We start from the raw sequence: 288358 nt of genomic DNA on the forward strand, positions 1-288358 counted from the left end.
GTGTCACTTCTGCCTCATGCTCCTGCTGTGTCCTTGCACCTTTTTCAGGTCATTGCCCTGCCCGAAAGGTGACCCCTGTGGCCTTCCTCTGGCCAGGCTATTTAGTGGTTGTCTTTAGTGCTCTGAGGTTTCCGCATCCTATTCCAGGACAGAGCAAAGACTCTTCCACCACTTGCTGGTTGATCTTGGGTGTTGTTCTGTGTAGGAGCTCCTCATCTCCTGCCCTCTGTGCTCCTGGCTGGGATGCAGGAGAAGGCAGGTGTCCTGGGCCATGTAGGAGCTCTCAAGGTGGGGATGCTGGGATGAGAGATCCTTTTTGTCACACCACCACTGGGAACATGGTCTACATCCCAGTTATGGGAGTGGGGAATAAAGGAGCTGTGTTGCTGCAACCAGAGGGCAGATGTCCAGGCCAAGTTAAAATATCAGTGTTCAGGATGGAGGGATTTAAGCAATGTGTAGTTCTGGTCACTCTTTAAAGGCTGATTTCTCAAGGTTTTAGCCTACAGACTCAATTTGAGCCATATTTAAGGCTTTATTAGCTGAACCACCATGGTCTGTGTAAAATGGAGGCCAGGTTGTAGCCCCCCCTTCAGTGTCCATGGACAGTCTGGGTGCCAAGGGAGAGTTCCTTCAGCCTCCTGAGTGTGCACAGTTCAGAAACTTCCTGGCAGAGAACAATTGGTTCTCAGGGCTGGAGTAGGGTGAGAGCCCTGAGCAGGCCCTGCCCCGTGCAGGGTCATGGAAAGGTATGTCAGGTGTGGTGTGAGAGATCATTATCCATGGCAGGGGACCAGTCATGCAAGCCAGAACAACTCTTATTGACATTTTTGGGGAAGTTCAGTGGAGCTGAACACCAATATTCCCATAACTGCTGAAGCATTGCTGCCCCCTCACTCTCCTCACTGCCTTTATTTGCATTTTTCTCCTAATGCTGCTCCTCACTCTGGGAGAAATACGAAGACACAACCACCTCCCAGAAAAATGCCTGCTCAGCAGGAGTTGCCCCGGCTTCTCACTATCTGATTCAAAGGATGGCTTTCCCCAGGAAGTGTGCTCTGCTCTTCAGCTTTTAAAAGGCAGTTTAACAGGCCTAAACCATTCCAAAATGTGCTGCTCATCCTGGCTGACGTTTTAACTTGAGATGGCAAATCCCAGTTCTTGGCATTATTTGAAATTCCCAGTAATGTGGGTTTCTGGCTCAAAATCAGATATTTTTTGGTTTTTTGAGGGATTGAGGAAGAATAACAAATGTGTGCATCCCTGTACATGTGTCAGCGTCCTACATCTGTGTCCATGTATCCCTGTCCTCTGTGCCAGCCCTCTGGCATCTTGGGCTGCTTTTTCCAGGGGCTGGAAGCTGGAGCATCCCATTGGAAGTATTCCCGCAGCCGAGCTGCTTTCCCTGCGGACAGCCTGTTAGACATCCGCCCCTTTTTCCGTTTTTATCTTTTTTTTTCCTCCCGTTTTCCAATTCCCCCGCTGCTTCCCGCAGCCGTCCATAGGTGGGGCTGTGCTGCCACCTGGCGTCATTATCCCGCAAGCCGGGAAAGAAGCATCTTGCTTCTCGGGAAAAATCTTTTTCTGCTGCCCCTTGGGGCCTAAAAAAAACCCCAAATCAACAAAGAAGGGAAGCACAGCGACATTTTTGCCATCTCCCGTAGAGCTGGAGCTGCTCCCTGGGAAGGGGTTTTTTTGGATGTCGTGGCTATGAATATGCTGAGCTTTGGGATTGAAGGCTGGGGAAAGAGGAGAGTAATGTTTATTTTTCCTTAGGAGAATGGGAAATTGCTCTTTTGCAGGGAATGTCCCTTGCAAATACTAATTGCAGGCTTGAAGGGTGCCACCACTGCCCAAGTGGAAGTTGGGGCTCAGTCACTCTGCCTGCAGCTCTGGGTGGATCCTGCCCCAGCCCTGCCCTGGCTGTCCTTCCCAGTGCCTTTGGATTTGTGAGGAGCTAGAGAGCACTGAGTGCAGTCTGTGCCTGAATACAAGGGGGTGATTGAGGGATTGGGAGAGGCTCCCATTGGTGCCCCCAGCACAAAGGCAGGATTCAAGTGGAGCAGCCCCATCCCGGGATGAAATTGCAGCCCCTGCTCTGTGCCGAGGATGGGCCTTGTTTCCCTAATCTGCTGCTGCTCCACAACTTTAAATCTGAGGGAAAGAAAATCTGGATGTAAGTGCAGCTGTGAAAGGAGTCAGTGATGGCAGGGAAATGTGAGATAGAATTATAGCCAGAATGGGCAGGCAGGGATTTATTTTGGATGTGGAAATAACATCCATGCATGCACACATAACCCCAAGGCAGCAGTTTGTCTCATCTCAGCCTTGACAAACAAGGGTGACCTTAAGCAGGGATAATTTTAAGGTCTGCCAGGTCATGTCTTACCCCTTCATTCTGCTGCATCCTCTCTCTCAAAGATGAATTCGAGAATTGGAAATGTTTTTAAACCCCTGTTTTTTTAACTGAGGGATTTCTCACCTTCCTGGGTGGGAAATTAGCACATTTTCTCCACACATTTTACCTTTCAAGAATCACATAGATTGTATGGGGCAAATTGCATTATTATTTACTAAGTACAGAAGAATAGTTGCTAGTTTAAGATTTCAGAATATTCCTTTCCTCAGTGCATCCCTAACTCAGGGAAGGTGGGAATGAGTCACAGAGTGGAAGCCAGCAGATATCACCAATAATGTTGTTCCTGATGAATTAACACCCTGACCTCCTCAAGGCGACTTTGGAGGTTGTTCAGGCCATCCTTGGCATTGTTTAATGGCTTTGCTCTGACATCCATCTTCAACCCAAATGGATTCTGCAAAGGCTTAAAAAAGAAATTAAAAAGTAAGTTAGTGCTTGAAAGGTTGAAAAGGAATTCTGCTTGGCTTGACCTTGCTGGTCATGGGAATGATTCTCCTGAGATTTCAGATGCATTTCAATCCACAAATCAGGGCAAAGACACTCCAGGTTTTATAACTTGAGCACCTCAGGTCTTTCTTCATCAGCAGAGGTGAATCAGCCCCTCAGAGAAGTGAAGGAGCTGAATTCCAACTTCTGTTTCCACGTAAGCTTTGTACAATTCATGGTGCCATATCAGCGCAGTACAAGGTGGGATGATTCCTGTGATTCCCCCCAGGGCCCATTTACTCTGGATTCTGTTTGCAAATACATGGTTTTGTTCCAGCAATGCTTTTTGCTTCAAGCTTCCTTAATACAGTGGGATATTTACCTGTGTTTACCTGTGCTATTTGACTGGTTAAAAAAAAATAAAAATATTTGTGTGATATATATAGATATATATATATATGTATATGAAAAATTATAGCAAAGGAGATGAAAACATACCCTGGGGATAGCCTGAAGCTCCAGGGGCTGGCTTGCTCTCACAGCAGCATTCAGCTTGTTAGAAAAACTGCCCTGCAAAGGCAGGAGCTGCAAAGCTGCAGGTCTGTGGTGGCATCTGGGAGAGGAGAGAAACACAGGGGAGCAGATTCTCCTTCTGCAGCTGCTTCCAGTGGAGATATTCCCCACATCCTCACCCTTCTGAAGTGAATCCCAAATGTTTTGGATGCAGGTATTCTGTGTGCATATTAAAGCACTGTTAGAGGATGTTGGTTACCTGCAGTGACGGGGGGGGAGGGGTGTTAGAGCTTTCAATAATTTCTGCATTGTCTGTTGATGTTTTAATAGGCTCCAGGCTGGAAGTGTAATCCATAAAACTGTGTGTCAGGTGGTTGATGAATATAAATTGCTGAGCACCCTAGGCCTGTGAGGCTGGAGGATGCACAAGGGAGACGGGGCTGTCTTCTGTGTCGGGGAGCTGGAGTGTGAAATTCAGCATGCGGCTTTGCAGCCTTGTCATTCCGTGTTTCCTGGAGTTCCACTGCTGCAGACACGGCCAGTTTATGGAGATGCACAAAGAGGTAAGAAATCCTCTGTGGCACAGAAAAAATCTTGGACAAGTTACAGGGTGGAGGTTAAAGAATGCAGGGGCTGGTGTGGCTGGAGAAAAGCCTTGGAGAAATCCGGGTATTAGCCAAGCGGCACAGGGAATGGTGCCACTTCTTCATCTTCAGGAGAGATAAATACATGAAATACCCTGCTCCAAGTGTTTTGGTCTGTAGGCTGGAGGAGAGATAGTACAACACCCAAAGTTTTAAGGGAAGGGAGGCTAGGACAGCCCAGATGGAATGGTGCTGGATAGGGCTGAAGGACGTGCTTCTGACAAGCTGGATTTGCCTTGCCTGTGTAGGGAAATGTGACCTTCACAGATTTTGAACTTGGGTTCAGTATTAGCTGTAGATCAGAGTAAATGAGGTACAATAAACAGCAATGCAGAGGGACTGTGCTGGCCATTGCTCTGGGCTGGGGGAAAAAAGCATTTCTTAGCCTGCTTGACTGAAATCCGGGTGTCTTAAATCATTTTACCAGCCAGAAGCTTGGGGAGGAACAATTTGTCAGAATTCCTGATTATAGCAAAGAAGCAGAATGGACTGTGCTCCTCAATTACAGCAGTCATTCCAATTGCTCTTCCTCCCACACAAGGTGTACCAGGAAGGGCAGTTACACATAAATAAATAAATAAATCCAAACATAGATCTTGTGCTGCTCCAGGAAGGGGAGCCTGGGGGTGTTGGTGGCTGAAGGAACTGGGGAGTTTGGCTGTGGGAGATGGTTTTGGTCACGTCCCCATTTATGAAATGTTCTGCTACATGCTGGAGCCAGAGCAGATGGATTGTAGGAACAAGGTCCATTTGCTCAGGATGGATGGCACTCTGGAAAGGAAAACACCGACAGGGATTTTTCTCTGCCACAGGTGCTGCCTTGTAGACAGCACCCAATGAATGAGGCGGGAGCTCTGAGCTGGAGCGCTTTGGCAGCTCTCCCAAGATGACCAGAATTTCAGATATTGCAGCTATTTTCCTGCTGCTTTAGCACATTCCACAGCCACTCCATGGGCTCATGGGGGGGCTCTGGTGACCTCACAGTCTGTTTAGGGCAAGGTACTTGATGGTTTTGGGGAGGATGGGTGAAAACATCAGAAGGTGTATGTCTTGGTGGGGAATACTTACATGGCTGAACTCATTTGCAGTTCTTCCTGGAAGAGAGTCTAAAGCTTTTTATTTAAGTAAAATCCTAAAATCCTGGTATAGTCTGGTTTAGAAGGGGTTTTAAAGCTCATCTTGTTCCAGCCCCTGCCACGGTCAGGGACACCTTCCACTAGGTTGCTCCAAGCCTCATCCAGCCTGCCCTTGAAGCCCATGGCAGTGGTCACTGCTGGGATTGTTATTGTGGAGTAGCTCTTGGACAGTCAGGGTTGACACCTGGAGAGTGCCCTCAGTCAGTGCTTTTATTTGCAGAGAAATTAAGTGGCCAGAACGCAAAGTCAAAGCTTGTGTACAAAGGAGGACAAACGTGCCCTGTGCACTGACCCACAGCTCATTCCCCAGCCTGCCACCACCCTCTGCAGTGGCACCGCATCCCTCCTGCTCCCCGGATCGCTGCCTGCACCACAGAGACACCTCTGATGGGGATAATCCAGCGGCGTGCAAGAGCTGGGGATTTGCTGTCAGGCAAGAGGAGGGCGGGGCAGGTGCCGGCTGGTGGGAGCTGCGCTTTCCGTCTGATTCCCGTTCCCCGGGGGCAGCTGACAGCGACAGCAGTGACAGGAAGATGACAAAGATGACAGTCTGCCTTATTGCCAGGGGCTCAGCGTGCCTGGAAACGCGAATTGCAGAGAGAGCCAGCTGCGGGATGCTTCCCACTGCTCTCCCTTCGGAGCCTGCTTGCTTGTCAGGGGGGCAGTGAAACCCTGGCAGAGCATCCCTCTGGAATAAACAGGATGGGAGTGGGACTGCCCTGATGGCAAACATCAGTGCCCGTGGTGAAAGCCTGCTGGATGCTTCCAGCAGTGCCCAGGGTGGCTTAGGGAACACTCACAGGGCTGCATATCCTGGGGTGAAGCCGTGGTGTTGGCTTAGGGTAAACAGAAATCCCTCTGCTTCCCAGGGTGTTATCCTGGTTAATCAGGGCCCTTCCATCTGAACTTAGCAAGGGTATTCTCCATCAGATCACTGTCTGAATTCTGGATGTCTTTATTGGAGCTGCCAGAACAAGACAGACAGTTCTGAGTTAGGCTTTTCCCTCCTCCCCTGTCTGAGGACGCTGGGAGCAGTGGTGAACCTGTGAATTGGGGGTTCTCAGCTTATGGGACTGGGCCTGACCAGCCCCAGGGATGAGACCCAGGGCAAAAAACGGGAAGCAGCTCCCTCTGTTATTCCCTCTGTGCCCCATCCCTGGAAATGTCCAAGGCCAAGTTGAATGGAGCTTGGAGAAATATGGGATAGTGGAAGGTGTCCCTGCCCATGGCAGGGGCTTGAAACTGGATGGTCTTGAAGGTCCCTTGCAACACAAACCATGCTGGGATTCCCTCTCTCAAGAGATTGTCTTTTTAAGAGTGGCTGCAGAAATGAGGGTAAGTAATTACTTTGTCCTAATGGATAGCCAAATCACCATCTCTAAGAATAAATATTTACAGAAACGAATAGCAATTAGAAATAATTCCAAAACACAGAGTAATTGCAAAGCAAAATTTATAAATATTTTTGAAATTAATTGCTGTGGCTTCCCAGTAGAGCAGATGGAATAGATTCTGTTAAAATGATCCTTCATTGCTCTCTAAATATGTTAATAACTTAGTCAAATCTAGGGATAATGAGGGCTTAACATAAGTTACTGTTTTTCCCCTTTTGCTGTGTGCCCTGAAGATTAAACCAGAATCAATCTTTCATTTGAATTCAATCCCAAGGAAGTGTCCTACTGAGTGTGCTGAGGGCTGTGCTACAGAAAATGTGCCTGACACCACACATTTTGACCAAATTGTTGAACTTTGGTGGAAAGGATAAGTAACCTTGTTGGTGCATTGTCTGAAGCAGCTGAATTACAAATCCCGTGGATTGATGCAGTATTTGGATTCTCTCTGTGAGGTTCCATGAATGTGTTTTGTCCATCTTTGGAGCCAGAGCCAGGAAGGAGCCACGGGAACTGAGGTGGTGGCCAGGACCCTCCTGGGTGTCTGCAAAGCCCTCGCTGTTAGTAGACAATGGACCTGCTTAAGGAAACCAAATCCCTTATCACTGAGTCATTCTGGGGAATTAGGGATTGGGATCCTTTCACCAATTTGTTTTGTTCTTCTGTGGAGAAGGCTTTGCTGTGCCCTGCCTCATTTCCCTCATTTTAGAAAAGCTGTGTCCCTCCCTGGATTTGTATTCCCATGGTCCTGTGTGTGTGTCTCCTGTAGAGCAGAACTCCCTTCCTGTGTCTTCTGGAGCTAATGGGATTGGAATCACCTCTGTGCTCAGGACTGAGAGCAGCTCTTGGTCTCCTCGGGGACTCTCCCGCTTTGTTCCAGCTCATCCCACCCTCGGGATGAGGCTCAGCCTTGGTAAGGCCACCGGTGTTTGTGTCCCTGCAGGGATTGTCTCCCTCAGAGTGAGGGAGCAGAGCAGGTTAAATCTGCCAGCCCTTGACTCTAAGACTTCAATTAACAGAGGGGTTCAAACAAGGAGTATTCCTCATGCACTTAGACCTGCATTCCATAGGGGGGAAAAAAATGATAGGATTTTTTGCACGCTGTCTTTACTTTGTGAGTGAAGGGTTCCTGTTCATCTCCCTCGCTTGCTATTTATTTCCACATCCTCCTGGAGGTGCTGTTCTATCTGTAAAGGGCGAAAAAAAAATATTCAGCATGTTTCAAATAACCTCCATCAAATTAGAAGCTGAGTGGGAAGCGTTCCCACAAATGTCCCTTGGAATTCATAAAAGGCCGGACATTAAAAGTGATGGAATTATTTAAGGTTTTATTTTCTCTGGCTGGAACAACAGGAGATAAATCAGGGGAACGATGCGATGTCTTCGAGTGTCTGCATCCAAAGCTCTGGCAATTCTGTGAGCATCTGTGGAGCAGAGCCTGTCTCCATTTCCCTGTCATTCCCATGCAGATTGCTCTCCCGGGGTGCTGGGAGTGGACAGGCTGATGTGTGCCAGGTAAACATTTACAGAACAAAGTGTTACAGTGCCCACAATGATTCCAAAATTGGCCCTGCTGCCAATTGCTGTGAATGGGAATGATCTGCAGCCTGAGGGGATCGCTTGGGATATGGCAGAGCCATGGGACAGTGTTAGGGAAGCCTGGTGTGCCTGGCCCTGCAGAAGGGAAAGGAAGCCAAGTCAGAGATCCAGTCCCATCCTGAGCTGTTTCATTGCTCCCTATCAGGTTGGGGAGGCTCTGGCACAGGGTGCCTGGAGAAGCTGGGGTTGCCCCTGGATCCCTGGAAGTGCCCCAGGCTGGACAGGGCTTGGAACTGCCTGCAGTAGTGGGTGGTGTCCAGCGTCTCCAGAGGCTGTGGGGAGCAGGGGACCTCCCAGGGCCTGCTCAGCAGGAGCCAGGGTAGCTGGGTTTATTCAGGGAACACTTTATCCATCTCTCACAATACTGGCACATCCAGCAGCTGTCCTGCAGGGATGGGAGGCTCTTCGATGTTGCCTTGGAATGGTGGTGTTCAGCTGCTCTCTGTCCTGGGCACCTTTGCAGCTCCTCAGGAGTTCAGCTTTTTGGAGCAGTCCCTGGTTTGCTGGGGAATAGTTCAGTTCTGTTTGGACCTTTGTAACTTCCCCAGAGCTCCAGTGTTCTGTGGAATGTCAGCAGCATTTCCCTGCTGCTGAATCTGTTAATGGATAAAAAAGCACCTTTGGAAAAGGTGAATGTGGGTTGTGAAACCCCCAAAATGAGGAGACTCGCTGGGAAATTCAGGGAGCTATTTTTCAGGGGTGGTTTATGAGGTGGCAGGATGCAGAGGAACCCATCCCACCCCACCCTGCTCTCCCAGGCTCTGGCAAAGGCAGATGGGGTTTGGATGGGGGTGGAGAACAGGAGCCCTGGATCCTGCTGCTCCAGCTGTAAATCTCCTGCTTGTCTCAATCCCATTGCTCCTGTAATTCTCAGGCACAGCTGAGCTGCCAGCACTTGGCTTCCCTCTGTAAGGAGGCTGAAATGGGGTTTATTGGCTCCTTTCTGAGGGTGAAGGGTCTTGGATGATGCTAAAAATCCAGGTTGTGACACCCTCCTCACAGGAGGAGGCCAGATAGTGCAGTTGTTCATTGCAGAGATCCATAAAGGAGGGGATATAATAACAAATTAGAAATCTTAATTGTGTTTTTCAGAAAAATCATCTTTGTTTTCCAGAAGAACTCCTGCTTCAGGTAGGCATTAAACCATCCACTGTGGCTGCAGTGGGGGACCTGGCTCTGCCTAGCACCTCCTGTTTGCTCCCTGGCCAGGCAGGAATTAGCACTGGGAATTGAGAGGGATGAGAGACAAATGGCCTGACTGCAGAGGGAAGGGAGGAGAAAGAACAGAAGGAGTTCTTTGCTCAGCACCGCTGCGTTGATCACTTATTAAATTACATCCATTGTGTGATCTGAAAGAGCTCCTCCTTTTATCTCGACAGCCATCAGGATGGAAACAATAATAAAACTCTGCTGACAGCTGCCACAAAGGTGGCTTTGTCTTCAGAGCCTCTCTTCAATTTCTGCTGGATCAGAGAGCAAACAAAACCCGAGGAAGTTCTGGCTGGGCCGGTGCAGGGAGAGGAGGAGTGTGGTAAATGCTGAGTTTGGTTCTGGCTAGCTGCTGGAGGACCAGAAGGGAGATGGAACAGCAGGCTCTGGGTCTGCTCAGCCTGCAGGAGCCGAGGCAGGCGGGCTCGGAGGCTCGGTGTGTTCCAGCAGTGCTGCTCCAGGCTCCTGGGATGGAGGAGGGCTCGGGCAAACCTCTCCCCAGGGAGAGAGGAGCGATCCCAGCACCGCCCCAGCTCACTCCAGCACCAGTGTCCCAAGGCTCTGCAGGGTGCCCAGGAAAAATGCAGTTTTGTGGATATTTGTGGGCGTGAACAGGCTTGCAGGGGGCTCTGTGGGGGCCCTGTGTTCCTCACACTGAGCAAGTGCCCGTCACTGCCTGTCAGGAGGTGAGGAAAGGGAGTGCAACGAGGGTCACCAGGTCTGACACCAGCTCTGCAAACCCTCCCTGTGCCTGTGCAGCCTCACTGGGTGGTTTATCACAGTTCCTGACTCCGTACAAGACGTTTTCTAATGAGATTAGCAGGTGGCCCTACAAGAGCAAAGCCTCCTACCCAGCACCACGTAATTAATCCATAAAAAATAAAGGCAGGTTCTCTCCTTGGCAGCTTATAAGTATTCCAGGCATTGCAGTGTCATGGGCTTTATGACAGCTTTGAGCTTAAGGAATTAAAAAAAAAATAAAAAACCTAAATTCAGTAATTTAATTCTAATTAATTCATTATCCCAGAATCTTCTTTGGATTGCAGCTCATAGCCACAATATTTCTCTGAATTTCTTCCAGATTTTTTTCCCCCCAAGCTTTGCTTCTTTATTTGTGAGCAGGTAAGGAGTGCATAGATACATTTGTGGTCCTCAGGTTGTATGTTAATATTCTTTAACCATCCTAAAGTTCACCAATTTCATGCTGTATTATCCCAGAGCAGCCTCTTGTTAAGCAAGTTTCAGGATTTTATGGCTTTCCTGCTCATGGTATTTTTTTTAAGAGGCATTAAAAAGTTTTTTTTCTGTTCTCTAGCACTGCCCTGGAGAACTGACATTCCCACCAGGAGCAATCTTTCAGCAGGAAACATTTGGGCACATCTTTTGTGCCCCTCAGGTTAGTTGTGCTGAGTGCATCCACAGGGCTCCAGAGCAGGAACAGATTGTTTCAGGTAATGTCAGGTTGGGCCTGGCTGCCAAAATCTCTGTGAGCAGCCTTTCAGTCATTCCTGTGGGGTTTGTTCCCAGGGGTGGCACCTCTGGCTGCCTGCTGGTGGCTTTTTGGGCAGGGTGGCAGGAGGTTTCCGAGGCTGAGGGAGCTGGAAGTCGATGAACAGGCACAATTCCCACCAGGAGAAGGCACAGAGTCTGCTCCTGTTAAGATTTGAGGGCATAAAGTGCCCATGGCAGCCCTGCCCTGCTGCCCTGGAGCATTAAATTATTTTGGGAGTGTAGAAATGCTTCTCCCAGGAACTCTCTGAGAGTCCCCTGGGTGCTTTTAGCTGTCTCCTCTCACAGGTCAGCAGGGGGAAAGCTGGAGGATGGCAGCACCAGAGAGCTTTATAGTCCTGGGAATGCTGCCCAGGAAGCCAATTCCCTAGGCTGGGATGGGGATGTTTGTCTGCACCAGGGCTGGGCAGTGGCAAAGTGTCTTTTCAGGGGCGCGGGGTGGGTTTGTTTTCTCGTTTTGGGGTCTTTTATGCATTTATAGGTTGTGGGGAATGGTGTGTGTGTGAGTCAGGAGGGAAATGGTGCAGCTCTGCCCAGCCTGGAGCTGCTGCCTGATCAGTGAGCCAGGTGGCACTGTGGGGCTGCTCACCCGGGCTGCCCGGTGCTGCACGGGGCTCCTCAGCTCTGCTTCCCTGCCTTGCTTGCTGCTGCCTCTCATCTCTCGTGAGATGGAGTTCAAACGCTCCGTTCATTAAGGAAAAAAAAGAAGGAAGTGCATTCGAACCTGAATAAATTCAGTTATGGGAGAAGACACAGCTCCTTGCTACTGAGAGTATTTAAGCTCTGCAAGGTGGGAGGCAAGAGTGGTGGCCCTTGTGCATCTGCCTTCCTGGAGAGCTGAACTGGCTTTGCCAGGAGAGGAGCCCAGGAGAGGGGAGTGGAGGAAAAGTCCTCGTTTGAGAACATTTTTGCCCTCTATTTTCCTAACAGTCATGGGTACATTGCTGCTGGTTTCTCTTGTCTGCAGCCAGCTCAGAGGAGGGAGGGCAGTTTTAAATACCTGGGTTCAGGCATGGTCCCTCCTTTGCCCACATCCACGTGTCCAGGCAGCCTCGGAGTCACCTCCACGTTTATTTTAGCGGGGATGCAGTGGGAGAGGGGCTTCCTCTCCAGTGCTGGGGGATTGTCAGACTGGGTTGTCACCCTGTGTTCATCATACACTGATGAGCCCCTCACTGATCAGCCACGTGCCTCTGCAGTCCTGTCACTGCTCCTGTGTGGGGAGAGGAGATTTTCCACAGCAGGAGACAGACGATTCCTCACGCTCCAAACAAAGCCTGCCAGAAAAAAAAAGTGTTTGATACTCAGGCAGTTAAAACGAGCCATAGTATTTATTCCCAGAGCTCTGTCTGCCCTAAACATCAGATCTATGTGAGTATCAAAGGGGCTTCCAACCAAAGCACCGTGGCTCTGACAGCAATAAAAGACAGGCACCCATGGATAACTCTTCCCAATGGTTTTACTGCCAGGTAATCAATATATCACAACAGACAAGTTGCCTTTTATTTGCTGTTTATGCACCACCCAGGACCCTTGGATGTGGTGTTGACGCCACCACAGGGGTGCAGGAGCTGGGGGATCGATAGCAAACACTTCTTCAGGTGTATTGATTACCCAGAAAGGGATGAGGATAAATTTTTGTGTGTTCCCACTCTGTCTCTGAGCCTGTTAAAAAGAAAGAAATGGCCTGGTTTGCTTCTCTATTTCTCTCTTCTGAGAAGCTGAAAAAACCCCAAAACAACATGGCAAGAGCTTGGGGATGATGGGTCTTCTTTTATTTTTTTAGACAGTGGGGAAATCTAATCTATTTCTTTTTTGACCTTTTGTCCTCTTTTTCCATCTTGGGAGCAGAGAAAACAAGGATGACAGCTTAAAGGGAAAGAATGCCAAAACAGGGAAAAAACCCCAACCCTGGAAAGACAACAACTGACATCCTCCTATTAATCTAATGAGAATTTGGTTTAGTATTGAATTACTGAGAAAAGGAATCTGATTACTTTTCATTGGTATGGGAAGTGGGAGCTGTGTTCCAAGGGATGGATTTGACCTTACTCCTGCAAGCACTTGAGACTTTGCCTTGGCACAACTTTTCCCACTCCCAGTTCCAGGTGTGCTCAGCATATTCTGGAATTAGAAGAGTTCCTTCTGGGCAGGAAGGGCACCCCTCAAGGACACTCATCTGTGTTTATCTCCTGAGCTCCTGCAGAAGCTGGAATTGTCTCCATCAGCAGCAGGCACCTCTCGTGATCTGGGGAAGCTCCCTGAGAAGAGAAGGATGTGAGTGAAACAAGTGGAATACTCCAGCTTGATACCTGGAGTTCAATGTAGTTATTGTAGCCAGTCTGGGGAGGTGTGGGGCTGGAAATGATAACTGCCTGGGAGAAGTTAGTGAGCTCCAGGGCATCATCCCCTGGGAAGGGCAGATCCCTGAGCTGCAGCCAGCCACACCAAGCACTGCAGGGTGATGTAAGATCATCCCATCCCCCCTCCTCCAAACCCACCAATACTAACCGAACAAACACTGGAGCTCAGACACAAAATACACCTGCTAGTTCAGGAGTTCATTTCTGCCTTAAATTCTCTGTTCTCCAGGCATTCCCTGGAATCACCTTTGCACAGGGCAAATTCCCCTCTGGTAGCTGATACTGGTAGCTTGGAAGATTATTATTATTATTAAGATAGAACTAGGGAAAAAAGATCTCAAAATAATGTCATCATCAGTGCTGCCAGGGTTTTGTTTTTTTTTTTGCTGTTGTTTTGCTGGGGGTTTTTGAGGAACAGCCTTTTGCTGAAATGTTGTTTTAAGGATTTCTTTTTCTTATTTTCTTTTTTCCAAGTGATTTGTGAACATCTCTGTCACCCTTTCATCCCTTCTGAAAAGGCTTTGTTTCTGTGGAGAGGCTGCAGCATGTCAGAATAGAGTGCAAATATCCACTTCAAGGCTCTAACAAGTTCTGTGCCACTAAGAGCCTTTGATTCCTGCATTTAATTATGTCACATTGGATTAGAATAATCCTATTCCTCCTTGTTTCTCCAACTCAGTTTTCCATACTTATCTAGCACTTAATTAAAAGTGCCTCCTGCCCTGCTGGGCTGGCAGGGAAATGAAGGCTGACACCCGGGGGAACTCTGCACTGGAGGGATCTTATTTTTAACCTGCCACACTCTGCACCTATAGACATATATTTATCCCACTTCTCAGTCTCCCCTTGCCTAAAGAAATACTCATTTCAAGCCCAGGAAAAAGGAAAGGTTACTTTGTGAATTCGCTGTTAAACATTTGCAAGATATTCAGAGGTGTGAGGAAAGGAGAAGTTGAATGCCGTGCTAATTTCTAGCTAAATTTGGCTAAACCTTAGCTAATTTCTTGGCAGAGCTTTCCCCACCTCCCCTTTTGCTTTTAATAGCAGTGTTTGGACTTGACAGTCTTAAAGGTCTCTTCCAACCTTCAGGATTCTCTGATTCCATGATTTTATGGTAGCAATGAATTTGGGATTTTTACCCACTGACAGGAAATGCTGGCAAGAGACAAATAAAGTAAAGGTGCTGTTGGCACTATATATGCCGTTATTAAATTTTGAGTTGGCAGCTGCTTTGAGGCACAATCCCTGATTTTGAGGTCTGTGTTATTCATCTCTAATTTTTCTTTCAGCTCCAACAGTTGAGAAAATTTGTTGGATTTTTCTGAGCACCTGCTCTGATTTCCAGCCCTAATGGCCTTATTTCAGCTCTGCTCTGTGCAGCTCCACTCAGCAGAGCAGCTTTTCCTGCGGGGTCTATGACTCAGGACCCTGGAGTCATCCTGGCTTCTTGGGATCAGCCAAAGGATTTTAGGGCATTATGCTTCTTATTCCTGAAGCGGCGATTTGGGGTTTTTGAGATTAACGCGGCTTTTCCCTTTGATCCCTGTTTGCTCCTTCAATCCCTGTTTTCTCCTTCCTGTGGTGCTGCAAGAGCACATCTGGCCATGAGCCTCCTCTGCCCTGGCTGTACCTGTAGCCATGGGGCTCAGTTTTGCAGAGGCTCCTCCCAGGTTTTCCAGAGGCTCCTCCTGAGCGTTCCCAGCCCGGTCGTGGCGCTAGCTGTCACCTCTGCTCCGGCGGATAAGCAAAGTGTTTAAACTCTGTCACCATAACAGGATTATGCTTTTAAGCCCTCCATGATTCTGGTTCCAGAGCAGCATTTTGAGATCGGGTTTGGATTCCCACGGCTTTTGATTATTTTGGGAAGCTGGGGAGCGAGGCTGCGATTCGCCGCGCTAATTGTGGTGAGGCACACGCGGCACAGGCCCCGCGCCCGGAAGGGGGGAGCTTTGGCTTTCCCATGGAGTCTGCAGCCAAAAAAAACCCCTCTGTGAGCTGTCAGGTGGGTCAGCACCTCCAGGGTCATCACTGTCCCTGGGTGATGCTGTGGTGCTCCCACAGCGCTGGGAATTCCTGGTTAAGACATGCCGGGCAGGTTTTGCTTCAGCAGCTGGCTTGTGTCTGAAAGCACCTCCAGCACTCCTCCAACACTTTGTACCACCAAGTATTTAAACCTGGTAATTGCTCCTGTGCTCCATGCCCTGCAGAAGCCCCTCTTGAGGCAGGATGTCCAATCCCTGTGCCACTGAATTCCCTTGGATGAGGATTCACTCTTTGCACCGCTGCCAATTTTCTCCTACTCTCGCTTGCTAAAATAATACATCGCAGGCACCTCTTAAATTAGACACAAGCTTAACCCTGTGACAGAGTTCATGAAACCTGTGTGCTCTGAGGAGTGACTGGAATGTGCTTCTTAATTTGGGAAACACCTCAGGTGTCAGGTCAGGCAGCTGGATTCTGCATGGCAATTCATAGGATCATGGATGGGTTTGGTTTGGAAGGGACCCCACCGAGCATCTCGTGGGCTTGGTTTTCCTGAGGTGGTTTGCTAGGAACCCCGACTTTCTTTTCCACAGATCCACACTAAAACCTTCAGCTGTCTCCAAAGAAGTGCTTTCTCCTTCAGGGATGTGTTACTCATTTCCTGTTCCCTGCTTTCAATGATTTCTCCTTGGCTTTACAGTCTCCTCTCCATACACACATCTCTGAGTGCAGCCAACTGTATCTCCAAGCTTTCCCCTCAGGTTCCAGGAGACACTTCCCTGCAGTGCCCAGCCCCTGCTTTATGGGAAAGCCCTCTGTAATCCCAGCACAAGGAGCTGCAGAGTTTTCCTCTGCCCCTTTATTACACAGGAGGGTGGGTGTTTGCCCCACAATTCAGCTCTTCCATTGGAAAAACACCAAAGCTGCAAAGGAATAAATTATTGAGGCCATTAATCAACAGGTGGCAAATGGAAAAGGCTGCCAAAGTGAAAGGGAATTATCTGTGGGCAAAACAGAGTCATTTAAAATGGGCACTAAGCTCTGTAATTGAAGGTGCAAAACTTAACACTGGAAGGAACCCAGAAAATGGATGTACTTATGGTTGGGCACTTATGAAGGTAGCTTTATTGCACATTACCAAATTTTATAATGTCTTCATTGTGTCCCTGTTAAGTGTCCAGAATTAATAATCTTTAATGTGTAAAATAAAAGTATGTTTAATGTGCCAGTATTAAATAGGTCCGTGGCCAAGTCAAGTCTGTGAGGGATATTTCTCCTTTAGCACTCAGTATTTTGTCAGAGAATGTTTTATGAAAAAAATCCCACACTGAGTAGGCTGCTGGTAAGTGCTTCCCTTCCCTTCCCTCAGAGCTCAATTCCCCAGGGTGCTCTTTGTCAAGGGGGGCAAAAAAGAGTTTCTCATTTCCAAAGGACCGTGGATGGAAGCAGCCTGGACAGGTCCCTGTGCAGGTGTGTCAGCACCTGCCTGTGGAGGGAAGGGTGAGGAATTGCCCAGCCTGTGCTTTCCCAACAATTTCTGGGAGCTGGAGCTGTCAGACTGTCAGAGCTGTAAAAGCACTGAAGTCTTTGTGTAAATTTTCTAAACGCAGCTGAGCTTTCCAAGAGGACTCTCAGTTCTCTTCCCTAGGGATTTCCCTATAAACAGGGATCCTCATTTACAGTATTTTCCTGATTCCTGCCTCTGTTCTAGGCCCACTCACGGGCTCACCCTGAACGTTCCCCTTGTTCCCTGGTTCGTGCTTGGCTTTGTTCTGTGAGCATGCCAAGCCCTAAGAAAAAGCACTTGGGGTTTAGGAAAATATGGAGCTATTTTGGAAAAAAGGATCTGCAGCACTACAGGAGTGGTGATTTAGGATCCACACTAAAACCTTCAGCTGCCGAGCAGGCTCCTGTGGCAATTAAAATCCTCTGTTCTGCAGATGTTTTGCACACCAGAGCCAAAACACTGTCACAGGATGTCACCAATATAAAACATGTCTGTCAGAATTCTATGTCTTGGCTTGTCCCACGTGGGAGGGGGGAAAAAATGGCTTGTCATGAGCTGGGCCTTAGAAAGGATGTGACAACGTGGTCTGTGTTAAAGCCCTGACACGACACCTTCCCACAGCAATCCAGGCAAGCCTCCAACTGCTTCTTATTCTGCCACTTTTCTAAGGAGGGAAATAAAAGAGGCTTCCTGGCTGTGCGTCTGACCTTTGGAGAAATGAGTTTTAGTGTTGTGCTGAGGTGCTTGTCCCTTCTGATTGTCCTGGCTGCTTTGGATTGCCTCCCTGTTCCTTCCTAAGCTTTCATCCCCAGGTATGGGATCGTATCTTTTAAGAAGATTGAAGGGAATTAAGTCCCCAGGCTCAACTCTCCTTTTCCAAGCAGCTGACAAATTGTAGTGTGTTCTGTGTGGCAGTTACTGGAAATAGCTGAAGTCTGCAGAGGGTGAGCCAGGATCCATAAAAATGTTCTTCCTACTTAGGATGACAATTTAGAATTTAGCTGCAGCTCCCAGCCTAATGATGGCAGATTTACACGCAGTGCCATCCAGCTCTGCTGTGCTTTACAACCAGGGAGCTTCCCTGCATTGGAAAAGAGGGAAAACTCTGGCAATGATGCAGGAAAACCACAGCAGAGAGATCCTCAGCACTCTCCTAGAGCACATTGTCTTAATTAACTGGGGTAACCTAAAAGTAATTGAAGCTTGTATGGTCTAGGAAATGGAAGGTGATGCTTCCCTGGGAGATCTGCAGTTTTCCTCTCTGGAAGCAGGGAGCAGAAGGTAGCCAAGGAAGAAATTCAGCTGGGACTGAAATTTGCAGGTGCATGAATAGAGGCTGATGATGAGAAGTAGCCCTGAGGAGTGCAGGGTGAGTAGGAAAGCACAAAGGGGCTCAGGCTACAGTGCTTCCTTGTAGCAAGGCAGAAACCTCAAAATCTGAGACACAAAACTTTCCCCTAAGATAAAAAGGTACCCAAAAGCTGATTGTGTGCCTTTTTTTTTTGTTTCTATATAGATCAGATTGCTTATGAAATTTTAAACTCTTCACGTTGTAGAACAATTTCTCTTTGCTTACTTGGTGTGATTACACCAAGCTCTGCAGGAAGATGTGCTGCAGCTACAAAGCTACAATGTCTTTAAATAACATTTTCTGTCGGTGGGTTTATTCTCTCCTTCACCAGAATATTTAATTGTCACCGATGCTGATGGGAATTGTGTGCCTTTGGAGGGCGTGCAGATTTAATGTGGAGATGATTCCCCAGCCAAGGCAAACATAGGAAAACACACACACACAAAGTTAAAGAAAAACTGTAAATAAATATCTGCCTCAGAGCCAGCTCTGAAAAAACTCATCTCCTCCAACATCCAGCTGTTCCTTGTAGCTCAGCTCCTCCTCTGAAGGGAAGTTAAATTACCAGCAGGGGATGTGTGTTACAGATAAGTTCTGCAAGGCGGCAGAACGTCCACCAGACTCTGAGAAGTGGCAAGTACAAAGTCAATTGAATGGCATGAAATTATCTCCCAAATTATGAACCACACTTTTCAGCCCCCACAGCATTTTATGGAATTGCAACTCAGACTGAGAAATCCCACTCCACCCATTGCTGACCTTCTCCTGGCTGAAAATAACCTCTGAGAAAACCCCAGGATGACTCCCACTGGCAGCCCATAAACCCCCCTGACCTTCTGTCATGGAGACAGATTTGTGTATTAGTGTGTCACATTCCCATTCCCAAAGAAATAGGAGCACTATAAAACTGGCCCAGATCTGGTTGAAGGGAGTTGCAGCAGGACAAACAGCTTTGCAAACCCAAAGTGGCAGATCTGGGTTCACTGAGATGTTTTAAATGTTTTCCTCTCCACCCAGCAGCTGCAGCTGACTGAAATGCAAATATCAATCTGCTTTCCTGGGAAGTCTTTAATTCCTCATGAGCGGAAATAGGAGTTTAAATTATATGCAGGATTCATTTCTGCAGTTCTATAAATCAGTTGCTGACTGGGACTTGACAAAGAGCTCCTCTCCTCTCCTCTCCTCTCCTCTCCTCTCCTCATCCTCTCCTCTCCTCTCCTCTCCTCTCCTCTCCTCTCCTCTCCTCTCCTCTCCTCTCCTCTCCTCTCCTCTCCTCTCCTCTCCTCTCCTCTCCTCTCCTCTCCTCTCCTCTCCCACTGCACTCAGGAAAAGCTCTTTACACAAACAGATCACCTCACAAGTTAGTTCAGGTTTCCAGGTTCCAGGAGGGAATAGTCTGAGTCATGAATTTTCTGGGGGTAGTAAACTTTTGGAAGAGTTCTGCTGTTGTTTTATTAAGTAAGATTGAGGCAGGGAGCTTGCCTGGGCCAGGAAAGCCTGATGGAAAGCCAGCTGATTTTTAGGACCTACAAGTATAGGGGCCCACAAGTTTGGGGTTTTTGGTTTTTTGTTTTTTTTAACAGACTTAGACTCCTAAAATACTTTGAAAATTTAGCCACCTCTGAAAATTTGTCTACAAGCACCAGGCAGACCTGGAAAAACAAAGACAAAACTTGTGGTGAGATATCTGTAATGTCATTTCTACTTGGCTCAGTGGTAGAAGCTCTCGGGAGGTGGAATTTGCTATTCTGGAAGGTTTGTAGAAAGAATCCTCGACTCTGATATGATTTAACCTCATTCTGACACAGTTCAGTAAAACAAATGAATATTTTATAATAAAAAATAGAAGTATTACGAGATTTTAGGGAGGGGAAAAAAGCTGTCTCATACTTCTGAGTGCACAGTTTGAGGAATTTGCAACAGCTCGAACCAGGGCCTTTTAAGAGTCCTCAAACAGAGCAGAAGGAAATTATTTTTAATTAGGGCAAGAGCTTGTTTGGGGCTGCATGTCCCTCTCCTGTGGGGTGCAGGGAGGCCAGGCTTTGGGAGGGCAGGCCCAGAAATGGGTGTAACAAAGACTGAAGGGTCAGACATGCCTGCATCCACATGCCCTGCTGGGAGGAGGAGGAGGTCAGTGGCCAGGAAATCCCACATTTTTGGGGCCACTGTGCTGAGGGTGGGTGGAAGCCTCAGGGAGATGCTGAGGCAGGAGGGGCTGGGAGGGTGCACTGTTTGAAATACATGGCACAGGCTGTGGAATAGCAGATTCTGGCTCAGGAAATGGGAAGGAGGGTTTAAGGGAAGAAGCAGAGCTCTCTCTGTAATACACCATCAGAAGTGTTTATTCTGTGGCAGTGAGAAGAACCCATAGTCAGCTGTGTGCACATCAATTATTTGAAACAATTCCAGCAAGTACAGTCCTTGACATCCCTCACCATCCCTACCCCCCAAAAGAAAAAATACTTTGAGTGATCAAAAGTTATTTTAATTCCTTCTGCTTCAACACCAAGTATTTGTTCAACTGGATTTGCTGTCGTCACGTAGGAGGGGAAAGAAAAATTTAAAAAAAAAGAGCTTGGGCAAGACAGTGAAGTTTTTCCTCAGCTCTATCAACAGGATGTCCTTTGTTCTGAAATACTACAGAAATCATAGTAAGTCTTAGAAAAGTTATCCAGTCTCTGGAGGGCTGAACACTTCAGAATCTGTGTCGCTTGCAAATCCTTATTTCTTTTTGGCAGCTTTTCTAGGTAGGAGAGCGATGGAGGAATCAAGTCCGTGGGCAGGTCCACACCTTTGCAGTCACACTAAAAGGATGAACTGGAAGCACAAAAAGAGAAATAAAGACAGTGTAAGAAATGTTGTCTGACAGGGAAATTCCTGTCCCATGAACATGGAGTTATGTAAAAGAAACCCCAAACTAAGCCTTATTTCAGTACAATAAAATCAGCCATGTGGTCACTGCTGATTTATGTCCCTGTGCTGTACCTGTTTGACACAGATGTCACACACTCACATTCCAGTTAGAACCACCAATTTTAAGCCTGTTATGGACAGAATTCATTACTGAAGGGAGCTGAATGAGTGGTGGATGGCTCCCTTTTGGGTGGCCCAGCAGAGGGGAAATGAGCACCCCACACCCCGATCGTTCAGGGGATGAAAGATCCCCCATTTCCCTGCCTCAAAGTGGGGAGGGGGGAAGGAAGAGGAGCAAACACTCAGCTCCTGATTCTGTATTCAGGGCACATCCCCACTGCCTTATTATCACATCAGAGAGCCGGGACCCATCAGCACTTTCATTACACAACCTCTTCCTCCCCCAAGAGTTTCTAATTCCGCCATTTTAATTTGTTTGGGGGACTCTCGGCCGCCTGCTCCCCTGTCAGAGGGGAAATTTGCTTTATTAGACAACATCTCAGAGCACTTAATCCTGCAACTTTATTTTAGACCTTGAGAGGTCAATGCATAATTTAGAGGGGTTTGGATTCTGTTCTGATTGCTTCTCGCTCAAAGACAACCTCAGTGATCCGAGCTCAGCTTTCCAAGGGCCAAAGCTCTGCTTTCGTCACAAGCTCTGCTGCCACGGGCCCTGGCTCCCATGCCCGGCCCATGGGGTCACATCCTGGCACCCTCATTGCCAGGGGAATGGGAGCAAACTGCAGCCAGCCCCCCTGCAGCAGTGTGTGAAACTCTGCCTGCATTCCAGCCTGCAGCACGGGAATCCTGGGGCTTGCAGACAGAAAGAAGGACCAGCACGGCCTTTCCCAGCCACAGACCTCTTGCCATCAGTAATTGTTTCATTTTTGCTGCCTTTGCTTTGCAGGTCTAAGAATCCCAACAATGATGTGGTCAGTGACAAAAAAAGAAATAAAAAAGCAAAGGAAATAATTTCTAGGCAGTTCACAAAGGCTCCTCTGTCACACGGTGGTGCAGAGGAATTCTGTGCTGGTGGGTCCTGTTGCAGGTAGAGGGAGTGAAACCTGGAAATAATGTTATTTCATCTCTGTGACACATAAACAAGTCAATTCAAATGTCAGTTCTCAATGGAACACGAGATCTCTTGGAAATGTGAAGCCCATTCAAACCTAAAAAATAACAGTGAGGTATAAAAATATCCAGTAGATTTTCAGGACATGGTCACATTAAAGAGCTGAGAGTTGAGAGACAGACTCTTTCTAAACAAAAAGCTAAGAACAAGAAATCATTTTCTGGATTCTCTAGTGTTTGCCTCATTTCCTTGAAAAGCTCCTGAAACCAGTGTCATGTTTATTCAGCTTTTAATCAAGAGTGAGGCAGTCCTCTTTTAATTAAAGCTGAGCCAATTTTAATGCATTTTAACAGCTATAATTCTATAAAATGCTCCATTTAGAGACTCTTCTCTGCCCAAGCCTTACTTATCCAAAGCTCTCATTACTGCAGTCATCTGTGGTGTTGCCAGTGCTCTAAGACAAGGGAGGGTGAGTTTCTATGTTACATACAAATATATCTGTTCACCACTTCCCAATCTGAGCAATGACCTCCACCCAGGACAGGTAGGGAGTTTCTGCCCTGCCTTGCTGGCCTTGCCCCCACAGCTCTGAGAACCAAGCACAGTTCATGTTGTATTTTTGGTAAACCACGCTGGGCTCAGAAAGCAGATATTTACAGCTAAGTGTGTGTCTGATCTAAAGATACACAAGGCAGATATTCAGGAATGAAGATATGTACGTCATACATGTATATGTGATGTACAAGGGCTGTGTTTGTCCTTTCAACTCCATAAAAGTCTGCAGGAAGAGTTTGTGCTCCAGCAGGCTGTTTCGTGTCCAGAGCATTGAAAAAGGTAATTTAAGTTATTTGTCTGCACCAGCTTGCAGACTGAGGCCCTAAATGACCCACCCAGTGTCTGAGGGTTCAGAGCCACAGCGCTGCTGTGCAGACAGGAGCCGAGCTGACAGTATCGGGCTACCAGCGGTGCGCCGCTGCTCGGCCTGCTGGGAATGTGAAAGGGTTTGCAAACAAAAGCGGGAAAAGCCCAGCGCGGGACCAACCTCCCAGTCCAGCGAGAGACGTTCCCATCCTTTGCCCGTGTCCTGACAGACTGCAGTTTGTCCACGCGGTGTCCGTCCGTCCCACACAGCGTTCCCGGTGCCTCCTGGAGAAGGGAGGAGCGAGGCTCCGCGCGGCCCCGGCCCGGGTGCGGGAGGTGCCGCTGGCGCCGTGCGCTCTCCCGGCAGCCGGCAGAAGGGCTCGGTGCCGCTCCGCCGGCAGCGCGGGCATTCCAACACTTGTCGGGCTTGGGTTTGGGGCTTTTTATTTGTTCTCCTGTGGTTTGTCTGGTTTCGCTGGGAAGAGCGGGGTCCGTGAGGTCCTGTCCTGACGATGCCGAGTGAGCCGGAGGAGCGGGCGGGTCTGAGCGGGCAGGGATGCGCCTGGCCGGGTGCCCCCGGTGCTACCTGACCTTCTGCAGCTCCTGCCGCAGCCAGGAGGGCAGGGGCTGGCCCAGCCTGTGCAGCAGCTTGGACAGCTCCACGTTGTGCTCTCGGTAGTAGCTCGACAAAAACGCTCGGGACTGAGAGGGGGGAGAAACAAACCAAGGTCAGGTTAAAGGAAACCCACCCCGCAGGCAAATGGGTTCTGATCCCACCGAGGGCTCCCCCAGGGGGAACTCAATGCTCTCTCGTTCAAAGCTCGAGTTTCTGATTCCTGAAAACATCAACCCAGTGAAAATGCAAGAGAAAATAACCAGTGTGTTTATTTAAGGTCAGTATTCAAACTGCTCCCATAAATTTCTGAAAAGCCCTTACCTCTTGGTCCATTGGTGGGTATTTCCGACCTTTGCTTTTCCCCAGGCACTTTGTTTTTCCTCCTTCCAATAACTGGCACCAGAAACCTTTCTGAGGGTCAAACCTGTGGAGGATCACATTTCTTAAAAGATCTTGCTACAGAAACATCTCCTGGCTACTGAGACACCAGTGTTAGCCCACAGCTAGTGCTGCACACTTCTCTCTAGATGACCGGAATTTTGAGGACAGAGGGGGCAACCTGTGTAAACTCTGGGGATTCATTTTTTCCCACAAATGTGCCTTGGAAATGCCTAAAGGCAGGAAGTTTTCCCCACTGTGCTCTACCTGCACTGGGTAATTTTTGTTGTCCTTGTCCAGCACACAGGGTGATGTGCAGCTCTCCTGATGGGTGCTGCACATCCTGATGATTTCACCTGCCTGGAGAAGAAGCTGGCTGCTCCCTATCACTGTATCTAAATACCATTTTCCTTCCTAGGATGGCATTGTAGCATAAGCACTGTCTTAGCAGCCTTATCTGAACCAGGCCATTTGATTGTGGTGTCTGAAACAGAGCAGAGATAGAGGGGGTTTGGGTGAGGGCTTGGACACTCGCTGAGGAACGAGCGGCACGTGGCGCTGAGTTTGGAATTTACTGCTCTGGGACTGGCAGCAGCCATAAAGCATCCAAACACTGCACATCCCTGCTGCTCAGCAGATGTTTGAGAGGGATGAAGGATAATTGGCCGGAACACAGAGTTAATTAGTTACACACCACCTTTCTGCCCCTGCTCTGTCCCTGTGACATGGAGGCGCCTGCAATTTGCTGCTGGGCAGAAGTGAGTGAATTTCAGGAGAAGGGTGAACCTTCTCCATGGGTTTTTTCTTGCCCAGCCTATTAACGCAGCCTGACCTTTGTTTCCTAAATTGTCTCTGTAGCTCTATCAATTAAAAACAAATAAATCATTGATTAAATGGTATATTGATGATAGATTCATTTCTGCTTTGGCCTTTCCCATCTGCTCCTTGCAAGGTGGAGTGCTTTAGCTGCCTTGCATTAATTTCCCAAGAGGAGCAGCAACATCGTGTGCTGGGTAAAAGGGAAACTGCAACACTATGCCCCAAACAATCTTTCTGCCTCAGAAGGAGCTCATTGAACATTATGAAAAGGATGTGCAAATTTGGGAAGGGGACAAGAGGGTGAGACAGTTCGGGCTGAATTCAACCCTCTGTGTTCAGAAATCACAGAACTCTCAGGGCTTCTGTAAATGTAATTGGGCACAGTGGAGGTATTTATTTAAAAATAGTGATAGCCCTGAAGCTAAAGCTACAGGGGAGCATTTTAGAGCTGTCAGCAGAAATCCTCGGAGGCCTGGTTATCTTCCCTTCCCTGCAGAGGAAGCCTGGGGGAGAGGCAGGGTTTTGGGAAGGCAGTACCTGATGCCAGAGGCAGGGAATGCCTGTGAGGGCAGAGCCAAGCAATGCCTCCATGAGGATCTTCCTCTCACTCTCTGACAGAATGTAGCAGCCTCCAAGGGAGAACATTTTCCTAAGCACACTCCTCTCATCTTGTGTTTTCCTCCAGCCCTGCCTCAGTGTCCCCTCTGCTCCCCGCCCATGGCTCCCTTCTGTCTGGGTTGGTTTCACCCTCCTGCAAGATTTTCTCACAATTACTCAGGGTGATGGACTTGTTGCTCAGTGCTGCTCACAGGACTGGCTCCTTAGGCTGTTTCCTGTCACCTTTAAGAATGTGTGCTGTGCAGTTGTTAGGCAGTAATGACTGGGAACAATCCTGTGCAATCTTTCCCCCTTTGACAAGCCCTGCCAGAAAGCAGCTACACACGTTAATGCATTTTCCCCTTCCATCCCAAATCCGTGCAGAAGTGAGGGCTTCCACTGCACATTTGCATTCCTGATGCCTCTAAACAGGGAGTGCATAATTTTACGGATCTGTTTACAATCCATTTTTCCTGTCCTAACCAGTATGAGAGGCCAAATTTCTTCCTGCTGTGCAACTCCACTGACTTTAATTTAGTTCCAGCAAGGAAGATGTATGTCTGTGGGTGTGGATTTTAAAAACCCAGCAGAAGGCACTGCAGATGTGCAGTTGTGAGTTGTTCAAGCATCAATAGCTCAGCTCTGTGATCAGACTCCTCCTCCCCTCCACCCTCTTTGGAAACCAGTGACTTAAAAAATTGCATTCTGAAATCCAAAATTCTTCCTCTAGAAAAAGGTTTTGGCAGAGTGACTTCCTTAAGCACTGAAGTCTTACTTTGAACCTATGATATAAATAAACTGAACCCTGCCAGGGGAGGAAACATTAAATGGGAATTGCAAGCAGAGAGGAGCAGCTGCAAAGTCTGTGGTTGTGTTTCCCTCAGGACCAGCCTGCAGGGAAGGTGAAGCAGAGGCTTTGCTGTTTCCCACTCCATGTGCTGGCTCAGGGGCTTGGAAAAGCAGTGCCAGGCTTCCCAGGGCACAGATATCCCAGGGCTGGGGCTGTGAGGGGATGGTGCTCCTCACACAGGGAGGCTCAGGGCAAAAGCTTCTTACAGTTTTCTGCTGGACTACGAGGGGAGAGAGGAATTCAGCCCACTCCCACCCCTGCAGGAGTCTCAGCTGTGTGTGGAAATCCAGACAGGAAAATGGGATTAGGGAAGGAGTGCTTCTCACCCAGCCTCTGCCATCAGGCTCCTTTGGAATGGTAAATCCAAACTTTCCCCACCTGACACTCCAGGATTCAGCTCCTGGAGACTGATGGAAGAGAAGCCCAAGCTTCTCAAAGTTACTGTTATCCTGATGTGTTGTCTCCTTCTAATTAATAATGCAGGGATCCTGGTGGGAGGGATGTGCTCTGGGACCCCACAGGGCAGGTAAGGAAAGGAATACACTCACGTTAGGGCTTCAGAGTAATTGTAGTGAGGAGAGACTCCCAGAAACTTCTGCACTTCATCCATCACAGTAGCAGGGTCACTTCTCAGCTGCTGTCCATCAATTATGAGCAACTGCAGGGGTAAATATGGCACTGATTTGGAAACAGGACTAAGGGTTACCAAAAAATGGCATTATTTCACTTCTGTGACAACCTGGATTTAAATTAGCTTTAAATGACTGTCGTGGGGTGACAGCCTTTATCCCAATATCGTGTGTTGTGTCTGGCCTTTCTTCCCCCCGCCCCCCCCCGGCCGTCTTGCCGCGGCGGGGCGGGGAGGGGGGGGTGAGGGTGACCGGGCACCTGGGCTTTTGCTTTTGGCTGGCTGGCTGCTGCTGCTTAGCTTGCTGGCTGCTGTTGCTTTTGCTTGCTGCTGCTGCTTAGCTTGGCTGGCTTGCTTTCTTTTGCGCTCTTCTTTTTTTTTTCCTTTCCCTCTTTCTTACCCTCCCCTGAAGATACCGTACCGGCTCCGGACCTGACCTGGGACGTCCAGGATCCCCCGGAGTCTGCGAGAAGAAGATCAGCACCCTCCACAACACTGCCTGGTTTCTTTTTCTTTTCTTGTGTTGGGGAGTGTTCCTTTGTTACTTGTTATTAAATAGGTTTTATTTTCCACTTTGCTCCTCCGAGGAATTCCTTCCCGAACCCGGTATTGGGGGAGGGGTGGTTGGAGGTTTGTTTTAGGGGACTCCCTTTCGGAGATTTCCCCTAATTTGTCCTAAACCAGGACAGTTAACTTCTTGGTGCGTTGGCCGGGAAACGGAGGCCAAAGACAGTGGAAAAAAAACCTATAACAATAATATTTTTGGTACTGGTTGTTTCGTGGGCATATTGGTAATTCATAATGTCATTAGGGGTGAAAGCCTGCCAGTATTTCTGGTCCCTAGGGGTGTTTGAAGTTTTATTACCTTTGTGGTCCCTAGGGTTATTTCCTTACCCAAAAATAGCTCTGGTGTTATCCCTAATAAGTTATTTTTGTAGGCGGGGGGCATTAACCAGAATAGTCATTGGGCTGGCCTTATGTGTGATGATTTGTTGGGGGTTTAAAATGCTGGACTTTGTTTCAGGAATGTATAAATTGTTGACCTGGCTGAGTACTCAGTTTGTTTGGGGAGAAGAAGAAGAAGGGGCTTTTCAGCTTTCGTCTTCCTTCTTCTCCCCCGAATTGCTGACATCTCTATTAGAAAATATTGAATTTCCCCTGAGTTTAAAAGAAACCATCTTTCTGGCATTTAATTTACTAAGCCTTTTCTATACTGTCTGGAGTGTATATAAAATGAAAGCTGAGATTTCTAGAGGGGTTAGAGAGACTCCTGATTCGGGAGTAAAACAAAGCAGGAAAAATTTTGACTGGAGTGGGAAATGGGAGGATATGGGCCAGGCTTTAAAGGAATTTTCTGATCCTAAAGATTGAGACTTCCCATCTGATCAAATTCAGAACCCAGTCGAGGTGGCAAAGTATTTGAGGGAGAAGTGCCATGGTAATACTAAGGAGGAAAGGATCACTGCAGTGAGCTGGGCCTTGGCGTTTGTTTACCGTACTCTGTTAGATACTGTGGAGCAGCAGATAGCAGAAAGGGAACAGGGAGATAAGTTGGTTACTATCCCAGTGACCCAGGCTGCAGCTAACATCCCAGGCTCCAGGCTAGCAGCTGAATCAGACAATAGGCCTCAACCCATGGCTGTTGCAGCCAATACAAGAGGTGGGAAGTGTAAAAGCAAGACCAATCGAAAGGTGGAGGATGATGATGATGATGCCGGAGAAGGACCCTCACCAAAATCAGAGGCCACATCAAGGGGCACAGATTCTGGAGCCAATACTGACTCCTTTTCTCTGAAGGACCTCAGAGGCTTAAGAAAGGATTACAGACGACAACCTGACGAATCTATAATTAGTTGGTTAGTCTGCCTTTGGGATGCTGCAGGGGAGGTTACGATGTTGGATGGTACTGAAGCGAGGCATTTGGGATCCCTGTCACATGATCCTGTCATCGATCAAGGTGTGATGAGCAGGGCTAGCCCTCACAGCCTCTGGGAACGGGTCCTGGATAGTGTAGCACAAAGATACTTATGTGCAGATGATCTCTATATACAGCAGACACGTTGGAAGACCATAGAACAGGGAATCCAACACCTGAGAGAGATGGTGGTGGCAGAGCTCATTTTCTCAGATGATATAACAACTAGGGATCCGGACCTGGTACCATGCACACCTGTAATGTGGAGGAAACTTGTGCGACTTGGGCCACCTGAATATGCTTCTGCCCTAGCAATAATGAAGCGGGATGATACATATGAGACTGTGCTCGATATGTCAAAGAAGCTTCGAGCGTATGCAGATTCTGTGCACGGCCCAACTCATGCCAGAATTGCAGCAGTGGAAACCCGACTGCAGAAACTAGAGGACAAAATAGAGGAGAATCATAAGAAACTCCGGGAAGAGATTAAGGAGGACCTTATTCAAATCTCGGCTGTACAAATTAGAAGCCCTGGTATCCAACGTTGGCGCTCCTTTGATGGGCAGAGAAGGTACACCCCACGGGCTGAGTTATGGGCCTTTCTGCGTGAGTCTGGAAAAGACATGAGGAGATGGGACAGAAAACCCACCGCTGCTTTGGCACAACGGGTGCGTGATTTGAAGGAAAGAGGAAGTATCAGCAAAAAGAGAGCAGCTCCGAGATGTTAAGTATGATGATGATGATGACATGTCCGATCCCCTTGAAGGAACTTCTAAGGCACATGCCCAAGGAAAGAAGGACAATCTGGCTTAGAGGGGCCCTGCCTCTAGCCAGGAAGAGGCACGGGAAAATCGGGTCTTTTGGAAGGTGTGGATCAGATGGCCTGGCACATCAGAGCCACAAGATTATGAAGCGTTGGTTGACACTGGATCACAGTGTACCTTGATGCCATCGGAACACGTGGGGACAGAACCTGTTTCCATTGCTGGAGTGACGGGGGGATCACAACAGTTGACTTTGTTAGAAGCTGAGGTGAGCTTGACTGGGAAGGAGTGGCAGGAACATCCGATTGTGACTGGTCCAGAGGCTCCGTGCATTTTGGGCATAGACTTCCTCCGGAATGGCTATTACAAAGATCCTAAGGGATTCAGGTGGGCTTTTGGAATAGCTGCAGTGGAGATGGAGGGTATTAAACAATTGAATACCTTGTCTGGACTATCAGAGAACCCATCTGCCGTAGGACTCTTGAAGGTAGAGGAGCAACGAGTGCCAATTGCCACCTCAATAGTGCACCGCAGGCAGTACCGGATGAATCGAGATGCCGTGATTCCCATCCACAAAATGATCCGAGAGCTGGAGAGCCAAGGGGTGGTCAGTAAAACCCACTCACCCTTTAACAGCCCTATCTGGCCTGTGCGAAAATCTGACTGAGAATAGAGATTGACTGTGGACTATCGTGCCTTGAATGAAGCGACTCCGCCACTGAGTGCGGCTGTACTGGACATACTGGAACTGCAGTACGAGCTGGAGTCCAAGGCAGCAAAGTGGTACGCGACCATCGATATTGCTAACGCATTTTTCTCCATTCCTCTGGCAGCAGAATGCAGGCCTCAGTTTGCTTTTACATGGAGGGGAGTGCAGTACACCTGGAACCGATTGCCCCAGGGGTAGAAACACAGTCCTACCATCTGTCATGGACTGATCCAGGCTGCACTAGAAGAGGGTGAGGCTCCAGAACATTTACAATATATTGATGATATCATTGTTTGGGGGAACACAGCAATAGAAGTGTTCAAGAAAGGAGAGAAGATCATTCACATTCTCCTGAAAGCCGGATTTGCCATTAAGAAGAGCAAAGTCAAGGGACCTGCCCGAGAAATCCAGTTCTTGGGGGTGAAGTGGCAAGACGGACGGCGTCAGATTCCTACGGATGTTATTAACAAAATCACTGCTATGTCCCCACCAACTGATAAGAAGGAAACGCAAGCTTTCTTAGGCGCTATAGGTTTCTGGAGGATGCACATCCCTGAGTATAGTCGGATTGTGAGACCCCTTTATCTGGTTACCCGCAAGAAGAACGACTTCCATTGGGGCCCTGAGCAGCAGCAAGCTTTCGTCCAGATCAAGCAGGAGATCGCTCATGCTATAGCCCTTGGCCCAGTCAGGACGGGACCAGATGTGAAGAACGTACTCTACTCTGCAGCCGGGAGCCATGGCCTGTCCTGGAGCCTTTGGCAAAAGCTGCCTGGCGAGACCCGAGGCCGACCATTGAGATTTTAGAGTCGGAGCTACAGGGGTTCTGAAGATAACTATACTCCAACAGAAAAAAAAATCTTAGCTGCCTATGAAAGAGTCCAAGCCGCTTCAGAAGTAGTTAGTACAGAGGCACAACTCCTTCTGGCACCACGACTACCGGTGCTGAGATAGATGTTCAGAAGAAAGGTTCCCTCTACCCACCATGCCACCAATGCTACTTAGAGTAAGTGGATTGCCCTCATTACGCAGCGCGCTCAAATTAAGAAGTTAAATCGCCCTGAGATCCTAGAAATAATTACAAATTGGCCCGAAGGTGAAAGCTTTAGTGTCGCAGATGAAGAGCAAGAGCCAGTGACTCGGGTTGAGGAAGCCCCGCCATACAATCAGTTGCCAGCAGAAGAAACACGTTACGCTCTATTCACCGATAGTTCTTGTCGCGTCATAAAGATGAAACGGAAGTAGAAGGCAGCTGTATGGAGTCCCACTCGACGGGCCGCAGAGGCTACTGAAGGAGAGGGTGAATCTAGTCAATTCGCCGAAATCAAAGCTATTCAACTGGCCCTAGGTATTGCAGAGAGAGAGAGGTGGCCAAGGCTCTATTTGTATACCGATTCTTGGATGGTAGCCAACGCTCTATGGGGATGGCTGAAGAGATGGAATGAGGCGAACTGGCAGCGCCGAGGAAAACCAATTTGGGCTGCGGAAGAGTGGAAAGATATCGCTACTCGGTTTAGAGAAGTTACCTGTGAAGGTTCGCCATGTAGACGCCCATGTCCCCAGAAGTAGGGCTAATGAAGAGCAGCAAAACAACCAGCAAGTACATCAGGCTGCAAAGATAGGGGAGTTGAAGATAGACCTCGACTGGGAGCATAAGGGAGAGTTATTCTTAGCACGATGGGCCCATGATGCCTTAGGTCACCAGGGTAGAGATGCCACCTATAAGTGGGCACGAGACCGAGGGGTGGATCTAACCATGGACAGTATCTCTCAGGTTATTCGTGACTGTGAGACGTGCGCTGCCATGAAGCAGGCCAAGCGGGTGAAGCCCCTCTGGTATGGGGGGCGGTGGTCTAAGTACAAGTACGGGGAGGCCTGGCAGATTGATTACATCACACTGCCTCAAACCCGCCAAGGCAAGCGCTATGTACTAACCATGGTAGAAGCCACCACGGGATGGTTGGAAACCTACCCTGTGTCTCATGCTACAGCCCGTAACACTATCTTGGGCCTTGAAAAGCAGGTCCTTTGGAGGCACGGTACTCCCGAGAGAATTGAGTCGGATAATGGAACTCATTTTAAAAACAATCTTATTAATACTTGGGCTAGGGAACATGGCATCGAGTGGGTGTACCATATCCCCTATCATGCACCAGCTGCAGGGAAAGTGGAAAGATACAATGGATTGGTAAAAAACCACCTTAAAAGCATTGGGTGAGGGGTCTTTAAAAAACTGGGAGCAGCATTTGGCAAAGGCTACCTGGCTAGTTAACACTCGAGGTTCCACCAACCGAGCGGGTCCTGCTCAGTCTGAGCTCCTTAATATAGTAGATGGAGATAAAGCCCCAGTGGCCCATGTCAGAGGTTTGTTGGGAAAGACAGTATGGATCAACCCTGCCTCGAGTACAGACAAACCCATCCGTGGGATTGTCTTTGCTCAAGGACCAGGTTATACATGGTGGATAATGCAGAAAGATGGAACAACACGGTGTGTACCTCAGGGAGACCTGATTGTAGGATGAGACTCGTATATGAATGTCATTGTTTGTTGAATGTGAGACAGAAGGAAACTGTAAGTGTCAAAGGTGTGAGCAAGTAAGATGAGAGGAATGCGTAAGTGTTAAAGGTGTGAGTAAGTGAAATGAAAGTTTTTATTGTATGTTCACGATATGGGATAAGGGGTGGAGTGTCGTGGGGTGACAGCCTTTATCCCAATATCGTGTGTTGTGTCTGGCCTTTCTTCCCCCCGCCCCTGGCCGTCTTGCCGCGGCGGGGCGGGGAGGGGGGGGAGGTGAGGGTGACCGGGCACCTGGGCTTTTGCTTTTGGGCTGGCTGCTGCTGCTGCTTAGCTTGCTGGCTGCTTTTGCTTTTGCTTGCTGCTGCTGCTTAGCTTGGCTTGCTTGCTTTCTTTTGCGCTCTTCCTTTTTTTTTTTTTTTTTTCCTTTCCCTCTTTCTTACCCTCCCCTGAAGATACCGTACCGGCTCCGGACCTGACCTGGGACGTCCAGGACCCCCCGGAGTCTGCGAGAAGAAGATCAGCACCCTCCACAACACTGCCTGGTTTCTTTTTCTTTTCTTGTGTTGGGGAGTGTTCCTTTGTTACTTGTTATTAAATAGGTTTTATTTTCCACTTTGCTCCTCCGAGGAATTCCTTCCCGAACCCGGTATTGGGGGAGGGGTGGTTGGAGGTTTGTTTTAGGGGACTCCCTTTCGGAGATTTCCCCTAATTTGTCCTAAACCAGGACAATGACTTTGTGCAGTGCTAAAAGCATTCATGTGGATGAACTCCTGTTCAGGTTTGCTTTTTACTTTATTGAGCTGGATTCACATAGGTGGGCACCTTGTAACTCTGTGTGTGCACCTTGTTCCAATGCAGGAGGTAAACCTCCCAAGCAAACCTGACAATTGTGAGAAAAGAGATAAGGAAAGGGTGTTAAATATTGTTGTGGTTTGTGATGTGTCTGTGGGACATCTTGAGGAGAGAAGGAGCAGCTCCAGGTGAGGGCAGAGGAGGAGCCCAGGGAACAGGGCATGGGATGCTCAGCACTCTCTGCATGTGCTCAGTTTGCCAGGACATCCCCCTCTCCTTTGGAGGAATTAGTTGGGATGAGGTGGGCAAGGAGGAGACGTGGCCTGTTTGCTCCCAGGGCAATGCTGCCCTTGCTGCCAGCTCAGCAGCTCTGGGCAGGACTCCCTCCCCATTTATGAAAGAGTAGAAAGGCCAGAGACGAAAAAAGGAAGTAAATGACTGAGATTTTCTCCCTTCTCCTGGAAATGGGATTGACCTGCTTCTCCTCTCTGTAGTACAGCTGAGGCTGGGTAAAAAGGAAAATGAGGATTGCAAGAAGGCAGAGCTTCTCATTCTTTTTGTTGTTTGTTTGGGTTTCTTTTCCCCAGGTCCCTGACAAAGTAGGCAATATGCTCAGCTCTGCCTCCTTTCAGCACATTCTGTCCCAGCCAGAGCAGTCTCTGGGGAGCCTTGCTCATGGCAGAGCCTTGTACAGCTTTGTCTGACAGGAGGTGCAGACATGAACTGCCATGTCACCATGTCCTTGGATAAAGAGTGCCCATGCATGTGCTTGGCAGCACTAATATGTTTGCTTTGGGTTATTTTATTATTGTTACTTCAACCATGGAAATATTCTTCAGATCTATGCATTTAGGTGAATTTTTCACGGCAAAGGAAATAAAAGACAATTCAACAAAATATCTGAAGGAAGAGGGGGCAAAAGAAGGAATCTGTGCTCCAGCCCTGAGAAAGGCCAATTCCATCTGAGGATCAAAGACATGAGAAGATTTCTATGAGAGGGACCAAGTGGGGAGCAGGATGAAATTTCTATTTCGAAAAAGCCCTGGCATTTTCTAAACGAATTTGCCAGCCCTTCCCACAGGATCTGGCGCTGCAGCTGCAGCTTTCCCGGGGCACAGGAGCCTCGGAACCGCTTTGGGCCGTGCCGAGGCTGGCTGAGCTGGGCGGGCCCAGCCCGGCCCTTACCTGGGAGGGCGGGAAGTGCGAGAGCCACCTGTGGATGTGCAGCGCGTACCAGCCGGGGGTCAGGCAGCGCCGCTGCAGCGCCCGCAGCTCCGGCGGCGCCCAGGGCCCGCCCGTGATCACCTGGTAAAAGTCGAACCTCAGGGCAGCGGGGTCCTCGTGGGAGCGCTGGTGCTGCGGGAGATAGGGAAATACGTGCCACGGGCATGCTGGAGACGAAGCCTGAAATCTTCAAAATCTCAAAAATCACTGTTTCGCTGCTTTGCCTCGGCAGCTGGAAAGGTGCCAATGAGATATTACCTGGTGCAAACTGCAGCCCCTGGCCGTGCTTTGTTCCTTGCAGAACTTGCTGGCAGGATCAGCAATGGTGTATTTCATGCTGTCCCAGCCTTATTAATCTGAGTATTTTAACACTGCATTTAGTGTTTCCTTCATGTGTTTGCCTACGTCATTTTTCACATGCATGCTTATACATTTCCTTAAAAATAGAATTTTTAATAGTGCAGATTTTATTATGGAAGAGTGTGGGCTCAGTAAAAGGCAAGGAAGAGCATCCTGGAGTTTTCTGGGGAAAACAACAGGCTTGCTTTTATTTCCAAGGAGAGAAAAAAGCCAGTGTCTCCAGTCACAGCTCTTTTTACCTCCTTGGAAACTTCAGGAGACACTGGTTCTATCTGAGCACCGCTGCACACTGCCGAGCTTACATGCTGGGGGAAGGGAAGCGGGGCCCTCAGCATCAAGAGCTCTGATTCCCTGGCTGGGCTCCTCTTCCCTGTGCATCTCCCTGGGCATGGAGCACTGCTCTCCCTCTCTGCCCTGTCAGCTGTAATTGAGATTAAACTGTTTGCTTCCAGCTGGTGGCAGCTCTGTGCTGGGAACTTTCATCATTCCTGACACCGGTGTCGCAGGTGCCAGCTGCAAAAGCTGGCATCCAGCACCCTCCTGCTCCCACGGGGTGCCAAGGCTGTGCCATAAGTCCCATCACTTGCTCAAGGACACAGATTCCCACTGATGCCACCCATCATCCCCTGCCAGCGGCTCAGAATTCCCTACCTGGTACCAGGAGTAGGCGCGGTCGGACGGGTCGATGAGGATGGTGATGATCTTGGCCTTGGGGATGAGGGAAGCAGCTCTCTTGGGAGCTTCCTCAGAATGGAAATAGTTGGCACTTTTCTCAAAGAGGAGGTCAGTGGTGGTGTTGGAAGGAGTGGGGAAGAATTCCATGTACCTTGTAAGGGAAGAGACTTGTCAGGATTAGCAGCAGCACAACAGGGTCATGGCCCCGTGCTTCCCATTTCATAGTGGGTGAGAAGGTGAATTTTCAGACATAATTCTCAAGAAGGAAAATTGAATTTTTCAGCTCAGCCCAGACTGGAGTAATGGGAATGCATCTTGGCTCTTAGGTGGTGCTGGTAATTGCTAAAGCCCTCATGAAGTCTGGTAATTAGGTTTTTCCTGTGATGGATGGGATTTTTGCTAATAACTTCAGTGTCAAAGGGATATCTTTCACCAGTTTGGAGTGAGTTCAGTTTTAGCTGCAGAAAAAAATGGGAAAAGCTTCAAAATGTCAACATTTAATGTCAACATTTAAATGTCAAACTGTTTAATTTTAACATTGTTGAAGTACTTCATTTTGGAACTGACATAACTTTGCTTTTGGACGCTTTCAGAATGCAAGATTTGAATTTTGGCTTTGAATGGTCTTTTCCATTTAAAATTGATTGGATGGATCCTCGTGAAGAGATAAATGGAACCTCACTTCATGAAAAGCCACTTTGGAAGGAACAGAGTGTAAGTCAGTGCAGCTACAGCTATGACAAGACAGAGATGTTATTCAGCATGAAGACAGAACTCTCATGACAGATCTGCCTCTTGCATTCATTTGTGTGAAAACTCAGAAAATTCTTTCTGTAATGTCTAAACAAAATTAGGGGCTTGATTAAATGCCCCATCATTACCAATTAGATTCTCTTTCCATCTGATAATTCCCTGCATAACGAATTCATCCAGTAATTAAGGCCATGTCACACCCGCTCCCGGAATTGTTCCACCGTGATTTTCCATGTATTAGGAATGAACATCTCGTTTTTGTGACTCTTCTTACCAGTCAATTCCCTTGTGGTAGTTGTTGCCATTGAAGAATTGAACTTCCTCAAAAGTTTTTGGGCTGGGGAGATTGCTGATAATGGAAGGATGCATCAGAAGAAATAAATAAAGGGCTGTCGTTCCTATGACAACAAAAACAGATGCCATTAGGAAATATTAAAAAATAAAAAAAACACCTTTGACTTTGTAGAAACTTTTTTAAAGCTCTCCTTGTGCTCCTTACCTGTTTTCTGGGGTCCGATCACCAGGAATTTGGGCAGGTGGTCGCAAGTTTTGTCTCTGGACCAAATATCCCTGTGTCGCCTATCGTCACACGGGTTCTGAAGGACAAAAGGTGGTGGTGGCCATCACACTGGGGCACCTGGAACCTCTGCAGGGCCTCAGTGCTCTGCACCACTGCCAGAGCCCTGCACTGAGCTGCAACATCCCACAGTGGGTGTACAACGGCTTTGGATGACTGAGGACAAGGGTCAGTCATCAGCAGAAAAGAAGAAGGGAAAAAAAAATTTTTTTGGAACATTGATTTAATCACATTTCCATCTGAGGTTCAGATGGAAGCCTCTGGATGGCTTTGAGGCATTACTTTTTGAGCTGTCAGAATGGTTTTGGATGCATGGGGCTTAATGCCAATTTTAATTTACGTGAGAATGCAAAAGGGAAGGACAAAAGAGAAATGTGGGATATTATTCATCTCCTTATCTTTCTCCTACCTATGAATGCAAAATAAAGACCTGTGAACAAAAGGCCCTGCAGAAGAGGTTGGGACTGGGCTGCTCTTCAAAGCAGTTATCATACAGACGCTGCTTTTGCAGAGGTAACAGAGGATACACTTTGCTGGTGAATAAAATTAACAAAATGTGACAGAGAAAATCATCAGCTGAACGGAATTGCTGCAGCCCAGTGGAGATATTATGGATTTATACTTCCTTTATAGCTAGGCCAAAAATAATAGGGGAAATTTTCTGCACCTTTTTGCCAGTGTAAGCCCTAAAAAGCTGCACATGTTTCCTTGGTGCCCCCCTGTATTTAAGCCTGTGTAACCACAAGCTCAGTGTGGCTCATGGTATTCCAGGTAGGAGAAGAGGCAGGTTCAGGTAACCATTAAATGACAGCATTGAACTCACATTCCCATACTCGAAAAAGGCTTTTTAGAGGAAAAGATGCTCGTTCCAATGAGGGGATTGCAGCTGGAGGAGGAAGAGGAGGTGACTTTACCTGCCAGAGGGGGTCAGTCTGCTCGGGGAAGAGCTGGAAGTACTTCTGGGCCAGCTGCACGGGGGGCAGCGTCTGCAGCCTCAGGTTTGTGGAGCTCCTGACAAAGCTGGCAAGGTTGGCAAAGGTGTAGAGGCCCAGGCGGTCGTTGCCGTAGTTGGACAGGTGGGTCATGAAAATGCTGATCTGGGGGAAGAGAAGCCTTTCAGACATGGCACACCAAAAATCCAATTTGCTGTTCCCCCCCAGTGCTGACTGGTGTGTCTAGAATAGCATGGCTGTAAGTAAGGGAATAAATTCTGTCACAGAAACACTCTCAGGCTCTGTGAAGGATGGTATCTCAGCTAAGTATCTCTGTCTTTATTTTCTCCTCATTGCTGATATGACTTCTTTTTATCAGCCTTTACATGACCACTGCCTTGTAGATCTCATGATTTATTTCAGAGGGATAAAGAGAGTTTATAAGAACAATGTGACAAATGTATTTCCCAGCATTTTCTTTCCATGTGGTGATTAAACTCAGTTTTGTGGCTGTTTTGCCTATAGATTGTCATTATTTATTTTTATGAAGATGTCACCAAACTGAATGTTGTCACTTGGCTGTTTTAGTCAGTGCAGGGGCCTGAACTGGGGTGGACAGACAGTGGAATTGGATTACAGCTGCAGGCAGATTTGGGGGATTGAAGCACCCTCATTCTGAGGAAACTAGCTATCAACAGTGGGGACACCTGGTTCCCCAGTAAGGGGTTTGCTTTGCAGAGGGATAATTGTGTCCAGGTGAGACTTGACTGGGATGATTAGGAAAGGGAGGAGTTTAAAAAGTCATGTGCAAGAGAGGAGGGCTGAGGTTGTCGGTGAGTGTCTGTTCCTTCCTCCTCTGGGTTCTGCTTCAGGAGTCATGTTCAGGTTGGTGCATTTTGAGTTTTTTTAATTCAAAATGAAATGAGCTGATGTCCTGGAGGGCTGCTGGGTGTGGTTTGAGTAATGCCTTGCACAGCCCAGGCCTGGGGGAGAGTGTTTATGCAGCATTCCTTTGGAGGCTGGGCTCTGGGTCAGATATGCTGGAGATGGGCTCTGAAATACCTCTGTGTGTGTCTCAGGAAGGTTTTTAGCAGTGATCCACCCGCAGAGAAAGCTTTCCTTTCTGCAGGTTCCTGCCCTGCTGTCCCAGGCTTGTCCCTAGCACATCAGGGGATGAGAGGCCACTAGCTTCCCACTCTCACCCTCTTGCTGTGCCAAGGTGGTGCTTCTTTAACCACCAGCCCCCAGTGCCTGGAAATGTGTCCATTAGTTTGGTAAATTATTAACAAGGAGCTTTTAGTGCTCCTGCAAGGGGGAGACAGATGGAGCTTAGGAGAAAGTATCCCTCATGGCCCTTCTGCAGCTGGATTGCATTCTGCACACTTTATGCCACAAAAGGTAATTTATTCTTCCCTTTTATTCTGCTCTGGGCCCGGCCTAAGCAGAGCTTGGAAGCTGTACAAGTTGTTTTTTTCTGTGGATTGATTTGGTGGATTCCAGTGCCTGTGTGTTTTATGACCCCAAGTAGTTGACATAAACAGAGTGAATCTTAAAATTACCCTGAACTTAGTGCATGCTCTAAGTGCTACCCCAGACCCATAAGGAAGGTAATAAATCATCCTCTCCTCACAAAATAAACCTCAGCCAACACAAACAGATCCTTGCTAGTTCAGCTCCTGTAAATGTGAAAAGTTCTTCCTGCAAACTGCTTTGAAGTGCTGAAAAGGAAAACACTTGTAGGAAATGTTGCTGGAGAATATCACCTTGCTTCTGGAGCATTTGTTTGATGAGTGCTAAAGGGTCTGCCAATGGCTTTTAAAGTTATTGCACCAAATGAAGTATGCAAGTAAATCTGTGAGCTCTTTGTGCTTTGTGTACACTTGAAAATAAATGAGATTGTTTTTAATGTTAAAATGTAGGAGATGAGTATTAGCTTATTCTAGGAGTTTAATTATGCTGCAAACCAATTTAAAATATCCAGTTAATCACTCTTCATGGAGTCGAAAGATCTTGATGTCTCTTTTGACTTCTTTTGCTCCAGTGGTGTTTTTGGAAGTGAAAAAAACCCAGATATGATTTATTATTCATGGACTAAAATGGGATTTAATTCTTTGCCATCTACCTCCAAATCACTGGGGATGAAAGGTGATGGGTTTTAACAGTTCATGTTTAGAGCATGGATGATTGCTTGCAAACTAATGGCAGGACCCTCACACCATTTCACTGTGTGGTTTTTGTCTCTAGGGCTATTTCACAGCACTTAGATCTAGAATTCGGATACACACTGCTTTCTCTTTGTGGAATAGTGTTTTCTCTATGTGGAATGTTGTTTTCTCTATATGGAATGTTTGTATATGCAGGCTTGTGTTCTAGAAAATGAAACCTAGAGTAGTTAGCAGAGAGAAACAAAGGGCTTTTTTAAAAAAATGTAATATAAACCAGTGCCTTCAAACTGTGTTCTGTACTCAGAGTTTGTGTGCTTGCTCTGGATGCACAGCCCTATTAATTTAGAATAAAGAGCTTTTTTCCTTTGTAGCTGCCAACCTTAGCACGGCTTTAGCACAAAGCACTTGGTTTTGGCCAAAGATTAGCCACCTGCCTCTGGAGGGCACAGCTGGAGTGCAACACAATCTCAAGGATGGCAATCCTGTGCTGGGAATAAAAGATTGGCTGGTTCCTTTCTGTTGGGATCTGAAACTCCCCCTTATCTATTGACCAAGCACTTCCAATGAAAAAATCCATTAGCAAACTTAAGTATAAATGTGTTCCACCTCATCCTCTCAGCCATTCCACAATTAAATAGGATCAATGGTCCCCTTTAGGTCCTTTCCTCCTGCTGCTTGGCCCATTGCTGGAAAGCCCAGGAGGCAGAGTTGGGTGTCATGTGGGAATTCTGCTGCTCTGAGAGGAAATGGATGTTTACTGTCTTTAGCAGCTTTTTAAAATCAGGTTTGCCAGAAGGGAGGAATTAATGCGGTGCAGCTCGGCCTCGTGCCGGGCAATCCGTGGTGTTCTTGCAGGGATGTGGATGTGCATTTCCCGTGGAAGTGCATGCACTGCTCGGCTCCTCTCCCAGCCAAATGCATTCTGCTAATCCATCGCGCTCCAAGTGCCGAGGCCAGGAAGGGGATCGGGGGGCAGCCCCTTTGGGTTTCTGCCTGTGGCAGTGAGATGGCAGGGCTGAGGAGCACAGAGCTGCCAGGTTTCCTGTGCTCATCCCTGGTGGCACAGCCTCTCTGACTCTGTGGCAGCTCATCCTTGCCCCAGCCTGGAGCCTCCTGCTCTGGATTACCTCGTCCCTCCAGAGGCAGAGCCCCGCTCTGGATAATGAATCCCCTCACGCAGCTGCTTGTGCGGCTGGGGGGAAGCTGGGAGGGAGATTTTTGTGTTGACAAAGCACTAATTTTAATAATGACAAATGGCTTCTCTAGAATTCAGCACTATTCATATTCATGACCCTTCTGCTGCTGAAGCAAAATCATTTATATGCCTGAAAATCGTGCTTTTTTTCTTTTTTTTACTTTTGCTCTCTTTCCACTCTGCACATCTGTTTATACTTTAATGCTCTTGACAGGATAATTGAATATTTTCCAAATATAATATCTCTAAAGAAAGCAACAAAGTCAGTGTTTGGACAGAAACATTTTTGTCTTTGATTGAAGGGGAAACAAAACCACTGAATGGCATTTATTTCCTGTGCCCATATTCATTACTCTTTCTGCTCTCCACCTCGAGTGCTCCCAGGATGGGAGTGGAAGCTGCTGTCCAGCAGTGGTGGGAATGGCTTTGGGACAGCTGTACAAATGTTGCAGAGGCTCTATACTGTTTTAAAATTCCCTACTGGAAGAGCAAAATTGGTTCTCATTTACCCAGGAACGTTTTCTGCTTTTCCGTTGTTTAGTTGGCAGGATTAAATGAATTCCTCAGTATTGACAAAACAATCTTGTGCCTTGTTCCTTTCCTTCTGAGAATACAGTTGCTAGGTTTGATATTTTATTTATTTTTTCTGTTATCTCTCCAAGTTTTGCTTCTAAAGTAAAGGCTAAATCACATGAGCACATTCCAACCCAGCCACTGCTCCCCAGGTCATACATGTTTGTGACACCACGAGGTGCAGGGGGGTCCCAGATGAAGAAAACTGCTTGGGAGGTTCTAATCTATTAGTTATGGATGTTAGTTAATTTTTTTTTTTTTCAGAGCCTGCAAGTAGAAAAAAAATGAGGATTTTAAGGTTTTTTTTTTTCCTCTCAGCACACGCATTAAGAGGCTGTGAAAAAAATAACTGGTGCTTCTGATGAATTTGTGCAATTGGTGTGTGGCTGTGTGAGGGTGGAAGATCTGAATGGAAGTTTTATGGCTGTTCATTTGTCACACTTGTGTAAGTGATCAGCAGCACAGCTAATTGTGGCCAAAGCTGCTGCCACTCACATCTGTGGGCCCCAGGAAGCTTTTGCAGAAGTCTACAGCAATTCAATTCTCTTGTTATTTCCCATTTCTACTGAAATTCATGACACAGGAATTTGTTTTCTTGCCATCTGTGTTTTCTCTCTGAAAAGACTTCCTTAGACTATAAACTCTCTCTTAAAAAAAGAATTAAATCTACTCAGTTCAGACTTAACAACAAACCCAAGTTCAAATTAAGGAAATGAAGCAGATTGCAGGGGTTTTGGGTACTGTTGGTTTAGGTCAAGCTGAACATGAGGTAGAGCTGTGGAGGACAAGGGACATGCAGGCAAAAAGAAGCCCAGATGATGAGTTTGGATAAGTGCTCATAAATGACAGTTTCTCTGCCATTTCGGCTTAGAGATGTGGTAAATCAAGGTCTGCTTCTGACTGGGCTTGGAATGATGGGATGAATCATGTCTTTTATCCCTGACCTGTGTCTGTAATCTCCAGGTGGAGGAAGGAAACATTCCCTGGCATTCCCTATGGAAATGACTGCCCAGGACCCTGCACAGCACACCAAGTTACAGAACAAGTCTAAATCATTCTGTTTATTCTGAGCATTCCTATGAACACCAAGAAAGAGTTTTCACCAGGATATTTTCTTTTGAACTGCAAAGAAATGCCTGGCAAGTTGCTATAGGCTGGAGATGGAGGAAATTTATCATTTGGTTTTAAAACAGTTCTCCTGTCATGTTGCTATCTTAGCAGTTTTCTGACTGCTCTGGGTTATAGAGTGTTCATAAATGATGATTAATTAATCCAGTTTGGTGGCCTACTCTGAGCAAACAAACCTCAGAGTTAATTTAATTCTCTACTCTTGGTTTCAGAGGAAAAAAAATAGGCAGCATTTTCAGTTCACTAGAGGATATAATATTCTCAAATCAGCCACTTTCCAATTAATTTGAATGGCGAACACAGCGAGGAAGTTTAGTTCTTGGCCATTTACTTCTATTAAGGATTCATTTTCAATAATCAGGGAGTTCTGAGTCAGCTGGTTTTCACCTGGAAGGCTGGCTCCTGACACTTGAATAAATTATTGCATGGTGTGTGCATGAAGGTATCAGATTCTTTCCCTATTTCCCCAGTACCCCCTTTGCTGACATGCAGTCGTTTACTGCTCTTTCTGCCATCACCCAACTTGCTGGGAAGGAATTCTGGTGAAATATCAAAATGTGTGGAGTGGAGCAGCAGCTTTCATAAAGCAGGAAAATGTCATGAAAGAAGGAAAGGAGATGTGCTATCCTTGAAATGTTTTCCTGAGGCTCTGGGTTTCAAGCTAATTAGTTTCTAAATGTGCTGCTGAAGGCTTGAGTTTCCATGGGATAACATTTCCCTGTAGTAGCTCTGTGCAGCCATGTGGGATGAGGGAGAAAAATAATGATTTACCAAGGGGGGAAAAATATTCAGGAACATGAGGAAGGTCAGAGTTGATTTGTTTGTTTATGACCTTTAGGATAAATTCTGATATAACTTGTTAACAAAACTCCCTTTTAATTTGGTGGAATGAACCTTTCCCTCTTGTCAGGTTGGAGAGGGACACGTGTGTCCCTGTGGGATGCACCCTGGTAACTGCAGCTCCACAATTATTGACATTTTTTTATTGGGAGGTTGTCTGCCTGCTTTTTTCTGTCCCCAAAATGTGCTGAGATGCTCAGCTCACAGGGCCCTCAGCAGAACTGCACTGTGAATTACTTTTGGGTTGCAGCACATTTCCTACAATGCCCAAGGTTATTTTTTATTCTTTCTATAACTATGCTCAGAGAAACAAAGCAAATAAAAAGAAAAACATTACCAGCACTCAAGATGTTCCATAATAACATTCCCGAATCTCTTGTGGAAGGTATAAATTAACCCCTCTCTGCATTTGCTTTTAATATGCCAAAGCAATAACGTGTGATTCTCTGTCTCTGTGATGAGAGAGAGCAGGGAACAAGAAGAAAATCTTGCAAGTGTGGCACATGCGAGATGTGGAGAATGCAGATCTAACAGGCTAGGAATGAGCAAGAGCCCTTTAGTCACGGGAAGAGTTTAAAAATGGAAATGCCTTTAAGTGGCCCTCAGAATTAAAAGCGTCCCATGCCACTTGCCAGGGAGTTGGAATAATAATGTACATTATTATGGGCTGCCTGTAGCTTCTGCTGAGGGGAGTTCAAAGTTACCTTTCAATCACAGGTCTGATTTTGCTCTCGACAACCAAATTCCTGTGAAGAAAAGCTAATCTTCCTGAAATTCATCTGCCACGTTTCACCTCTGCTTAAAGCTTCTTAGGGGTGTTTGATTGAAGTGGGAAGAGAAGCCTGAAGAAGTGTTTAACTTCTCCTTTTTTCTGCTGCTCCTCCATTTTTAACCTGATCTGTCAGTTGCAGATACACGATACTTTGGTGGCTTTGTGGGCCAAATGCTGTGCAGGGTATGCCTGACTCCAGATCCTATGTGGTGAGGCAGGTGTAAACCTGCAGTAGGGAGGGTTATATATATATAACAACAGGGAGAAAAATGACTTGTGCCCATTTTTATGGTGGAGCTATGGAAAGGAGTCAGTGGGAGATGGAGTAAAAACACCCTGTGAGAGAAAGGGGAAGAGTCAGCCCAGGTGAATTCCTGTGGAACAGGGAGGGAAAGGAGGAGTAGGAAGGGTGCTGCAGGAAAGGGGTGCCAGGATTCTGGGTTATTCAAAAGCTTTTAAAGTGAATAGGTTATGGGAAAACGTGCATCACATTGGCAAATAAACCCAATTCACTGACTGCTCAGCCAGGCCAGTGGGTGATGCTGCTTCTCCTCAAAGCCCCATACACTCATTTTTGCTGTAGTGTGCAATTGAGGTGCCTTTTGTGCTGTCACTTGCTGGCTTAATAAAAAGCTCTCTGGTTTAAAGAGGTGGTTTTTTTAGGATAAATGACTCTCTCGCTGTTGTTTGTAGAGGCAATAATATTTAGGGCTGTATTTATTAGCTTATCTTGGCTGTTAAATGTTTATGGCTGTTGTTTATGGCCTGTGGAGCAGGGGAGGAAAGGAAAGGAGCCATCAAACAGATAGTGGGAGACCTTGTGAATGCTCAAGAGGTGATAAATAGAACAGTTTGTAAAAGCATTAAACATGTCAGGCTCTTCCCGGGAGACTGAATGAAGGGCAGTGGTCAGAGAGCCCACTCGGTTTTGAGCCTGACATTTGGATGTGCAAAATCTCCCTGAAAACTTCAACTCCAATGGAGTTCTCCAACTTGGCCTATGGGAAACCTGCATTTTTTTTTTTGTGCTGCTGAAAGCATTTCAGTTTTGGGGACTTTGTTACAAGTGTGTTGCCTTTAATTCTGAATTTTCCTGGGTTACATTTGGAAGCAGAGAGGGATTTGCTTTGTTCATCCCATTTGCTCTTTCCACCTCCTGCTCCGTGTTTGGTCATGATAGCAGATGATGGGAGCCTGGGAAAACAGTGCAGCTTCCACACCAAATTCCCTTTCCAGAAAAAAAATAACCAGGCACCCTAAAGGAGGTTGGTTTTACTGCTGGTTACCTTGAGTATCTCTGTGGAGTGAGGCAAAACCCAAAGTGCCTGGGGAGTTGATGGGAAGAGGTTTAAAAGGAAACCAATGTGGCAGAGTACTGGTGAAATAAACAATGAGGGAGGGAGATTTTAAGAACATATTCTGTGACAAGTTATTCTAAAGCACAATTAAGCTAAGCAAATAATGAGAGGTAGAATTTTAAAAAGGCTGGAAATAACTGAAATGTTGAACTCCTTTGAAATGCCATAAGTTTTTTTTTCATCTTCTATAACCCAATGAAGCAAATGTTTAAAAGATATCTCAAAGCACTGCAAGAAATTGTAAAGAATTGAGAAGGTTTAGGAGGAGAAAAAAATGACATGATGCTCTTCAACATGGTTTTAAACAGAAAATAAATTTTTATGAGTTTCAGGCTGACTTTGCCTCTCCTGCTGGAGCTGTAAAATGCTGCACACCTGCAGAAAGCCTAAATATTTTTTCACAATGCTGATCAGAACCAGAGAATTTTCTAACATATAAACATAGCTGGGTAGCGCTACATTCCTATTAAGGACTTGGTGATTTTCTTGTCTGATGCTCTTTGGTTTTGCACTCCTGTCTTTGAAGATGCATCATGAGCAGCAATGTACTTTTTTGAGTATGAATGTGTTTTCTTGGTTTAAGATCTAACTATAGTTAATTGAGATACTTATTCTGTCACAAGAATCATAGTGTTGGGACAAGTTTCATTTGGCTATCAAAATTAGGTTGGGCACAAAACCAGTTCTGTAAAGCTTTTTTACATTTTGGTTGGTTGTCATTTTAGATGTCATTTTTTCCTCTTCCCTTCTTTCTAGTGAGTGTGGTGGTTTTGCTGCTCTCTTTTCACTGCTGCTGTGCAAGTGCTGATGCTGCAGCTTTTGGAAGGTCTGTCCTAATTAAGATTTAGTGACTAACTGGGTTTTGATGTTTGTCAAACTACATAGTAAATAACATCAAAGATGATTATAACAACACTGATTGAACATCCAGCTTTGGTCTGGCAAGGGAGATAAGAAATTTTAAACTGAAATTTTTCTTACTTGTATCAAATAGTAAAGCTAAAGTCCAGGAAGATAATATTTCATTTTCTGCCCCCAACTGTATTTGTACTTCTTATTTGCTTATACATCTGAAGCTCTCTGTTATTGCTCTTAGCCTCCAAATGAAGGAACCCTTCAGAGGGGATCTGGATTGATACCTTTGAAAGAGTTTAGCTATTTGGGTTTATTTCAAGCCCAGGCTGTTTGCTGAGCCTTCCCCAGTAACTTGAATGAGTTTTGCTTTGAAGTGTTTATGCAATGAGTAAGTACCCCAAACTGCAGACTTGAGCAGCCTGCTGCCTTAGCTGGATTCTGGAAAGGTCTGCCTGGGATTCTTGTAACCCTCATTAAAACTCCAAGGAAGTTGGTTTGATTTCTGTCTGTCTTGGTGGAATTTATCCCTCCTCTGCCTACTACTAAATCATCTCTGCCAGACATGACTCATCTTTAGGATTCATAAATTAGCAAGTGAAAATATCTCTCTGAGCCACAGAGTATTCAGTAGAAGCCATTTTAAAAAAATTCCATCAGAAGATCCCCTTGACAATCTCTCTGCAAACTTTATTCCAATGCAGTGTCCCTTGGGCACTTTCTAATTTAACCATCAGTGTGATATTGCTTCATGGAAGCACAAACATTTTTGGTATTTGAGCTTAATAGGTATTTGTAATACATTTGCTGAAATTGCTAACCACGACCTGAGGAAGGGACAGAGTTTCTATAAACCTCTTGAAAAGCTGTTTAATCAAAAGTTGATCATTGCAGTTTTTTCTAATATCACCACCAATATCTAGGGCACTCTCAAGTTATTGGGACACAGATTGGCTGAGGGATTTGGGCTGTTCTAAGCATTGCTTGTGGGGTTAGGAGCTCTCTGCTGCACTGCCCAAATCTGAGGAAATCCTCAGATAAGTGAGAAATGCCCAGGTATTCATCCAAGTATGAGAAAGCTCAGTGTGAATTCCAAGCTACACTTGAGAAAAGCCAGCCTGAGAAAACTGCAGGTAGTGGGGAGACAGGACAAAGAAGAGGGATCTGTTTTATTCTCAAGTGAGGGGATATGGGTATGGCATAGAAAAATTCCTGATAGAAATGTTCCATTTCTTTAGGACCCCTGAATCCGACTCAGACACCATCTTACTTACCCAGGCCAATGTTCACTGACCAGCATCTAACTGTAGAGCACCAAAAATCTATATTTAGGTGTCTAAATAAAAGTGGCCTGGATTTGAGAGCTCCCCCTGAAGCTGCTTTAGCCCTGCAGAGGAGTCAATGAGTACTGGAGTTTAAATTCACTGCAAATGAGGCCACCTGGCAAGACAAGGGACATTCATCTTGTGCCTGGTGCAGCTTGTTTGGGTGCAATGGGAAGGAGGGAGGACAATGTCAAGAAAAAATAATCAATATATGGGGGGATTGGCTCTTTCCCTTGCTCCTTGCACCTCTAGGTTCCTGTCTTATATGGTACCAGGCAGTTCTTTAGCAGCTCAAAACCTGTTTTTAGGAGCTGGTGAGGGAGGAATGAAATCAGGTCTGAGCCCTGGGGTTTCCACTGAGCTGTATGAGGAGTGCCTGAGGAGCCAAGCTCATGGGGAAAATAGAAAAAAAGATGAATGAGATCAGTTTTTTCTACCCTCACAGGTTTGTTTCATCTTCAGACATGTCTCAGGGGGACCTGGCTTCAGGCTGGGAAACAATAGGGAGCTGGAATTAATGCATTTCCCAGGAAATTGTTGCAGGTACAGTTGTAGCTGGAAATTGGCAGAAGACATCTTTCTCCTTTCTTCTTAAAGTGTTTGTTACCTCTGAGCAAGTGGTCCTGGGTTTGATTTCCCAACTTGATCTCCTTCCCTTCCTCCCTCCCTCCTCCTTGATAGCCAGCACATCCAAAAAAAGAAAGAAGGTACCTACGGGGTTCAGGAGAATGGTGAGGAACAGTTCCCCTCCTCGGATACTTTTGTCCAGCTCCTGAGGACCACCAGGATATTCCTTGTAAAAAATAGTGTGAGTGAAAAGGCCACAGGTCTGTCGAGGGAGCACCTGGGAACAGAGGAACAGCAGCTTACACAGGTATTGCAGTGCCATGATCAACCTGGGGAAGGACTTTGGTTTCCCTTAATTCAATTCAATATTTTATATTTTTTTATTCATTTAAAACAACAACCAAAACCTGCATTTGTAGAGTATTTGGGTACATGTGTAAAAACACTGCTGATTTTGAGTCTGTTCCAGCAGTAATTGGCTCTGCAGGAATTTGATTTTGAGACACTCCCTCTGCCTCGTTTGCCTTGTTTAGGGGATCACAATTTGCACTTGGTATGCACAGGCAATATTCAGAGCAGATTTGGGACTTGAAACCATCCCTTGGAATATTTGTCAGTTCACTTTAGCACACCCGGCCTAGAGGTCTGCAGTTGCCTGGTAGGACAAGCCAAAGGGCTTGCTAAGTTCTCCTGTCCTTTGCACTTTTAAGTGCTTCTGTCCCCCCAGGGTGAGGGGTGTAGGAGTGAGGCCAGGGTACCAGTCCTGCCTCTAGGAATTTCAGGAGCAGAGCTGAAACTTCAGCCTTGCAGAAGTGCTGGAGGAGATTACTTACGCCTGTTCACCTTCCCAGGTGCTGGATTTTTAATCCTTTCATGCATAAAGATGAAGCAGAGCTGGGAACAGAGGTCTTAGGCAGTTTAATGATTTCCCAGAGTGCTGCCACGACTTGCTTGGCAGTCGATGGGCCACGAGCACATGTAATTTCTGAGGAATACTTCTGCAGTTGCCTGAGTCTGTGTGACTTTTGTCCCCCTCTTTTAAACTGCCTAACAAATGCACTCTTTGGGCATCCTGACAGCTGCTGGGTCCCAGGGAATTTTAAGGATGCAGGCAAGCGTGAGGCCTCCAGGTCAAGCAGCCCCCTCTGGAGTCCCTGCAGTAGTATTGCTATGAACATGGAAATGCAGTGTACCATGATGCCATTGTGGATGAAGCCCCGTCTGTACCGTGCAGGCTTCAGGTGCGGGTACTCCTCTGTGCTGGTCACACGGATGTGCCACACCTTCTTCCAGGCCTCGTAGAGCTGCACGTGCACCGGGTACACCCCCGAGTGGTGCGGAGCCACCGCGTAGCCCATGCCCGTGGGAATGCCGTGCTCCTGCAAGGTAGGGCACCGCAGGGAGGGACAAGTTAGGGACACACGGAAAACCCCAAACCCCCATGTCATTATTCAAAGCTTTATTCCTGCCCACTGTGGCACTGGAGAAACTGCTGTCCCTAGACTGCCTTGTACCTACTGTAGCACGAGCTGGAGGGAACTGGAGTTCCAGCTGGGTGACTGCAGTGAGGAGTAATCCTCCTGGATTATGTTCCATTGCTGTTGCATGCAATGGATTTGCCTCTTGTTCTGTGACATATTGCACATATTTTAATGAGCATCCTACCTGTCTGGTTCATCTAGTGAACCAATGCTGCTTATTTAGTAAGCTAGTAAACAGATGGAAAAAAATGTTGCAGTGACATACGTGGGGTTGTGTTTCCTAGTTCTGGCACAGGGGAAAGATTCCTTCCTAGTTTAAGAAATAAATATTCTGCCTATCTTCTGAACCACATTTTTTTCCATGGTATTAGGATATAGCAAAAAATAGGTAGGACTACTTTTATATTTTATCAATATTTATATTTAGCTCCATTTCTATATGGGAATATGTGCATGTTCATCATATAATCTATAGGTTATCTTGCAGATTTCCAAAGACACAAATTCAGCTTGCTCCCAGTACTACCAGACACGTCAGCTCTTTTCTACTCCTTTAAAACTGATCTGCAGAGGGAAATGGCTAAAATATGAAATGATGATTTCATGGGGTTTTTTTGTCCTTCCTTTTGCCCACATTATCCATTGATTAATTCCAGGAACAGCAGGTTCTGCTGGGCATCCTCAAGTACTTTACAAAGAAAGGGTTTTGATTCATTGGCAAAAATTAGGTTAAATCTGTAGGGAACACTCATTCCTACATCACATAATGCAGCCACTTTAAGTTATCCACTCCTGATAGTCAAGACCTCTGGTTACAGACTGCGCCTGTAAAAGAGAAACCCAAACTCTCTGTTTTGTAATTTACTGAGAATAAAATGTAATTTCAGTTTATTAATGCTGTTACCTACTTGAGAGCCATGAGTCAGTTTAAGGGTGGAATGAGGGATAGCTCTTTAATGACAGAGGGTAAATCACCCTGTTCTCTATTTTTTTTTTTTTTTTGGTTGCCATGGACAAAGTAAAAAGCTGTATTAAAAGATTTCTTTGAATTTGGCCTTTTATTGCCATGCCTGAGAGGTCTGTGATGCTCAGACTGTCAAACTGTTAACCTAAATATCCTGTCTCAGCTTTTATGTACAAACCTTCACCAAAAGTGGGGTAGGGAGTACAGAGAAACAAAGATTTCAGGCAGATGTGTCCTGGGGCTGACAATGAACCCTGCTCTGGATGACTTATCCCAAAGTAGGGATCTGGATGAATTTGTGTAAGATCCTGTTTATCTCCTGATGGTTTGATGCTGGAATTTCCATAGCAACAGAATGCTGAAATGGTGATCTGCCATTCACAAATAAAATCAGGCAGTTTTTCAGGAGTTCTCAACATAAAACTCAAGTAAGCCTCTGAATAAAACCTGCTCACTACATAGCTCATCACAGAAATACCTCAGATACCCAGATAGCCAATATGGAGGTAAGAAGAAACAACCATCAAATAATTCTGTTTTCTTTGGGCAGTTCTATTTGCAGTTTACCAGGAAAGATTAAATACTGTGTGTCCCCTTTTAGTGGTTTTTCTGTTGCACTTTTCTTCTTTTCCTCTCATTTTGTTATTAAACTTACTTTGGAAGTGAAAACTCATGTGTTAAAGGAGGAGTGTACTGGTGTGTCAAGATATAAGGGATACCTGTACTGAGCATTTTTCTTGTGTATTCTAAGGAGCAATTTCCGGATTTTTACATTGAAAATGTACACTGGGTTTTTTAATTTCAAAATTTGTGCTTGTTGGTTTAGTTTGGAATGTAGGTATGATTTGCTACTGTCGGAGAAAACAAGAATGCAAACTTTTAATTTAATAAATTTTTTGTCTACTGTACATCTTTGCACACAGTCAGTCAAGGTGCAAGTGTGAAGGCTTTTATTAGGTGAAAAAGCTAAATACAACCTCAGCTAAGTTTGCCCAACCTTTTGGCATTGTCTGCTAGCAGGTGATGCAGCAAATGAGTGTTTCAGAAGAAAATAAGGTGAGGCAGAATAAGTCTCATCCTGCTGCACAGGATGATGTTATCCTATATTCACAGCCCATTTTGAGAGGCAGTGGGCAGCTCTCCTTCCCCACATAAAGTACAGATATTAATAATGGGACAAATGAGGCTCTTTTCATCACATGTAGGTGCTTTGCCTTGGCTGTGTGGTCACTGGGCCCTCCCATTGTTGGGATTTAATTGGTGTATTAAAAGCTCCTGCTGTACTTGTGGTTTGAGCAGCTCAAGAGGTGCAGGCAGAGGAAGTGCTAATGTGCATCTGCAGTTGGTTGTGAGCAGGAGGTGGGAGCCAAGGAGTGCTGCTAGACAGGTTCTCAATTGATTTGTTTGGTTCTACATCTTTGTTTCTTCTTCCTGTCAGCTCACAGCTACCTCGTACAGCCAGTGACAGTTTCTGCCCTGTCTCTGCTGTGCTTTGGGCTTTGTACTCACAAATGAGCACAGAAGATAATCACTGAGCAAACAGTGATTATTTATTATTATTATTATTTATTCAGGATGGAATAAAGAGCTACAGGCTTTGGATTAGATACCTTCTACTTGTTTTTGTCAGATAAGGATGTACAAAGGGAGAGGAGGAATATCTTGTAATTGTTGGCAGGGAAAACTTGGTTTGCTTTATTTTTGGAATATATGCTATCAGACTTGCCCTTGAGCAATTTTTTGCCTCTCTGTGTATCCATTGCATGGCCTATAAACAAAGAGAATAATACTTGAGGAATTATCAGTTTGTAAAATGTAATCTGTGATTTTGTTCATTAGTGTTTTTAAAGGATTTTGGGACCCTCTGACAGAGAAAAAAACCCAAGCCACAAAACATGATCAACTCAAACCCAACTGATCATCCAAATAATTCTAATTTTCCACTTCCTTAGGCAGGCCCTAGAAAGCACCATCCATATTTCCTAAAAGAGGATGACATTGGGATGGCAAAGCTTTGGGTAGCCTGTGACTTGGGCACAGTTAAAATCTCTGTCTCTTGTTCCTCTGAGGCTGAGGATCTTGTGTTTGATGAGAGATTTGGCAGAGAGGACTTTGGGAATGGGGCTATGGATGTACAGCTGTGGGCCCATCACTCAGGTATATGGATAAGGATTTTGCCAGGCAAAACTTCCCCTGCTGCCTGCCAGATCCAGAGCAATGGGACAATGACATCTATTGCAGGATGTGAGGAAGTTTTCTTCTCTCACCATGTAGGTAGTGGAAAGGATAAATATCTGAGGGATGCATGGAACAATTTGGAGGGCTCTGGGTGAAGGCAGTCTCCTGGTTCCCAAGCAATGGACGTGGAAGGGAATCCTTGAAGGCAGATGCACAGAGGTGTCCATATCTGCACTGAGATTAAGGCAATTAGATACCTAATTAGCAATTAGTTCTGTGTGCACAGGGTTGTTTAGGTGCCTGATTTCTATCTGTGTGCTGTGACAGAGCTGTTTCAGGCAGGCTGCAATTGTAAGCTCCCATTTTACAGAGCCTTTTTAGGAGGAGTGGATAAAGCCATGTGAAACAGAGCCAAGGCTTTTATCTACCAGCCAGAGGAGACAAAAGGTCTTAATAAACAGAACTTTTGGGTGTTATTTGGCATCTTCAGCAACCTTGAGTATTGTTCTTGGATATAATGGTGTGTTCTCCCTTGCTGAAAACCCTGTTACCTCCTTAGCCATGTTTAAAAAAAGTGAACAAAGAAATAGCACATTAGGTGAGGAATTAATGTGATCACACTTCCAAATAATTACTGCAGCTTTTCTTCCAGAAGCTGACACAAAGTGTCACTTGTATGTGCAGCCAAAACTGGAGGTGGGGAGATATGGCCAGTAAATGAGAAATGCAGGAGAAAATGGCACCAGCATCAAGCTGTGTTCTCCTGAGTATAACATTAAATAAAAATAGTGGACAACAAACCAAACACGTGTAACATCAGGCAAATGTTCCATGTATTGTTCTAGATGTCTAATTTAAATTTGGATCCTCCTTGTGACATCAAAGAATAATGGGAAGAGGTTTGCTTTAACCTGGAGGGCTTAGGGTAGTGCAGCTGCAGAACAGGGAGCTTGTTTCTCAAAGAAGACACAATGCTGAGGATGAGACAGCCAGGGAGGAATGAAACCACTCTGAAGTCATGGCTGGGACCTCTCTGATAGCTATCAGGGAGGCTGTCATAGAGGGAAGATGAATTTCTCCCACGAGAGAGAATTTCAGAGGAAGCCTTTTGAAAAGAAATGTTCTCATAAGTAAATGGTACAGCTCATATAGATTCAAGGTCAAGGGGTTGATACAACCCCTGTTGAAATGTTAGCAGGAAATAAAAGTGTAATAACAGCAGCTTTTCACTGACATCAGCTTCTTATTTATAGGTACCCTAAGGAATCTCTACCCTTCAGGACACAGGCTTTATCTTTCTGGAGTGGAAGTTACAAACAGATTCCATTACCAGCCCTGTTTTCAGGCCATGCTATAGATTTTACTCCCAAAGGTGGCTTGACCTGGGTGACTCTATGCTTCCTGAAAATACTAGGAGAATTTCCCCAGAGGTTTAAAGATGAAGGGGCTGTGTATTTTTGAGATATGGATTGTTTAAAAAATTACTCTTGCATTTAAAGTCTCAGCTCTGTTTGGGTCTCTGGGCCAGGCTGCACAAAAGGCATGAACAGGCTGTGCCAGGAATGAGGCTGACAGGGAAGCAGAAGAGTAGAAAGGAAAAGAAGCCCTCCTGCCAAGCAGGAGATGGGAAGGGGGGAAGTCTGGCATTACAAGTAAACAGTTAAGCCATTTTTAATTAATTTTCTTTAAAGGTTGGTAGGAAAACATTTCCATAAACAAGGGAATAACTTGCTCCCAACTGCTTGTTCAGGCATTTGCCTCTGCCTTTTTCCTGATGTGCCTTGGCTCATGTGAGGGATGGGAGGAAGGGGCTTGGCCTTTTAGAGCTGGGAAGGGCTGGGGAATTGCTGTTCCCAAAGCAGCTGAGAAAGGCCTGCTGTGTCCCTCAGCTGTGAGCAGCTCTGGTTGCTTGGCATTTCTGTGCCTGGCCAAGGACCACGCAGTGTCTTTCCAAAGCCAGCATTATGGATTTCAGGTTCTCTTTGTGCACTAAGCCAGCAGAATTATCCTGAAAAGGCTGTAAATAGTACAAGTACTATGAGGTCTGGGCAAGTGGGAGGGTGGCTCATGGAAGTTCAGAGCACAAATGAGGAAAAGGGGAGCACAATTATCTGTCAATATTAGCAAAAGGTTAGCTATACAAAGAGCATTTTTCAAGCAGGTCATTAAAAAAGGCCCAGTGAAACCCAGCAGCTTCACTTGTTGGCTCTGTCAGCATCAAGATTTCTCCCAAACCACACACCAGGTTCAGGGTTTACTGCAGCTTCCTCTGTGCCTTACTGAGGATGTTTGCAGCAGAGTTACCAAGCTGATAACCTGTGTACAAACTGCTGCCTAAAGCTTAGAGGGCCAGCTGCTGTTTGCTGTGTGTTCACTGATTCTGATCCCCATGGTCCTGCCAGGATACTCAGGGCAGGGCTGCTCCCTCTGCAGAGAGCCTGTGTCAATGGGAAAGGTTAAGACAAAATTCAGTTTGAGTCACAAACAGGATAGGTTTGGGATGAGTTTCTAGCCTCACTGCCTCTGTTTGCATGCCTGAGGAAATGTCCAGGTATTGGACAGACAAGCATGAAACCAGTGGGGAAGGCATGGCCACAGTAGTGAAGGCATCCCAGGAAATCTCTTGGGAACCCTTACCATTGCAAACTCTTTGTTGAGGATCATCTGCTCCACCAGTGAGGACTCGTTGTGGAAGAGGTGTGGCTGCATGTGACTCCACATGTGGGGAAACCACCAGAACTCATCCACAGATCTCAGCAGCAGGTCATCGCCCTCATCCTCCTCCTCAGTCCCTGCAGAGGCAAGGAAGGGACAAAAATGTTACTAAAAAGCAAAAAAGGCCCATAATTGCTTTTTAAACACAGAAGAGTCTGCTGAAAACCCTGGTGTCCTTGGCTTGTCTCACTGTGGTACTGTTATGTGTATAAACTATGGGAATATTAAATATAAAGAGTAGGACTTATTTTTTTTTAACGTATATGATCTGAAAAACCACCCCCTCCCCAAGTTTTCTCTATTTGCTTTATTTTAATGCCACACTATCTTTTCATCCCCATAACCCAGCAGCTTGGATTTAACATGACAAAACAGTGTCAGGAATGTTAATGCTGTTTTCCTGGTCTTTTGAAAGCTGGACAAATGATGATGTTTGGGATTAAAGAAAAGGTACAGTTATTTTCAATTTTGTCCTGATAATAATGTCACTGTTAAACACAAAATACTCTCCATAAAGGCAACATATGGATAAAAATAAAATCTTATCAATGCTTTCCCTCTTTTTTCCTTTTAACTACCACTTTATTAGCCTTGGTTAATTGAAATCTGATAATTTCTGGTAAAATGTGGAACAAGTTTTACAATACAGTTAGGTGGAAAGCATGAAGCTGTAATGGCAAAAGGCTTCCAAATATTTCTTAGGGTTTAGTATTCAGTTTTGGCCAGATTTAATCTTGAAGGAAACCCAATAAAAACCTCCTGTCTTAGTGAAGGGTATCTTCTTCAGGCAGAAGTGAGGATATGTGGCTGTAACAAAGAAAACCTTCCATTTGAGAGAGGACACAGTGCTGCTCCCACCATCTGCAGACACACCTGCCCTGCTTTTCCAGCCTGGGAAGGCACAGTGACATTCCAATAGCTTCACCTTCAAACTACCCAATAATCTGTGTTTTTAGCACATTTCCTTGGTGTTCTTTGCCATTTGAATGCTTTTATTTTGCTTCAGTCTAAGAAATAATTCCCAAATCAGTCTCCTGATGCACACAGAAATCCTGTCTTCTTACAGGCCCTTTAATGTTTTGCAAAACTCAGTGGAAGCAAATGCTCCATGGATGTCACAGTTTACTTGGCAGGAACATCCAGAGAAGCCTGTTCAGTGCCTGCACTTCAGCTCTTGGCTTTTATTTTCCATTTCTGCAATGGTTTTTGAAGAATGCCACTACACAAGGAGAGCAGTACTTTGAAACTTTGTCCCAGAGTCACTGAATCCCTTTGCTCCCCTCTTTGCAGCACTCTGCAAGTTCTAAGGAAGGTGTTCCTGCTGATGGGAGTGCTGCTGGAAAAAGAAAACAACCTTGTTTACTGGAGAATTACATACTGAAAAGGAAAGTCTGGTGTCTGCTCCCTCTGTGCCCTGCATTTTCGGGGTGACTGCTGGCTGGCTTTGGGCTATGTGCTTCATTTGCAGTCACTCAGGAATGGGCAAGGGAACAAACTTAACCCAGGCTTTCCAACTGGGACAGAGCAGGGAGAAAATGGAGTTTGTGAGACAGCTGAGGATCTCTTTGATAATCCCAAGTTAAGGATGGAGAGGAAACAAATGGGTATTTGAAATACATAAAGAACTAGAATCAGAAATGGTAGATTTAGGTCAAAGTATAATTTAGTACCTTATTAACTTCTGAAGTAGATTGTGGTTCTTGAAATAAATCCTACTTTTGCCTATTAATTTATTAGTAAATTAAGATATACACCTAATAAAACCTTGTGCTTTTTTTACTATAACAAAAACCAAACAAGATGAAGCATAAAGCTTTCCATGTTAAAGAATAACCCCATCCTGTAATGCCAGAGGTGAGGCAGAAAGGTTGGAAGTTTAACCTTAGGTAGTGGCATTGCTTATGAGGTTAAATTTTCTTGCAAACCTTAGAAAAGAATGTTGTTTCCTTTTATGAATTCTTAGGTAGTGTTATTTCCAAAGAAATGTCATGCCAAGTTTGAATGGAGCATTTGTGGGTGCTTATATTGTTTAAATATTTCTGCCCAACACCTTATACTGAGTGCTGGAAGCTAAACAAGGGGTCTTGAGGTTTTAATTTCTTGTGCAATCAACATCTTTTCTGCAACTGTCTTCATTTAAATGGGAAATCTGCAAAATGCGTAAAACTATGAACAGAGTGAAGGTGTGTCTGCTTTGAGTGCACTGCACACAGGTCATAATTCAAAGTTTGTTTGTGCATAGTATTGAGCCCTGTGTTTTAAAATTTTAACTGTAATGATGTGGTTGGAAGCTGCTACCAGTAATCTTGTACATCTACAATGCAAATCCTGAGAATGGGTTAATTTCAACTGCTGCAGCACGGACAAGTGGGAAGTGTTTGTTAAAGCAGCAGAACTAACAGGGTCTGCTCATTCTCTCTGTTAATGTTGTTAATGCAGTGCAGAGTTTACCAGTTAACTTTTACCATAGGAAAATATGTAACAGTAGACTCTGCTAACACATCCCCACACTCATTTCCCTCCTGTAGTTTTAAAATGATCCAAGTTTTGAAAGGAGAACTCAATGCCACCCTAAGGAAGTTGAGTACTTGCTAGTAAAAGCCTCTGTGGGTCAGCAAGCTGTGTGTACAGTAATTAAAGAACATCTCTCCAGGCTTTATTTATAATGAGGCAATAAAGAGCATATTGCATGGAGAATATGCTGCAAGCTTTCCAGGAAGCTGAGATGAGAAAGGGCCATCCCCACCCTGTAAATGAAGTGCTCTGTTAAAAGCAGAGCTGCATCCAGGCCTTTTCATGGAGCCAGGGACATGTATCAGCTTGGGAAGTACTTCTGGGCTATTGTGGGGAGCCTTGAGAGCCTGAGGAGCATGGGCATGCACACATATCCTCCCTCCCCTTTTCTCTCTCTACAGCAGTAGCAGCTCTGAAATTGGTCAGCATTGTATCAGAAAACCTGTGACAACATGGGGGCTGTTGGGATGAAGGAAAGAAGGAAAAGGCAGGTCAGGGAGAGTGGTGTTTTCACAAAGGCTGCATCTTCTCTACCAGCCCCTGCCCACTATCATATTAACATATGATTAGTAATACCATCTCTTCCTCCATCTGCTCCCCTCCAGGGATCACCCTTCTCCACAATGGACATGAGTTTTTGATACCAGCTGTGCTCTGGAGATGACCAGAGCCCAGCAGCTTCCTGCTTCAGGGCAGCTCAGAGCCTCAGGCTGCTGATGTTTGTTTTGCTGCCTTGCAGGTGTGCCTGGCTCATCCCCAGCAGGAGCTGCTCAGGCAGGTGAGTGTGAAGTGCTGTGTGTGTGTAGTTCTGGCTCCAGATCTGCTCTCTGACCACGGGTCTGCCACTGCCTTGTTATATGACTGCAGACAAGGAATTCCATCTCTGCCTGCCTCTCATTTTTCCCAGCCTGTGTCTTTGGTCCAGGAGGTTTGCTGGGCAGCAGTGGCTCAGCATGAAGTGCTTGCATAAGTGGAGAACAGCCTGGACTTAGTGACAGTGATACAAAAACTTGGTTTTGCCTTCTCTCTAATCACCCAGCTGCCTCACAGTCTAGGAAAGCAGGGACTGCCTCATTCTTAGGTTTTAAACTCACCCTCCCATCCTCTTGCTGCTTTCTCCCAAGCTCCAGAAAACTTTCCCTGGCACCACTCAGTGAGTGTGGCTGGATGGGCTGACAGCTGAGGATTTTGGAGCTGGTCTCCAGAGTGGGAAGGGTTATGGGATTTGGGAAGAAGGACAGGAGGTTCTCCCTTGCAGGGAGTCTCTTCTTGCCTCAGCAGCTCTAAGGAGCAGCACAGCTCAGTGCAGCCAAGAGGGAAGCCAGAGTGGAGGTGCAGCAAAGGGGAAGACAAAAGAGGAGGAAAAGCAATAACATTTTTAAAAAGGGGGCATTGTGCTGTGAAGAAATGGAGCAAAAAGGAGAAAGGAGTCACAAGGATGAGGAGGTGTGGAAGTGCCTCATCTTCAACAGAAGCACAAGTTTCAATACAAATTTCTTTTCATCATGTTTTCCTTTATTATCCCTCCTGATTTGCAGATTACTGAGACAGATTTCCTTCACGGGCATAACAAAATCTGGTGCATCCCATTGAAACACTTCTGGCTCCTCAGAGGTACTGAGACATGATTTTCCCAATCTTTTATATTTCATCATACCTGTCACACCTGAAAAACCTTCCTCTGTCTCCTGAGGAATTAGAGAGATCTCTGCAACCACTTTGCCTCCTTTATAACACTAAGATTTACCACCACACATCTTTCAGGAAAACACCAAGGGCGTCCTTGTGTACCTGAGCAGCTCATCCATAGTGTGTCTTTACCCTCTGGACACTGAAATAGTGGAACATGTATTTCCCAGTGAGTCACTGATTATTTAGAAAGGGAATGTTTAAAGCTAGATTTAAAATTCTGACACCTTTTTAACTGCACGAAGTTCCTTCTTACCTGTGTGGTAAAATTTTCCTGAAAATCCAAGGTTGAAGGTAAAATTTGCAACCTGAGTGCGCAGTAAATTTTGAGTCTCTAGTAAAGCCTGAAATAAATAAGAAATTAACATGGATTTAGAAAAGTTAATATTATTTTGGGCTGACCTCTTTTTATAGGACTACTACAGAGAGCTTGATTTGTTCCATGAGAGTTTGATGGCCTAGAAAACGTCATGGGAGTGCCTGAGTGTCCAAGGAGGTGATGGTTCTGTGGCTTGGCCCAGGATATTATCCACTGGGGCAGTGATCCATGGCAGGACCCAAATCCAGCCACTCAGAGGCAGCAATATACTGAGTCACCCGTGCTCTGGGTTATTAGTGAAGCTTGAGAAAATGTGCTTAAACCCCAAAATAAAATTAGGAATACTGCTCATCACCTAGGCATGAAGGTGTTGGGATTTACTTACCTGCAGGACCATTTTGGGCTGTGTCTAAATAACAAATTCAGGCTTAAGTGTGAATGAGCAAAGCTGCAGGTTTGACCTGTGGTAGAAGCTGTGTCCGTGTCATAAATGCATTTTTAATTTAATTAGTGTTTATTTTTATTCTCTCCTCCAAGCTAAGATAAGCCCACTGGAAATGAAACTGAAGGAAAGGGTGCTGCTTGTAGAAGAAATAAATAGGTAGTCTTGGCCATTTGTCCAGGTTTTGTTCTGGACATAATTCCAGCTACTAGGGCAAGAGAGAAGTGGTAAAGCCTGTGTGAGCTTCACTTGATATTTACTGCTGGTTGTTAGTTCTGCACTGCTCCTGGAGCTGGTCCTTGTGCACAGATCTGCTTTGGATCCACAGCCCCTGGAATTTGGGGGTGCTGCATGTGAGATGGGGAGTGCATTTCTCTCCCTATTGGCCTTGCCAATGCTGAATAGGTTATAAATTCCGTTTTCATCAGTTTTCTGTGCCTCCATTATGTGGCCCTTGAGAACTTTTCCTATTATCTATTAATAACACTTCTATTGATTGGACCTTCATGTTCTTGCAGAGTTCAAAGATAAAATGATTGCAGTGGTTTACACACCCTCCCCCAGCCCAGCTAATGTCCCTCATTTGAAAAAATTACAACCTGTATGGTCATAATTGCACTTAGATTTGCAGGAAAATAGGGTTTTTTGGTCTAATTTAAGCAAGGAGCAGCACCTCTGCTTGGGACCGGAAACCAAAAGTATCTCCAGTGCAGGATAAACCATGGAAGCAGGGTTTAAGCAGCTGAGGTGTGTGAGTGTAATACAAGACCCTTCCAGGCAGGGTGCATCTGCCTTGTTTTTTTAAAAATAGAAACATACTTAGGGTGGCAAGGAAGATGTAAAATTGAGATAGTGTTTATCAGCTGCAACAGTCACCAAGCAAATTCCTCTCCTTGCTAAAGGAAATAAAGCAATTTTATGACAGTAAATCTTGTGCTTTAGCATTAAATATTAAGGTAGTTGTATGGTTTCCAGCCTATCTTGCCAGACATTTAGCAAGTTGATTATTTCAATCCTGTGACAATTTCACATGTGGGACTATATTTACATAATATATAACAAGTAAATGTTCACTAAAATGTAAAACCTCGGAGATGAACACCACTGTTAGCTAAGACATTGAGGAAAATCCCCAGCTGGTAAAAACTGCCACCAAATTGACACCATTAAAGTCAGAAGCATAGAATCACAGTCGTTATATTTTAGAAGATAATTTTCCAAGCTATCTAGAGCATTTTAGATATGTTGAGAAAGACTGATGGGCTGAGCAAAATCAATTTAATTTTCCTTTGAGGGAAGAACATCTTGAGAAATTATCATCACTTAACGTGCAGTAGGAGAAGGGGCATGGAACAAACATCATTTCATCACCTGGGCTCCTCTCCTGCTCCCCTCACATCTCAGCAAGATGACAGAGCTGCAGGATAGGCAGAGCCTTCCAGCCCAGCCAGGCTCATTAAAAACACAGAGCGAGGATTAAGATGTAAATCCTGGGACCTGCAGTGTGTCAAGCATTTTCCTCTGTCTAAAGGGCAAATCTGTCACTCAAACTGGCTTTGGCTTGCTCCTAAAGGCTTTTTTCTTGCCATTTCAATTTCCATACATGCATATTAATTTATCTAATATGCAGCTCAATTTTGTTGTCGTGACCTCCCCTCTTTTCAATGCTAAGAAGATATTGTCAGCTAAGACAGTCCAAACTTATTTTGTCACTGCTTGTCTGCTTGGAGGAAGGGCGCTCATGTCTTTCCCACCCTTAATACGGAACAACTTTTTAGGTGATTAGAGTCTGCCTTCCCTATCTTTAATGAAAAAGTCAGAGGCACCCAGGGCCAGAAACCTTCCTGGGATTTGCACAGGCTCCATGGGAGGCAGAAGGTATTTATTTGATTTGATTCTGAATTCTCTGCAGGGCTATTGGATTTTAACAGCTGGAAAGCTGATCCCTTCCCAAGGCCAGGTGCCACACAGCTATTCCCACTCTGCCTGCTGTCCCTGGGGGCGCAGTGATCTCCATCCCACCCCTGTCCCCACTGCATGCCTGTGGAAGCACAACCAGCCCACAGGTGGATATTTTTGGACAGCTGAATAGATCATGCTCACTAATTATCACTTTGCAAGGAAAGAGCCATGGAGCACACTGTGCAGGGACAAACAGGCAGCTTTCTGTGCCTGACTAAGCAAAGACAGGGGGGTTTTTAGGTAATCTAAGTTGTTCTTTCAAATCCAAGCCCTTAATTGCCTGGAATCTCTCAAAACTCATGGATTTAACTTTGTTAATTGATTCTTTGCTTTGTCAGTGAAGCTTCTCTCTGACACAAGATACAGTTTCTTCGTTATATTGCATTCAGTAGCTTTTTACATTAATCCATATAATTACCTTTTGTAGATTTGAAGTTGCTGTGTCTTTATTCTTCATAATTGGTGTATCTATTCGGAAGAAGTTGATATTTTCCTGCTGTGTCCTTGTTAATTATAACTCTATCCCTCATTTACATAATAAACTTTTTGGGGCGATTTCTGCAGAAACATTTCATGCCTAATAAGAAGCAATTTGCTTTCCTTCATTAAGTACATTAAAACTTCATGCCCCAGACATCATTGACTGTAAACATTTGATTCTGCTCAAATTTAATGCACCAAGGCATTTTGCTCTGCCGTATTAGGTTTATTTATGTGCTATGTTCTGGATTGTTAGCTGCTAATGAGACTTTGGCTCTTATTGCTCTAAGGCCTGAACAGTAACCTAATTTTAATGAGTTCATTATTTGCTGCCTTCTGAGTGGCAGACAACAAATTTTCCTTTTAATTAAAGGTCAAAACACCTCTGGCTGAGGGAAGTGTAGAGGTTATCAAATGCTAAGAGAAGGCAAATGAATGACTTTGCCTGATTTGGATGCCAAGCATGGGCTGTCCAGGCTGAGGTAGAAGGTGCCTCTCTGGGGAGCAAAACTTCAAATCTAAGTTAAGTGCTAACAATGCTAAAATGCATACTGGAGTTCCGAAGACATTGTTAAGGCAAAACAGAACCTGAAAACCAGCCAAAGTAATTCAAGAGGCTTTCCTCCCCACCCAAAGGTCTGTGTGGATCAATAGAGCTGCTCAAGCATGAGCCCTTCCTTGCATGGGCAGTGGTGTTTGGGGTGAGGAGGGCAGATGCCACGTGGACTGAGCCAACACAATGGAATGTCATCTTTTTATTGGGGAAACTGAGGCAAATCTTGGGGCTCCATACTGGGGCTGTTTGTAGGGAGACAGATGTACATGCAGCTGTGGGCTGGTGTGTGTGCAAGTGCACAGACAGGGACTGGTGATCCTTGAAACTTCAGTCAAACCAAAACAGGATTCATTATGGGAATTGGTGCACAGATCCTTGTCCTGTTTCTAGTCTTCTATTAGCCAGGATTGTTTGATGTGCCTTTCATTCTGTTCCCATAGCAGGTAACAGCATTAGAGACAAGGACTCTTGGGAAAGAAAGGATCAGTGTCTGTGAGATCAGCTGGTGAGAACTTAGTCTAGTTTTGGAGGAAAAATCCTAAAAGTCTCTGAGATGTAGACATTGTTTAGCTTGACAACTGCAGCTGTCAGAATGTCTTTATGACACCTCTAAACATTATTTCTACAAAGCAGAACCAAACTCCTGACACTCAGAGGTGTCTCAGGGACATTGCCAGAAAATGAGAGCATCAGGAAAAGCACAGGAGGGACGCAGGATTTTCAGGACTGAACATTTCCCCAGTGTGGAGCAGGCAGCCTGGCCTTTCAGTAGGGCTCCTGCTCAGTGCCCTTCCAGAGGCAATGCTGTGAATGTGAATTTTGGGAAGCAGCAAAACCTCCAGATCTTGGAGGTCCATGGCAGGATGTGTCTGGTTGTGGTGCTCTGGGGCATTCCACGAGGGAAAGCTGCCCAAGGAAGCTCTAGCCCAGTTTACTGCAGAGCCTGCTGGTGAGAATGGTCAGTGGGTAGGGCAGGGGAGAAAGTTCTTCACTCAGTCTGGAAGGGGATCTAGGCAAGGAGGAGAAGTTGGATATCTCTGCTTTGCAGTGTATCTATAATTTGCTGTCATCCTGAGTTATTTGACTTGCACAGACTGGTTTGAGGAAGTGCTTCTGGCACGGGAGGATGTGCCAGTGCCTGGCTTCCCAGGGGAGCCTGGCCAAGGTTACACTGTCCCAACACCTTCTGGGGGATGTGACTGAGAATCTTGTCAAGAATGGGCTCACTTGCCATTACTCAAAGTCATTACTCATTTGGGAGCAGATCCTAGTGCTGGATAGTGATTGCACTGCTGCAGGTTTCTGCTCTTTGGTGTGTGTGTATAAAATATGGATATGCTCACTCTATACACAATACTTTTTATTTATCTATACTGTGGACAGAAAATATGTGCCAATATATAACTTGAACATTTCCCTCTGCTTTGAGCTGGTGCTTAGATTAGATAACCTCCAGAAATTCCTTCCAACCAAAATTGTTTTTCACTTCCAGACAGTTTTCTCAGGCTTCTCTGGCACGTACTTGTTATTAATACCAAGAAGTCTTGTAATGCATTTATTCATTTTTCTCCCTAACATCTGTCCTTAATGCTTGTGCAGCTACATAGCCCTGAGGTTCATTCCCAAGCTGTTCTGTGCAGCAGTTTGCTGGTGGTCTGTGGAAAGTTGGAGGGCTACAAAGTAACAGTTTTTACTCTAAATTTCCAGCTGAATTTTTTTGGAAGGAAAAAAGAAGCAGCAAAGACTACTTTCAGCTATGTTTCTCTGTGCTGCAAGCAGCTGCTATCAGGGTGTGATTTTTTGATTGCCTCTTCCTGTTCTTGCTCCCTCCCTGAAATCTATGCTAGGATAAAAAAAATCTGACTAAGCCCGCTGTGGTCTTGGCAATTTTCAAAGCTGGTGGAATTGGAATTGATAGGAATACCACAAAGCAGTTAAAATCATAGTAATGACTGTAAGGAAGGGGTGAAATAACTAGCCACTGCTATTTTCTGACAGGGAAGCTGTCAGTAAAAAAGTGATGTCTAGCCTGACATTACTGATGGGGTCACTGTAAGACTGGGATTTTAAGTTCCTTATTTTCAGCTTTCAGATTGGAGCATAAATTTCTGTCATAAGGGGGACAATCAACTCAGCTATATCTGCACTTGTTAAATCTCAACTTGGTGAGGAGTTTGTAAGCCTAGGGAAGCTGAGTTGATGATTTCTGTGTGGTGAGGATTTTAGCCCACTTCCCATGCTTGCAGCAGATAATACCAGAGTGTAGGAATTAGAAAGAATCCACATTATTGACTTTGTGGCTAGAGTTTGAGAGCAGTTTAGGGGTTGCTGTTAGTAAAATCTTTAATGGGATTTTGAAATCACTTGCCCTATACCCTATGCCAAACCTGATTGGAACAGCAGGGCCTGGATAAGAGGGAAACTGCCAAACCTCACAGAGCTGGAGGCACTTCTCACCCAGTCCTTGCTGCAAATGGTGCCACTCCCAGTGCTGGCTGCAGAGCACTGGGCACAGCCAGGGCTTTGGCCCTGACTTCTCCAGGGCTGGGACTGCATTTCCTTGTGCTTTTATTTCTGTGAAGCAGCCTGCTAATTCATAGTGCCATATAAATAATTAACAGGGAGCTCTCAGCTGGGGCTGAACACAGCCAGCTCTGGCTGCAGATCTATTTTTTATTGTAGAGCTATTACTTGAGCCTGTTCAGCATTTCCCTGGAGTTGGCTGCCTTTGTGTGAGGTCTGACAGGATAGGTGGGTTTCTTTGAAGCAAGAAAAAAGTGATGATTTGCTTGTGTAGTATGTTTATTGGAAACTGAAAAAAAAAAGTTTATTTCTTAAATGGAATACCCAGTTTATCAGTTCTATTTCTGCTGCTGTGTTGTAACTCTGCCCTGAAGTCAGAAAACTGTCAGGAGCCTACCTGCATTTAATTTGACCCAGAGGAGTGCATCTGTCCCAGTAGAGATTGAGCCAGTTCCAGCTGAAGGAGATGAATGGGGGGATACTGCAGCAAATTTACTACTCACTCATGACTAAGTGGTGAATAACATCCCTGAGAACTCAGGAGGTGGCTCTTGATTTAGTATTAGAAGGGAGATGATGCCGAGTGTGACACAGCCCTGCAGTGAGAGCACCTTGACCAACTGCACAAGTGTGGGTGCAGAGATACATAAAAATATCCATGGCAATCATCCGGTCTCTCTTCTTGGAAAAAGCAATTCCTGGCCTTGTTAGAGCATCTAGCAGGAAAAAGCTCAAATGAAGAACAAGGGCAAAGAGTATGAATGGCAAATAGGGAGCATGAATAAGAAGCAGGGTTTATTTTAACAGGGGCCCCACAGAGGAGTTGAGTCAATTGCTCCCATTCTGGGGAGGATCAAAGGCATTAGTCCTGGCTGGGAGCATGCACAGGAGCTGCTGCTGGAGCTGCAGGAGCAGGGAGTGGCTGCAGTGGCTCCCTGCCAGCAGTGATTGCTGTTCTGTGTCAGCCCTACCCGCAGAGAAGATTTACAGCCTGCTTGGGAGAGCGCTGAGGGTCTCCAGTATCAATCACTGCTGATGCTGAAGGATTTTCTAGGAGTGCTAACCAAATGTGCTGACAAGTCCTGGGAGGGGAAAAGCCAGCCTGTGCCCAAGCTGAGAGCAGGTGGCAATCCCCTGGGCTGTGGGGAGCCTGCTGGCACAAGCCCAGGGCTGAGCAGGATCCCTCCCTGCAGGTCCCTGCAGCAGGGACAGGAGCTGGTGGCACTTGAAGCAGTGCAGCGAAGGGGCTTAGAGATTATTTCTTATCGGTTCTGACTTTTCAGAAGCTTAAGCATTTCCAGCAAAAGAAATCTCTTGAAGAAGGGCTCTTCAGGCAGGGGAATCAGGGGAAGGCAATCTGCCACTGGGAGATCAAGGATTATTGGTCCAGTTTTTGAAATAAAGTGATCAGGAATGCTTGTTTTAATTTCAGTGGCTCTGCTCCCTGTAGCTGCAGTTCAGCCTGGCCAGTGTAACAGCCCCATGAAACCAAGAAGAGATGCTCTGTTTCCCCATATCCAATCTGCACAAGGCAGGTGGGGGGTTTCTCTCTCTAATTCCACTGTAGAGCTCCCAAGAAAGAGGCCCAAAAGGCAGGGACAGAGCCCTCATGTCAACTCTGATCAATCACAAAATTAATCCCTAAAATAGAAATTGAATGGCAAAACCCTCTCAGGCTTTACAGGGACAGCATCAAGGTCTAAAGCAGAATATTAATAAAAAAATGCATGTTGAGCCTTAGTGGTCTTGTGGCAGGAAACTGTGCTGGTGTCAGCCACTGTGCTGCATGTCACCCACATAAAACCCAGACTGGTCATTAGTTAGCTCAGGTCATGTTTAGGCCATGCCCCCCCAAAAAAGGATCAAAGTCTCTCTCTTTGGCACAATACAAATATAGGGTAAAAGAAAAGTAACAGCAACAACTGCATTTTGATTGAGTTGTATATTCTTTTTCTTGTTTTGGTGTTTCAGACTTGTTTTCTTAAGGAAAAAAAGAATTACAAATAAACTCTACACTCTGTTACAGGTGGGTACTCAGTTGCTATAAATTATTTAAAGGCTAGACTAATGGAGACTACCTTATTTATCTTCTTTAATTTATGGACTTGGACCAACTAAGATTTAATCAGAGTGGTTTTCTGTTCCTTCACTGCCCTTGGAAATCATTCACTTGGCTAACTTGTCACAAAAATAAAATTTCCTTCAAGTTCTCATCATGTACATTTATCTCAAAATTCTGAGCACCTGCCAGCAATGTCAAATCCCTGCTTTAAATTTACTGCTCAAAAACTACCTGCTGTATACACTTTGTGGTGGGGAATTAAGGGTTTTTTTTCAGCTCACATTTAATCATAGAGCAGAGATTGGAGCAGATGATACATCCTGAACTGAGGTGTGTCCTTCAGGGCTCAGGATGGGCGTGTTGGCGCAAGGATGGATCTGTCTTGTGGCTTTAAGAGAGTGCCTCCCTGTGTTTGGGGCTTTTCCCTATGTGAGTCTGCCCATTGCCCACCCTCTCCATCAAAATCAGAAACCAGGGAAGTCTGGATAACTGGTTGCCTTGGTTATTGTGAAACTTTCACTTTGTAGAATCTCGATGAGTAAGGGTGTGCTTTAAAAACCACTAGGATTAAGTATTGCTTTTTAATATTTTTGAGATGTTTGATACTTGTCTGGCAGAGCTTAACTTCTCTGACCTTCCTTCCTTCTTTGTGATGCTGCCTCCCATTATCCAGGGAGCTGGCTTCAGTGTTTTGATAACTAGAATTGGATGTTTCTGTGGAATGAAAAGGGAATTTCAAGGCAAATGTTCTTGCTTTACACTGCATCTCTTTCACCAGAGATCAGAGAGCTTCTGCCACCCCCTGCTCCTTCAGGTTCAGAGCAGAGGGAGCTAAAGCCTTTATTGTCCTCCAGGACAGGTTTAAAATCCCTCCATCCTAGAAAATCCTCCTGCTTACCACTGCTTTATTATCCTTCCCAGCATGAAGACAGCATAGTGAGCTGTCCAGAGGAGGAGGCTGGAAGATCCAAAGTTAAATGGCAATGCCCATCTTACATTTCTACTCAGTTCTCTTGAACAGAAACATGAAAGGCCAGTATGTTGTCCAACAAAATCAATCCAGACCACCAACTGAGGCTGGCACATTTGAAATTAACAATTTCAGAAGTTTCAGTAGGCTACTTCTTCCTAAAACTAGGTGATTTCAGGTAAAATTGAGAACAAATCTCTTTAACAGTCAAAGGAAATGTTTCAGGTTCAAAAGTATCACCACACCTTTCCCATCATTGAGAAAATTACACTCAGAGCAAAACTGAAGTACTGCTGTTCCTCAGATCACTCTGGAATACAGCCTGGCAAAAAAAACCTCAAACCCTTGAGAAATTCAAGCGGTCCAGTGTCATTGTGGAAAAGTGATGAAATCTTTCAGTCCTTGCAGTAACTTCCTAGGAAGGGAACTTGTGCTAACAGGAAGCCCTTCTGCATGGCTTTTGCAGCCTAGCCTGGTGTAAGTGCCCACAGCAAGCCAGCTGCTCCCAAGCTCCCTGGGCATACACTAGAGGAGCAGTATGTCTCCCAAGAGTAATAACAGCTGATGGCAATAATAATACAGTGAAAAATCAGGGTTTGCCACCCTTTCCCAAGTCTCCTAACAGTTGAAACTCGTGGCTTTTCTGTGTTCTCCTGAGCACACTGGTTGGGAACGCTTGTGGTGATAGGTCTCCAGCCCTTGGGAACAGGGAGGAGAGCTGATCTCACCAGCCCATGGAATACTTGCATAGCATTATCTTAAAAACAAAAGCAGCACAGAAAAGTTGTGGGGAAGGTTTGGTTTTTGCTTGGAACAGATTGCTATTTCAGAGCCATTCATATGCATTTTGGTGGCAGCCAGAAAGTGGCATTACTGAGGCAGTTAACTTTTAAATCTATTTGCTTTTGATCTTAATCATTAAAGGCAGCACTTTTCCCTCTAAATATTCCCATTGAAGACTGTAGCTACTTGCAGTGTAAAGTATGAATTCATGTAACACAGGATCATTAAACTGGGAAAAATATGTTCAGCAAACTATCAAGCTTTTAATTATAGTTGTTACACTAAATTTCCATTCATTTTTGAAGCGAGAGATTCTATTACTCTCACAGCTGAAGGGTAATGCCATAATTTTGTGTTATATGGGAATACCTGTTTAGAAATCACAAATACTGAATTGCTGTGACAGGCTTTGCTTGGGTAATGCTCTGCTAGCCCAACAGGACTCTTTGGCAAGGTGTACATCCAGATCCTGGAAATCATTTGCAGCTGTAAGATGAGAAAGAGCTGAAAGCTGGGTGCTCTTTTTCCATTGTGGAAAACCTTCCTTACATTTCAAGCTCTCCTTTGAGCTGGGCATTCCCCCTTGTTTGCCCCCTCTCTGCTCTGCTGGGGTTCAGCACACCCCATGTCCTAGGTCACCAGTGAAAGGAATAATCCAGAATATTTCTGTAGCTGGAATGTCAGCTGGCTTTGAGCAGTTGAAGAGCAGAAGGGTGGTTTTAAGCATCCTACAGCTGGGTCTTTCCAGGCACAGGCTTCCTGCCCAAAATTCACTCTGGCCTTTAACACTCACCTTGCAATATTTACAGCAGGGATGAGTGGGTTTTGTTTCCTGATGATGTACTGGCAGCATGTGCCCAGTTACAGCAGAAATAAGAGGGAAAGCATATGGGAAACTGTATTCCCTTTGCTAATATCAAACACAAAGGAATTACACTTTATAATACCACAGGCATGTTTGTTTATGATGCACATAAATCCTGGGATTTATGTTACTAGGAAGAGACATGCAGAGTTTTTTTATTAAAGAATTCCCATTCTGCAGCTGAACCTATTTTTTAAAATGTAATGTATTATTGCTGTTATAATTGTTATTATTGTTACTATTAACTATGCAGAGCATAGCCTCAGCAGTTCACACTTGTCCCTGGAACCTCCTAAATTAATAAGATTGTAGAGTATTTAATCTCTATTAATTATAGATTCATACAGATTAATGCTTATGTATGCATGTATATTCAATTAATTCCCAAACATTTGTGCTAATTTGTTGAAAAACCTACAGTAAATATTATTACCAAGGAGTTAAATGGCAATGTCTTGCGGCCCTCAGGGATTAAATATTACTGGAAATTCCACAAAGCACTTTGATCCTCATCCCCTGAGCCTGGCTCCCTTGTCCTGCTCTTCACCAGGCTGCTTTTCCCCAGGTCCAACCTGCTGCCCTCTAAAAACAATTGGGTCTCTGGCAAGAAAAGCACTTGTGCTATCAAGAATCACTGACAGCTTAAAGAGCCAATATTTCATGAGGTTTGGGCCAGGCAGGCAAATACAGTTTACTGTCAAAAATGTGAATTCCATCATTTTTTATACCATTTTTACTTGAAAGGCTGATGTTTTGGGGTGAAAAACACACGGGTTCTGAAGCCCATGGTTTTAATTGAGTCTGATTCAATCCCAGCAGTTCAAGTGGAATATTGGGACAATTTTTATGAATTGCCTCAGAGTTGGTATTTTAGATTTAATATGTAATGTAAAAGCTACATTAATAATTCTGTCTTTTAAGTAAAATGAAGAGGCAGCCAAACCCTGAAATATCAATTTCCTGGGAAATTCTTGTATAAAAGGAGTGTCTCAGCAAAGTGTAAATTACTTGCATTTTGTAATTTCTGGAAGATCAACAATTCCAAAGCTACTTTTAATTATGATCTTTGGAATTTATTTTTTTTAATACTCTATAAACTGCCCCCTTTTCCTTTAGTCTGCCAGAGCAGATGAGCTGGCAGAACACAATTTTGTTTGAGTCATATTCCAGTGAAACATTCTGCCTTTCATAAATCAACGTTTTGCCACAGAAAGCTGCTTTACTGGAGCAATCCAGGTTGATCAAGTAACAGGAATATAAACTTCATTTTCCTCTGCCATGTCACTTTGCCATTTTGGAAGGATTTTCCACCCATTTTTAAGTATAAGGGTAAATGGCTAAACAAGTAGGATGGAAGGAAAATTCAAATCCTAACCTCTCACTCTTTGGATTTTTCCATACCTTGGTCAGAAAATATTGGGAGGGTGGTATAAGTTTTAATAGATTGAGTTTGTTTTTTTTTTTTTTTAAACTAAATACTACAATTCCAATTAAATTATGACATCAATTAAACAATTTAACTCTGAGGTAGGGGATTTATCCTTTTCCAGTCAGAAGTGTTAAAAATAGCAGGGATGTGATGTGCCAGAGGAGCTGAGTGTGTCCCACACCACGGATCCCCCTCATATTCAGGTGTTGTCTGCACAAAAAATGGGAGCAGCAGATTAAGAGTGCTGGTAATTAGCAGAAAGAACAGAAACACACAAAGAGTAAGGCTTACAAATATTTAGAGAAATTTTCATGGTTTGGTAAAGGGCATTTTAAATTTGTGCTTCTGAAGGGGAAAAAATACTTGATCCATGGCTTTATTTCCTAAGGAAGGCCATGAAGTGTTTTAACTAATACACTGGTTTGCAGGAAATTCTTATTAGCTTTTCCTTTAATTTTCTGGTAAATATTGAAAATTAAATTCTTACTGAAATTAAATAAAAATGGTTTTGTTTTCTCCATGACATTTCTGGAGATAAATTCTTAACTAACTTAATATCTTAAGATATTATCTATAAAATGGGTGTGACTATTTAAGTTATAAGTTACCATATTTAACATTAGAAATTTTGTTGACACAAAATGACAAAGTTAAATTACTAAGTTGTCTTATATTAGAATTTCCCATGAGGTGAAAAACTCAGTAATACTTCGTTGGGTTTTTTCTGCCTGGATGGAAAGACAGATGGAGTGTGGAACACTGGAAGTAAAAGCAGTAACTGAAGGGATCTTTGGCCATATTCATGGAAAAGACCAAGACCATAAGATGGGATTTCTGTGAGGATATGTGTATAAAGCTATAGGGGTGGATGGATATGTCTAAGGATTTGAAGCCAGGCATAGTCAAATATCTGGTTTTACACTTCATTGTGACCCAGAGGTTGACAGAAAATGCCTGGTTAATTATTGCTAAACAAGTCAAGTCTCAAATTTCTCCTTTTCTCTGGGAGAGGTTCTCAGTTCCTCAGCTGTTTGTCCATCCCTCCCTGCACCCACCCTTTTCCTGGGCACTGCCACTTGCACATCATTTGACTAATGCCAAGAGTGCTAAATTGAGCTTTTGCTCTAAGTGTTCCTCCTGCTCCCATTTGGATGACAAAGGCTTATTTAAAGTCACTTAAGTAACGCTGCTCCTGAAGGAGCTGCATTATGGATGGGCTCCTGCTAATGTGTTTATTGCTGCTTCAAGTGCTTTTAAGGCAATAATTATGACTGCTCTTGCAGTCTGCACTGCCTGGCCCTTCTACAAGGCCATTCCATCATTGCAGAGTGTTGTTTTCTGTGCAGGAAACAACTGCTAGGGCTCCTTTTTAACTAATAAGTGTTGTTTTAAAGCTCAGGTTAATGTAGGTCTCTTGAGGGGTTGATATTAAGCGGATGTGGTTTTCAGCTCCTATGGATTCCCTAAGTGAGGCTAAATTGAATGGAGTACCACGTGTATCCTGGAAATATATTCCATTTTGATATAACCTATGGCTTCAGAATTATTTTGGAGAAAGGATTCAAGAAATAAGTACAAATCCAGGAAATCAGAGCAAGTATAGAAGAGGAATGTGCCACAAGTCAGCTTGGCACAGGATGTGAGCACCAGAAATCTGAATTTGCCCTGGAAAACCTGCCATTTCTATATTATAAAGTGTATTGTGACATTTTTTAAAACGTCAAATTTTAAAATGGTTTTCAAAATGAAGTTCTCTTGAGTTCTTATAGCCAGGATGAAGGATGATTTCTCTCGCTATTTTTAGTAATTAATTTGTTGTTTTGTGGAATGTTAGACTGTTTTCCTTGGGGAAAAAAACTCAAACATCTGAGATGAATTCTGTGATTAACAGAGATTATTCTGAGATTAATTGCTTCTACAAACAACACCAAATTGAACCCTACAGACCAAAAACCAGTGTGCTCCCTGGGACAGAAGAATACCAAGTGAGTTTTCCAACATTGAGAAAAATCTTGCTGGGGACATAATTGTACAATAAATTCAAGAGGTAGAATATTTGAGCCACCAGGATCTGTTTTTTGGCAAGACTCTAAAACACTGTGAAGACCACCTAATTTAGAGTGGGAAGCTGTCAGATGAGAGAACCCCAATCTATTAGAATTCAGGGGGGTCCTTGGACAGACAGTCAATCCATCAAGCTGCCAAGGAGAAGAACACAGGTTCTGCTGGTGGCAAGGGAATTGTGGTTTTTAACTACACTGCTACTGAAGTTCTGAATGAAAGAACAGGCCCTGTTGAAACAAAAGAAATATGAAACATTGTGTCTGATGTGTCTTGACAAGGCACTTGAGCAGTATTCAACACTCAAATTATTACAGAAAGAATTGGCTGATTCAAGAGACCTGAACAAGGAAAATATTGAATTAACTGTCATCTGTGATGAAGCAGAATGGAGCAGGCACTCCCATTTTAAAAAAATATTATTAAAGTTTTCATGGAATGCCTCTCAGCTGCTTTTAGAATTAATTTTTAAGGACTTTAAGACTGTGCAAAAGTGGGAGCTGCAGAACTCCACTTCATTGTGTTCTTCACTGTCACTCTCAAGTGCTTCAGAAGGTGACAGAAGTGCCACACAGCCTCAGTGACTAATGCTTGGCTCTGCTCTGGGTTCCTGTGCCCAGCTCCTCCCTGGGCTGGCCATGGTTACTTTACTGGAAGGGGCTTACTATTATTGAAAGGGTGTAAGGGTGACTTTTATCTCAGGACTGACCTTTCTGCCATGCCTGGTGATGTGGCCCAGACATTTCCAGTAGTTCCACCTGAAAGCAGCTGTCCTTGCACAAAAATCAGGGATAATCTTATGCTGGAGAGATGGAGTTGTTGAGCTCAGCTCCCTGCTGTGCCAGTACTTTTAAATTTGGAATTGCCAGGAAAGATGCAACTTCAACATGAATTTTGTCTTGAAAACACTAAAATGAGCCAGAAATCACAGGCTTTAAGTGTTCCAGGCATTTTAATGATGGTGAAGGTCAAAGACAAAGTGCAGACTGTGGCAGTGGGGGTGTCAGAGACAAACTGTTATTTCCACTGAAGGAAGTGGACTGGAGCTCAGAGGAGGAGGCAGCAGGAGAAGGCAGACAGGCTGCAGGGAGAAGGGAGGCCTGCAGTCAGCACTAACACAAAGGACATTGCCAGGCATGGCTCCATCATTTTACTGCAGCTCAGAAAGTCCCAGGATCCTCCCATCCCTATAGTGACAGAGGGGTTACAGAAAGGGGAAATGGAGCTTTTAGAGAAGGGGACTCTGGGATATGGTGCTGCTGGGACAGGCAATTTCTCCTTGATTATCTCATCAGCTCCAGCTGGGAGAGTGGGAGAAGAGAGGGGAGCAGGTGGTTCCTGACTCCACCCAGAAGGAGGTGTGTTGTGGTCTAAATCCTAGAGCTGAGAGGGAGGTAGAAAGGGAAAGGCCAAAGCTTTTTGCTTCATTTGGAGTGCTTTTTTATCAGTAAATGCCTTAGCTTGCACTGTGCTCTTGCAGGGCCTTTGAGTTAACAATAAGAGGTGTATTTGTGAAAGGTGCTGGAAAAGCCCTGGTGGCTGCCTGGAGCTCTTCCTGGGTGAGTAAATATTGTACTGGCTCATACTATGGCAACAGAAAAAATAGCAATACTTCAGCAAGTTCTTACTCCTCGTTTGGGTAATGCAACCCTCTTTGTGCTCAGTTAAAGGCAAACTTTAAAGGTGAAAGCTTTGTCTTTTTTCTGTGTGGCTCTCCCACAGAAAGCATAAAAAGACGTTTCCAGGGTTTTTTTTTGCCAAATCACTGATGCCAGTGATACTGGACTCGTGTGGCTGGGAACCAGTATCATTTACAAGAACACAAATTCACAGTTTCTGCAAACTAACTGGAGAATTCTTTTGCCTTTGAAAATCAAGCACTGAGATAATATATTGGCAGCAAGAAAGGGAGAAATTAATTTGCAGAGGCTCACTAGGCTCAAGATAGAATTCCACAAAGCTGGGAAAAACAGCTTTCTGTGCCTGTGCTGAGTTCCTGTTAATTACTTAGCCAGACATGACCTTGCACAACTTCTTCAACACCAGGGACTAGGAGATCTTCTGTGGTAAAGAGAGCCCATAATAACCCTGTTCTCTAATCTCTGTTTCTGTAGCTGATGCCACCCTTTATAAAAGTGTGTGTGTGTGTGTGTGTAAATATCTCCCTGAGGCACCTAATTGAGAAATGTCTTTGTGAGGGAATTTGGGTTGCAGGAAGTAATTACACAGGCACAGGTCGACTTCTTTGATTACTGTTACGTGCCAATATTGTTATCAGGAGACTGGCTGGGTATGAAAGCATTCCTGAGGGATTTGGGTGGGCATGGCACCTTTAGAGAGCCAGCAGAGGGTCCCTAAATCTCTGCTCTCTGTGAGCAGCCACAGCCCCTCCTCCCATAGGCAGGGCAAGGCTTTGCCATCACTGAAATATCAGCCTCCTAAGTAGTTATTTTTGCCTCTCAAGCAAAGCTGCTGTGCAGTACAAGGTGAAGGCAGGTCTGCTGGTTCTTAATTGCCTCCTTCCCCAGTGACTTGGGAGATTGTTCTCTAACTGGCTGTAATTACCCTTTTCTGTAAACTAACCAAAGTGCACTCTGCTTTCAGTGTTAGGCTCATTAACAGGATTCTGTTCTGTGGGTTAATGTATGCTGGGAATGCCCAGTGTGTAGGAACAGACTGATTGGTGTAGCAAGTGTTTCTGAGATGGCCTGAGGAACAAATCTCTGCCAGGTTTCAAATGAAATCCATAATGCTGAGGACAGAGTATCTCTGGGTGCCCAAGTTACAGGGTGGATTTATGTGTGAAACATTCACCTAAAAAGGGGAGATAAACTTTTTATTGTCCCCAAAAGAGAGCTTGAGGGGAAGGTTGCTTCTGAGCCCGTGCTTGCAGAAGATTTCTCCCTGTGATTAGTGTTTGTGGTGTGATTGCTTGTGTGAGGTGAGGAGGGGATTTATCCTGTGAGTGGCACTTCTGGTGTTTTTGTGAGGAAAGTGGGCTGGTAATTTGGCACTGGAGGAATGTGGGAAAAATGAAATCTTCCCTTTGTACCCTGACTCAAACATAATGAATGAAAGAAGGCTCACCATGCATTGCTTTAGAAAAAAAAAATAATAAAAAGGTCTGAATCCCAGCAGATGTTTTTCCTTGTTATTGTCTAGAGATTCAGCAGTGTGGACTGGTTGGTTTTCAGATGGATCTAGACAAGCAGCACATAAATATAATTCTGAGTGCTTTTAACAGCATCCAGCTCTTTCTGCAGGCCCTGGATGTGGAGTTCTCTGCTGTGTCTCCTATAATGAGCACGGAAGCGTGGCTGCTGTGCCAAGCACAGCTAGCAAGGTTTGCCTGGCAGTGTTGTTGATTGCTGGATAGTAATGGGGGTGACTTGGGTTTTTTCCTGCATAATGAGGTGATTCCAGTGAGGGCTCAGCTCTGAATCTCCAAGTGTCCCTGTGTGGACACTGCTCTGCTGGCAGTGGGGACTCTTTAAATGCTGTGGAACAGTAACAGGCTTCCCTAGTGCAGCAAACCATGTCAGAAAGACACTCTCAAAAAGGTGCAGGCAGGAAGCTATTGCTGAAAAACTTGTTTCACAAGTGCTTTTGGGGAGAATTTTCCCTTGTGTATGAGCCCTTGCTCAGAGCATCTCCCCATGTATTTCCAGAGAGAGAGCACTTGATTGCTGGGCTTGTGTGCAGTGCTCAGATCTCAAAGGCACCAGGCACTCCAAGTGCTTGGTGCTCAGAATCAGCCCTGATGAGCATTCATACACCTGGCCTGGCTAATGGAATTACCCCAAGTGTTCTGATGTGCAAAATTGTTTCAATTGTAGGTAAGACTACTGCTGTTGCTGGGGATTTGGATACCCAGTGGTCTGGAGAGGAGGCAGATGAATATAGAAATTGTAGAACTGGAAATAAGGGTTTAGAAATTAAATAGAAGTCTGCTTTTAAAAACAAAAGGCTTGCTTATTGTTCCTGAAAGCATTGGGTATTTACAGGAAAAACCCTCCAGAATAAAGGCTGGAGAATGTGATATTGCATGCTTAGGGATTCAATTAATCTCTGACTATGATTCCCACATGTGGAAAATGACGAGAAATAACTGTCATGCTGTTGAGCTCTGTCTATTCTTTCCAAGTTGCACACATCTTTGAGAATTACTCTGAACAAATTTAATGGTGTCCCTAGATACAACAAATCAGGAAAATAAGTGTAGATGAGCCCCCAGTGAGTAGTCTGTGGGCCTTTCACTCTGTCAGATGATTATGTCACTTGCTCAAGTGCATGCTGTGCTTCCACCCTGTAACTGCTAACTTTAAATGCTTACCTGCTAGTCTGGTAATGAAAATTATCCTGCTAACTCTTACAAGTCATGCTGGGGCTGTGACTTCTTCAGGTTCTTTTTTTTCTTTTGCTCTTTTTGGTTTTTTTGAAATTCAGTGATGGTGAGGTTTAAAAAGGCAACCGTCTTGTACTGTTCTGGCTACTTGACAGCAATAGTGAGAGAAATAATACGGAACAGGCCTCTAGAAGATACTATATATGTGCAACACACATGTGTATGCTCCTACATATACACATCCATAAGTGCATCTATGTATGTGGGAAAAATGGCTTTTAATCTTAGGTTGTGGTTTATGTATCTGCTGGCTGCACCTGTGCACTTCCAGCCCTTACCAGGAAAGAGAGCTGCTCAGCTTTTTCAAGCTTTGTCTGCTTTTAAACACCCATTAGCACACACACAGGTCTGGGATGGTATCCCCCAGTTCTTGCCTTACCTTCACATCGTGGACGTTCATCCTCGTCCCCTCCTTCCCCACGAAGATGTCGTCGATGTCCACCAGAATGTACCTCTCCAAGGAGAGCGTCAGCTTCTTTCCTGACAGGAAGGAGAGGGCATCGATGAAGATGAGCTTGTGGAGCCAGAAGGTCAGGTTGTTCCCAAAGAGGACTCTCTGGATGCCATCGTGCAGGCCCAGGTCCTGGATGACGGTTGCATAGAGAGCAGCACGGGGCAGCGTGGTGGGGGTGGGCCTGGCGGGCTGCAGCTCGCCCAGCAGCACGGGCTGGTAGGTGGAGTGGTTGAACTGGAACACGGTCCAGTCCTGGCCGGGCAGGGGGCCCTGCTCCACCCTGGGCGCTTTGGTGATGCGCAGCAGGGGCGAGCGAGGGTTCACCACGCAGTCTCGGAGGGCCACGTTGTTGTACAGCTGCAGGGGCAGCCCTTTCAGTCTGCTGCTCGGGGAGCTGTTCTCGTTGGCTTTATGAAAACCAATTATGCTAACACTGTATTCCACACAGTATTTTTCCAGAAGCTCTCTATTCCACGAGTCCATGGACACGTACTTTAAAATATTCTCGTATATAACGATGGTGTACTTCCCTCTCCCGTTGTCTGTGAGAGGGGGAATGTCCCCCTTGGCTGGTGCAATGACCATGTGGTACTGAAACTTGCTGGACTCGAGGATGGCTATGATGTCTTGCCCTAGCTGGGAGTACTGGCTTTCCACAAACAGGAGCACAGTGGGATCAGTCCTAGAGGGATCAATTGGCTTAGGTGTTCGCAGCTCCGCGGACCTGTAGGGCAGAAGTTTGAGGTCCTCGCACTCTGCTTGCCCAGTGGTTTCCACGAGGGCCATTTCCTGCTTGTAGCCAGTGTAGAGGAAATAGGCAGAGATGACAATGCTTGCCAAGCAGAAGGTGGCCAGGAGAATGACCAGAGTTCGGAAGCTTCTGCGGAGCTTCCCGATGAGATTCATCTTTGGCAGGGCTTCCAGCTCCTGCTGGACTTAGCACTCTTCCAGGTGCTCCTCCTAATGTGCCATGGGAATGAGGAGTTGCAGAGGTTCCCCTTCCAAGGTGTTCATGTGACCATTGCAGTGCATTTATGAGGTGTTTGGGGAGGCTGTAAGGCTCTCGGAGCGGGAAGTCAAAGGATCCGGAAAGACAAATTGGAAGAGGTTTTCTCAGAATGCAGCAGCTGCCAATAATCAATGAAGAGGACTCTTAACATTATCTGCAACAAGAAGTAAAAGAGGAGTAAGTAAAACAAAATCCATAAAGCAATTAAAACCACACATTAATAAGGCTGGTGATTGATACTGGTAATGTGAGTCAAGAGGGAAGTTTCGGAGTAGTTCAAGGAGCACTCAGTGTCACTTGCTTTCTTGGTGCATTAAGATAAGCTGCATTAAACAGCTCCCCCGTGTTCTTAGGATACAGAAATTAACTCTGAAGAAAGTTTGTTGAGAATGTACATCTCCTCATCTACTTTTCTTATCTAAAATGCATTATTGCTATTGCAGATGGGAACAATAGAAGATTTTAGGGGCAAAATTTGGACAAAGTGAATCTTTGATAAATCTGGGACCATGTTCTACCTCAACTTCAAATTACATAAGGGATACATTCTGTGTTGGGTTGGAAAACTAATGTGACCAAAGTGAAAGACACGACAGGAGTTTGAGGAGAGATTTGTAGGGCTTTCTCCCCAGTTTCCATTCTGCATTGGAACAATCAGAGTTCATGGTCTGGTTTAGGAACTATAAAGATTCTGTGGGGATTTTCCAAGTGAATGAGCTGGCTGCTGCAACTGCAGGGTGCAGCTGTGCTTGGCTCTGCCTTCATCAGGGATCAATGGGAGGTGCTGGGTAGAAGGAGAAGTACCTCAAGGAAGCTGTTTTAGTGCTAGGTGGGCAAGTAGCTGGTGTGTGTGCTGGTCCATGACACCGCTGGCTGAAGCCCTCGGCCTCTGATCTGCCCCTGTATGGATGAAGTATGAGGTGCTTAAACCTCATTGCTCTGAAGCCCTTGTGCAATTCCTGGCAGTTCTGCCTCAGTTCACGACAAATTGCCATTGATAACAGTAAACCCCATGATTCAGAGACAGTCAAAGCTAACTAAGTAAATAGCCTGTGCTGCTCTATGGATTTAAGCAGGAATTAACATCTTTGTGAATTATTGATATTGTTTGTCTATTGGAACAATGTGAGACAGTAAACAACGAATGATTTTGGAACTGCAGGGAAGAGATGCTTTTTCCAGGCAGATCCTTCCCAGCTGACGTGTCCTCTTCCATTAACTCAGATTACACTTTTGACTTGGGTTCTGAAAACCATTCATCTTAAGGTTTGCGCCCAAAAGTGGAAAATGCTTGTAAGAAGTATTTAGAAATTTAGAAAAGTATTAGAAGTATTTAGAAATTTAGTATTTAGTTTTCTGACACCATTTGTGACTCTGGCAGGTTCAAGCTCTTATCTGATTTACCTTCCTCAGCTGGAAGCTTGGAAGGAGATATTGATACCCTTGGATTGTGGGCTGTTCCAGCAGTGAGTCTGTGTCACACAACTGGCCAAGAGGTGAGTGAGGTAGGGCCAGAAATAGGAAACCTCATCTGCATTTACTCATTTCTTATGTGTGAGAGAACAAATGTAAGAGAAATCACAGCTACCACTAGGAAATTGAAGTCATCCTGATAATCTTAAGAGTATTTGCTCTGCTTTGGTGCTTCCCTTGTTCTACAATTGTCTGCTTGCTGGGATTTCACTTCTTATTAAACCTCCAATTAAGATTCCTTCAAAAGATAACGCTGGATCGACTGAAGCATCCTCTGCAAGACGGTGTTGGAGTTTGGGTGACATTGAGGACTCACTCAGGGGTTTATCAGATCAGGACTCCTGCTCTCAGCGGGAGGGGCAGCCTCCAGGGCTGGGTCATGTGTCCCCCTCCCCCAAAAGAGCTGACTGCAAAAGGCCTGCTCGGTCAGCACGAGAGAGGCAGGTAACTGGGAAAGAATCGTGAACTCCCCCTCCCCGGGCTGTGCATCCTCGGCCTGCTTTGGGCACTAGAGGGCAATCGCTTCTTGCTTTTGCGAGGCAGCGCCGGCTCTCCCCTCGCTCCCCAGCGCCCGGCCCTGCCTGCGGCCACGCTCCAGCCAGAAGGCTTCGGAAATCCCCAGGGCACTTAAAACACCTTAATTAAGACTTCGATGTTTAAAATTAAATAAAAGCCAGGAGTTCAGCTCGAGGAAATGTGCCTCTGGATCACGCTGGATGCTTTGCAAATGTTTCAGCCTCCACCTGTGGCACAAGGGAATAGCTTGTGAGAAGACCTGAAATGGCACAGTTTTCCCTCACTGTTTGGCCCTGCTGGATCTCCTGGGTACTGGTATTGCAAGCTGTCAAAACAATAAACTTCACGAATATTATAGCTTGTGTTAGTAAAACAGGAGAAGCCTCTGACTTGATACTAGTCAAAACAAAACTATGGTCTTCATCCCTAGCTAGCTCCTCCCTATAACACTGGTAAAATCTCATTGAGATAAAATACTCATAATCAGATTTCCTGTTAGCTACTATTTGTGGTATGTAGACGTTGTAATTAAGTGTGAGTATTCCCACTTATTGAGATGTATAATTACAGAAAATTGATAAAGAATTTAAACCTGCATAAGAAAACCTGGCATTGGAGCAGACCATTTTTAGTCTGCCCATTGTTTTCCAGCTGCTTTGTTGAACTGATTATACTGTTCAGTTAAAAAAAGGAATGGTGTGAAGTAATTAAAGGTTATGAAAATAAATCAGCTAAATTAGCCATTAGTGGAACTTTCTCCAAGGCATAATTGGAAGTTAAGTGCCATTTGTGCCTCTGGAACTCTCCTCCTTAAAGTTCAACAGCTTTACATTCACTCCAGAATTCAACTATCTTCCAAGAGTTCCTGTGCTGGATGAATTTGAACAGCATGAAAATAGGCCATATTTCATAATTCCTGTTACTTATGGAGTTTCATTTTGGTAGCTGGTATTTGAGGTCCTGTGGTCACTGAGCATTCACTGACTCTTCAGGGAGGTAAAGCCCAAAGCTGGGCACATTTGGTCGATGAATCAAGGGTGGTGCACTCGTGCAGCATTGGTCATTCAGTAGATCTTGTCCATTCAGCTGATTTCCTCCATGTGGGGCCTTTGCCCTGCTAGAGCAGAACGCTGCAGTATGACTCTGTTGTGATGTCAGACACATCTGCAGGGACTCTAATTTTTCTTTAATTCAGGCAGCTGAAGAAAAATGGAGGTTTAAAAATTGCTGCCTCCTTTCTAAATAACACTTCCTGCTTGCCCGCAGAAACGCGTTTGATGGATGACTAAAGCGAGCTGATTGTGAAGATGATTGATTGGGAGATTAGGACTTGACTATTTAAAACCGATGGCACGACAGGCAAGAGAAGCAGCCCCCTGTTAATGCCATGTGTTAGCTGTGCAGCAGGAATTAAGGCTGACTCCTCGTGGGCCAGCTCCCACGGGCACAGCTTCCCCCAGGGCTCGGTGCCTGAGCCAGCACACTTGCTGTGTGGGCTGGGGGAGCTCCTCTTACCTCTGATCATGGGTAGAGAGGATCTATGAGCTCCTTGAGCTTGTGGGAGGTAGAAATACTGATATGAAGCCATCAGCTGTGCTGGCTCACCCTGAGGATGGAGCTAATGGACTTTTCATTTGCAGCGGGTTCAGAGCGTGTCAGTGCTGGCAGTGCCCAGCAGAGCAGCAGGACCCTGGTTGTTCCACAGCACTGTGGCCATTCCCAATCTCCTCTCTGCACCACAGTGCACTGCTGGGAGCAATTCACCTGGAGGCAGGCCAGAGCTTTCCCTTCCTTATTCTGCCATAAATCAGAAGTCAGAATGTCTTTATTGTCTATATATAAAACTTCCCTTTAGGCTAAAAACCTAATGTAAAGCCTTTCCTTTTTCTTTTCTTTCTAAGCTTGTATGACTCCTGTCATTTACTACCAGCCCAATGAATTATGACAGCTGTCTTGCTGCTCCTTGCATGGGACTCCTCATTCATTACAGAAACAAGCAGCCTGATTTGAGTGATAAATGACTCCTGGTGACCATTTGCAAAAATTCAGGGTTTCTGTTCACTGCAGAAGGAGAAAAAGAGCATTTTTCTTTTCTTTCTTTCAGAAAAGTTTCCAGGAATTTTGGCTGAGCTCACAAAACTTACATCCTCTTTGAAAGTTTTTTTTTTTTTTCAAACTTAACCAAGCTGCAACACGTTTTGTGTTTGTAAATGTGGCTTTGCTGGAGAGGGGTGTTGGTACTAGCTTCTCATAGCTCATCCCAAGGTGTTAGAAAACTCTTTTTACCTAGGAGAAGGCCAACTTTTCAGCTGATAAGGGCTCTTGCAGACCTTCTGAGTTGTATTTTATCATTTCTGAATGGAGAGGCTGCCCAGTACTTTCACCTCTTTTGTTTCTTTTCAATGCCTAATCATGGGTAAGTTAAACCCCCAATTTTTCGGTGTTTTCAGCCATTTGATAAGGTCGATATTGCACATGTAATCTTGTGTGATTTCAGAAAGCTAAATGATGCCAGAGGGTGAAGTCAATAATCAATGAATATAAAGCAAAGAGTTTGAAATACTTCAACTTGTGCACTTGATGAAAGCTGGTATGATTTTTAGCGTGAAACAATACTTGGAAGGGAGCTGTTTGACCCTTCTTCTATTTCTCTTTGGCTTTAAACTTTTTCAGATGATTTCAGAAGGTGGTGAAAAGGCTCCCTGGTGGAGAAGTGGTTGGAGGGTGGTTTGCAGATGAGTTTTGCCTGTAGGTGTCTTCTCACATGCGTGCACACCTGTGCACATGCACATCCCTTGGTTCCCCAGCCCAAATGTGACAGTTCATGTGGCTTAGCTCCTCGCAGAAATGTGTTTTAAGGCTCAGCCAGACCACCCTGGTGGTGAGTGTTGCCTGATGTTCAGCCTCACCGCTTCCTTCTTCTGACCCATTAACTTGCAGCAGTCCCACGGTCATTAGGACCACCCAGAAAGCCCATAAATATCCCATCTGGGATGTTTCAGTGAGGCTTCCTTCAAATGGCACCGTTTGTGGGTCTCTAATGCGTTGGTGTTTCTGAACATAACAAGTAGTTGCAATATTTCCTCAGGAATTTCTGGCTTGTGCTTTCTCTGGAGTGTCAGCAGTGGAAGCTCCCAAAAATAGGTAATTAAGGTATAGTCTGAGGAGAGCCATGCATGAAGAGAGAACCTATAGATGTGTTTTCTGGTTTTTGACGGAGTGACTCTAGTGATCATCACGATAGATGAGTGTTAGTGACCACGCTCTCCAGATGTTGTGTGGTGGCGCCAAAATTATCACAATACACATGATATTTTGATGTCACAGGCAAAACATCTTAACTCTGATGCCAGACTTAATATAATTTAATGATTATTTTAAATGCACCTTCTCAATGCAGTTTCTAATAAATGTGTCCCTCTTGCTTGAGTGATGTTATCAAGATCTGCTGCTTCTCACCAGTAACTCACCAAAAAATTCAAAAAGCTAAACAGCACTAAAGGGTGCAAGCCTGACTTTCCCAAGGTCACTCAGACATCCCGTGGCTGAGCTGGAAACAACAGCCTCTTGCATAATGCCCTTCAGCAGCTGTTTCTTGATGTGTGTAGGACAGCAAAAGGCTGAGAAGGTGGTGTTGAGAGATGATCTGAAGGGCAGCAGCTTCCTGCCAAAGTCACAATGACAGAACCAAAACGCCTGGGCAGGGAGTTGGGGCTGCAGTCACAGATGTGTGTGCCCTGCAGGACTGGGTCCTTGCTTTGATTTCCTGGTGGGATTACTGGAGAGGGCAGGTGGAATCACCATGCTGTCAGTGCCCCAGCCCAGGGGAATGGAGGTGAGTAAAAGCAGGCTTTGCACGGTGCTCTGAGGCAGCCCACAAAACATTCCCCTGACCTGATGCAGCAAATCTCCTGCTCTGGCTTGGTTAATGGCTCTTCATCACTTTTCAATTCATAGTTTAATGCTCCAATGGAAGCCAATTTGAACTCATTTAACTCTTCAAATAAAACTTTTGTGAGATGCTGTATCAGATGTTTTATTACAGTCCATCTATTCTGGTACTGTTTTCCCCTTTCCTAAGGCTGTCAATTAGCTATCCACTTCCAACAGAATGATCTGTGCTGTGAACTCAGCTGAGACACAACATTTGTGCAGTAGAATGGCTGCCTAACTAGGACTCCTAAAAGTCAATCAATGCAGTAGCCAAACTCTGTATATGTTGCTTGATGGGGTAGACAAGCTAAGCCACTAAAAAAAATTGCTAAACCCCTTTATTATAGTTCTATTAGCAACCCAAGTAACTGCAGATTTTCTGCATCAATTTTGAAAATTTACCAAGGATTACAGGTTTGTGGGTGATTACTAAAACTGTACTTTTTGAAGATTTCTTTCACAAAAAAAAGAGATATATTCTCAGGCTCTGGAACAGCCTGTTAGAAGCTATTTGGTCTTTATGCTTTTTTTTTTTTTTTTTGGTAGTTAATTGTTTCCCACACTTTCTGTTGTCCTATTGCTTTTCTGGGAGCTGAAAATGTTTGCCACCATGTGAGATAATTAAAATGTGTCCACTCTTATACCAATGCCAATATATTTCATTGAATAACATGTTTTGTGGTGTCTGTATCCTGTCACAGGGACTATTTGTGAGCAAGTCAGATGTGGTCACATCTGTGCTAGGAATTAAAAGGAGGCCACTAACTTATTTCAGAGGGACTACTGCTGTCACATAGTAGTGATCTATTGCTACTGCAGAGGAAGTCTATTTAAACCCAGATAACAAAGACTTTGTACTTAAATCTTTCATACAGCACGTTTGCCACATGAAATTTAAACAGGGCTTTATTCTGAGTTTGCTCAAGCCCGGTTCCAGCCAGTCAGACACAGTTTTCAAGCTCTGTGTACATTGATCCTCATTATAACAGCTTCCCTTTATTTATTCTTTGAGTAATTTCTGCTGGAGTCCCCTATCCCTACCTTTGTCCTCACTGGCTGAAGGGTTTGGTTATTGTTGAGAGGATTTGGTAGAAAAAGAGGGAGAAGACACAGAGTTTGGTCCCACCAATCTCTGATCAGAACAGATGTGAGTGCTGCAGCATCATCCAAGCCACCAGTCCTGGTGACAACCTGGCAGGGCTTGGTAAGTAGTGGCTTCAAAGCAAAATGAAGCAAGGAGAGTAAATTAAGCCAGGGTGACCTTCCACGTGTGCCTCCTTTTTGTGTGTGTGTGCGCTTCTTGGACTTCCAAACAGCTTCTAAAGGGGAAAATTCAGTCTCTTCCACCTTGCTCATAAACACTTGCATTTAGCACTGCCTTTTGTTGCATGGCAGTTGGGGAGAAGCAAGCTAAGTTTATAATATCTCTCCTTTCTCTTCCTAGGCTTAGTTCTAGACTAGGTTCTAGGCAGTCCCCCAAGAAAATTTGGAGTCTTAGTATCAGTTTTTTACAGGCAAGAGGAGCTTTTTGTGGGGACCACTTAGGGCTGCACACATGATTGCTGTCAGTAAACCTAATCTAGACAGAGAAATGTGCTCATGTAACAAAACTACTACAATATCCAGGAGACTTTCCCTTTAATGTGCTTAAGTGTTGGATACAAGACAGAGGAAGTTTTATGCAAGATGATTAACACAAATGGAAATTCTTACCTTGAAATGACTGGAAGGGTATTGTTTGCCTAACAAGAGGAAAAATGCTTTATGGTTAAAAGATAAGGCAGGGAGTAGAACCTTTGATTTCTGTCGCTGCCACTACCATGCTTTGCCCTCTGGAGGCCAATGATTTTTTTCAGTATTTCATTTTCCCTGTCTTTGTTGAGAGAATACTAGTCTTTTCTACCTTTACATGGGCATTAGCTGTAAAATGCTCTAGGATTATTTATGTTTGGTTCAGATGTGGATAGCAGGGATATTGCAAAGTGTGCTTTTGGGAAAGCCAGTGCAAAATTCATACTTTCATGTGCAGGCAAATGTGTTTGCTGTGCTTGCTTCCTATTTCTTCTTTTTGTTGTACGCTGGTTAAATTCCTTTGTGTTTATTCCTGCCACTGCTTTATGGGGTTTCTCTGAGAGGAGCCACTTTGTCAGCCAAATGAAAGATTTCTGTAGAGATTTCTGGTGTGTCATCTGTGACCTACAGATACTGTTTTGCTCTTGGTTCAAAATGCAAACAAATGTTTCCTTTTGAAAGATCTATTTTTTGTTTTGGCTAGATAAAGTTCAATTTGGAAATGCCACCAGTAGAATAAGGGTCCTGCTTGGGAATTCAAGGGATTTTTTTGTTGAGTCACGCTCAGCTCAGAGACTAGAACTAGAACTAATACCATTAAAGCTCTGTGATGGAATAGAGAGGCTTTGATTAACCTCTTGCTTTCGTGAAAAATCTCTGTTTATTGAACTACTGAGGCATGAACTGACTGTTGAAGGGGCAGAGTGTGGAATAAAAAAAAAAATCCAAATGGTTGTCAGTCTTTCTGAACGTACTGCCCCTGAATCAGGCTGGAATTGCCTTTACGTTCCTGTCCTCTCCTGGGGGCTGAGTGCATAACTCCACTTGGTTTTCAATAGCCATCTCCAGGGTGTATTGTGGACAAGGAAATCCAGCCTGACTTTCTGGGTTATGGAAGGGGCTGACAAAAAAATATGTTTCATCATTTGACACAATATCTTGTAATCCATAAAGCTCAGTTTAAGGTAACATATACATAGAGACTTTATTTTCTGCCAGAACACAAATATTTTTTTCCATGGGGGACCAAGCCTTTTGGGAGGTCCTTCAGTTAAAAATCTGAGTGTGCAGAATGATTGCCTGTGGTTGGTGCAGGCACATGGAGTTTGCACCAAGGCTGATGGGGAGCTAGTCTGATGGGAGCCTGTCAGGTGTTTGGTGGCATGCATGGCTCACTCTGCTGGCTGTGTACACATTGGATATCACAGAATTCTCTTTGTCTTTAACTGTGTTTTTTGAGGTACAAATAATGGTACCATGCCCTTCTGCAGCTGATTAATTCATCAGGATGCTGATGCACAGTTCCACTCCAAGCAGCAGGACTCTAAGGGGGTAGAGTAGGGGAGCCATTTAAAATTGCACCCCAAATATGGTCTATAGAGTAGTAATGAATAAAAATGTCCTATAGTTATACGAGCTCTTTAGGAGGGTAGAGTGCAAGTAGTCTGGCAAAATATCAAGGCAGAGGGCCCTGCTTTTTTTGGCTTAAACTAAAGAACCCTGAGAGGCTCTGAGGGCTTTAAAATCAAATGTGATCAATAAGTCTAATTTCTGTACCTTACCCAGAAGCCTAGAAGAGTGCACTTTCCTCTCATTTCCAAACATTTGTCTGTGAATCACTGACCACCTGCCCTCCCTTCTGGTGCTTTAAGGGGTGATCTATACCCCAGTGAGAGAGATTAAATTCAACAATACCCTGAGGGTCTGGAACTTGAGCTCTGGCCTCCTCCTTGCACAATATGGTCCCATGGAAAAGGACAAGATGTTGGCTGAAACAGCCCCTGGAAATAGAGCACAGAGGAGGTGGGTGCATATTTCATGACAGACTGCTTTAACTTTCCAAACAGCCGCCTCTTTTACAGCCAGCAGCTACTATTAATTATTTAGCAGAACACTTATTTATACACTAAAAGCTAAATGCAATCCTTTCAGTGGAGCCTGGCAGAGTGTGGCCTGGAATAAGTAGCTGTGGATAGTCCTTCAGGACGGGAGGTTTTGTGCAGAGCTCTGCTCAGGGGAGAGCCTGTCCACATGATTCTCTCTGCTGTTTGTGCCTGGTACTGATCTTTACATGTGGGAAATGAAACCCCAGCCATTAGTAAGAGTCTGTAGCTGTGGGGCATCAGCCTGATCTCCCTTGGCCAGGTCTAGTAAGGAGAGTCCTTATGCCACCAGCATCCAGGGAGGAAGAGGGAATCCCTTCCTTTGTGCTTCCTTCCTCATGAAGGAACCCCACCCTGCCCTGGCTTCTCCTTCTGTGTTTGCTCTGGCTCTGTAAAATCCATCCTTGTAGCAGAGGAGGGAGGATGAATTTGCTCCCTTTGCCTCCACCTGGGGAGAGCAGCAGTGACCCCTTCTATAGCCAGAGGGAAGGGAATAGGTTTTAATATTTCTCTGTTCCTTTCAGAATTGAGTTCAAATGGCCATCCATGATTTCTGGTGCCAATGTGTTTTCCTCATCAAACACTGACATGCTTTCTACCCTGGTGTGCTGTTGCCATGTAATTCTTGTGGCATTGCTGTTTGGGTAAAATATTATTATTTTTCTATAGCAACTGTTAGTTTCAGTAGGAATTCCAATTCCATTGTATTTATTAGAGACAGTAGTTGTAATAAATGTTTGGGATTGACATGCATGGTTTTCATTTTCTTCCAGCACCTGATGCTTTTAATAGCTCAATTTTTCTAATTTGAATGTTGACATAGATGGAGAATTGATTCTGGGTTTCTATCTAGCACTCTTCTGGATGGTTTACCTTGGTGGGGGGCATTGCTTTAACATCTCAATAGGAGAGAGAGACTTGTTGCTGTGAGCTGTGCTTTCTTCTCAACATGGGAGACAGGACTCTTTGGCATTCCCCCTGATTTCCAGCAGAGACCCTCCTTCTCCCTGAGAGTCCAGCCCTTCCACCTGCTCTAGTGGTCCTCAAGTGCATCTCAGGCCTGAGAACAAGGGATCTGATGAACTGCCACCTTATACTGTGCTCCTTTACACGTGCAAACAGTTTCAACCCAGGCTCCCCTCTGCTTGGAAAGAGGGGAGAGCCCTTGGCTCACCCAAGCTCAATGCTCTGTTCCTGACTCCCCAGGCTGGGCCAAGTGCAGCTTTCTGCACAATTCCAAGGTAACCTTTCCTTCAGCCATCCAGGCCCCAGCTTGCAGTGCCTTGCTGCTCTTAGTCCAGAGGTTGCTTTGTTCAGATAACCCAGTTGTGCAGGTATGGAAAGCAGTTTCTTGGATGCACTGATGGAGCTGCAGAAAGAGGGTTGGGATTGGATACTCTTTAAGGTCCCTCCCAACCCAAACCATTCTTATATTCTGGGATTATAGAAGCTTTGTGAGGCAAGCACTTGATGGAAGCAAACAGCAGAGTATTCATGCAGCTGAAGCTCAGCCAGCCCTATGGTCAAGGAGGCAATCAAAGCAAAATTGTTTGTGGACAAATCAGAATGATTTGGAACAGAAATGATACTTTTTTTTTTGGTAGAATTTCATTATATGGCTTTCTTTACTGCTTGTAGAGAAATGATGAATCTTTTTCTGGGGACATAGAGTTAAATGCAATTTTTTGTTTATCTAACTGAAAACTCATAGTCAGAACTAATAGGAACTCATCAGCATTTTCTGTGCTCAGTATTGCCATGGTTTGGAATATATAGCCACATTTTCCTTAAAGTATCTGATTATACTGCTGGGATAATTCCTGTACTGCAACTTTAAAAAAAACTTCTTTACTATTAGCATTATTTTTATCCTGCTCATAGTGAGTATGGCAGTTGAACTCTAGAGCAGCTCATGATTCCTGCACAGTGCCAAGTCTGATCATCACCATTACAGGGAGTGATACAGCAGATATCACAGCCTCTGAACACCCATCAAGTTTTAATAGGACTTCCAGAACTTGATACTGTGAGTTAACAGGCTGTTCAGGCTGAAAAGGATTTGTATGTGTGCAAGTGGTCAGTCACTGAAGCATCCTGCTCTCTGCTGAAATGCAACCCTTTGAATTTGATTTACTCTGATAAAAGGCAAGTTAGAGGAGCATTTCCCCAGCCTTGCAGAAGAGAGTGGTGTCAACAAGACATTAAGATATTCTGCTTTTAATTCTGAGGCTTTCAGACATTAGGCATCTATTATGAATCCAAAAAAGGGCCATGTTCTGGGGGAATGGCTCAAAACCTGACAGTCATAAACTTGTGCACAGAGCAATGGCATGAGGAACATCTAACCCAACTGAGCAGATATTAGAGGGTCTGATTGATAAGATGGAGGAGAGAACTCAAAGCCAAGATTTTCCTTAGTTAAATGGACTTGGCAGTTCACAGCCAACCCCAGCCCCTCCTTTAGAGCAGCAAGTCCAAAAGCAAGGCAGGCAGTGCAGCTTTACAGAGGGGAAAAGGTGCATGGCAAGAGTGCACAGACAGGATGGGGGAAGCCAGGGAGCACCTGGAAATGTTGCCAGCTATTGAAACTTTTTGAATAAGGAGATCCTGCTGTCCTTCCACAGGCTGAACATTTATGGCAGGAGGCTCATGATTCAAGCTACTGAAGAAATGGGGTGAAAATGAGTTACTTCTCTTTTTATCTTGTTCTCTGAGAGCACTCAAAGCTAGGAGAGGTGGAGTAACCTGCTACAGGGGGTAGACCAGATTCTGCAACATTGATTGACACTGATGGAAGGAGGGAGGCTGCAAGCAATGTGAATGAGAGCTGCAGGAGTTAATGAAAAATGACCTGGTAAATTCCCTGGGGAAAAGAGAGCTTCCCGAGTGTGGGGTTTTTTGGTATGTGTGGTTAGGACAGTGCAGTGCTTGTGGGAAGAGACTTGTTCACCTCTGAGCGTTTTCCTGTGAGTGTTCATTCCCAGCAGCAGTGACTTGGAGCCCCTGTGCCAGCTGTGGGATAAAACCCCTGGGCTGCTGATGGACTGGCTCTGGAGCATCTGAAGAGCCCACACTGATTTCTTCAGTTTAGCTCTTACTACCTCTAACAATCCTTGCTTCCACTCTATAAATGATCATGCTGTTTAAAAAAAAATGTTTCTGACCGATGTAGTTTGCTATCAAACTGCTGGAAGAGAGCAGAACTGTAGGTTTTGGCTTCCTCACAGTACAATTACTCTTACTTTGGTGCATATTTAATGTATCTCCATGGAAAGCTTCTACCAGGTCGTTTTAGTGCAGTAGTTCTACTGAACTTTACTGGATGGTAGCAAATAAAGGCAAAGGATGTGGAGAAGTCTAAAGAGGCAACTGTATCCCCTTTTCCCCCTCACCTAACTTCCCATGCTCTCCCTTCTGTGGTCTTTCACACATGTAGGCAGGCAGCTGATTCCCTCAGAAACAACATCCCTTGGCATCAGGGGCACTTGCATTGCAAAGACTATCTCAAACTTCCTAATAATCCTTGGAATGCCAGGCTCCAGGCAGCTTTTGGAAGCACTTAGTGTGCATAGGTTCCAGGCAGATCATTGGACACACTCTGGGTATTTGTACCTGCTTTGAGTGTAGGCACTGTCAGTGTGCTTGTATGAATGTATGCCCAGAAGCAGAGGCTGAGAAGCTGAGCAGCTTACCTAGAGAAGAATTTCTCTTCCTGGTGTGCAGCATAGAGACACCTGCTATTCAAAGCTCTTCACGGGGCTCCAGGTGAACCAGGCAGAGTTCTCAGTTGCCAGCAGCTGTCAGTGGCATCCCAGGAAGGCTCCTCTTGCTCCGGCCCGTCACTGAACTCCACCGGCACAATCACATCTCATTTGTACCCAGCCTGTCCTTTCAGAGCGAGCAGACAACTGGAACGATCCAAACCTCTACTCAGCACAGCGTTCCAAACGCAGCTTCCTTCTTGGGCACGGGGATTATGCCAGGGAGCCGCCAGGCTCCGGCAGAAAGGCTGCGAGAACTCTGGAATCAGCCCAGGAGCCGCTGCTCGCGGTCCTGCCGCCGGCGCCGCGCTCCCGAGTGCCGGAGTCAGCCTCCGGCTCCCGCGGATCTCCGGGAGCAGCGAGGCGGCTTCGCAGGGCTGTGATTGGCAGCAGCGGCCGATTCCTGCCGCTACTCAACCCGCAGACTTGCAAGGACTCGGAGCTGCTCTGATGTCATTCCGGCCGAGGGGGGGATGCTTGGCGAGGACGCCGCGGCGGAGGCTGGTTCGGAGATGAGCTGCGTTCCTCTCCCGCCGCCCTGATCGATTCCGTGCTCCGCGAGGATTTGCATAATCTGTCATCGTGCGGCTGGACCACCTCCCCTCCTGCCCGCCCAAAATGCGGGAGGGAAGTGCCTCTTCCAGCTCCCGGTTTTACACCTGGAGCCTGCAGCGGAAAGCCTTGGAGAAAGGAGAAGTTGGCAGGATCATTTTTCTGACAGGAGGATGCTTGTGCCCCCAGTGCCCCCCATCACTTCTCACTGTCTCCAGGTGCTAAAAAGAGAGGCTGAACAAAATCCCAGCACTGGATGGTTTTTGGGTCCTACTCTTGTTAGGTCACTGATAAGATCACCTGGTACAATAAAAGGTGGGTTTTAGTGCACGACCAAAATCAAGGAGGAGTCACCCAGCAAATATTCCCTGGCACCAGCAAATATTCAGTGCTCAGAGGTGAAAAGTATTTTCTTGCTGTATGTGATCACAAGTTCCACCTATTTGTTGCATAATTTCTTATTAAAATCCTTCATTTCATCCAGCTGGAGACGAAACCGACCTCCACAGCCAGGGAACATGATTGCTACGTGACTTCAAATTATATTACAGAGGCAAAACTAAATACTTTCTATATTAAAAGAATTAGATTTCATTCCAATCTAATTTTCAATTTTTGCCAGCTTGACATCTTTCACTCTAAAACTGTTCTTGGTACAATACACCTTGGAATTGAAATTCAGCCAATTCGGTGCAGCAAATGTGAGGAGAAAATAGTTCTGTTCAAGGAGACTGGAACAGACCCGTTCTGAGATGATGAATGACGCTGTAAACTCAGATTTGAATCATAGGAGGGTCAGCTCAACCTTTTGTGTTTCCAAAGCAGCGTGAATAAATGGTGTTCCATGCAGTTCAGCCTTTACATCCTTCAGCTGGGACCTTCTACATGAAGAACTGTTTGCTCTCTTTGAATATCCCAGTTTCAGAGATGGTAGAGATTCCAAACTGGGGACTAATTGATTCCTTCTAGCTAAATTAGAAACTGAGGGAAAATTAAGATTCAAACCACTGAGTAATTTCCTGCAATTCCTAATTACAAAGCACTTGCTGAGAGATCATTTAAATATGCCTTGCACCTATGGCCCGGCTCTGGATTTGGGATTTGTTTTCCAAAGACTGTTGGGAATGCTGGGCTTGGGGATCCCACTGCAGCTGGGTGGTGAGCAGGTGCCTCCTTGCATCTTGTGTGAGCATCAGACCTTCAGTCAGGCTGCAAAGTAAAACAGCCAAACTGGGTTACAGTCTCTTCCCAACACAAGGAAATCTTCTGGCGCAGTTTGTCCAAAAACTGCCGGAGCTTCCATTGCTTATCTGATGGTGAGAAAAGAAAACGTCCAGTTGTTTGTTGCTGTTGGTATGGCTGTCCCTGGCTCCTGGCTGCACTTGGAGCACTGCAGAGGTGCCTGTGAGCAGGAGGGTTTGGCTGAGGGACAGCTGTGCTGCTCCAGATGTGGCGGGAGCTGCGCTCTGCCCCTTGGAAACCACCTCCGCAGATGTTCCTGGGTGGGCCAGCAGCCAAGTGGTTGCACAAACTGTTGAGAGTGTTTTAATTCAGATGCTCAAGTCACTCTTTGAACTGAAATCCTTGGCTTAAGCCCTGCTGTGCTGGGTGAATTCAACATGAAGGAGCAGGGCTGTGGATTCACAGGGCTGCCTCTGGAGCTGTTTGCTCTGCTGGTGATTGATTTTAAGTGCAGGATCAGGAGAATGACTGTGCCAGGGTCTGCCCTCATGAGAAACATGTGGGAATCTGTTGGCAGAATTGCTCCAACTCTGTGTAGCAGAAAGAGCACACCAACCCTTGGGAGACAAGAGTACAGTTTGAATTTTCACTTCCCTCTCCTTTTGGTAGTAGAGAGAATTGAACTCTTCCAGCTCGGTCACAAATGCACTCGAGGTACCTACAATGTCCTTGTGATCGTGACATAATTCTCAAGCTCTGCTTGAGGGGAAAATAGACAAGAAAGAAAACAGGACAGCAAGAAACAGAAATTAAGTGTGGATGGAGAGGAACAAGAAAATAAGAGAAAGCCTAGTAATAAAATACTCTGTTAATGAGGCAGCACACTTATGCTGAGAGCCTTGCCCCAGGATATAAGTTTTTCTGGCTCTTAACCTGCAGCACAGATTTTGCATTGGGTGGTGTACATTATTCTGTAGCTGTTAATCCTCATGTGGTTTATTTCCTCCCTGTACAGGCAGGCAATCACAACAGCTTATTCTACTTACTTTGGTAGTACAAAACCTAGAGATTCAACTTACCATTACTTGGCCCAAAACTTTGTGGAAAACATGACTTTCTGGTTCTGAACTGTGGGTTTGACAGTGGTTGGGTTTTTTGGATTTTGGTGAGGTTGCTTTAGGTGGGTGGTTGTTGTTGTGCTTTGTTGGTCGGGTGAAAGTGAGTGTTGCTGTGTTCTGTCCAAATCTTGCAGCTTACACACCTATCACTGCAATGTCTGTACACATTTTAAAGTATTCATCTTCACACCTGCAGTTCTGTGGTTGGAAACATAGAATTCTAGAACCATTTAGGTTGGACCTTTAAGGTTATGGAGTCCAACTATTAACCCAGCACTGCCAAGCCTACCACTAAATGATGTTCCAAAATATGCTGCAGAGCAAGCACATCCTCTCAGAAGTCAGTGTGTAAACACATGGTATCTCCCTGGTTCACTCTTCCATACTGTCTGAAAACTGTCACAGGAATGTCTGGATCAGTGTTCTGTTGCTCCTATGTTGAGTTTCTGTGGTCTGGCTGCTCCCAGTCTCCCCACCTGTCATGCCCTGAGGACACTGGAATAGGCACTCCCTACTTCTCTCAAAATCCCCCTCACAGCACCATGGCCACACTTCAAAGCTGCCTGCAGTACACAGAACCTTTTCTTTCAGCTCAAGACATGTCTATGGTTTTTACTGCAAGAAAGATAGCTTTTGACCCTGAAGTTCATAATAAGTTTAAGAGAACAAAAAAATAACTCTTCCGGGCAAAACCAGCTTTTTCTGGAGCTGTGGAGATTCCTTCTGAACCTGCCTCTAATTAAACAGCAGTGTGTCTTGTTAAACACACAGAGCAGTTCCTCAGATGGGTAAATTGTCAAAACCTCCCTTGATTTCAGAGGAACTATGACAACTTATAGGAGTTTTAGATTAGTCTTAGTTCTCCAGTTTGAGATATGCAGAACTTAACATCAGAAGTGCATACTGGAATGTGGTTTGGATTTCTTTGAGTATTCTTATATTTCATTAAGAAAAGTCACTGGAATGTGGTTTGGGTTTCTTTGAGTATTCATATATTTCATTAAGAAAAGTCTATTTTGTTGTCTTGATGTCTCAGTAAACTGCTAGGGCTTTTCATCTGAGTATTTTGGCTCTGGCTCAAAATGTGTTAGAGTTTTTACAGAATCAGAAATGTAGGGATGAAATATGGATACACTTGGAGCTGAGTTTTATGCATTAGAACTCAGTTAAGGCATTCATGTCTTCTACTGGCAGTGCCTGCCTTGTCCTGGGCTGTTCTTGTTTCCCAGATGTCAGGGGAGAACATGCTGCTGGTGGTGCACTTAAGCATGAAGTGCTGATTTGCAGCAACATCAACAGCAAAAATGCTGCTCAGTCCTCAAGTAAAATTAAAGAATGAAAAAATAGCTGGATTCCCTGACTGCTGACTTTCTCCAGCTACACAATCTATTTTCCAGCTTCTATTATCCCCTCTTTGTGTCTGGACACACTTGTACAGATGATAAAGGCAAATCAGTGCATCCCAGTTCTGTAATGACCTTTATCTTATGCTTTTATTCCTCTTGATATCCTAGTGTGGCTTTGTTCCTGTATGGCTTTGGATGTATTAGAGTGTGCTGATAGAAACTGATGTGGAAATATCTGTTAAACCAACACACGTTCATTTACATCTAGCATTAGAGCTGCTCCACATATCTCTAATTACATTACTGGTTTATGTCTTAGGTGCTTACTCAGCTATGAAAATATAAACTGCAGTGTTTTAAGTACTCTTATTGAGATACCATCAAAGCAAAAATTGGGTTTTTGCTTAATCCACAGCCTGATCTTTGTCACCATTTCGCATGTGATGCTGAGCCAAGGGCTCCTGATGTGTGAGAGAGATGGATGTCTGTGTGTGTCCATGGAGCCTTCTGGGCTCTGCCCCACAATTTCCTGACAGAATCCTTCCCAGGTTCTGCTTTGGCCTGAAGCAGCTGACAGCTCCTGGGAAGTAAAGGGGCAGGACTGGAGCTTGGAAAGAGAAGAGCTTTTTCCCAGGCCACACTTCAGTGTAGCAGGAGAGACTAAAGCAGTGAGCAGGTTTAAGCTCTGCTCAGCCCCCTTGGGTTTCTTGTTTGTCCCTATAGCATGTGACACTGTCTAAGAGCAGTGTCCCCTTCATGCTATTTCCATGATGACTCTTCTTGTGACCTCCCTGCTGGTAAGCAAGTCAGTCTAGTTTTGTAAAGTCTTGCCAAAACAAGACTAAAAGCAGGTGCAGGTCCCATTCACCTGACTGCCTCACCCAGAAAAGCTGGCTGCTGCCCCCCTGCATTGCAAATTGTCACAAAACCAAATCTAGGAGTACCCCCATGTCCCCTTCCTGTGAAAGCTCAGGGAATCATTTGCTGGGTGACTCAAAAAGGTTTTCCTTCACCAGAGACCACCACAGGATTTCTCTGGTCCCCAGTGCTGCAGACAGAAGTGGGGTCACCCCATTGTGCATCTGCTCCCAGCCTCAGCTCAGCCTGGTCAGGGGCTGGTGTGGGTGGTGGTACATTTTGTTCAGCTCTGCTCACAGCACCTACAAGGGGCTCCTTACAGGGCTGGGCAGGGCTCGGCTGTTCCCTGCAGGAACTTCAGCAGAGCCATTCCAGCTCCTGCTCATCTCCAGCCAAGCCAGCACCAGAATGCTGACTGATGGTCTCCATGGGTTGGGACAATTATCTCTGTGTGACACCAGCATTCTGCTGCCATGTCTGAGCTGTAGCAGGGCTGCTAGGGAGGGCAGGGGAAAGGGGGCTGCTGACAGAGAGCAATGCAGGCCAGCTGCTGGCAAAGCAATCATCATAAAGAGTACATCCTTAAAATGAAGTGATGGCTTACAAATCTCAAACCCAAGCATTTCTTCTTTGATTATTAAAAACAAAGGGGCTTGAACTCTCAATGTGATGTATTAAGTGATTACTTTTTAAAAGAAATTTTGAGTTAGTCAAACAAGGATGATTCATAAAGTACCTTAATTAGACCAGAGCTCCAGTGGGAGTCCCCTTTAACTTGTCTACAGAGACTCTTTTAGTACTCTAATCCACCTCTGAATTAAAGGTGAAACCTGGAATGGTAGTTTCAAAGGAGGAACTACAAAGAACATTTATCTTTCTGTTTTTGCTCGTCTGTCCTTGCCATCTAGATATCAAGCTTCCATTGCATTCTAAGGATGACTTTTTTCTAGGTTAGCTCGCACAAGCAGAGCTTTTTATATCCCATAATTTAAAACTTTAAAAACCCTCAAAGTGAAAAATCCGTTACTGACACACTCCCAAACTGGTATTCTAGAATTGCTGTAATAAATGATCCTGTTGCGCAGGGTTTTGTTTCACCTCCTAGCAATTTTTAATTTTTTAGGTCATCCTATTATAATTTGTTTTCTGCTTTATCTGGTGCTATAGGACAAGGCCTTGTGCTCATGCTCCAGTTGGGTGGGAAATCCTGAAACAGGAAATGGAAGTGTGCCCTAAGGTCTCTTTTTACATTGATGTGACTAGGCTGTGCTTCAAAATAAAATTTTAAAAACCCACACAGACCTGGGTTCAGCAAAAGGGAGGCTAAAGACTTGAAAATGCTCTAGTCTGACAAGGGAAATCAAGATCATGATGTTATATTTTCTTTGAACTGGCCTTCTCTAGAGATGTGAAATCTTTCTGCAACATCTGCTAGAACAGAGTTAATAAGCTAAAGAAATGCTTTTAATGTCTAACTGCTATTGATTCCCTTTGCTGGAGGTAGGAATTGCTTACAGACTTACAGCACTGATGCTAAAATATCAGGATGGTGGCAGAAGAAATGGTTGGGTTTTTCATTTGAATATGCAATACAGTTCAGTGTGAACAAGGCTCAGTGATGATTGCTCTCCAGCCATCTTTTGACTGAGGTTTCTTTTTACAATATATTTTTCTCATGGAAAGAAAACAAAGGTGACTTAATTAAAATAAGCAAAGAAAAACATGGATGAAATAATCCAGAGAGCCCTCCAAGTGAACAAGAACTCGATACTTAACCATTGTACTACTTTATCCTGCTCATTCCTGCTTTACTCGTGGCACTAAAGTTCAGCAGGTTACATTTGAAAATATCTGTAATGTATTCTGGAGTTGTATCTTGACTCTCTGAAGACTTTGGTGCACTTTAGAAATAATATTCCACATGTTGTTTGTCTATTCATAGCAGTGATGAGGCTACTGCCTTATGTGCACTTGGGTTTAAGTTTTGTTTATTTGTTGTTTTTAAGCATGACAGAAATGCTGACACACTTGGAGCAAAGCTTTTGTGAACTGAAATTATCACATAAAAGCTAAATACCAGTAATGGAGATATCTGTTACAATTTGAAGGGTAGGCTTGAAAGAAATAAATTACGTGATGAGAGGATAGTAGGTTGATTTCTCCTGGTGGCATAAGGCTTTTATGTTCAAGAGAACTGTTTTAGGAAAGTAGATGCTATGCTAAAAAAACGAATAGGACCAGAGAGCAGCAGCGTGCTGTTTCTGTTGTAAATCTGTTACACCATGGGCTCCCATAGAGGGCAATGTTGTATCACAGACGGTTTTAAGCCGTGTATTGGGGTCTGCCAATTCATCTGTGCTGATGTACCTTAAGGAAAATTGCTGTTACAGTAAATTTGATGGTGCATTTCCCTTCAGCCAGGCTGTGACTAACACACACAATAGTGCACGCCAAACCACGTAACAGAGCCTCGTTAGACGTGAAAGAAATTAGTTTTGTAGATTACCTATTGTAGGTTGTAGGGGGAAAAGTCCCATTTTAGCTTACAGTGTTGTGTTCAGGAACCAGGTCACAGCAAGTGTGAGCCCTCTTTTAATACAGGGGCTTGGGCAAACCCGCCAGAAAAAGGACTCAGGTTTGTGGTGTCTGTCCTGGACACAGGGTTTGTAGAGATGTGTCTGGGGTACATGAAATCCTCTGCATTTCTGATTGTATCCTGTGTTTCTTTCCTGTGGTACACATGGGCACAGTTATAGTTATGCTTTCCTTTTTTGCTTTTCTGGTTTTATTGTGCTGTCAGCACAAGGCTCTGACTTCCATCTGTCTCAGCCCCCCTGGGTAGTTGGAACACTGAAAGATCCATGCCCCTTTAAAAAAGTTCATATCCTAAATTTCTCTCCTACATCTATTTACTGCCTGAAATCTCTCCTATGTTATCCTGCCTAGGCTGTGGAAGTACAGAGATGGTTAAATTATTTTTATTACATCTCTATTCCAGCAGTGACACTAAGGACAAGCCCCACTGTAGATGTTGTACTCAGCCCTGGAGCTCAGTCAGGGAGATTGAAATCCGTGGCACTCCTTGTTTCACTGCCTGTTTCCCAACAGAAGTGATCCAGGGAACCTCACAGCAGCTTCCTGTTGCTGGCATCTTGGATTTCTTCACAGAATAGGAAAGAAAAGTAACCAACAGGAACAGAAACCAGAGATACAAAAAGGAGTAGAAAAAACCCCAAACTTTTGTCCAGGATGTGGATATGGGCTATCAAATAGTTGGGTGTATGAGTGAGTTTGTGTTTTTTGTTTTTTTTAATCTGAATTCAGTTTTCCATCCAGGTTTTTTACCTGAAGCCAGGTCCCCTCCTGGGAGTCCAGATGCATCCCTAGGGGCTCTCCTGTTGCCGATGTGGTAGTCTGTGCTGGCAGCCAGGTCCTCCTCCTCTCTGGAGCCATATGTCTCATTTTCTGCTCTCTGCTACTTCAGGAATCTGGAGAGAGTGGGAAAGAGCAGCTTGTGGCTGGCTGTACTAGCCAGGGTCCCAAAATAGTAGATGCAATGAAAGAGAAGAATCAGAGGAAACTCACAGTTAATGTAGGGGTCTATGCTCTGTAAATGACCATTTCCAGCTCTTAGCTAGTGTGATATTTGGCTGAGTGGGTTTCTCTGCGCTTCTGTGGAGTTTACATCTCATTAATTCGCACATTCAGGGGTTATTTAAAAGGGAGTTAATGACACCTCATGGCATTTGTATCCATCAATCTGTATGATCCTGATTGAACATGGAGCACACAGTGAAGTATTTCTCCACAACAATTTCTTGGATTTCAATATTTGTATGTTCTCAACAGACATATAGTTTAACACTGGTTAAAAAATTAAACATTTCCTGCTTCTGTAAACACAGCAGAGAAAAGAAATATGTCCCATCACACCCCTGTATTGGTGAATACAAGAATACATACATTAAACCCAAAAGAACAGTGAAAAAGGAGGTCTGATAAATTTATTAAATTTATTTGAGGCTTTCTAGAATGACATGAACACTTGACATTTTTAATAACACATTTTTCAATAATCAATAACTATCCAACACAGCTGTTCTTTGTATTGCTTTTGTTATTTTGCTGCTAGTAAGTCATTGGCAATGACATTCCAATGCAGAATGTTTATGGAAAATGAAGATGAGTCAGCAGCATATATTGAAAGCTGATGTCAGTCATAAATAGGAGTACTGATTATGGCAGTGGATCTGTCTCCCATCAAACAGCAATGAGGTGTGGAGTAAGGACATGAGTATGTTCTCCAGAGCTCTGCTCTGCATAACTACATAAACTCGGGGGTTTGGATAATCCCCCTGTAACCTGGATGTAAGAATTTTAGGTTCTTTGTAAAGCTCTGTAATTTGAGAGGCTTTGCATGTGTTGGTGAGAAGAATTATAACACCACTTTTAGAACTATTGAAATGCTGCCAACAGAATTATTGTTGGAAGAGGAAAACAGTGTTTGGGTTAGAAGTGGAAAACTGCATAGCAAAGTGCATCCTAGAAGTTTAGTCATGCAAAAGATTGACTGGAGTTACAAGTTTTAAGGATTTATGTCTAAGTGGTAGCAGCTTGCTGCTTCTCAGTGGTGTGGTTCTCTTGAAGAACTTCTCACTTTGACTTTTTGTGGAAAACTGGGTACAGACCAAGCAGGAGAGGAAGTGCATATTTGCATGCAGGGTGTAAGAGTAGAGAATTATTTTCATTGTGCACAAGCCTGGAGGTGGAAGCTCATTTGAGGGAACTCCAGAAGCTCTCCAACCTGCCTCGTGGCCCTGCCACAAGAAAGCCACGAGTCCTGAGCTCTGCCGGCTGTGAGTGTGTGAGCAGCCAGGGCCCTGAGCACCCCCGGCCCCAGCGCGGGGGAATGCCGGGGGCGAGGGCAGCGAGCGGCGGCTCTGCAGCCTCGCTCACACAGCGCCGGGACTGGCAGCCCTCCCTCCCTCCAGGGCACCCACAGGCAGAGCCACCGTGTGAGCAGCCAGCTCTGCTCAGCCATCTCCTGCCCTGCCACCCGACCCTTGCCTTTCCCAGGCACCGCAGTAGGACTGACAGGGATCCAGGTGCCCTGGACACGTCTTTGCCGCCTCTGGCATTGCCACGTTAACGGGGATCACATCCAGCTGCACAATCTGCAGTGGTGTGTTTGGAACCAGTTTTGGCTGTTAGAGGTTTAGAGTCTTCCAGTGTGTGTCTGTGGGGCTGACTGCTCAGGAGGGAGAACACAGGAAAACGCACTGACCAAAGATCCCCTGTCATCAACTGCAGTGTGGGGATAGGGAGGTTCCAGAGGGGTAGAAATAATTTCATTCCAAGATAAATCCAGGCTGGAGGGTGTGCCTGGTGTGAGATACCTCCCGTGGGATCTTCTGTGTCCACTACAGTTAATACATCAGCAGGAAAAATCACCCTCATTAAAAAAATAATGGAGAAGGCAAAAGGCTTCAAGCCTAACAAAGATGCAAAATTGGAGTTTACAAGTGTTCACTGATTATTATCCACTGCTTTTCTGGCTGTGTGCCTGCACGGGCATGCAGATGTTACCAGCTGGAGATGCTCTTTAAATCAGCATTTCACATCCACTTCTCCAGGCACCAAGATATTTTCAAACAAAGATGCAAATCCAAGACCAGTCACAGTTTTAAACTCTATTCAGGTGAACAGGAAAAGTCACCAAGTTGCCAAAACTCTGAACTCTTGGTCCCTCATCTGTTCTGACACAGCTCACATTATTGTGCAGACAGGGCACATGTATAGCCTCAAAACTGATTTTGGATTTTTAAAATCACAGTGGTGAATGTTTGGGTTTATTTGGTTTTCCTGAGTCAGCAGGAAAAAGTAGGTTTATTCTTGTGCCCACTCTGGGAACCAATTCTGCTTCATGCAAAAAACCACCCTTTTTCTGTTTCAAGGAAATGCTAATTTAATTTAAAAACTAAATTAGTTCCTCACCATGCACAATTCAGTTTTCTGTTTGTCCATGACCAAGGAATATTCACATAAAACAGGTTCATTTAATTGTACTTCAGTAATGCCATGCAGCTTTCTGTACTGATAGAATGAAGCAAAGTCAGCTGAAATAGACACAGGTGTTTCAAAGCCAGCAAGAAGATATGAATATGAAAGCTCTGCTTATTAGAAAGCTAAAAGCTCATTTTCTCAGTGTTTAAACTCACTTTGTGGTGGTTGCTATGCTACCATCTCTGCACCTACTTTATGGAGCTTTGAACTATAGCAAAAGAAGTCTTTGAAATGACAGACCTGAACTAAACTGAAATCCAACCTGAGACCATCCAGAGAAGTTTTTATAGTGGATAAAACTTTATATTTAGCAATACTTAAATTGATTACTCTGAGGATGTAGTTAACCTTTTCTTCCAAACCTACTGAACTTATTTTGTTTTTCCAATACTTTTTGGTAAATTTTATCTGTTACTAAGCTTATACTACCAGCATTAACACTGTTTGTTTCAGGATATGTGTAAGTTGCCGCTACTGATAACAGCACTTGCTGTTATACTCTTTTAAGTCCATGGAAATGGGTTAAACTCTGAGTAAGAAATATATTTCCGTAATGGGAAAAAGTAGCCTGCATTCAGATGATCCATCAGAAGACTGCTAGGCAGGCATTCTGGTGTTCAGGAGGCAGAAAGGTAATGCCAGGTAAAGGGTCTGAAGATACTCAAAAGCTGTAACAAGCAGATTGGTGAGAGAAGAAACATGGCAAAGAGAGTTTCCCCTTTGGAAAACCAGGAAATGCAGTCAGCTGTGAGTGTAAAATGTTGTGGTAGATTTCTTTCAAGATCACATCTGCAGCAGCCCTTTTAAGGAAAACACAGGTACCATGACACCAGGAGGAAGGAGGGCCACGAGTGGATGATGAATTCCACCTAAGGGAAGTGATGGTGGATAACTTGGGTGCTGCAGCTGGAGGAGACCTAGAGGGATAGGGGATGAAGCTCCTGCTGGGCACTGGCAGGTCTCTGCTCCTGGTCCAGCCAGTAGGGAAGAATGGCATGGCTAAACCTCAGGTGCTAATGCAGGCAAGCAAGGAGAGCCTCTTGTTTAAGGCTTGGGCAGCTAAATGCAGAAAACATGAGGCATCATTCTGCAGGGCCTAATGGCAAAAAGATGGATGGGATCCCCTCATGTGACTTATTTCACCCCCAGAGTGATTGTTTCTGTGAAGTGGCAATAGATGAAATTGCATACCAAGAGATCCATCTGACTGCTCTGAAAGCACCTTAGGAGAGCCATTCCTGGAGGAGGAATATCAGTCATGCAGCAAATCCCTGCTCTCTTTGTTTCTGCCTTGGCACACCTGTGTGTGTACACACATGGTGGCACTGGGGATTGATAATTCCTCTTCGTGGCTCTTAAAGGCTCCCACGTGGTTCCTCAGCTTGGCTGTTTGTCACATGGCTGTCACTTCTGTGCCTCCATACTGGAGCAGAGAGGGAGGGATGTGCTTGTCTATAAATACCTTCACTGTAATGACTCTAAAGATGCTAAGGAATTATTGGGTATTTAAAAGATGTAATGGAGGGAAACCAGAACAAAGAAAGTTGTTTTTATGCTTTAGGAGAAAAAGGCCTTCTTGAGGGAATGTCAGCCTGACAATAACCTAGGTAGAGAAAGTTCACTGTGACTGTGGAGGTGAGGATGTGAGTAGTTGATAAGGTACAGGAGAAAATAGAGAGGTATAGAAAAGTAAATAGTAAATAGGAAGTAGTTTGTTGTAGTAAATAGCTTGTAGAAAATGTTAATGCACTGATGAGCAGCTGGAGGGGAGAGCCTGGCATTCCTTCCCCATCCCTGGGCTGTTTAGGATTCTGCTCCAGTGACAGCAGCAGCTGTTCATGGCCAGGGGAAGGGAGGCACACCAAGATGATCTAGGAGGCCCCTCTCAGCTTTAACATCCCCAGGATTCATTTGGCTCCCTCTTGGCACCGGAGTGAACTCACCCTACTCTGATTTATATATCCAAAGTTTTTATTTTAATACCCTTGTATGGAGGGGAAAAATATTACAACCTGACAAAAACCTGAAAAAGTTAGTTGCCATGGGAAGAAGTGCATTTCTGCTGTTGTCGCCAGGGATTGCTCATTTTCTGCCCACTGGCCACAAGTGCATTAAAGGCTCAGGAATGGTAACACCAGTAATAAATAATTATTCTAAGCTGCCCTGTGTGCTGTGCAGAGACTTTCAGCCATCATAAAGATTCCTTTCTGTACTGTCAGATTTCTGTACTGTGGAATTACAAGGATTTATTTTACTGAAAGGAAAAAGCTGTCTGCTGATAAGATCACATATCAAAAATATGCAAAAAGGTTCCCTTTACATTGGCTAAGGCAGGGACTGCATTCTTTTATAGCATCCTAATTTGGAGACCCAAAAAGTGTAGTGCTAATATTGAGTGTCTCAGCAGTGTTGTCTCTCTGTTCAACCACACAGCACCCACATCTCATTCTTCCATTCAGAAAGTACAAGGAGAAGGGGGTGGTTGTCCTGTAGAAGCAGAGTGCAATCTCAGTGAGACTGGTGTGCAATCCTGGCTACTTGCTCCTCTCTGGAACATCAGGAAAGAATAAAACTTAGCCTCTTTTCTTGCTGATGTGCACAGAGAGCCCAATGCAGCAGAGAAGGTGGTGGAGAGCATGTGGTGCATCCCTCTGCCTTTTCTTGAGCAGCTGGAAGTACCTGTTCTCACTCAGACTTCAGCAGTATAAATGGAGTGGGCAATTTCCTTGCTCTCCTCTTTTTAAGATTGCCATATCTGGGAAAAGCTGAGCTTTGGTCACCAGGGGAGGCATCTCATCAGGGGTTCTAAGTGGTCACAGCTTTGTTGAGGACACTTCATGAATAGGAAGGGAATGCTCTGAGGATTATGATCTCCCCTGCTTTCCTGGCCTTCCCCCAGGATGGTAAACAGCAATTATTTGTCCAGGGCAGAGAGATTCATCCAAGATGCTCAGTTTCCACCAACTGCAAGGCAGCAGGTGGGGATAAATTTTTCTGTTTATTTCTTGATTTCGGTCTTTATTTTTCCCAGGAGAACTTTGTTTTGTGCTTTGATTTCCTCAGAGATACACAACATTTTGGGAGCTTTATCTGTACAAAACAGATGGGAGTTTATTCCACTTTGCAACTTCAACGTGCTTCTCTTCCCTTTTAGAACTCAGCCAAGAAAGCACCCAATACAGAGTTGGCAAGGTCCTTAGCTCTTCATCCATCCCTCTCGAGTTTTTAAACTCTCTGCTGTTGAGTTACTTTATTACATGTTCCTTTCAAGTCTGTGCAGGCTGCTCAGACTTCTTCCCAAGCATTCTATAGAAAAGCACAGGCAAATACACTCAGTCTTAATTTCTTGTGTCACTGACTAAATATTCTTATTTGGGACTATTTTTTAATTTTTGGCTTTTCCCCTGCTTTTGACCCCAGGTTTTAGGGCTGCTGCATTTCAGGTGACCTGACTGCTTTCTAAACTCCCAGTCCCCATCTTTCAACCTCCTCCTCCTCTTCCAAAGCCCTTAGTATTGATGGATTCAGGCAGGTGATCCCATGACAACTGAACATAATTTACCCTTAGGTTTCTCTGCAAACAAGACCCCTGTTTGATTGGTGCTCTTGATGAAAGCACCTTCCTGCCTAGAGCCATGCACAGGTAATTAATTAGCAGCAGTCTGCTGCCAGGGAGGGATGCTGCTGTGCTGTGCTGAGAAGGTCACTCACAAGCAAGCTCCTCCCATGTCAGTCCTGTTCCTCTCAGCTGATGTTTAAGATTGGAGAAATTTAAGAGCTAGCAGGAGAAATAGTGGAACAATTGAACACCAATGAGAGATGAATAAGGCAGAGGCCAGGTCTGCATTGCAAGAGGAGAAGCAGAGGTACTGTCAGCCTTTGCAGTGAGATACACATTCAAAGGCATGGCAGGATCAGTGAATTGCTTTTGTAATCTATTTCTTTTACAGGATTTGAAAAGTCTCATTTTCCGAATTAGCAAAGTTTCCAGTGGAGTCATTTCACTGCTTTTCCTAGGAATTTGGTTCTGAGACGATCAGCTTTTCTCTCCCTATTAGCCATGGCTAGGTACTTGAGCAGAGCAGTGAACACAGAATCTCTGACAAACAGCCACGAGCAGAGTCAGCTGCATTGTACTCGGTGCTGCCACACTCCATTAAGTGGCAGCTGCCACTTCCAGGCCCAGGGGAGAACAGAGCTCAGGACTGCCACACTCCCTCTGCAGAGGCATATGTGACTGCATGGGCAGCAGACTTCCCTCTTGGGAATGCCATCGTGCCCAAGAGCCCACTGAGCCTCTGGTGGCTGTGTGAGGGATAGGGCTGAGCTCAGACAGGGACTGTATTCAAGCTTTGCAGCTACTTCCTCCCTTAATTCTGGGATTTACTGTCCAAAACCAAAGAGAGATGGGAACAGAGGTAGAGTGGGAATAACCAGCATTGTTTTCCCAGCTTTCCCAGAAAGGGGGGGCAGCCTGGGCACACCCCGTGGCTCCCCTCTCTGCAGGGGACTGAGTGCTGCTGAGTCCCCGCTGACAGGCTGCTCTGGCCAGGACTGGCAGAGCTGGCTCAGATGCCAGCACACGAGGAGCTGAAAGCAGCCCACTCCCTCAGACTGCGTGCAGGGCAGGAATCTTGCCAGGATGGCCACAGCCACAGGCGAGGGAGTTGAAGGGAGCAGATATGACAGCTCATACGTACTGTTCCTTAGCTGTAGTCACTCTAAGTAGGTGTAAATTGCTACATTTTAAGAACAACTTTCTTGTTTTCACTGACATGCCAGTGAAGTTCTGGCAGTTTTCTTAAGCATGATAATTTTGTATAGAAGACAAAAAGGGCCTTCAAGGGAGCATGTAAATCAAATGCAGCCTGTTTTAAAAATCCAGCTGGCCTTTATCACTCTTGTTCTTCTGTGCCACAGGGTGTGTCTTGAGAGCAATGGCCAAATTAACTGAGCTGCATCCTAGTAAAGGTAACCAGTGCCTGATCTAATCCATCCCAGACATTGTCAAGACCCTTCATTTTATACCAAGTTTCTCTAGCCCAGCATCTTGCTTGCAAGTTCGAGTTCAGATCTGAAATGAGCTGATGCTTCTTTCAAGATTTTTCTTCTGCTCCCTCCTCAAAGCCCTTGCCAGCCTGCCTTCAGCAGTAACACGTATGACAGGGGTTTGATTTTTTTATTCTTAGGCCCTACTTCACTTATTCCACATTGCATGAAAGAATCCCAGGCCAGGCCCAGAGAGTCAGGAAAATCCTTCTCAATCTCTGGGTTTTGTTCCCATTTTTCTTTGTAATATCTTTCAGTCAATTAGAACAAACTTGTCAAATGAAGTAAAAATCTTGTCTTCATTATAATGACCTCAGCAAGGAGCAGCAAACAAAGAAGGAAAAATCTCCAGCACTGTGGGAGCATCCTGCAGCACCTGTAGTCTACCCTTTGATGAACACAGAGAGAATGTGAGGTGCTAATGATACATTGGACACAGAAAACAGGTGCCAGCAGGGGATTTTTTTACCTGTGTTATTCCCACAGAGCTTTTGAAAATAATTATGCCTTTTTATACTATTTCAATAGCTCCTCACGCCTACTGTATTACAATTGCACAATTCCAACTATGAAATCACTAATTAAAATGTATTCACAGCAAGGTTATTTATTGAAGTGAAATAGTTGGGGTGAACACAGAGCACTCTTGAGACTAAATTAGCCTTTCGCCTATCAATAAAACACAATGAAGAGAAAGGGGGGAAAAAAGAAAATAAAAATAAGGGATCTCTATTCCAAATACTTCTGCTTTACTTGCCTGCTTGAAGAGTGACAGGTGAGAGAAGTGTGGTTGATTGCCATCCAGCAAAATTATTTTATGATATTTCTGGTAGCTAACAGGAGTCCTGTCTGTACTGGAAATCTCAAAATGGAGGAAAGGTAGATGGAAAAATGGTGGAAACAGTGTTGGAAAGCTGTTAAGAAGAGAAGCTGCTGCTGTCCCAGCCATGAGACAGAGCAGCTTCCAGTGGCAAAGGACAGATCAGTTGGTGCCTTCCCTGTCTGAGCAAAAGGTGCTCACAAGTGGCAAACAGAGTTAGGGGAAAGTGCAGGGAGTGCACTGCAGGGGAGATGAGTCTGTCCTTGGAGCTGTGGGAGGGGATTTCCTGTGCCAGCCCTGGTGCATGTGACCCTTGGACTTGGATTACAGAAACCTGTCATGAAAATTGATGGAGAGAGCTTTTGTCTCTCATCCTCCATCACCAAAGTCTTTTGTGTTTCAACTGTATTAGTTCATTTGTGGGACTATGAGCATTAGTCAAACCAGAGCCTTTAAAGCAACAATTGCAGAACAGTTACAGCAATTAAACTTGGAATTGTGAATGCAAGCACCATGGCTCTGATTTTCTAAGGACTTGCATACAATCAAGAGGCAACCTATATTGAGAGCACCAAATGTTCCATCAAAATGTTCCTCATGTCAAATGTTGGTTGCTCGTGAATAAAGAAGCCAAGAAATTAAAAGTTTTATCCAACAAATAAGACAGAATATTAAATATCTAACTTTAAAGCAGCCTGGAAATACTAGAGATGCTGTGTTTTCTCAGTGTGTGATTTAGCACAGCTTACAGATGGAGTAAATCAGGGCTTGGTTTTTAGCTGGTTTCTGTGTTCTACAGGCTCTCCAAAGCCAGGCTTGGTATACAACAGGGAAAAAATCCTTGTAAAGATTAGAAAAGCTTTGTTTCTGCCATTCACCATGACAAACCTGATGTTTTAAGACAGGTGTGGTTTTGGCTCCTCAACTTGGAGCACTTTCCAAGTAGCAGGTTTTCAAGAAATGAACACTCAGCACTTGGGAAAGGCTTCCCCAGCATCAATACCTGTGGGACTCAAAGCCATCCCTTGCTGCAGGCAGTGTCAGTTCCTGTAAAATGAGCTAGAACGTGTCAAAGCAGTGGGGAAATGCTGAGTGTCAGTAAGGAGAGCTGTGCTTTCATTGGCAGGTCTCTCTCCTTTGGCTTGGCATTCCTTAGGAAGCTTGTTCTGGGGTCAGTTAGCTGCAGCAGGAGGCAGTAAGGTCTGTTGCTTTGCTCAGCCTGTAGGTGTCCTTGCCCTAAAGGCAATTTATTCATCCATTTTTTCCCAGAGAAACTGGGACTACAGTAAAACTCCTCTGGTGTAGGAGGAGCTCCAGCTTTAATTCCAGCTGAGGATGCAGCTTCAACTCAGCCAATGCTGTTATTTTGGATGAACCAGTATTTTAAACAGCTTGAGGCACAGAGAGCTAGGTGGGAGGGGTGCCTGGCAGTTCACAGCTCCAGCAATTAGGAAAATGCTAATCCAAACCTTCAGTGTTTTCTTGGACACATTTTAAAACCTGTTACAGCATCCTGTTCTGCTCATGTGTTTTCTGGTGGCAGTGCCTCTCATAATTAGTCTCTTCTGAATAAGTCCCTAAAAGTGCATAAAAATTACCTTGGTCATATTCATAATCTGTTATAGGTAATGCACTCACTTTTAACCTTCCATTTCATCTTGTTCTAGCTAATAAATTTTTGATGGGCACTGTGAAATTGTTGTGGAGACTACAAAGGCATTTCAGGTAACAATGATGTTTTTTAAGTGCCCCTTACTGACTCTGGTGAGCAAGAACAAGGAGTCACTCTTTGTACACTGCATATTATCCTTTGCTTGTAGGTGTTTTGCCAGGCTCTCATAACAAAATGCCACCTCCCACCTCCAAATCTCATGTGAAACAAAAACTGAGATGAAATCCCTTGGATTAAGCAGGTGGCTAAATTCAGCACATCACTCTTTTGGACAGGCTTGTTCAGAAAAGAGTTGAAATGAAATAGGATCAAATGGGGCTGTGCTTTCTTCCCACCACTTTTTTCTATTTTCATTACCCTAATGCTGATAACCAGGTGATCCAGCAGTCTCATCCCATGGTAGCAATCGACATCCTTGAATACAAATACCTGTGTGCATGAACAGAACTTCAGAGCAAGTGTTCAAAGATAATTGAAAGACTACTTGTCATCAGAATTTCTGAGCAGTAGCTGTGTTGTTTACAATGATTTAGATGTTTTGGTTACCTGCAGTAATTTTTTTTACACCAGAAATTTTGGTCCTTGACTTGAACAAAAGGAAAATTGTAGTCAGTGTCCCACATCTGTTCAGGCAATTGTGCTTCTGCCCAGCCACAGGGTGCTGTTATCAAGCATCACCTGAAATGGCAGCTGAAAAGCTGCTCCTGGAGAATTTGTATCCACACTTAGGGCTGCACACATCCATTTAGCAGCTAAATGGGCATTTCCATGGATGCTTTAATACCCTATTATTCTACAAAACCAGATACCACAGCACTTTTATGAGGGAAGCTCGGAGTGACTCCTTAATTATTTTGCTAGATGCTTACATAAAGTCCTGTAAACTTCAAGAAATATATATAATATTCAATCATGTGGCAGTAATCCTGGTGTTCCGCTGACAGAAAAGGCTATTGGTATCCATCTGGGAATGTAATTTTCAGCTTATTTACTAGCACAGAGCAAACTCTCTTCTTTTCTCTCCTTCTCATTTTCTCTCTCCTGTCTTTGTTTCTTCTTTATGGGTATTAATTTGCTCTTTGGTGCTTGAACCCTTTTTCTGTGTCCACCCTTTTACTGCTCTTGCTTTGAATATGTTCTTAATTAGCATTCTTAAATGTGCATTTATGGGTATGCCATGGTAGGTGGGGAGGACTGAGGGAAAAACAGCACTGAAAGGGCATGGTTCTTTTCAAAGAAAAGAAAAAGTGAAACTTCAAATCTTCTCACTTTCCATTAGGTTTTACCATTGATTCTGCATTAGCTCACTCACAGTGCTCCTGAGTGTAAAGTTGAATTATGTTGTCCATTATAAGTAGGGAGCTTTAGACCCCAGTTCAGCAAAACAAGGCCACTTAAATGTTTACTGCTAAGCCTGTGCTAAATTTTGCATTCAGCTAGGATTTTAATAGGCTTACAGAATTTCCACCTTCATTTCCAGCCTGTCATGGCTTTCCCTGGCCTGAATCAAAGAGTGTCTTGTCTTAGAAAAAACTGGAAGGAATCAGCAAACAGAACTGTATGCAGCAATATTTCCCTTTTGGAGCTGGATGTGGAGTCTGTAGATAATTGTGGTTAGCAGCTGTGGCTGGATCAGAGGAGTGAGAACTTGGTTCCAGTAGAAGGGTAAATGGCAGCTGCAGTGAGCTAGAACAGAAGCAGTAACAGCCTCTTGTGAGCTGCAAAGAGCAGACCCCAGATGGCTGTAGGGGCTGTGTGATACACATTTGCTCCCTAAAGCCCACACAGCAGGGTCTGAACATAACTGGGCACCTGCAGGAAAAGAAGAAATCTGATCCTGCAGTGTTCTTTAAAAAAGGACACAAAGACAAAACAAGAACCATGGCTGAAATCTGGAGCTCACAAAACTCAAATGCAAATACACTTTTAAGACTTCCAAGTTATATATACACATCTATATATGTATGTATTTAATTTTCTCCCTTGGAGAACGCTGAAGTATCTGCCTCACTGGTTCATGTCTCTGATTGATTGTTTTTGTCAAGGGGCACTTGACTGAAGCCGTTGATCTCAGTGCCAACAAACATGTTCTGCAGGGGTTAATGCAATTTTGTATGAAGGCTCCTGTGCTTGTAGATCCATAAATAAGGCTGTACTCCAAAGGAAGGCACAGAGCATTTCTCAGTGATGAGATGAGGTTGTTTCAGTAGAATCTGGGACTGTTTGCCAGAAGAAAGTGCCCTGCCCATATGAAAATGCCCCTTGAAATACGAGCTGTGATGTTTGTGTTCTAGTTGTAATAATGGAAGATGAGAAAAATTCAACCTGTGAGACCTTCTGAGTAAAATTAGTAACAAGAATCACTCTGAAGCGTGTGAATAACTTTGAGAGAAAAAAAAAAAAGCATTTCTGTGGGTACTGAGTTCAATCTCACCTAGAAGCTCATAAACCCAGTGTGTTTTGCCCTACAATAAATAAGGCTGTGAGGCAGAGCAGAGGCTGCATGGACATCAGGGAATTGAGTCCTCAGCTGAAATTGTTGTCCTAAGCTTTCCAGTCAATACAATAGGAAAATCCCAGGAAACCCTGCTGAAATTCACATATCCATTTCTAAATTTCACAGGACATGGAAAAGAGTGCAAAGGGCTTAGTGGCAATGCCACTAAGGCATTCTGAACTTGTAAAATAAGGGAAAAGAAATGCAGGTTAAAGGAATACCAAAAAAGCACAGCATGTACCAAATTCTGATTTGGGTTATGGGAATTTGCTCTGACACTACAAAAAAGCAGAAAGATGGAAGAAAAAGTGTCTGTGGTTTACTGGCTGTCCTGCCTAAATATAAACTTCAGATAATTTTTAATTTGATATTTGGAATAGAAATATTCTGAGCATTTCGCAAAGTAAACCCTACAGGAATCCAGGTGGTAGCTGGATTTCAATATGGATGTGATGAAAGATTGATAAATTTAGATGTCCAGAGTAGGCTGGAATGTGATGTCTCCTAGACAGAAACATATTTAATGTGGGTGTTGACAGAAACACTAATACAATTGATGCTGCTAACTTACCTTCCAGCAAAAGCAGGAAAACCACAAGAAACAAGCCTGCTGCTTTGACTCAGTTGAAGGAAAGAATCTTATTATTACCAGATACTAAGGCTAAGAGGAAAAAATAACAGATGTGTCTTATTTTATTTGTCTGGGCCTAAAGCTCTTATTTAAATAGTATAACCTTCCACACAGGATGCCTGAAAAATAATTTCTTGGTTACTTAGTCTCTGAGTGTAGACACCCTCTTGTCCAGCTGCAAGTGTTGAGTTCCATTCACTTTAGAATCCCAGATGAGCCTTGGCTTAAAAATCATTAACAAGACTTAATAACAGAGTTAGGCTGAGCTGAAAGTATTGTCATCTACCACTTTTCAACAGTTAGTGTAGAGCAAGCTCTCAGCTGACAGGTTCCACAGTTTAGAGATCTGCAGTGTTTAAGGTTATTGGCACTGCCAGAAGGAAGTCTCTGACTGCCCAATATGGACTATTAACTGAAAACCTTGGTCCTTTGAAATCTGGAACTTTGTAGAGCAGCACTGTCTTTGTTCATTAGGAGACAGGGCAATACAGTGAAATTCTCCTGTGATTTTCTTTTCAGTCAAAGAAACGATTCACAGCCACCAAAATTAGATTGGTGTCTGGACACCAAAAGCTGAATGCAGCCAGGAGTGAGAAATAAGAAATCAAATCCTATAGTTCATGGATTCTTTGTGAGAGCAAATTTAAAGACAAAAGAGCACAAAGGAAGATCTATTGCAAACCTGTGGACTTGAACTTCTCAGAAGGATTTAGAGCTCATCTTTCCAGTCATGTACATACTGACAGTGCTGTGTGGATGTAATGGAAGGTAGATCTGATTTCAGGTGACAAAAATTGCAGTGTTTAGAAAAGGTCAGATATTCTTTTCTCCTCCCTCATAATCTTCTTGTTCAGCTCTTGACCAGGAAAACAAAACACATCTTGTTGCAAACACCCAAATGCTTGTAAGGTCTGAGGAGGACTAAAACAATTCCACCTCCCCTGAAATCTTTAACTCATTATGAACAGAATGCATCAGCTTTTAAGGAAGTCTTATCTTTCCTAACATTTTAAGGGCACATTCAAGGTTTAACTGCAGGAATAATGAAAACAGAGAAATTAAGAGTGTGGGCTTACCTTGCATTAGGCACTGCCTGTGTGAGAGTTCTTGCTCAGGGGTAAATATGAGGTTGTACAGATCATTTTGGAGAACTTTATTGCCTGTGAGATTAAAATTCTTGTATGAAAGCAAAATCATAAAATATTTATAAATCTTCTGTTAAAAGCATAGCTTAAACCAACATATTTCCAAAAGCTGTAATTACTTAATAATGAGAATTCATGAGAAAAAGGCCAAGGAATAGTTTCTGTTTACCCATGTAATCCCTTGGGAAGGTCACAGAGTCACAGAATGGTTTGGGTTGGAAGGGACCATTAAAGAGCACCTGGAGCAGCTCCCTGCACTGAGCAGGAACACCTGCAGCCAAAGAAGGGTGCTCAGAACTCTGCCCAGCCTGGAATGTTTCCAGGGTGGGACATGTGCCACCTGCCAGGCAGCCTCTCAGGTGGGCAGGGCAAGGGAAGAGCACCACATCAATTTGCTTTAACAGGCCCTGGGTCCTAAACTGACCTAAACACAATTTGTAGCTCTTTTATTGGGAACTTGTGCCTGAGCTTTGGCTGACCTATGGCTCATTTACACAATCCTATTGGGATTGTTGATTTTCTGCAGACATTTCTTTTCAGGGATCCCTCACGTGTCCTTTATGTCCCTAAATGATTACCTGTGAGAAGTGTATGGACATGGGACAAGTTGGAACAAAGCACAATATTTGTGTCTTTGCAAAGTAGGGGGGTTCTTTGCTGGATCAGTCTGTGAAATCATGCAGTGCTCAAAATAAACTCTGCCTACAGCATTAAATAGAATTGTTATGTGGCTGACATAATATCCTAATCAACATCTTATTTTGGGTTTATAGAGGTGTTGTTATAAACAGGTAGCTTTAACCTTCATTGATTTCAAGGACTCTGTCATTATCCATTTTCCAGGGTGAGGTCTCTAATTACTGAGCATTGTGGTGCTTAATTTCATGTGATAGGCCTGAAACTCACGGATAAATGGTCTCGCATCATTCTGAGGGCAAAATGCTTTCTAGAGAAAACACATTTGAAAGGAATATCTACAGGTAATACCTAAAAACACATAGTAAACTCTCATTTAAGCAAGGTTTGCCTACAATTAGGCCACCTAGCAGTTTCTTTCGACTTTTCTGGCACTGTGCTAATACAGCTGCACCAAAGGAGGTGATTTTTTTCACCTTTTCAGCCAAACCTCTGAACACAAAGCACACTGCACTAACGGGAGTTCATGATTCATAGAGGAGTTTTCTTTGTGCCCTTGGCTCTTTGCTTTGAAGAAAGCACGTGGGCTGTAATTTCAAAATGCCATTTTTCTCTGTAAGAGCACTGCAACTGCTAATGAGAGCTTCTCACCTGGTCACAGAATGAATACTTGGGGTTTTGCAACTTACTTTTTTTTTTTTTTTTCTTTTTTTTTTTTTTTTTTTTTTTTTTTGCAATATTTTGCTATGGTCTCCTAAGTGTACAAGTGAAGTGGCTTTCCCACTCTGGAAAGATTAGGCAGGGGCAGACATCCCTACCTACAACTGGGCTTTCAGTGGGGAGATGGGCAGGAAATAACCCTTCATCTTAGTGAAAACACATGCAAACTCTTTTTTTTTTCATCTGCAGTGCCACAGTGTAACAGGGGCAAAGGGGAAAAGCAGCACGTAAGAAAATATCTAAGAGTTTTGACCTATGAATTGTGCACTCAGTTGTGCATGAAGTTAACATAAAAATCTTACAGGAAAATGCTCTGACAGTGAATCAGGCTGAAAAATCTCCTTGCCTAGGAGAAATATCTTCTTAAATGGACTGGTTCTGGAAGTCAGGCTTTGTCTATGTATTCATCTGATATCTTTATTAATTCCATCTTTATGAAGATGGTTTCATAGTATATTGCAGTGTAATTGGGCAGGTTTCTTAGAACTAGTGGAAATCCAACCTCTTGTGTCACGTATAAAAGGATCTCTGATTCTAGAAACAGCAGTTTAGTGTTTGGGAACTCCTGGAAAACATAGCAACAATTTACCTGCTGATAAAAAATGTATGAGCTGGAAAAAGTCCATAGGTGTGACAGGTACAGATATCACTGAACTGTCTAGATGAATCAAACCCACTTTGAAGTCCTTTAGTAAGGACAATAATGCAGCCTTTCTGACAAGAAAAATCCTTTGATACCAGTGTTTTTTATCCTTTCCCTGTTGTTCTTGCATCATAGAGAGAACAGAAACTATTCTTAGATGCCACAAAGAGTTGTGGTTCTGTTCTTTCCCAGCTATCAACTGTTTCCTGGATTTTTAATTTTTTTTTGCTTCTATTAATGGCATAGGGCACAGATTTTATGATCAAGATCAGATGTTTTGTTTCAGAGAGAGAGAGAGAAGAGGGCTGTTATTTCCTGACAGCTAGCAGAGTTACTGCTCTAGCTTGAGGGGCTCAAAAAGAGATTGATTCCTCTGTGAGTGTCCCATGGCATTCCAGGCATCTGTCCAGGGTCCTGCCATTCCTTACAGAGAAAAGCCTACTGTATAACTGCAAATGTTGGGTCCTAAAAGCTCAAAAATAACTTGTCTAGCAAATGACATAATGCTGAGTGTGCTGATAACAGTGCCTCACTGGTGTCTGACCTGTGCCCACATAGAGCAGGAATGCTGGCAGTGCATCTGTGGGGGAGTTGTTCCTTCAGGCAGCTGCCATGTGCCTCTGCAGAGGTGCAGCTGATGTTGCAGAAATGCAGAGCCCTCACAGCAGCAGCCACGGGCAGGGCCCTTTCCCCCATCAGTATGGGAGAGAGGGGAGGGCTGTGCATCAGCAGAACCTGGAGCATGACTGGGGTTTGCTGTGAATCATTCATCTCAGCAGAGAATCTCAGACAGGGCCTAGGCTGCAGCATGCCTGGTGTTTGGGGGGCAGCCCTGGCATCAGCACTCAGAGCCTGTGCGGGCTGGCTCGGGTTTCCCACAGGCAAGGAGACAGCCAAGCTGTGCCTGGGCTGTGTCCCACGGCCATGGGAGCAGCAGCCAAGTGCTGCCTTTGGCTGCTGCAGGAGGAGCTCAGCACAGCCAGCACTGAGAGAAGCCCCTGAAATCAGGCTGGCCATGCACACTCACTGGGGGCTCTCAGAGCTATGGCAGATGGTGAGCTCAGCTGTGTTGGAGCTCCTCCTCAGGAAAGTGCCTCCTTCCCTTGGCTGAGCCTGGAGGTCACCTCCAGAGGGCTGAGGCGGCTTCACCCTGCTCTTGGCAAAGCACATCTGCCACAGGGAGAGGACATGTCAGAAAACTCTCCTCTGCCACTCATCTCTTTGCAGCATCTCAGTAACTAAATCACTCAGAGAAAATGTTCAATTCTTTTCATCTACTGCTTTAGGATTTTAAAACTTTCCTTGTTCCCCACACTCTAAGCACAGGGGGCTAGGGTCAGTGTGGGAAAAATGACCCAACACCCTGCCCCAGGTAGTTTTACTTCAAAATGATGATGCAAATAACTGGGACAGAGGGACTCCATGGGCAATGTAGTGTTTAGTGGTTCTGGCAGAATTATTGATGGACTGCAGAGCAGTTGGGTGAGAGCTCTTTTCATGGACTCTGTGTTGTAATAAGGAGCCATAGATTCAGCAGTACATCCATCCCTTTAAATTAGAAGATGCATTACTTCTGAAAATGTGTTAATTTGCTTACATACCTACAGCTAGCAAGTTCTGGCTCTGCATTTCAAGTCTGAAGTGATTCTTGCCTATGACATTTTTAAGATACACATTTCAGCATGCATAGGACAGCTGTTACAGACCTGGGGGATGTTTGAGAGGAGAGGCAGTAACTAATAATGTATTGCTGGCAAACACTTGGCCTCCTAATACTATTTGTTCCATGCTGGCATTCCAGCCATGCCTTTGATTTCCCATTTTGATTAAAACGAGGTGGGTGTTTAGCTACAAACAGGCACGGTGCTAATGCTCAGCACTGTTTATGAAAACATGCATATGCATTCCATTCCTGTAAGGTGCCAGCCAGAGAGTGATCAGAGCCTCAATCCAGTGAACTGTGGGCTCTGATTGTGATTAGTGGCACTTACACACTGAGGCAGAGACATTTCTTATTATGTGAGCTACATTTCAACTCCATTTGGCATAAAGGTAAAATCATTTTTCTGTGCATAAAAACTGTAAATCAGATAAGAATTGATTGTATTTGTTGGTTTAATGAAGTAAGATAGTGGATTTCTGACTAATGCATTGCAAAGTATTTATACAATAGAGTTCTGCCATCATAAATCACTTTGTGGCGAATGCAACAATTTGTTATTGGAGGTCACCAGAGTTAGCAGCAAAATCAATTCAAATCAAATCACAGAGCTGCTGTATACATCAGGAGGCTGCAAAGGAATTAATACACTTATGTGTTTGCTCACTGGGCACACTTAAATTAAACATTAGCAGTGTGCATTAGGATGAAGATGTCTTGCGTTACAGCCAGGTCATGTGCTCTTGTGCCAGGCAGTCCAGGTACCTGCTCCATGGAGACTGGAGGAGCCGACATTCAGAAAATCAGTCCACATCCCTTTGGCCAGAGAACACATGGATGGTATTTGTCCGCTGTGCAGACCAGGAGCTGGTTTTGGAAATGTGAGGAATTGCTCTTACAGTTAAATTCCTTCTTTGAGCAAGAAAAGTTCAGCCCTGAGCTTTTCAGCATTTTTTCAGGTTGTCTAATTAATAACCACAGAGCAAAATTGCTGCAGTGGGTGTTGTCAAAGCCATTTCTGCTTCCTCTACAGCTCAGGTTCAGAGTCTGCTATCTCATAATTCTGGTTAATGAGCAAATTCTGAAATACAAGGATATTTTCCCTCTTTAGTGGAACCAAAATCTGGCACAAGGAAAAGTTGCACGGAGGCGTAGAATGATTGCTCCTAAACTTCCTTTCCTCAGTAAAAACAGGATCAGTTCTCTGAAACTGAAAAGTCAAATGTAGTTGGGAGGCAAACCCTAAAAAAGCCTGTTTCTCCTGAGATCCTGTTTTCCATTTGGGAAAAATAAAGGGACATTTAGTCCTCTGCCCATCCATGAACAAGGATCATCAGGTGTGTTCAGCACAGACTTGCACCTTGGTGTGCTGGTGCTGCTGAAGGGGAGTCAGTGGCTCGCAGTACCTGTGTTACCAGCCCTTAATTGCTAGTTCATGCACCAGCAGTGCTGCAGACCTTCTGAACCACAGCCCTGCCTGGATGGAAGGTCTCTGAGCAGGGATTGTTCTGGAGTGCCCTGCTCCAAGGAGAAGCTGTAAACTCAGTGACAGGAGTAATTATAATGTCAAACAGATCAACACTAAGTCAGTTCCTGGCCAGGCAACTACAGGATGTATTTAACGAGCCAGTGATCTAAATTTAAAAGCAAAAACTCCAGTCACAGGGACTAAATGTAAGTCTTTTCCTGGGTGCTGCAATTACATAAATATAATTAAAGAATGGAATAGTTATTAGGGGAATTAAATAAGGCAGGAGCTCAGTCCACTTTTTTCTTTCTCTTGCCAGTTAGGCTTCAAGTCCTGCACGAGGGACATTGGGAACCAAATCTGCTGTTTATTTACACCTGTGCAGCTCCATTTGGCCTTAAGCCTGAAATGCCACGAGCAGAACAGAACCCCTTTCCCCTGAGCTCTAGCCCCTTGAACACAGTAACAGAGTACAAGGGGAAGAAGCTGCACAAAATTGGATGAAGAAAGCCTTAAACCAGTTCCTGAGACCCATGGACTTGCATGAATTAAACAAAATCACTTTGGGGTGTGCTAGATCCTTCCTTGCACTCCACATCACAAGGGATACTTGCTGCCATCCACTCATTCCATACCAAGCTGAGTCAGAGTGGATCAGGCTAATCTAAAGATTCCCATATTTCTGGTAGGTACCTGGTAAAAATGTAAATGAACTGTTCATTTCAGAAGTTAAACTTGATTATACCATTATATAGTGTGAATTATAAATGCATATACTTTATATACTTCTAAATATAGGCATTGAGTACAGAGCTATATATTATAAATTATACAGAGGCACACAAATAATGTTTCAACACTAATGGGTGATGAGGGAAACAAACCCACATGTAACAACTACAATGGGTGAACCTTTTCCTCCAATTACTGTTAACCCCTAAACTCCCGCTTTTCTTGTGAATTTGGATTGCTCTAAAGGCTGGGAGAAAGCTGTGCTTAGAAACAAGCTGTTAGAAATTGTTTAACCCAGGGACAAGGCAGAGAGGCCATCTGGGAGCTGACTGATGGAGTGTTTCCTTGCACGTCTCAACAGCCAGGGCAGGGCAGGCTGAAGTCTGACTGTGGTACCTCGTACAACAAAAAGCTGAATATTACTGCTGCAATTAACCTGACCTGTGTGAAACATTCATGACCTGCAGCCTCCTGTATGGCGTTTTGTTGGAAAAGTTGTGCCTGATGTCTTCTGCTGTAACACATGAAGCTCTGTGTGACAGAACTGGGTTCTGCAGAGTGGGTAGGCAGTGTTTCCTGTGCTGAATTTACCCCTGACAGAGAGGGTAGTCAGACTCAGCCAATATAACTCCTCATATGATGCATTATTCACAGTAATGGATTTATTCTTAATCCCATCAGCTTTATCGCCAAAGAAATGGGATGGGCCTTTTGAGGGAAGCTAATCTTCAAGATGTTCACAAAAACTGTGCTGGTAATTGCCATGAAAAGCATTGATGGAAGGTTTGGTCAAGCCTTCTTTCAAAACTGGGCCTAATTTTTCTAATCTTCACATAACACGTTTCTCTCAGGTTTATTTTGGCCTACATAATCCTCTTTAGTTTTTCCACCGCTGATTTCCAAGATGGAAGTTTTGGAAACTGGTAATCATTTTGCTCTTCTCCAATGTTTTGTACTCTGTATTTCACAAAGTGCTGGAAAATACAGAGTACAAACTGTACCAGGTTCAGCACTGGTGCACAAACACTTCTACATTCCCCAGACTTCCTCTGCTAAAGCTATGCGCTCTTTTACTGCATGGAGACTTGTTGGATTTTTGAGTGGGTTATCAATTCTTTTGCAATCAGCTGCCCCTTACCAGACTTTCATTAGAGATTGCTCACACTTCCAGGTTTTATAGGTGAGGTACTGAGATTCAGATTGCTGTTATTACGAATTACCACATGGTTTAACAGTCTAGGAAATAGGATTTTAAATCTAGCTGGGATTTAATGAAACAGCTTGCTGATATTTCCTGCGATCTAAAATCAGGATCTCAAAGACCCAGTGGCAGCCTGCCCACCAAACCCGCTAAGTCCCAGGGACAGCACTCTTGGAAAACAACCTGAACCAGCAGCTCCTCACCAGGTACGGCCTGCGCAGTTCGGCCATAGCCGACAGCAGGGGCTCAGTGATGCGCTCCCTCACCTCCATCTCGGGTCACCGCTGCTACCTCTGGTCTTTAATCGCTCTCCTTTGCTCAGCTCCTGTCACCGATCCACCTGCTTGTGCCCCTGAGGGGAGCGGAGCCTGCCCGATCCGCCCGCTTGTGCCCTGAGGGGAGCGGAGCCTGCCCGATCCGCCCGCTTGTGCCCCTCAGGGGAGCGGAGCCCGCCCGATCCGCCAGCTTGTGCCCCTGAGGGGAGCGGAGCCTGCCCGATCCGCCAGCTTGTGCCCCTGAGGGGAGCGGAGCCTGCCCGATCCGCCCGCTTGTGCCCCTCAGGGGAGCGGAGCCTGCCCGATCCGCCCGCTTGTGCCCCTCAGGGGAGCGGAGCCGGGCCCGCGAGGCCGGGGGCGGCTGAGGGGGAGCCCCCGGCGCGCGACGCCTGAGGGCGGGAATTGGCGGCTCGCGCGCGCGGGCCCGTGAGGGAAGGGAAAGGGAGGCTCGCGCGCGAGGGCGCCTGAGGGCCGGGGCGGGGGGCGAGCGGGAGGAGCCGTGTAAATTCGAATTATTTACTCTTAAGAGCCTCCGAGGTAAGAGATGGGCTCGGGGCAAGCAAGTATTAAACTGACCCGATGAGCTTCGCTAGGTCTTGGCCACCTTTGGCCTTGCGGTCGGGCGGCGTGAGGGACGCAGAGGGCGGGGCGAGGTGCGAAGGCGGCGGGACCGGGCGCTGAGGTAAGCACCATCGAGGGACGGAGCTCTCCGGACTGGGAACGGAAGCTTATCAGAGGAGAGACAAGGATGGATGGGACATTTTTGCAGTACTGAAGGTAGGTGTGTTTGATTTAGCCTGGTGGGCGAGTTCTGTCGCTGTTGAGGGAAGGAGGTTGCTGTGCGGAGGCCATGCGGGCTCGGTGCTGAGGGCTCAGGAGCCTCTCTGGTGGGCTCGGGTGGGCACAGCCTGGTGGTACCGTAGGGCAGGGGCCCTCAGGGCTGCCAGGGTGGTGGGCAGGACCTCAGGGCCTCTTGGGGCTCTCTGGGCTGATGTGGTTTCTGTCCCCTTCCCTGGGGGCTAAAGTGAGTTTTTTTTGGCACGGTACTGGAATTTTTGTTCCCTCTTTCTCCCTTTAAAACGTCTTAACAGCAGAATAGCTATGTCAGAAATGGGGCTATCAATGTATGAGATGTAAAATATAATGAGGACGCCCTTAATTCACATGTTTGAACAGCCTGGTTGGTTCTCCTTCCACTTCCCCGTTAACACAGGCACTGGTGTGTCTTCAGCCATGGGGCAGCCTGACATCTCATATACCAAAATATCTGTGCTCCCTGAAGTATATGTGCTATGTGTCACTGTATGTGTTAAAAATAGTTGATAACAGCGACAAAAACCATTATTTTGGTCTTGATTTATTTGAAGTTGGCACTACTATGTAAATTCTGTTGTGTATGTCCAAGATTGGCATCTTCAGCTTCAGTGCTGAATTGCTTGGGCTGCTGTGAAGGCAGGAGATGAAATGCCTTCGAGTGCCCACCAGGTGTTTCAGGTGAATCTAAGAGAAAAGCAGGCCCGAGTGTTCACTCAGACTGCCCTTCCAGCTGTAGGGGCACAGGGCTAATTAGGAATTCCTTTTTCCTGGCTTCATTGTTACCATTGTCTTGGTTCTTATCTGGTAAACCTGCGCAGTTGTATTGACATCTTTTCTTAGAGAGCCTTTTGTTCCTAAAGTAAAAACTAAAATGTTCTTGAGAGAGGCTTACTATGTAAAATAAATAATGACATTTTAGTTGTATTGCTTTTGAGATCTTACCACTCTTTGGGGTAATTCTGAAGCAGCTTTAGGTTGTTACTTTTCCAGCTGACTTCAATGTTACTCTGTATAAAATCCATGCTCGGTTTTTCAGCAGGAACTTACGGCATTGCATGTATCTTAACTGAGTTACATTTTTGCCTAATCCTTACTCTAAGGTACAGACCTATCTCTAACGGAAGCAAATACTTAGAAGTTCTTTGGGAGGCTCTGTATCTTTTGTAAACTGGCAAACGCCTGCTTAGAAATACCTTATAGTGTTAACTCAAGCAGAAGGGATAAGGATTAGGTCCCATGCTGTAACTACAACAAATGAGGAGGAAAGGAAATGAAAGGTGTAAGCATAGACAAAGCTTTGGTGTTGGTAGCGGGAAGACACAGTGTTGTCTGTGATGGCTGTGAAACTGTTTCTGTCTGAAACAAGTTGTTAATACAGTATTTCAAGTGCAGGGTAACTGCAGGGGGCTGAGTCACTGCAGTGTGTAAGGGGGGGGGGGAAGGAATGAATGCAGAAATTTACTGCAGGCTTTGAAAGCCTTTAAAGAGTTTTGTACAAGAAATTCTCTTTTATGCCAGCCAGCCTCTGTGTTAGGGCCTTGAAACATCTGGGCCCTGGGTGTTGTGACACCATTTCACATCCCATAAAGGCTTGTTACTGGCTTTGTAAATGCGTGTTGGGGACTTCTCAAGCCAGACTTGTAAACCAGTTCAGAAGATGTTGGGGAGGAGCCTTTAAGGGTTTGGCAGCTTGGGCTCACAGCCTCCCAAATCTGAGGGTCCCTGTGAAAGCAGCCTGGCTTCCCCGTGGTCAGATCGGGTTACAAACCCCCCTGTGTGCTGAGTCTCAGATCTGTGCACAGCAGGACAAGGCCTCGGGTGTGACACAGCGAATGAATCTTTATCTAAAGAGAGCACATTTCTCCCTTTTGGGTACAGTTTGGAGAGCTGGAGTACAAAGTATTGACTGAACCCAACCAGTCATGGCTGGTGATAAAATGCTCCAAATCCCTGCCTGGGAAAGCTGCTGGAGGAAACCTGTGTGTGCTTCTGACCCTTTCCTTTCTCTCTCCCGGGGAAAGTAGATGCTCCAAGCAGAGTGCAGCAGAAATGCTCCTCTGGTGGGAAGTCACAGCTCTTTGACCACATTCCCTGAGCAGTATCCATAACAGAGAAAGGCATGGCATGTCATTCTGAGTATTTCCCATCTGAAACAAGGCTGAAGCTCCAGACTTTTCTGAATTGCCAAAATGACAATGGTTGCTGTTGTGCAGGGATGTCCCCTTCAGAAACTCTTACACTGGTGTTTGTCAGTGCCTGAAGGTAAGAAATTATTGCACACAAGGCCACACAGAATGACTGTCCTGAGAGTTCCTTCCTGTGACAAGGAGTCTAAAAGCTACAGGAGCTGAAAATTTAATGTCCATTATGGTGTGGGAGACTGGCTTCCAATTAATCCAGGTGTAGCACTTGATGGAAGGTTTAAAGGGGGAGAGTTTTCTTCATGACTTTTCTGCAGATGTGTGTGGAGGACTCTGCAGTGGTGTTGGTGTTCCTCAGTTTGTTGCTCCAAGAAGCTGTGGCTGCACCATCCCTGGGTGTGTTTGAGGCCAGGCTGGATGGAGCTTGGAGCAAGCTGGGCGGGTGGAAGGTGTCCCTGCCCCTGGCAGAGGGGTGGGCTAGATGGTCTTTAAGGTCCCTTCTAACCCAAATTGTTCTGTCATTTCTCTTTGCATGCCACTAAGGTGAAATCCACCACATTTTTTGGTGGAATATAAGGTTTTTCGCTTGTGGCAAGGTTTTAATGAAACTCCTCAGGTACTTTTCATTCAGTTTCTCTGAGAAAACATAATAAAAATCTGCAATCTTTCTCATACTTAATGTGTGTGTGGGCTGCAGAAAAGGCTTCTTTCACATGGCCAGAGTCTGCTTCACACACTGTGTGTGGAAGAATCACAAACCCAGTGCAGTGAGGGAACTCCTACACACGCTGTACAGCAATCCTACAGGAAAAGAGTGTTGCTGGCTGTTGGATTTCTGACTTAGCTCTCAATTTTTCACCTTCAGGGATCCTGAAGTTGCTCCAAAAAGGGGCAGAGAGACACTGAGGCTGTGTGGAGTCACCACGTTCCTAGTGCAGAATTAGCAGGTGTGTCTGTTCCTGGACTTGGCTACAGTGTGGGAGGGTGAAATGAGCAGGGGTGTGAGGGCAGGGAAAGGGAGAGAGAAGAAGGAAATGGGAGAGAAGAGAAACAGAGCTGTGAACACCCATTGCTCTGCAGCATTGCACAGGCTGCAGCCACAGCTGAGTTTTTCCAGGACTCATCAAGTCACACAGAGGTTGAACTGAAACACTAACACACATCTAGGTGGGAGCTATGAGCTGATATGTTACCTGTGCACTGTAAGTGCAGCTCTGCTTGATTCTGTTGGTCCTACAGAAGTTCTTTCTGCAAGACCCTCCCTCATTTCCTGGGAGAATCAAGTGCAAATAATCTTGATTAATCTCAGGGTGTTTTATGTTCAGTGCATGTGAATTCTTTAAAAAAGCCTAGTGCTTTGGGAAATCAGTGACAGTAGACTTAAAACTTCTAGTCAAACAAAAAAAGATCACTTGGCATTTCTGTGTATAGGTGAATGTTTATAGACATTAATCCAGTTGCACGTGCAGCTGGGTGACCTTTAGCATCACCATCAAATCCCAGTGCCTTGAGCAGGTGTATGGAAATCTGATGAAAGCTGAATAAAAATAGCTTATTTCAGCATGGATGAAACAAAGGCTTCCAGGGTGGGGAGGAAGGAGAGAAGGTGAAGAGAAAATTATAATGTTTCTTGGAAATGACAGGCTGCTGTAGCAGGAACTTCCAGCTGAAATCCTGGCCTGAGGCACTTGGGGAGCATGGACTGTGACACTGCAGTCAGTTTGGGGTTTGCAAAACTGTCACCAGCAGGGAGCACTGAGAAGTGTCAGTCAGCATCAGCCAAGGGAGCAGTGAGTGCTGCAGCTGAAGCCCTGCACTCCCATCCTCTGTGCAGGGATGGCACAGCAAACGTTGCCCTGGAAGAGCTCCTTCAGGCACAGGCAGGGTGGAAATGGACACACTGCCTGGCAGCCCTAAAGGCTGGGCTCATGAAATAAAAACTTTTATTCATTATTTTGTTTTATTACCTGGTCTGCTGTCTTTGCTGTGAGGTTTCTTCTGGTTTTCCTGTTGATGTCCACAGTTACACATCAGCCAAGTGTTTGGAATGAGATTAAATGAGGAACATGGGATTAACCTTAGTCCTTGTTCGTGGCTGGTTCAGTATAGAGTGTCTGCTTGATGACATGTATTCAAATTTGTGTGCATATCATGTTTTCCTGTGTCATTTTTTTGAAGGACAGAAAAGCTGTGTTCCTGCTATAGAAACTTGGTTTTCCTGCTTCTGAAACAAAGCTAAACGGGTGGGAATCCTGTGGAGCTTTTTTTCACAGTGAGGTTCTAAAAGGTGAGTCTTGCTTGTTGAAGACTATCAATTTTCTCACTAATCTGAAAAGCATTTCAATGTTTTTGTGCTTGGTTTAGCAGAAAAAAAATTGAACATCACATCAGCTTTGAGCACATTGTAACCTTCAGAATTTTTAACAAAGTATTCTTCAGGGCAAACAATTCTGCACAATTGTACAAAAGCTTGCATGGGGGTCTCCTGTTATTTCAGAGCTTCTGCTGGGGAGTTTGGAAAACATGAAGGCAGTCTGCTTCCATGGATGGAAAAAGGGGTAAAATGTGAGAAAGGAGAGCCTAGATAATTTGGAATAAAAAATCCAAATCTGGGATAATAGAAGGAAAATCAAATAAAGAAAAACACACAAAAAACCCCCAAACAAACGAAGCAAATTTTCTAAAAAAATACAACAAACAGATAAGGGAAAGAAACAAAAAAAAAAAACCTCTGAACTTTCCACAAATTCGACTTGTTCAGGTGCTTGAACAAGATTAGAGAGCAGCATAAAAGCAGATATTTTATAGAAATGATATATCAAAGAATGAACAAGAATGAAGAAGAAAATGCTTTAAACTTTAAGGAGAAGCATTTTTTTTCAGAAACCTGAGCATGTTTCTCCACCACTGCAGAACTAGTGAGTATCTTCAGGCAGAACACTGTTGGCAAGTATGCATGCAACATTCTTCAGTGCAGTGAAAATGGAATATAGAGAGTATTAAAATGTTTAACACCATCATTTCCAGGGATTTGTACAGCATTTAGTCTTTTATGAAATGACAGACTGATAAAACTACTTATGACAAGAGTGCTTAGTGTACATTGGTAATTCCTGGGGATGTAACTGTAAGGGTGCAATCCTGCTTATTCTTGCGGAAAAAAATCTGTTTTACTTGGAGGGAATAGGATTACATTTCCACAGAGCAAAGAGTAGCTGGTGTGTACTAAATGAATCTGCAACACAACAAAATGCTGAAAGAAAATAGTTCATAGAACGTCAAAGAGCATCAAAATCATTGTTCAAGTTTTGTTTGTTCCAAAATCAGTTTTCAGTAGAAAAACTTTCACTTCTCTCTGCTCTGAATGCACTGTTACCTTTCTGCAAGTCTTGTGAGTAAATAAAGCTTGTTTGCCTCTGAGCTTCTTTGCAAAGGAAGTTTTCATCCTGGCGTAAGGCCGAGTGTATCAGGTGAGGAGCAGCCTCCAGTGTTTTACAGGTAAGAGTGGGCCTGCTCAGACCTGCAGAAGCCTTCCAGTTAAAACCCACAATGCTTGATATCTCACTGCTGTTAACACTGAAGGAAAACTGAAGGGAGCTGTAAATAAATGTGAAAGTGTGGGGCTGTTTGGGTGGTTTTATATCTGTCTATGAATAAGGGGTTCTGGCTGGAGGATGCCGTACAGCAGTGCTTGGCTGCAGTGAATTAAGAGCTCACCCAGGGATGGATGAGAAGTTCAGGGGGTTGTGTGGGTACAGCTTCATTCTGCAGCAGTTTGAAAAAGCTCGTTTTTAACTGGATAGAAGGTTTGCTCATTGCAGAAATCAGAAGCAACAGGAAAGCTTCACCTGAGGTGCTGCTCAGCCACTTCCTTCCCCTCCCTCTGACACTCTCCCTCTCCCTTCCTCTCCCCTCTCTTGGTTCTTTGGAGCAGTTTTTCTTCTGTGCTCACCTTTGGCCTCCTGTATGCCTGCACCTGTATTTTCACTGTTTTGTTCTGTTTATTTATTTGCCTCTCTGACTGAGATGGAACAGGAGTTCCATCTCCAGCAGAACAGCAATTACTGCAACATTCAGCTTCCCCAGAAAATCAGCTGCAAGGGATGGAAAGGGGCTTAGGTGGTGTTCCAGCAGGAGCTCTGGTGTGTTACTTGTAGAAGGGGCAGAGTGTGAAGATTTATGGAGAGAGAGTTCAGGTGAAGAAGAAGGAGTTCAGTGTTGTGCAGTTTAGGGCAGGACCTTCCCTGGGACACTGCTCAGATGTGCAGGCGGCAGCTGTGATACCACACAAGACAGGCTTGGAGTTCTGATAGGCAAGGCACTGGGAAACTCTTTCGGAGGCCTCCTGGTGTTTCCCTGCCCAGCTCAGGAAATGTTCAGCAGCCAGAGCAGCGCTGGTGCTGGTGTGCAGGGAAATTGGATTCTAGAGCCCTGGTGACCTTGGGGCTTTGTGACAGAGCTGAAGCAGCTAGTGTAATAAAAGTGACATTCAAGGTCAACCTTTTTGCCCTTGTTTCATTTGAAAGAGAAAAGTGTGAGCAATTCTTCTCCCCAAGTTATTCTAGTGGGAAAGCATTGCTGCTTTAAAGACAGAGTTCCTCACACTGGATATCTGTGGATATTTTGCTACAGAATCATTTTCCTTTGTAATGGGAGAAAGTTATGTAGCCATTATCAGTAAATAGTGCATCTTAGAAAACTTGATGCTTTTCCTGACACTTTAATCTCTTTTTATATCCCAGAAAGCAAATAGCATCATGATTTCTCCCAAAGTATTAGTGAGATTTATTTTAAACCCACACAACCAAGCCTTGTAAACAGGTGTTAAGTCCTTTGGTGATGACTCTAAAGCAATGTTAATTTTTTTTTCTGTCAAATTGCTTTTCATCTTACACTAGGATTATATGACTTTCTGTGCCTCATATAGGATTAAATTTTTAACTGTCAGAAAGCTTTTTGGAAATTATTTGCATTTTTTGTAGTCAGAGTCCACATGTGACTTGTTCCTTAGGTAAAGACCATCTCCCTAACAATAGGCTGGTGCAGGACACATCTTTAACTGCAGATTTTGAAGTGTGCTAATTGTAGCCATGGACTGCTTGAGACAGTCTTTAAGGCAAGAAAATATTTAATAGCGTTGGGCTTTCGTCTTCATTTCAGTGTCTGTTCTATAAGCTTGCTGAGCATGACTTAAAACATAAAAAAATTCAGGAAAATTAACAGCTCTAGCAGTTAGTCAAATGATGGAAAAACAGCAGTTCCAGTGAAAACATTAAATATTTTCTGTGACATCAGAGCCTAGAAAGGCTGGTGCCTTTTTGCTGCCCTGTGTAACAGCCAGAGGCATCTGTGTGCTGCTGCTGAGATGGAGACCCTCTGCGGTCTCTTTGCTGGCTGTATTTCATTAACTTTTATAAACCTCTTGCCTTCAATAGCAGCAAATGAAACTCCAGCATGATGCCTCCCTCTAGGCCCCAGACAGCTCCAGCTCGCAGTAAGAGCGCTGGAGTTGAATAAAAGACAAATTATTCTGTCACCTGTCAGCAGCTCCAGCTCATCGGGCGGCAGTGCCGGGTACTTACAGTGGGAGCGGCGGGGCTGTTCCCAATTCCTGCGGCTCCTCAATCCCCCGCGGCTCGCTGGGGGCTCGGCGGGGCTCCGAGCCTGCTGCGGGGCCCTGCTTCCTGCTTGGCCCCGGCCCTGGGCTTCCTGTGCTCCGGCACACGGCGCCAGGAACAGAACCTGCGGTGACAGTGGTTTTTCGGGGGAGTTCAGGGAGGTACAACCTGTGATAAACTCAGTTTTACCTTCTGCACTGTGTGTGTTTGTGTAGGGCAGAGCTGAACCCAGGTAGAGCACAGTAACCACAAGCACACCCAAACTTGTGCTTGCTTGGGAGCAGACTTTGTGTGATCTTGCTCAGAGCAAAACAAGACCTGAGCCTTCAGACAGCTCGACACAGCAGCTCTCTGATGTTCTCCAGCATTTGTTTATTCTCCACCACATGCTCTGTGTTGTACGTGGCACATTAGTACTGATTGAGAAGTGATTCTGGTGACAAGTCCTGATTAACCCTGCTCTGAGGAGTGACAGAAACAGTGTTCTCACAGTGTCCACTCCAGACAGATGTATCTTATTTTACCCTCTAGAATGATGCAGCTTGTTTTATTTGCTAGCAAATGTTTTGGTTTGTTTTGTTGGTTTTAGTTCTTTTAAAAGCTTTTTAAGACTCCAGCACCTCGCTACTTTTTCAATCTAACAAAGAATTTGATGCTGAAAGGCAGCCTACTAAAAAATCATCTGTAATTTCCAAAAAGAAAGCAATGTTTCTATGTGTTTGTTTTCATGTTTTCTTTTTCAGACTACAGAGCATAATTTCTCACACACACACACAAAAAAAAAAAAAACACCTGGAGTCTGTCATTTGAGTGAAGGAGAGGTTGGTTTCCTTGAGCCTCTCTCTCTTGTTGTGGGAGGTCTCAGCTATTCAGGTTTCAGAGCTGAAACAACCTTGTTTGACAGGTGTTGCCATCGTGTGTGTGTGGGGTTGTGCTGCTTCGGGCTGGACAGAGGGAATTTTCCTTGTGGTAGCCTGTGTGGTGCCACATTTTGCCGTGTTTAGGCCTGGGTGCCTGCCTTGGTTAAATTCCAATAGGGGCCATGCCCAGTTCGGGACAACTGCCTGGATCCTGGGAGCTGGAAGTGACCTGATTTAATGCTGTCAGTCCTTAAGTTGTAGTTTGCAGAATTATACAAAAAAGCTTCTGTGATTTATTGCACAGCTGCTTATCAGAAAAGGACAAATGTATTTCAGGCTTGCTAAGTAATGTGTGCATACAGTAAGCTGCTCTATCAATGTCACATTAATTATCCCATAATATTGGACTTAATTCTTGGTGTAAACTTAGATGTGCATTCCCTTGCATCACAATAAATCATGTACTAAGCCGTACCTGTTACTGCAAAAATGTTTCTAGTAAAGCTGATCCCCCCAATTAGCTGAGAAATGAATAGGAAGAGATTTTCCCTGTCCTCCATTTATTTCCTCAGGCATTAGAAATTTATTTCATTCAGTTGGTGTGAACAGACTTGGCTGTTTAATAAGCATCAACATGGGATGGTTTTGTTGCAAAAGTAGCATCCAATTAGAAGATTGCAGTTTTGTGTTTCTGGCTTAGATTTCAGTCAAGAGATGAGCTGTAATCATTGCATCCACTTTCCCTGATCTTTATCAGGATTCTCTGCAGCTAACTTTACAATAACTGCTTCTGTTTTGGAAAGCTCTTTGTTCAAATTAATCCTTCAGGTTTTAATTCTTGTTTAAAAAAAAAAAACCCTAAACAACAATAACAAATCATAAAACCCAAATCCTGTCTTGTAGGTATTTAGAAAGTGAGAGAAAGCATCATAACTTGCTGTTGCTCTGCTGGAACAAACTGTGAAAATTACTTAATCTAGTTTTGGTCTTTGTTTTATGCTTGGCAAATAAAAGAAATAGACCAAAAAGAGACAAGTTATAAGACATGCTGGCTATTCTGGGATTTATTTTCTTTTGCAATTGAAAACTAGTAAACCTAGTTACCATCTGACTATCAAAAATCTGTAGTCTGTTAAAATTTTGTAGTACAAAATAAGATGGACAAGCCATTGCATGTGATGAACAGGAACAGGGAAAGGAAAACCAGGTTAGAGAAACATGAGAGAACAGGAGGAATACTTTGTTTCCTGGCAACTTTCTCACAGTACACTGCAGTCCAGAGATGCTTCTCTCTAAATTCATTCAATGTGACAGTGATGTGAAATTTTACAGCTTGTTTCACAAGCTTTCCATTTTGTTCAGACAGTCTTAAGCTCTGTTCATGACAGCATGGAAAAGAAACCCAGGAGGTGATAGGGCTTCACTTCTAATTGGTAATTTTGCACGTGTTGCTGGTGTTAGTGAATAGCACAGAGCTGTTATTGTAGATGCCAGGAGTGGCTTTTCTGCTGCACTCCCTCCTTCACTTGGTAGGTACAGAGGGACCATCAGGGCACAAATTTTACCTCTCACTGTGTCTAGCTCCCTATTTGTTTAAAGCCATCCAAATAATTTCCTGGTATCAGAAGGTGCATTTCAGTAGTCTGCCAAATAACTCAAGAAAGCAAAGACTATTGGGCAGTGCCTTTTGTCCACATGGCTTAGGTGCAATATCTGATTTAGGGAAGTCACAGTTCATATTATGTTTTGAAGAAAGACAAAAACACTGCACCACCACCCACAAATGAGACAAAGAGGCTTTAAAAGTACCCTGTGTTTGCTGTAGAATTCTTCTATTTTAAAAGTGCTTTCTAATGACCTCTTGACTTAGTCTCTGCAGAAGAAGCTGCCAGGAGCACCCAGCTGACCCCCCTGATCCTGCTTTCCAGAGCAGAACTTACTCCTTGAGCAATGATGCCCCAATGTCCTGTCTGCACCTGCTCTTTCTGAGGTAAGCCCACAGGAAAGGACAATGGCTGGAGGGCTGCATTGTGTCCTGACTGAAGTCCTGCTCCCAAGATCCTGGAAAATGGTTGATCAGGGTGAGGTAAGTTTTGTTGGCTGTCTCTGAGGTGATCCGTGGTGTGATGGTCACAGCACACTGTGCCCTGTGGAGCAGATCTCTCAGGGCTGACAACACTTTGTGTGCATCTTTCCTCCAGCTGGGGAAGCCCAGAGAGCTGAAGAGCCCAGGTTGCTGGATGTGTGTGTGCATTATTGTCATGTGCTTCTCTTCTTCATCATGGCTCTCACACAGCGTGAGACAGGATGTGATTAATGAGCAGACAGATTTGTTTTAGGAATAGCTGAGATAGTTCATGTCCCCTGGTTATGGTACAAGGAAATCATCCCAGCAGGTCTGGCAGGACATGCTTCATTCATCTCTTAAGGCTCATTATCTGAACAGGCTCACAGAAACATGCCAGGGAATGCCTTAGGAACATGACAGCTCATTAATCATGTAGTTCTGCAATAGAAATAGACATCAAGTGCATTAATTACTCCTCAAACAGTTACATTTGTTGGGACTTTCTCCTAGCTAGTGTTGAAAGATGCCTAGTTTTCCAGAAATAACACTCACTTTGCCTTGTTGTTTCTAAATAATCAGTCAAGTTTTAACAGAAAAATATCTTGAATAACGACGTGTGTAAATATAGAGTAATGTGCTTGAAATTCCAAGTGCTGCAATAATTATTCCTTTAAAATGGAGCTAGGTAAATGTTGTTTGATTCTGGTTTTATTACATGATGCCGCTCTTAGAACTAAAGCAAAGTCATATGGAATAAAAGATGCATAATTCAGAACATGAGGTGGAAAATGAAGAATATGTGCTGGGCCAGTGGTTCCTCTTTTGAGCTACTTTTATAAAAAATCCTTTCAATATTTTCCTTGGATGCTAATTTACCTCTAGGAACTCTCACAGGAAGAGTAAACAAGGTTTAGGAAAGATAGTGATGGGGGCTTGTGCCCTTAAAGCACTGTGGGGATTTTTCCCCCTTGTCAATCAGCAAGCCTTATAGCCAAGCCAAAATCAGTCTCCTTTGGAAATACAGCCTCTAAGGTAATAACTCAGCAGACCACACTGGTGTGCACCAGGAAAAGTTTAAAAGCCCAATGTCAAGGACAGAACATGCTATGGGCTGATAAGCTTTGAGCAGGTTTTCTTAAATGGTTCAGGGATTTTGGTGAGTCACTGGGGGGGCAAAGCTTGGTGCAGTTGCTGCATAGGCTTTATTTTTTAGCTGGAGTTTAAAAATGGAAGAAAAATAAAATCAGATGTGTATAGATAAATTATGGAATTGATACAAAGTAAAATTAATATTAAATGCAGAAATGTATTAAGAATGTAGGCTTTAACACATTAGACAGAACACATTAGACAGAACACATCATCACTGTGCCTGTTGGATATAAATCCCTTGCCCAGCTCTTAATTGTCATTCGTCCTTTGTGCAGACATCATTTCACATCATCAAGTTTGTAATCCTTTTGCCTGTGGCCTGAATAAAAGGCAGGATTCATTCTTTTGGCTCTTACTGTCTTGATGGCATTTCTTTCAGTAGCATATTCTCTGTTTAATGAGGCTCTGAGGTGCAAAATTTAAAGTGACATCCTGTTTTCATGCAAGTTACTAGCAAATAGCCAAAAGTACCAGGAATTTACCTTAACTTCTGAGAACCAGCCTGGATCACGAGAGCAGGAGAGTGGTTTAGACACAGGTTTGGTTTTCTGGGACTTGTGGATGACACTGGTGGCACCTCACCCCAAAAATCCTGGAGTTATCAGTGCCACTGGAGCTCGAGGTTTGGCTTGGCATTCAAGCTGGCATTGCTTGCAAAGAAAGAGACCACTTAGTGTGAAGAAGCAAACTGTCTACCAGCACCAGACATGAGCAGGAGCAGGTGCACTCTCATCATAGTGAAATCAGGACTAATAAATTATTGGCAAAATGCTGCAACTCGTTTGTGATTGATTTGATCCAAACTTTCCCATTTATGTTTTTTCCTCTGAACCGAGGGAAACATTTCCCTTCATTTGCTGCTTTTGATGATTTATCAGTTCTGGTTTTGAGTCCAGGTGTTTAGATGATAGTGAAAAACTCTGGAATAGGTGATCCTGGCTCCTGCCTGATAAGAGAAGCTGTTTGTTAGCCTGCAGTACCAGTATGTATGAATTTAGTGAGGAAAAACAAAGGGAAATGTGAATGCATTGATGTTTCCCTCTGGCTTTTTCTCCCATATTCTTTGAAACTAATATCTTTCAGTACCAGAACTGTGAACTGTGGAGGGGTCAAAAGGACTGGGGGAGTATCATGAGAGCAAAGGATAAAGAAATAAAAATGAACTGAAGGATTTGTAAGATTAATCGGATTTATTTCATTCTAAATCACTCAGCCCTGATGCTGTAGCATGAAAGGCCCAACAGAAAAACAGAAGCAAGAGCAGTGGGCAGAGCACAGCAGCAGGAATTAGCCAAGGTGTTAGGCCACAGTAGTAGTCCCTTGGATTCAACACTGATTGCTGCTGGGAGTGAAGGAGACTTGTGCTCTGTCCCTCTGAACACCTGTCATGAGCCATTTGGGTATCTCACAGTTACAGGACTCTATGCTATGGACATGAAAGTTTATTTTATGAACTTATTCAGAACTCTAACAAGACAAGGGTTCAAAATGCAGGTCTTGCATAAATGTGTCTGGCGATGACTCCCCACAGAGCTGTTGCTGTGGTAGCCCCTGTTTGCTTTAAGCAGGACATAATGAATTCAGACACAGAAAAATGACTGCATTAATGCACTACGAACAAATTTATATCCTTCATGTGTAATCAGTGGAAACTAGAGATGTATTCCCATCATACTGCCTTCATCAAATTCCTTTGTAAATAACCTCTTTTTTTTTTAGATTCAGGTGGTGTTGAACATGACCCAATGTAAATACATTAATTTTTACTGTTACATGATAGAAGTCTGGAGATTCAATAGTATTTTCCTCTACACTCTAAAATAGTGTCCTAATTTTGTATTATGTGCTGTAAATTGGTGTATATTCCTCAGAAATGGCTGCAGATACTCAGCACTTGGTAAGTCTGATCAATGGGATATGAAAGCACTGGATGATTCCTGGAGGTAAGGAATGTGTTTTATGAGGCAGTAATGCCTGTTAGCTCCAAACTGTTGAAGGACTCTAACTCTGTGTTGCTACTTTCAAGCTCAAGTGAAAGTTTTCTGTACTTTGTACTTTGAAGTTGATTAATACCTAATTTTCATAGATTGTGAATTCATAGTAATTTCATTTGTAATAGGCATCATGCAACTTGAAGGAAACTGATTTATTTCTTTCATTATTTGTTTTCCTTGTGCAAAATGCAGAGAATTCTGAAAAGCAGAGATAATCACTGTACATTTGTATGTTAATGCTACCAGGTAATCATCTTGAAAGACTGAATATGATTAACACCTTGAATCATAAACTGGGGGAAATGCACAACACTTGACAGGGCGGGAAATGTCTGATACAATGTGAAAACATCTGGCCAGGAAATTGTTTTCCAAACACTGAAAATCATAAGCAATTATCAAGTGTTTTACCTGACTATACTCATCACTCTGCTTTAGTGACACTTGAACTGATATAATGTTTCATTTCTCAGCAGTCTGATTTTTGGATAATCACCCTAGATCTGTGTTTTGCACTCTTCCATCTTCCTGCTTGCTGTGCACAGCAAGTGCTTCCCTGGTGCACTTGAAGGGGCAATCAAGGCTGCAGATGGAATAAGGCACTCATGACAATTGAGGGGAAGAGCTTCATTTGGCAGTTCTCATCAGGAGGGGTCTGACAGGATATCCAGGTGGCCCTAAATCAGCCTGAGCTGAATTCCAGGGAAGGGAGCCTGCGTGTGCCAGTTTTCATAGCATGAGCTGGGGCTTTCTGTCAAGAACTTTCCCCAGGGTGAACGGATGGACTTTGCAGTGTGAGGAATTGCCAGAATATGGTGGCAGTTGTACTGGCTTATAATAACAATTAAAGAGGACCCTTGTCTATGATACCCACCTACAAACCCTACAGGAAAAGAAAGGGCAGCTCCAGCCTTTCCATACCATTTATGCATTTTATTTTTATTAGATATTTTCCCAGAAGAAAAGGTGGCATGATAGGGACAGAGCCAAAGGATGCTGGGTTCCCTTTGATTCCAAGAACATTTATAACTCATAAATCCAGATGCTGTTTCTGGCTTTGGAATATGGTTGTGACCATTCATGGCTTTTATTGTGCTAATAACCCTTTTTCTGTAGCTGGCCTCGGACACACAGTAGAAAACTGCCTTTTCATCTCAGAAAAGGAGCTTCCTGTCTCAAATCATTCCAGCACACACCATAAAACTGACATCCCTAGTGGTTGTTTCCTCATCTCAGAGATGAAAGTTGCAGTAAGGAAAAATGGCACTCTGTCCCTCAGGGAGCAGGTTCAGAGTAGGTCAGGTCCTGACATTCTTACACAGCTCCAGGAAAAAAAAAAAAGGATGTAAATCAGTTGGTTTGTAAAGGAAATGAGGTGAATTTTCACCTCAGGTGGTAGCAATGCTTCCCTGGCACCCACCCTTAAGCTATGTGAGGTCAGCTCTGCCCTACAGTAAAGTTCCTCACAGTATTTTATCAAGCAATGCTTTTTGGGTGAACCTCCTAACCTGACACAACACGAAGGGCCATTAGGTACTGCAGATCACACATGAACACAGAATGTTATTGGCTTTTATTGGAACTTCAGGTACCATGACCTCATAGAGGGCTATACTCCTAGTCTGATACTTTCATCATGCTAGAAAACTGTGTAGGTTTTAGTTTGAAATTGTTTCCACACCATTTGTTTGATTTTTAGCAGGTTGAGGGAATGAATATTCTTGCTTTTTCCCCCATGATAACTTTATTATTTCATGAGCTGGAAAAATAACAGGGAAATTTTCAAGCAATTTAGTGGCTTCACCCTGAAGTATAGCAAAAAATCAAAGTCTCAAAATATTTCAAGGAAATGCTGAAATAATCAAATGAACTTTGGAAAACATTTTTCACTGCAATTGAATAATTCATATCAATGCATACAGGAGGATTAAAGATAAATGGAACAAGGGAGTTTGAAATGAGAAAAAGGAAAGCTTAAGATGAGATAAAAACAGTCAGAGTTCTGCATTTTGATTTTTCCTGGTTTTAAAAAAAGGAGTTGGTTTCAATCAACACATTCTGGTATTCTGGTACTAATACAACATTTTCTGCAGATGACCTGCTGGGAATTTTTTTTCTGCAACTTTATTGTATACTTGAAATACACAGATTTCTGCTGGAATTCTGTCCTATTGTTTGACAGTGAATTTCAGACTTTATTTTCCTTAGATGATCCCTATTTGCTCTGGGGCTTGCTTCTTTCAAACTGTTGCAGAAGTTCCAAAATCTCTGAGCCACAGGTAAATCTGTTTTAGACCCCTTGTGTCACTTGAGGTGGCAGTTGGAGGAGAGAAAGTACAAGGTGATGGGAAATGGACTTGATGAATGTTGGAACCCTAAGGATCATCCAGTTCCACCCACCCTGATGTAATGGTTAAATTGGTAGAGGAGCCTGTAACCAGGCTAATTCATTAAGAGTTCTGTGTCCAAAGGAAAAAAAAAAGTGCTAATCTAATTTAAAATGTGCAAATGAGAAGGCTGCTGTTAAATTCAAGCAGTGAGTGAAAACTGCATGCTCTGAGGACCTGGCCTGCTTATGCTTGAAGTGGCATTTCCAGTCAGATTTGAGAGGGTCAAGGTAAGCACAGGGAACTGGAAATGTGGTGTGCTTCTGAATAATCAAAACAAGAAAAAACCAGGAGAAATAAAGAGGGTTGGTTTAAATGAAATCAAATGTTTTCAAGAGATGTTTAAGAGTATGCATTATTGTGCCTTGTTCAATTGCAAACTTAATTTCTTCAGGTAAGTCTGTGCCTAACTGTGAGCAAAAAAAAATCACCTGCCATTTTTCCACCTCTAGGAGGTTAAAAATCACTGTTTCATATTACATGTTGAAAATGTTTTAGGTATTCCATTTAATTCACATGCTCCATTTAATCTGGAAGTTACATGAGTTAGAGCTGACTCCTTCAATCTCTAAAGCCACAGACATACTTGAGGTACATCTGGTATATGAAAAGGATTGCAAGTGGAGCAGCCTGTTGGGCCTCTGGGGACCTGGTTTTGTGTTTGTCTGCCACTGACTGGGTGGATCTGGAGAGGACACATTGCTCTGCTACATCTTTGGTTTGCCTCTCAGGAGGGAAAAGATACTATCACTGACCTTTAGAAAGCACTTGAGATCTAATTATTTATAGATTAGGGAGCATTGCAGGACAGGTTTGCATTTTTTCACTGTAAAAACTTGGTTACTTTTTGAGTGGCAACAGAGCTTTTTTCCTCTCAAGTATTTATTGATTAAATCACAACTTAAGGGTCAGTCCAAAGCAAGTGGTGTTTTGAAGAGGAGGCTGGAGGCAAAAGATGTCTCAGGCCATTGGAAGAGTACATTTCATCTGCAATAGGGTTAAACACCATTACATTTATTAAATGTAATGATCTAGTAATCAAGAAAAGATAAAAATCTCTATTAGCTTTTCATTGAATGTCATTGTAAAAAGTAGCTCCAAAGGCTCTTCATGATAATGTCTTTGAGTGAATGTCTTCTACTTAGGTTGTCCCTTCTCAAATACTTGAATACGGAGATTTCAGGAGTTTTTAAATATTTCTAGTACTGAGCACTCTGAAGAGATGAGTAGGTTATGCCATTTCTCTTTTTTAGTAAGTCACAGTAAGCAGCATCTGTATTTTTGTACAGCACAGCCCTATTGCTCTTTTAAACAGTGTGCTGACAAAACAATTTCACTATAATTGAAACAGCTCACTGCCACTCCTCGAGAGAAAATAAAACTGAATTCGATGCCCTGGTTGTTACTGACAAGGCATTTCATCATGAGAACAGTTAAAGTTCCATTTAAATCATTAAACTAGGTTATAAACAGCAAAATACCTCATATCTGAGTTTTCTTAGTTGTTCTTGGTGAGAACTTTGTGTTGCACAGAGAATATTGACACAAACAAGAGAAATCTGCACAACTCTGCAGCATTGGCTTTATGGATAATCTTTGGCCAGAACATTTGTACTAATTGAGCCTCTCCTGTCCCCTGCCTGTTGTATTGGTTGTAAACTGGAAACCATTGCTGCATAAAAACAGAAACCCAAATATTTGGGTCTATCCAGCCAAACAAGGAATGTCTCTAGGTTAGAAGTCTAGCTGGTTCAACAAGGGAAATGATGAAAAGCAAATATGCAGCAAAAGAGAATAATTCTGGCAATTATCTTCTACTCCTGAAGGTCCACTCAGTTATCCACAGTTCAGTCACTGAGTGTGGATAAAGGGTGGCAGAGAAACCAGCTCAGTCTGTGTGGGCTTCCTTATGCTGGCTGTTTGCAAAGGAAACATGCTTGGGAAATCCTGTGTGTTCAGCTAAAGCATTTCCCCTGCTGCAACCTGCATTTGAGTGCTGACTTACCTAGCTAACTAACTTTGGAAAAATTCAGACAACTCACTGAAATTGCCTAAAAATCACTGCATCAAACATGTGAATGTGAAGAACTGGATTTAAAAAGAAAAGTAAAAATAAAACCGTTAAAAAAAAGAGGCCAAAACCCAGCAACCCCCCAAAAGGGAAAAAACCATGAACCCAAGCCCAAGCACTGTAAGACTTATATTTCACCTGTAGATTTTGAGTGCTTGTCTGCCTGGTACTTGAGCAGAGATCAGAGCCTTCTGTAATCCTGTTGTCATCCAGTGATAAAACTGGAGGAGAATAAAAAGGGAAAAGGATGCTTCCAGCTGAGATGGGAACAAAATATGGTGAGAAAGAATTTATGAGTGTTCTTAGGGACAAAACAGGCTAAATATTGTGATGTGCTTTGAGGTTGTTTTTTTTTTAACTTTGACACTGGGAAATACTCAAAGGGAATATTATTCCTGGGACTTGAGTAGTTTGTGCCTGTGTGATGTTGTGCCTCGGTAGAAGGAGGGTGTGTGGGTTTCTGGTGCTTCTGTGAAACAGTGATGTTAGTGTCTTTCAGATATTTGGAAATAGGCTTGAGCAGAGCATTCTCTTGGCTTCAAGCTTTGCCTAAAATCATCACAGATCTTCAAGGTAAAAACAAGAAAGTTCAGATTTACAGGTGAGGTTTGTGCAATGGTTTCAGAGTGCAGGAAGTGAAACAACAGATCACCATAATCAACACTGCTTATCAGGGTGGTTTAAGCTCTTAAAAATACATTCTTGAGAATCTTGAACTTACTGAGTAAAGAGTATTTGTGCTGGTTTGGCATCCATGTGGAAACACAGCTTCTGAGGTCAACAGAAACCTTGGAAAACCTGTGCAAAATTTCATCTTTCAGGTGGAATTGCTGCAGTCTGCAGAGTGCTTGGTATTCACCGAATTTGAACAAGAGAAAAGACCTGGTGCCATTGTGGGCTGTAGCTCTGGGGAGTGTATTTTATGCAGAGGGCCTTGGAATTAGATGTGATCTAATTCCAAGGCCCTGTCCTTCCTGTCTTGGTGCTGTTGTAGCAGATAGGTGGATGAGGTGGGTGAGCCATCTGAAAAGCAAATGCCGAACTCAGATCATTTCAGTGTCTCCAAGTCAGATCTTTCATAGGCAGCTGCTGCTGCCTATGAGCAGAGTTGGAATCACAGCTCTGGGAAAACCTTGCTGTGAGCATGTGCACGTAATTTCCTTCATGCAAGCACCCCTTGGATACAGCTCCCTTTCAGAATTGTTTTCTCTCTGAGCTCACATCTCGATCTGTCTACCCCACTGCTCATCCCTTTGCCATTAGATCCAGCTCAAAATGAGTAGGATGTGTTGCTGTGTCTCTGCCCTTTGCTCTGAGGGACACTGGCACTGGTTTCCTTTCTGGTGCTCTGTGGCTCCATTATCAGGTGTTCTTGTGTTGCTTTAGCTCAGTCTTTTCAGGTGCCTCTAACCATTACAGATTCTTTCTCTGAAGCATCTTGAAAATGTTGCTTTGCTCTATTGTTCCCTGAACAGACTTTCAAAGCTTAATGTCCCAATTTTTTACAAAAATTGGTGTATGATTGGAGAATTCTGCCAAAAGATTGTGTACTGCTGGTAGTTCTGATCATTTTTAACTTTGCTTTTTATTCCTCTGCAGCCTCCCAATTTTCTTTCACATCAAACATTTTACTTCAACCTTCAGAGGACCTTGCTTTCTTTTCCCCTTTTTGCACTGTTATTCAACCAGAGGTTGGATTCTGCTGGGTCCATTTTCCTCAAATACACCTCTGTGTGCTTTTTCAGCATCTTAACCCCACGTTATATGTGACAAAGTTTCTAGAAACATCTGTACTTCATCCTTTCACACACCTTTTTTGAACTCTACTAATCCTGACAGTGATTCTCCTGTGTACATGTCAGCTGTCCGTCGTGATGATCCGTATCCCTCTTTATTTCCCAGTGCCACTCCAGCTTGTCCCTGTTCATCAGCTCTGCCTGGTTCTGCTTTTCCCTGCTGCCTGTTCTGCAGTGAGTCTGTAACCTGTGCTTGGCTGGCCAAGGGCTGCTGCAGTGACATTCTGGGCAATGCTGTTTGCTCTGTGCAAAGGGGTTTGGTTTCTCTTCTGTTGGGAGCCCTTCACTTTAAAGGCTGACTGCTCAAAGTGAGAAATCTGTGCCCTACCTTTGTCCAAGGCAGCACAGGGGCAATTCACAACCAAATCCCTGTCCAGAAAGGGGTTGAGCTGACAGCTTATGGTGGTTCATTTTCCATTAGCTTTTGTTCAGAATTATTTGGTGCTTGGAGAAGAGAATTTTGCCCATAGCATTGAACTTGGCTGATGTTTCAGTATTTGTGATTTCTGTTCAATTTTTTTGTACTTCATTTCATTTTACACCATGAGAGCTTAGACAAGGATATGATGTTTCCTTGACACTTTTAGCAGTAATGTAAAAGAAAAGTTGTTAATATGGCATTAGACAAATTGATCACACCCTGAACGCTCTGAGGGGTCAAACTGCTGTGTCACATAAATGTTTTACAGTTTTGGCCAAACAGAGATGGAAAAAAAATTCCTGGAAATTTAAATCTAAATAAGATTTTGCTCTGCTCATTTTAGGTGCATTTTTAGAAAAATGTCTCACTGGATTGCTAAGAATTAAACATATAATCCACAGAAGATGTTAGGCACTGATTCACTTTGAATGCTTTGAAACTGAATTCCAGAGTATATTGCTTCAGTGTCATGTCTAATTTTTAGTGCCTATTTCCCTGCTTGTTTTTTTCAAGTGCTCCTCTACAGTTAGATTTTGTGTCCTTTAACAAATGTTATAGACTCTAAACAATGACAATGTTCTCTCAAATTTTTATCCCTATTCTTCAATTCCAGCCCTAATTAATTTAGCTGCTGTGTTTCAGTGAATGAAGTGATTCTTATGCATGAAGCCAGACAAACATTTTAAGATCTTTTGGGATAAAAACTGCAGGTGATATATATTGCAGTTGGACCAGATGATTGTTGTGGGTCCCTTCCAACTGAAATATTTTCTTCTCTGAAATATTTTGTATTATTGCCAAGTCTTGTGGAAAAGTTCTACCTGTCTTGACACACTTCAGATTATCAAACAGTTTACATTTGGTCAGCACCATCAATATCTCTTTTATGGCCTGTTTGGATGCAGTTGTTCCTTTCCTTGCAGCATAAACTTGAACAAAGCCTAACCTGATCAAAATATATTTTTTGAAATGCATGTTTAACAGTTGAGTCCTGAACTCTTCCGATGTTCTGTGGTAGAAGGATAAATTTAACTGTTTTTGATAACCAGAGACAAGCCAGAAAAGAGTTAACATCATATATCAAGAATGTAAATTCAGATAAGTAACTTATTTTTGTACCGCAGAGAAGCTGAAGGCAAACTAAAGCTGGAGCTTTCTAAATGTTTTAATGACCCTTACAGTATGCTGGCGGAGTACAAGAAATGCTACTTTTTAATTTAAAATAAATCCAGCTTCTGCCTAATGTGTGTGGTGGGCAATTTGCAATTATGATCTTCATGATGAGATTCCTCCATGAAATGAGAGGTGTATTATAATTTAAATAGAGCTGTAGATCTGGTTGATTTTAATTCGTGACCTAGGGGTCAGCAGTGACTGGGTGTAATAACCCTGCGGTAATGTGACTCTTCAAGGCACATTTGTATAATGAGAAATCAGAACTAGTTATAGGAAACAAGATGATTTTTTTTTGCCTTTCCAATTCCAGAATGCTGCTCTCTGAGTCTCCTTTTTATATGCTTAAAGCTCCTGTTAGCATGGGTTTTTTCTTGCTATAAAAACCTCTGAAGCTGTTGGCAGCTTCTGATTTACAGGGGTTTACAGATGTCTCTTGTTTCAGCATGCAGCCACCATCCATGGTTTGCTCTCTCCTGGAAACTGAGCCTCTCTTGTCAATGGTGTTGCCAGTAGTTGAGATTTTGGGGCCCTTCAGCTTTTTGCCACTGTTCCCCATTGCTGTGATTTGGGTTACCAGTGCATGGCAGTTTTATTACCTGAGATGAAAGGACAGAATTTATGTGTGTTTTTAACTACCCAGAGATAAAGAGCTGGCTGGTGTCTTCTCCGAAGCATTTAAATATACCTTGTGCTAAGACATCAGAAGTGACTTTGTTTTTTCTGTTGAGTGCTCCTGCACCTGTCAGGGGTAAGAGGGATAACAGCACTGCCTTCATCTCCTTGCATGTGCACAGGAAGTGCTGTTGTCTCCAGTGCAGCAGCAATAACTCTGCAAAGCTTTACAAAATGTGACTGTTCTTGGACCCCAGACTGAATCCAGTGTGTGCACATTGTCTTTCAGAGCAATTTCTGCAGACCTGGAGAAGGAGGGAATGCCCTCCTCACACTGCTGTGCTTTGACAGATCAGCTTGATGAAATAAGCAGTACCTGTTGGAAAATTAATGAGCCTGCTTCATTAGAGTTAATAGAGGAGACAGATATGATTATCAAATTAAATTTTAGAATTACAAGATGCTTCACAGATGACATGCAGCTGGTGTCTTGAGAATGCTAAGTTCAAAGTAGGCAAAGGATGTGTTTAGCCAGGCTTTCTGCAATATGTCTTTATGAAGAAATATTCATGGGGTAAGCTCTGATAGTGGTTGGTTCTCATTTTACCTCAATTTGTCACTTGGACACTTCATTAGGGCAGATCAGGAATTTGTCTCTACCTCCTTCCCACTGGGCGTCCTCCCCTCTCACCTGGGCAGTCCAGAGTGCCTTGCTCTGTTATCTGACAGTCCCTAGGAACTGGTTCCAGTTTGGAAGGGCAGCCTGAGTGCAGAAGCAAGCCCAGCCTCCTTTCATGCAGTGTCTGCAGAGAGTGAGCAGGGAGTTGAAATTCCCTCAGGGAGGAGCAGTACAAATGTACACCTGGATAGGATGGGTGGTTTTCCTGTGTGCTGTGGGACTGGGTGCAGAGAGCAATGGGGAATGGTGGCCAAGGAAAAACAAGACCTCCCTCACTTTTGATTTATAATGGCTTAACACAAAGTGTCTGGGGGCCATGGACGGACAGAGAGGGACTGTAAAAGCAAAATAATCCTGGATTTAGAGCAGGACTGCAGAAATCAGAGAGGTCCCAGTAAACCTTGGGAACTCACTGAAAAACTCTGATGTGCTGAAGAACTTCAAGGGACTGGCTGGGGAGAGACAAGCCTTGAAGGTCTAATTTTTGATCTTGGGCGCCTCTGAGAAGAGCTAAATGGCAATAAAATAGTTCTGCTCATACCTCTTGTCTCTCATTCTAATTCTGGAGAGGTCTCTGCACTGACATGAGAGCATTTGTAGCATTTTTAGAAATGGAATATAACATTGCAAGTGTCCATTCTCAGCATGTGCAGACCAGAAATGTGATGGCTGAACTCAAGAGCCCAGGTTTTATATCTGGCTGTTTTGTCTGCATTTTCCTTCCAAGAACAGGCATCTTGTTTTTCAGTTTAAGAGGGCCTTAAAGGAATTTTTGTGTTGTCCATGTGTAAAAAGCAACAGTAGAAGCAGTGTGCATTTCCTGGGATTACTATGTTTGTACTAGAAAGATGTATAAATGCTGATTTATATTTGACAAAGTGTTGCCAACCTCTTCTGTATTGACACTTGAAACCTTTTTCTTAACAGTTCTTCAGAAATTTGTCTAAGTAATGCAATAAAAGCAGAATTTTTTTATATGGGAAAGCCTTCACAGTGAAGTTTTTGGATTAATCGACTTCTTACTGTGTTAGAAGTTATTTATATACATTTCCTGAAATTCAAGTTGTGAGCTAAATCTCTTGATTTAATATAGATAGCACTGAGGTGGAGCTTTTTCACACCCAAGTCAGTGATGTAAGGGGCTTGTGAATTCCTCAGGAGAATGACTGATAATGCAGACTGGTCAATTCAGAGTAGCAAAGGGAGTAATTTGGAGGGGCTGCTTTAAATAATAGATATTTGAAATGTTTATTGCATTGCACAACTGTAAAAGGCACATGGTCAAAGAGTCCTTAGGAATCACTCTGGGACCAGGTACCTGGTCTGCTTCATTCAGTGCTGGTTCCAGCTGTCTCTGGATCAGGTCATGTCAGTCTCAAAGGCAGTTTCCAGTCGCCCTTTGCCACAGTGGCAGTGGCTAAATGACATTGTGTAACCCCATTTAAGGTATCTATAACCACTGCCTGAAGTCAGTGACTGCTTTCAGTCCCCAAACAGCTCAGCCTCTCTTTCCTTGGCAGTGACTCCTTGGAGGTGTTGCTTGTCTCTGCTCAGAGGGGTGTGATCTGGGATTCCTGTTTTATCCAGTGCTTCTCTGAGAGCCCTCCTTAGCACATTTGGAGCCTCCACCTGGTGACAGCAGCGTCTCCTTCTTGCTCCTCCTCCTGCTTCCAGCTCTCACCGAGTGTGATCCTTTCCCTGCTGGGCAGCACCAGGCACTGGCACCAGAGACCCACAGTATTGTCACTCTGAGGAATGGACAGAGTCCTAAAACACCTTGGATTTGTCTTATCCTTAAATTTCACACCTTGGCTCCTGTGAGCATGATTGCTCTGATTTTTGTGATAAATACAGAATCAGCAGCTTAAAAAAGCTGTTCTTTGCTAAAGCAACTCACTGATTTTAGTGCTAAATGCAAATGTTATTATGCCATTATTTGTTTAGTATTTTGAAACCTAATTTCCAGCCATTTAGTCTCTTTGGTTACTCTGTTAATAGAAGCATCTTTGCAGTTAAATGTAGCAAAGGTCACTATTTCTTTCTTCGTGACTCATTTCTTTTAGGAGTCCTGCTCCTACCATAACCTGAAAGGTTTTTCCATGTTGCTCATGACAAACTTCTCCAGCAATCAATAGCAAATATGTATTTATTGTCCTTGAAAATGCAAGCTCTAAATTATATTGATGTAGCTGCATTTTTCTGGGATGCATTCAGTCTCCTGATAGATTTTGGGGCTGAAAGTTCTCCTTTGCATTGATTCGGGGTTGGAATGCTACAAAATTTGTTCACTTTAGCCTTCCTCAAGGAAGAAAAAACCCATAGGCTTCCTTGAACAAGAAAAACAATGAAATTATCCAAGCTGATTTCCCCCCCCCAATATGTTTAGTTGAAATCATGCAAACTCTGCAGTCCCTCAAGAGCCCTTCTGGGAGAGTGAGGCTGCAGACAGGGACACATTGCTGCAGCTGAGCTGGTCAGCAGAGCCTTCATTACCAAGGGAGCATTGGAATGTGTCCTAAGATAAATGGACCTTTTGCTTTCATGGAATTAAAGCTGAGGAAGTTACTTAAAACTTTCTTAAAATGCAATGATGGGGAAATTACACCTCTAAAAAAAATACTTTTTAAGAAATGATGTATTATTCCTTGATGAAGAGAAGAAAGCCTGAGCAAAAGAATCTTAAATTAGATGTCTATTATGCCCCAGGCAAGCAGGCTTCCTAAGCAGAAGGAAGTATTGATCCCATGTCTGGCTTTATAGCACAGAGCAGGGAGTGCAATCCATTATCCAGTGAAAGCAGAGCCATTGGCCTCCTGGAGCATTCAATTGGGCTATTACTTTATCTGCCTTAATTGATGCTGCTAATGGGATCATATTTAATTGTTCCATAGAGGGGGAGAACAGGCTTGCTGGTGAGTGTGGGCTCAGTCACAGAGTGACATTTAAGCAACAGCTGTAGGGCCTGGGGGTGGGTTCTTGATCAGCTGTGGCCTCTCTGCTCAGACTTTGCCTTGGGGTGGTCTGAAGGGGTTTGTGTTCATTTCAGGTGAATTCAGTGCAGGGCACTTTGAAAGAATGTCTCTTGAACTGTGGGAATTATGCAGGAAGTGGCTGCTAATGCTGTTTTTTCATGTCCCACTCTCTCTTCTCAACTTTTGTGATAATAATTTATTATAGCTATTGATCCAGTGAAATTTTTCTGCTTGCAACTTTATAACAGACATAGACATGCATGTGTATATGTGTAATAATATATTAAAAATATGTTGTGTATATATGCAAATATATATGTGAATTTGAGCATATGTGATGTATAAATATACACTTCTATCATGGCTAGGGGGAGATCTGTAGCTTGGTTCCCATTTGAAATTAAATATCCTCTTTCAAAACTATGCACCTTACACTTGTGCCAGGATGTATCTAACAGATTGAAACTGAGTTCAAGTGTGGTGACAGACACCTACTGAAATTTGATTGACCTAAAAGAAGACAATGGAGGCCCATGACAAATAAAAAAGAAAATGTGACATGACAACAATTGCAAACTCTATAAAAATTTAGTTCATCTCTACTAGCAGCCTGCTCTTCTTCTCCACAAATATTTGCACATCTTTCTTGCCTGAATCCTCTGTTCTGAGATTTTGCTGTGGGACTTAACATCTTCCTTTCTGCTGAAGAAAAGAAGCTGTACTAGAATTTCTAGATTGCTATGATGATATACCTCATATATATGCCTCATCTTTGTAGTATTTAAAAAAAGGGTATTAATGTTTGCTTCTTCCTGGAAGCTCCTTGGAAAACTGGTGAAGGCTTTGTCAGCTTCACAGTTCAGATCCATCTTTGTTGAGTAGCTGTTCCATGGAAGCTTCACAGCACAGCTCAGGTCTGGGTTACTTAACAGGCCCTTACTGCTCCAGAAACTTCTTAGTGGTGTTGGAAAGAGGTGTTTATTTTTCTGACGTGAAAAGCTGTGTTGTGCTGTGCTCTGGCTGTGGGTGTGGGCGCTTTGCCTGCTTTGGCTGCAGTGATGGAAATGCCATGGAGAATATCTGCCAGCTGCTCCCTGCCTGTGGAGGAGTGCAGCACCCCCTGATCACATCCACCTCACTGGGTGTGGGTGGGCCCAGGGATGGACACCTAAATGTATTGCATCAACCTAATGGACAATGCTTATTTCAGCTGGAATGGCTGAGGAATTGGGTGGGCAGTCAAAGCCCAGAATACTTTAAATGGTGTTTTGCTTGCTCCAGGCTGTCATGAGTTCTCACATTGCAGCAATCTGCATTTGGGTCTCTGGGAAGGTGATGTGTTTACCCTAAACTCCTACTGAAAATGAGAGGAACAAATCACATTTTAAATTTCATTTCTGTTTTCCCACCTTTTTTAATTGCCTGGATAGCTGGTGAGAGATGAAGTTTCTTGTGATTATAGGACTGCATGTCTCCACAATGTAAAGGACAGGAATTATTTTAAATGAACCTGATTAAATTACAGTGTCAGATTTTACAGTTGTTTTTATTAGAACAAACAAGCAGAAGAACTCCACACCAAAAACCTCCCTTCCTCCCAAAAAAAGCCCCAAACCCAAATAACATCATCTTACCATTTGTTAGCTTTTTTGGAAAGTTACAAGTAAAGAATATGACATGACCCTTGCTAAAATGACTGCCTGCTGATGTTTAGAGAGCATCTGCTGTCCTTGGTGAGCATTCTTGGTGAGAATGAAACAGAAGAATTTATCTGTTTTTGTGAAATGGAACTGTAGAAATGTCTCTTACCAGTCTGAAAGGTCAAGTTTTCCATTTGAGTCTCTCCGTGAGGAGTAACCAGGGAATGTTCACCTTGGGCAGCTTCACGTTCAGAGCTTTGTCAAAACTGATGCATTTCTGAGGGTTCTGCTTTTGAAACAAAACCTTTCTGCAAAGGTGGATCTTGCACTGCTTGGAGATGTGTTTTGCTGTGTCTGTTTATCCATAATCTACACAATGGATAACATTTAAAACTATTTATCATATATAAATCCTTTTACCACAGGTGGTGCTGTGATACATCTGTGATACACAGTGTAGGCTTTGTGCTTATTTACAATTAAGCAAATTAAAATTAAGCCTCAAATTTCCTTGATCTGTAGAATTGTTTTAACATGTTTTAACTCTTTTATTTTTGTGTGCATGCTATTTCTTTCTTCACTTAAAGCAGCACCATTTTACTAGCACACAAACATATGAAAATATGTTAACATACTGGTTTGTGACATAAAAGTCAGTTACAGGAAACTAATACAATAAAATGCATGAAGTTGCATAATTTCTATTTTAAAAATTGTCAAAACAACTTTCTTTCAGAGGGCCGCCTATTTTATAGAATATAACTGTCAATTTGTCCTGCTGAAAACATGTGAACAGTCAACTGCTTTTTACTGACTGTAAGTTTAAAAGTAGGATTATGTTACTCGACTGGAAAATAACTGAAGAACAAATTGGAAAAGAAAAGTCTCTTTATTTTCCAGCTCAATAAGATCTTTAACTGTTACATAAATGCTAAACTAAACAGCATGTAATATTTGAAAAGCACTTTTGACTTGAGCATGAGATAAGTGTTTTTGTTCTTATATTGCATCAGTTTGGAAAGTCTAAAGGACATTTCAAATAATCAAATGGCAGCACTAAACCATGAGAATGTAATTATCTTTCTACAGCTATTCTTAGCTTCACTTAAGCAGTTTGATAATTGAATAAGTCTTCTAACAATTTAAAGTCAGATTCACAGTCTACAACACTGTGTAATGGCCTTTATAATTTCTTTCTCTGCTAGCATCTGGGCTTTTTTCCCCCCCCATATTCTTTCAAACCAATAAAAACACCCCAAAGCAATCCTCCAGTGATTGATTTAATTCAATTGCATTGCTGATTTTTTTACATAGTTATTATTGTTAGGTGAACTGGCATTGCAACAGCTTGTAACAACATCACATTGGAGTAACAGAAGAGGAATTCTATGGTTGGATAAATGGCTTCTATTGCACTGCCATAAAGCCCTTGCAGAAGGCAAGTGCTGTCATCAAATGTCACAATAGTGATGAAAGTCTGGTTTGGAGCTGAATAATGGCACAGTGGTTTCTGCTAACCCTGCAGGCAGCTCAGAATAAAGGTACCAAGCTTTCCATTGGCACAAGCACTGTTGGTTAGCAGCTTGTTGCTGTCCCTGGCTGTTCTGGTGAGAGGAGGTCAGGTCCAGAGGCCCCTCTGGCAGTGCTGTGAGTGCCCATCCTGGCTGGGGCTGTGTCTGGTGGCTCTGTGCTCCAGCTGCCTTTGCAGCGGGCAGAGGTGCTGGTGTGGTCAGTGTGCTTCAGTGGGGAGCTCCACCAGCCTTGTGTGGCTTCAGCTTTCCTCAGGCCATCTTGTATTGTTTCAGTTGTCTGGGGAAAGATCTTGGTGTTTGGTGCAATGAGGTCTTTGCTCCTAGGTGTGCCATTTAGGCCAGGCTAATATTTTATTTATGACATGTCTTTGTCAGGTAGGGACATTTGCTTCTATTTTACACAGGAGTTAAAATCATGTTTGGGTGATTGGGCTTCTCTGATAACAAACACACATAAAAAGCTGTGAATGCCCTGACCTGTCGTGCTGGTAAATGTCTACATTTGCCATGTGGCAGTCATAGCAATGCAGTGCTTGTCCAGTGGCCTGTGTCTGATTTAGGGGTGTTAAACCAGGTTTTCATTTGCTGATTGTGGTCATGTCTGAAGAACCCTTGGCTGAAGTCAGAAGTCACTTTGCCACTGGGATTGCTAGCTCATGGAGCCCAGGCTGCTCTCAGCAATAGTTTTACACCTTCCAGCACCATGTTCTGGGTGACAGGGCAGCTGTGCCCATGTGCAGCTCCTTGGGTCACTTCTCTGCTGGGCATTTCCGAGTCAGTCACTCTGACTGAGCTCTTTTCTTCCAATGACTTTTTCCCTCTTCCACTGAATGTCGTCATGTCAGCTTGTGCATTTGCTGAGTATTCTCTCAAATGTTTCCAAAAGTATTCCTTTAATTTCCTTTATTAGCACATTCATAGCTGTGTAGGAGCACAGGTTGTGGCAATTGGGAGTGGGGCTGTGGCCATTCTCATCCCTAACGGGCTACAGCTGTGCCAAGCAGGTGTAGGGCATCCATGGAGTGCCCAGGGGCACTGACCAATCACCCAGGGGAGCAGAGGGCACACAGGTGCAGTGCATCAACCTGAGGGCATAAAAGGCTGGGCTGAGGATCAAGAGGGGCAGATGCTTGCAGCCTTCTGAAGTGACTTGTTGTTCCTCTGTATGGGGAGATGCCAGAAGCCTTCTTTGGTCACTGTCATCTCGACGTAATGGTGACCCCAACATGACTCCAACACAGCTTTCTGATCAGGTATGGGGTTACTGTGTATGGGGAGTGCTTAAAGCCTTCTGGAATTGCATGATGTTACTCTTTGTGTCGTGGCTATCCCAGTTGCGGTATTTGCTCCCACACAAACCTGGAAATCTGTTACTTGCAGAACATCTTTCAGTTCTGTGGAAGGTATTGGTCTTTAACCTAGAAATTGCCATCATAGATAAAGCACCCAAAGAGCAGAGTCCCACAGAAATCTAATCCCCATCCTGTCAAGTTCCCTGAAGACACAGGATTTATCTCATCTTCCCAAGTGTTGCCACATGGGCATCAAGGGAGAAACTATTTACTCCTGGAAATAAAAAGGAGAGGAAAAGGTGTATTCAGCCTGCCTGTTACCTTAAATCTCTTCTGTAGGGGCAGGCTATGCTTTGAATTTTCTGTGGCTTTTTTGATGCCTTCATGGCTGTTCTGCAACTCTTGCACTTGTTCTCCAAATGATGCTGAGATTAATTAGGGTTTTCTTCAGGCTGGGCTCTGGAGGTGTGACAATAATTTTGCAAGTAGTGCTCTCCACAGTCTGTGTTCTAAGAGAAGTGAGCACAGGTGCTAATTAGGTACTGCCTAGTTCACACCTGTGTGAAGGGCACAACACCACCTAACAGTCAGAAAAACTATTGCTGCAGGTGTGGAGAGCTCTCATCATTTTCCTCAATGATTCCATTTTAATGTGTGCTCCATCTTGCATATCTTGTGTTTGTAGTTGTTAGTTTTTACATATGCAGTTACAGATATTTCTTTTTTAAAGTAACTGACACTTTATCATTTTAGAATTTATTGACAATGGCTTTGTTTGTCTTAAGCAATATCAAAAAGTGAATAATTACTGGTGTAGTAAAGACAAAGTTGACTGGGCATCTTTCAGCTCTGTATATTAGAAACGGTTTTCTAAGGTATTTAAGGTAAGGTTTCCCCATAAAAATATTTAGAGAGTTTTCACCTGTAGAGGCATGTATTGACTGTTCCCTCTTCAAATTCCAGCATTTTTTTATTCACGCTGCCCCCTTGTCCCATATGTGTTTTTCCAGCTTTCTTCAGTGGTGTTGCTCCTGTCTGAAGCACTTTCATAGGATAACTGTTTCCAAGCTTTTCTAATTCTCCTCAATATCACCTCTCTTGACTCTCTTGGGAAGTAAAGGCATGATGTTGGTCACCTACTGTGTATATCAGCCCTATACACACCTTGTTAAATTTGATCTGAATAGGATTTGGATGGAAATGTTCCACCCCCCTCTTCTTTCTCTCCCTTTCCCTGTCACCATTCCCAGCTGTTTTCACTAACTGCACCCTAATTAACATCACCAGTTGTTATTTGTCAGGAACAAATGTGTAATCCCTGTATGTGTCAGCCATAAGAAAGTACATGCTGCTCTCTAATATAGGAAGTAGCAGTGTAGAGTAAAAAAAAAAACCTCTTTCTGCTCCTTTCCTTGGATTTCTGACAGATTGCAGTAAGAGAGAACTTAGAAGTAACAAATGAAATTCTACCTTTCTCTTCAATGGTTAAACTGTCCTCAACTTAACTTCCCTTGTGCAGGGATTTACACCAAAATATAATGACCATACTGCTAAATAGTTTGAAAACCTCCTGCTCTGTGTATGTGGTTTGTAATATGGTTCTCAGTTTGGTGTAACGATATTGAAATGTTGGAGACAGTTTGTCTCTGCTGCTGGCCAATTGTGGCCATGGGATACAGCCTGAGAATAAGTTAATCTAAATCCCTGTTTTCCAAAGCACTTCATGAAATGTTTTCCTGGCTGTGTGTGTTCATGAGGTACATGTTTAGCAGAGGTAAGATGTTTTATAGTAAATGCCATCTTTCCTTGTTCCAGTACCAGATTCCCTGTAGCCATCTTTCCCAAAAGCGCTCGTTTGCCCTGTCCTGCTGAAGGTACAAAGTCTGATTATAGAGTGTCCTGGAGTGGCTCACATGTGTGTCAGCTCCTGTCCCTGCCCTGCAGCCCTCATTGGGAGTGCAAAGCAATTCTCTTACCAGCATCATAACAAAGCATGAAATCCTAGAGAATGGGCTGGAGTCAGGTACTTGGTCAGTTTAGTCCAGAATGTGACTTGCCTTGGTCTGGCTGCCTTGCTCTTGAAAGAGAGGGGGACAGAGCAACCTGAGCCTGCACAAGGAAGCCTTTGGCGTCCAGGCACTCACTGCACCATGGTTTCTGACAGATTGCTGAGTGACTGCTGGGAGGGATGTGGATAGAGGTACTAAATAAAAAACAGGTCAGCAGGCTGTCATTTCTGATTGTGACTGTTTTACATGTTTTGGACATGCAAGAAAAGCATGGAGGAAATGTTCTCTGTGTTAGAGACATGCATGGCTGGGCAATAACAAGAGGTGATGGGAAGTTCAAACCTGGGGTCCCTTGGCAGAGTGGAGGCTGGGGGGTGATGTGGGAGGGCTGGAGTTCCAAAGGGAGACAGATTCTGGCCCCTCCTCTTCCATGGCTGAAGAGATGCTGGTCAGGCAAGGGAGTCATTTTTAGTGTCAGTGGCAGCACTAACTGAACCAAGGGTGTCAGGGAAAAGGGAGGAAGAAAGGAGAGCATGGCTGTAAAATTATCCCCAGTTTGTTGTAAGGAAAGATTTGAATCTGCTCTACCTGTCAGCAAAGCCATAAAAGAAGAGATGAACCGCCTTATTTTAGATTATATAGCTCTGAGTTTTTATGGTGTCACTGACAGCCAAACACCAAATGAAGGGTTTTTTTCTCTTCACCAATGTACAAAAGATAGTTTATAGTCCAGCTTTCTTTCCCTCCCTGATGCTTTTATCTCTCCATATTTGTTATGTCCTCCCCAAAGCTCTCCCTTTTCCCTTTCTGCTTCCATGTAAATGAGTCAGCAACATTTTCTGTTAAATATTCTAATAATTTGCCTACTCTATCACTTATTTTTTAAACAAAAAAGTAATATGGGGCTCTTTGGAAGTAGGTGTATGTAGGCTGGTGAGAGGTTAGAGCCGTGCAACAGCTCTACCTGCCACCACAGCTTGTAGAAAAATAGAAACAAATCATTATTTCTTGGCTGCCACTGATCCAGGGGCCTCATCTGTGTACTCTCCTTATGGATGAACTCTTTGGTAATAAATATATCACTTTGACAAGGTCATCTCACCCTAACAGGAACATTTTGCAGCTCCCCAGCAGAGGGACAAAAGAGGGAAGGGACTGTGCCTGTCAGAGCTTTGCTTCCTGCTGCCTTTCTGTACTGAGACTCCCCAGCCTTAGCTGACAATTTCCACATGCACTTACAACTTCCATGGAGATCTTGGTGGTGATTAGAGGTCAGTCACTGTATCCAAGACAACATCTGTCCTCTCTGGCAGGAAAGCCCACCCTCAGGTTCCAAAGGTGATTCCAGGTGTGTGTGGCAGCCCAGCCACTGCCATCCATGCTTCACATCGTTACAAAGGAATGCTGATTGTTCCATGACAGGAGTGGGAGCAGAGGATCCTCAGCTGTGCCGTGCCATTGGCAGCTGGCCACTTGGAGACATCCGTCCTGGAGCAGGGACAGCAATTGCCTGTGCCATTGATTGTGAGCCCCACAGATGCCACTTGAAGTTTAGGGCCAGCTGCTGAGCTCTGCTGCTGGCCCTTGCTGAGGGGCTGAGGGTGGTGTACTTCCCTTTTGATGATAGGCAGGCAGCATCTCAAATAAAAATAACTATTTTTTAAAAAGTGCTGAATGGTAGAATATTAGGAAGGTATTATATCAGGGCTCCCTGTCAAGTGGCTTCATACAAGGCAGTTTGGAATATAACATAAACACTGATGGATTGGAAGCTGGGGCTTGTGTGCCTAAAGTCTGAGAACCCTTGAGTTGCCTGAAGCAAAACTCTTCAGTCTTAATTGGAGCTGGAGAGTTAGTGCTTTTTAAAAAATGTACCTTGGTACTTTTATCATATGGGGACTAGGCATGGGAACCTAATTTATATGTCTTCAAAATCAGAATATTAATATGTTATAAACTCAAAGAACTTGGAGGTATTTAAGTAATTAAAAACAAACAAGAAATGCTGTGGAATATATTGAGAAATAACATTGGAACTGCTTCTAGCCTGCTGTGTGCAGTATCCAGAGAGAGATGTGCTTCAGGAACACAGGTGAATATTACACTTGGATTTATGTCAGCAGACAGGATTATCTTAGTGCAAATTTTCATCCCAATCGCTTTCAGAAATGTACATTGAAAACTTTTTCATCTGTGTTCACATCTTAGAGATTTTCATTTTGCTTCTTGTTTCCCTCTGATTGCTGCTCGAGCTTTTCTCCTTTAATACAGCAGTAGCAGTCAGGCTGCTGAGATCACAATTAATATGAAGGATTCCAGCATCTTTCTTTTCTTTTGGTCCAACACAGAGGATGGCTGTGGCAGACTCACCCAGCTGGGAGAGGTGGTAAAATAGCAGATATATATATATATATATATATATATATATATATATACACACACACACAATTGTATATATACATATATGTCTGTATGTATATATGTATGTATGTTGTGTCTGACAGAAAAACTGAACTTGAGTTCATCCATCACCTTTCCTAGGTGGAAAAGCTGCCAGATCCATTCTCAAGCCTCTGTTTCAGTCACTGCAAACCAAGTGCAGCTTGTTGTGTTTGGAGGCAGAGAATAAGGTGTGCTGCAGTGTGTGGGCTGGAAAATAGCTCTGGGTTTGTTCAAGGTTACAGAACACTTCCCAAAATTGGCATCCTTGCCCCTCAGCAGGCCAAGCTCTCAGCCCTTGGCTGTCCCCAGTGCTGCTCCAGGGCCCCTCCCTGGCCCGGGGGGCACTTGAGGGTTCAGCCATTGCCAAAGGCAGCCTTGGCCACCGCACCTGGGCACTTCCTTCTGGATTGTCACTGATGCTGGTGCTGTCCCTGGCTGAAGTGCAGTCTGCCTGGAAAAGCAGGGAAGAACACATCCAGTTAAAACAACCTGGGTTTGTTTTTGTTTTTCCTGTATGAATCAGTCTGCTGTTTAATTGAGCTTTCCATTTGGGACAGAGGGACCAAGACCAAGCAAATTTTTTCTCTTTTTTTTTTTTTTTTTTTTCCTTTTCATTTTTTCTCTCTTTGTTGTTATGCTGTGGGTACCCTGTCATTAGAAGGGAATGGAAAAAACTTCTCTTGATCACCACAGCAGGAGCATAGAGTACCAGCATAACAAAGAATACTTAGTTGATAAATAATGCTTCAGTTGCATCTTATTTTCACTCCATCTATATTTAGGATTATGTGCGGTTCAAGGGAGTCGTGTTTGCAAATTAGAATTGTTTGTTCATTTTACTTGTGAAGTGCTAATTAAATGACAAAAATATAATTACTAATAGCAAATGGGCCTTGGGACCAAACTGTCTTTTGATCATGGAAAGAACCAGGACTATTAAGAGTAACCTTAGTGTTTTTTTTTCCTTAAGGAAACATGTATCAAACATTCAAATAAACATGTCTTAACTGCTAAGTAATCAGGATAGGTACCTGCAATGTTCTCCCTGCACGTGCAGTGATTAGGATTAATACCTGTTCTCTATCAAACTGCAAACCTTTCTGTTGTACTTAGCAAAACACCTGTCTCGCTTCTCTGTTTCCAAAGCTCCCTGTGCAGTAGCTGCAGCAGCTCCAAGTCCATAAAGTCATCTCCTGCACACTCATTCCATTTGCTTTTTTCTGCTTTTTATTTTATCCTTCCCTGTGTAGTTGAATCAGGCTCCTGCTCCTGCCTCGCACCTGGGCTCAGACGGGCTCTGTGACATCGTGTGTGAAACTGCTCCAGCTGTGATTCCCATCTCGGGGTTAGCTCTGCCCTCTGGGGTTAGCTCTGCCCTCTTAACCTCACTTCCCTCTGGTGATATCCCTGTTCCTGAGCACTGAGCTCCTCGGGAGTTTCACTCTGATGTTCATTGTGGCCTCAGTTTTAGAAAGCAGCTCTGGCAGGACTGCTTTGTTGGGAATCCTGGAAATCCAGTGTGAGCTTTGTGGAAGGGGAGCACCTGCAACGTGCAGCACTGAAAACCAGAGGGGAAATCAAGTTTGGAACCATAAAAATAAAACCTCCTGGGTTTATTTGAATAATAGAATGGTGCACGTAGAAGCAAGGAGCATGTTCTCCTGATTGGCTGAGACCTGCCATAGCCTCCTTAGCCTTTGTCTCTTGGCAAAAGCTGCTTGGTGCTTGTTGTGGTTGTGGCTTTTTACAGCTTGGATGCTGGCCAGCTGGAAATGTCCTGAGCCCACAAAACCATTGCACTGAGGCCCCTGGACGTCCATCAAATGCTAACAGTGTGTGTTACAGGCTCTCATTTGTTCCATTCAGTTTTTGGTTGTGGAGATGTTTGGATCGAGAAGGGCATGGACCTGGGCAGGCCCTGCATAACATAAAAAAATCGAATATATATATATAATATACATATTACACCTGTAACCTCTCCCTCAGGCAGAGTGTTTGTCATACAGGAGAGTTGAATTGCCAAGAGTATCCATGCATATCAGAATCCTCAGTAAATGCTTGGTATGTGGTTTATTGAAAGTAACTTAAGGGACAGTGCCTTATTTCTGAGTAGTCAGGAGGTACAGGTACCTCCTGGTGGGAAAGGGATTGCTAATAGCCTTGTCTCATCCCTCTCTATCTGGTCCCTGTGACTAGACTGGTTCATGAGCTTGACAAGGAAAATATAGATTTGCCACTTTTCCATGAGAGGAGGTGGGAGAAAGCCAACATGAGGTGAGAGAGGTCATTATTTTAAACATACCTTACAGGAAAATAAATGTCAGAGTATGTTACCAAAAATCCCAATGTGAAGCCATTGCAAATTTTCACTGAAGTTCAATGTTGTATCTGCTCTAAATAATTAACCTCTGAATGCTTCCTATTATTGATGACATGAACATGCAGGGTTTGCTGATGTGGGGCTTTTTTTTCCCTTTAAAAAAAAAATAGTTGAGTTTTAGAATGAGCCATTTTCAGGACACCAGTGTCCAGATCCATAACTCCTTATCCATGACTCTGCAAGCAACGTGCATTTTAGGATCTCCCTTCTGGGAGATGATTGTGAACTCGTGTCCTTGGGAGTAGTGCAGCCTTTATTGATCAGCTTTTATCACTGATCAAGAGGTCTGAATCCCCCCATTGTTTGCTGTGCTGATCCGCCGAGGGTCTGTGCAGTAGGAAGAGAATTGTGGGCTTCCTTCCACTGAACGAAATGTTTCTGAAGAGGTTGAATCTGCTTCCTTTGACATGCAAAAGCAGCCATGGTCTTCACGGTTCCACTTGTGTGAGCAGCCAGGGATTTGCATAAACAGCTTCAGGGCAATGGCAGATTTCTACCTGGGCACTGAAATCCCACCGACTGTTCTGAATTCCCATTACTGGGAATGTGAAACACTGTGCTCAGGGGTGACCCGAGGAAAACTCAGCTCTGCAGCGCAGTGGGAAGTCTTTCCTGGGAGAGCTGAAAAGGGGAAAAGGCAAATGCAAACAGTCTGGGTATTTGGTAGGTTCTTATCTGGTTCGAAGTTTTCTGTTTTCCTGCCTGCAGCCGAGGCAGATTGAGCTGCCGGTTGTTTGCCAGCTCAGCAGGGGAGGGCTGCTCTGAGTTCCATCCCCTGCCGTTCTCAGGAGGAGTCTGCTGAAAGACACCAGTGCAGGTCTTGGGGTGGGGAGACTATTCCTTATTGTGGCAAACTGCATTAAAATAATTCGGTTTAAAAGTTCTAATTTAACTGTTTCATAATTTGCTTCTGCCTGTGGAACACTTCAGTTATAAACTCTCTTTGTGAGTGGAGGAATGCTGCTGATAGACCTCTGTGAGAGCCCGAGCTGGGCCCAGGTGAGGCTCAGGAACTGCTGGCTGTATGCTACATGTCCTGTAACATTAATAATATCTCATACTTGTCCTTCCTTCACATCTTCTGGGCTGCAGATTCTAAGGACATTTCAGCTGCACAGTGTTGTACAAGCCTAGCTCCTCCATGTGAAATTGCAGAATTTTTATGGGGTTGCACTGAATCCTAGATCCAAGTGCAGGGAAGTCGGGAGGAAGTGACAATTCAATAGTCAGTCAATTTTAAAATGAAGGAAATTGCCACTCTTTTATTTGTTCTTCTCTAATAATGTCTTTTAATGTCTGTAAATAATGCAAGAAGACAGGGTGTTTTCTGCAGGAAAGTTGGCCTTTTAAAAAGATCTTTCAGTGCTACATTTCTGACAAGGTGTTAATGCCAATTTTGAGGGAGACCGGTAAGACTTGTAAATAGGCCTGACAAGGACTTTGCCAGTTTGTTGCCACCTCTGTCATTTTCTGTGTGACACAGTTCTGTGTGTGTCTGCAGGTCCTTACGAATGGAGATTCAGTGGCACAAAATCCTGGGAAAGGAGGTGTCATGCCCATGCCTCTCATGTTTAAAAAATCAGTTGAAAGCAACCTAAAACTTCACTCTTATACTGACTCTTAAAAAATGAGAACAGATTTTTTTTTTTTTTCTGCTGGGGATAAGTTGCTTAAATTATTTCAAAATATTTAAGCTGAGACTGAGAACAATAGGGAAAAATGTGATGGAGTGGGAGATTCAGGGAGTTTTAATCAACCCAGTAAAGACACTTTATAATGACAGTCAGTCCCAACAAAAACTGTCACTGTAATTCACCTGTAATGACTCTCCACAGAGAGAGCTGTCAATACCAATCTAGTTTAATAACAGCCTCCTACCAAACAAGAGATGTTTGTGCTGAGTGTGTTTTATAGAGCAGCTGAGTGGGTTTGTAATGCTCTGTGTAAATCTGTGTATTTCCAGTATTAGCTTGGATTGTTCTTCAGACAGTGTCTCTCTCCAATTCAGGATTCCAAGCACAAATTAATTGGCATTTAAATTATTTCAGGTAAAGGTTTTGTTTCTCTTGTAGTACCGTTGCTTTGTACAAAAGCTGGGAGGCCATTCATGATTTGAATAGCAGAAATTTTACTGTGACACAGGTATTTGTTATTAAATTACTTCTCCAAGGTAGAGTAAACCCTTTTAAACACTACTCTGTTTCTTTGAAGCCTGGATGAAATACATCCAAGGGGAGCTGGAATTGATATAATTCAATCCAAATAGGAGCTGTTGTTTTTCAATAAACTTTCTTAGTGATATTTCAATGGTTTAACCTGTTCTCAAGTGCAAGATAGATATATTTAATAATAAACAGAGGTATTACAGATACTCAAAATTTTGTGTATAATTTTTCATTTTCCTTCTAAATGTATTTGAGAGTGCCTGAGCACTCTCATAATCACTGTAGTTGACAAATCCCTTTTAGGTAACTCTTCTCTTTCAGAAGTTTATCTACGGTTACAGCAAAGGCAAAACTGAAATGAGCCATTTTATTTTATTAATTCTCTGCTAATCTGCCATCGGGAATATTTATTGTGTAAGTGGCAAATGGAAGACTTCAGACTTGGTCAGGGCTGAAATTGCATCCAGTGTACAAAAAATGGTGAGGGCTGTGTTATTCAGTGCTAGCAGGAAATGAAATGGAATTTTGCATTTTATGGTAGTAAATGGGGTTTAGTGGTACCCAGTTTTATTATCACTCATAATAAATTCCATATTTACCCCAAGATATTGTGGAATTTTGCTTGCTTAAAGATCCTAAAAGCACTCCTGGACAAACCCAAAAGTACAGGATGGTTTGCAATTTAAAGAACCCCCCCAATGTTTCACTGCAGTTCTGAGTTTAGGAGTTATTTGTTGTTTTGCATGTAGTAAAACAAATCTGGCAGCAGCAAATTGTCCTAACTCCACTTTGCTGTTGGCCTTTGCTTGAAGCAATCATTGGAACATTTCCAGAAAGTAATTTTAGGTTGCCTAATAATCCAAATGAAATTTTAGGTAGAAGTGTTAGGCTGTGATCCTCAGTTGACTTTGCCCAAGTGTTTCTATTTCTAAACCCCAAGTTATGAATGAACTACCAGAGCCCCTGGAAGGACTTGAAGGAGAGGAGCAGGAGGTGTTCCTGGGGTAAGTCTGGATCAGGATTTGGACAGAGCTCAAGGGCTTTGTACCCATTTATCACTGCTAAGAACAGCCCTGCCCTTGTCTCAGGCTATTGACAAATGATTTTGGTTCAAGGTCTGCATTGGCACTTTGGCAACCCTTCAAATGCCCTGCAGCACTGCCTTCATTAGTGTAGTGAGAAATGCATTTACATTTCATCCTGAGGAGGACAGCTAGCTGAGAGCTGCATCAGTGTAGCATAAGGTTGCTCAAGTATTTTAAAAATATGTGCATGTGCAGGAAGTTCTTTGTTCAAGCTGAAAATATCATTCACTGAGTGTCCTAATGAATTTCAGGTGCTGTAGCTAAATCTACCTTTGGTACTGATAACCTGAAAATGTGTCCTTGCTATGTTATGGCAGAAACACATTCTTGATTTTTCCTTTTAGGTAAAATGACCCCTTGAATAACTTCTCAAAAGTATTTTAATAGGACTGGTAATTCTTGTTATTAAAAGTAAATATTTGACCTGTTCTCAAGCACCCTGAATAGTGAAAATTGGAGAAGGTGCATTTCAGAACAAATGCCCTTTATTTTAAAGACCTGGGGCCAGCTGCATTTGGCAGCACATGGAAAGTGAATGGAGCCTTTGAAGTAAAATGATGGAACTGAACTAAAGGCCTCTGACCATTAGGGACCAAATCCAGTGCTTGAAGTTAAGTGAGTCTTACACTGACATCAATGGGGATGACTTAAAGCTGAAGATGATAAGAAAAGCTTAACCAGACAGAGAGTGTCTCTCCCAGCTGTACTTCAGACTGCATGGAAACCTGTGTGATAAACAAGAATAATGAATAAAGAAAAAGCCAGAAGAAGCCAGGTCTAAGCCTTGCACTGCTTCTTGTATCAGAGTAATGAGCTCAGTCAGTGTCAGGAATTAACACAACATCCTTTTAAGATGAGTCTTTACACTGGGTTTAGAAGGTCCAGAGAAACACTGCCAGTTTAGGAACAAGGACCAGTATTTTCTGTTTCATGGATGAGGCACTAATCTCAGAAATCTCAGGCATACTGCCTCAGCTACTAGAAAAAGAGAGAAAACCTTGCAAGGAACCTTAGAGGTGGCTCATATTTCAGAAGTAATGTGACTGCCTCATAGATCATGTAATGTTTCCCAGCAGGGATTGTAACTGATAAAGCAGCCCAAAGAGCTTTAGCTGGAAGTGATTTCAGCAGCTTGAATTGTAAGTATCAAGTTATGAAATCTGGGTTTGTGCTGCAGGACTTAGAAGTAGACTGTAATGTAAAGTGGGCGATGCTAGGACCACACCATTAGAAAGCCAAAAATACCATACATTTTTATTGATTGTCCAGATTTATATCTCATCAAATTTGTCAAACATTATTTTTGACCAGGAATTATAGAAATGTGTTGTTTTACTTCATTTGTAAGTACAGCCTTTTTACAGTCCAGCATTTCAAAAAAATCCCATCCAAATGAGTGAAACAGCTGTGAGATTTTTGCAAATAAAGCACTACTTCTGTGCCCCTCCTCTTTGTGGCAATACTTGTGAAAAGATTAGCCCCATCATTCCTCAAGGTTCTATAAATTCAGCAGGAACTGCTTAGACTGGAAATGATCAGTGAGACTGGGAAGCTGTACTGGCTTAGAAACCAGAACAGAATTTGGGCAGAAGTGTCTCCAAGGTCCTGATTCCTGACTCTCTCTGGGCAATTTGGAAACTCGGGGGGAACATGCCTTTCTTTTCTTCATTTTTGCTTTTTTCCCTCCTTTTTGTACATGCTTTTCTCTTGCCTTTGCTCTCATGGTGGTATAGGTCACCCTGATAGATGACAGCACGTGCCCTGCTGGCTGTCAGCCCCCACAGAATGTGCAAATAATTCACTGACTGAGCAAATAATTCTCTGTGGTGGGGGTTTTCATTCTGAACTCCCAATTCTCTGAATTTATTGCAAAGTTTTGCACATTCAAGTACCTTTTTCCTAGCTAGAAAATTAAATTAAAGAAATGGGACCATTATTACAGTTTTGTACAGGAGTGCTAATAATATTAAATATATAGTTCTTAGGGGGAAATTCAAGTATAGAAGGTGATTAGAGTGGTTTCACTGGCTGGCAGAGAAGTCACTGTAAGCTGAACAGCAGGATGTAAGGATATTGTGGTGAATTATAAAAACATTTGGCACATTGCTGGAGTTCCTCTCTATGGTGTTGTGTTATCTAATTTCAAATGTTGTAATTAAAATTGAACAAACTGAGTTAATGTAGCTGAGACTTATTTTCCCAAATGCACTCTTAAAATTTCCTCTGTCCTTGTTTTGCATAGGAGAGGTTGGGAAAAGAGGATTGTCCTGAGGCCCTGGAATCCCTGCAAGCTGAGCTCAGAATCAGTGCTACTGCTCAGGCCTTTGTCAAATGTTTGCCACACCTAATGGGGCTGGAAAGAGATTGTGGCTTTAGTAATTTTGACTATTCAAAATAGATGAGAAATACACTTGATGTGAAAGCCTAGGGGAGAACTGCCAAGAAGATGCATATATACCTTATACTTTTTCTGTAAAAGAAGCAGAACAATGTTTGTAACACAGTTTGATCAGTAGGTGCAGCTGTTTTCAACCTTGGAAGAGGTGAAATAAGAAGGAATTGCTGGCACCTGCCTGTTCAGTCTGTTATTGCTGTGGAAGGCTTAGCTGAGGAAATGCAGTTTGTCACTCTGGGAGATGGTGGAGGAATGCTGTTCCTATAAGGAGTCTCCTAAGTAAGGATTTGAAAATCAAAACCAGCAGGACATGGCTTGGAAAGCTTCTCTTGCAGTTTAATTCAAGTTTTTTCTTCCTGTGCAGGACCTGCAAAGCCAGGCATGAGCCTGGTTCTCTCTGCAGTGCCTTCCATCCAGCTGCTCTCCTGTGTATGAAATGCACCTCTTGAGTAGGTGCTGCTGGGCCCTTGGTAGCAGTCGCCAGTGGGTGACTGAGCCTCTCTGGCACTGGGAAGGGCAGGTGATGATTTCAGCTTCTCCATGATCAAATGGAGTTCCCAAACTGTCCAGCATGGACTGACAGGAAGCTGATTTCCCCAAGGCTGCTCTGGCTGAATGGATGGCACAGCTCTGCCAGAGGAGAGTTTGTATTTGTGTTTAATCTATGCTTGTGTTGGTTTCCTTTCTTCCCTTGCCTTGGGACCAACCAAAGCAGTTTTGTTAAACAGGGTCTGTGGAGGTTTTCCCCATCTGCTGCTTTTTTAATGTCTCTTGATCTTCTTAAGGAAGGACAAAATCTTGAGTGAACTTAGGTCAGAGGTGGTACTGTTAAGCATTCCATTTTCTGATCCTTTCTTAACACTGAATGTTATTTCTCATATTTAGATTATTCAGCTGTATCATATGCTTAAAGCATATGATTTCATTTCAAAAAAGAAGCATCCTTCAGATCAGCTGAAGATAATTACAGGATCTCTACAAATTCATTGATGCATACGAGTAGTCTGGCACTAATATAGTGCTATTTGAATTTTTTAACACTTAGAAGCATATTGATGGACTAGACAGCAAAAAAAAAAAAAAGGAGAACCAAGATATCTCTTGTTCAGTTCTGCCTCAAACAATTTTATATCAAAGCTTTGAGCCTATTCCAGGTTGTATCTTTATAGCCTCAAATCAGGTTTTCCCACAGAATATTGGTTTCTTCATATCCTGGTGAATAATTTTGGCTAGCCAAAGATGTTCATGTCTTTCCTGGGTTGCATGTAGAATTTTGGAAAGGAGATGGTACCATTTTACTGGAATTCAAACTGTGAAGTATTTTTAGAAGATGTTGTTGAGATTTGAGTGGATTACATATAGGAGTTTTCTTGGTACCTGTTTCTGACAGCTTTTCCTATGGTGCTTCCCTTTTTATGAAAACACATAATGCAGACCTACCAGCACTTGAGAAAACAACACCTAATTTCATCATTTGGCATGGAGCTGCAGCTATTCCACAACATCTGATATCACAGAAAGGGCTTTTTTTAGAGACAAGATCATCCCTATGGTGCATGGAATTGATTCCCCCTCCAGCAGCTCAGTGGTGGGCGCAGTGCCCAGACCAAATGAGTTTTTAAGGCCCTGCACTTAGAGTGAGGCATTTTGTCTTTTCGTTTTCTTTTTTAATGCTTGATTTATTTGATTATATTTATCAAATTAAAAGAAATTGATCAGAAGTCCTCCATTTCAGGGAACTGCCAGAAAGTAGCTGTAGTAGTGGGGAGGAAAAATTCGTATTTGTCTAGTCAGAAAGGGATAAATAACTTGGTGATTACCAGGAGAGCAAGGGGGAAGTCCAAACCTGTGTTCCTTTGCAGGTTGGTTTAAGTATGTGCTGATCTTGCTGTACTCCTAAACTGCTTTATTAGCCAAATTTAGCCAGGGACAAATTGGTTCAGCACTGCGAGTACTCAGAACTATTCAAGAAATCTCATTTTAGGCTGGTGCAGAGAGGGGGTTATTGGCCCTGAGAACAGGCAGCCAATTCAGGGAGGGCAGCTGAGGAAGCTGCTAAATGCCAGGCATCCACCCCAAAGGGAGCAGAGGAGCCGGGCTGTGTGCAGGTAAAAGTGAGAGTGTAGCTCTCCCAGGGCACCTCCTGCTCAGGGCAGAGCTCCTTGGGTTCCAGGTCTGCAGTGCTGGGGTCACTGTCTTGCTCCTCGAGTGAGTGAATGATGAGGGCAGGAAAAGCAGCAAGGTGGGTAAAATGCTGTCTAAGGAGTGTAATGGAAATAGGTATCCATTTTCAGATATCCTCCAGGGAGTGCTGCAGCCCAAAAACCTGGAGAATGCAATTTTCCTGCCCTTGCTGCAAAAGGACATGGTAATAGGAAAAAGATAATTGTATGGTTGTCTGCAGGACAAGCTAGTTTTCACTCTTGAAACAGATTTTTCTCCCCATATTTCTTAAATACATCATGGGTGTCTGCGTTTAGAGACAGAAGCATGAAAGCAATTCAGTAATTAATTGGAATAACTGCCAGTGCACTGAGAGTGTAAAGGTATGTAGTAATAACCTGGCCATGCTCTTATTCCGGAACTCTCTCTGGACTGGATTTCTTATGAAAACAATTTCTAATTTAGATAATTCTAAACATCTTCCATCTTTTATGTCCTGAATAGGCTGTGGCTGCTTTGGGCCTCTTGCACAGCTGAGCTGTTTTGCTGCTGCACTCATAACTCTCACTCTGTCACTTTGTGACTCTCACCGGGCTCTCTGCAGGCACCTCTTGGTGACTCTGCACTGCTCCATGGCTGGGATGTGTTGGCTGGGATCTCATGGCTGGGGTGTCTTCTCCAGAGGATTCAAATCTTGCATTAAGTCACGCCTATGAACACTGGCACAGTACTCCTGATGTGCTTTATTCCTACTTGGAGACATTTGTGATAAGGCACATTTAAACTGCTGGATTTAGCAAGTAATTAATAAATGAGACTAAAAGAGAAGAGGACAAAAGCCTTACGAAGGTACCTGTCATGCAAAGACAGCCATCATAGTTTGCTGCAAATAATTTCCTTTATCTTGTGTCTAATCTTTTCTTTATTAGCCTTTTCCCCACTTAGAGAGGAGAAGGCAAAAATGTTGATTGCAAACTTTCAGGAAACCTATAAAACAATCTGTTGGGATATTAGAGCTCTTTCATGTAGCTGCTTTTGGTTTTTTAACTTCAGTTATTTTTTTGCTACTAACAGGAATTATGTCTTTAAACTCCAGATAAACCTACAAATGGGTCATATTTTTTCTGTAAATCTGTAAAAATAACTGACAGTTCAGATAAATGGTATTGGAGGAGCATAGCAGCAAGCACTTGAATGAAAAAGAGATGCACTAAGAGTTTCTTGCATTTAATTTTTTAAAATTGGATTTCCAGGTCAATAATGTGATTACTGTCATCATGAACATTTGACCCTCATTTTTATTGATCTGTCCTTTCTAAATATTTATGGCCGGATTGGGAAAGAGCACCAAGAGTTGGAGTCAGCTGGGACAGGGCAATTTCAGAGTTCTTGTTCTGTGCTTCCCTCATTGCACAGAATTATGGTTTTCCCCTCTCTGCTCCTGAGTGGCCACTTACTGGCACAAATGGGTGGGTTTGGGTGTGGTTCTGAAAGCAGGGTCTAGTTTTTTGATGGGAATGTTCAATAGCCCTGGGGAGTAAAAGCAGGATTTTCTCCTCTCTGTGGTGCACACAAGGCTGCTCCCCTCCCTGAGGTGTGTGGGATGCAGGAGCAGAAGGGTGAGGGGAGGTTCCAGGGCAGGAAGGTTCCATGTGAGGCAGTGAGGGGCCTTGCTCTGTGCTCAGCACTGGGGACCCCTCAGCCAGGAGCCCTTCCTGTTCCCTGTCCCTCCCCAGGACACAGCCCCTGGCATTGCCCTGCTCCTTGCTGCAGGGGAGCAGAGCCTGCCAGGCTCCACCATCTCTGGAGGAGATCTCTGCTGGGCTCCTTGGGCTAAACTTGCTTTTCAATGTTTAGAAAAACAGAAGAACATTCAGGTCTTTCATATAGTAAAAAGGGAGGAAATATAAAAAAATTTCATCTAGGTGTTTGCAATCCTAAGGGCATCTTTCTATTTAAATGTTTTACTAAACTTAGAGAATTAATTTTGATGTAAATGGCAGGCCCAAGTCCAGGTACTGCAATAACCTGCAGTTCTGTATCCCTGGAATGGGTGCTGTGTGAGTCAAACTGTATGAGCCAGTGCAGTTCACATCAGCAGAGGGGCTGTGGGAAGCAAACAAAATTGGCATAAAAAAATGGGAACGTGAGGCTGCAATTACCCTGACATCAGAACTGGGAGACACTGCCATTGATATTGGAATGCTCAGATGGCAGTGGAATGAGTCAGGGAAACAATTGCAAATAAATGAACACAGAATTTTAATGGAACCATATTGCTTGGCTCCAGAATGATAATATTGTAGGGGTGCTGAATGCACAGTGAGCCATTAAAAATGCTCTACAGCAGGACTGTAGGGCTGTGGGGCTGCAGGGCATGGCTGCTGCTTCTCAGTGGGCTGGATGTTCTCAGCTTTTTCTTTTCAGAACTTTATCTAGGAAATTTGTTGTACAAATTCGCACATAGTAAGTTTTCTGTTTCTAATTCAGGTTCTTAACTCTGAAATGTTCTGGCCCAGAGAAACTGAGAGTATAATAACAGATATTACCAGAACAATCTCATCTACTGACTTAGATCTTCCCAAAAGTTCCTGAGTCAGAGAAAGTCACACCTATCCCCAAGAACAGCCCCACCCAGCCCGGGTTTGGCAGTGCCAGTGCCAGGAGGAAGACTTTGGGAGAAAGATGGACAATTCTGGTGTAAAACAGTGCACTCCATATTGTTTAGTGGCTGCCAGCACAGTGATGTCAGAGAGGGTTGTCTTTGCCAACCTGCCCAGGCCTGCTGTAGGGAGAGGAAAAAGGTCCACAGAAAAGGGAAGATAGAAGCATTCCAGGGCTTCTATGCAAATGCATTCAAAAAGTAACAGCATGTACTTGCATTTCATCAAGGTGCTGCTAAACTTCCCACCCCAAAGGAGCTGTGTTTCACATTTTTAAATTTAATGGAATTCATCTCGGGTTTCTAAGAAGCTGAGGGAAGTCTCCATCAGCTGGCATTAAATTTTAATGTGAGTTGTAAGAAAGTAAAAGCTTAGAAACTCCAGAAATAAGAGATTAAGTAGAACAAAACCAGCTACTTATAGATTGGTTATGCTGCATTTATTCTTAACTGAAGAGTAAAAAGCCTCATGAAGAGCTGCATATACAAAGACCTTAGGATAGCAGTGTAATCAATAACAGGAAATCTCTGAAATGATCTGTACTTGCTTAATAAAGTTACCTGCATGATATAATAGAATTCAATTTCATAAAGGTACCTTCTGCATCAGATGGCCTTTCACTAGTGAAAAAGTACAAAACAAAATAACTGAAGCTGATGTTAAATACATTAAGAATAAGCTGTTTGTCAGACTTCATGAAGTGCAAGTCAGTGGTGAAACATTCCTGAGCTCCAAAGGGAGAGAGATGATGCCTGGTGCTGCTCAACATCCCACCATCCATCTCCAAGTCCTTTGTGTCAGATAACATCAGAGGGCTGGAGGCCAGAGAGGCAGAGCAAAGGGAGGTGTCTGGGGAGGCAGGCTGGCTCTGGAGGAGATCTGGAACACCCCCAAGTCCCAGCTGGGGAGAGCTGGGGAAAGGGGGGCCTTTGATCACTGCCTCTGTGGCTCTGCTGATGTCCATGTGGCAGTGCTGGGCTCCTGCCTTCCAGCAGGCCACTTGGAAAGTGTCTCATGAAATCCCAGAGCCAGGGCAGAAAGAAAGACTCAGCAGTCTGGTCTCTGTAACTGCAGAATGAGCACATGAGGGTTGGCTGCCTTGGAGTGGAAAGCAGAAATAATGCAGGTAGTAGGTAACTCTTCAGCTTATATTACTTAAGGATCAATATTTAGGACTTGGAGCACACCTGTTCCAGGTGGAAAAACACAGTTTAAGGCTGGTGATTAATGCCTGACAATGGGATAGGGAAGAAAAACTTCCTGATAAAGCAGAAGTGTTCTGCCTTTGCTGTCCTGACAAGTCTTGGGTTCCTTTCTGAGGCATTAAATATTTTAATAGGAGGTATTTGATTTAATTAAATTTTCTTGTAATATTTAATATGCTGTGATCTCTAGGAGACCAGACAGCAAATAAGCCAAAAATGCTGCCAGATCTCAAAGTGTCTGAAGCTGGGGGAGTTCTGGTGGTTGTTGCACTCTCTGTCACCTGCTGATGAATTCCAGGTGCATGTAGGTATGGACACTGCTTGATCTATTAGAAAAAGTGAGAAAACACTGGCAGATCTTGCTCTGCTGTGATAATTGCCTCCTCTTTTTGTTTTTGTTCCCTCAACCTGAGCTGAGGAGCTGGGATGTGCCCATTCTTTCTTTTTCTCTGTTCTCTTTGTCCAGGATGTGGAAGTGTCATGTGAGGGGAATACTCTTCTGTCAGAAGGCTGAGCACAGCACCTACTGCTTGCTTGGGTCAGGGCATGATTTCTGTCCAAAAGAAAACAATTTGTGTTTATTTTGAAGTTTTTGTATGCTAAGTTCTCAGCCACTTGTAGTTAGGTTTGTTGGAAATGCACAGGAGCAGAGTGTCTGACTGAGCCTGACAAATGTGCCTGATTCAGACATTTCCTTAGCCATGCTCATCCTTCCCTGCCTCAGAGCTTCCCTAATTCCCAGCAAAGCCCAGGGAATTCCCTGATGTAGTGCCCAGTGATTCTCTCCATGCTGCTGCACTTTGATCTGTGCAGCACAGCTCAGTGCTGCTGATTGCCAGCCAAACAGCTGAGCCATCCTTTCACAGAAACAGCAGCAGCACAGGGGCACGAGTCTGAAATGTTCTCCTAACCCCAGGCTTCTGCCTAAATCTCAAGCCAAAACTTTTGTCATGACACAAATATTGTACAAACTTGGAAGTGCTTTGGCTTTCTAAAAAAAATCCTGATTGTTCAGCTTAGTGAAAAGAACAAATAATCTGTGTGGAAGGGAAAAGTTTTACTTTAGGAAACTGAACAGAATTTTCTAAAGAATTTATTTGAATGACACTGAGTGGATCAACATCATTATAATTTCAACCATTCTATTTTGAAACTCTTTGCTCATTTGCAATTCTGTACTTGCTTTGCAATTATAATGGTTTGCAATCCTGAGCTTTAGTGACAAGTCTGAAACTGTGCATATAACATAACCATAAAATTATGACCCAGTGGTGTTTTAATACTCTGATATCAAATGGATGGATTTTTAAAAAGTTTTTTCCATGCCAACAGATTATTGAGAGCAAACTGAGAAAAACCAAATGAAGTTGAAATTTATTGTAAGGAGAGCAGAGTGTTCATACTGAAGTAATGAAGAAATACACAAAACCATTGGCTTAAGCTGCTAATAGCATCTGCAGCTAAGATGCAGTAAATATTTAACTCTCCTCAGCCACCACAAGTGAGTTTATGATACTGCTGCTCCCCAGTCTATGGCAGGACCTCTGAGTTTCCAAGGTGGGGATGGGCTCAGAGTATCAAGGCCTGATCTCAGAATCTGCTGCACTCTTGAGCCTCTCTGATGTGTGAGATGCAAGCCAAGGGAGTCACACTGAGCTGAGCCATGTCCAGTTTCAAGTCTTCTCAGTAATGTTAATCCCATTTTCACATGGAGCCACTTCCATTGCCCTTCTCTTGCACAGAACAAGTACTGAGACAGATTGTAGGAAGTCACCTCTGCCTTCTCTGGTCCTCTTTTTCTTTGGGAGGCAAGGACCAGAGGCAAGGAGAAGGGAAGTGCCAACCACATGTTAGTTTGGCCAATACATGGAGAAAGCATCTGTATTTTCACATATTGACCATAAATCCCACTCCTATAAGCGCTGCAGGAGCCCTTGAAGCCTTGTTCCTTTGCCCCTGTGTGCTGCAGCTCATTGATTGGCAAGTGAGGCAGGAGAGGCTTTAATCAAACTCCTGTAATGCCTGTGCCTTAAATTAGTGCCAAATGGCTGGGCTCAAGGAGCTGTGTGCGTTTCTTAAGCGTGTCTAAATCTCCTCCTCAGGCTAAACCAAGGGCAGAGAAAACATCAATCTCAGTGAATATTGTACACACCTTTTACAAATGGCCACTGCTAAGGAAGCCAGATATTCTCAGCACAGGCTCTTCCTCATTGTCTGACAGGGTGAGGATGTCTCATTCTGCAGGAGGTGAGTATGTGCCAGGTTTACTTCTGCTTGGGAAATTACCAAGTCTGGGGACATAGTCTGATCTTTCCTTGTGCCCTTATGGGAACACTCAGACCAAATTCCCCCCTCCAGAGTCGCATTCAATTGGTTGTGAGTCTGAGCTCAGAGTTTGAGCCCGCTGCTGCCAATGTCTCTGCAGCCCTTCTGAGTAAATTCTGCTTGATCTGACCTTCTTTTCCTTTCTCATTTTTTTTGCACTGAACATAAGGACACAGTTTTTATTTGCTGTAGATTGAAGCAGAGTCAAGTGCAAGAGCAGAAGTTATTTGTCCAACGTAGAAACAAAGCCCAAATGGGATTAAACTATTCCAGTTATTAGACTGTATTACTGTCTTGAGTGCTCTCTATACGCCTTAAAAAAAAAATGAAACCAACTCCCCTTGCTATGGGTCCTTGACTAGTGAAGTTTTCCAAGGATAGGAGAAAAACCCAAATAAACTCTAGAGAACCCTGTATAGAATAGTGTTGTTTTAAACAAGTGAAATTTGAAAACAGGAATTCTACAGTTGAAAAAAGCTTCTGCCATTAGAATTTGAAAATAGAGATTAAAGCTGTGTTGTGAAATAACTGCTGGAAGGGAACCATATGTTTTAATCGCCCTGCTTTTGGTCATAATAAATTCTGTAGTGTTGAATAGTTTTCTTTACAAGTATTTCAGATAGCAAAGTGCAGAATTTTTATTCAGAAAATATTTAAAGAGTTTTTTTTCCATAAAACTTGTGAGTATTTACAGAAGTTTTTTAGTATTTGGTTAATCTGGAAATATTTTTTCTTTGTAAATAAATTCTTTCCACCATATGTTGAATAGTTTTTGTATTGCAAGGCTTTTGATTCTTCCCCTCCAGCTTCATCCTGAAAGAAAAGGGAGAGCTGGGATAGTTGGAACTGCTGAGTGACATTGTTCTTTTTTGCAGTCAGGTAAAGAGATCTCCTGTCCCTCAGGGCCCTTTGTGTTGGTGGTGCTGCTGCAGACTAAAAGCAGTGCAGGGAACAGGGCAGCTGAACATCCCCCAGGAGAGGGGATCAAGGGCTCAGGGCAGGATTACCTGAGCAAAAGAGCACGTCCAGGTTGTCAAGGAACAGGCAGAATCCAAGGAAAGGGATGAAGTGAGGAATCGTGAGTGGATGTGTTTCAGTTTGTGCTCTGACATGGTGCTAACATCGGGGAAAAGATGAATTCAAAGGCAGCTGGTGTAACTTTTGTGAATTGTTTGGTGTCATTGGTAGAGGATGTTGGAAAAGAAGGATGAAAATGTATTTAAGTAATTTTATATAGCAAATGAGCTTTCCCCCTCCTCTTTCTGAAAGTTTTGGTTTGGGTATTTCAAAGAAAAAAATCATCATTTTAAACTGGAGTGAATGTGGACAGAAGCAAGGCTTCATCTTTTTTTTTTTTTCCCTAAGTTTAAAATGTACTTGATTATCTATTCAGCTGTCTGTCAGTCTGGGTCTTCAGCAAATACTTTTCAGAGGACCACAAAAAGGCAAATTCCCTGCATCAGGAACAGATGTCTCCAGGATACTTATTTCTGTTGTGGGTGTTTTCTTTTCTTTCTTTCCTCCTTTGGGTCTTTGCAGTCTGACCTTCACACAGATCAGTATCAAACCCCTCTAGATGTTCTGGATTAACCAGAACAACCTGAGTTTTCCAGAACCTCCTCCTCCTTTGTGCACTGGCCTGTGTCTCTCTGTTCAGAGATCTCATTGCAGAGCACGAGCCACAGAGATCAGCTTGGCTCTCAGCTGATTGCATTATACTAATTTCTGACAATGTTGTTGTATTTTGATTCTGCCTCTCTAATCAAGGAAGGAGGTTTTTAGTGGAAAAAAAAATTGCTGATCTATACATAGAATTTACCCAAAACTCTGAAATAGAGGGGATTGGAAAATTTTGATAAGCATTTTCTTTTGGGAGATGCAAATGTTATCAAAACTGGAACATTTTATGAAGATATTTTCTCTCAGAAATATCCACTTTGAAATGAAAAAAACCCCAATATAAATACATTACTTCTATTCAAGCTGTTTTAATTCATCAGTTTAGAGGACTGATAGATTTTTTTGGTTAGGAATAACTTCAGAGTCAAGTTTTTCCAACATCTCTTGAAATGAGAGTACAACTCAGCAGGGTTCAGATGAGCCTTTTCTTTCCATGCATGCCATGTACTGGAGTATTGGTTTATAGTAAATTTGGGATTTATTCCAGCATCAGAAAGAATTAACCTATGATAAATTGTCCTGGCTTTTCAGGTTTTAATACCTGGAAAGGAACTGACCCTAACCATGAGCTCCACTGTGTGACCAAGGATGGAGGCTGATTTAAAGGTAGTGATCTTGCAGATGTCCCAAGTGAAAACTGACAGGATTTACCTTTTGGCTGCTGGATGTAGTTTGCCATCATTCCCACCATGCAGCCCCCTGATGTCCCCCATCAAAGAAAAAGTCTGTTTTGCTGAAACTGTGGAAATGCACTTTCACATCCAGAGGAACAGTTCTGGGCACAGCACCATGGGTAGCTCCTAACTCAGAGTGTTTCCCAAACTGACCAAACCCTGGTGGCTTTATTTCCTTGGTGCAGTCACCAGTCTGCACTGAGACACGGGTGATTTAGCTGCAGTAAAAGCTTGAGTGTTCTCAGTTTTTATTTCCAGACTCCCTGTGAGACATTTCTTCTCAAACACTGTCATTTTTTCCTGCAGCAGCCCTGTTTGCTGGTAATCCCAGGGGAGGTGAGGATTTGTTTGGTGCTCAGCCCTGCAGCAGCACAGTGGCAAAGATGTGACTCTGCTGGAGTCCATGTAGGATATCTTTCATGGAATTCCAGGCAATTTAGGCTATGTCAATAGTGAGAGACAATGATGCAAAGCACTTGGGATCTGACAGGACAGGGGTTCAGAGGAGGAGGATGAGCTGATGTGCCCAGAACAGGAGCACAGCAGTGACAGCCAGGGCTTGTGACACAGTTCTTTCAGATTTGGAGCCAAGGCCCCTCACTGCCTGGCCCTGATGCCTTCCAAGGCTGCCAGAATGTGCCCAGGAGAGGGGACACTGAGTGCTTTGGACAGCTGCACTTGAGTGACGTTGCAGTTCTGCTCTCTCAGCCTTCACTGTCACTTCTGGCCACAAGTGAACAGGCTGTGATTGCTGACTGCAGCAGAGAGGATGCAGGAAATGCTGTTGCTGCTGCTGGAAGTGACAACACATTGTAGGGGATTCTGCTCCTGAGGACATCAAAGGGCCAACTTCTTGTTCTCAGTGCAGGTAGACAGAGAAAATGGAACAAAATGGTTGATAATAATGGGTAGAGCACAATGAGTCCATTTATTGGGTATTGCTAATATTCAATATGAAAAGGCCCTTGGGAATCATTGTTACACAGCTTTCCAGTTCAACCTTGTGCCTTGTTCATTACAGTTAGTCCAAACAGACAAAGCCTTTTACAATTCATAACTTTATCATCCTCCATCTGACACCACTGTTGATAACATTTGATGTTATGTTGGGAGCATAGTTCTGCTGCTGCTGCTGGACTGGGGATGTGGTTGGGAGAAGCTGGAGAGAATGCTCTGCACAGTCACACCTGAACAGCTCCAGCTTTCAGCAGCCTTTCATTTCAGCCTGGTTCACATCCAAATTTGGATTGTGGCCTCCTTGTAGTCACTGCTTTGGCACAGCTGAGACACTGAAAATCTCTTTGTATTTGTGACCTCTGGAGTTTTCTATAAAATTTCCCATCATGTTGTGGGGAATCTTGTGGTGAGGGTATCTGAGTACCTTTGTGAATGCAGTTTTTGTTGTTCTTCCTCTGCAGGACAGTTATTTGTATTACAGTGATAAAAGACTGAACTTGCTTCCCTGACAGGAGAGGGCATCTTGATTGATGGATGCTGCTGCATAAGTCAATCAGTCAGTTCATTCTGGAATTATTTTTTTTTTCCTTGCAAGAGAGAACAAATTTCTACGAAGAAATGCACGATATGAAAAAAAGTGATGTGAAAAATCAGTTGAAAATGGAATTAATTTTTAATTGAACCAAAATATGCACATTTTAGCAAAGCATCCATTTTTTTCAGAGTTGTTTTGGTTTTTTTTTTTTTTTTTTTTTTGTCTCTGAATGCTTTTGAGCTAGAAGAAATTAAAATTGGCAGCTGTAATTATCTGGAAAACCAGAAGCATCTTTGAATTTAGAGTTGTACTTTCTTCCTGGGTTTTTAATGGCTTTCTGAACTAGCTTTTGATGGCAATGTTCTTTTTTCTGCTATTATAACTCCAAAATAATTTGCTAAAATATTTGAATGACTACAAAAAGCATTAATTTTGAGAGCAGAAAGGAAGAAAAATAGCCCATGTGTCTTATTAGTGTTTTTCATATCAGTTGTAGACAGCACCAAAGTTTGGTGTAGATGACAGCTGGAAACAGAATTGCCCCCCAGGTGGGTGAAAGCCAAATTTCCTAAGGCTGGTGTTCAGGAACACCAAAAGCAACAAATTCCATGTAGTTAAGATTTACTACAGCACAAACAAGAGTAAATGTGGAGAAAATTCCAAGTGAAATCAGGGTGTGTGGGATCTTCAGTAGCATTGTTCCTACAGCTGTTTGTGACTAATAGCAGCATATTCATGTATTGCTGTGTGTACTGGTGGTGGTAAATGTTACAGGAGTTCTTGGGTGCCTGAAATGGAATTAGTGGTTCTGCAGTAACACAGAATGTTGTCTGCTCTTCTGTAAGCCACTGCCTGTTCACCCCTTGTTCAGAGAACTTGATAAATTGGATTAATTTCTCAGAGGCTTTAATAGAGCTGTCATCTTTGAGGTTTATGCCCTAAGTAAAAAGGTTCAGTGCTTCTCAAAACAATATTTAAAAAGTAATGTGATTTAGTCAGATTTCATTTTCCTGGGTTTGGGACGGAAAAAATGGAGATGTCTTCCTATCTGCTGCCTTCTATCTGCTAAACCCTTCTGTAAACTTGAAATTATTAAAGTGTGTTTGCTGGTACTGAATTAGATTCTAGGAATTGTAAATGGTCAACAGATTTCAGAACTGGGCTTCTATTCCTCAACAGCCTTGAGTTAATTTCAATTCTTTCCTAAGGTATTTAGAAATTATTGTACAGAAATCTACCACATAAAACAGTTGCATAAGTCTTGTATATTCTTGTCGAGCAAAAGCTCCTCCGATTCCCAGTAATTTAAACCAATTACGTTTTAAACTTGAAATGCTTGAGTTTTCCTCTCCCTTGTTAACTTTACTTGAACCATTATTCACGAGCCAGCTTTAGTGTAACCATAAATAAAATTTTAGGTGGACAAATTTTGATTTCCACAGTCAGAGCCACCCAAGCTTTTAGGGAGTGCTTTAGGGTGGATAGGCAGGGGTCACCGTTCTGTTTTTATTTACTCCAAATGAGGTACAAACGTGTGAGATGAGGATCCTCACTGACCTTGGCCTCGCTCCGTGGGGCTCCGCCGAGTCCTTGCTGCCACCTTCTGGTGCCGGCTCCGTGCTGGGCACAGGCTGGGGGCAGGGGGATGCCAGGGAAGTGTGCCTGACGCTGCCTGCAGCATTGCCAGGCACGGCAGATCCGAGGTGAAGGAGGGGATCAGGTCCTGACTCGGTAAATTATGTCCAAAATGAAATTAACCCAGCAGCCTCTGTTACCTCACGGAGATCAAAGGGAGCTCTTGGAGCTGCAGCCAAAACCACATGGACAGTAATAACATTATAGCAGATACCATTATTGATTGGGATTTTCCAGGGCCTTTTTATAGCTTTTCTGTGTCTTGCATGGAAGTACATAATGCAGAACCCCCTTTTTGATTTCAGCAGTTTGTCTGTTTGCTCCTAAACACCAACGAAACAATCCTGCCTGTTCCAATAGCCAGTTTGTTCCTCATTAAGTTTGAGGGGTATTTTTGTGGGCTTATTTGGGGTTTTTGTTGCTGGTGGATTGGTTTTTTTTCAGTCTTTCCAGACACAAATAAAATGTTCTGAGATGAAATCTGCATCCACTGAAGTAATCAACAAGTTGCCATTGCCTTGGGTAGGGTGGTGTTTGTTGCTTTCCCTGCAGTTTTTGTAGAGGCAGGAATGATCTTCTCCTGCTGTCTGTTTTGTGATGGAGCAATGAAAGGGAAGTTTGAGGCAGCAGATGCCCTGGGGGATGATCCCTGCCCTTGGCAGGAGTGGGGGTGGAAGGCTTGGCTGTCCCAGCTGGGCTGGGCATTCTGGGCTCTGCTGGGCAAACGCTGGCACGGAGCACCAGCCCCAGCTCCTTCCCAGAGAGCAGAGGGTCTCTCACCCTGCCTTGTTTGCCCTCTCCATCATTGTCTGAGTCACCAGGTTGCTCTTCTGGATCTGCTTTAGTTGGACAGGGAATCTTGAACTCCCTCCATAGGACAGCACACTTTTTGAGTTAAGGGAACAGCAGGAGAGCTCAGAGGCTGATGGAACATGAGGAACTGTCACAGAAACCAGCATTAATTGATACCCACAGAAAACACTACCTAGGATTAGGCCAGACTTTAAGTCAGCATCTGACTCCCTGCTGGTATTAGGGTGAGTTTTTTCAGGCCTTAAAGTTTTCATAATTCACACCTGTGCCAAGTCAGAGGATCAGGGAGCAGGGATCTCTGAAGACATCAGTTCTTACCAGTAGGACTTCAAATATGAACTTCAGCAAATGCCTGTGCAGAGCAAGCTCTTTGGGGAAAGGAAAATGGAGTATAAATGTAAGGTGTGTATCTGTCATCCTGCCTTAGTCCTTTATAGCCAAGGATTTGCTAATTGGTCAGGGCTTGGCTCAAGTGTGGAAGCATAACTGGATGGTTTTTTGGTCAGGTGGTTCAGTGACTGATTCTGAGTTTGTCATTAGGAGTGGAAATCAAATCTTCCAATATTATGATGTTGGAAATGTCCAGTGCTGGATCAAAGATGAGCCTTACAGGGCACCTGAAATGAATTGGTGACACCTGTTCCTTGTTTCTCACCCTCTCAGATGGGCATGGGGAGGGTTGTGAAGAGGTGCAGACTCTGCCCTTGGGTTTCAGAGCACCCTGGCAGAAGGACAGGGTGGATTGATGTATTAGAACAAGATGCAGAGGCATTCTCTGGCATGGAAGCAAATGGTTTCTCTGCTTTTCCTCAGGACCTCTCAGTAACAAGAAGGATGGTTAGGAAGTAATTCCAAAGTTCTTTGGTTCCTGCTTCCCAAAATTCAGCTTCTGGTGCTTTGCAGAGGAGCCTGGTTTCCTCACACGTAGCCAGAATTCTCTGTGGGCTTTTGTCTTGTGGAGCACTTGCAGTGTGGTTGGGATTGCTTGGGAGTGACCTTGTCTGACTGAACAAGTAAATGTTCTGATGTCATGTCTCTGTTTTAATTTGTCCTTTGTCACCCATTATGTGACAAATAGGGAAAATAAGATTTATCCTGTTCCTACATGATGATTCCTGAATTAATCTTTATATTTCATCTGTGTTTATATGACTCTTAATGGAACAGGCTCTCTTCTTGCATTGTCTGGATGATTAATGGTTGTTGTTGAAAAAAACAGATGTGACTTAATGTTAGAAGTGCAAATGATTTCCAGACTGCAATTATAGTGAATTAGTTTAACCATTGATATCTTCCAAATTGAATTATGCTGTGTATGAGGTCACTGGTAGTGGCTGCAACTCATAGCTGGCCATATGTTTCTGTCTGTTGTTTTAACCTGCTCGTTGTTGTATCCAAAGCCATAACTGATGTCACAAAATGGGGTTTGTTACACTTCATTAACTCCTGTTAATTACTGGGATCATGGAACTCCTGACTGCTCCATCCCTGGGAATTCAGTGCTCAGGAAACCCTCAAAGGCTGGGAGCAATGGAGCGGTTCAGACCCAGGGCTTGGTCATGAATCCTGGGCTTTCTGTCCTAAAATTGATCATTCCTTTGAACACACCTTAAAATCTTATGATGTGATGCAAGCAAATACAAACAAAATCACAGCAGGGAAGTTAATTCCCTTGATTCACTTGATCTCTATTTTTATTACTGCTGCTCATTATGAAGCACTTCAGGCAGGAAATCCCATGTAGTTGAACTTAATAGCTTATTTGAACCAGGTGGGCATATTCTACTGAAAATACTCTGCTCACTAAATGAAATGTGTTCATTAAAAGAAATATGCAATTTGTTACAATTGGTAGCTTTTCATACTCTGAAATTTAAGCAATTTTGTAATGGTGGTGATAATGGTATTAGCTTAGAAAATTTCTGGTTTGTAGAAGAGCTTAAGGTAATTTTAGAAAGTAAAGGCTCCATTTTAACTATCACATTGAAAAATGCAGCAGGCGTGCATTTAAACTTTGTGGATTTTAATATTTTAGTATTTAGTAAGGCAATATATTGCTGAAAACAGAGCTGCATCAGAGAGCTCTACACCCCACAGGAACAACTTATGAATTTGTGTCTCTAGGCCTGGTTTTTGTCCTTCCTTAAGATGGAAAATAGTAAGTAGCTTTGCCCCCCACATAACTGGTTTTGCATTTTTAAAGAGAAACTGTTATACTGTTTTCATTACCATTTGTGCTAATGAAAGCAACGGGGAAAAGCAACACCTGCTTCCCTTAGAGCAGCTCCAAGTCCTGTGAAGTGTACAAAGGGCTGTGAGTAAACACACACCAAAAAGGGCCCTGCCATGGTGCTGCATTACTGTGTTTGGAGAAAGACAGCAGCTAAAAATTTGCTGAAGTACTTCAATAAGCATAATCAGAGAGGTGGTATTTGCACAAGCAATTCCACCTTCCAAAGCATCCCCACTGATTGCATCAATCTGCTTGGGGCAAACAAGGTTTGTCTGATCAACTCCTAAGGGGAGCTTTTACCAGTGGATAGCAAAAAAACCAAAAGAAAAAATATAGTGCAATTTAAACACAGGACTGACTGTTTTAGAGACATTCTCTTTTTAATTACCACTGTGTGTTTTTTCTTCTTTTGCTCTATTGCTTTGAAAGGCAAGGACTTATGACTTTTATCTTTCCTAAGATATTTCAGGTTAGCAAGCCAGCATAAAATAGATCTGCTTATGTGATCTGCACTGAGTCTTCAGGTCCATATCAGTACAGTTGCTAAAGGAATAATAAATTACCCAATTATCTGATAGTAATTAGTGCTGCTCACAGAGAACCCTGTGAATAGCAGTCTATGGGCTGGAATGGTTTATTTTACAGGTAGTGTGGAGTATTTTCCTTAGGATGTTCTCAAATTTTGTTTGGCTGTTGCAGCATAACTGAAACATCGGTGAAATGAAGTGAAGGATTGCCTGCAGTGTCTGGAAGGCAGTTGTCTAAGATCCATGGGGTTTTGAGAATTAGATATAGCTGAGCTTTGAGATGCAAGTTCCTAGCCTGAAAAGTTAATGAGTAATCAAGAGGAATTATTATTTCATGCCTAATGTTCCTGCTAGGAAGGTATTTACAGTTCAATTTTTATTCTGAGTGGCTGTGCATGTCAAGAGAAAACAATTCCTTCATTGTTACCTGGAGGAATCACTCCCTCAGGTTTTAAAAGAAAAGTCATCCAGAAGTAAATATAAATAGAAACTCACACCTAGTTCTCTTGTTGCCAGTCTGGGGCTCTGAAAATGTGATTTCTGACCTCCTAAGTGTTTGTGGGCAGACTTCAAAGGCCTTTTGTCACTGTCATCATGGAAAGGAGCTGGAAAGGACCGGGCCTAGGTCAGAGCATGGCAGTGCCAGGAGGTGTAAGGGAGCAAAGGACTGCCCAGAAGAGGATGGCAAAGAGCATCCAAGGCCTGGGGGAAATGAGGGTGTTGATGACTTGGTAGGAGCTGGGAATGTCAGCAGATTTCAGGAGCCTGTGCCTTTGGTCTGTGGAAGTGATGAGAGCTGGAGAGTGTGGTTATCCTTTAAATAAATGACTTGTTCCTGAAGAGGGAAATAGAGCTAAGCCTGGCCGGGAAGGCAAAATCTGATTCTAACAGAAGCTCACGCTGCAGTGGGAGACAGGAGACGTGTTTGCTGCTCAGCTGCAGGTCTCTCACAGCCTGGGTACAGCCCCTACTGGGCCTGGGGATGCACTGATCCAGGCAGGAAACAGAGGTTTCACTGCCCCACTTGACAGAGCATTATGGATATGGAGCCATCTGATCAGTCAGCGCTGGTGTGGTGACAAGGGTGACATCAGTTCTGGAGATCAAGATGTGTGGGGTGAGAATGCAACTCTGCTGAATCCAAAATGCTAGAACCAGAGCAGATTGATCAGTGGTTTCCTGTGCTGCCTGTGGCATGCAGACATCTGCAGGCTGTTTGAAGGTGAAATAGTGAATGAAAGGCTATGAGGAAATGAGCTGGTTTGTGTTCGAAAATCTCATCAGTCTCTGGGGGAGAGCCTCATGAAAAGCACAGAGGGCCTGTGGTGCACGGGTGCCCTGCAGAGCCAGTGCCTGAGGGACAGAGCTGTTCTGGGTTTGCTGAACCACCACTCACAAAGGCAGAGCCAGAAGTGCTTCCAGCTCTGCTGCTGGGATGCAAACCCCATCATCTCCCAGTTCTCCAGGACAGATTCTCTGAGCACAGGATGAGTTTGCTGTTGCAGCACAACATATGGCTGGAGCTGGCACCATTTCCTCCAAGACATCCCATATGCTTGCAGTCTGGAAGTTGTTTGCAAAGAGCTTCACTGACTCATCCCAAGTATGTAATCAACTAGGAATAATAATGAAAGAGTGCTCTAAATTTATTACAGGTTAGGTTTTTATTCCTGTGGGCTGAATCTCATCAGATCAAAGTATCACTTTTCTAACAGAGGAGGAAGCAGGTGTGCTGAGTACCTGGGTGTCACAGCCAGGCAAGCTGCAAAATTGATTATCTGTCACATTTTACTTCAGAAATGGTGATATTTGTTGGTGGAAAGTATTAAGCAGATGCAGACATTGTTTGCACGTTGGAAGGCATTTGCAGACATGATTGTTTTATGAAGCTCCCTGATGGATGTGTGTTGGTGTTTTCCACCCCTGAGGAAGGGGGATACAGGAGGAATGGGTTCTTCTTTCAGCAGTCAGTGCTAGAATCTGTAAGTGGTAACCTTGGCTTTCTCCCATGATATAGGAGAAAGAGGGAAACAGTTCTTTCTACACTCAGGAAATAAATAAAAAAAAAAAATTACTGGGTCTTTAGAACTTTTTAGGAGTCCAGGGCTGAGACTTTAACACCAGTGCTCTTGTCCTTTCACAGGCACACCAAATTATTTTGATCTCTTGAGACTCCAGTGGCATTCTAGTCAGGATCTATAGTTGAATTTTGTAAGGGAATGCTCTCAGGAATTCTGTGTTGCGGGGGTGAATAGATCTAATATTCAGATCAGCTGCAGGCAATCTGTGAGGTTTTACTCTGTGTCTGTGAGCACACCATGCATTGCAGTGACAAATGATGGAGATAATGATGAAAAAGAGGATTTGGAAATTCTGGCTCAGGCTGCAGTATTTCAATATAGCTTAAACCCCACATCTTTTATAAAGCAAGCTTGCTCCTAAAACTTCCCTTCCTTTCCAATAATTGGCAGTCGTGGGGATGAGAAAGCCTTTTCCAGCACAGGGGCTGGCAGGCAGGATTTGGGGTGCTGCTGCAGCAGCCACTGGCCCCAGGAGGAGGATGGGGGTGCCTGGGAGCTTTTCTGGAAGGTTCTGACACTCGCTGATATCCCACAGCACCTGAGTTTGGCTCCCACTCACCAGGGCTCAGGCACTGCTTCACTTGGGGACAGACATTAATTCAGTGGCATGAGCAGCTGGGGAGCCCATTAGAGGCTGCTGCTTCTCTGCTGTCAGGATGAGGGAGGGTTTTGCTGAGAATGTGGCATTTTTCAGGGGCATTTATGAGAACAGCTGAATCCCAGCAAAGACACTGCAGTAAAGGTGCAGATACTGCTGAAGGGTGCAAGGGTGAGCAGCAAAGGCTTTCATCAAAGCCAAACCCACTTGAGGAGTCCAGGATTTCATCTCTCTTGGATGAGTTCAGTGAGCCATGGACTGTGAACCCCTTCAAAAGGGCCTGTATTCCATGCCCAGCAGTGTAAAGATCCTAACAAAATGTTCATGGCAGAAAATGATGAGCACACAAGAAGGAAATCTTTGAATTCCTCTACTCAGGGGCAGGAATGTGCATTGCTGGTCTGGCACTGGAGAAAGCGCTCATGTTTTCCAGAGCTGAAGCTGATATCTATCAGTGTATTAGGTGCTGGCACCTACCTCAGAATAAATGCAGAAAAACACATGGTCATTGCCATGTTCATTGCCATAGTCTTGTTCTTTTTAGGGGCTTCCACCTGCAGTTTTTCGTGCAGTGCAACCTGACCATCTGTCTGCTTCTCTTGTGTGTAAGGTGCAGTAATGTGGGGGTGGGTTCTGGCTCTAAAGTGAAGAGAGGAATAAACATCCCCTGCTAAGGAAGTGCAACGTGCTCCTGAAGGTAGTTGGAGTTGGAAAAGCAAATTATGTGATTCAGAGCAAGTTATTAGAAATGGGCAAATGTGTGACTGTGGATAATATGGATGTGTTTGAGTAAAAATCTTCTCTTTGGAATAAACACCTCCTGTGTGGAAGGCAGCAAGGAGTCCCAGCTGTGCTGGTGGTGTTCTTGCAGTGCGGTTCTCTTGGAGGCCAAGAGCGGTGTGTCTGCATGACAGCATTAGAATTGTGCTCACAGAACGTGGCATCTGACCTTACAGAAAAGAAAATCAATGCAGAACAAGTCCTGATTAGAGTTTTTTGCCGGCATTGCACTTTTTAAACTCACATGGATGTGCAAGGTGAAGCACAGAGAGCAAGCTACAGGCTTATGGTTTTTTTCTGAGAGGATGAATAAATAAAGAATTTGCAATTCATTTTGCCTTGCAGAGTCACATTTTATCTCCCCTCATGTAAATAGATTGTAGTCATTTTGGTAGTGCTTGGAAGAGCATTTTGGCAAGTTAAAGGCCTAGAAGAAAGGTTTAGATCCACATGGTGAGAAGTTTGTGGATAAGGCAGTGAGGTTTTGTTCTATTCCAAGGAAGAGCAGAATTCCATTTCCTCTTTACATACAGAGGTGCTGCTCTGCCTTTTGGAAGCAGAATGTGAATGACTTGTTACTGAACCACTTTTAGTTTGCTTCTTTTCCTGTCCAAAACAACAAGTAAATAATTTACTTGCAAATGTTCATTCAGTTTGTTTTAAAGAACACATTTTTCTCCACAAAGGATATAAATGATGCACGTATTAAAAATTCAGAACTTCTCAGAAAAAGTTGTTGCTGGTATCTCAGACCTGCTTAATGCACTTAAACTCTTAGGAGTTGTTGCTAATTAAGTCTGTAGACAACTAGTTATGCTCCTGGGGGCTGCTCAGGACCATTTTGATTTGAAGTAGTTTCTTTCACTTGACTGAGATCCAAAACTCCCTGATTCATGTTTATCTGCTCCATGAGCTGCTCTTGTGGCACCTCCCAGCCCTGCAGGGGTCACCTGGAGCACATGGAGTTGTGCTCAGGGAACCAGCAGCAAAGGGGCAGTGTAAAGATCCTAACAAAATGTTCCTCCATACACTAGATTCCCCTCCAGAGGAAGGGATTCCAAAATCCTGTGCTAAACCTACAAATGAATGTTCAGAGACAGTCTTGATGGAACTGTGAGGGTGATAGAGAACAAGTTATAAAACAAAATCAACATTGAAATGGCACCAAAGCTCTAAGGGCATTATTGCAGAGTGAGGAAATGTTGGGGCTGGCCAGCTGAGCCACTCAGTGCCTACAGCCAGGATTGTTTCCTGCCCCAGGATATTCAATTCCCTGTTTGACAGATGTGCAGCCTGCCTGAGTTATAATAGTTAGAATAATAGTTATAATCAGGATGGAAGTTACAGCCTGGGGCATTTAACAGCCTCACGTGCCTGGCAAGATGTGCAAGACTGACAAAGGAGAAAAGGGAAATGCAGCTATTTGGTGGAAGCAATGAAGTTCCACAAAATGTTCCTTTCAGCTTTTCAGGATGCTGCTGGTGAATGATGGCTTCACTCCTTCATCTAGAAATGAGAAGGAGAATGTGTAAACCCACCCATTCCCTGCCTGTAATTGATATTCTGTGACCATGTGGTGTAAATAAGACTTATCTTTGCAGGAGTACTAATCAGTGTCAATCAGTAATACCAATCAGAAATGGCTTTCCATAAATCTCCCCAGGAGCAATTGGACCACTCCAGCTTGGGACCTGCTGTAAAAAATTGCCTGGTCTATCTAATCTCTGTGCTAGACAGGGCTGAAAGTGCTGGCTCAAATTAGTTTGTGATGGAGGCAGATAGCTCCATTTTGACATGCCTGAACTTGAAAAGATCTCCTTTAGCAGAAAATTGGGGAAGAGCTTAGTATGTCTTAATCCCAAATTTGAGATTTCATTTACAAGTTTATAAGGAGGATTTCTATATTGATGTTTAATTTTATCTAAAGCTGCAGGAGCTCTGTCATTGCTGAGCTGAGCTTTACTCTTCTTTCCCCCTATTATTCTGCAAAGGAGCACCTCAAACTTGACCAAAAATAGAAAGTCCAGGCTGGGCAATTCCCCTTTCTCTGCTGTGCTGGTTTTTGTGTTGGATGAGGACCCTGCATGGACAGGGCTCCATCAAGTTCTGTGCTCTGTGTCCATCTGTGCCTCTGGTGATCTCCCAGCTGGGTGTGCTGTCTTCAGACCATTGTGAAGTGGCAAACCTTTCACGTTTTCCTCTCTGAAACTCTTTCATGCAGTTTCTCCTGGCATTGTGCTTACATTTCTCTTTAGCCTGCTGCCAGGCCATTGCTGTGGCAGACAGCCCTTGTTTCCCTTGGCACTTGGTCTTGTTCTTCTCTTTCTGTGGTTCCAACCCACCTGAGCAGCACCGTTATTCTCACTCTCCATGGCCTTTACCAATCCTCTGGGGGAGTCATCAGCTCCAAAGGGGTATTTGGGTTTTGTCTTGTTTGAATCCTTCTAAACCAGATGAGGTCTTTCTAGAGCTGAGATGTTGACAAGAATATGGGGGGGGATCTACCTATCAGTGGCTCTGATATGAAATTATGACCTTGTGCATAACCCTCAACATTTAAAACTCATGCAGCATTTTGACTATCAATTTTGGGTTTTGACTATTAATTTTGGTTCTCCAAACTGCTTTTAAAGGACTTACCTTTGAGCACAGGCATGGTTGGGTTTCCATGTAACATTTGGCTGCATGGCTTCTCAGGGATGCTCCTGATATTCAGTTATCTCCAGCTAGTGGAGGATGACAGCCACTGTGCTTATAACACCTGTTTGACAGTTCCTGTAGAAAATATCTTGCTGCTCCTTGGCCTCCCTCTGTAAGGTTCAAACTCTTAGAGGCTGCCTAATACTGTACTGGTACCTGATCTGTCCTTTCTAGAACTGATCCTTTTCTTTTCTCTGAGCTGTTTCAAGGAGGTGTTTGTTCCTTGGAAACAAATCTTCTGGACTTTGTCTTCACTAGGGCATTTTGTTTGTTACTCATTTATGTTGATTTTGTTTTATAACTTGTTCTCTATCACCCTCACAGTTCCATCAAGACTGTCTCTGAACATTCATTTGTAGGTTTAGCACAGGATTTTGGAATCCCTTCCTCTGGAGGGGAATCTAGTGTATGGAGGAATCTATTTCATCTGTATTGTTTCACTTACAGCATTAAGGAAAGTTTAGAAGTCACTTTGTTGTCCTTTGGTTTAGGTATCCAAAAAGACTGTTCTCTATTCCTTGCCTCCTTCTCCCTAAACTTTCTATCAAAATAAGCTTCAGCTACTGGCACCTATGTAATACAGCACTTGTGTTACTGTTTCTTTTTCTAACTCAGGGCTGTTTACTGGGCTGAATGTCAGGGGTTTCCAGTCTCACAGGAGTGATGTTTCCCTCTGACCAAAGGTAGTGGACATTTTCTCTCTGCTGCCATGATGGCAGCAAGAGTGATTCAAGTGACACCAAGGAAGAAATCCTGAACAGAGCAATTAACAATGGATGGTGGGCCCTGCTCTGGGAGCAGAGTTAAAGTACAAATGAGCAATGGCAGAAGGGAAGCCTGATCCAATACTCAGAGTGGATCAGTGCCTCAGGCCCAGGGTGCATTTTCACAGCAAGGCAATCACAGCTTTTCTGGTCCCACATTTCATAGTAAGATGAGGGGAAAAGCCTCTTGGTTCCTGTGCAGAAATTGAGCAAGGCTGGTGAGCTGGGTGAGCAGTTTCACCTCTTGTATTTAAGAACCCTGTGGAACACTTGGCCTTTGTGGCAGAAAACTTCTGAATGCCCCCATGTAATGTAATGTAGGTGGTTTATAGGAAGCTGCAGTTACTGAGAGAGGATTGTGGTGTGGTGATACAGCAGTGGTGCTGCTGCAGGCATTGTCTTCTGAACCTGTGACAGAGGAAACCTGTGGGTGCAGATAAAATCTTGGTTTGGGAAAGCTGATAAGGCAGGGGACCAGCTTTGGTGTTTGGGGCCCTCCATGTGGTTTAGCTGTGAGCAACTAAAGAGTACAGACTAGAAGTAGATAATGTATTTTCAATAATTTATGCTGAACAGACCACTTGAAAGGTAAAGTTGTCTTTGGAGCTGAGTGAGAAAACGGCTCTGAGTGCAGTAGGAGGGAGATGGGGTCTTACATTGGAATGGATACACAGGTGTGGGGTTATCAAGGGCCAGCAACTGTGAAAAAAGATTGTGTGCTTTGTGGAGGATAAGATGTGAAAATGGCTGATGGTCACCCATTATATAACCTAACAATGCCTTTTATAGCTATGCAGTATTTTCTTTTTATAGTTTTCTCCCCCCGTGGTAGGTGAAAGGGAATTATCTAAATTTATTTCATGTCTCCTAGCAGCTTCCTTATCTGTCCTATGGACTGGCTTTTGAGTTCTGCTAAATCTCTGAAATCCCTCCCCTCTGATGGAATGTGTTTTGCTGGCTGTTTAGGGAAATGGCTTGAGCTGTCCTCCTGCCATAACTCCTGCACCAAACACCATCTCCCTCTCTGCTGCCTGAGTGCAGGGGCTGCCCTGAGCTGGCATCCAGGAGCTGACCCCGAGAGCAGGAGGGGCATCACCGAAGGAGCAAAGTCAGGAGCACCCAGTGCCTTCCCCACCCAGAGCAGGAGGGGAGAGCCCAGGGCAGTGTCTGAGGGGCAGGGAAAGCCTGACAACTGTGCACAAGCACGAGTTACCCCAATACAGATGAAGGTGTCCTGCAGTGTTGAGATTGGTGCAGAAAGAAACAAGGAGTTCCCAGCTGCTGAGGAGTGAATAAAGAGAAATTAGTCACCAACTCTGGCAGCTTTATTGCAGGAGAGAAAAATAACTTTTTGGGACTAAATACCATTTATGCAGGGCTTTTAGTTGCAATTCAATTAGTGTTTGTGTTGGTTCCATGCTTGGTGAGAACAGGACTTTAGTGTGTGTGGGATGCAGCTCAATCAGAAGAGACTCTCCCTGTCCCTGAGAATGCTGAGGGAACAGCCACAGCAGGAAAAAGCTGGGACATGTAAAAATTGGTGTGTGCTGTGGGGCATCCTGAACTCTGCAAATCATGTTGTGGCTAAGAAGTACAGGAAAAGGATGAGGTGTGAGCAGGGGAACAGGCAGGGATATTGTGACAGCTCCTACACCATAGAGCTCACAACAAATGCTTTTCTGGATAGCTGAGAAACATTATCCCCGTGGAAAAATGGAATATTCAGCTCTGTGGGAAATAGGCCTCAATAAAACTAAAGCATCAATGTGTCTTTTTACACATTTTACTGGGGATGCAATTCTCACTCTGATTCTGAAGCCACAAGATTACCAGACAAAACAGAGTGTTAAAGAATCTTGGCTGCTGTGCCAGTGTGAAGTGACAGAAATACTGAGAGTTTTTAATAACCAGTGTGAATATTCAAGTGTTCAAACTGCACGTGCTGGGGCGAAGTAATGGGAATTTACTTAGTGCTGTTCTTCTAAGGGCTCACACATAAATAATTGATTTTTACTTAAGATTAAGCCTCCTTTAAAAGAAAAGAAAAAAAAAAAAAAACAAACAGACCCGTAGAGAGTTGTTGGTTGTACCAGACTAGGCAGTTGTAAAAGAGGTTGCTAGCAAAAACATCACAAAATGGTCTTGCTACACATCTGTGCTCACTTCTCCTAAGAGCTGTGGATTGTAGCAGGGAAGGGAATTTTACATCATAAATTAAAAAATAAATCAACAGTGTTTCTAAATCTGAAACTTCAGAGAAGGATACTGCGCCAGTGGTTTGCAAAAGCAGGCAGAAGTTGCAGTGGTGGAATTATTTCTTTTTAACCTTCTGTCAACACTGTCTAAAATAAGTCCAAAGGAGGCAGAGAGGTGTGCTGCTGGTTCAGGTCCTTGCCAGGATACCCTGTTGTGGTTCAGAAGAAAGAAGCAGCTGAGATCCCTCTCCCATATCTCCAAGGGTTATTGAAATCACCAGGCTGGCTGCTCTCTGATGCCATCTCTTGTTTCTCTATGTCTTTTTCCACAGCAAGGGCTCCCTGACACGTGAAGAAAAGGTTTCTCTTTTTCATTTTGTGGGATTTCATTGGGGCTGGAGTGTTCCTTGTGAGGATGAGCTGCTCTCTGGGAAGTAGGACCTGGTTCATCAGTTGTTTGCCCCAGTCAAATCAGGCACATGCTGCCAGCTAACAGGGCACTCTACAAATCTGAGGCTGTGCATTTTACAATTTCCTTTTTATTTTGAGCGTTCAGAGAGGCTCTGAAAAGTTCACCAGGGCAGGGAATTGCAGGCTTTGAGCCCTGCTGAACTTGTGAGCATTTGTACACAGCCAGCAGGGATTGTTCCCTTCCAGTCTCTCCCAGCACATCAAGGTTAGAAGCTGAAGATGTTCAGGCAGCTCTTTTCTCCCAGGAAGGATGTGAGCAGTAGCAGAGTTTTTGCTGTTGTCACTGCATTTACTGAGGTAAATTACTAATTTCACTTCTGGAGGCATTCTCAGCCGTGGAAAGTAAACCTTAACAATCAGGCTTTTTGTCTTTGTTTTTTACCTTCTTATTTTATCAGGGAAACGATGACACTGTGCAATTTTAAGAAATTATACAGGAGAGAGTTTTAAGCTCCTTTTCCAAAGTAATAATGAAATAGGAATAGTCTTCCCCTTTGGCTCACGTCTGCCATTGCCTCAACAGCCTCTTACAAATGTGGGTGGGCTCTGCTTTGTTTCTAACCAGTGCTGCCCTACTCCCCACTCTGTTCTCTTCCATGTCATGCAACTCTGAATAATTTCTGGCAGTTTGAATGTGTTTCTGTGGTGCATCAGAGACAGGCCCAAGTTTTTAAGGCATTTTTTGGGTGGAAAGCTGGCTGAGGAAGACAGGAGAAGCTGTCCTGGTTCTGGGCTCTAACACGTGGGTCTCCGGCTGGCCATGAAAGATTGGAGTGCTTGTCCTGGAATAATTCTGTGTTTGGCTTTGACATCCAGACATTTATTATCTTTAATGAAATACAGTGTCTGAAGCTCAGGCTGTATCCCTTTAGTTCTCTTGCTTTTTCTCCCCACCATGATTTGTCAAAAAATAAACCCAGTTCTTCTGCTAATAATAAACCTCACTAAGATTTGCAGTTGGACTTCACATCCAGAACACACTCATCTGTTCTTGGCATCTTGGGAAAAGCTCTCACCCACCTTCCCACACCTCCCCAAAATCTGGCTACAGCCCACTTGATGCTCTATCCATGTAAAAATTACTTCGGTTTTGTCACAATGGATGTTTACAGCTTGTTAATGAGCTGTTACTGTTCTGCATCTAAGAATAAAGCAGAAACAAAGAAAAGGTTGATGTAACAACCAAGTCCTTAAATCTGAGCAAACTGAAGAGGAATTCCTGATGCCCTCAGTCAGTAGCAGCACAGCACGTTTCAAACAGACAAACTCTGCTTCTGGCTGACTTGGATGACTTGAAGTCACCCAGGAAATGAGTTTGTACTCTGAGCATTATAGAGTGGGGCTGTTTCCAGCCTTCTCTCCCCTTGCCTCCTGGCATGAATCACATCATTTTGTAAGCACGTGGTGATTGGGTGAGAATCCAGATCTGGGGCTGGGTCAGGATGGGGTGAATCACACAGGAAAACTGGATCAGGACCTCAGCACTGAGTTCTGTGACTCAACAGAAAAACTCTGTGAACAGTAAAGAACAGCCAGACACTGCATCACTGATGGAAATTAAAATGTGAGAGGCTTGGACTGAGTCACTTAACAAGTAAATAAATGGTAAATGAAGTGTGTAATTTATTGTGGCTCAGATGTGTTGCCTCAAAAGAGAGAAGCCCTGCTCAGCTGCATGGGGTGTGTGGTTCCAGCAGTGGTGGGAAATGCCTTTTCCAGAGGCAGGAGATGGGGAAAGGAGCAGGGCATCCTTTACACCATGTAATGATGTAAGACAGAAGCCAGATCTGACAATACTTGGGATCCCTGATTAATGATTTCCCTGGTCTTTAGCTGTCTTATTGCCCTGTCAATGCTTCCCTAATCAGAAAATCAAAGTACCAAGTGATGAACATTGATGATGCCTGGAGCACTGCTGGTGGTAACCTTGAAGGTGTAATGTATGAAAAGTTCTGCTTCAGGCTCTGGTAGTTGTAAAAACAGGGGCTGAAAAAGACAGTATGCCTCCAAGCCCATAATTTCCCTGGGAAAGGAAATCGTGTTTGCTGGAGTTTTCTGTTCTTCAGGTGCACAATTGGTAAAACTCCTAATTGCCAGCAACAGATTGCAGTAATCAGTGGAGTCATGTCACCCATACAGGTGGCGAGAGATTGGGAGGATCAGGAAAGAAATCCAAAATACAGTGCTGGAGGCTTCCTGCTAGGCTCAGTTGAAATATAATCATCTTTTCCTGAGTCTGCTGCTGAAGTGCTGAGAGTAGAATTGGCTCTCCAGAGAGCATTCCCATTCTGAAAGCTGATATCAATGTAGGTCCTGCTGTCAAATTGAGATCCTTTCCCATTGCCTGGGGACTGGTTGTCCACTGCACCAACCGGAGTAAAAATGCAGCTTTAGATGGAAATATGTACATGGAAGTCATGTGGCAGAGGAGGGAGCTAATGGCATCTTGCTGGGGTTTGCCCTCTCCTCAGGCCTGTGTCCAACATCATCTCTGCAATCAGCTCTCTGGAAGGACACCTGGGAATTACAGCTGCTCTTGCAAGGAGAATTCCACATTAGTATGGTACCCACTGATAATTTATTATTTTTAGAAATTTAACCTTTACCGAGCAAATGGAACCCAAAATTAACTAATTTTGAGTTGGAGTTTCTCCTCGAAATTCCTCTTAAAAGGATATGCAGCTTTTAAATGAAGCCTTACAGCCTAGTCCTGCTTCAGGATGGAATGTATATGTGAAAAGGGAGATGGCTGCATGTCTTCTGGGTGGAGGATGTACAGCTAGGGCTAGGGTGAATCATATGGTCTTTCAGAGCTTTATTTTCTTTTGGGGTTTATCAAAACTGAAATCTAAGTTTTTGCTCCTTGCAGGGCAGGTTTTTCTATGCCTCCCCTCAAGTCTCTTTGCTCAGCACTGCTTTTTCTCCAACTTGTAGTTGTGTGTCTACAGTTGAGAACCCTGATCCAGGCAGTTGCTTTAGATCCAGGTTTGTTGTGGAAGAACCTTTCTCAAGCCCAGTTACCCTCCCCAGTCTGTGTTTTCTACTGTGTCCCACGAGAAGGAGGTGGCTTTCTGAGGAGATCTCTATTTGCAAATCCACCCTCACAGGGAACAAATCTCATTTGTATTTGGTTGTACCCAGTGAAGCAGCACCAGTTTGTGCTCAGAAACAGCCTAATCTGACTGGAGCATATGTATTGAAACTGTGCTCAAAAGAGCACTGATAATTGTAAATTCCTTTATTTTGGTTCTGGAGAGGGAACAGGCTGTTTCTTTTCTTCTGACACTCTGCTCTTCTGCAGCCTTTCAGGCTCTCTCCTTTCTCCCTGGGCAGAAAGATTAATAGCAAGCTGTGTCTGGGGAGAGCTCAGGTTTTCCTGCTTGCACTCAGTTTCTTGGCAGCTGCCCTCTCTCCCTTTCCCTCTGTACATCTGATCAAAATAAATGGTGCTTTTTGCTGGAAGGAGTTCAGGAAGAAAGCTTGTCCAGCCAAGGGTGGTGAGACTTGTCCTGGGAGGGGCTGTGGGGCAGCCTCAGAAATGGGATAGGAGAGACAGGACATGTTTCAAGCATCTGGTCAGTTGATTTCTTTGGCTTGATTATGGCATTTGCTCTAAGCTTCCAACTCACCTAATTTTTTCATTATATTTCCAAAGATCTGCTTGGAACCAACAGAACTCATTACTCTCTATACTAATTCTGTATGCTGATGTTAAAACAATCTACTTAATTCTTTGTGTTTCAAACATCTTCCCATGGGGTATGGATACCTGTGCTTGGCTAACAGACTGTCACACAGGGTTAGCAGTGCCTGTATGGCATTAAATTACCTGGGTGGGCCAGCTCTGTGAGCTCTTGATAAATAGGTACTGCAGGAACAGGAGGTTAAAAACTGGAGTCATGTGGTATTTTTAAAGCATTTTGTTTTCTTAAGCTTAGAAATTGTTGTGCTGTGCTGTGAGCTGTTCAATTTCTTCTCAGGGAAGAAAACACCACCATTATTTTTCTCCCAAGTGCTATCAGTGTCCTGTGTGAGGGCATTCCTCCCTGCAGGACAGTGTCTGGCCCAGAGGGCAGGGAGGGTGTGGTTGGTGGGAAGGAACAAGTGGTAACAGAAGAACTGGGGTCTGGTGAGCCCAACCTCTGCCCTGAGGGTGAAAGGTGCAGCTGAGCAAGTGGAACATGTGGAGTTAACACCACAAGAGGTGATGGCAGCACAGAGAAATAAATAAACAAATAAATCTGCACACACACATAGATGTACACCGAGAGTTTTGTGGAATTGCAGCTTTCTCAAGCACGTTTCCATTGCCTGCCAGCCCCTGCAGATCTGTCACCATGCATGGGCTGGCATGCTGTGCCCTTCTGGGGCTCTGGTACAAAGAGTCAGTGCTGCTGAGACACATTTATGCCAGGAAATACAAGAAATTAATTTCCTGCATTGATCAGTGGAAGGCATCCAGGCTGATTTCAATAATGAAAAATAACCCCAAGCACTGCAGCACTAAAGCTTGCAGTTCACATTCTGACAAGGCTGCCTGCAGCAATCCAAGCTTCTGGAACAATTTCATGTGGAATTATGTGAAAGGGTTTTAAAAGTTCAACTACAAATCATCATTTCACCAGATAAGAGTAGTGGTGCAGGGGAGAAGCATTTTACTACACTAGTTCTCTGTGAGAGTAATGCTCCATTTCATCTCTGCAGTAGCAACCTGGATGATAGGAAATATATCCCAGGAATCCAAGACCAGTTTTTCCTCCCTCTTTGGAAAGGCTCTTCATCAGGTTCTGCTCCAAACCAGGGTGTGAGCCCTGACCTGGTCCTGGCAGCTGAAGCAGCCCTGAAGTATTTTTCTGTTACTTTACCTGACAGCAAATCAAAAGGAAAATAAGTCTCCTGGAAATGCTGAGGAGATTTGATGAGGAAATGTTTTTAGTTTTGGTTGTAAAGGGTTTAGGCATTGGAGAAATGTTTAATGGCAGAGATTCTGTTTAGAAGCTTTTTGTGACACAAATGCTCACATTCTCCTCTCCCTCTGCAGGCAATTGATGCTGTGCTGGTAGCCACTGTTGCTGCCCAGGGGTGCAAACAAAATTCCATTTCCCACACACACCTGCAGTGCCATTTTTCTCCACACTGGGTTTGGTTTGGGGCACGCTCTGTGCCTGAAGATTTGCTGATTAACTTTGGGTTGTCTGGGTCATGCCCATCTCTCCAGACCCTTAAAACCCCTTGCACTTTGCTGGGGAGGAGAAGGAGCTCCCAGGTAAAAGCAGGCAGAGGCTGCAGCATCCTCAAGCTTGTCCCTTTCTGATCAGATCCCCTGGAGCTCTGGGAGTGCTCTCTGAGTCTGTTCAGGTGAGGAGCAGCAGTGAATGTGGCATCTGAGCATTGAGGGCAGGGGGAATGGAATAAAGCTCCCCCTGAGCCCCAGAGCTGGCACTGCCCCAGGAGGCCAAGGGTTTTTTAAAATCCTGAGTGGCTTTTAAAAAACCAACAGCAGAGCCTCAGCCTGGGCTTCTCCTGTTTCAAACCCAGTGACTGAATACAAAATGCCTCTTAATGAACCACCAGGCATCCAGGAAGCAGAGGATCTGATGGGTATTTCATTTTGAGACCCTTTTTTATGATTATGTATGTTAGAGTTATACTGCTGCCTGTTTGTGTCTGTCAGCAAGATGGCAAAGCAGCCCAGGTGGCAGCAGCCTGTGCCATCTGCCATGTTAGAGTGTGCACTGGGCTGCTTAGAACAATGCTGGCATCTTAATATTCCAGGTACCTTAATGAGTTTCTCAGACTAATTAAATGTGCAACTTGCAAAGATCATTGAATGCCAGATTGCCCTGGCTGGGAAAAAGCTCCTAAAGCAGCTGAATGATGGTAGAGGTGTATTTCAGATACAAAAACAAGGGGACATTTGATTTTAGATTTTAGATTAAAGAAATTAATAAGCATGTGGAAATGTATTTTCCTGAGCCTGCCTTCATAAATCTTCACAATTTACTTAGAAGCAAAAGTGGCAGTCACTGAGTGAGGAGTATCTAAGCAGGAAGTGGCAAGATTAGAGATCTCTTGATTTAATGTTTGTAAAGAAAAATGGACAAGTGTCTGTGATTGCCAAACAGGCATTTGAACTGGATGCTTTCTTCTTTAATTTTTTGACTGCTCTTTTGGCTTGGATTTGTTATTTTGCTTCATCAGTTACATGAGAGGAAGGGGAAAGGGAAATAAGGGAAAAGTTGTCTTTTGACAATAAGATCTGTAATGAATGTATGTGTGACAGTTCCTACTGTCACAGTACAAACTGTAGCAAAAAAGAGGAAAACTGATCTGATTTTGTGCTCTGGGTCATGGGTACAGGACTCAGACATTCCCCAAGGAATGAGAATCCTGGCCATAGGATTCAATGGGTTTGAAGGCAGTTCATCAAGACAAATCCCAACACATAATGGCTTTTAACTTAGTAGCCCTTCTGTCCTCAGTGTTTGATTCAGAAATCCATTTTGGTGTGTGGCTTGCATTTTGCTTAAATATTTATTCCTAGATGGTACACACCCACTGTTAATTAGGTAGGCTGGGTTCTCACAATAGGAATTGGAAGAATGAACTCCCAACAGGAATTTCAGTGTAACTCCTTGAGTAAGATGTTCAGTCCAGGTTGGTAGAAGAGGCACAGCTGGCATTTTCCACCCTGGCTCCTGCCCTTCTCTTTTCTTTCTCTGAGCCTGAGTTTACCTGGGAAGTTTTGCCTTTCAAGTGAAGGAGCCATTTCTTTGTCTCCTCATGTCACAAGTGTCACTCAGTTGGTTTTGCTGCCTCTTTCCCAGGCTCCCATGGCATTCCCAGTGTCCTTAGGGAGCGCAGCAATGGCACAGCACTGACTGTGCCTCCTTGCACTGGCTGCCCAGGCCTGGGCTAACAGGCTGCTATCGATAGGAATGGACTCTTGGAAAGAGCAATTCATTCATTTGTGGCCTCTCTCTGCAGTGACTTGAACTGTTTCATTTGCAAGAGGGGGAAAAGAGGACCATGGGAACAATCTGCTGGTGAGATGAAGGCAGTGTGGAGCCTCAGTTTCAGTGGGGGCTTTGTGTGGATCCTGGGCACCTTCCCCCAGCCCTGAGCAGCTGGCAGGGCCCCATCCCACAGTCAGTGCTGGGAAGAGCCTGCCCAGGGGGAAAGGGGAGCAGCAGCATCCTTCAGTGCTCTGCTTTCCACGGACAGGTCGTGCTTTGCCATTTACCTGCTCTGCTGAAACAGAGAGGGGAGATAAGGGAATTCTTCCTGCAGCAGCTGGAGTCACTGTGCCACTGTAATAGAGGAGCTCCCTGCACAGAGAGGGATGCTGAGCTTTAGGAAATTGCTTGAGTTCATGGCAGTAAAGCCTGGCTTGCTTTGAGTGGCAGAAATAAACACTGCCTGTTGGTTTGTGCTGGTGTCCTTGTGACCCCCTGCAGTTCTTAAAACTTCAGTGTCAAAACTGGTGTTGGGTAGGCAGCAAGGAACCTCATAGCTCTTAAAAGCAAATTTCTAATCCAAGTAGAATCTTTGAAATATCCCAGCTTTTCCTTATGGGAAAGCACAGCCAATAGCAATGCCACACTTGGGGAAATCAGGAGGGCAGGTTTTTCTGAAAGCAGATGGCAGGTACCAAGAGCCAGTCCTGCTATCAGGAAAGCAAACTGGTGAGAATTGCATTTGGGATTTCAGAGGAGCTTTTGCCTGATCAGTTTTGTTTGTTTTTAATCAAGTGTCATTACATTACCATTAAAAAAAAGACACAAAAACCCCAAAGTACATTCTGAGGGAAAGTAGAGTGAAGTGCTCCAGCCTGGATAAAGCCACAAGTAGCTTAACTGTTGATTGTAGTATGAGCAGAGAAAGGAAACATTTCCTTTAAATGGGTTTGATACATGACAGTTAATTGTGCAACTGCAGAATATATGGGAGAAAGGCAGAAGGAATATTCACATATCCACCACTCGCTGTCCATTGCAATGTTAAATCACACAGCTCCTGCAGATGTTTTAGAACTGTGAAAAGCATTGTCTTGTGCACATGGAATGGAGGCTTTCATTTTAGTCAGGGAGAGACAGAGCTGAATTTGCAAAGTGAAATCAATTACCTGTGGTTTAGTAGGCAACAGGAAAATTCACAGAACTATGGAGAGGTCAGAAGGTTTCCAGAGTAAAAAGATGTATAAAAAACTGAAACATTCAACTGAAAATTTCCCAAAGGCATTTGGAGTGTGCAACAATTACTGCATCATTGCTGAGTTTGTTGTTGTCATTCTAATTTTTCTGAATTGCTTTTCATTTTCTTTCAGATTAATTTTCTTGCCTTTTTTTTTTCCCTAGTAAGGATTATTTTTTGGGGTGTCTGTACTTTTTTTCAAACCTCCTTTTAAACAAAAAGTATTGATTCTCTCTTGCCTTTCCCACAGAGGTCCTCCATCATTTGCCAGATACTAAGTTCACTTAGCAAAAGCAAATCTATCCTTACATCTAATTTGCCCTGATTCAAGCCCAAAAGTTTAAAAACATGGGTAAACTAACATGTTTTTTCCTTGCCTGCTATGGCAGAGCTAATTACACTCATTGAGGTTTCTGCATAGTTGCTGTGAAGTCATCAGAGTCAGCCTGTGGCTACTTGTAAATCACATTTGTTTTATACATAAATTACAATAAATCTCTCCTCTCCTGGACTTGTTGTCCTGGGAAAAAAGTCTGAAATCCCTTTCAGTTCTCACTGGTTTCCCAACATTTGTTTAAAGGTTAAGAGAAAAAAACCACTGTGGGATGGTCAATGCTTTAAACAATGAGGCAACAACCAACCTACCACCTTGGCTTTGATGTTGTTACAGGATCTGCCAGAGAACTCAGGAAGTTTCTGTCCTTAAAAGAAAACTCCCCAAAAGGTTAGATAATAAATATCAACATCTTCTGTGCTGTAGTTCATTCCTAATTCAGGCCCAGTGCCAACATCTTGTTTTCCTTTGCCCCAAGTAAATCCTGCCAGGGGTGTAAGGGGGAGCCCCTTCCCCAGCCTACAGCTGCTTCTCAGCCCATTCATCCACTTCCAGGGTTGAAGGAGATGAAAAATAACTTGTCAGAAAGAGAATATTCATATGCAAGGTGACTTTAATAATATAATATTTTCTGTCTTGATTTATACTGAAATTTCTTGATTGAATTCCCTGGAAAGGAGCTTAGACATGTTGTCTTGATAAATCTAATGCTATCATGTAGTGCCTGAAGTCCCTACAAAACCAGTAACTTAGAGAAGCTTGTAAATGAGAAACAATTGTTTCTCTTACCCCAGAGTGGCTTATTCTGATTATTTCTTGACAGATCTTTATGTTCTTTCATGTTACCACAAGAAATAGGAAAGAATCACTCTTTTATTGCCTGCACTAACTCTTGTATTATACTGTTGTACAGCCACATGCTGTATTCACATTTCAGATATTCTGTCTGGTTACTCACTGGTGATGATATTTATTGCAGGTGTACCTATTGGAAAGATGCAGAGAAAAAACCTCTCTCAGTACAGCAAAACAATCCTCTGGATTGACCTGAATCTTTTACTGAAGGAATTTTTAGGGGCTTTGCTTTGTAAATGTGCTCTTAATTACCTACAAAACCGAGTAAACATAAAATGAACTCTTCTGGAAAACCAGATCCATCAAAAATCTAGTCTTTGGTGGCCGAACATCCAAGCTCCTGTCCTTGAATTCAGAATGATCATTCCTTATTTTTCAGCAAGAGCAAGTTCCAGTGTGTATCATTGCTGACTGAGTGCTTTGCACACCCAGGCCCGGGGCTGATTTCCCAGCTGGGGAGGCAGGGACACCAAACAGCAATTCTGGGAGAGCAGGGTGTGCCTGCTGCTGGCAGGGCTGGGGGGTCAGGGTGCTGCCACTGCTTCTGTTCACACAGCTCAGGCAGCTTCAGGCCTGCTGGGAATATTTGCTCTTTGCTGTGTTAATTTAATTATAGCACAGCAAACAGGGAGAGCAGAGCTTCTGCCATAACCTGCTGTGGGTGCCTTTTGTTGGGGTGTCCCACAGGAAAAGCTGTGGAGTGACACTCTGCTCTGGAATAAACTGTTGAAATGAGTTACTCAATCTTCAGCTGGTCATGAGAACTATAAATGAGGCATTATTAAAAGGAAATTTTTATTCTAAGAACAGCAAACTGTTACCATGTATATATGTAAGAAAATTTTATATTAACTTCTCAATACAGTTGAAATGGGTATTTTAAAATTTTCAAAACGTTCAGGATTTTTCCAAGGGTGTTTTAAACCTAGCTTTCTGTCGTTCAAGTTGTAATTGTAAGAAACAAGTTTACCTTCTAATGAATTAAAAGGCTTTTATTTCTTAATGGGAATGATTTTTGAATTTTAGCTCTCACTTAAATTTTAAGTTTTGCTCTTTTTTTTTATTTTTTAAATTTTTAAAGGGGGAGCACAACATCTAGAAAACTTTTTCTCCAACAGAAATAAAAATTACCTCTTTCTGTGTGAAAAGTTAGTGATCCTGAGTAGAAAAAGAATTTGCAGAAAACATGAATATTTGATTTGGAAAAGTAAATTAGTGTTCCAATTTAGGAGGTCACAGTGAGCAGAGCTTTTAGCACCCAGCAGTGCCCCATTACCTAGGGCCTTTGCTGGGAGATAATCACTTTTCTGAACTTGTTAAAAGAAGACCACCACAGCTGCTTTGTTTGGAAAGCCAGGATCTCACTCTTGGCAGTGAATCGATGCCAACAAATGGAAAGCAATAACTCTGTTCAGGTCAGTCCATCCTCCCTGCAGTGCCCTGGCACCCCCACGCACAGGGAGCTCAGGGCAGCAGGGCAGGATGGATTCCCTGCATCTCCCCGGGGGTGGAGAAGGGCAGAGGGAGAGAGAGAACCTGGAGCAGAGTCGGGAGTGCCCGAGGGAGGCAGCGTTCTCCTGCTGAGGGAATTGCAGCTGATCTGGATGGCTCTGCTGGGCTCAGCCTGCTGCCAAATCTGCCCCTGCAGAGACAGTGATGAACAAAGGAGCCAGCACCCTAAATCCTGCTCAAAGGGTTCTGCTCTGTGGGAAAAATGGATGGACTGGGCGTTGGGAAGAGGCGTCTTTGGTTCAGCACCATTCAGCTGTCCCAGGGAATAAGGAAACAGAAGCATGGTTTTGTGAGGGTCATTTTTCCTTTGTCAGAGCACAGAGAGAAGGAGCAGCAGAACTCTTAAATTGACATTTAGATAGGATGAAGTTAGCAGGCAAACAAGTTGTGCAGGCCCTGTATTGCAGATGCCTTTGAGCGCCTTTCCCTGGGTAGAGGCACCTAAATTGCTTTTCACGGCCCTGCCCTTTATCAGCTATTCCTGAGGTTTCTGTGTGCAGTCTCACTCTTGCAACCAGTCTCAGTAGCTGAAATTAATGAGGACATAAACACACCTAGAAAGCCTGTAAAACTTCATTTATGCCTGCAATATAAGCCAGAACATTGGGCAATGTTAATTGAAATGATAAAAAGCTTTGTAAGGCATCAAGAACTCTTCAAGTCAGTCCTCCCTACCTTGGTTTAATGACACAGTAAATGCTTGCTTTTCTGGATATGATTATGGTTTTAAACACTAAAGAGTGAGCAAATTCCATTATCTTGTGTCAGGGAACCCTCCAGAGAAGATAAAAAGGCAGTTAATAAACAAGATTACTTTCCAATGGCAATTGCTCCACAATAGAAAATTCCCTGTCTGACCTTCTTCTTTAGGATGCTGATCAGTTAATCAGCTCAAGCCCATGGGAGTTGCTGGCAGCAGTTTTCTCTCCCTTTGGGAAAAAGTAAATGCAAGGTTTCTGCTGAGAGAAAGGAAGGAAGGAAGGAAACAGTGCAAGTACCTGGTTTTGTCTGGAAGTGATGGCTTTAGGCAATTCTGCCCCTGCAGCATGGACCCCTTTAGCAGGCAGCATAAACAGACTACAGTGGGTTTGCTGAGCCTTTTGCTTTCCTTTCCAAGAGGTTAAAATGCTGTATTTGTATGTACATCCCAAAGCAGGGAACACTGTCCATGTGCAGGGCTGGCAGGATTCCCACACCCCTGCCTTTGGCCAGGTACCAATCTGTGCCAGGCTCTGGTGCTGGCTGGCAGCAATCCCCCTGCAGCAATGCACATTTGGGGCAGCATTCAAAGGTCTCACTTCCCCTTCATACAGAATCTCGTGTTTCATTGCTAATTTACTATTTAATAATAAATGAAGCATGGCTGTGCTGTTTTCCCCTAATTTCTTATGCACAGCCAATATTATTTGCTTTTTTCTGGATGCACTTACCTCACAGTGAATATTCAGTGTATATTGCTTTTTTCCCTAAGTGTTAGAATATTTTATTAAGGGTGATTTTGCTGTTAATTATTTAGTTTACTTTTTATAATTATTCTTGCGATATTTGCATACTTTGTTGCTTTATAAAAGTGTGCATTGAAAGTGATTTTTTTTCCCCTCATGATCTCTAGAACTAGGTACTTTTGCCCTGTATTTATCTTCTTTTCTTCTTAGCTGTGTAATATTCCTGGATGTCTTGAAAGCAGGCTTGATCTGACATTGAAGCCTGGCTGTATCAGCACATCCCAGCCTTTTCTTTCACCCCCTCTGCCCAAGATTAAATGCCTTTAGGAAAGGGGGTTATTTATGGTAGCCACTTGGGACAAAACCCAGCTTGCTTCCACTGTGCCTGTGAGAGAAGTCAGAGAGAAAAGTGATCAGTGAAATTAAATTCAGTATGAAAAGCAAAACTTGCAGGTTGTCCAAGGAACTGGATGTTTTTGTGCCTCAGGAATGCAGCTGGTAACTGTGGCAATGTGTTCAGGTCTTGGGCCTTTGAACTTTATCACCCTGCATCCTTTATAAATAGCATGAAGCCAAGTTACACATGGAGTTGGTTAAAAGCAAGTCTGAAAGATCCCCATCACTAATTACGGGGCCATTTCATTAACAGTGGGAATTCCTGCAGTTTGGGAGGGATCTATCCAGGATGTCCTGGCAGAGTTTCTTGTGTTGGTGACAGGCTTGGAAGGCACCTGACTGGGTGACACCTTTGCTTCTCTTGCTTTTGAGATCTCCTTTCTTTTCCAAGACTGAGTTTTAAGGCTTAGTTTACATATCTACTTAGAATGCACTGATGCACAAAAGGTTCATCTCCACAACTGCAGTTGCAAAATATTCTGATTTATTATTTTGCCTGTGTGCTAATATTGCATCAGACCAGGGATCAGATGGGCATTTCTGAAACTTTGTTTTAAACCACACAGTCAGGAAACACATAATCCTGACTTTTTGGGTCTGTTAACCCTGCTCCTTTGCTTGTTCTTCTGGCTTCACAGCTGCACTCTACTGCACAGTGTGCAGGTAAAGCTGCTGTTAGGCACTGATAGGAATGTTATACTCTGTTTTATTTCCATCAGATTTAAAGCTCACTCCTTGATTTATTAATCCTCCTATGTTGAGGAAACCAACCCAGTTCTTCTGTGTTTCCACCACACACGTTCCTCCTCTTTGTACAAAATGACTTAGCTGGCATTGGCCAAGCTTCTTTCAGTATTAGAAATAAAAGCTGAGCTGCTGACAGGCATGTGGGGGACTTTGCAGGAAAATCCCTGGGCAAGACTGAGTGCTAGCCCATGACATGGAGCTGCTTGTCATCCAGCAGATGGTTCAGTCCATTCTGATGTTCTCCTACAAAGCATTTGCTGTCCTGTTCTGAGGTTCTGAACACAAAAATCACCCAAATCCAGAGGCAGAAGCTGCAGCTGCAGTGAGGCACTGCTCACAGCCTGGCTGGGCTGCCTGAGGCTCAGCCTGTGCTGCAGAGGCAGCATCTGGGAACAGGCTGGTGAGATTTCCACAGCAGGCTTCCAAGGTGTTAAGGCAAGTGTGAGCCTGAAGGGCAGATCTTTCTGTAACACAGGCATCAGCTGGTGCCTGGGAGTCTCTGTATCCATTTTCCTGTTTGGTCCTTTGCATTGGCACTGGTGGGCTTGCTTCAAACCACAGGCTGCTTTTTATGCATTACAAGGTGTTGAGGCCAGTGGTGTGTCTGTGCTTCCCACAGTGTCCTGTCCCTCTGTTTTGTGGTGGTAGAAAGGATAAAAGCTAATGTGCAGCCTTATTTTTAGTCTCATCAGCCTTTCTGACAATGCAGATTCTTCCTCAGGTAGTTTGGTTTGCTGTCCTACTGTTCCTAAAGTTTTAGCTCCCTGCAGTGAAGTCATTTCTGCTGTGTAGAGCTGAAGCTGAGGATGCCCCCAAAACAAGGTAGGTCATTTCCAGCCAGGTGTTCAGTGCTGGCCTTGATAAAGCTTTTGGAGGGACCTCTACCGCCTGTGTGTGCTCTGGAGGCCAAAATGGCATCTCAGCGAGTGCTTGCAGTGCTCTCTGTGTTCTCAGCAGCACCTGGGCACATCTGCAGTGCACTGGAGGGTGTGGCTAAAGCAGAAGGTGCATTTGTACAGAATCATTCACTGTGGTGTTGTTCCTGCAGGACTGGAGGTGCAGAAATCAGTGAAAACCTCTTGTGAGTGAGCAGACCCCTCTTTGCAGTCAGCAGCAGAGTGTGGCTGTGTTTAGGGTGTTCTTTCAAGGTACAGCCCCCTGTAGTGTCAGACCAATGCTTTCTGCCTTCACCTCCCACTTTCCCCAGTCAGACTGATTTGTGTGACACGTTCCTGTCATTAGCAGATCATCAAACAAGAGCCCTCTCCAAGGAAAAGCTTTGCTTCCTCTGCACAGGCGCTTCAGTGCCCTGCAAACAAAACGGACTCTTGTTCCCATTGAGATCATTCTGCCTGAGGGGTGTTAAAAACCCCAAACGCTCCCGGGGAAGGTGGATGATGAACCACCCCAAAATGCAAGTCCTTGTGAGGGTCTGAGCTCCTCTGAAGCTGTAGCCATGTAAGGATTATGCTGCAGTTTGCTTCCTATTTCAATTTATATCAGCTTTTGTGAGCTAATTCCCAGATCAGTTAGGCATTCAGGCACAGAGAATAAAATGTAACTCCTGTTGTATGTAAGATCCAGCCAATTACACAAAAATGTGAACAAAAGCAGCACAAGAACACAAAAGTGTTCAAGCATCCATTAGAAGGAGTTCCAATTTCCTTTCTAAATGTCAAGTACAAAATCTATATTTCACATGCAAATAACAGTGGAGTGTTGTTGCTAATCTACTCCTGAAATTACATTTTCATAGCATGACCTTTCTTGCTAACAATAACTTACATTTTAATTAAATCTGTGGCCATTTTCCTTTCATGCCAAATATCCCCATGCTGTGTATTACTGAGTTTTCATGTCAGAGAAGAAAGTTTAAAGGTTGCTGACCTGAATTCTTCCTGGAGTTGAACTTTTTTAATAATACACCAAAGAATTTACATGTGTGCTGAACCCACAGGTTTGCAGAAACACAAAACTCTCTTATTTCACTGAACTCTGCATGTCAGGGTGAGAGATGAGGATTTGACAGGGTTTAACTTCAGTGAAAGAATCCTTGTGGAGCACAAGGAACAAAGATGGAGTTTGGAATGAAGTCCTGGCAGCTCAGCCTCGCTGCTGGAGCTGCAGGGTCCTTCAAGGCTTTCTGATCCTTCAGGTTGGCTCCTGCCTGTGGAAAGGGAGCCTGGCCCTGCCTTTGGTGGGGACGTGGTCCCAGAGGCAGCAACTCTGCTTTAAGCCTCCTGCCATTGACCAGTGGCACTGAGACATTGGCAAGCTGTGAAATTCTGTGTGGGTGTTTGCAGGGACTGGGGAAGAAAATACCTTTAGTTCTGGCTCTGAGGAGCCACAAAATGACACAGATCCAGACTTCTGCTAGGCTGATGATTGGGAAACTCTTTGGAAAGGATTTCCTGACCCTGACCTGTGAAATCAGAGATGGAAGGGGAGAATGGAATTAATTCCTGGAGACAGAGGATCTTTGCCATGATTACTTCACTGTTTATTGAACTTTAAACAGTACATTGACAGTGCTGGTGGTCTGGTACCAAGTCAAAATGCTGCCTGCTGGTAGCAGAGTGACAAATCAAGGAAGAAGCAGAAATCATCTGTCTCATCTTGAAAGAATATAAGTCTTTCTCGAGGGTTCAAGGAGCTGTGAAGTTTGGATGGAGCAGTTTTTAGCTCTGGAGTGAGTTTAGTGTACAGCTGCATTTCACAGCTCCTTACAGGGTCTGGGCTATCCCAGGTGTAGTTTTATGAACACTTTATACCAATGCTTCAGTGCTGGATACCTGAGGGCAGGTGACTTCCCATGGCATCTCCTGCTGTGGCTCTAGCGGGAAGAGAAGCTGCATTTACAACTCTTGCTCTCAATTCTGAAGCAAATCCTTTCTGTGGAGGAAATGTCTTCCTTAAACATGAGGAAGTGTGTCTTGTTAGTCATAGAAGAATGTCTTCCTTAAACATGAGTCATAGAAGCTGGTTCTGGACATGCCAACATGATAGGTTGGCATGTCCAGAACTTTTTTTTAGAACTCACAAGAAATTCATTTGAGGAATTAATTGCTTGAAATATTATCTAAAAAAAAACCATTTTACCAAGTTTTTCTTACTTGTCAGACACCAGGCACTAGAGAGTGTGTGTGTTTGTTTCTGAATTTTCAGTGTCTTAGGGGCTTTTGTTGCCGTTGATGTCCTCTTTTATCATGAATTACTTAAAAATGACAAGAAATAGACAAATACAAATAATAACAACAACAACAAAGCAGTGACATAACCACGGCCATTCCTGTACTTATCACAGGACAGTCATCGGCCAGGGGAAGGAGACAAGCAATGGAGTGTGTGCCACTGAGCTCTGGATAACTAGGAGCAATTTCTGATCAGACTGAGCCCTTGTTTCACATCAGTGCATCTCTACATAAAATAGGGAACACCCCATGGCACTGTGTTTATAAAGAGAAAAATATGGAGGGGAAAAAATAAGCAACCCAAGAGTCTTATCCTGCAGCTGCAGGCAGTGATGTGAACAGAAGCTTAACAGTTTAATTAAGCTTGGGTTGGGCTCTCTTCATTCTCAGGAGCTTTAAAGAAAGGCTCCCATCACTTGCTCTTGGGCCCAGCTGGAAAATGTTCCAGAGAAGTTTGGCTTGGGCACAGGGCTCTACTGAATCTCCTCAAACATCTGCAGCAGCACACCAGGAGCAAGGCCTGCTGAGGAGGGAATTGAAGATGGAGATTCCTGCAGCCACAGAAAGTTGGCAGTGAGCAGAGAGCTGCCAGGGAAGTGACGCTTCCCTCGGAGCTGGCAGGTTTAGGGCAGAGGGGAGTGACACAGGGAGGTGACAGCACTGCCTCGGGCAGCTCTGGTGTTCCCAGGTGAGGCAGCCATGTCCCATGACTTTTTTTTTGAGGAGAAATGAAGGAGCAGGAAGAGGCTAAACTTCTTCTCCTCTGGTTTAGTGGCAGCTGGAGAATAAATCAAGTGGAGCGTCCTGGCTAAGCACTCATTCTGAAGAACAGCACAAGCTTATTAAGGAATAATGTGTGTGAAATGCCTCCAGTGATGGAAAACCTTGGGGTGGCCTGCAGCCAGAGCCCCATAAAACATTCACTTGGGCCAGTGCAAATTTGCCTGGCAATGAATGCCTGTGCTAATTAGGTTTTGAAAGGGGCTGTCAGCCTTTTCACCTGATTAGAAAATAGTGAGGCTCTGCATCCCCAGCTTCACGCTGTGGTGAGCTCCACCACTTGGGTTTGATGGACTGATGTGGCAGAATAGAGAAACAAGGGAGAAAATGTTGCCAAGGCGTTTGGCAAACAATCTGTCTTCCTGAAAACAGCAGGAGAATTTCTTGGTGCAGGCACTTCTTTCTCAACATCACCATCTTCTGTGCTGCACTTCCTCTTAGTGTGATGCTCATGGAAGAAAAAGAGGAGTGAATGGAACAAGGCTGCAGTTAACATCTGCAATGTGACACAGAAAAGGTGACTTGTGTGTCTTGTTAAGTGAGGGGAAGGTTGTGGAGATCAAACTCCATAAAGATGTTAGAAATGAGGCAGCTTTGACAGGAGCAGGGGAGAAAAGAATGTAATTGCCTGTTCATGTTTTTCCTCTCTGGTGTCTGTGTGGTGATGCTGGGCTCTGCTGGCTCCTTTCACCTTGGGCTGAGGAGAGCCAGGCTACCCAAAGCAGCTGCTCCTGGCAGCCCTCCTTGTGTTCCTGACACAGACAGCAGGGAAGATGTGGCTCTAAGAGCTGTCTGCTGCTTGGGAAAGGTAACTCTCCATTTTTACACACTCTGAGATGCTGCAGCCATAAAGCAAGATCCTTCTAAATTCCTGTAAGCATTGCAATTTTATGCAAGTGAATGTTTGAGTGATTTTTGTGTGGTTGTGGCTTGGGGTTTTTTGGTCCTCATTATTCTCTTGGGTTAGAACTGGCTCTGAATAACCCAAAGATTAGGCACTCAATTTTCTTAAGATGAAAAAGCTTTTTGTAAGGATCAGGTAGGAAATCCTGGGGGCATCTAGTATATCAAGTACACATTTCCCTGGACTCCAGAGCTTAAAGACCTTAGCTTTAAGTACATTTCCCAACAAAACCAACATTTGTGATGGATTTGGCCAGGCTACAAGGCACCATCTTTCCATGTTTCCTCAAAACCATAATTATGGTTTTTATTTTTATTTATTTTTAATAGTTATGATTATATCTTCCAATCTGAAAAGCCACAATGGAACAGAAACTCTCATTAAGGCCTTGGAGTACGGGGTCAAAATGTGACATCCTTGTGTTTCCAAAGGTTCAGATTCACCCAGCAATTCCAGCCTCCTTGCTGGAGAGCCAGCCTGGAATTCAACCAGCTTTAAGCCACCCCAGGCTAAGTCTGAGACTTTGAAAATTTTGGGTCTTGCTGTAGCTGGACTGCCAGAAATCCCTGGGCTTGTGGGGTTTAGGAAGCCCACAAAGCCAGACCTGCAAGGTGGTGCTGGAGTCCTTGTTTGATATGAGGGATTCCTGCTGTGATTCAAAAGACTGAAATTAAGAAAACAAATCAAACAGACACCCTCCAAAAGAGTCATCCTTACTCCGTACCAGTTTTCCCATTTCATAAATGTGAGTGCAGCCATTACAGTTCCATTAAAACCCAACAGGCCACCTGCTGTTTTGTCCTTGATCCAACAGGAGTTAAAGCCCAGGGTTTCCCAGGAAAGTGAAGGGAGCTGCTGTTGCCTGGGGGAGATGTGTCCTGTCTCTGATGGGGATGGCTCCTTTAGCATGGGGACCTTTTTCAGGCAGGAATATCTGCAAGGGCCTGGAGCAGAGGGAACATCTCTGGACCTGCAGGAATGCACAATAACAGCAGCCAGTGCCCATGGCCATGGGGTTTGACAGACATTATAGTTTAATCTGAGCTGGGGCACTGTGTCTGAGGATAAAACTCCTCTTGCATGTGCACAGCCCTACTGTTTGCCACAAAATACCATGCTGTAGTGGTTTTAGTGCCCCTCAAATGTAGAATCAGGGCAAGAGTCTCCTTTCCATGCAAAAAGCCCTTCTGGCTGCCACAAAGCCAAGTGTAGGGAGAGATAAGGACAAATGCAGTTCTATGTCATTGGGAAAATGCAGCTCTAGGCACATTTAATCTCTGGGGAAGTGGGCATGTCTGGTCTGCTGGAAAAGGTTAAACATGTCACATTCTTTTAATGTGGTACTTGTGGTGTTTCTAGGTGTACCCATCACCAAGGTACTTCAGCACGTGCTTCATTTTAAATACAGAACGGTCATTGGCTTCAACAGCATTACTGAAGTGCTTCAAGGTATGGGAATGCTGAAATGGAAATATCCTCACCAAACTGGAAGGGGAAATACTGATAGAAGAGGTATGATATTGTCTGAGGAGACATATCTTAGACTGACAGCAACTGTGTTTAATTGTCCCCAGTTTCCACAGCATATTTCTGTGGCCAGGTCATATTACAAGTCAGATTTATTCTGCCAGCAAGTTGTAGCCTGACAATTATCCACAGCCCCAGCAGCAGAAATGCTCCAGAAGTGTTGGTGTGTGAATGTGTTCCTGAACCATGCTCAGCAGGGTGGCTCATGACTGTCCTCCAACCCAGGCTGAAGGTAAGGCGGAACCCAGGCCCTCCATTCCCACCCTTCTGCAGTAATATGTGCATCAGTAGCAGAATTGTTTTCAGGGTCTTTTTCTAATCAGTTTTAATATAAATAAGAAAAAATCAAACCCAACACCTTCAGCTTATATCCAGACTGCCTTCTTCCCCCTTTGTGCCAAAACAGACAGAATTCCTGCTAGTTAGAGGCAGTTTCTATGTGAAATAGTTCTCCTGCCCTGTTGAGCTCTGTTGTTTGCCCAGGTTTTCTTAAGCTCTGCTGTGTGTCAGAGGCAGACTCCAGCTCTTCCCAACTCATTGAAAGTGCAGTGTCTCTTTTACCAACCGATCAATTCAGGTGTGTGCAACAGAGAGGGAAGGGAGAAGTCAGAAGATCAGGGACAGGATCTCACTGAGAAACCAGAAATAACTCAGAAATTAAGCCACTGGTTTAAAAAGCATGTAAATATATGTGTTGCATTTAATTATTTAATAAATCCTGCATGCGCCCTGAAGATCCATCAGTGTTATAAAGCAAAATGAAAACAAGCCAAAAAATGAAGCATTTGACTTAAATGCCAGAATTAGAACTCCACATGTCGCTCTTTTGCCTATATTTAAGCATTTCCTAAATGTTCAGTTTTTGCTTGGACAGAGCCATGTACATCCAGCACTTTCTATTTACTTGATCTTATTATTTACTCAGGAAATTTTCTAAGATTTGAGGTTTTAAATTTTAGGCTTCTGTCCTTCTAAAAGCCAAGATATTTGGAAGGTCCAAATAGAATGAGTACTCTTTCCGGTTTTTTTGCAGAAGAAATAATTTATATAAACCAAAGTCTAAATTGAAATTAATATTTCTTTTTGAAGAATTAATTAAAATTATTTCCTTTTTACTGCAAAGCAGCATGTGCATAAAATCTTTTTAATTTTTACCATCTTTGCTCATCCTGAATAATTCTTAGTGTACTTGTGGCATCAAGATGGAAAGGGTCATGGTACAGCAGAGGCTACAACAATGGGCTTCTCTCTGTTTTTCTTCGGTCTGGAATGAAGTGTTCAGTGCATTCAGCACTCTGTCATTTTGTCTGAGCTGTCCTCCTGTGAGATTCATCAAATCTGTCACATTTATCACTGGTGAGCACAGGCATCAGCCTCTCTGCTGTACTGCCGCTGCAGGGGATGGGATCAGAAACCAACAACTTGGGAAGGGATAAAGAGACCTCAGGGTGCTGGTGAAGGTGGCAGGAAAATTAATTTCTTTTTTCAATTCTGGTTTTGTCTGCTGAAATCTTGAGGAAATGTTCAGAATGTTACCTCAGCAATTTACACTTGTTTTTAATGTGATTTATCATTACCCATTTACAGCAGAGCTCCTGCTGCTCACTTTATACTTTTGGTTTTTATTGTTTTGGTGAGACGTGACATGAATTTGCCTTCACATCTTTTATTCCTTTTAACTATGCAAAAACTCCTTAATATGACCTGATTTTAGTCAGGATTGGAGAAATACATGCACATGTATTATGAAGAAACATAGAATTGTCTCTTGGAAGAGGCTGTGACAATATTTGTGTGTTTGTAAGAGATCTCTTCACTCCCTTACTGAAGGCAGCCAGTCCATTGCTGTGATGATCCCTGTGCTGTTAAACAAGCCCAGAGCAGAAGGCAGGAATGGAGTTTATTTACTCTTTCTTGCACTGAGCTTGGACATGAGGGATAATTCTGTTTTACACTTTCCCAAGCCAGTAGAAAGCAGCTGAGCACAACCTTCTTCAAGTGCTTTTGTGCCATTCTATTTTCATTAACTTCAGAAGAAAGATGGGATTGCCCTGCCTTACAAATATTTGCTTGTTAGGAAAAACAGTTCAGGTGTCAAGGTTTGTGGCAGGTGTAAATTGAGTGATTCCATCTGGTCTTAAAAATGACTCAACCTCAGCATCAAATCCCATGTTAGAAGATTCAGAAAAATGCAGAACAACCTAATTTGGCATCCATCATTTGAGGGACCGCTCTTCCTTTTCACTAAGATGGATGAACAGAGGAGCCATGGCAGATCTGTCATACCCATGTGACTTTCTCTGGGGAGCTGTTAAACTCCTGGAAATCACCCTAGAGCCTCTCATTGCTCAAAAAGGAGAATGTCTCTGAGATAAGGGAGCCTTCAGGTGCTTCTTCCAGGGTTTGGTTTTCCTCTGGAATTTGCAGTTTTCTGAACTGAATTAACTTAATAATGATTGAATCTGCTTCATTCAGAATCAGTACTGTTAAAGACAATGGCATCACTTCTTAATTTCAGTAAATAAAAATCCTGGCTGACTCCCAGCTCTGTCCTATCCCTCTGTTTGGGGTATTCTAGCCCTGCCTACCAGTGGCAGCAACACTGACCTTGGCTGGAAGTGCTATTTTTATTTCCTTATTTAGGAGTTGGGTATCCTGTGTCCTTCCATGAATGTAGCCAGAATTGAGCCATAATGCACCCCATAAATCCAATTGTTCACCAATGCCCCACGGGCCAGGGCAGGGGGTGCAGTTGCTTCCCTCAGCAGTGAGAGAGGAAAATGGGACAGTCATTTTCACTTCATGCTTTGTTTTCACCTTGCTTTGCTAATTAACCTTGAACCTTTGCTTGATAATTGTTCCTCCAGAATACAAATAAATGCCACACTGATGAGAGCATGGCCAAGCAGTAGAAGAAAAGGATTTGGTTTTTAGCATAAAATATATTTAAATGGAAGTTGATCCTTATTGGGTTGCAGGAAGAAGCAGTCAGGAGCCATGCAGATAGCCAAAGTCTCCTGGCTGGGTGCTGAGGTGGGTAAAACAGAGATTGGTCACATTCCATGGGCAGGGTGTCCCACCAAATCCCTGCAAGTGGCAGGAGTGGCAGAGCAGGGGGTGCTGGCAGTGCTGTCCCAGCAGGTGCCAGTCAGAGCTGGGCACTGAGCAGCAGCAGCAGCAGGCACTGAGAGCTCCCAGGTTCTCCTGAGCTGGCTGGAGCCCTGCTGGGCTCTCCTGGGGCTGGGAGCTGTGCTGCTCCCCGAGGCAGAGAGCTCAGGCACTGCCTTCCCCCGGGGCCTGCAGGGGCTGGGCCACAGCTATTGACCAGAATGTGAGCCCTGGGGAGAAAACCTCTGGGATGTTCCAGCTTGTAGGGCAGTAATGATGGTTAAATTTGGTCAGGTTATTGCAAAATGCCATTGTGCAGGCTGCCAAGGCTGCTTCTGCACAGTCAGCACCTAGACTTTATTCATACTGAGAAAGATTAGAAAGTCTGAAATGGAAATCTTAAAAAAGAAAAAGCAATGTTAAAAAAGCCAACACATCAAAACATTCCAGCTGTCAAATTTCATGGATTCACAAGGAATCTTGGATCTTGGCTTATTGTCTTGGCTTTGTAGCTTTTTAATTAGACTTTGAATTCTAATAGGATGAAGATATGTTTTCCTAATTTTTTTTTCTTTTTACAGAAATTAGTTTTCAGGCCATTAACATATTTATATAAGTAATATTGAGAGCGACCCTTAGTTAAAAATTCACAGTAAATTAACTTTTCCCTTAATATACGTGATATTTTAGAGCCACTTTAATTACCCATAATGGAACACAACATTAGTCTGACAGAAATTCTCACAGGAAAAATATGATCTATTTATATCAGTTAATTTAGCTGTGTCAATTTGACTTTAAAGGGGGTTGCTTAAGCCTAGAATTCAGTTCACCCAGAGTTTGAGCATTTAAGTCACACCAGGGGAATGGAAGAATATTCAACAAAATTGCAATATCTTTTCTCTGTATAGGCAGATTTTGAGAATTTATCAATGTTTCCAATATCTTCACGGTTAGATACATAAAACTTTATTTTAATTAGGTAGGCACATGTTAGGATGCATTAGGAAACAAAATACAACCAATGTATGTTTTCAATGGGCTGTTCTGCAAGCACAGAGATAATAATTTGAAAAAATAATTTATTTCAACTCCAAATGGTACATCACAATGTCAGAGAAATGAATACAAATGCTGATGTTCCCAAGAATTAAGTAGGATTTCAGCTTTAGCTCTCCATCTCTTTCCCCACTAACCAAAATGAAAATGTAATGCCTCAAAGAAAGTAGTTTCATATTTGTAATCTTTGATACCAGCATGATTAAGAAGGGCATTAAGAAAGGTTGATTTGTACACAGTGCTGGAAAATCAGTTCTGCCTGGGAGAATGATAAACAGTGGAGCTGCTATTTAAATAGAAGTAATTGCTGATACATCTCTATCTATGTTTTAGCACTATTTTTCATTTGGGTTTTTATCTCACTGCACACCATAAACATTCCAGATGGAATTAGCATCAGGAAAATTTTAGAAGAGTAACCACTGAGAACAGTCATAGCTGGACATAACTTGATAATGTTTTTTGTATTAAAAAAAGAGCCATTCTATATCCAGCCCGTTGCCTGCTGGCCTAGATTCCTGCTCAGATGGAGTTGTGGTGTGAGGAAGAACCATTCCATGTTCCTTGGGTGTGCACTGGGATAGGACCAGGAGCTGGAGGCAGTTACTGGGCTCAGACTTGTGGGTCTGGGCTGCTTTAACACTTGGCCAAGAATCTAATCTTGGGATGGAACCTGTTATGGATTGTGTTTCCTTGTGTACCAACACAGGGATGAAATGCTGCATGAGTCTCTGCTAAGGCCCAAGCACATCAACTTGTTTGGTCTTTGCAGGGAGGAGGAATAAAAGGGGAGCTGCAAAAATTCAAGGTGACAGAAAAACAACATTTGGGAGGCATTTACATGTGTCAGCCTTGCTGGCTGTAGGTAATTTCCTTACTTTACAGGAAGATTTCATCTCTGCATGTGCAGCAAAAGAGGACAAGGAATTATTTTCCCAGGTAATATTTATTTTTGGTGGCATTAAAAGTTTCTCCATTTATCTAATGATGAAATGAAGCTTTTCTGAAGTTTAGCCCCTGATAATTTGGGCACTGAGTTTATCTGGAGTTTGGTTCCTGGACCCTGACAGTTGCCCTGTCCTCAGCAGGGCTGGACAAGTAACTAGAGGAGAGGAGGGGAGCAAGGACTGGATCAGCATTTAGGATAAAAATGCAAAAAGCCATATTTCATCTAAAGAAAAACTTTATAGAAAAGATTAATTTGAGAAAGTGTTTTAAACATGCTTTGGATGAAAATGAAGTAAATGCAGCAATGAAGTAAAAAAAAAGTTAGAAAATATTTGCTGCATGGTTAAAACCACTCATTCTTTAAATCAGATGAACTAAGTTCTTGCTTAACAAACTTATATAGGATGGCAGTGCCACTGCACTGTTCTCTTTAAGGCCAGCTTGTTTAAGAAATAGGAAACTTGGGCTCAATTCCTCCATCAGCCTGAGGGCATTTGAGTCCTGCCCAGGAACTTGCTGAAATCATGATGAAGTATCTCATTTAAAAAATTTGTATTTTTCCATGAAACATTACTTATCAGCCTTTTTCTCAGTGTGGAACACAGTGGAGGGAATCTATAATTTTTTTCTGGTTCACCGAGTTTGCCATCTTCTTTTTGCAGGAGAAATCAGCATATTTTAATATTAAACAAAACCCTTGAGTTAATCATTTCCCTGTGTGTTAGCTCGTTAAGAAGTATCAGCTCTCCCATGCATTAATTGAATGTGAGCAGTGTCGCCTGCAGTGACGCTGCTGAATTTACTGCCCAAAGATAACTTTGGGATAACGAGACCATTCCTTTCCAAATGACTTCTGAAACAAAATCACTGCCCTTATAGAGCCTAATTTAATTCATCTTCCAGATGAAGGCAGTAGTCAGTAGGAAAAATTTGATGTTTAGCCCCGCTCATATGAATATTAATATTTAATAAAATGATTCTATGGTTCATGAATACTATAAATGAGTGTTCAGAGCTCCAGCCATGAAAGTTACCAGCAGTTATTTCTGTAGCTGGGTTCTTGTCAACAGAGTCTCTTGCTTTCCTGCATTTAATTTATACCAAATCTCAACCACAGAATTATGGTGGAACTCTTGTTTAAGGAAGAAAAACATTAATGAGTGTGGGCCATGCCTGCCCCGAGCTGCACTTGGAGAACTCCACTGTGTGTCTGCATGTGTGATCTGAGAATTAACATTTACAGCACCTGACATTTGAAATGGTGTAATTATGCTAAGATACATAAATAGAAGCACAGCTTCTAGGTTCCTGTGTGAACAGAATCCAATTAGCTATCAAAATCATGTAAAATGCCTTTTTCTTTAAGAGACCAGAATGAGCCAACTTTTATCTTTTCATGCATGCTGCATTAACAGGAGCAAATCGTTAAATCATGAAATGTCTCTCACATTTCAGCCCTTCAGGGGCTCCCTTCTGACACACAAATTCCTAAATCTGAGACAGCTCCCACAGGGGGCTGCACATTGAAGCTGGACCCAGCCTCTGCCCACACAAACAATTTGCCATTTCTGTCTGAGATTTACACCTTGGCATCTAGCAAGAATTACAGGAAATACAAAAGCAAACAAAAGGGTGCTTGTGCACCCTTAATTTTTGAAAATTTAATTAACTCTGTTCAAATGACCTTCCTAAATACCAGAAAGAGACCAGGCATTCATGTGACCCTCATAAAGGGCAACATCCCTCAAGCAAGAGTTCTTTAGCTTCTTGAGACTTAATTCAGTGTTTCCTGGAAATGTGGAAATTCTCAAGTATTCGTTGAGTAGCATTTTTTTCCTTTCACTTGTAAAGAACTTTGTAAGAAAATTAAATTCAGTTATTTTGCTTGAAACTGCCCTCAAAAGGCACAAAGATCTTTAAGCTGGATCTGAAATGGTTCTCATAAGGAAAGGGAAAAGATAGCTGAGAGAGTTTGCACTCAAATCTAAACATTCACTGCAGTTTTATGTTCTCTGTGCCGTTGTCAAAGAGCAGCTTTTACTCCAAAATTGCACATTTTCCTTCAAGAGGGATCCACTTTGTTGTGCTTGGTTGTACAAGAGTTTTACAGGTAAGTGTGATCCTGCTGGATCTCCACCTGTTTCACTGTGCTGTTGTGTTTCAGGGTGTTTGGCTGAGTATTTTAATTTTCTGTAATTATTCAGGTAAGTCATGCTTTTCATGAGTTTCTGTTCTTTAGACTTCATTGTTGCAGTGGGGATGAAGGAAGGGAATTCACCTGCTCTCTTTGCTAATTGTATCCCAGCAAATTGATCCCAGAGGCTTTGCAATTACTCGCTCAGTACCACTGGAGCGGGAATAAAGGCAGGAAATTGTCACTGGGGTAGTGTGACAGTCACAGCACTGAACAACTCCTCCTAAGCCCCTGGAGATCATTACTTCAAGCTCAATGAAGTGCATGTCCCCCTCACTGTGCAGCAGTATCTTACATGATTTTGTGCTTTGTTATGGATTTAATTCCACCCCCCAGAAATGCTGTATGATATTGTGGCTACATATAGAATAATAGGAATATTTTTAGGGTAAAATGTATGTTGATCTGCTTCACTTAAACAGCTGATTATTGGAGGAGGCAATGCCATTTTTGCAGGGCCCTGTTTACCTGTGAGAATTCCCTGAGATGTGGCAAGTTGGTAATTGGTGCCTGCAGGCTGTGACTGAGCTCTAACATTTCTAGAAGGATGTAAGTTTAAATGTTGTGTCTGCTAGAAACACCCTTCTGTTCTTGTTACCCTGACTGAGCTGGATGCAGCATGTGAAGGAAAGATGGAGAAAGGGAGAGTCTGAGTTTGGATTTCTGACATAATGTAGGGGTGAAAATCAGTCCTACCTCAGTTTTCAAAATGGTGTGTCCTGATCCATTGTCCTGTCAGAGAAGGTTTGTACCAAGTGTGTTTTCCATTGCTCAGTTCCTGTTCTAGGCACTGTGCAGAATTCCCCCAAGCCTGATGAGGGTGGGTTGCAGTGGGTGATTTTTAAATGCTGTTACAGCAGGGACTGGGACACTTCTCTGCTGCTGGGCACTGCCCAGGGCAGGCTGGATCTCCCACCTGGATAGGCTGGAATACAGAGTCCTTGTGCTGTGGGTGTAGCAGGCACAAGGGTTGGTTTTGCTGATTAATGCAAAAAATGGGAGGCCTGACCTGGAACAGTACTGCAGCTAAATTCTGTTTGTGCAGATGATGGGGTTTGTGTCCAGACATTGAGGCGTTCACATGATGTGGGTATTTTCCAAAAGCTGAGAAATAATGAAAAATTATGTTACTGCTCTGTTACAGCAGTGCAGCAGCTGCTGATCTGCAATTCAGCGAGAGATGAACAAAACTGGTCTAGTCACCTGCAAAACACAGATAAAGATGAGTAAGAAAGGGGGAAATTAAATAACGCATGAACATCCAAAGGTGAGGAGGTGAAAGATGAGCAGCAACAGATTCTGGTGTTAGAAGTTAAGTTAGAAGTTCTAATTAGTCATTAAAACCAAGGGTAAAGATGGAAGAGTCTGCTCAGAGCAAAGGGTTAGTAAAACTTGAAATATTGATAGAGGAACAGAGTCCCTGCGCTTCCCAGGTATTTTGCTTGCAGACTCCCTTCAGAGTACAGCTGTTTGCATATAAAAGCTGTTCAAAAGTGGCAGCATGGAAATGCAGACTGTGAATTCAGCCTTAGAAAGGAGTTGTGCACATTTAGGCCAGCAGGGATGGAATAGAGCACAAACACTCGTAGCCAGATAGAAAAGCAGGGATTCTGCTCTTCACCTGAAGCTTTCCAGAGAAGCAGCTTCCACAGAAACCCAGAGCAATTAGTCAAATGGGATCCCACTTCAAACCAGAGCCCGGGGTGCTGATAAAACCACACACCAGGAAAATCGGCATTATTTCCACAGGCGTTGGTGGTTACTCTCTCGGGGATGCGACTCTGACTTGTGTTCCATGTCCCGTGGGAGTTTCATATCTCGGTCTCTGGTGAATTCTCCTGCTCCGAACCGGCCTGTGTGGGGCCCAGAGGCTCAGCTGGGGCGATTCCTGCTCTCCCTGCTGCAGCCGCTGGCCTGTCCTGCCCTGTTACCCCACAGCAGAGGCTGCCGGGCAGGCCGGGGCTGTCCTGAGCCCAGGAGCTCTCCTGTGCTCCTGGCCCTGGGGCCCAGCGTGCCCCGAGGGCCTTTGGATCCACGGCAGGGGAGCCCTGGGAGTTCAGGATGTGTCCTGGGCTCTGCTCCCCGGGCGCGATGGGCCCTGAGGGGCCACACGGACACATGGCGCCATTGGGGTGAGGGGGACGGGCAGGGGAAGGTGGGGGTGTGGGTCTGCCATTGGGGGTGAGGGCATGGCGGGGAAACGGGCTGGAGGTGTGCCTGGGGCTGTGGGCTCAGAGCACCATTCCGTGTGGGGCTGTGGGCTCAGAGCGCCATTTTGTGTGGGGCTGTGGGCTCAGAGCACCATTTCCTGTGGGGCTGTGGGCTCAGAGCGCCATTCCGTGTGGGGCTGTGGGCTCAGAGCACCATTTCCTGTGGGGCTGTGGGCTCAGAGCGCCATTTCGTGTGGGGCTGTGGGCTCAGAGCGCCATCCGTGTGGGGCTGTGGGCTCAGAGCGCCATTCCGTGTGGGGCTGTGGGCTCAGAGCGCCATCCGTGTGGGCTGTGGGCTCAGAGCGCCATTCGTGGGGGCTGTGGGCTCAGAGCGCCATTCCGTGTGGGCTGTGGGCTCAGAGCGCCATTCCGTGTGGGGCTGTGGGCTCAGAGCACCATTTCCTGTGGGGCTGTGGGCTCACAGCACCATTCCGTGTGGGGCTGTGGGCTCAGAGCGCCTTTTCGTGTGAGGCTATGGCATCGCTCCACCATTTTGTGTGGGGCTGTGGGACACTCCACCGTTTTAGGTGAGTCGTGCACTCAGAGTGCCATTTTGTGTGGCGCTGTGGGGTCACTGCCTATTTGTGTCAGGCTGTGGAATACTCTGCCATTTTGTGTCAGGTTGTGGGGTCACGTCGCCATTTTCTGTTGGGCTGTGGGATAGTCTGCCAATTTGTGTGAGGCTGTGGGACACTCCACCATTTTGTGTGAGCCTGTGCAGTCATTCTGCCAATTTGTGTGGGGCTGTGGGGCACTCTGCCATTCTGTATGAGGCTGTGGGTCACTGCTGTTTTGTATGAGGCTGTGCAGTCACTCTGCCATTTTGTGTCAGGCCGTGCATTCGGCCGCCTCCATTTGTGTGTGTGGACAGGGGCTGGCTGAGGCTCAGGCGGTGGGGGTGCAGCAGTGACATCCCACCTATGCAGATCTCCCACACTTCCCACCTGATTGTTCGGAGCCGCTCAATCATCCCTCTGGTCTCCTACAGGGACAAAGAGCAAGTATTAACTATTCTGTGTTTAATATGCAAAACAATTAAAATAGCATGTGCCATATGGTCCTTCTTTCCTTATGAGAAATTATGTGGTGAACTGAGGAGGAAGCCAGAATTTGCTGATTTTTTTAAGATGAGATGATCAGAAGTTAATTTTTCCCTATCCAAAACTTCAGTATGGGGCGAACCTACTGAAATAAATGCCTTTTAAGATGCTGAAGAGGTCACATTTGTTATTCACAAAGATTTCTGAGCCTTAGCCAAGGTCCCTGCAGTGATCCCAGGATGTCCATCCCAAGCTGTGCATCCTCAGTGGAAGAACCTGGGATGAAAATGCACTGTGGGTGTGTTTTCTAAGGGTTCTGTCTCTGCTTGTGTTTTCTCACGAGGTGGGTCACTTATGGCTTCCCATCTGGATTATCTAACCTTAAAAGCAGCCATTTATTTATCAATTGATCGAAGTGCAGGGCTTCTATTTCATACATAAATGGTGTTTCATTTGGTGGTAGGTGATTATTAATACATAAAATAGCATTCTTTAAAGGACCAGTGTTTTCTGACTGAAAAATTTTCCCATTAAATTCACTTGAAGAAAGAACCACACAAGGAGTGGATTTATTACTCAACAGATGCTTATCACATTGCTTAATGCTCTATTTCATGGTCCATATTCATCATCCTTTTTGATTCTTAAATCTACACCCAATTCTTTTTGAACATCTGGTGTTCTTTCTCTTCTGTGTTTGTAAGGGAATAATTTGTCTGGGGGAAGTGTTTCTTCTTGTAATGCTCTTAATCCCCGAGGGTGCTTGGATCATAGGCAGGAGAGCAGGACTTGTGCGATTAAATGGAAAGAGGTTTGCAAGATTGTTTCATTTTCTGATAAATATAAATTTGTTCCTTCCATGACTTCATCTGTTGGCAGCCTTTGACATAAATCTGCTGATGCTGAGAACTGTCCTTGCTCAGGAAATTGTTCTGTGAACCATTGATCTGTACACAGATGTCAAGGTAAATTAATAAAAAAAAACCCAAAACAACCAAACAACCATAGATTTCTGTAGAGTGGGCATTAAACTGAGGAATATAGTTTATTGCAAATTTGAAATCTGTTCAGTATATTTTTGCATTAGGAGTTTGGCATGAGCCAAAGCGTATTCATTTGATTTTTGGTGAGCACATGGGAGTGTGGGCATAATGTCATCTGAGGAGCTCCTGCAGCAGCGCTGGAAATACAGCTTCCATTCTTGGCATCTCAGAAGACTTTAAAATCTTTTCTTCCTTTTTAAGTTGTAGGTATTTTCTGATCCTTTTGAATTATGTTAATTTTAAACTTTTTTTGCTGTCATATTTGATGAATAATCAAAAGTTTGGGAACAGTGAAGTCTTTCTGCAACCTTTGGTCTTGCTGATGCCTTGGCCGCCTGAGATACACAGAGACTTCCACAGATTTTCCCAAGAGCTTGCCATTCCTCAGACAAGTGGTGAAATAGTAGTTGGCATCTTTAATAAGAAAATGGAGCCAGGGAACAGAATGAGTAAATTTAAACAGCCGTTAACTTGATTCTAGATTTGATCCTTAAAAAAAGTCTAGGTGTGAGTTAGTATTGAAAGAACTGCCACGATTATAGAGTTAATCCTTGTCTGGAACCAGATATTTGAGTTACTTATGATCAGCCAGCACAAGTTTAGAGTTGCACAGCTAAACATTGACATAAATAATTGGGAGTTGAGAAGGGAATAAAACAGCTAAATGGGAGATGCACTGGTTTATGAAACAATTTCAGGGTACAGTTGTTTTTTCCTCTGCAGAGAAGGGGTAATCTTTTTTACATGTACAATAAGACTTGGCTTTAAAGTATTTTTAATTTTTTTCTGAGTTGATGTTTTTATTTGCTTCTGAAGTGGGTCAACTTTAATAATTGCTTATTGATTGTTCATAAGCAGTGGCTCATATGCAGTGTTCATATTGTTAGATGGTTTGTTTTTTCTGCCTTGTTAGATTACTATGGATTTATTCCAAATCTTCTCCATTCTCGAGCTACCTGAAAAAATTTGGGTCATGTATAAATTTTTTCTGTGTATTCATGTAAAAATCTGAAAGAACTGTTGCAAACACCATTTTTTCAGGTTGTTTGGCATTCGAATTTTCACTTGTTAAACATCATCAGGGTTAAGTGGATTTAAAGTATCTGTGTAGACTTCATCTGTGTGACACAGGCCATTTTCCCAAGAAATTATGGTTTAAAATGGGAAAATGTATCAGCAATTTGTAAATATTTCTGTGTTCTTGTTGTGCTCCTATTGCCTCTCGATTGATCTGTGCCTAAAGCAGGGAGGATGATGCAGCTTTTCCTCCCAATTGTAATACAAAAATGTAGTGTTGGCAGAAGGTGTGTGTGTGGCAGGCTTTGTGCTTTTCTCAATATTGCTGTTGGACAATCTAGTCCTTGTGAATTCAGAGAAAAGTTTGGAAGGGCTAGAGCTGGTTCAGAGAGACAGAAGTGAGTTTCCCCTCCCCAGGATGATTTCTGGAGGTCCAGCTGCTAACCCTGAGTAGATGGAATTGCCAAAATGTCCAAGTGTCATTGAGGGATTTATTTCCTTCCAGGATAGGTCTCTAACCCTGTGGTGAGAAGTAAATGAAGCTTTTTTTTGTGTGTGTGTAATTGGGTTCTGAAAGTTTGCAGGACAGAGAATAAGGCTGTGACATGAGTAATGTGGGCAGTGAGGGATGTCTAAAGGATGGCTTCAGTGCTGGCTGGACACAGTCATCCCCTCATTTCTGTGCTTCACATTTCTGTACACTGTCACACAAGTTTCTAGCAGTTCTGGAAGCAGCCAGGGTTGGGAACCACAGCCACTGGATGCTGTAACTCCCTGCATTTAGCTTTTAGCTGGTGCCAGCTGAGGGAGTGTCTGACAATGCTTCTGAATGAAAAATGGAGCCATAACTCGGCACATTGCCAAAAGATCACCGAGGGGCAGCATTTTCAGCACTAAGCAACTTCATTTAATTACAGTTTTTAATTCTGTTGAAGATTACTGTGCATTCTTAATCTCTGACGTCCTTGCTCCGATCTGATCCTTTTGTTCCTAAGTTATCACTGAATGTTACATTTCAGTAATAACAGAACAAACACCGGCTAACATTTCTTTTCATTACTGAGATTTGCTCAGCCATTGTCATTCCAGCTCTTGTAGGGTTTTCAGGTCTGTCTGGAACAATACAGGGAGCCTTGCTTTGGTCTCCTCTACATTTTTACAGTTTGCCAGCAAGTCTGTGAATAGAAAAAGTAGAGAATGTGGGGGTTTTGCAGCAGGAATTCATTTCAATGTACTTGTAAAATAAGGACTTGAGCAAGAAGTTAGTTTCAGGGCCAAGTGTTGTGGTGGCAGCGTTATGGGATTTCTCACATGAGGTTTTCTTCTCTCTTTTGGTCTCTAACTGAGGCACAGGTGCTGTTCCTGCTCCAAGGGCCGCTCCCTCGCCTCCTCCCACCTGTGTGAGCAGCCCAGGTGCCCGGCAGGATCTGGCACTGCCCCAGGGTCTGCCCGGCCCTGCCGGTGCGGCTGCTTTCTCTGGAGCTGCCTCTGCAGGGCGCTGCTCTTTGTGCACAAGTCAAGCAAAAGAACAGTCTGCAGCTCCCTGACTCTGCCAGCACAGGTAGAATTTTAAATTGTTGTTGTGACTCTTTTCCCTGGCGTGGCCTTTGGGCACAAGATGGTCTTGGTGTTGCTGAACTGTTCCATGTTCCACTGGATGGAAATGATTAAACTCCTATCACTGTGAGAATATTAGCTTTGCTCAGAACATTGGACTCTGCTTTTCCTTCCTTTTCTCTGTTCTTTTTCGGTGAAAATTTGTAGCCACATTGGGGTATGTCATTCAATACAGAATATTGCAAAATGTCACATAATTTAAACCAAAACATTTCCTTGAGCTCAAGGTACCTAAATTTAACCCAAATATGTGGGTGAGGGATCTGGGATGCTTTGTATCAGATCCAGCTTGGCCCTGCTCTAAAACAGGAATCATAAAGGTGAGAAACAAGACTGATGAGGCATTGGGAAATGAAATCTAAATACTAAAAATGTTTTCAAAAACATGGAAATTTATAAAATGTTCTTTCAGATGGCACAGCACAAATATTGTTTGGAAGCCATAATAAATTTTCCCTCCAACGAGTTTCAAATTTTCAAGTCCTATGTTAGCATATTTATCCTTCCATGTAAAACTGCATCCTAAAGTGTCAGCCTGGTGAGACAGTTGTGGAACTTGGCATTTTATTTCTGTTTATTATGTGATACATTACAGTAGAGTTTCATGGAACAGTTATAAACTAATTCCTGATACTATTTGCTGGAATTATACATTTGCTGTGCTGCTACCATGATTTGGGGGCAAAGGTGATAATGCTTAGCTGTATTTCTAGCAGTTCTTAAAAATAATTGGATTAGAAATCATGCACTGAGAACCTACTTATTATTCTTAACGGTTCAAGACTTCTGTAAGTGTTTTAATCAAGCAGCAAATGATGTGCATCTCAGGCTGCTTTCTGTCCTGGGTTTTGAATTGCAGTTTTGCAAGCACTTGAGTACAAGCATTTTCATTTGGCACAACAAATTTTGGTTGCATTTTGCCTTTCTCCCTCTCACAGTAGTAAATACCAGCCTTTAAGGTTGGAGGCTTAGACACTGTGCTGTCTGAAAAAATAGACAGAATTAGCACATCACTGACCTACTGCCCCAGAATTAACCCAGTACACCTGCAGAACGTCTGCTGCACATCAGCTCTGATGGACTGCTGTTGCTGTTTGTCTGGCTGCCGACGGAGCTCCAGTTTCAGCCAGGCAAACAGCCGGGTGTGTGTTTTCCCGGGAGCTGCCGTGCCCGCGCTGTGCCGCACCTGCCCGCTCCCCCGATCCCGCTGTCAGATCCTTTATGGGGACGGGAGCCAGCTCTGGCCAGCCAGCCTGACCGCAGTTGTGCTGGGACATAAACATGGAGAGCCACTTGTGGCTGCAAGGGCACGAGTCTGATCTGATCAGGCCTCCGGTGACACACGGCGGGTCATGGACGCCGTTTGTCCTTCCTCACCAGCGCTTCTGGAAGGATCCTGCGGAGAGGAGGCGCGGTCAGAGCCCGCGAACGCCGCCGGCACCTTCCTTGCTCAGGGGAGGAGCAGGGAAATGCCCGGAGTTCATGGTCAGTATTGACTTTAAAATAAAAAGGAACAGCAAAGGCAGCAATCAGGAATTCCTGCCTTCTGACATGGGGGAAAAGTTGTCAGTGGGAGAGTGATTTTCTCCTTAAGAGTTATGTTACTGACTCTCAGCTACTCAAAACTCCACACTTTGCAACCTCAAAACTCTGTTGTTAAACAACAGGGATTTATTTTCAAAAAAATGCTCTTTAAATAGCTTCCATGAGTTGCCAAGCAACGGGGCTTGGACAAAAAGGCCAGAGCCTCAGTTCCTGTATTTCTGGCTGTATGTTTAAGATCTCCCCACATACTTCACAGCTGTGGGTCAGGCAGATTTGGTGTTGAATCAGAGAATTCAGCTGATTAAAGGATTTTACAGAGATGGCAAACATTAAGTCTTCTGTCAGTGTCAGCACGGTAACAAAAATATCTCCTTGTGAAAATGGCTAGGGTTTTAAATTTTCCATCTCAAGCATCCCACTGGAATAAGTGTTTAAGATTTTGTTTTCTGCCTTTTAGTTTTTAAGTGTCTTAGTGTATAAACATTGCTGAAAGGCTTCATTAGGAGGCTGTGAATACTGGGAGAAGGAGCAGGGTGGGAAAAGGCTCTTTTCTTCTTCTTCTGTTTTTTTTTTTTCTGGAAATATTCTCTCTCTTGACACCAAAGTATCTTTGGAATCACTACTGAATAGTTGGAATTTATGCTACAGGACTTCCATGAAAAGAGGACGGTTTCAGAGAAATTTAGGATTTTTGTAATTATATAAAATAATTGAAACCGTTACAAAAATATATAATGCATTAATATACTTTTATTCATCATTTATGGTAAAAATGGAAATTGCTGTTTAGATTCCTGTATTGTAGAACAGCTTAGAAATTAAATTTATACAGTGAAGTCCTTATATTCTTTTTTCTGAATGTTTTTCATTAATTTTTTCCCCCCAGAAAATGCTTTTACAGAAGTAGCTTGGCTTACAGATAACTGTTTGGAAATGCCAAAAAGAAGAGCTCCCCAGACCTGGCATCTCTAAACTGGGGAAGAGCTCTGTCAGTGCAGGGAATGAGGAAAGGTCTGTGGTTTTTTTCAGTATAAATAGTATTTGCTGTTTGGTGAATTTCTGCTAGAAGCAATATGGGATAATGCACAGTGCTGATGGATTAGAGCTGCTTTGAGAAATAAGGGTACAGGAATGGAAAGATGTTCGTGCTGGGAAAACACATGATATTTGGGATACCAGCAGCTTGGTGCTGCCTCCCTAAGAGCTCAGCTCAGTCTGTCCTGTTGGCAGTCATTCTGTCCTGCTTCGATTAGGTCCTTGCAGGGATCATGCTTAAAAGCTAAGGGAACAAGCAGAGTTAAGTGAAGGAAAAGCAGAAACCAGTATCACCAGTATAATGTAGATGTTCAGTTCATCTTCCAGTGACTGCTGGTAGAGAAGCAACCTTAATTCTTCAAAAACCAATGATATCTATTCTTAAGGTTTTGGGGTTTTTTGATAAATAAATGATACTGGATATTTTCAGCAGACTATTAGAGCTTTTGAAGCTTTGTGACGTGCATTTTAATGATCACTTACCATCCAGTGCCTTGAATGTTTTTAAGCTCGTTCAATGCATTAAAGCAGCAACTGTGTTAATAAATTCTTGTCACTGATTGATGTTAAATGACATGTAGCAAAGAGTCCATCTGTCTCTGTTCTGTCATCCCATGCCTTCTTTCATGTTTCCATTGCAGTCTGTAATAAATAGTCTGATCATTTTGAGTGACATTTGGGATCTTTATTGGACAAGACATTTCAAGTGCATCTGTCTTCTGAGTGGTTTATAGCTGACAGCTCTAACAACAGCTATTACCTTCCAAAAGGCTGCATTCAGTGTTCTCCATGTTCCCCTTCCTGATTTTCTCTGTTTTTCAGAGTGCCTGTTGCTGACATTTCTTGATTGTGTATTTTTTGAAATCCAGACACTTGTTCCATGATGATTTTATCACTGTTATGCTGAGCCCAGCTGTATGTGCCTCTCACTCCATAGTTAATCCTGGTCTCCCTCGTCTGATCCTGTTGCTGTTCTGTGTTAGCCTTGTCACTTCTGCCCCTTCCTGTCTCTCTGGGTGTGGCTCCCTCAGTGCTGGATTTTACAACCTGTGTGATGCACAAAGCCCCTGGAAGCCCAGAGCAGAACAGCTAAACCTGCTGACTCAGCAGTGGAGTTTGCTGTGGATGATCCTGAGCTGTCACTGGGAGCCACACCAGGCTCCAGCTGCTCTTATCTCAGCTTGCTGGGAAATTTCTGTGTAATTGTTGTCCAATCTGATGGCTGAACTACAAAGGTGGCAGGAGGTTGTTTCTTCTTATCCATTCTGTTCATGTTAGGCAAGAAGCTGAAGCCAGAATCTCTCCTTCCCTCAGTTACCCCGCTTGCCATACCTCTCCTGGATTTAACTCTTTGCTGATTTTAGTCACCCAAATTTTGGGCGGCCACAACAGCTGCCCTTGGCTTATCTCCTCATTCCCTGGTGCTGGGAGGTGGCAACTTGTGAGGAGTCCCACTGCTGAGATAAGGCTGACAACGAGAATTATTTAAATTGACACCAATCCTTCCTTGTGTAACAAAGCAAGCCCTGCTGCTGAGGATGTGCTGGGTTGGTTCCCTCTCCCTGCAGGAGCAGAGCCAGGAAACGCCTCCAGCGGCGGTGCCTGGAACCGGAGCTCTGTGCCTGCACTGCCGGGGGGCTCTGCCCTGTGAGCCAGGACATGCTGAGCTAAGGGGTGATGGGTGCAGGAACAGGCTATCTCTTGGAATCCCAGGAATGCCACCATAAATACAGCAGCACCTGAGTATCTTCCTGAAGCATCGAGGCCTCCTTCCTTCCTTTCTTGACTTTATTTTGAAAGTTTCTTTGAGTATGACTGAGCTTGGTTTAAACAATAAGCGAATTTTGCACTCGAGGTAAGACGTAACCATTAAAAAGCCATTGTCACAGACAAACCAAACTTTAATTAAAATAATTTTATTTTAGGTTTGTGGAAGTAAAAAATATATTCCTTATCTGTTTCCTTTTTTTCCACCAGCACATTTAATCCACAAGTGCAGAACAGTTATTGCTGGTGACTAAACTGTACTGTGCTATGTTGTGTTCTGAGGCTGTACTTCTCTACTTTAAGTATAATTCTTTCATTATTGCAATACTTCATTTCCAACTCCTGAAGAGAATGCAGCATCAGACATATTTAATTTTCCAGGCAGACTGGTGGCATTCACACAGGAGTTCTAATGGCATGTTTCCTTGTTGCAGAGGAGTCCTGGCCTGGAGGATTGGGTGGCTCAAGGAGCCAAGCAGAGCTTTCCACTCGATCGATCCCAGCTCTGCTGAAGCCGTCTCTGCCTCAGCTGGGAGGAGCCGTGACTCCAGGTCAGTCTGAGCAAACCTGACATTTCCTGATCTCTCCCCTCACACACAGCTGTCACAGACAAACTGGGTGGGTGCAAAGGGACTTGCATGGCACCACAGCATTTTGGAGCTGCTATTGTTCTAAAACCTGAACCATCTTCAGCCAGCACAATGCATTTCCTTAAAAATGCAGCCATGGGCCACTGAGATGTCTTAGAGTGGCTCACCACTTGGTGGAATAAACATGTCAGTTGAATTGTCAGACTCCTACTGCATTGTGTAAGAGCCTTTGAATACCTAAAGTGTATGCAGGGACCTCTGTGGGGTTGTGGAAGCATTAAAAGAAAAAGCAGGCCAGAATGTCTGTGGCCCACCTCGAACTGCATGACACAAAGTGCTGGGAGTTTTCAGCTTTAATCCCTTTCACCCTCTCCCTCGAAACACAACTCACGTGGTAAGAAGTCAAAATATATGTCTAATGAAATAAAATATAAAATAGGGCTGAGTCAAGTTACATTTTAAATCCAAGGAGCTCTAGTGCAAGGTCACATCATTTACTCAGTTTTAGCCATAAATCTCCAGATCAATAACAGAGGGTGAAGCCGATAAGAAATATTTAACCTTTGGCAAATGCCTCTCTCTGTTTTATATAGACCTTGAGAACACAAAATCCCACCTCTGTGTGTTTGCAGTCACATGTGCCTACAGGTTTTACCCATGGAAGAAACAGAAATGATATTTATGTTAGGCAAAATGTAAAAGATGGAATGGACGTATGTGCTAAAATAGTCTGTTCCTAAAAATTCTCTCTTTATTTGTGTGTTCTTATGACTCACAGCTATGATTTAAATATATATATATATATACACAATGGGTTTTTTAGGTTTTTTAAACAAAAATTTCTCTGCTTGAATTTTAAAGCACACAGAAAAAGAAAATAATCAGGATGGTTGTCATTGGAGAATTAAGGGTAACATGATATTGGACAATTGAGGGTAATACAACATTTCTTTTGCTGCTGTTCAGTGCTCTTTGGAAGTGTTTCATCTCTTTGGATGCTAAATTCAAAACTTAAAGCATTTTTTTTGAGGATGACTCAGAGAGTTGTTTTAGTTATGATTTTCTGTTACACGGAAGGAAAAGATAAGGCTTAGTACTTTTTTCCTAGTTTTCTTTGTCTTTTGTTTCACTAAATTCCAACACAAACCTTCACTAAAATTATTTTACAATCTAGCATGTTACTGGTTTTGGTCTGACTGAAATGTTCTAAAAAAAAAAAAAAGTTAAATAAATGAAGTGTCAAACTTCCCAAAGTTTTGCAGGAACCAGCTGCTCTTGCTGTTGCTCTTGAGCTAAGAACTTTAGGTCACTGATGTGTGTTCAGTGGATAATAATGTTGGGCAGAAGAAGTAAAAGTGCTCCAGTTGGATGCCTGAGAATAGCCCAGGTCTGAGGGGAGGCACTTGAGAGCCAGGTGAAGGAAGGATGGAAGGTGGAAATAGAGACTGAGAGCTGCAGCTCAGGTTTCTGCTGGGTTTGGCATCACAGAGCAGAATGACAAGCAGCAGCCACAGCATTCCAGTTTTTACCTGTGCTTTGGAAAGCTTTTCAGCACAAGAAAGATTGAGAAATTTTTCCTGAATTAGCAAACAGTGTTACAAGGATAGCTGTAAATAGGAACCACAATGAAGTTGCAGAGCAGCTCCACTTAAGGTGAAGAAAATGCTTGGGTGAGTAAATCAGACAAATCAGCAAAACCCCAGAGGTGGAAATGGGAGGAGGGGACATGACCCCCATGAGAGGCCATGCTGTTATTTCTGGCTTTGGCCCAAAATGTCTGGGCATGGCCCTGTCCCTGCAAGTGTTCAGTGCTGTGGGAGGAGACCTCTCAGGCATCATGTCCTGAAATTTAAACCCAGTACAGGGAAATTCAGACAAGAATCCAAAGTCAAGTTTACAAAGTAAGCATGTTCATCCCTTCCCAAAGTTACCAGGTGAAGAGAAAGGAAAGCAACATTGCACCAGTCATAAACTCTTCTTTTTAGTTGAATGAAAGTGTGGGAAATTGCAAGCCAGTCCTCCACAGACTAACCCAAACAGTGTGTTGTCTGTTCATGTATGTCTCTCACTTTGTTTATCTTTGAGAATCTGGACATGAGGAATTCATTTTGGCATCTTTGGTGAGAGCATTTTCAGGCCAATGAAGCCTCACTGTGTTGAACTTGTGAGCACTTTCTGGTGAGGCATGAGTGAGAAAAGCACCTCCTCAGGATCTCAGTGTCCCAGGGAGGAAAGCAATAAGGACTCTGGCTTTCAGCTGTCATAGCCAAGCAGGCAGGACTCACTCTGGGGACAGATCCTGTTTAATGGCTTTGGAAGTGGCATTGACTCAGGTGCAAGGTAGGCAGGAATGTGGGACTGCTGTCACTGCACAGCCTTGGCAGCACCGTGTCCAATGTGCTGTTACCTGTGTGCACCACGGGTGGCACCACAGCTGTGCAGGCAGCAGCAGGAGCCACCACTCCCTCACACACATCCCATTAATTGTTAATGTGGGAAGCAATTAACTGATTCAGTGGGAAAGCTAAAAAATCATTTTCTGCAAGCAACTTATTGCTTGGGAGCTTGGAACAAGAGAGGTCATGAGTGCATTCCCTGACTGACCTTCACCCCTCTGCAGGGCAGGATCTTCAGAGTCTCTCAAGGTTCTACTGAGCATCATTGAGAGAGAGCTGATGAACTGAAAAAGAAACAGAATTAGAGAAAATGCTCATTCTTAGAACCAATTGACTAACAGGAGAAACTCGATTGAGACAATTGTTTGGGAAAAAAGCCCCTCTTCTAACAATCAGTTAGAAATGAAGCTGAGCTGTCTTCCCCTATGATCACACAGGTATCTAAAGGGAAAAAGCCAGAGCTCATCAAATGCAATTTGCAACATATCCAGGGTACAGCTTGTTCTGCCATCCACTGCAATCAATAAAAACCTTTCACTGCTGTTAATGGCTTGGGACTGAGGCCTCAAAGGGAGCAGCTGTATCCTGATGATGCAGTGGTGCACTGTCTCTCCAAGCCTGGCAGGTATTTTGAGGTGAAACACAAAAAGGTGCCAAACAACTGATTTGCAAAAGGTTAGAACAGCAGAAATCAATTTGGTAAGCTGTAACTTTCTTTAGATTGTTATTTCCTCATGGAAGATCAATTTGAAAATATGTATTTCTGAAGTCTAAAAACTATGTTTGTGATAAGTATGGTATGCCTTGAGTAATGCAGGGCTTTGTGGAGGTGGATTAAAGGAATTCAGGGACAGAAACCCATCACTTTGCCTTACAAAATTTTTACAAAAATTTATATTGGATAAAAAGCGCCCATTTTTTCTAACTCATGTTTAAACTTTTGACCTAAGCACTCAGAACTCCCTCAAGCAAATAATAATAATAATTTAAAAGTGGATAATGTCCTGTTTACTTAAAATTTCTCAAGAGGGATATGGACATGTTTGTGAAATATTCTTTCCCATTATCTACAACTGCAGCTTTTTCTGTCATGTCCTGAGTTACATAACTTGAGCACTCTCAAAACTGACATATCAGTTAAGTTAACATAAGCAAAGATTTTTTGGAAATCATTTTTTTGCATTGGGTTTTGTGACTGTCTGCAAAGATAAGAATGGCAATGTATTTCTGGCCTAGGAAGAAGGGGGAAAAAAGCCCCCAATATTTAGGTTTTTTTGCTTCAGGAGAACATGCAGGTCAGTGAGTCAGTGACCAGCCCAGTGCTGAGCTGTTGGTGAAGAGTCCAGAATGGCAGAGCTCAGCTGTGCCTGGTGAAGGACAAGGAGCTGTGAATAAAGAGACACTCCCACAGCTTCCATTAAACATCTCCTTGCAGTGCTGAGCCCCTGTTTTATGGAAGCTCATGAGGAAATTCAGCCATGACTTACCTGCAGGTCTGTTCCTGTCCATGCACTGAGGCTCACAGGAAGCACTCACTGAGGAGGGAAGCCAGCAAAATATTGATGGGAAATGGAGCCTGGTGCTGGTGCCACTGCAGAGCTCTGGGAGGCAGCAGGGAGGGTGCTCACTGGGCAGGCTCCTTGGAGAAGGTGCTGATTCTGGAGCACCAGGGATAAATCCAGCTCAGGGCATCTCTTGCTGCCTGCTCAGCACGTTCTTTCCCTTGCTCTGAGTGCAGATTTTAGAGATCTGTAGGAGGACAATTTGCTTTCTGCCAATGCAGCAACAGTAGCAAAACCAAAACTTTGTGGGAATTTTATATTTGAATGCCTGATTGCACTTCCCTTGGTTTGTCACTCTCTCTAAATTCAGTTACTCCTTACAAAGGGACAGGAGCAAGGTAATAAAAGAATTGTATTGTTTCCATGTTTGAATGTTCATCAGTAACTTTTGAAACCTTGCTTTCTTTTCACAACAGGAAAAGTAGTAACCACTGAGAAAAAAATTACTTAGTGGGTTGTGAAATAAAGCAGCTTAACACACTCCAATTAAACAATGGATTATGATGGAACATATTTTTTTAAAGATGTTTCCATTTCTATGTTCTCAATTCAGAGTAACTTTCTTTATAGAAGTTGTCATTAATATTGATATCAATCTTAAAAGCTGTGTCAGTTAAAATCCTGGATACTTTATAAAACATTTCCAGTATTCATGTCAGTTTCTGTTTTTTTTTAAAGAAGTTTTTTAGCTGAACTTCAGTTAGTCTTTCGCCAGCTGAAACACATAGAGAACTCTGAAGGGGAATTTTATGTGTTGTCTTTTCTGTGCGTGTGAAGAATATTTGCAGTGATCCATTTTTTGGCAGTAATATTTGCAAATGCTCACAGAATATTTTAGGTAGTTCTATGATTTCTTTTGTTGTATCAGTAGCTTTTTGCTTTAAGTGGCTGGTAATTTATATGCTGACATTTGTAAAAACTGTAAAACTGGTGACTTTCATATATTTTTTGTGAACTGCTGATTGTTTGCCCAAATGTTATCCCTTGGAAAACAGTAATGCTAATATTAATTATAAAACACAACCTAAACCAGAATGCTTTTAACCAAATTTAAAGCTTCTGGTGTAGAGCTGCTAGAATGGTTCTCCCTTGTGCTATTATTGTAAAACACTGATAATATAAAAGTCTTAAAATTGACAATATAAAAAACCCTAAAACACTGATAAGGATTTAGGTACATCTGTATTTATACTCACATATGTCTGTGCCCTCAGTTTGGTTTTGCTTTACATTTAGTGAAATATCCAAATTGTGCAATATATTTGGCAAAGTAAATGCTAAATATGGCCTGTAAAAATTATCTTGTTCATAAATTTGCCTGGTGTTGTAGAAATCTCTGCCAGTAAAATTCACCATTATGCTGTAATCTGTTCTCAGTGATTGCCCTCAGTACCTCAAGGAATGAGTATTTTTATCACTGATGAAACATTTTTTCACTGATTAGTGGAGATTTGATGTTTCTGTAAGCCTCAAAATAACATCTTGGTGCACTCTGTTATAAACATCCATATTTCAGAAATAGGAAATATTGAAAATATTAAGGATTAAGAAGTGAATAAACACTTTCTGTGCAGCTGGATAGGAGCTGAAATACTTTTAGCTTTCTTTGCTGTTCAACATCTCCTTGCAAATCCATGTTGTGGTTGGAAGAGTTCTTGGTCACATCTTTTCACTGGAGCACTTTGTGGTTCCTTCCTTATGCTTGTATCAATCCTTGGCAGTTTTGAAACAATTCTTTGGCTTTCTACCATTCTTGTGTCTGGGGACTTATCAGACAATTCTTATTCCTCTGTTGAGTCAGTCTTTAGCAGAAAAATGAAAATGGACTTGCATGAGAGAGTGTTTGGCAGAGATCTTGCAAATTAAACAGTAATATTGAAAATTTAGATGGAGAAGCTTGCTTTTACAAAGCTCTCTTGAGTTCTAGGATTTCCTGCCAAGATGCTGCTGGGTCCAGGAGTTTGCAGCCTGTGTGTGCCCTGTGGAAGCAGGGAGGAGCTCCCAGGCAGGGTCTGACTCCATGCTGGAACAACACAAGGTGGGGAAGTCAGGTTCCCCTGAGACTGGGATGCACAATTGTTTCAGAAAGAGCCTGCTCTAAAGCTAAGGTAGGAGCTGCGTCAGTGGTGTTTTCTATTGGCTCCTGAGAACTGGGAGGTAGCAATGGTCCTTTTAAACTGTGCAAAACACAGTAACATTTAGTGTGCAGGAAGAGTTCCAGTCACTTTGGGGTTAATCAGTAAAGGGAACTGTGCATGGCTGCCCTTTGGCCCCTCTCAGTCACCAGGGACCCTCTCCCTTGAGGGATCAGTTCCTGTGGTCATTGCAGTACTTCCTGAATAAAACCCACAGGCCAGAATATCTGAGCCCCTCTGACATGTCCCCCTGCTTCAAAAGTCTCTGTAGAATGTGGATTCTGAGATAACCCAGAGGAAGGAGGAGTGATGGAGGCAGAAGGGGTTGGGGCAGAGTAGGCAGATGGAAATGAGAAGAAGAAAGTCACAAAGAAAGCAGCAGCTCTGGGAGAAACTCCCTGTTAAAGCACAACTTGCTGGAGAGAACTTTGGGGTCTTTTAGGGTTAATTCTCTGTATTTTGAGAACACAATGCTCCTAAGATCCTTAATGACGAGGAGCCCTGTAATTTTGACTTCTCATGGAACATTTATTACACACTCTATATTGTATCATATCTACCAAGTATCATTATATGAAATTTCCTCCTGACTGGAAGAAATCTTGTCTGCTCGGGTGCCATTCATTACATGCATTATGTTAATTTAGAAATATTTGCTGTATGTACTTGCTTTTACTCAGTAGTGAATTCAGCAGCTATTTGAGGGTACATTCCTTGTGTGGGTGCACCATTTGCTTGGCTACCTCACAAGGAGAGGCAAGGACTGCATGCCTGAAGAAGCACAGCACATAGAGGTGATCTGCAAGTCACAAAATGTGTAGTTAGCCTTTTTGAGTGTAAAAAGTTAGTTAAGTTTTAGCCTCTCCACAAAACTCATTCACAGGACTGGTGTGCAGGAACACCCCAATAGGAGTTCAGCTGTCAGCTCTAATTTAGTCTGTTCCACAATTTGTGATCTGTGAATTCAGCAAAAGTGAATGAATGCTAGTCAGAGCACTTAATAGCCCTGGATTTTTATGCAGTTTTTTTTTGTGGGCTACCATAGACTAATTCATTTAAAATATCAGAGTCCCTAACAGGTGACAGAGATGTGAAGAGTGTAAGCAGATGGATTTCTGAAGGCCTAATAATAAGTTCTGTTGTTTTTTCACTGGTTTGTTTTGGTTCTTTAATCAAAAATCAGACTGCAAGAGATGCTGCTGCTGCAGCTTTTTTTCCCCCCTGAAAAGTGGAGAATTATGTTGTTTGGTTGAGCTTGTTTTGTTGATACCATCAATTTACTGTGCTGACAGTCCCAGAGGCAGCTGGACCAGGTTTTTGTGACAGAGGATGCACATATAAATTTCTGTGACATTAAAATGGGGCTATTTATTATTTTTTAAAAATATAATGGTGTTTTGAAATGGGAGGATGTAAGCTCTCAGGTACCATTTGAGATACTAACATTGTCATTATCTAATCCTGGTAGGCTTTAGACATGGAAAAAGCTGAAAATGGATCTGAGAGAGGGAACAAGAGGAAAGGCACAATGGTGCTTCCAAAAATAATTGGTGAGGGGAGAATTACTGCAACCCCAGCTCCTTAATGGGAGGAAACTGCACAGGAGGCAGAAGTGACTGAAATGACCTGGAGGTGACAGAACCTGTGAGAGCAGGGTGAGCACTAAGGATGCAGCATGGGGGGATTGCAAACCCCCCAGGAGGGATGGGATCAGCAAACAGACAGTGCCCCTTGGTGGCACCATTGAGGCCAGCTGAGCCCTCTTGGCAGGTCCCCGAAGGGAAAGGGAGTAGCACAGAATGCCCAGAAGAGGGGAAAAAGCCCCAGGGAATGGAATGAAATTGTTAGAGCAGTCATTTTTCTTTTTGGTAATAGAATTTTAAAACGTTGAGCTTGTAGAACACACTGAATTACGTAATTTAAAGGAAAAGTACAATAAATTCTGGTTTAGATCTTCAGACCATATTCAGAGAGAAAACACTTAGGGATTTTTTTTTTTATTTAGCTTTGACTATTTATTTTCAGATTTTTTTTTCCACTCAAAATACTTTAATCAAAAAATTATATTTTTAACCCAAGATAAATCTTTAAATACATAAATATATGTGTGAGTGTGTGTTATTTTAAATGGTTTCTTTTCTAGCTGCTAAATTAGTGGTGTGTTGTAATCACAGTGACTCAGGAAGAAAGGGAGAATGATTCATGGATCTGATTCAAGTAGCAGTGTTTGCCAACACTTTTGGGAAGGAATTTCTTTCATACAGTCTCACAACAAACTTTGCATTTACTTAGGCAGGTTTTGTGCTCAGTTTCCATTGGGGGTTTCAAAGATCCATCCCCCCTGCCTACTCTGAAATGATGCAGTGAGCTGCAGACAAAGGAATGGATGAATGTGATTCAGTCTGGGTGCTGAGGCAGGCTCAGAGTCACCTGGAGAAGTGTGAAATGGTTCTGTCCAAGGAGAGGCTGTGTCCCACACCTTAACCAGAAGCTTTTCCAAAGGCACCAGTGTCAAGCTCAGTCTGATGACAAATATTGGAATGCAGCTGAATGTCACTGGGGAGCAAGGTATTCTGTATCAGATGTACAGAATGAATGCAAATGGGTTTTTAGGATCCAAATGGGAAAGCATAACAGGCTACAAAAGCCTTAATTTATGATTTGTTCATTTAAAGCTTCAGACCATTAAGTAGCCATTAAATCACTATTTTATATTCTGCTAAGTGCATTTCTATCATCAGAATAAAAAGATTGTTTTAATTCCCCCTGTATCAAATAAAACATTTTAATTGAGAGCATTTGTGATAACAAATTGACTGGAATTGAAAAGTAAATTAATGCTGTGCTCTGACGACAGAGCATCTTTGTGATTTGGCTTTCAGTGTGTCTTGTATGTGCATGAACAGTTACATTATACATATGTTTATCTGTATTTAGATTTCAATGACAAAGATTCCACCCCAGGTAAAACTGCCATTGTGCTGACAGGGTTATCCAGATTGCTCTCTGTCACACTAACCTTTCCTGTGGAGCTCAGATTATGAGTCTGTAACCATTTTACCCTTAGCCTCACTGCTAAGGGCCTCCATTCCTTAGGCTGTGTCCTAAAATGGGGAGTGGACACAAGCAGATGAGAGAAAATTGCACATATCCCTCCCCTTGGATATTTCAGTGCTTATTTTTATTTCCAGAAAGACAAAAATTTTAGCATCAGCCTTTGGCAAATGGAGATTTCAAAGAACATTGTTTTGGAAACATACTTTGACACATTTTGTTATGACATTTTTGATTGCACTTAAGCACTGCATTCCTGCAGGTGAACTGGTTCCTTCTCTTTCAGTCAGGAGCCTTCCTGTCCCCAATATTGCCGGGCCTCCAGTTTTCTCTGTGGGGCTGGGAAACAGCTCTCCCAGGGTAAGGTAACTGGAATGTGTGTAACTAGGTAATGGCATGCACAGCTGTGCAGCAAGTTCAAGTTCTTGGGCTAAAAACATCTGAATTCCCAGGTGGAAATATTCTAAGAAAATGCAGTTGACAATAATTGTTTTTAAAGCAAATCATATTATCCTGTTTAATATAATAAATTGTTCCAATGTGGTTAAAGCAGATCCCAGTACTCCATTTTCTGAAGAAAGCTTTGGCATTAGGAAAATACTTTGGGATGCCATTTTTAGGTAAAACTGTGCATTAATAGTTCAGAAATTGAATTCCCTGTCACTAGATGAATCTGACAAGGTCCCTGTCCCCCCCAGGAGTACTGGCTTGCTCTTTTCTCATTTTGGGGGATTCTCAGCATGGGCAGGAGGGCTGAGGAGAGGACACCTGGAGCACTGTGCAGCTGGGAGAGGCAAGGAAAGGGCAGTCCTGGGATCCTGGCTCCCACACCTTGCTCCCAGGTAAGCAATTCTGTTCCCTGGGTCTCTCTGCCAGCCCAGCTGACCTTGCCTTACCTTGGGCACCTTTTGTGTGTGCAGCTGCTGGGCCTTCCCCGGTGTCAGGGCCCCTCCCCTAGTTCTGCTCCCTGCTCTGCCTTTGCCCCGAGCCGCCGTGGTCGGTCAGGGAGGGTCCTGCAGCGCGCCCTGCCGTTCAGGGCTGTTCCGTGTGGTTTTCAGCGCGCTGTGCAAATCTGCCTACAAAATAGATTTACTTCTAATCTGTCCTAGTGGCTCTCCTGATTACCCATATGTGAATAATTCCCCCAACAGTTTTCAAATTTAAAATGTTTCTCAGCCTAATTCAGAGTGTGAGGCAAATGGATGCTCTTGCTGGGAATTTAGAGAACAATTATGGTTCATAGTGTGAAAGGGTATTTTCAATGAAACATTTGCTCATTCCATTAAGATACTGTATTATTCTTTTTCTGAGGATTCCATTAATCTGTACTTGTCATTTATACAGACAAGGAATGACTCTGAAAGTGAAGTCTTCTATCTGGTTATCTATTGATGGAAGATCACCCAGCACAGCACTTCATTTTGCCTCAATATTTTCATTGAACTTGGAGATTCAGTTTAGATTTAGTTTATGAAACGATGAATATTGGAAAGCAGAGAGAGGGATATTACTTTTAAAGTGATAAATTTATATGTTTTCATAATATTAAATAAAGGAATTTATTGATGGATATTTAATTTTTTTACACCAGATTCTAAAATTTTGGTGACTGAAAAAGAGATTTATGTATATTTTTCAAGTACCATAGAAAAGACTTACTCTGAGTTGAAGATTTTTTGTTTGCTTTGGGGAATTTGGATTTGTTTGGTATTTTCCCCTTTAGCAGACCTCTTTTTTTCTGCACATGAAAAATCAATCCCATGTAATGCACTGGGAAACTCTCTCTCTTAAGACTCCCTGCCTTTCACTTTGGGTTATCCTCTGAGCCAAATCCTGCAAGATTATAATTGATTTTAAAAGTCAGCAGCTAAAGTATTTGATCTTTAGGTGACAAACAGTCAAAGAGGAGCCTTGAGGATCAGTGTTAAATGTCAATGAAGTCACATTCATGCTAGGATAGGCAAGTTACAAAAATTTAAATCCTGCTGTAATAGTGACAATAATAAATGGAAACTCAGCAAAATGAAGCTATTAATCAACAATGTGTAGTGTCATAAACTTGAACAAATGATTACAGAGAGCTCAGGCCTGAATTAAATCCAAGCAAGCTGAAACAAGCAATAGCATTGAGACAGATGAATGAATTTATCCAAGTGGATCTAATGACACATTAGAATAAAAGCCAACATTTTAGCTGAGGTGTTTAAAATGATCAGGACATCGTCACTCAAAATGGGCAACAGCACCTGCATGCTCTGCTGCTTGCACCAGAATTTTGGATGTTGGACCCTGTGCTTGGGTGTTTCTCCTCTTGTGGTGCTCTAAAGAATCCATACAGCGAGCTGTCGAGAGCTTCACAATGTTCTCATGAAAATATGGCACTGATTTAGTGTCAGGGGCACCTCAGTGCTGGTGGCAGAACAGCAAGGCAGCTCCAGCAAAGAGCAAGGCTGAGTGAAGCTGACCTGGCACAAAGAGCAGAGAGCAGCCTGAAGGCACTCGGTCATAGCAAGGAAGGGGCTATAGGACACTGCAGCCTCCTGACACAGCCCCAGAGAAAGCAAGCAGAAAACTGCTTCCAGGAAGACAACCTTCCCCTGCACCCAGTCTGCTTCCTGAGCCATGAGAAATACAAATAATGAGAGAAAACTTGTGGTTTCTGGGCAAACGATTACATAAATAGCAGAGCACAGTGTGTTGTGCTGTGCTCTTACCAGTTAGCAAGTTGCTCAAACAAGTTTGCAGCTTGTTTGCAAACAATGCAAAACAGTGTTGGGGATTTTAATGATAACTCCATTGATGCCATAGGAAGCTGCAATTTTTCTCTAAGGTCAAGTGTTCAAATTGCACCTTGAAACAGCATCAGCAAATGAAGCAGAGAGTATAATGCTGTTTTTTCTGCAGCAAGAATGCTAAGTGACAGTATTGGAATAGTCCAGCTGTAATATATAAATAGATTAGGAGATACTTAATGCTGAAACAGAACTTTCAAAGTATGCATAAAAATGAATGCTACCACTGAAGTCATGTGAAGTTTTAGTATTTTTGCCTATAGGTTACAAAATCATGTGTTTTCTGCTTTCTTGAAGGTTCAGAATATCAGATGACTCTTGGCAGATATGAAATGCTTCTGGAAGCCAAACAGTGGTTCTGTTCATACCCTTTGGACCACCTTCTGTAAGTTGCAAATCCTTGTTAAAACAGAGTATAGATAATTTCTTTGTAATCTGAGACTCTCTGAACATCCTGCTTTTTCAGTTTGCCTGGTTTTTTAACTGAAAATATGGACTACTGAGTTTTATTTCTCACCCAAGTTGTACTTAATCAGAACAGAGCAGATTTCAGTTGATTTTATTATTTTTTTTCCCTGGAAGTAAGAAATGGCATGCAGATCTTTCATCTGTGTCCACTTCTTTAAATCAGTAACTCCAAGGATATAAATATAGGTATGAAACTCACCGTAGTGTGTTTGAAGTGTAGCTGTGTAAGAGAGGGGTAGAAAGTCAAGTGTGGATTTAATTTTCATTCCAGGCCCAAATATTTCATCATCTCAGAAGAAAAGTAGCCCACTCACTGTAGCCCATTTGTGTGCTTCACTCAAGGGTGTCTGTGAGGTGCTTGATGCCCACTCTGGGTGATGAAGGGCTCTGCCTTCCTGCACCAAGCAGCCTCAGTCCAGGTCCAAGTCCTTCCTTATCAGTGCTTTTGGCAGTCTCAGAGAGCAGGGAATTACCTCTGAGAAGGCAGTGGTCATGACTCCAGCTTGCATTTTCACATTCATGGAGAGCCCTCTACCAGTGCTCACAAGATGATTTTTAAATCTTTCCTCTACCAGTGCTCACAAGATGATTTTTAAATCTTTCCTTAATGCTCTGAAATCCATGCCTGCTCAGCCCTGACCAAAGTCAGTGGAAGATGTTCTATTGACTCAAGGAAAGCTGTCTGAAATCAAGGGCTTGAAGGTCAGTCTGCCCTCACTTTTCCTTTCCTTTCCTCCTTCCATCTTCATTTCTATGGTGGCTTCCCCATCTGTATCTCCAGGTGACGCAGGGAGAAAGGCACTCCACTCAGACACAAATGGCAAGCCAAAAGAAACGAAACAATTCCCATCCCCTTACCTGACATTTTCAAGTTCCAAAGTGTTTTAGAGGGCACTTTGTGACTTGGAGCCAGCTGATGCCCTTGTAGCACTCTGACTTGGCCGTGTTTTCACTCCTGTTTCCAAGGGCTTTCTGGTTTGGTTTTTTCCCCCTTGGTTGTGCTAAAAGCTGCTTGTTGCCTTGACAAATATTTGTTTCCAATTCTGTGTGTGTGTAAACATCTAACATCAAATTGTCTCAGGATTCAGTATGCAGATGACTGCTGCACTGCTGTTTACCAGAGTTCAAAACCTGGGCAAACAGCAGTTTGTTTGGGCTGAATAAGTAATACCTTATTTTGGAGGGCCCAAATAGCCATGTAATTATTTTGAATTAAGAAATTACCATATCATTTCAGGCTCATTACATGGGTATTTATTCTCAGCAGATTGTGTGCAGGCTGTTACAATAGTAACTGGTGTAACTTTAGTTTGGAAAGGGAAAGGGTGATGAGAGGAGGAAGGGGCCTGTGGTGAGCCTGCAGTCCTTGGAATGGGAATGCCATCCCAGAAGTGTGGAGCTCTGTTTTCAAGTGGAAAAGATCTGTTGTTCTTGCATAGCATTTTAGTGAAGACCCAACCAGCAATAAAGATTTCTTTCTATTTATGTATTTCACACAAGGAAACCCAGGAGCTTTGGGAGCTGTGACTCAGCTGTTGAGTCCTTGTCAAAGTGCTGCAATAGTATAAATAAAAACCAGCCAAGCTGGGGTACAGTGCCTGTGACTTGTGTGTTCCTAGCAGGCAATAGGTGGTTGTAATTCCCTGAGGAACAGTCTTGACATCAGATGGGACGTCCATGCCCTCAGCACTGTCTAGCAGAGCAGCTAACTGGCTTATTAATGCTGATGCCCTTCATGTTCTCAGTGCCCATCATGGCTGTGCCACTCTGCCCTCGGTGCTCTTCTCATCCAGGAGAGCCTCACCATGGCCAAGGGGATCCAGAAACTCTGAAGAGCCTGGTCTAGGGACACAGGGAGCCCTCAGGCCTTTGTCCCCTTCCAGCCCTGACATCCCCAGCCCAGTTGCCTCAGACAGGAGTAAGATCTCAGTTTCCCTTCATGATTATAAAGGCTTATTTAATCTCTCTAATCTTAGGACCAGCACACAAAAACCTGAGAAATATTTGTTATGAGGTAGAAATTCACCTCGTTGTGAAATAATTGCTTCTGAAGTGTTAGTCATTCATGGCATGGCTCTAATTGCATTACACTTAGGGGGTCCTAACACAAAAGACTTCCAAATTTACCCCTGAGCACTTTTTTTGCAGTACTGGGTTACAAAAGTATTGGTAATTGGAATAAATGAAATGAGTAACTGAAGACAGACTCTGCCTCTCCCCATTATGTCTCATTAAAAAAAAAAAAAAGAAAAAAACTGTGTTGTTTAAGTAATTAGCAAGATGCTGACGTAGTTCAGGAAGTGTGCAGTGGATATTTAGTATTTCAGCTGAAAACAAATTAATAAAGCAGATTTCTGTTTAGACAAGGTAAGTTCAGTTTCAGAAGGGAGAAATTCTTATTTTTTGGAAGGTCAAAGGTGAAAGAGGCAGTGAGAGAAGAAATGTTCATGGAAGTTGTTTGTTTGAGAGAGGGAAAGCCATAACATGGCAGAAGGCCTTAGGTTTGTTATACAGCTGTCAGACCCTGGGTCTTAGACTGGAGGAGATAAAGGCTGTTTGCTGCTCAGCACAAGGAAAACCAAAGAAAGATTGAGGGATGGCAGTATTTTGCTGGGATACACAACAAGGAGCAAATTAATAAATTCTACCTTGGCCACTTCCCTGTTTTCTCCTCCACTCCCATGAACATACTCTGCCCTAGCTGCTTTCCTCTACTTCACAGTTTGCTTCCTGGCACGTAGGCAGGGCTTTGCTGGAAGTCACAGCTCACTTCTTATTCTGATTCAGTGCACCTCCTGCTTTGGCCTCATCCCTTTAAAAACCTGGCTTAATTTCAGTTAATTAGTTCAGGTCAGTGCCTTCCTTCCACAGATGGCTGGAAATAGGTTCTTGTCCAAAGGCTGGGATGATTTGCATGTCCAGTGAGGTTGGGCTGATGTTAAAGAGCTGAACATTGACCAACCCATCTAAATATGAGCTGATGAGGGAAGCACAGCTGCACATCTCAGACTGGATTTCAGAGAAGTCAGTCAGTGACAGATCCCCCCATACATGTGGATATTACCCTTCTTGTTGGAGAATTTACCTGTAAAATAAAATCTGAAATGTGCCTTTACCCCACCCTCAAACCACTCCTGATATTTCCTTCCTGTTCTAAATCCCTGCTTTTCACTGCTGGGAAGGAGAAGCATTATTTCAGTGTCCTTTTCTCACCCCTGATATTTTACAGCCCTCCTAGAAAAAGGTACAGGGCAGATGTGCACTTTGACAGTGACCCTTCACAGTATAGATCAATAGATGGCAGTAGCTGAATCTCCTTGGAAAGAGCATCCCTGGAAAAATGTCATCATTGGCTTTTTCCAGAAGACAGAAATGAATGCCCTCTTTATGGGTTAAAAAGAGTGCAAGTAAATCATAAATCAGGGTTAAAGGACAATTTCCCTTTTCTCATTCTCAAAAGTTCTGATATCCAAAGTTGCTTAGAACAGCACCAGGTTTGCTTGAAGCCGTACACTGAAAGACTCCATGGGTTCAAAACATGGGATCAGCAGCAAGGATCGGTTCAAGTCTGTGAATCTTCCATTGGAACCTGGTTGGAGACTTGCTCCTGATGACCTGGCCCTGATATTCACCTACAAGCAATCAAAACCTGCACTGCAGCTGAGAGTCAGGGAGTCCTGCATCCCTGCTTGGCCTGGGGGTTTCCCTCAAAGTTTTCTTAATGCCAATGCAAATGGTTTACTGCAGTCTTGTAAATGCAACCTAATGTAGTTTGTTCCTAGTATCCTGTATTTGATCATGTCTATTTTAATATCTCCAGCTTATATGGAGACAAAATTTCAGAATACTCTGTAATCACCATTGTTTGAATGGAGTAGGTCCAAAAGCTGGTCTGTGAAATCAGTAACTGGAGAATTTGGTTATTTCCTATAGAAAGCATTAAACTAAAGGAATTTGTAGTTGGAAGTTACCTCAAGAAATCATTTAATCCTTCAGTTCCCTTTCAGTGAGGCAGAATGAAGAACGTGCACATCTGATCCCCACATGCTGACGAAAAGCAATGATGGTGCCTGGCCAGTGGCAAAGGTAATTGTCTAACAACAGTAAAGGTTTTCCATGACCCCAGGCCCCAGTCTCCTTCAGTGGCAATTATTCTTCTTCTTTCATGGCTTCTTCTTATTTTCCTCTTGTTATTGTAGTGCTGCAGAAGTTTTGACAAAACCAAAATCTGTTTGTGTCTATGTATTATACATTTTACGTGAAAACTCATTTTGAAACATCACATAGATTTTTAGATGACTTAGATTTTTCTCATCAGAAGCAAAATGTCATTGAAATTAGCATAAACCAGTAAATTAAGGCATATGGCTGCTGATGTATCAAAACTTCTTGAAGGGGAAAACAGAGCCCTCTGGCAGAACATTTCTGAGCACTTTATCATCTGAATTCCTGGATCTATGGAAATATTTTGTGCTTATTTGCAAGCACAGTTTTTAAAATCTTGATTGTGATTATTCAAATTCTTTTCTTTATAATTCAAAGAATTTTCTTTATAATTCAATGTTTTCTTGCTTCTCCCTTTCTGGGAATGTTTACATGATGCACCAGTGAGAAACACTCAGAACTGATAGATTTTTGTGACACCTGATCTGTGAGCAGGGGAAATGCCCTGCCTGCTCGTGGGCAAGCCAGTACTGTCACTTCTCTGGCTGAGTTCAGAGGATGGCAAAATGCTGGAAGCTCTCACTCAGTATTATCTAAGTCCTGTGAGCCTTGAATTGGCAGGAGGGCATTGCAGCCTGAGAGAACCCATTTTTCCATGAGATTTAAAGAGCACCTTCCATGGCTAGAAACGTGTTAGGGCAATTATTTCTGTGTGCTATTATGGAATGGCTGACTTGTTGCTGGATCCTTCTCCAATGGTCATTGGATATCAACAATGGTCACAGTTAAAAACCTGTTGATATTATTGATTCAGGCTTTGGAAGTAGGAATCATTGCCACACCCCACTGGGTTACAGCCTGCCCCCACCCAGGGCTACAGGATAACTCCAGCTTCCCAAAATCCCAGTTTAATGCAAGTCTAGGAAAGGGACAGAGGCAAGAAGGTGAGGAACTTATCTCTGCTGATGGGTCTGGTTGGTGTTACCCAAGGGACTTTTTGGAATGCAGGAGACTTTGGCTGGGTTTACTGACAAGATCTGTAGGAGGCAGCACAGATAACACTCCCTGCAGGAAGGAGGTTCAAGAGCCTCTGTTCTTTTCCCCCAGTCTCCAGGAGAGCCAGAGTGCACCTGTCTATGCAGTGATTCTGCACTCCTCATCCTGGTCCCTCTGTCTTTCCCAAGATGAAGCTGGCAGTGTAGATGGCTTCGTGCTCTGCATGCAACTTTGTGATGTGTTTTTAGTCCAAAAGGGATTTTTACTTGCCTAGCTGCAAGATTATATGGTGCACTCAGTTTGCCTGAGATAGACTTTTAATGAGGAAAAAGCACCTTAAGTAGATGGGTGAAGAATGTTATCCATCTTTTTGCCCAGATCATGATCCATGATTTCCCTCAAACATCTGTCAGCCACACAGCAGTTCATTTTCCTGAATCAAATGCTACAGACAGCTAAAGAACAACAGTGTTGCTCAGAGAAAATTAAGCACCCACTGAGCAAATATTATTACTATTTTCAGCAGCACAGAAGTCTGAAATTTCTCCGGCTGTTTCCAGAGGTGTGTCCCTGTTCCCCTTCCTCTGCTCACAAGGTGGTACAGGCCAGGGTTTGTATTCCCAGATCAAAGAGAGGTTTGAAGTAGGCGTGTGTGTTTTTCTCAGTTGTTTGAAAGTCCAGACCTTGGTTATGATCTTTCCTGAAATCACATTCAACCTGTTCCAAAGTCCAAGGGCAAAAATGAAAGGACTTAGCTTAATAAAATTCATCTTTATCTGCATAAGGTATCTCTCTAGACAGAGCCCAAGTCTGTAAGCTGCACTCAGAACTCCATTCCCATTTTTCAGAGCAATGTAGAGTCGCTCTGTGGAAGTCTGTGCTCAAAGATCTGCTGTGAAGAATTAAGCAGGATTTTTCTTTCCACAGGCTTTTGATATAAGTAGCAAAATCTGTCCTTACTTAATATAAAGAGAAAAAAAGCTCCAAGCTGCTAGAGGAGAAGGTGGATTTCCAAGGATTAAAAAAACCCCAAACACACTTCATAATGGCTGAGCTTTAAAGGAAATTGTCTGATCCTTTTTTCCAAGATAACTGGTTTTTTTCAGTAACAAGGTTCTAGAAACCTTTTCCTCTAGTAAGAAATTCTCATCCATGGTTGGGACATTTCTCAAAGATGCATATTGCACTATCTTGGTCTAAATTTCTTTGTTATTGCCAGCAAAAACAGAGTTTCCTTTCATGAGATGGACAGTATTAATTGTACAGACTAAGAGTTAGGGATGTAATGTTACATGCAGGTGCTCAGAAATAAAAATACCATTTCCTTATTATTATTTCACATCACCAGAGTAAGAAAGATGGCTTCTTTAAATGTAAATGCACTTGGATGCAGTTCAGTGAGGTGATAGTTGTGCTGGTGCAGACACAGCAACAATAATGTTGTATCATTTACAAGCATTTAGTTTTAGCTGTGAAAAATCCCAGCCAGAATAAGTGACAATCTGTTTCTATATTTTCTTTGGTCACTTCACCCCTAGAAAATTAAGCAAAGAAAGGAAAGGGGGTAAACTATTAATACCATGGATTGTCTTTGCTCCCTATCATTTATTTCCCATCCTGCTATTCCTTCAGCTCCAGAGCTGCAGATGGTGGTTACACTGTGGAGCTCCTGAAGGCACCGTGTAGGTTTGTGCACCAGACCATCAGAATCCCAGCTGCTACCTAACCATCAAGTCTTGATTTTACTTAAGCTGATTTTCTCCTCTTCCTAATTATTTTTCCTTCCACTAGAGTGGAGTCAAGTTTAAAAAAAAAATAAAAGTAGTATAAAAATGTAGAAGAAACAGATATTACTTCCAACATTTTATTCTCCTCCTTAACCTCCCAGTGTGCAGAAGATTCACAGCCTCTGTTTGGTGGATTACCAGGATGATGAATAAATGCTGTGAAGTTTATTTCACAGTCTTGCAGTCTTCTATCAAACTCACTTGGGTTTGCAAACTTTCTCTGTACTTTTGGCAGCAGTGCTTGATATTTTCTCAGGTGCCTTTCCAGAGCAGCATTATTTATGTATTTCCTTACACTCACTCACAAGTAGTCATTAGGACAAACATCGTAACAGGGTCTATTGAGTTGGGCCTGATCCACTTGGTGCATTATTTGGTTCCAGCCAAAGGGTGAAAAATAGCCATTCTTGTACTCTCATTTCTGTTAAACCCCCTGAATACTGACTGGATCTCCATCTTCCTTCTCAGGATGAAATGGTCCCCAGGACCTGTCCCTGCCCCTGCTCTCCCTGGGTACTGCTGCACCAGCAAACTCCAGGGGGCACCTGAGTGCAGAGATCTGGAGTGCAATCAGCTCTTGGTAAGGTGAGATCTCCTTTGCTCTCACTTCCCAGAAGTCCTTGGAAAGGGGGCAGCGAATCCAAGTCTGCTTCAAGCCTGGTGTGTGGAGAGGGTCCTGGAACATGCAGTGGGAGCTCTGCCAGTCAAGTGTTGATGTTTCCCTTATCTTCTCTAGAATAAACTAGACCATTGGCTCCGAGATGACTTCCAGCAGTGCTTTAACCAATTTTAGCTGGACAGGTGATGGGAATATGGATTATTTACTAATGTTTTCTCCAGCTCAGTGTTTGCCCTGTCCCCAGACTGACCTGCTGTCATGTTTAGTAAAATCAACATGCTTATTTTGCCTTCTGAAAATACACTTTTTTTATAACTACAAATTGCCAGAGGTTTCAGTAGTGAGAGAGTTTTGCTGTAGTGCAAGTTGTGTGCTGGAGCTCCCAGAGGCTGTGGAAGCAGTTCTAATATTATTGTTTCAATCCAAATAAATATGGTAAATACACACAGAAACCCATTAGCCAAGAACCTTGAGAAGACATTCCTGTACATGCTTTCTGCTAGAGCCATGGTATTGCAGCAAATCTAGAAAATCCTACCAAATGAAAATTTTACATTGTGATTAGTTCAAATCTCAGAAGAAACCTGTGTCTTTTCAGCCCTTGAGTAAACCAGAGGTGCTTCTTTGTTTCTCCTTCCTCCCTATGTTTGGTTTTATCCAGGATGGCAAGGCTGGAATGTTTCAGGGCTGTGCTGTGTCAGAGGGATGGCTGTGACATGGCACTCTGGGGCTGATGCCAGCCCATGCTTTGCTGGGAATGAGCTCAGTGCTCCTGCTGAGACTGGGAATCACAGACTGGAACTAAGGTGAGTGACCATTCCTGGGTTTAGTCCTGTCAGCTTCAGGGAGCCTCCTGCAAAGTGCTTGTTTTTAGTGCATTTTGGAGGACTCAGAGAGCATGTGGAGAACTCTGTTTTCACTTAGTACCCCTTGAACATTTTTTCAGGCAGGGAAAGGATCTGTCTTCTGTTTCAGCTTTTAAAATCTGATTTGTAAGAGGAACTACATTTCTTTTCTCAGACTGCAAGAGTCAATAATGTATATTACATCTAACTCCTGTCTATGCAGTTTCATGATTCACCAGTATAGTTAAAATACAAAAGTAACTATTTCTGAGATTAATTTAAAAAGGAAAGAAAAAAAAAGCATCTTGGAAGAATTTTTGGGGCACAAGTTCTCTCCCTTGCATTTCAGGCATGGACACTTCTGGAGCTTCCTCTCACATGAAACCTTCCTGTTACAAACTCATGTAAAGCCCAGGGTAATTTAGAGTGTAACATAACCAGGGATTTTGCTTATTCATAACAATTTATTCATCTGTGGTGTTTTAAAAGTTTTTAGATAGTATCTGATATCTTCTGAAAGAGCAGAAAATGCAAAGGCTCCTACAATCAGCTGTATCTGCTTAGACTTGCCAAATCATAAGGAGTCATGGTACAAAACAATGCATCAACACTGAATTTATGGAACAGTGATGCTGCATGGCAATGGAATTGCAAAGGAAATGCTTAGTCCATTTTGTATGGTGATGATTATAAGTATCACTCTGTGTGTGAACATAATCCCCTCCAAACAGCAGCTTACTAAATGTGCTGGAGATTATTGAACAAAAGACAAGTTGAGGTCACATTGGGGTTCTCACTGGGCAAATCACTGTCATTTCCTCTCAATCCCAGCTAAAACTGCAGACTTGCAGGAGGCACTCGGGTTCAGTGCACACAAATGGGAGGTTGGTACCTGTGCTGGGAGCAATGCAGAGCCATGCACAGGAACATCAGCAGGTCATAATGTGCTTCTCTTGGCTATGGGAACAAGGGTGTCACTTGGTAACCTCAGGAGCTGTTTGGTAAATAGTGAATCACTGACCAAACACCCAAGAGGGGGCAGTGCCACTGAGTGCCACTCAGGGATGGACAGTGCAGCACCATGGACACACACTGACACATGAGGGTGAGAAAGAGAGGGGGGTATTCACAATATTCACTTCAAACAGAAGTTTCACGACCTCTGCTTTAGAAGCCATTTGTTTTATTACATACCCATTTCATTCCCAGTAACAAATCACTCATAAACATTTATTTTTAGCAGTGAATCACACTTTTGGGCACACTTAACCAGAGCTCATCTGTGCTGTGTCCAGTAATCTGTGTGCAGCTCTTTGCATCAGATGAGAAATGTACAAATTAATCACTTGTAACTATAGCTATATACCAGAAGGGCTGTTTGATCCTAAAGTTGGAGAAATCACACTGACTTTATTTGTTTATTATTTCCAACTTAACAGTCTCATGCAAAATGCAAGAGTTTATTTTAGCAGCAGTCATAAAAATGAATTATTTGTTTCTAGATGTAGTGTTTGCTAATTTGTGCCACAGTAAATTTTTTTTAGTCAGTTTTGTGTCTTTAGCCATAGCTTCTCATATGCATTTCCACAGAGAGCCAGACAAACAGCTGTAAGAACTGGGAAAGCAGCACCAGAGCTGCTGGTATTGTACAGTGGAACTGGAGTAAATAGGCCAGCACTTATTGTGGTTCAAGTGCAGCCTACTCCAAGTGCAAGGGAAGTGTGGAGAGGGTCACTAACTCCTGTGTGTGTTCAGCTGGGAATTTCATCCCTCACTTCTGCTCTCTCTGATGTGGAATTTCTCCTGCCTGTGTAACTCAGGAGAAAATGTAATTGCAGTGTAAGGACATTAATGAGACCAACCCCATCAAGTTTTAAGGTTTGAATTTTTCCCCCAGCCTCCTGTTAATGATGTGACAGTTTGTTGCTGCAGGAGAGAGAGAGAATCTGCATCTGTGGTAACCAAAGGTCAGAGGCCCTGGGCTGCCTGGGCTGCTGTGCTCATCACACCCGGGGAGCAGAGGGCTCGTGGTATCTCAACATTAGCAGTGGCCTCACAAAAGAGAAGTATTTGAAATAACAATGGTTTGAAGTAGTGTGTTACTGACCCCCAGTTCTGAATTTTAAAAAACCACAGAACTTTCAAGCCCTTGAGTACTTAATGATGGCTGAACAAACTTGGAATGACCCAAGGAAGATGGAAAGTCACAGAAGTTAATGCTCCCAAAATGCAGCAGAGCTCAGTAGCCCTTAAAAGCAGTTAAAGAGCTTTTACCATCTGTTAAGTAATTACCTATCATCATTAGTTATTAGAAGTAGGAAATGATGTAAAGGGCACAAACATGATAGAAATAGAACAGCCAGCTTCTTGTGGGTTTCTTGAACAAGGTCATAAAAACGTGGTTATTAGTAGTGAAATAGAAAGGACAAACATTTACAGATGATGTTGTAGCTGCTCTGCCTCAAAAAGAAAAGCGTTACATTTTTCCTAACAGCAAATATTTAGCTCAAGTCTTGCACTTGTTGCCACTATTAAATGAAATTTATTACAATATTCATCTCCCAAAAACAACATAAGGTGAAGAAGATTTAAGGGTTCTAAATTCAATGCATCATAGCTCAGCTAAAACCAATTATGGAAAACCCAATTTAAGGATCATGACTTGGAACAGATTAAAACCAAGTAACCAAAAACCCCCAAAGCTGTGTGTATTTTTAAGCTGCATGATTTTACATGCAAACATTCTCACATTTTTACTTATATATCAGTATGGGATTTCATGGCCCTAATTCTAATTTCTTTTTCCCCCGCTTCTTAGTCAAAATCAGTTCCCTAAAATGCATTTCTTTCAAGATATTAGCTGCATCTCTTTAAACATTCTGCTGGAATTTCAGTCTGTGGGTCTGAGGTTGCACAGGGATCCTTGGGTAGGTACTTGGCTGTGTTTTAGCCTTATTTCCTTCAGCAAGTGGATCCATCTCACTGCAAGTTCCTAATGCCCCTTAGAGTTACACACCCAACCTGCCCTGACTGTGAGCTTGGACCAGCAGGAGAGGCTGCTGAGCCCAACAGTGCCCAGGCACGTGGCCACAGAGTGGCACAAAGAGAACAGAGACACAGGAAACTGCAGGAACCATCCAGAAATCAAAGAGCAAGTCATGTCCAGGCTGTCCAGGCTAACCCTCACTTGTGGCTGCAATAACAAATTAGCAGTGTGAGAAGTGGAGAAATCTTGTAAATGAAAAAATGAGGGCTCAGGCAGCTGCTGTGGCAGATGATGAAGAAAATGTCCAATAAATATCAAAAAGGGGGAATTAGGATGGCAAAAGCAGGGCTCCTGGGGTAAGAGAAGAGAGGGTGAGCTGTGTAATGGCAGACAAGGTAATAAAAGGAATAGAAACTGGTGCTGCTTCAGGCTCCTTGCCAGCAGCTCCATGCCTGATCCATGCAGTTGTTCCTACTGTGATCCCACCTGATTTGCTTTTCCATGCAGGAGGGACATGGTGTGCTTTCCCTGGCCTCAGGAGATCCCCACGAGCTCAGCCCAGCACTGCACATGGTGGGAGCCTCTGGGTACTGCCCTCCACCAGGAGCCCTTCAGGCCCCTCTGCCTGAGGCTGGGGCTCTGTGGCTGCAGGCCTTGGGGGACTGCAATGCATATGTAAGGCCTTCTTTCTTTCTGGGGGTTCTTGGCAAAACCTAGTGAATAATATTAAGTATTTTGTTCTATTAGAGTCTCTTTGCCCTGTGTAAATTTTTTTAACATGAAAAATGTGCTCTATATAAAATGTGCCACATATTTTAAACAAAACCAATTTTATTTTGGTTTTGCCTGCTTCAAGTCTAAACATTTAGGTAAAGAACAGAAGCATTGGGTTTGTGTTGCCAAAGTCTTACTCATAGGGTACTTTATCCCATTATTTTTTCCATCTGTTTTGTCTCTTAGAGATTATTGCAGCAGCTTAAGAGTTTGATTCATTTCCACCAAGGCGTAGGATGAGAATGTGCGGAGAGACAGAACTGCTTAAAACCTCAGTCTTAACTGCTGAAATATTCTGTTTATGAGAATACTTTCTGAATTTATGTTCAAAATCCTTTGCCTGCTTTGCTGAATGAAGAGGAAGGGAGAGCAGGGGAATTTTCTCTGTCAGCTCTCCACGAGTACAGCTGTGTTGAATATTTAAATCTGGCATTTGCAGTCAGTGCATATTGTGATCTGCTTTTTTTAGGGAGCAACAATCTGTGAGAGATTATGATTGCCTTTTTATTAGAGTAAAAACAAAATATCAAACAAGCACTGAAATATACCTCCATGTAAGTTGATGTTATTTTCTATTTTAATCAAAAGCTGTTTGTGAGAGCCTCTCTCTTTGTTGCTTTAGAGCCCAGCAGCAATTTGGGTAGGTGTGTGAAGGGTAGCCTGATGTCTGGATGAGGGTGGTGGCCAAGGAGCCTACAACAAAGACGACATTTGCCAGAGTGAGCACCTTTTAATCAGTGCTCTGACACCTCACTAAAAGCTGGGCTGCACAATCCTTGAGTGCCCAAGGCCCTCTTGTTGAAGCAGCTTCATTCTGCAGAATTGCCGTGTCTGTGTGGACAGCTTCATCTGCTCTCAGCCTCGCCCTGCACCTGGGACGTGTCTGCAGTCCATAAATAACAGCGTCCTGCTGGCACAGAGCCTCAGGCCTGGGAGCTGATTTATGCACTGCAGGAAAAGCAGGCCAGCCCTCGAGGCCAGGGCCTCCCCCCTCCACATTTCAGTGTCCAGGAGGGTGTGAGAGGGGTGAGGCTGAAGTTCTGACCTTCTCTCAGACTGCAGTGTGCCACAGATGAGTGCAATTGGTGGGTTACAGCCAGGAAATCAGCTACTAGTGCACGGTTTTCTGTGAGATAAGCAGAAATGCAGCATGCCTAAAATGGACAGGGAGCTCAGGAACCAACTACACCCAAAGTCCCTTTGATGTGAAAAAATGGGAAAATAATTAGATTTTGGGTTTGGTTTAGTTTGTTTTGGGTTTTATTGTAGAAAAACAGAGTCAGGCAACCTGAGCGATTGTGGAGGAGAGCACTGTAACTGAGGGCATCTCAGTGGTATTTGAAGGTGGGAAAATACTTATGGGGGGAGTGTATCAGAACCAGCACCAAACCCCTTAATGCATTCTCAGTAAGTTAGAAAAATGTGAGTTCTCAGAATGTTGAAAGCAGTGACAAAGAAAGTGGGACAGTTAAAAAGCAAATATCAAAAATCAAGTAAAATAAAGCTTTGAACAAGCTGAACTCTAAATATTTAAAACTCACAAAAAGTGTAAGAAGTGAAGCAGAAATAATTATTGGTGTTAATATCTAAAAGCCATGAAATGCCTGCATGTGTCCAGGCACCATTTATTCCCTAAGATGTTAGATGTCACAGTGACAGAAAATTGTCACCCTCAGACTGGTATTTTTGGAACTGCTTGGTGTCCAATCAGTTATGGACAAGAGTTAACAACTGCAAGCCTGATGCCTGGAAATCAAATAAGTGGGAGTGCTCCTGCTGTGGGCTGGGGTAGGATGGTGGTGGGACGTGATGGCACTTGGGGTGCCAGCAGCTGCCCAGTTCACCCACTCCAATGAGCTTTTAACCACCTTGGACTGTTCCCTTCCATCCCTGCTGACAGGGTTTGGATGGGTCAGTGGGAATGCAGGAGCCCAAACAGTAAATGCTCCCCTGGATTTTAACCCAGAAGCACAACAGCCATTTCACTCTGTAAATCTAAGTATTGCTACAGACCTGGTTTTGTAACATTGTTTTACATTTGTGTGCTCTCTGGAAAAGCTTTTATTTTACATATTGCAAAAGCTGGAAGTTAGCATTGGGCTAAGATGGTGATGTAGCCAGCAGTGGGGATTTGTGGAGGAATGAGAAAAAGCAGCAGAGTTCTGTGAGAGCAGAAGTGAAAGCACAAGCAGGGACGCACATTGCAGTCCTGATCCACCAGGAAGAACCTGGAATCAGCAGCTACCCCTTGCAGACTCCAGGGCTGCCACCCATGGAGGGACAGAGCCCAGAGCCACACAGGCTCAGCTTTGGGGGGTGAGCTGGGGCAGTCCTGCTGGGTTTCTGAGGGAAGAGGGGTGAGCAAGCAGGGCCTGAATGTTCAGAGTTTTCTGTAGCTGTGTTGCTTTTCTGTCAATCCAGTGAGCTGAAGCAGCCCCAGCAGGATCAGGTACAGATATCCCTGAGAGGGCATACAGGGCCAAGAGGACATGGCAAAGGCATAAAGAGCAACCAGGGAGTGGGAAGAGCTTTGAGACTGGTTTGTCCCAGCGTGTGCAATTCCATCCTGAGCCTGGTGGTGCAGAGGCTGCATTGGTGACCTTGGAGCTGAGGCCTCAAGGCCCTGTGTGTGTCATTAGCTTCAAAGCTGTCCAAAGTGGGCAGGGCAGGTTCAGTTGGCGTCTCCAGCTCCCATCCCAAATGGGATGGAGTCCATGCACACTCCCAGCCACTGTTAGGGGAGGGCCACTGGAGACACACAGTGTGCTGTGCGTGCCATGATGGCAGTGGCTGCTCTGGTAGCCATGTACTTCCCTGCCTGTTCACCCCTGCTCTCCTCAGTGTTGAATTAAATCCCTTTCTGTGACATTTGGAGACTAATGGGGCGTGCTGGCCCAGAAGGAGCTGGGAAAGGCTTTGGGATATGATCTGCACTAACCAGAGCCCATTCACTCTGGCAGCCTTGGCTTCTGTGGCACAAGATGGAGATAAGTAGCAAAGCAGCTCCCTGTGCATGTTCCAAAGGCAGGAGAGGCATTCATCCTGGCAGTGGTTCCCTTGTATCTGTTCCAGTGGGGGATGGGCACTGAGCAATGAAGCTGCTCCTTTCCATGGTGCTGCAGAGGGAGCGGTGCCTGTGTGGTCCTTCCCAGGTGCATCGTTTCCAGCTCCAGAGGTGATCCAGCCTGTGGGTGACAAACAGCTGGGTGCCACCACACACACACCTAACACCTGATTAACTCAGGTTTTCCAGAGCCTGCACCACAGTAAGGGAAGGCCTGCAAGTGTCAGGATCTCCCTGAGAGCAGCACAAACGTGTCCCCTCCCTCCTTTGTGGGATCAACAGCCTTTCCTGGAGTGTGGAGCTGAGCCCTTTCCTTGTACCTTTTTTGTCCTAATCTGCAGAGAATGAGGGAGGCTTTTTCCCTGCCTCACTGAGTGTATTGCTTTAGTACTTGTGTGTAGCTTAGCTCAGGCAAAGAGAGCTCCTTCCATTCACAACAGCACTCGAATTGTTGGGCTACTCAGGGAAAAAGTATTTCTCAGTCACTCCTTTGGAATCTGCTCTATTTGACATAGAAGTGCTAAACATGAGTGGAATGAGTGGAAAAGAATAAAGAGCTTTGATTTCTCAAGGCTGGTGATGAATGGTGGTGCTGATGGGAACTCTGGGCTAATTGTGTCTCTTTTTTTTCCTTTCTCTTTCTTTCTTTCATCCCATAATTGAACAAGCTGCTCTAGGAACCTTAGGATTAAATATTGAACAGTGTGGTTCCTGAGTGAGTGTCACAGCTGATGCACCAGAGAGTTGTGCTGGTTCTTTTTACACTTGTGGTGTTGAAAGGATGCTCTTGGCACAGCCTTGCCTCTTGTGCCTGCAAACACAGAGCTCTCAGCAGCAGGAGGAAGGAAGGGGAGGCTCTGTGCCTGTGCACTGAGCTGGTAACCCTTTCTGGCTTGGACAGATCCACTCTGAGGTGAGAGGGAAGCTGTTGAGTTCCCTCTGCAGAGGGGGTTCCCAGGGAACAGGCAGCCTTGCCTACAGAATTCACTACTTAAAGCTGACATTCCAAGAACAAAGACTAAGAAAGGAAAAGAAACATAATAAGTAATCTGAAGAGACAGCCATGCTGTGCTGAAAAAGGCCTTTAGAAGTAATTACATAAAAAGTGTGAGCTTCTGTGCAGAGTTAGGGTCCCTGAATGGATTAATTAAAAACAAAGATGCATTTTCTGTCAGAGATCTATCCCAAGTGAAACCAAAATGCAATCAGATTCAGCTTTTACATGGAAACTGACTGTGCACCAATGAACATTCTTCAACTTCACAGAATAACTGAAAGAAGGCAGAGAACAAACACCACCAGCTCCCCTCACTGTCATCAACATCGAAGTACTTTTCTGAAGCAAAATGTTAAGAAGCTGAGACTGGACATTTAAAGACTTGAAAGTTACTGAATTTTCTGCCCAACTTGATGGTGAGAAACCATTCCTACGTTCCCTGCAGGATGTGAAGTACCTGAGCAGGGGAAGGAGCAGGACAGCTGAGGAGCTTCAGTCACAGCCTGTGTTGCCTCAGCTATTGCCAGGGGAAGGCGTTTGGCTCATCAGAATAGTTTGTATGTAAATCAAGCGAGGTTATTTGTGTTTCAGTGTTACTTAGAAGTCAGACAGCCCTTCTTGAAGGAAATTTTAGTCTCATCAACATATGCATTCCACTTTCCTCCCAACGGGGAAGCAATTAGAACAGCAAGGAGAGTATTCCCAAAAAGCATTGCTTACCAAACAGGTTTGAAGGGCTTGCTTGCTTTTTTTTTTTAATCCAGTAATAATACTGACTTGATGTCTCTTTTGTCTTTGTATTTCACTGCCTCATGTTTTGAGCATAGACAATCATGTATGAATCTTCTGTTTTGTACCAGTTCATTAGAGTGTCGCTAATACAATTTTTTCTTGTTTCATAGTGGGAAAATATGCAGAAGATAATGCTGGTGTCTCAGGTGTTCTCAAGAGCTCAATAAGAGATGGAAAAATTCCAGAAATACAAATCTAAAATGGTAAGCGTTGCTTAGCAGGATCTTTCCTAGCTAATATTCTGGGTGTTGGTAGGCAATCCAATCTGATTACACTTTCAAGGTGGGGGCTGGCAGTTATTCAGTCAGAACTGCTGGATTTTGTTAGTGAGACCATGTTCTGTGTGGAGACAGAGATGCCTGGGTAAAATTCCATGGTTCGTGTTGTGCAGGAAGGCGGGAGAGCAGGCCTTAGGGGTTCACTAAGCTCTTGAGATGCATTTTTGGGGAACTGTCAGTCACGCTGGGAGTCAGGCTCCCAGAGGATGAGAAGCACACAAATATTTGTCTTTTTTTGTTCTTCCTTCTCATAATGTGCAATTGAGCATCATGTGAAAGATCTGTTGCAGACCATCAAACTTATTCTCCGGGGCAGCTGTGGTTGTCTCTCTTCAGTTTTCTCTTCTGTACACTTGGGAGCTCTTTTGTGTAAGAGGTGAGAACACTGAGCTAACAGAGGTTCTTATGGAGGAGATGAACTTTTATCCATGATTGATATTCCAGTGAAGTACCACCTATGAGAAGAAGTGGAAGGAAGAAAGTAAAGGGAGCTTGCACTATACTCAGAAAAATAGTCCATAGAGCTAATGAAAGCATAAAAATACTTTCTGCCTTGTTCTTAGAGGTGATTTGAAAAATTACTGGCTAAGTCAAAAGAGTCACACCTGGAATTTCAGCTGAGATTTTCAGAGGAATTCTTATTAAATGTCTTCATATGAAGTGGAATGATGGTGTGAGAATAAATGGATTTATCATCACGTTAGCTACCCCAGACGTTACGCTGCCCATCACTTCACCTTTTCTCTCCAGTTCCCCCCTGCCATGCTGTAGCCTAATGCCCTCTTTTCTCATCACCAGGGTGATGAGGTTCAGTGCCCAGCTCTGCAGTATTGCCTTGGAGATGCCTCCTTTTGGCTTTCGTGCCTTGTTTCATGGGGAGCCTCTCAACAGAGTGGGCTTAACTAGGTAAGTCTGTGTGGCTGTAACTGTTACTAATGTGCCCAAACTTGGATAATTTCATTTCTGTCCTTGTGTAAAAACAAGTTTGTTTTTCAGACCTTTTCCCCCTTGAGACCACAATGATGTAAATGCTAACAGAGCTCTGTGCATTTATGCATACACACGTCCCAGAGCCCAGAAGCACAATTTCCCATCAACATTCCCAAGCTGGGAACAAAAGCAGGTTTTCACATTAAAAGCACCTTTTTCTGTTTGCAAGAAAGCTCTGTGTGAGCTGGCTGTGCTCAGGCAAGTGCGCTTCATTAGGTAATTCTGCTCTCAACTGTGTGCTCACAAACCATTCCCATTTAACCTCGGAGAAGGATGTGTGTGTGAAGTCAATGAGCTCTTGCAGCCCTGGGAGCCATCCTTTTGGAAACTGTTAACAACTACAATAATAATATTTTTAAAGCTGCTTCCTGAGGTGAGCAGCTAAAGGCCATTGGAGATCCCTGCTCCAGTTTCCAGTATATCCTGGTTAAAGCAGTGGTGTGGTGTCCAGCCCCGTGCAGAGACGTGTGCCAGCCACAACAGCCAGGGCTGTTAAGGTTGTCAGGGAGCTGAGAGGCACCACAGTACCCAGGGCAGGTAAGCTTGTGCTCAGAACAGCACAACAGTGAACAGCAGTAGGGTCCTTGTTCCTCCTCTCTTCCCCACAGGTAATTCTCTGAGCTTCCCTCCCACCTGGTGTTCCATTGAGGTGGGCTGGGATAAGGGATTAGAGCAAACAGAAGTGAGCTTACAGAGCAAGGAGAGAACAGCAGCAGGTGGGAGGTGTGTACAGAACATGGCTTTGGCTGGTGGCACTGGAACCAGGGTCACTGCTGTGTGTGGTGGCCAGAGCCACTGCTTTTATCTTTATGTTCTGGTGCCACTGGAGACTCATTTGCAGTGACAGTAATTTGCTTTGGTCTGTTTAAAAGATGCCTGAAGACTCAAGAACACCCAATTCCAGTGACTTTTTAAAACTGAATGTATCTTGAGCCTGCTGAAAAGAAGTTCATACTTTCAAAATTCAGAGCTATTTTCTTCACACAGAACAAAAAGCATAAGAGCATAAAAAGTCCAACCCCATATTCCTCATCTTATCCTGTGGGAGTTATTCTTGATCATGCAAGACCCCACACATTATTCCTATGGATGCTTGTATCATATCTGACAGTCTCTTTTGTAATGTGGCTGCTGCTACAAATCTCCTCTTTTTAATAATGACCTGCTTTTATTCAGAAATAGTTGGGCTGCAGCAGCCCAGTCTATTTTAGATAACAAAGACTGTGCTTTTTAAAGCTGAACTGTTTGAATGCTTTTTAAGCCCTTCTTTTTAAAGAGAAATCTGATATTACACTCTTTAGGTTATATATTTTCTATAAAACCCCACATCCTGCTGATGTGCTAGGGTTTTTATTTTTTTAATAATCTGTTTTCCAAATAAATGGCAAAATTCCCCACGGATGCAAGGGTACCAACAGTAGTGCTAAACATCTGCTGTGTCTCTGTAGACTGCACCGTGTGGAACCCAGAATATCTGGTTCAGTGCTGTGCCTGTCTCCCAGCTATACTCAAAACATCAGCTTTTCTTGGAGAACATTTGGTAAAAGCTCCCTTCATTGCTTTAAGCCAATTCCCACGAGAATCTTACTGCTTCAGTTCGATGTGAAATTATTCAGATTAGAGAAAAACAAAGTTGTCAACATTTGTGTGCAGAACAAAATACTGCATTGCAATTATAAGTGTGGGACAAGGCAAATTCCACCAGCATGGAACATGGTTCCCCAGCAGTTTCCCCAGCATTTCCAGCTTTAAGAGAGTATTCTGTGGTCCAGAAGACTAATTTTTTTTGTAAGAAAAATCATTAATGTTGCTGAATTCAGTTCCTAGTTCTGCCTTACCTCAGCAGATGAATGCTTGTCATGGAAGTACAAAAAAAGGCCAACACAAACAAGATCTTGATTTTTGTCTCCATTTCAACAGCTGTAAGTCAATATGGTGTGGTAAAAAAAGTGAGAGAACAGGCTTTCTAATGATAAGGATAAGGAGTTATTTAGGGAAAGAAATCGAGCCCAACAACTACATTTTGTCTCATGTTTGCAAGTTTATGGAAAACGTGTCTGCTGTAAATTACAAACCAAACAGCCAGAGTAATCTGCAGCAACAGGACCTTTCAAAATCTTCTGAGGCTCTCTGAATTGCAAATTCTCTGCAGTTGCATTGTCTTCTGATTCAATTGCACAGATTAATGTGATCCATTCCTCTTATGTGCATCAGTTTTACTGCATTATATATATGTCATGAGCATGGTTTGTGGTTGAAAAGGGAATTGTACTGCCACAGGATGAGAGTGAAAAAGCATAATTGAGAGACAAGTCATGAACATCCTTTATTATGGCCTAACAGCCATGCTAATAGTCTCCCTTCACATTTATGTGTAAAAGGCACTTTAGAAGCAGTGTCTCACAAAATAAATTTAATTTTGACATTAGGATGCTGTTATAACATTCTCAGCCTGTAGATGACATGAAATGGTTATCTGCCATACACCTCAACTGAGGGACACAAACACAGCCTTGACTGGGGGGAAACATCAAAAACCAGGACTTTCAGTGCTGGGCTCCCTTTTGTACCAAGAGGAACAACATTTTTCCATTTAAGAGCTGTTCACCTTTGTTTGCAGTGGGGATATTATTAGCATAATAAATGGTGATGAGAGGTTTTCAGCCAGATTATACATGTGCAGAAATCCATTCATGAAGCTGGAACATCTGTCTCCTGGAAATATGGCCCAGGAAAGGGAGAGAACCTGTGCAGAAATGAACCTCCCACCTGCACTGCAGAAAGGCACCTTCCCCCTGTCCTTCCACCCATCCATTCCTCACCCAAGGAGTCCTTTTCATGCTGCTTTCCCTGCCTGTGGAAACAGAAAAACTAAAGAAAGATGAATGATTTCCATGTGAAATTTCCTTCCAAGGAACTAACTGCAGATTGCAATGGTTATTAATACTAGTATGTCAAGTCTAATCAGGGAAAATTGGGAGCAGACATTTACTCTGCATCCTCCAATCTGTGTTTGGGCTAGAAAACAAGAACCCTTTTTCTCTTTTTGGTACTGACTTTCATTTTCTTGATTTTATTGTTTGTTTAAAGAAAATAATGGGAAAAGGAAATCCTTCTGGGGAAAGTGAAAAACTGTCTTGTCACCTGGGATATGGAGAATCAAAGGTGAAGTACATGGTGAGAAATGGGCAGAGGGAGCTCCCCTGCCTGAGATGGAGCCTCTGCAGGGTGTGAGTGTGGTGTGGGCTGTTGCTTTCTCAGGCCTGGAGCTGGGAGTTCCCCTTGTAGGCAGAGCTTCATCCCAAACACTCGTGCTTCTGGGTGCTCAGTGCCAGATGGGCCAGGCTGTTCCACTTCCTGCATTGGTGTGGGAATTCTCTCTGCTTGAATCAGGCCTTTTGCCAATTGATTGTAAAACTGGGAGAAACTCGGTGCACAGTTTTGAAGTTATCCATTTCCCCATCCAAAATGGTTTTGGGCAGTGGGGTTCAGTGCTTTCATTCAAGCAGCAGTTTTATGTTACAGATGGAAAACAAAATGGTGGAAGTACAATTTGAATGAAAGGATAAATTGTGATTAATATTATCCTTGCCGAATGTTACCTTGCTCCACACCATAAGATGCTATTAAATGCCAGCAAAAGCTTCGTGTTCTGGTCCAGCACTGATTGATATGCTCTGTCTGAAAGTCAGGTGGAGAAAACCTGTGTACATATCCTTCCATGAAATAGTTAACTGCCTTGTAAGCAATAATCTATTCCCTGTTGCTGTCTGTAGAATAGAGATACATTTTAAGTAGCATTCACCTTTAGCTTTTATTTTGTTAACTTTTTATACTTCTATGTTTCATATACCATCCTTATTGACTGAGCAAGATCAGCGGTGCAGATATTTAGCAAGCTTCCCTTCCAACAGTGTTTTATTTTTGTTGAGGAGTTTTTAATTTGTAACCAGTCAGTCTGTAGTTCTGATGAGCTGCGTCAAAGGCTCCCTGTGCCAGATCCTGTCTTTGTGACATTTTTGGAACTCCAGAAATAATAGTGAGGAGTTAAAAATGCAATCCAACAAGACATTGGACCAGGCAGCTACCTAGAGAGACTGCAGGAAGTAATAGCCTTTATTAAACTGGAGAAAAACTAGTAGCTGACTGCACTTTGTTTAATGCCAGTAGTTGTGTGTGTTGTTGTGATAGAACAGCTTTGACAAGCCACTCAGACGGCTCAAACAGCCTCGTTATACGCAAATCTGACTCTGTTACTGTTGAGGGGCTCTGCTGATTTATTAGTGCAGCGTTGCCTTACACTTGGTTTATTCTTTGGACATGTTTCCAGAGGGTTTAGTTTCACACTCTCTTGGGCATTGCATTTTGTTGACTGGCCATCATCTAAACTTGGCCAAGAGCAATCAGATGAGCTTTCCTCCCAAGCTCTGTAAGCTACATCTGTTCTCAGTAATTGACAGTGCAGAAATCCTCCCCCAAAACTCCTCCTTGGGGCACGCTGTATCCTCACTTGCCCTGCACATCCATCACTCAGTTGGCTCTGCACATCAGTCACCTGCCTTGTAGGCATTGCTCCAGCAAAACCTCCAGTGCTGGGGAAGAGGAGATGTAGTTTGGGAGAAAGAGGTGGCATCACCAACAGCGGGAAAGGAAGGCAGAGTATCAGGGAGCATTTGGCAGGGCTTAGAGGATGCATCTCTTATAGCACAGCCCCACAGCAGCTGCCCTGTTCTTCCATGAAAGTCAAGGCATTTGGATCCCAGCAGGTCACTGTACATTTTCTGCACAGTGTTTGTGCCCTTGCAGAGTTCCCGTCCCTGAAGAGGGCATCCAATGAAACTGCAGCGATTCAACCCCATTTTCTGTTTTGTACCAGCATGAAAATCAACCTAAGGAGAAGGAGGTGGGTTACAGGAGAGCAGACAAGGCCCTGACTCTGTGTGAGCACTGCCCAGCAACAATGAAAACATCCCCAAATTATCAGCACTGTTTCCAGCATAAATCCAAATCACAGCCCCATTCCAGGTGCTGGGGAAGACAGGGGAAGTGCCCCAGCCCAAAGCAGCACACGGAGGTGTTCGCATTGTCTCCTTCTGCTTTTATTAATGGATTTTTATGTGAGAGTGGGATGGCTGAAAAGCAGCTGCTGCAGTGGCTACGTACATTTGGAAACTCTTCTTGAAATGTGTGCTCTGACCTGCGTGCTACTGTGTGTCCAAATGGATTTAGTGTATCATAACGCTCCTAGAGAAACAAAAGGACAAAGAAGATGGGATTGCTAAGGGAGACATTAGATTTCATTTCACACTGGTAATAGTTTAGAGATGTGTGCTGAGCAAAATGGGATTCAATTCTGTGGCACTTTTCTTTTTTATTGCTGCTAAGTGATTTCAGTATCCAATCTAAAGTGATATTGAGAGTGTTCCATGGAACGGGGATGGAATCACGGAGCGCTGGAGGCTCCGAGGAGGCCACAAATCTCCACTTGACTGGAGGGAGCCTTTGGGAGCCATCCCATCTGACCTCAGCAGGTATTATTTACCCTGGAGGCTGCTGGTGAGCACCTTGCAGTGTAAGGTACTGCTGGGCATTTTGGACATCAATTGATGTCATGTGGTTGTGGCTTTGGCCATGAACTTCCCACTCTCAGGAGCATTTATGGCTAAAAGTTATTGCCCAGCTGGTGCTGCCTGACAGACATATCATAACTGGGAAATGCTTTAAGCCCTGTAACCTTTCAATTTGTGGCTGTTGGAAGCCAATGAAGATGGCTACACAAAGAGGAAGGCATTCCTGTGGTCCACAAGGTGATGGTCATAAATATTGTGTTGGGGGGGAGCACTTCTCATGAACGTGTGTTCTGCTGCTGATGAACCCGCAGCCACAGAAGGTGAGTGCTGTCATTTGTTTTACATATTCTACATGGTCATGGTCAGAGCCATTTCTCAGTTTCTTGAGTTTTAACTCAAATGTTCATAATTTGCTTTGTAGAGCAGTGTCTGGTGTAGGATCCTAAATCAGATGATGACAGGAGGAGCCTGAGGGGGGTACAGGTGAAACCGTTGAGAATCTGTGTTTTGGCTTCTGCCCCTTTTGGACAAAGAACTGAGGAAGTGTGAAATGTGGGCAATACAGAAAAATTCATTAGAAAAAGGCAGCGGCTCAGTAGGCACACACATTAGCGAGGGTTTCACAAATCTGTTTTTGTTTTCTGTGTAACAGGGTTACAATAGAAAAACAGGTTTCTGTTCTGCAAGAAGAGGCTCAGGAGCTACACTGTATTGTCCTTGCTATGCTTTTGGCATCCTTTATTTTTCTAGGCATCATCTCATTTTCTTTGACAAAACACTGAGTTGCTGTTAAAGTGCTGTGAAATTTAAAAACAAAACAAAACCACCCCAATTTCAAAAGGATTTTCAGTCCTGCGGTTAAACAGCCTTGGCTTTTTTTCTGGAACCAAATGGGTCCTAACTTATGTCAGCATAGAATATTTTGTACCGTTTCTGTGGAGTACTTTGAGAGCAAACTTCTGGGTTTGGTCCTACTTAGCTGCATAATATTTTGGTTTAGAACCACTTGGACTAAATAGTGCAGAAAACCCGCCACGCTTTGGTGCAACCTTGCCATGTTTCCATTGAGTGCACGTGCTGTGGTTCCATTGGAGTGCACAAACGGTGCTGTCCCTTGGCACCGCTGGTGTGCGAGGCCGTGTGAGGAGGAGAAGGGAGCTCAGGGCACCGTGCCCTGGAAACGCCCTCCCGGCCCAGCAGCTGTGGCCCCTCTCGGCTCCCCCGAGGTGCTTTGGGCAGCCCGGGCAGAGGGGCCCGTGCGGGGCTGGCGGGGAGCGGGGCAGAGCGCCCGGCCCTCCGCCTCTCCTGCTTCCACCAGCGAGCGGCTCCCGGTGTTCCTGGGGCTGTCCCCGCTGGGCCTTTGTGTGAAGTGCCCGCTCTGGCAGCAGACACGGCTTGTGCAGAGTCAGCAATGATGGCTGCTAAAGCTTCCTCAGTAGCGCCGGGCACACCGACGGTGCTGCGCTCAGATTGGGCGTGGCACGGTTTCATTTCTCCCCGTATGAGCAGAGAATTTGCTTTGTGCTGAGATACTTGGCTTGTGTAATAACGTATTGGCCTCTATAGCATCCAGGGATCTTATTTTTTAAGATGCAGAATGCATTTGAGGAATGTGTGTTCCTGATATTATTATCTTTATTTTCTCTTGGCAACTGAATTTTCTGCTGCAGAGAATAATGAAGCGAGATGCGTTTGCTGGATTCCAGTTTAGTTTAAGAAATCACAGTGGCAATTTACATATGTTTTACCCTTACATGAAGATTTTCACTATTTACCATAACTGGATTAGATTCTAGTTATGGGCAGAACTGACTGGAAAATCAACTGGCATCCTGATTTGCATTCATTCTGCACCACTGGTTCCCCTGTCAAATTGGCTCAGTGTAGAAGATTTGGCCAAGAGCTGGGTTTGTGTATTACCTGTTTCTGCAGGCTAAAGCTTCAAGTATGTGTTGGCCCAAACCCCTGACAAACCCATAAGCAGTGACACTCTGTTACCAGGGAATGGGAATACTGGAATTACAATGTGCTCAGTGTAGAAGAGGGCTGGGGGAAGGTTTGTGCCACATAGCCAGGAGCCCTCGTTTATAGAGTGTGAAAAGAGCTGCTCCGTGCAAGGTGATCACAGCCTGTGACTTGCAGGCAGCTTCCTGCTCCAATTCCTGCCCTCCAAGGCAGAGGGATCGGGTTTGGGGATGTATTATCAGGCAGCAAAAGAGCTTGCTGTTAGCAGCACGTGGGTGTGCTAAAATCTTCCCTTCCAGCTGAAGGTGTGTGATTTCAGGGGGCAAATGTTAATTTATCTGTCTTCTTACACTGTTTGCTCCTCACAGATTTTGTTTATAGGTGTTGCTAACTGTGGACAACTGCAACAATGAAATGCTGCTGTGTGCTTATAAAATATGCACTAATACTGAAATGTTCTATGTTAAAAAAAGATTGTCTTTCTGTACTTACTTTTCATCCTTGTTTTCCCTCATTTTTCCTTTGTCATGCAAAACTTCTCTTGTCAGGCCTAATGCCTGTCTCCCATTCTGGAGTGCCTTTTATTCTTTGCTCACTCCTAGGCAGAACCCAGTCCTAGTCACTGCAGGACATGCATTTGCCTCATGTGCTCAGTTAAGTATTTGTTTCACCAGCCCTTGCTCACTCTGGTGTCTGACAAATTGTTAGTAGAGAATATTGTCACCCTTTACTCTGCTGTTCACTGTGGCCATCCTGAGCTGTTGCAGTCAATCCCCATCTCCTGATGTACAGGCAAACACTAAAATCTCACCCACAGATTGGTGTTGATATTATTGCAAATTTGTATTTGTAATTGTGATTGCTCCTCTTTCTGCCAGATAGAGAGAGGAAGGGACTCAGAGGTAGATTTAGTTCAAAATGTTTCAGCTTGAGCTAGGCAGATTTGTTAAAGCCAGAATGAATAAAAATGGAAATAAGGCTGTGCTATCACAGACGGAAATGTTTGAAGCCTTTACCGCAGTAGCTGCTTCACTTTGCACGTTGTGCTTCTTGGATGCACGTTCACACCCCTAAAGCTTGGCTCTCTGGACAGAAACAGAGAACTTTGAGCCATATCCTGATGTCCCAGGTCTGATCATCTCCTGGTGCAGTCTGCTCATTGGTAGTGAGCTGTGTAATCTCTGGGATCCTGTGTTGATGAGACTTGGCAGTGAAATCCATGAGAGATCAGGTGGTGCAGGGGAATTAACAGTCAGCTCTGTCTGTGTCATTCTGAGGGTCCAGCCCCCGTGCTCCTTGCACCAGGGGAAAGTTTCCAAGGCCTCACACCAGGTCACAGCTCTGTCCTGTGGTGCTGATGTGCAGCAGTAGCTTGATTTGTGCTGGTGTCACGTTGCTCAAGCAATGTGGCTTTGGAGCACTCAGTTATGGATTTGGGCTAAAGCCACTTCTGCCAGTGCTCTGAGAGACAGGACACAGCTCAGGGCTGATTCCAAGTAACAATTTGTCTCCATCCCTACTGAGCTTTCACGGGCACTGGGGACACTGAGGGGCTCATTAAACTCCAGAGGTTGCCCAGGCTTTCACCTGTTCAGGTACATCTGTCTTGTGTTAAGTAGAAGGGGTTGAAAAATATTTTAATTGGTCATTCAGAAAGATCTTCCATCAAGAGGCAAAATGCATCTCAGTTTACTTTAAAATTCAGCTTGCTATGGTTCATCTCCTAGAAGCTGCCAGTAACTGTTTTTCACACACAGCCCTGAGCAGTTGCACATCTCTTTACCTTGGTGTTTAATTAGCATGTGAGCAGCAGCTCTTGGGCCTCTCCATGCAGATAGAAACTGGTATTAATTGTGCAGGGAGTGCACAGGCAATGTGTGATACCATTAGCACTAAATGAACATGTCTCAGGAGCCAAACAGATCGGTAAAAACTAAAAAAAAAACCCAGCTAAAAACCAGACTGGTAAATATGATGGTAATGATGTTTTGGTATTATCTGATGGCCAAGTGACTGCTTTCAGAGACCCCAAAGGTCTCAGTTGCTAATTGACAGTGACATCTTGGTGCTAATAAGATAATGATGGTGACAATGGAAGATGAAGTGATGGGGACACACAAAGCCCGGGACATGCAAAAGGACACCAGGAAGGGCTTCCTTAAGTGGTAGGATGCTTCAGTGAGTGGAAAAAATGCCTCTCATTGTTCTCATTTCTGCTCTTTGGGTTTGGTTTTGTGTGTTCTTTAAATATATGGTAATTCTTTTATCCCTTTTGTGTTTTATTTAATCTCACAGTATCAGTGTTGCAGCTGCTTTAAGCAGAGAACATTCCAGTGACCTGTTTCAGAGAGAAAATGTTTTTAATTTTCTAGGCCTTTGCTATTGTAACTTTTCCCATTAAATACATGGCACCCAGAGATAACCTGTTACCCACTTTAGTCTGGTATCTGGGCTCTTTGCTTGCTACTGCTTTTATGCAGTAAACTGTGCTTGAGCAAAATATATTTAGTCATGCTGATCCTCCTAATATTTCCAGCACAGTAGAATATTGCAATGAAATAAAACTAAAAAATGGCTAATTTCAATATGCTGTGCCTTTACTTGAGGGTAACTGCCACATTATAACCTCCTTGGCTCTGAACCATTGCCAGGAGGTAACAAATGGACCAAATAAAAGCTGTTGCAGAGGTGTGCTCGTGGGGCAGAAGTCTGGGCTAGGTTTCTCTAGATACAACACAATTTGATGTTTCTGTAATTATATTTCAGTCACATGTGTAAAACCAATCCTACAGACTTGAAATGACTTGCTGCTTTTGGTTCATCACGTAGGGACACATTTTAATTCTCCAGGATGGTTAATAGCTTTGTGCATTCATTGTTTGAGTAATTCCTTAAATCCTCAGTGCTTACATGAGACACTTTAGTGGCTTGTATTTTCTTTTATTGAAATATGTTGCAGGAAATACCTTAGAGCTACTTCATTAAGTTCCATTGTAAAATGCTTTGTGCCTCAGGAAGAAATTCTCATCTGTAATAGTTGCTCTTAAAGGGAGACCTCAACTCTGTGCTTGAAAACCTGCAGGAAGTCTCTCTGAACTTCATGAGAGACATCAAGAGGTGCTCCTGTGCTGCTGCTGCTGAAGCCAGTGAAAAAGGTTCCTTTCCTCAGGGGTCAGTGCAATACCAGGATTAGAATGAAATGAGGTAAGGAAATGTTGATTCATTGAGATTGGGATAATGCTACTCACAGCCTGGGTAAAACAAAAATCCCCTTTCCCCCCCAGGAATTAGAATTTTCTTCTTATTGAGTATACAGAGATGGAAGTGCAGAGTGAGAGAGCTGAGACCTAAATGGGACTCCAAGGAGTGTGGAAGCTGTTTAGGAAAAGCTGTTTGAAATGGCCCTGTGGGTTCATCATGAATAGAATTGTTTTCCCTGGTGGTGGGTGGGTTTGATTCCTTTTGCTACAGCTGGTTTAGTGCAATACATTTGATGGTGATGCTGGGTGATGCACCCCAGTGAAAACATATTGATTTTCTGCAAAGTCCATTTTTTGAAATGTTCTTACACTGTGTTTTTACATACATTTTTTTGTGATTTAATTGCTGTAAGCTGCTGCACATCCTGCCCATGTAGCTTAAACAGCCAAGTAAAGCTGTGAAAAACGTTCAAGAGATCTTTCTGGAGTAAAGAAGGAATTAAAGTTTTTTATAAGTTAAATTCCTCAGGATTTATGTCAGCTTGTTGCCAATGCACTGCTGACACCTCATCTAAAGTATCTGTTGAGTTTATATTTAAGGGCCTATGCCACTAAAGGACTGAGCTCAGTGGGTCAGATGGTGCAGACTGGGACATTGAAAGATTTTTTCACAGCTGAAGAAGAAACTCAAGAAAGAGCAGCTTAATGTCTGTTTTAAAACAGGTAAACCTGAGAAATTCCCAAAGTATAAAATGGAAAATATCCCTTCTTGGTGTGCACCTAAGGGAGCTGTGTGATGGAACATTTCCAGCCAGGAAGGGAAGGGAGGCAGTGTGAGCAGGGGAGAGCACAGAGGACAGCAGTGATGGTCGTTGTGGGAGAGGTGATTACAGAAACTGCTGATGCCCTCTGTGCTTTCTGGGAATGTGAATGGAAATGTCTCCATGGATTCTCCCAGACTGTGGCACTCAGAATCACTGCCCAGTACCTCCCCTTGCACAGAGTTTATCTCAATCCCATTATTTAGTTTACTCTTGAAAATAGGCTTTATATGATCCTGCTTAAAGAAATGGAAGAGTGTAATAAAAAGCTGGGGTGGAACAGCAGTGGCTTCCTCTACTGAAGAAGGAGCTGTGGAACCTGGGTATTGCCCAAACCTCCTCAGCAGCAGGGGCAGGTAGATCAGATTTTAAAAGGCTGGCAGTGAACACTCTGTATCACTAAATCTTGTCCTAATTATTTGCTGTAAGACTTTATTTCAGTTCTCAGCTCACAGGATAATAAACAAGGCATATGTACATTGGTGCTCAACTCACCCCTGAGGATTAGGATTTAAACCACATGAAGTGATTTTGTTTATTTGTGTTTTTAATCTGCACTGGGTACTACTATTGGTACTCAGGTTTGTTTCTTTTCTTTGTGGGTTTGTTTGTCTGCTCTCTGGTGCCTTTAATATCTCCCACTTGATATATTGTTGAAACCCACCAGAGTTCATGAGCACAGCAGCTCCCAGATGAATTGGGATGAGCTTGCTGAGTGAGCTGGCAGGAGGAGAGGACTGGTGTCTGGCAGCAACACGGATTCACTTTGGCTTAAGGTGGGCATGACCCAGCATTTGTCATCTGCTGTTTGTTCTTCTGCCCTCTGCTGCTCCAGGAGAGCCAGCGGGGGCTGGTTGGATGGGAGCTGTTACTGTCAGTGTCACTGTGTGTTTATGGGGCTGGTTTGCACTTTGTGGGGCTGCTGCAGAGGTTTATGCAGTGATCCTTGGAGCTGTGGTGTCTTCAGCCAGGAGAAGTTTTCCCACAGGAGGCCGTGCCCAGGTGCTCTGAGCACACACTGCTTGCCCATGGTCATGAGGGGACAAATGTCCCTTTCCTGTCCCATGTCCCAAGGCATGCCAGGCTGGTGCACATACACAGGCACCTCCGGGTGATGTGAAGGATGGAACTGGTTGTGCAGATATTTGGTGGGAAGCAGTCAGTCAGTACCAAATGCACAAGGATTCAGACCATGTCTAGGAGGGAAAGGCCTGGTGAAGCAGCCAGGAGTGGCTTTGGCTGCCAGCACAAACCCAGGTAAATCCCACATTACCTTTGGGGCCAGCTGCCTGTGCAGTCCCTGGCAGGGCTGTAACACTTATGCTTACTCACAGTTTAGGATCATATGGCTTTTCTTTGTTTGGGCTTTTTTCCCTTAACCTTGCTGTTCAAGACAAACTGTAGCAAAATGGGATAGCATTTTGATTGCTGTAATCAGACCTACCACACTTCAGCACTCTGAAGTGGTTCTCCTCTCCTCATTTTCAGCTCTCAGTAGCATCTATGACCTGCTTTGCCACCTCTTGAAATCACAGCTTCTGAAACACAGCAGCCACTGTAAGAGGCTGGCAGCAGCTCTGAACTCCTGTTTCTCAGCACCTCAACAATATTTTTTGCCCCTGGATCCCAGGAAACTGTTGGATCATGACTGCTCCTTGTTCTTTCCTGATTATACTAAAATTTCAAGGGTAACATTAGAAAAGCCCTAGAAATTATTGATCTGATTCCCTCCTTACTTTAATGGGCTCTAACTACTAATTGCCTTTGAAAAACCTAGCCTAAGCTATGATTTTTTTTATATCCTCCTTTATTTTATCAACAAATTTAATTAAACTGACCACAAAAGAACCCAAAAGTATGAGTACAAAAGTTATTGAATTTTTGACAGATATGAATGTGCTAATTAGCTTTCAATTCAGTACACATCACTGTTTTTTATTAAAAGTAAAGAATTAGAAAAGTACCACTTGTCAAAGACTAAATAATAAAGCTTTCAGTATATTGAGTCAATATTGGTAAATCTTACTGATATGCTGTTTATAAAAAAATCTAGTGCTGAAATTCTAAGGAGATTCTGCACTCTTGAGTCTCCCTCTAGTTTTGAGAACAAGGCAATTTATACTCCTTCCTAGAGCAATTTAAATGGTTTCTTTTCTGTTATATGGTTTTGCACTAATGTTTCTTTTCAAGTTCTGCTTTTGTGGGCCTCCTTTCTCCTTGTTCCTTATTGAAGTGCTGAGGATCATTTGAGTCAAACCCATTAACTCTGCCATGGTTTTCAATCAAGACCTTTGCAAAATGCCCAGTTCCACAATGGCTTTAATGGAAAATATAGATTGCTTCATATTTGATTTAGATCTCACCCTTGTGCTTGTTTGCTTTTTCTCCCCTCAGGTTATCAAGCTTTGCCTGATTTTTCTCAGTCTTTTCATAGCATAAGCATGTAAGCTGGACACTTGCTCTGCCTCTAATTATTTCTGCCCTGCACTGAAAGTTATTAATGTTATTTCTGGTGATTGCAGCTGAAAATGAAAGCGTTCAGTGGAAAACCCAGGGTCTGCTGGAGTTAAGGAAAAACGACTCTTGAGTGAACATTTTGTCCTACCCATCTGGGCATGCAGGTCAAAATATAATTAATAATTAGATCCTGGTTTGTCTCCAGCCCATCTCTATTGGAAATATTGACAATCTCTAATGGAAATAGTAACATGAGTTAAACCATGAGTGTGTACCACACACCAGCAAGAGACAGCTTGGTTTGCAGGGGCAGGAGGGGTTTTTGCTGCAGAAGAGGTAATTGCTGTTGCTGTCCTTTCGAGGTGTTTCACTGCTGGAAGGGAGGATACACAGAATTCAGAGGCAGGAGGTGCCTGTGTAAATGGGATTGCTCTCCCAAAGAGATTTGGCTGTCCCTGCAGGTGGAAGGAAGCTTTGCCCTTCTCCAACCACCTAACAGCATCTGGAAGAGTGAAGGTAATGGACTCCACAGGCTTGTGCAGAATGTGACAAACACTTGAGCCTGCATCCCTGGGGCCTTTGTGAGACCATGGGAACAGTGTCCCTGTGTCCCAGCTGTGCTCCCAGCCAAGCAGCCCTGCACAGTAATGGGCAGGGCGGGTGATGGGACTGATCCAGGGATCTGTTTCATGTGTGGTGAGATTTGGGAATGTAGTTTTTGTGTGTCATGTATGGAAGTGTGGTTTTTACTCACTGAAAATGTGCCTCCCAGCTTCACCAGCTCTCATGCACAGTTGCACTTCTCAGCCTGCCTGCATCCCAACACAGAGCTTGCACATTGTAGAGATTCAGAAGAAGGGGAATAGGAAATAGTGTCTACTATAAGAGAATTAAAGAGGAAAAAAAGAGGAAAATAATCCAATGTGGCTCAGGGCTCCCTCATGCTTTACAGAAGGCTTCTTCCATAGGCTCTCCTTGTGATTCTTTTGCTTCATTTTGGCCTTCTGTGTTTGTCAGTCACCTTTTAAATTTAGGCCTGAGAGCATCCTCAGTGCAGAATGGATAATGCCACGCTCAGAAGGATGGTAACTGGAGACAGCCTCAGTAGCAAAGCCCTCGTTCCATCAGTTCCCAGTTTGTGCTGGATAGGAATTTTTATTTTATTTCTTTTTTCACTCATACCATATTTGAGAGATGTGGCCAGCTTAGCTTGGGTTTTCAGCAATGTGGGCTGTTGGTTTCTTTCATTTCCCTGGTGAAAAATCTCCTCTCACCAATGCACTCAGAGTGTACACAAACCTTGAGAGAAAAGAGCAGATTTGTTTATTGAAGAGCATCCCCACGTTACTTCTGGCAGCAGGGAAGGTGTAAAGGCAGAAAATGATTGAAACCCCCTGTGTCCTTCCTGACTGAAAAGTGAATTTTTAGGAATATGGAGCACAATGAGCCAATAGACTCACTAGATGGGTTGTTTTTTGGTTTTTTTTCTGGTTTATTTAATCATTTCCATTTAACCCTGTTTGCAAGGCACAGGTCTCCCCAGCTTCTCCAAAGTGAGCATATGGGCAGTAATGGATATCACAACTATGTCTTAATATCCAGCTGCTCTTTGTGTGCCTGTGGGGAATGGCTGCATGGCTGGTTGGAGTACCCTGGGTGAACCTGCTGCTCACACAGAAATATTTCTGAGTAATGGCAGTCAGTGGCCATTTTATTTGGGCAGCTGCTGATCCTTGGCACAGATTGTTGAGAAGGTGGGATAGCAGAGAGAAAGCAGATGGAATTAACAGAAGTAAGGAAACTGTTCAGAGGGGAGGAAGGCGAGCCCACCTCTCTCCTCTGCCTGTATAGATGGAGGACTGGGGTCACAAAAGCTCCATGTGGGTTTAAGATCCTTGAGAATGGCAGGAACAGAGTAATCAGGTGACTGGAACAGAGTGTGAGTGCATCCCTGCCCTCAGTGAATGAAATTCTTTGCTCTCTGCATTCCAACCTGACAGAGCCTTTTCCATTCAGCCTGGATGGTTTCACCTCTGTGCCAGGCAGCAGCCCCAGTGGTGAGGCACAGATAACTGGAGCAAATCGCTGCAAACCCTCCTGGAAGCTCTGCATTATGCATGCACTAGCTCTAAAAATGGACAATTAGAAAGACACCTCTTTTAGAAAGTGCTCTTGTAGTGAGTACAACAAAATGATTTCTTCCGGTTCCAGTGCAAAGTGGGTGGCTACAAAGCATGTGCACAGATTTCTGGAGACACAATACAAGGGGGCTGGCAATAATAACCTTTTCCTGTCACCAGAGAGTCTGCACAAAGATTCCAGCAGCATTTTGCACAGTGTGATAAAAAATGTGTGAAACCCTCAGCATCAGTGGAGGTTCAAAGTGAAACAGACTCAAGCAGAGTAAGGCACCCATAAAGAAAAGAAATAGCTGAATGGTATTAAGGAAGCCAAGATAACTGGAAAAATTAACAGCACCACAGCTTATAAAGTCTGCTTCTGCTAGCAAAGACAATCTTTAGCACCCAGTGTCTCCATTCAGTCTGAAAAGACTGGAATGACCAAAAGAGGAAAAGTATGGTTTTACAATGGTAATTTGAAGTTAAGACACTTGAACTCTGATCTCTCCATAAAAAGAGAGGCTTCCAGTCTCTGCCAGCATCCCAGTGCTGAAGGATGCCTGTGGCACAGTGAGCCAGCAGGATGTGGACTGTCTGTGGGAAGGCAGGAAGGGATTTCCTGGGAAGACCCCCCCTTTAAGGAACCTGTGACCCTGCAGCAGCTGGCCCTGGCGAGGCTGGGTTTGTGAGACACTTCCCATCCCTAAGGGACAGAAGGCACAGACCCAAAGCCCTCCCAAAGCTACTCAGTCCAAAATGGAGTGGTGGATAAAGTCTGCCTTGAGCCTGAGATATCCCTCTCTAAAATCAAACCCCAAAGGTTTTGTGTTCAACTGTTGCATCTCCATAGGAACTGTATTCTGGAGACTCCTTCCTGTGGAAGTCTCCCGCTTGTATCTGAGGCTGAAACCAGCTGAGACAAAAGTATTTTGGAGGGGTGCTTTTCCTGTTTTTACCATTTACAGCTACATATTTGTCTTCAAAAGCAAAGGTCAGCGTTCATTAGAAATATTTTTAAAATGTGTGTCTTTGAGCTCTTCAAAGTCCAGAGTAATAAAAAACAGAATTGCAGAAAAGGAGGGTTAGGGAAGATGAGGAAAAAAAATAATATATTTGTTTTTAAACTCATTTTTTTGATCCACATCTCTTACACAGACGGAAGTTTTAAATCAAGCAAATGAAACCTTACCAGGGTTCACCTTTGAGCACAGGGCAGAGGTAGAGATGGCTCCAGAGGTCACTTGTGCCAGTGCAGCAGCCAGCAAGAGCCAGTGTGATTCTGGTTAAATTCAGGGCATGTTCTGACAGCACAGGCCCATCTGCTCACCCTCAGCCTGAGAGTCAGGTCTGCTCAAGTAACACAGAGATGCAGCTCCTGCTCTGCTCTGATTTTTTTTGCCCCTTCAGATGCCTTCAAGAATTTTTCAACTGCCCAAAAGTTTTCTAACAATAGGAGAAAATGGGCAGTGGATGCAAGGGGGGCAGAAAGGCAGATTAAAAACAGGAAGAAAATACCCAATAGTTTGTTGTTGGAGGGGATGGATGGATGGATGGATGGATGGATGGATGGATGGATGGATGGATGGATGGATGGATGGATGGATGGATGGATGGATGGATGGATGGATGGATGGATGGATGGATGGATGGATGGATGGATGGATGGATGGATGGATGGATGGATGGATGGATGGATGGATGGATGGATGGAGGCAGGCTGGCTCTAGTGGAAAGGCCAAGATGTTACTGAGCTGGGGGTGGAAAGGCAGTGGAAGTGATTATTGTACCAATATGCACTTGGAGCCATGCAGATATTCTGATGGACCCTCAAATGTTTTTGGCAGTTGTGTGGTGTTTGCATCTGTCATGAAAAAGCCCCACTCACTCCTCATAACTGCTCCACATGCCAAGAGAAGAGGCAGTGTCCTTCATTCTTCCTTGATCTTTGCTGCTTGGAACTCACATTCCAATGTGGTGAATTCCTTGTGTCTTACAGTGCTACAGCCTGGCCGCACCAAATTGGCTGAGGGTAAAATATTTCAGTGCAGTCATTAGCACAGCTTTGTTCCAGAAGGTTTTTCTGCACAGGATATGATGTATAGATGACCTCAAGTAAAGAACAAAAAAGAATATTAATACATTATTTTTAAGGAGGGAAAGCACACATGGGAAGCAGAGTAACAGTTCTGATCAGTAGTGGACAGAGAAAATGTGGGACAAAAAATTCAGTAGAAAGTCAGTTTTGGAAAGGGAGAGAGGCAGAGACACCTGAGCAAAGGCCTTGCAGACACTGAGATGTGGATGTTGCAAACTGAACCAGGGAAGAAATAAACAAGGATAGGTGTAAATACACAGGGTTTGGATGTGGAGCCATCAGAGTTTTGAGTTAAAGCTTAATCTCACCTTGCAAGCTGGGCAGGAGTTGGTGTGCATACGAGTTCAGCCTTCCATGGACAAAAACAGCAGGAATAAAGAGGACTCTGTCTGTTTGAAGCATTTGGGATGCACCTTGTGGTGCTGGAGAATAAAAATAAGGAATGCCCAAGTATCATTATGATTAAATGAATGGAAGTAGTATGGCAGGGTTTTAATTTGCAGCTTAATTTTAAAAATGAAACAACAAATACAAAACTGCAGAGGTGGGGGAGGTTGTTTGTAGGGCTTTTGTTTGCTTAAGAAAGGATATTTTCTCTGCCCCAGTTTGGGCTACAGATGGGTCTCGTGGGATTTGCTCTCTGACATACGGGAGATATTCAGGCTTTCAGATTTCATTACCACTTTCTTCATTATTGTGCCTTGAGGAGCCATAAATAACACATGGCTAATTTGTGAATATGGCACGTTCCAGGGGATGTGTGTATATTAAGCAGGGCACCTTCTGACATTTGGTAATTGGTTTGCAGATTTGTTATATAATTTCATGAGCATTAAGTTGCTAAGAGGAAAAAATCTAAATTTATGTGATCCAAAATCTGCCCTCATTGTGCCCCTACAGCAGCTGTGCTCCTTCGAGGTCTGAGGACAGATTTTAAGTCAACAAGCACATCAACTCAACAAGCACATCTATTTTTTCATTTCTTGCAGTTTTAGTAAAGCAATAGTTACATTCTTCACAGCATCTTTCTTTTAATTAAAGTTTTTCTCTGTGCTTGTGTATATCACTGAACAGCTCCTAAGATGCAGGCAGATTTTGTCTGGTGAGAAATGAGGTTTTGTTGGAAGGTGCCTGTTTGGTATTGGGGTGTTTTGGGTGTTAGAACAAGTCACATGGCACTGGCATTTCAGCTGGGCACTGAGAACATCTGCAGGCAAACACTCTGTGCTGCCTTCCCTTAGCTCCCCACCCCAAATTAGTTTCATTTCCCAAACCAGTTTGCTCTCAGGCTGTCTGGTAATCCTGCTCTCCTGAAGCCTGGGCATCAGTCCTTGGAAATGGGCTGGGGAATGATTTGAGGCTTTGTGTGAGAAGCACCTGTCTGAAATAACGGCATAGGACAAAGATTAACAAAGAATATTATCGTCCATTTTTTGTATTATTGGAATCAAAAGTACAGAGCAACGGAACATTTCCCTGATTTCCAAGCTGAGTTGTCAGTGTTTGTTTTCTCCCTTGCACAAGAACAGACACACCTCTGTGTGCATTTCCAGAGTGCCCTGGCTTCCCTGGCTGTGCCATTCCCACCCGGGAAATGCTGGAGCTGCGGCTGCCAGGGAGCAGCCAGGGCCACAGGAGCAGCCCCTGGCACAATCCCTGCCTTTGTTCCCCACTGCCAGAAATGGGCCCTGCTGTGGAGCGGCCGTGGCTCTCTCCCCTGCTTTGAGTCAGGCCTGGATAATGCCGCCACTTTGTGTCAGGGCGTGAGGGGAGTGTGCCTCCATTTTGTATCAGTGTGTGCATCATTCTGCCGTTTTGTGTCAAACCATGAGTTACTCCATCATTCCTTTTATGGACAGAGGCTGAATAAGGCTCAAGGGCTGAGGTGTCCCATAAGAGTTAGAACATCCTCAAGCTGCTTCTCCGGCTTCCTTTGGCACACACCCCCCCATCTTTGCCTCCCAAGTGATAACATTATTTACAAGTGTGTTGTTCTACAGTTCCCATAACTTGTAGACTTGAATCCTGGAATGTGAACAGCAAGTAACATGGCCTAGAAACTGAAGTGAGGTCCATAACCTGGGAACCTGCACAGGGATGTGTGGGCACTGGGGACTTGTACCCTCCACATATGAGGTTATGAGCTGTGGATAATGGTTAAGATCAGACAGCTGGGGGATTACGAGAGGAGGAAAGAAGATCAGCCTGGATCTGGAATTCTGAGGACTTCTGTGCTTCTGTTACATTTTTCAAGTTCTTCTACTTAAGCAGTACAGTATTAGGGTATGTAGAACTGATGCCGAGTGAAACAGAAATATGGTACAAGTTCACTAAAACCTTGCAATTTCCTCTTCCTGATCTGAGTCTGGTTTTGTTGCAGCATGGATCCCATCATCCCAACTGCAGCACTGAGTGCAAAGGTGAGATTTGCCTGCTGGCCAAATGTCCCTGCTGTCCACGCGTGGCTCTGGCTGTCCTGTATGCTGAAGAGCAGAGCCCCCTGTGCCTTGTTGTGACATTGGAAATGCCAAGCACCTGCCATGGGTGTTGCCATGCGTCACTGCAGCAGGGATTGAGGTAGCTTGGGCTGTAGGAGGCTGGCTCAGACCAGGCAAGGCACCAACATTTTGCCTTTCCTTTCTAGAGTTTCACGTCTGCTGGCACGTGGAAAACTCTCAGAGGCTCCAGCTTGTGTTTGCCCTCTGCAGAATGCTGCTGGAGCTGTAGGACATTTTACATCAGAGCATCAACCACTGAGCCAGGAGGAGGGTGCCTGGAACGCTCGTGTTCTGTGGGGCAGAGACACAGAAGGGGCTCTCTCATTCCCACAGGGAAGGTGAGTGACTGCAGTGCTGTGCAATATTGCCCAGGAGAAGTCACAATTGCTTTCCTGTTGGTAGGTGGAGATCCTTAAACGTGTCTGGAGCCTGTGCTTGGGAACAAATGGTGTTTTTGCAGAGTCTGATGGGGTCACAGCTTTCCTGCTGAGCCAAGGTCCTGGCCTCTCCTGTTGAATTCTAGAGCCAGGCCCTGCTCCCTTGGGCTGAGGTGTGCTGCAGCCCTGCCAGCAGTGTGTGAGGCCATCAGCTCTCCCAGATCCTGGTCCATGTGGGCACGTGGGTCTCTTCCCAGAGGCTGTTTGTGCCAGGCAGGCAGGCAGTGGTTCCCTCAGGCTCCCTGTGATGTGCTCCTTGCCTCAGGGAGAGTGTCCCCTTCAGAAGGGGCTGCGCTGCAGTGCAGACAGGCCTTGTTTGGGCACCTTGGTGTTGTTACATGGGCTCTTGGCTCCTGCTCACAGTGGTGGGCTTGGCTTTTTAATGAGTCCTGAGAAATTCCATTAAAAAAATCAGTCTGGGTTTTTTTCTTGAGGAAAAGGCAGTGTTGATAACAATGTTTTGCAAACAGTTTTGTCAGTTTTTGTCATCTTTGAACACGTCCAAGCAGTCACTGAGGGGTTATACTGGGCTGGCTTCAGCTTTGCACTGCTGGAACTTGGAATACTGTGGGGTTTGGTGCTTTTCACTGCAAATGGCCATAAAATAGAGACTTTCCCATAAAGCAGATTAGGGAGGGTCTTTGATACTTCCATTCAAAGAACAGCTCTTCCAGAGGGTGAGCATTAACAAGATGGTAGTGTCACATTTTCATGACAGGGTTCTGCCTGAGCAGATCATTAGGGAGAAAGGATCAAAGGCACTTCCTCCTGTTACATTTCAGGTGGACGTGAGTGTGGCACTGGCAAACAAGCTCAAGTAGCAAACTCCACAGGAGGGGAAGCTCACTCCTCCCACCCATCTATCCTTTACATTTCCTTCCAGTGAGTCACAAACTTGTGGAGTTTCAAAGGAGTTATGTTTTAATCCAACTGCAAGGGCTGATAAAGCTCTGATCAGAGACTTGGACATGAGAAGAGATGTTGGCTCTCCTTCATTGCTAGGGAGCAAGACCCAAATACCATGTTAAACAATTAAGTGTTTAATTCTGACTGGCTTTCCAGTAATCTCCTTGGTCTAGAATTGCTTTTGTTTTTTCATAAGGGTTACTTATCTAACAAAAAAAAGAATAAACTGCCTATACAATTTTAGCCAGTGCGGTAGGCCAAGAAATCTGACTTTGTAAATTTGACTAAAGTAGATTGGTAATTTATTTAATTCTAATTTATTCACATAATTAAAAATTCTAAATTTTACCAAATTAGGAAGCTGATTTCACATGTAAACCTCCTCCGCTCTGTGTCTACTGGTAGGACACTCCGTGCTTTCTTCCCTGGATACAAAATATGTAGCCTAGAGCCTGAGGACACTGGAGCTCTCAGATCCTGGTCTCAGGGTGTTCTGCGAGCAGGAAAGGCCCTTCCACTGCCTGATGAAATCTGCTGAACTTGTTGGTCTGCCATCACTACACTGATCTCCGAGTGGGAGCAGCTCCTTGTGCAGCTCAAAGACAGCAAGAGCTGAACCCACGTTAAATTGTGTTACACAATAGGATGGTAAGGCATGGATCCAAAGTGCTTCTCAAACTTTTTACAGATCCTCCAGCACATTTGAATCGTTTGACAGAAAAGAATAGGCAAGGGCAACAATGATTGATCCATGTTTTTAAGAAAAAAATTGAAGCCATATTTCCACCAGGGCTTTGGACAGACATTGATGTATTTATCGAGAAAGAGCCCGTGAGCGCCAGCCTTGGCATCCCTAAAAATGTATCTGCTGCAGGAATTTACAGCTGGGATGGAAGATTCATAGCTGCTCTCTTTATTTATTGGAAACAGCTCTTGCAGCTGAGTAAAGGCATAAATATGAAATTAAATCACAAAAACTATTTTGAAGTAGTGCTAGGGGTACTTTCTAAACCTGCGGGGCCAGGACAACTTGAAACTGATGTTGAAACACAATTGAGATGAACAGCATTTACTGATCCATTATTCCATCCCTTTACCGCTAACATGTAAAATCACAGATTATTGGGGATTGTGTGCTGTCTTCTTATATGTAATGCTTACCAGGAGGGCTCAAGGGCAGCACCTTAGGTAGAGGTGCATCCATGAATTTCTGTCTGGGTGATTTATGGCTTTCATGTCACTGTAAAGTTATTTTTATTGTTTATTTTACCAGCACGTGGTGTGAGAGAACTTTATATAATCTTGTAAAACAGCTCCATAAACAGCAATAGACTGTGATAGGAGTTCTCTGAGGCACAGAGAGGGGTGTGAATGGCAGTGTTGGGTAAATATTCTTTGTCCCTTTAGGTCACTGCAGATATTTGAAGTGGCCACAGCTCCATGGGCCAGGGACCATGGGAGAGCAGAGCAGGCTGGAGAAAGGGGCCAAACACAACCCACCCCCAGGAGCAATTAGTGTTCATGTGTTAGTTTGGATAATGATGATCCTTAGTTTCTACACAGCAAG

At 43.8% G+C, this 288358-nt stretch overlaps 1 protein-coding gene and 1 long non-coding RNA gene across 2 annotated transcripts in view; one reads left to right on the forward strand and one right to left on the reverse strand.

The window, feature by feature from the left end:
- Positions 1-20277: 20277 nt before the first annotated feature.
- On the reverse strand, positions 20278-132901 carry LOC103821398 (bifunctional heparan sulfate N-deacetylase/N-sulfotransferase 4). Its single transcript, XM_030239250.2, has 17 exons — positions 132804-132901; positions 116861-116944; positions 102398-102540; positions 79556-80793; positions 60576-60663; positions 56039-56193; positions 49972-50157; positions 48927-49055; positions 37986-38168; positions 36994-37090; positions 36769-36892; positions 35718-35892; positions 34668-34838; positions 26705-26814; positions 23834-23936; positions 23078-23598; positions 20278-20867 (listed from the first exon to the last, which is right to left on the reverse strand). Exons 4-16 carry the CDS (start codon positions 80534-80536, stop codon positions 23479-23481), a joined length of 2622 nt encoding a protein of 873 aa, XP_030095110.2. The 5' UTR covers positions 80537-80793; positions 102398-102540; positions 116861-116944; positions 132804-132901; the 3' UTR covers positions 20278-20867; positions 23078-23478.
- Positions 132902-285611: 152710 nt separating this feature from the next.
- LOC108962963 (uncharacterized) overlaps positions 285612-288358 on the forward strand; it is a 22843-nt gene continuing 20096 nt past the window's right edge. The window contains exon 1 of the long non-coding RNA XR_007777465.1: positions 285612-285786. This is a non-coding gene — a long non-coding RNA (uncharacterized LOC108962963). The remainder of the gene's footprint in view (positions 285787-288358) is intronic.

The sequence above is a fragment of the Serinus canaria genome, chromosome 4, assembly GCF_022539315.1.
Source record: "Serinus canaria isolate serCan28SL12 chromosome 4, serCan2020, whole genome shotgun sequence".
NCBI lineage: Eukaryota > Metazoa > Chordata > Aves > Passeriformes > Fringillidae > Serinus > Serinus canaria.

Coding starts and splice junctions, on each gene's coding strand:
- LOC103821398 (XM_030239250.2), bottom strand. CDS start 80,536: ATGAATCTCATCGGGAAGCTCCGCAGAAGCTTCCGAACTCTGGTCATT. Junction 36,893..36,993: donor GATCGGACCCCAGAAAACAG/GTAAGGAGCACA, acceptor TTGTTGTCATAG/GAACGACAGCCCTTTATTTA. Junction 34,839..35,717: donor GCGCCTACTCCTGGTACCAG/GTAGGGAATTCT, acceptor TATCTCCCGCAG/CACCAGCGCTCCCACGAGGA.